Source organism: Nipponia nippon, unplaced genomic scaffold (assembly GCF_047370975.1).
Source record: "Nipponia nippon isolate SJK-2023a ecotype South Korea unplaced genomic scaffold, ASM4737097v1 scaffold_30, whole genome shotgun sequence".
In the NCBI taxonomy this organism is placed as follows: Eukaryota; Metazoa; Chordata; class Aves; order Pelecaniformes; family Threskiornithidae; genus Nipponia; species Nipponia nippon.
In genome coordinates, this window is record NW_028262348.1 from 419,836 (window position 1) to 669,060 (window position 249,225).

Genomic DNA, 249,225 nt, shown 5'->3' on the forward strand with positions numbered 1-249,225 from the left:
TGTGGAGGACTATGTGCAAATCAGATGGCATGACATCTAAAAAAAAGTCATCAGTTTCTCATTTTTATTCTTTTCCCTTGTTTGCCAGCCAAAACTGGAGAACTCTACTTGCCCAGGCTTCTACGTGAGGCCTTCTTTTCCAAGATCCATGGGGGGGAGGGGGACAAGCAATGAAATGCGCTGGGAAGCTCGCCATCTCGCCCTGGAAGAGGCCAAACCAATCTCGGTGACACCCCCAGTTCCCAGGCTGCTTTCTGCCCGTGACCTCCCTCCCCTCGGAGCTCAGCCAAGCTGACTTCGTGCCCTACAGCGCGCCCAGGGGCAGCTTTAGTCTTCGTTACAGTCCTTGCCACGTTTTATGGGTTTGGGGAATGAAGTCCTTCCCTGACTTCACATCAGCGTAGCCGCATAGCCGAGCTCGCATTACACAGCTTTGCAGTGATGCCGACATGCCGCTTTCTATCAAATCATGGAATCCAACTAAAAGCCTGAAAAAAGCAAACGCAACCTCTTTGTCCGAGCTGCAGGAAGGTATGAGGGACTGCCAGAACAGAAACACTGCGCAGGAGCCGCTTTGCTGACCTGTCCTGCTGTCCTCCCCCTGCCCAGGGACGGCCGCAGGTGGAAGCGCGGGCCGGAGCGATGGCGTACCTCTGCTGCCTGCCATCTTCCGTGTTCCCCTGCCTTGCGGAAGCAGTTGAACTCATGTCAATGTGCAGCATCAGTTTCAAAACTCAAGACGCCAGAAACTCAGAGTTCCCATAAAAATATATCTGATGCCCAGACTTCAGCCCATTTTGGGTGGGCTTTGAAAAGGGTCTCTGCCGGGGGGCTCTTGGAGCTGCCCGAGGAGCTAGCTGGAAGAACTCCCATCTGTAACCGTCGCCCAAGTCCCTCAGAGGAAGAACTGACACACGGCGGTACCAGGGCAACTCTCTTTTCCAGACAGTGTTTACCCATTCTGCATCTGCAGGCTTAGTGATAGTAACCTGTTGTACTGTAAACGTTTACAGGCCACAAACCAGCTCTCAAGAAAATATTCCTGGAAAAGAACTACTGTGTGTTGTACGCTCTCCACTGTGGATTCATTTGGCCTTTGGTATAAAAATGTATCTGTTTCCTGAAAGGGAATGGTTTTGCACACACGCAGTGACAGACTGCTACGGGACCTTCCTGTTACCTCTGGCTTTGTTTTCCCCTTTTCTGGGGTGATTTTAAGGAACATGCAGGCATTGGCCTGGGGTTGCAGTAAGCTTAAGCCTGCAACAGAAACTCAGCAGGTTCCTGTCTCAGTTTCTGCAAACCAAAATAGCAAAGAGTTAGAAAACAACAAAAAAAAGCTATTAACTCTCCTCATGAGTTAAACAGCACATAAACCTCAAGAAGGCACATGAGCTAAGATAAATGGGCTGTTGCAGCGTTCATCTCTTTTGTTTGCAGTAAATGATTGTGTGTAATTCGTGTTTCCTGTCCATAAATGCCAGAGGAACTTGAAGACATGGAATCCATTTAATTTAGTAAAGACAAAAACAACTCCTTTTGAGCCCATCTGGAACTTGTTTTTATTGTAATTGTTTTGGGCTCAGTAACGAGTTCAAGATCTAACTGCCCTCACTAATTGTTTCAAGAATAAACAGATGCTTTGTTTAGAGGCGGCAGCTCCCATTTTGCCCAGCGCGGAGCTCTCCGGGGCCGCAGGATGAAAGGAGCTGTGCGCCGTGTCAGCACAGGCCTTAACGAGCGCTGGCGCCCGTGCCGGGGGCACTCACCTCCGTCAGCAGCAGCTGGGGCAGGGAACCAGCCCCCAGCCACGCGCAGGGTGAGCGTCCAGCCGGTGACACGGGCCCTCTGCTCTTTAACACCGTTGGCATTTTGTTTGTAAATTCATCTGGTGACCTTTTGCAACGTGTCCTACTGCGACAAGGCACACCTGGCCTGGTGACACATAGGCACCTCCTCCCGCCGGGTAGAGGGCACACACCGGAGAGAGTTCATTCCCTGGCCCCCCGACCCCAAGCCCCTTGGCTGGCGTGATGCTCCATCCCCCTGCAGTGCAGCCCCGGTTCTTTTCTTCATTTGAAAACAAAGATACCCGCCCCCTGCCCACTCTGAGAGACTCCCCCCACCAGGACGTGATGCCGTGCGAGCTCTGCACAGGTCTCGCCCGCCCCAGTGCTCCCCCGGGCACGCCACCCCTGAGATCCCCGTTAGCCCCGGTGGGCAGGAGGTCGCTGTGTGACTGATACACTGGCACTAGGCGCGCGTTCAGAGAGAGCAGCGCTGAGCTACGGGCGAGCCGCAACAGGCAGAGGGACCCTACTGGAAGGTTATTTCAGCTCTCGGACTCAGTCCTCAGTGGCATGGAAAACAGGTGCCAAGAGCTCCAGATCCACCACAGAGCAGTCGCTCAGAGGTTCTGCTCCAGTTTTGGAAATGGGGCTCCATGAACCCGCTGCGCATAGATAAGCTGTGTAATCATAACTGCTTGAGGCATTTGAAATGTTTACTTTTCAATGTTTAATGGCCATACATAAATTCTTTCTCCTTCATTGAAGGATTTCCTGTCCCAATTAGCTAGCTCTACAGTGTGATGGCTAAAGTCAGGAGAAGGTGAATCATACAGAATTGGATGGGGTTTTTTATTTGTTTGTTTGTTAGAAAGAAACTAAAGATAGCACTTACAGCTCAGCCCTCCAAGGACATGTGGTTTGCATGGGGTTTGCTGTAAATCAAAGTTTATGTTATTTTTATTTCCTGGGTTTCTTTAGTTCAAAAATATAGCTTTGCATCTGGCATATCATGAGAAAAAAGATCTCACCTAAATCTCCTTGAGCAGAGCCTGGTCACATATCCAAATAAAGCACCTCTTCCAAAACAGCTTCTGATCATGAGTTGAAGACATCAAGCAAGAAAACGTCTGTCTCTTTGCACAGTTATTTTTTTCCAGTGCTTAATCATTCTTGTTAAATTCTTCTGCCTTGTGATCTGTCCTCTACACCGTCGGTCGCCTCCCACAGCTGTCAGTGGGGACTGTCCTTCAAGGGCCTTTATTTTGCAACATCCATTTCATAAGCAGTGTGGCAAAATCAACAAGAGAACTGAAAAACAATGCTTGTTTCTTATAAAAAGAGGTCTATGTTCAGCCGCACAATAGCAGCACGTACAACTGAGCATGCTTTCAGCTGTTGAAGACCCCTGCAAGGAGTCAGAAACCCTACTTGCACTTTGGCTTTCACCAGAGGCGGGACTCTGTGTCCCAGTCCAGGTGCCTCTCCATAAGCCAGGGGACAGCTCTAATAAAAAGCTCTATCTGAAGTGAGTGTTAAATAAGAAATCAGGATGAGTCTGACCCTCCAGCACTGCTGCACGTATCTTCCTCTCCTCTGACAGGAACATTCAGCGACATTTACTGCCATTTGGCAGCGTCTAAATGCTCTTCTCTTGCAGGCAGGAACAGAGATTTTGTTCCACCAAACAGTTTGTTCTGTCTGGCCTTCAGGTCACCCAGTTTCAACTAACTGCCTGCCTCAGTGTCTGACGCAAAGAAGGAAGGCAAGGGAATAGTGCAGCCACAGCATGACCTACAGCTCACGAGGGAATGAGAAAAGGGTAGTTAAATTAGTTTTAGTATTTTGGGCTTTCTCAGTTTCCCCAGAGAAGCTCTATTGCTTATTAGGAGAATGAAAATGCAGACTGCTGATCCAACGCACAGAACATATAGCCATTCTTCTGACATCCAAAAATCCTAGCTGGCAAAGAAAAGCAGCTAGATCCCTTGGCTGTATCAGCCCTCGTGTCCTCAGAGGACTCGGCTCCCATGTATCTCCGCTGGTCTGGAAAGCATCCCAGTGACTCTGGGTGGTAGCAGAAGCTCTGTCAGCACTGCGTCCCTGCCCTGAGAAACCTCTGCAATGAAGCCCATTTCCTGAAGATCTTATACAGTGTCTTGAACTTCCATAAATTGTGGGATTTTTTCTAAGGAACATTAGCGAACGGAATAATGGTGTCACAGTAGGGCACTCATTTCCTACAAAGAAAACCCATTTTAACAGCTAAGTTCCATAAACACTGCTTTCACCATAAAATCAGCAGACCTGCTAGCTGTTTCTTGAGAAAGCTGCTTGTTTGTAGATGATGTTATTTATTGAGTCTTCCGTATTCGGAGCGAGTCCTGCAAGAGTCAGGACAAGCAGAGAGAGGTATTTCGTATTTCACTGTGATGGTCCTTTCAGGAAAGAAAGGAGGGTTTACGGGAGCTTGGGAGATAGCCAACAACCAGCCAGGGAACAGCTTCAGATCTCTCCTGCCATTTACAGTGTAGTGTTTGTAGGCAGAATTCATCCTGTAGATCCAAGCCTCACAGATGGAAATGGGGCCCCTTTTCTTTTCTTGCAGTGAAACTGCAGTTGGTCCAGAGGATCCTGGGGTGAAAACACTCTAAAACATAGGAGCCTCTCAGCGCATGGGAGATCAAAGAGTGTGTGTTGATGGTGTTTCCTAATGGGAGGATTACTACTTATTCCTGCAGTCAGATAATTACAGGCAGAGACTGCCATCACATTCTCCAACTAACTACTCTCCCATGCTCATGGCATCATATTTCACCTTGATTGTGACAGGTTTGAGTTCAGTGAAAAAGTATGTGAGGGAAGAGGGCGGTAGGTTCCCGCGGTGGTGCTGGAAACCTGCCGGGTTTACGTGAAGGCTCCCAAAGCCGGGAGTTTGAGTAACTGCAGCGCGGTGGTTATACCCTGGTGACAGACCCCGAGACTGGAGATTTCTCATCTACACCAACTGCGACTCTGAAATTGTGAGAACTTATCCTAGGGACTGAACATTGGGAATGCTGGGTTTTTTAAGGTGCAGCAGGAAGCCAGTTAGAAACAACCAACGTGAACACCTGTCTGCACCAAAGCACGAGTCATATACATGCTACATAGGAGAAAATAATCTACCCATCCACTCCTCAACAAGGCAGCTGTTACTAGAAAAGACAGAGGATAACCTCCAGGAACTCCCACTTCCAGCTAGCCGGCTGCACACACAGATCGAGCCATAGCAACAGCCAATTTATGCCCCTTCGGGAACAGGGAGGCTTGTGAACAGCCTGTGCCACGGTCCACAGCATTTCACCGCCTACCCGCAGGACTTCACCCACCTCCTGGAGCTGCCGTAAGCTCACCTGCTATTTCCCTTCTCGGACCAGAGGCTGCCATAGGCAGTTGCTTCACTTCATTGCACAGCTTGCAAGCTCTCTCGTTTAGCCACCACGTAAAAGCACCAGGAATGAGTTTTCTCTCATTCTGCCCTTGTGCATTGGTGTCCAGTGCCTCTAGGATTTCCTTTGGACTGTGACAAATACTGCCTTAATCTTCTGTTCAATAGAAGAATGTGCACGTACTTGCCTTGGAAAAATAAGACCATGCAATGGTCTAAGCAGGCAGTCCATGACCAGGTCATTGCAGAAAGATATATTTCTATGTTTGACTGCAACAGAAATGAGACAGATGGATCAGGTTCATGGTACTCAGGCCCGGGGAACGGATGGAGACCAGACTGCCTGGGTGAGCTGCATTCCTTCGCCTCTTATCCAGCTAGAGACATGCTTTGACATGTTGGCCTCTGCCTAAGGAGCTAGAAATGGAATAATCCCCACCTGCCTCAAAGGGTCCCATGACGCATCTCAGTGACTAGAACAACCAGGGACGCTCCACCTGGTAGCCACAGGCTGAAACTCCTGTACGCCATCGTCTGAGGGGACAGACCTGCACTAGCTGGTCCCTGCTTATGAGATGCTAGGAAAAAGGAGAAAGCTCTTGCCTAATACAGAATATGTGTTTTTCTTCCTGGAAGAGATCTGCCCAAACCTGGTCTCATTCAGAGTAGACAGCAGGAAGAAACCAGGGCTTTCCTTTTTGAATGTTTTACTGTTCTTGATACATGCTGCCTAAACTATACGTCAGTGGCTGTTAACTTGTACAGTTACATTCAGCTATGTCTGTTTCCCCAGTGAACAAGTTATCCGTTGGGGAGCGGTTAGAAGTACTCCTCTGACCCCTGCCACACGCCACAGGCAGCAAACTGCTGGCATGTTGGATTCAAGAGCCTAATACAGGAAATTTTGTACTTCTCCTGCCACTTAGTGGCTGCAGCTGATGCAGCACCACGTCCCTACTCACACATTCTGAAGAGAATCCTTCTGTGATGCAGAACAGGTTTGTATTTCCATACAGGTGTAGTAAAACCTGAGTAAGGCCAAAGAGGCATTTTAAAAAGAAGTTTCACTTAGTTTGAATACTTTGAAGTCTGTCAGGCCCCTCACAAATTACACTCTGCAGGATGAAAGGATGTTAAAATGCCATGATTACTCCTAAAGGCCAGATATTATGTGAAACAGCAGCTTTGCTATTATTGCTGGCAATGCAATATGCCTCGTCTCCACTGGCCCCCATCTCTAGGATTCATGAGAATACACCATTTCTCACTGCCAGGGCGTGCCTTTCTGTCTCACAGGAAGAAGCAAGCCTGTCATTGCTGTTCCTGCTGCCTTGCTGCCTTCTGTAGCTTACATGGAAAAGGGAACCACTTCTGGAATAATGAGCATATATTCTTCATATATGCATATATATTTATATGTTCTTTAAATAGTGTTTTTTTTAAAAAAATACAGCATTTTTGAATGACAAGACTGTAAATATTTCTGGAGTGTATTACTGTCATGCTGGGCATGAGTGGAGCAGCAGGCCTTTTTCTCAGAAGAGGAGCCTGTGCAAGAACTATTTATCTTTCCCCACCGAAGGTTTATGACATAGGAAAATAAAACTAAACTTTTGTTCATTTGTGGTTGCTGCTATTTTAGAAGTCATTCGTATGCAGACATGGGCAAAAGCAGGTATCTCTGCTCGTGGACAACATTGAGATTTCGGAATACGCAGGATTTTGAGACAAGACAATCAAGAGCAGGACTCCATGGAGCTGGGAACTGGGCAGATGGAAAGAGTAAAACACACGGTCAAAGCAAAAAGCGCTGGTACCATCATGATGGCATCAAAATATTCTGTCATTCCTTTGGTGAGGATCAGAGAAAGGACAGGAGACAGAAGTGAAGCAAAGACGACAAGGCAGTAGAGAAGATGCAGGCTAGGCAGCAGGGGATGGACTGAAGAGACTGCCTGGGCCGAGGGAGAGGCCTGGCACAAACTGCCAGGACGTACAGGTCAGAGGAGAATTGGTTATAACTGGGAGGAGTTGTGCCTCTCCCCAGAGCCCTGGAAGGACGGAGACTGCCTGCACCTGACGGTCTGAATCACGCCTGCTCAGAAATGATGCGCGTTTACTGGACTTCCTGAGCTTCAGAGCCAGTCCTGAGAGCACGTGTCAGAAAACACTAATTCCAACTTCCAGCATTTTTTCTGACTGTGGCCTGAAATCAGATGTCTTCAGACTGATTAAGCAAAGACAAACAGTGGTTACATTTTAATTGAAATATTTAACAAGTTGGTTAATTGTTACTGAATTAAAATACCTTCAACTGAAAAAATATATGACACTTGTTTAGGTCAATTTTCTTATCATGTGAACTGTTAGGCACAAATACATCGTGAAAAGTGATCCTGAGAGACTCATAGTTCATATAATTGTTTACAAATCAAATCACCGCGCACTGCTGGACTGATTAATAACCATCGACACCGGATAAAAATAGTTACTGCTTCTGTCCTCAAACAATGCTCCTCTGCACAAGCCACCTCTCACTTCTCACAGCTCAGTCCCCGTCTATCCGGTTGGGATTCTTCCAGACAGCAAAGACATGAACCATCCTAGCCTTGGGAACCGCCAAGGGCAGCCGCTCACCAAGAGAAGGAATTTCCCCCTAAGCTGTGTGAATAACTTGTAAAAGCCTTTTAACAGACCCATCTTGGAGACTGCTAGATAAAGAGGCCCTTTGAGAATCATGGATAAAAGTGAAGATGTAATTTATTTATTTTACAGTCAGGATTTAAAACTGACATTCAACTTTCCTAGCATCTACCATATATTATAGGGGCACAGACTTGTCAGGCAATGACCACTACTCTTGAAGTGTCAACTGACCGCATAATTCAGGAGTTGAATGCACAGGCTTAGTCAGGCTTGGTCAAGGCAGGCTTCAGAAGGCTTTGCTGTATTGAGGCTCAAAGTAGCAGTCAGGAACTTTTCCTTTAAATGTGATAACTGATTACCCAGCCTCTGACTTGGGGAGTCCAAGCCAGTCCACTCTAGTTTGTGCCAGTCCCTGGACTTTGCCTTCCATCAGTGCCTTTTTTATTGTCCTTTACTCATCTCCTGCAGCTCTTACTGTCTGTCAGCTGCTGCTGGAGCGTCTCTTCCCTGGTGACCTGGCATGAATACACAGCTCACCAAGACTACCCGCAGCTTCATCAGTAACCAACACAATAATGACAAACCAAATAGCAAGAACTTCGTGGCAAGCCAAAAGGAGTGTAAACACTGAGAAAGAATGAAATCACATGTTGAAATATTATCTCAGGCTCCTCTTTCTCTATATATAGAGCGACTTTTTCCAAAGTAACCAAAGAAAGCGTCAGGAAAGACCTAGCCTGCAAGCTGAGATGACTACCTTTGCATGCAAGTTGGTATATGTTTCTCTTTTTTTTCCCCAAATAGAATTTTTGCAGTACGTATTTTTTTCCTTTCTGCTATTCTAAAATACCTGTTGTATAAAATAAGTACAGAAAGAAAAGTAAATCTGAATCAGATGTGGTTAAAATAATAGTATGAGGTCATATCTGAGAGATACCAAATATCTTGCAAGGAATTATTTTTAAAAAGCAAAGAAAACTGGATTTAAGAGCACATTTATATTTAACGTCTGATACATAACAGAGGAAGACAAACCAAGGGAGTTCAGAGCAGACCAACAAACAAAAGCCGCCTGATTTAACAGATCGAGGAGGGCTGGAAGACTGAAAAAGTCCTCCACAATAAAGGAGCTATGAATAACAAAGTGTCTGAAAGATGTAAACACCAAAGGATGGAAAACAATCCTTTCCTGTCAAGGAAGCATAGGAACAGATGATGTATAGATGTATAGGAACAAAGATGTTTTTAAAAAGCAATTTTAGGATTAATATTAAGTTTAAAAAAATTTGCCTGAATTTAAAATCTATTAGACTGGAAGAGTGACCCAGGAGATGCAACAGAAAAACCAAGCAATGGTGTTATAGTACAGAATGGGGATGAGCCTAAGAAATTTGCTGCAGGTATGATACAAAATTTGCACTTAGCATAGGGCTTTCTGATTTTCTTGCTGATGGGGCGTTTTGTGCTGATGTGAGGCCTTTTTTGTAGCACGAGGGATAGTGGGGATGTCTACTAGTAGAGCCCGTGAATCTCATTTCTTCCTAGTGCTTTGACAAAGAGGAGATTGTTGTCATTTAATATGTGAATGTGCCAAATACCAAATTTATTCAGAGCTGACTCCTTTGAAGCCAACAGTGTTGCAACATGGATAAATTTGATGCCCATTCAAGCAATGCCATCTGATTAGAAATCAGCTTGTAAATGTTTGGCAGTCATTGTTCAGCATTGCCTTTGAATATGATCTGTTCTAGAGATAGAAGTGCAGCATCATGCCATCGTGGCTGGACAGAATATCACTAGGACACTCAGGAACAGAACAGTGGGAGTGGGAGGGATGGGGTATGCATGTGTCGCAGTACTGGATTCTGGGGGTATTCTTAAGCCTCCTATCAGATGTAGTTCTAAGAAAGGGTGAATAAACTATGAAACTAGGAATGCCCTTCAAGCCCCGAATGTTTATCTAGTCTCAGCCAAGTCGCTGAGCAAAATATTCATTTAGGTGAGATCACAAGCGGGAAAGGAGGAGGAGTAAGGACAAATAGAGGGAAATCGTGCACATAATGCGTGCACATTGCACCATGCTCCCACAACTAGTTACCCTGTGACAGTGCAGATTAAGATGCCCAAAGCTGAGGACAGAAGCACTGAAGTGTGTAGCTGGGTTCTGGGAGACAGCTACGAGCTTTGTCTCTCCTCAAATTTCTCACTGTCCTGTGCTTTAGCAGCTGTGGTCTTCTACTGCACTCTGCGCTGGCTCCTTGGTCTCAGAGGAGGCAGGTGCGTGACATTGCTCAAGCTGCAGGAGTTCCTGAAAGTAAAACAGGACATGTCTGAATAGCTATACTAGCTTTGTTTGCTGCTTTTGTTTCCTGACAGAAAATGAGCTACCATATCTTCCTCCTGGCTTTTGTCCTGGGCATTGGTGGCACTTTCCAGTATGGCTTGCAGGTCTCCATTATCAATTCTCCTGCTGAGGTAAGCATGGACAGTTCAAAAACTTGAGTTACCAGCATGGATTTCAATGTCTTCATGCATTCCTGCCTCTATTTGTGACCACTAACTTTTTCACTTCTGCCCTCCAAACTAGATGTATCGTGGTTTCTTGGTTCTAAGAATAGCTGCTATTGCCCTTGTGTTTCATTGGGTTTTAACTTCTGTCTGGTGTGACAGAACTGGGAAAGGGGAGGATGACTGATGTCTATGAAGTCAGCTGTTTTCCCCTTACTGAGTTGGATTGCTCACAGGACATTCTCCTCTTCCCAGTGCTCAGGGAGTCCTTTGAACGATGTCCTTGGCCACTCACACTAGTCTTAAGTGACTGTCTGTAAGGTGAAATAGGACAGGGAAGGACTGTAGCTCTAGCGCTGAGGTCAGCACCGATACCTGCATCTGGAAAAGGAAAACTGGGGGAGGTGTTTGTCATCCTGAATGGTGCTGAGGACACTGAGCTCATACTATCACCACATTAGGAACCCTCATCAAGAATGAGGGTGCCATGGAGGTTATGCACAGTAGGTCAGAGGGACCCCACCATGGGCCACATTGAGGGAGAAATTCTGATCCCACTGCAGTCAGTTGAAGTCAAACCTGGATTTCACCCAAGGCATCAGTCAGGATGCAGCAGGCGGACAGGAGAGACAGACAGACAGGCGAGCGGGAATGGAGGGGAAGATCGGGTAGCAAAACAATCAGGGTTTAGGACGTACACAAAAGACCAATGTGCCACCCTCTTAGTGGCACTCACTGTTGGTATTTAATATTGATATATTTATTCATTGATTTATTCATTGCGCTTTGTTGCTAAAACATTAACTCCAGGGATGTTAGTGGCAAAATTGCCTTTGATTTCACTGGGGCTAAGATTTCAACCAAGGTGTCGATAGAAATGTATCAAAAAGACCAGTAAGTAGGCAAGAGAAGTAAAAAAGAACTGCAGTTATGCAAAAAACAAGTTGACTGAGTCCATTGATTTCTGTTTTTCTTTTAAAGTACATCAAAAGTTTCATCCATGAGACCTGGCTGAAGAGATACGGCTCTCCTCCCAGCGAAGAGATGATTACTTTGATGTGGTCCTTTGTTGTGTCCATTTACAGCATCGGTGGGCTTCTGGGATCCTTGTCTGCCGGATATTTGTCTGTTAGATTCGGAAGGTAGGAATAATGATTACATTAGTCTTTCTGTTTACACCCACCACTGCAAAAATAAGTGACTGTGTCTTGGGAGAAACACTGCTTGTAAAGTGGCACTGTGAGCAGCCCAGAGCTGCTTCAGATGAAGGATCAGTTCAGTGAAGAAACAGAATGGCAAAATCTGCCAATGATCACAAAGAAAATTATACCTCCTCCCTTATAAATTCCAAAGCAAATCCAGGCCAGAGAAATCACATGAGTGCATGCATTCGAAAGTGAATGAAGAACCGCTCACAAAGCTTGTTCTTCAGTGGAGATATTGGCTCCACTATAGGCATCAAAAACTTCAACTAGCTTATCAGTCTGTGACAAAGTTTTCCCATTCCCATTTCCCATCTACTTCACTGCAGCTGATCTCAGAAGCCGGCACAGAGTCTTCAACCATGGTACGATTCAATGCCACTTCAGCCAGGCTGTGAATGACACATGGACAATATTTATGGTCACATTAATTTAAATGAATTCCAGGAAGAAGGCCATGCTGTTCACCAATATCCCTGCTCTGCTGAGCGCAACTCTGATGGGACTCAGCCGGCTTTGTGGATCCTTTGAGATGATCATTGCTGGAAGATTATTTTCTGGAGTGTGTGGAGGTAAATTAGCATTCCTGCCTATGGTATTAAATAGGTGGGAGAGCAGTGACTGAGGGTCACAAGGATTTACCAGACTGAGTAAACGGATCACAGATTTTTACTAAACTCTGCAGAGGGCCTGATTGCTGAATGCGTTTTTAACTAAATAAGAAAACACAAACATACTTAAATTAATCATGTGTGACATCTCCATTTCTCATTATTTTATCTTTACATCCAATCCATACAAAAAGTACTGCCAACTTGTGAAAAAGCCAAAACATGCAATATTTCAGGGGAGCATGCTCACTCAATAGAAAGCTGACCTCTCTTGTTTCTGTTGCTGCTTGTTGTGGCTGATACTGCCTTCCGTATTACAGACAAGGAAATGCTTTTCAAGCTGGGCAATTTTAATTTCCAGGTGCCTCAGAAGGCGACATTCTGCCAGCGTTTTTGATCCCTGAGCAGTTGGATGAAGATAATAATAACCAGCAAAAAAAAACCAAGAGAGACAATAAATATTAATTAATTCACTGAGCAAATCGAATATATAGCATTTGTTAACTTGTTGGTTTCAAGCACAAAATAAGGTGCATATAGCACCCTGAGTAGACATTGAAATATATAATCTGAGATTAAAGGGAGCAATAGCAATCCTGTGTATGTGGCTATAGGAAACATTGTAAGAGAAGGCCAGCCTGGTGAAGAACAGATTTCCCAAGGGAACGTACTTGCTTAGTGACATATTTAGCAAAGACGCAAGGCCACGGTACTGGGAACATGCTTCATGTCAGGCAGACACATACTCAGCATGGTTAAAGAAGTGTCGCAGAGCCTAACCCGATATGCTTTGCCCGCAATGGTCCCCTCCAAAACACCAGACCTATGGGAGTCTGAATTGCCCTGACAGTCATTTCTCCTTGCAGGTTTAGCTCTGAATATCCATGTCATGTATGCGGGGGAATGTGCCCCCCGGGAGCTCCGCGGGCTGATTGCCATAACAGCTTCTACTGCCATTGCCGTCGGAAAGTTTGTGGGATTTGCTCTGGGTCTCAGGTAAGGGCGTCTGAGACCTATTTTATTTCTTGTTGTTAAAGTATATGCATATGTCAGTGCAAGCCTATGGATAGGCAAATCAGCAACTATTTTTAGACATGTTTTCAGGGTATCCTAGGCAGTCAGACAGAATTAGTTCAGCCCAAATTCCTGACTTAAGTGAATGGGAAACAGAAATCGTACAAAAAGTATTTCATCCTGAAAAACAGCGTTGCTTCCTAGCAAAGACAGATCAAAATACAGATAATTAAAACCTTTAACAGATTTCAATGGGTTTGAAAGAAATCCACCTTTTGTAAGAACTGATCTTTATTTTTTTAGAAGGAGCAGGGAATGTCGTATCCATCCAAACTTTCTTGAAAATACGCACAAACCAGCACACCCACCCATCACACACACATGCAAAACCAGAAGCCTGTGGTGGATTCATTCCCCCCAGCACAGGCTCCTTCTGCCTGCCCTGTGCCAAAGGCGGTCCGTCCCGCTCCCAGGCACGCGTCATTCTGGCCACAGTGTTCTCAAAGCCGCAGGAAACTCAGCGGCTGCTATTTGGGACAGTCAGTACCAGGCTGATAACCCGTGGATCCTCTCTTCATTGTGCATGCGGCTGCTCAGCTCCTCTTGCTCTGCTGGTTTTGTTTCAGAGAAGTCCTTGGAGTAGATGCTCTCTGGCCTATTCTCATGGCAGCCCATGCGCTTCCCGCCCTCATTCAGCTTCTCACCCTCCCCTTCTTCCCAGACTCTCCCCGCTACCTGCTCATTGACAAAAAGGACAAGGAGGGGTGCATGAAAGGTAAGGAAATGGGCCACAAAGCATTCATTTTAGCAAAAAGCGGAAAACTTGGTAAAGGCCCACATGAGCCTGGAAGAGAGGTACAGTTGGGAAAAAGACCCCTGGTCTTTGGGCTCTGAAACCACCTTCAGCTTTAATGAAAGACAGCCTCTTCTGTTTTGATATTAGTGCTCTCTTGGCACTAGTATTTCCCTTACCCTCTGCCAGGATCCTCCGAGGGACGTGATCACACTGAGCTTGTATTTCCATCAATACAGAATCTGCCCTGAACAGTCAGGGTGTGGATACGGTACTTCTGGCTCGGTGTAAGAAAGGGATGCTCTTTACTGTCATGCCATATCCATAAGCATTCCAGTTCTTCAGTAACCCTAACAGCAACTACTGACATAAAGAGAGAAACAGCCATTGTGGGTTTTTAACTACGAAAAGAGAGAACTCTTTGGATGTAGACTTACTTTTCAAGGTAGGAGTCGTTTTTCCTTGTCTGTGTTTTGGTGTGTGCACTAGAACTGCACCTCTAGCAGGAGGGTATTTGGGGAAGGATTGCTAAGAATTTAGGCGTGATTTACATTGAAACACTGTAAGCAGCTATTGGCCAAAGGTGAGGTCATGATTAAGATTTATGGGTAAAAATAGATAGCAATGAACTGGATCTGCATGTAATCTGAACCCAGATCTCTAGGAAGTTCACACAAGCAAAGAGGCTGAAGCTCAAATAAGACACTCTGCAAGGCAGGAAGAAATCATCTGAATTCGTGTCTGTGCTGGTGAGCTCAGACCAGGAGCCATCTTCTCTCTCCCTCTCCTTCCAGCGGTGAAGCAGCTCTGGGGAGACGGTGACCATACGGCCGAAATCGATGACATGATGGCAGAGCAAGAAGCCATCCGTGGGGAGAAGGCTAAGAGCGTTTGTGATCTTTTTCGTGACAAAGCTGTCCGTTGGCAGCTCATCACTCTCTTCCTTGTCTCCTCATGCATGCAGTTGATTGGCATCAATGTGGTACGTCTGCTACTTTTCTCTGCTTTCTAGATTGCTTACAGTTTCTTGGCAAAAAGTAAGCTCTGCAACGAGTAGTAAAATGGTGACTGCAACAGTGGCTGTAAGGAGGGGATCTGTTGTTGCTGTTTATTATAATCTCTTCCCGTGGAAGTTTGGGACCTGGGATAAGGTGAGAACTGTGTTTTAGCAAGTGTCATCTGAAGGCATCTCTATGGATTACCCTGTTATGATAAGAGAATGGAAGGGGATAAAATAAAATCTCAAATACAGAACAAGTAAAGAACCGCATAACCTCCTCTGGGTCTCTGAACTCCAGAACGCACTGCCCAAAATTGTTCAGCCATTTCAGTACAAATTGAGTCAGGTTTGTAATGTACACTGAGTGCATTTCCATTCTCTTACCTCTTTGGGTTTCTTTCTAAATCCTTTAACTTTCTCAGGTTATCGATAATTACAACATCCCAAGAATATATGTGACAGTTACGGATGTGTACTCTCTAATATACCTTTTCTCTGGAAATACCTCTATCTGTGTTTCAGTAGATAGTGTTGAGTATTGGAATAGTTATGGTATAAAATGAGCTTATAGTAAAAACACAAAAGTTTCAAAATCCAGATTAATTTTGCAAATTCAGAAAGACTTCAAGATTCATAAGACCCCTTTCTACCCCCACTAGTGCAGCAGTAACTACACCACGAAGGACCAGTAGAAATTGAACATATAAACAGTGGAATTTCTTATGCTTTAGGAGTGTTTGCATCCAGAAAAATAGTGACTATCAAAATCACTGCAAAGGCTTAAAGATGATGTAGAAAGATAATTTAAACCATTCGCTTAGTATGTACTGTCCACATTTCTGTATGCTACTCGTCCAAAGTACATGAGACACTAAAACATGTGAAAGCTGTTAGATAGAATTATAACCTGTAACATAAGACAAAGGCAGTGCTAAAAGCAAGCAAAAAAAGAAGAAAAAGGCTGTGTTTGTTACTGAGTTCAAGACAGAGCTGCTAGTAAAAGCTGTTCTGCACAAATCAGCCTCGTGAAAACATTGAGGATTGGTTACTGAAATCAAGAAGACGATTTTCTCTTTTGTTAAGGCCTGATGAGTTATTTTCTGTCAAAAAGGACAGAAGCTAGTGTAAACCTGACCACATGGGTACAGCCTTCACACATTTCTATTCTTTCCAGGTTTACTTTTATGCATACAATGTCTTTATAAAGGCTGGAATCCCCTCTGCTCAAATCCACTATGTCTCCCTGGGAGTTGGGATCACTGAGATCCTCACCACAGTTCTGTGTGTAAGTGGCTCGTCAGCTGAATTTCATTCTGCTGTAATGCATGGTTCATTTCAGCCTTTAGAACTACTGTAAACGGAGCTTCAGAAATCAAACTTCTGCAACAAATCGACCGTAGTACTTTGCACTGATCACACAAAATCATCTCCACACACCCTGCAAGCATGGGCATTTACATTCAATTTCTGGGAGGACGGGAGAGTCTTTGCCTCAAAATCACGACCCAGCCTGAGCCAGCCTCGGGAGTCCCAGTCCCCCTCCGTAGGAAGGGCAGATGACAGTCCCTGTGTCCACTTGTCAGCAGGGCTCACGGCTGTAGGATTCATGGCAATGAACAGTGCAAGCATCTCCACTTTGCTGCCCTCCCTGGCTGTCCTCTGCCTCCAGGGTGCCACCTCAGGCCTCCTCTGCCCGGGCAATGCTCCCTGCAGCCCTGCACCTCCCCACCTTCCCCCCACTCCCTGCAGCTCCTGGTCCTGCCAGTCCCCCCAGATGCCTTTACTTGCCCTCCCAGAGGAGGTGCCACGTCCCAGTCCCCGGCTCTTCAGAGATGCCCTGCCTGGCTGGTGAAGGCAGATACCGGAGCAGCTCGCCAGTGCCTGCTCTAAGGTCTGTCCTTTGGAGCTGACAGCATGTTCTCCTGCTTGCAGGGTTTCCTAATCGAGCGTGCAGGGAGGAAGGCACTGCTGTGGAAAAACTACACTGTTATGGCCTTGGCTTTAGGGCTACTCACAGTCACACTTTCACTACAGGTAAGCCCCCACTTATGCATTAGAGCTGTGTCCCATCTTCATGTTTTATTGTATGGCAGATATCGTTACTATTTCCCTTCCCCCAAGTCACCTTTTAGTGGAAGGGGAAGTAGTTTTGCGGCTAACCATCATACTGAGAGGTCTGTTCCCAGCCACGTACATGCAGATTAAAGCCAATAGCTTTATACAACCGTGATCACTGCCCAGGCTATCTCCTTGTGAGTTTCTGGAAGTAGAGGAAACATGTATGCTTAACATTGACATACTTAGCAGTGATCAATGTTTCTAATGGAGCTGGATAAATAAAATTTTAATTTCTGATTTTATTTGCTTTTCATTTCCTACCATAGGATTCCTTTTCCTGGGTACCATACTGCTCTGTTGCACTCATCTTTATTTTCATCATGAGCTTTGGCATTGGGCCAGGTTGGTATTTTCTGCTGGAATGGTTTCATAGACTCATTCCTTCCTCGCTGCAGCCTTTAGGAGAGGTCCCAGGCATAGCTGTTCCACAGTTAGCGTGAACCCTTACTCCTGATTCAGCGCAGGGGTAGATGTTCCCCTCCATGCTGTGGTAGGAGGTAAAACTTCATTTCATATTGCATTCCTACATGCCTTCCTCCTGAAGAGCCAAGCAGCACCTCAAGCACTTCCAGGTCAGTTAAAACCATTAACTTATGTGGCAATATGAAGTGTGAGTTACAGAAGCATCTTGCAAAAGTTCTAAACTTCCTTTTTTCTCCAACATCTTTTTCAGCTGGAGTATTATGCTCCTTGCCCACAGAAATATTTATTCAGTCGTACAGACCAGCTGCTTATGTTTTTAATGGGGCTACAAACTGGATCCAACTCTTCATCCTTGGACTTTTGTTCCCTTTCATTGTGGTAAGCAAAGCAGGGTGTTTTGTTTCAGTTCGGAGGAGGTTAGACCCTTCTTGAAGCCAGAGCATACTTCTCTTTTTCAACACTTCATGCAAAGGACAGAGCCCAAACTGACTGCAGTTCTGATGGCCTCTTTCTTTTTACCCAGGTACCTAGTGAAAGCGTAGCAAAACCACAAAATGCTGCTAATGCTGCACACAGTTAGAGTGTGACACTGGCAACCACAGAAGCGGTGACAGAGGCACCAACACTGTCCGACGTCATTTGAACGTCATGAGGGGCTCCCTTCTCCTCCCCCCTTGTCCTGTATGTGCATCTCCTTTGGGGTTAATGTGGAAAATGGGCAGTCCCAGAGATCTCACCCAGCACTAGTGAGCAGCAGGGAACTGAAGCCTTTGCCGTTTTGGACTGCGCAAGGAGGGACAGAGCCAACACGCTACGTACCTTCCCCAGTCTAGCACTGAGTGAGAAGGACGAAGCAGAAAGGAGCTCAGCACTTCTCTGAATTGTCAAGCAATGACATTCAACGTCCGCTGAGCGTACAACTTTCCTCCTTAAAAAAGGAAAGGAGCATTAGTTCATCTTACCACTCGGTGCCATTCCCCAGGTGGCAGCAAGCAGGATTTACATCAGCTGAGTCCCTGACCAAATTTTTTAGTAAATACAAAACCAGAAACTCCATATCATGAGAGAAAGAAATCTAGATCAATTTATATGAACACATTTTGTCTCTTTCTTTTCCTATAGGAAGGACTTGGTAGCTTCTGTTTCATTATTTTCCTGACATACTGTCTGTCCATGGCTATCTTTGTCTTCCTGGTGATGCCAGAGACCAAAGGAAAGACCATGCTGCAGGTCATGGAGGAGTTCAACCGCCTGAACTACCGTGGAAAGACGAGACAGACAGCCCTGCAGCAGAGTAACTGCTCAGTGATGATTGTTACTAGACTTTAATAACAAACTCTCCACTCCGTATTTTGCTCTTTCATTACTGTAGTGCCCAGAAGCCTCACTAAGCAAAAGAGAATCCATTGCTCCACAAACAGCACAAATGTGTATTTTTAAAATAATCACCTGCAGTGCAGGGTGCAGGATGAACTTGGTAGTTCTCTCCAACTGCTGAAATATGAGCTGAATTAAATCCTCTGCAGAAAAAAATTAAACACGGTGTGTAAAGAAATAAAATCTTTGTCAGTCCCTGCAAGTTAGCAGCTGTGTAAACTGAAAACACAGGGTCTGCTACTTTTCTTACCAAAACCAGGACTCCACAGTTATTGGAGGAAGTGAGTGTGGAAGGTTCAGACGTACAGCATACTTGTGAAACTGAGAGAAAAAGAACACAGAGCTTTCACGTTGAAATTATCTGCTCCTATGAACAAGCTTTCCCAGAGAAGGAGCTTCAGTCCAGATGAAAAAAAGTGTTTAGCTCTTTAATCCAGTGGAAGAAGAGTACCTTGCCTATCAGTAGACAGAGTCGGTATGCAATGTTTCCCCCTCTTATGATTAGACTTGAGAGCAAGTAAGTACCTGGTATAGGGGCAACTAGGACTTTCTTGAGGAGCTTATGACCACACTTCTGTGACCTGCAGCATGGTCTTCATCCTTTTTTTTTCTTTGCGGGGGGAGGAGTCATTGCTACATCTGAAGAAAAAAGGTGTAAAGGAGGTATAAGGTCCTGGTGTAAAGGAGATACTATGCTAGAGAAGCATCCAAGCATAATCTATCACCTCAACCCAAACCTCTTGCTTGGTAATCAGGTACATTGCCTAGATTTTGGAGATTCTTCTGTTGGGACAAACAGGGATATGTCAGCACTGAAAGAAGCATGAGCAAAGAAAGCAGAGCTGCAGGAAATCACGAGTGGGCTAATCCACAGTGGACAGGTTCTCCTTCTTCATTAGCAATGACTATGTAGCATCTCTTCAACCTGGAGTTATTTCATGTCAGAGAGAAGGAACACTCGGTTTCAATGGGATTGAGTTCCCAAGAGTAACTGGTACTGATGAGACGAAAAAGAGTGGTGCCTCTCCCGGGGAACCCAATCTGTCTGTCTGAGTGTTTGCTTCTCTCTTCAGGTCTCTGAATATTCCACATTTTATCTACAAAACATGGTAAAAAAGGGCTTCACTTTTCATATTCATTGCTATACAATGTGACACACTGTTGCTTTTCTTCATGCTTTGCAGTTTACTGATTGATAAGGAAATAAAAAAGCAGTGACTAGGCAAACACATCGTTCTGATCATGCCTGGATTTGGCTTTCATTGATTGAAGAGTCAGGGACAGAGGAGAGCCCATCTTCTGGGAGCGTGTTGTTGGGGTCAAGGAATATTGTGGCCGTCTTGTTCTGGAAATGAGATCTTCACTACTGACTGTTGCAGATGCTGCACAATAAAATTTGCAAAAGGACCTGAATACTGAGTGGCAGTTTCTTTCACAGCCCTAAGCCTCCTGCTGTTTTACCTCCACACCATCCTCTAACAATATTTGTAGCAGTGCCAAGAGCTAATACCAAGAGCAGTGCACTTCCCCAACACAGCCATCCTTCCTATGACAATCATCATATTACCAAAAAAGCTAGACACAGTCTATAGTTTCAAGGCAGGGCGTCATGGATTGCACAATACCACAATAAGAACCAGCATACATTCCTTCTTCTGGTCAAAAATGCAGGAAAAAAAAAAAAAGAAGAAACATTTACAGTATTTTGAAAAGAAAGGATTAGGTAAGACCTTGATTATTTTAAAAGTCTTTATTTGGTCTGGTCTTTCTCAACCTTACTGGTTCCCAGTGAGGAAGTTATTAATGTCTTACAAGACACTAAAACCTCATTTCCTTATACATATATTTCTACAGTGTGATCTTGTCCAGCATGCCTGACTTCTTCCTTTCTTCCCTCCTACTAGTAAATAATAGTAGAGGTCTGCAAGAGGGAAAGCGTGGTAAATCATTAACACTGCCATAAACTAGCATGGATTGGGAATAAAGGTTAAAGAAGTACTTGTGAACATGCAGCATATCTATTTGATTCCTAGGATCACATAAGTGCAATGCATGGCATCTTTGAGAACAAAATCCCTCCAAGCCAAGGGTATCGGGTGAGCTAAGTACTGGGTCTGGAATAAGCACATTTCTTGTAGTGTTCAAATCCTAGGTGGAAAGACTCATCCTGTCCTTTAGGAAACTAAATAAGAACTAGGCATTTAAGTCTTGCTTTTTCCATATTACAGCACTGAACAAAAGTGTGAGGCCAGATAGAAATGAGACAGCAGTATGAGTATTCTGGGAGAAAGAGAGACAACAGGAGGAACAGGGCCCTGCAGGGACCCTTTGGTCAACCAGGTGTTAAAATCTGGCCACAGACAGAGTGTTTAAAAACTCCCTCAGAAAGACCCAGCGCTGCCATGTGCGTCCCTCCTTCCAGCAGCCACGCTTCCCATCGTCAGCTCAAAGAACAGCATGGGGCTGCTCTCAGCCGCTCTGACGTGAGAAGCAAACTGTGGGAGGGATGTCGGTCCTTCCACCGTGCTCCTGAGGAAAGCTTCTGCTGCCTTCAGAGCTGTAACCCCACCTTCCTTCCTCCCCTTTCGGCACTCACCGGGGACAGTTAAACCTTGTAGTATAGAGTGAACTGTGTTGTATTCAGTGCAGTACAAAATGTTACGTGTAATACATAGCAGCCTGAAGGAAGCAAGAATTAACTTACACTCCTTGTAAATAGTCAAGTCTTCAGTTGATTCAAAATCAATTTTTTTAAGGTGAAAATACTTCTTAAAATCAACTCTCAAGCCAGAACAGAACGAGCATCCTGCTCTGGCACAGACTAGGCCACCTGCATTCTTATAGAAAGGTAATAGTGAGGCTTCCGAGTGGTTCTGGAAACAGCGTGGCCCTCTGTGAAAACTGGGTGTTAGCAAGGACCAGGCTCCTTCTGCATGCCCATATTCAGATACTTCATGTCCTGCAATTGGGAAATTGTTCAAATCACTTCAAGCAACTGAAAATTTTATAGCATGCAAGAAGACAGGCATTACAGCTCAGCTACGATAGGAAGTGGCTTATCTCTAGTAGACCAGAGAGGAGGAAAACACACCTGCCTAAGCAGAGCCACGTCAGAGAGGGGAAGAGGGGCTCCGTTCCCCTGAAGGGAAGGCGGCAGCACCGCCCGACTCCCCACGCAGCCGGAGCATGCGCTCGTTTTAGCAGTGCGGCTATAAGGGGCTGCGCTCCCAATACAAGAAGGATAAATATTTACCCGTGTTGTAATCGGCTTGGCATATCTGGTCTTAGAATAATTAAACCAGCAAGAAGAGTCCCTGACCAGTGCTGGAGGAGGACACAAGTCACTAAAAGCTACATAGTTAGAGTTTAACTTCTGTGCTATGATCCCAACTTCTTATAATCTAAGCATGGGAAGCGTATCTCTCATCTGACAGACTTGACAAGGGCTCTCAGAGCAGGCAGGTTTTCAAGGGGAAATGGCTGGTTTCCTCTCAGACCTGGTGAGTATCCAAATTCTTGTCTTCTAGCCCTAGTCACTAACAGCAGCACGATCTTTAACGATTACAGCAAAGGGAATCAAACAGTCTTTCTTCTAACAAAAATGAGCAAGAGAGTACGTGCTGCGGACAACACTGATTCGGCAATATGACTGACTACACGGCATCTCCAGAAAATATATTAGAAATGCAAAAGAGTGAGAGGTTTAAAAGAGGACCTGGGAAACCAGGAAAGAATAGGCATTTCGAGGAAGATAGAGAAAATAGTAGCAATGAAAAAGAGAAAGCAGAAAAAACCCTCCCACTCTACTGTCCTGCACTCTCAAGGGTATTTGAGGATACTCATCTGTTCAGAGTGTGGCCTGAAAACATACGTGCTTGCGAAGAGTGCTCTAAATCTAGCGTGCATCATGGAAACACAGCATTTCAGACAGGAGTCATTCAAGCAGGGGCTCTAAAGATGCAGTTTTCTATGGGGATAATAAAAGCGTTTTAAGAGGACAGACTTGATTAATCTCTGGAAACAAAGAGAACAAAGCCTCTGAGGAGGCAAAGTTGAAGGAAAAAGAGATTCAAGAAAGCTGTAGCTTCTTACTAGTACAAAAGCAAACACAAACTACCTGAACAAGGCTTTTATGATTTTTTTTTTTTTTATTTCTGTGGCTAGCAGAACTAACAGAATTAGAGACTGCATCTTTTCAGGCTGCTAATAACCAGGAGAGGAACATAAAGGAACGTGCAGATTTGTATCTTAACAATTTCCCAGCAATTTTGCTTGATTATTGAAAAATTCAAAACGAGCTTTTGCATTTTAAAGGCTTCTTAATCATAGAAATGTGAAGCTATACGATCTCATAAATTAACTCATGGTCTGAAAGCCCTGCTGGCATCAGGAACTTAAGAAGTGTTTCATCATCTTCGGCAGGTTCAATACCGGAAGCTATTGCTAATGATTATGGTGCTAGGAATCGGTGGAACCCACTTGTCTGGTTTTCAAATATCTGTGATCAATTATGCTTCTCCGGTAAGCAAAGCCTTCATAAAACCACATCTGTAACTGTTCGCCACGGGACTAGGCCTTACACTTTGAAGGTGCTCTAAAAATCTGTTGGGTGTTGCCATGTGAGTTTACTCCCAGCTCTTTCCAGTCCTATGCTGTCAACGGAGTCTGCATGAACGTTAGGGGCTGTACTCCAAAGGCAACTTCCCACAGAATATCAGAATGGCTGAAAAAACTGGAAAGGCAACACTATTCCTGCTGTGGCCTATAGCTGAACAGAGGGACAATGGAAGTTTCAGTGGCTCCTTAAACTATTTTTTTTTCCTTTTATAAAACCTCTCTAACATCTCTAAAATGAAAAATGAACAGTGTGTGGAAACAACATATTGAAGCGCCCTCTTTAAAGATTGTGCCATGGAGAAAAAGGTTAATAACTAGCTGATTGAGTCTTAACCTTCAGTTCAGCCCTTTTCTCTTTCTATCCTCTGCTTGCACTCAAGAACATTTGCGCTTCACAAGAATCAAGAAATGGTCCCAATATTTTGGCGTAGGAGAGCCAGGAGTCAACAGACTAAAGCGTATAATTAATTTTTGAAAGATTCTTTTACACGATTAGGTTGTATGAGAGGAAATATCAATCCTAATTTGCAAACAACAGTCCCATAGACATGCTTTTAGTAATGACTATTAATCTGATTTTTTTAAGCTGTAAACATAACGAAGAACTATTGTGATTAGTGCCTTAGTGGAATGAAAATCTCTTTTTCTGTCCCAGTACATTCAGAAGTTTATCAACGAAACCTGGCTGGAGCGGTATGGTTCTGTGCTGCATCAGGAGACGCTCACATTGTTGTGGTCCCTCATCGTGTCTATGTACTGTGTAGGTGGAATGATAGGGTGTCTGTGTAGTGGGTACCTGACTGCAAAATATGGAAAGTAAGTACATTCCCCAACAGCTCAGTAATCAGGGCTGCAGCAAGGGAAGCAATTAATTATTAGTCACCTCATATAATGGATGTCAGAATTCTCACTGCCCCCTTCTGGTGCAGAATTTACTCCGCACGTATAACTACACCTAGCTGAGAGACAAGAATATGCAACTATTTCTGATTCCCTTGTCACAGTTTTTGGTGCTACAGAATTTCTGTATTTTTGCTGAAATTTTAGTAAAAAATGAATCTCCGGCATGTCTTTACTGGGCAGTAATGTCCTAGGGAGCTCAACAACACTGCAGTAGTGCAGAAGCAGACAGAGATTCTGTAGGCAAAAGCTTTTTTTTTTTTGCTTTTTTTTTTTTTTAATTGATCACAGCCTTTAAAAAAATTGTGCAGGTTCATTCCTCTGTAAGAATAATCAGAGTTTCGTCCCTCGGGCGTCAGAGAAGCAGAAGTCTCTCAGGCACATTCAGAGCCTCCCTTTGAGGGTGGCCATAAAGGACAAGCCTCTCTAGCTTGAGGTGGGCAGTGACCCAAGTTCTCAGCGAAGCTGTCCCCTTGTTCTGGGGACAAAGGCAGTGTTTGAGATGGCAGCCTCACCCCCAGGAAAGAAGTGAAAAAGATCAGTCCTTATCAGTATTTGTTCTGCAGGAATTTCCTTCAGCCTCATGGTGTGCCCACGTAGTGTTAGCACGGAAAAGAGGAATCTAGCTTCTCCCTTTCCGCTCCCCTGCGAAGACATCATGCCTTTTCTTAATCAGATATGGTTGTCTCATACACAATGGATTTAAACATGGCCATGGCTTGGTCTGTAAATCCAGAGGAGAACAGGCAGACATTAGTTAAAGATGAAAAAGTAAAACATGGATGATACCCATGTGTTGTTTGCTGCTGCAGGAAGAAATGTCTGCTGTTCAACGATGTGGTCCTAATAGTAGCCACGCTGCACACTGGCTTCAGTAGGAGAGCCAAATCCTTTGAGATGATCCTGATTGGGCGCTTCCTCGAGGGCATCGGTGCTGGTAGGACTCCCCACTACTCCATGTTAATGTGACTTCTTTGGGGTGGATACAGAACTCTTCCTGCTGGGAGTACCCGGGCATGCACAGTAACCCCAGTGGAACAAGGAACAGATTGGGAAAAGGTAAGATGAGCTGTCCTTTGCCTTCAAGAGGTCTGGTTGAGAGAGAGATCTGATGGATTAGCTGAATGTATTGCTTAAAGTGAAAGGTACCTTTTCAGCCTATTATTGTGGAGGACATATAGCAAACAGGTCAGAAGAGAGAGGAGAGAGCTACCTTTGGCTGAAGGTGAAATGAAAAGGGACCCGCTCTCGTGCTTTCTATAGCTTTAGCTCTCTCGTGTCCTCTTCACTTTAGGAATACATATGAATGCCCATGTTCAGTATGCTGGAGAGATCTCACCTAAGAAGTTTCGTGGATTTGTAAATGTGACCTCCTCTGTGTTTCTTGCACTCGGAAAAGCTGTAGCAAGAATTCTTGGATTACGGTACTTGTGCTACTCCTTCTCATCCTATTTTCTATTTATTTGCTTCTGTATGGCAGGAAAGTGTTGTTCTCCCAGTCCTAGAAACAGACATGCACTAAGGGTGGGGGTTTACTTTGCTTAACTACAGCTGGCAAAAAAAGAACCTACCCCCTACCAGCCCCTGATGTTCCTTTGTCATTCACCGAGGAGAGAAAGGCCCTCCTCTTGAGAAAGTACGAGTCAGCTCTGGAGGTGTGGTCTCTCTGCTGAAGTTAATAAGAGAAGATTGTATGTAAACACTCTTAGTAAACTTTTGAGATCTGAAATCTCTACTAATTTCTTAGTAACATGCAGAATTGCAGTATTGGTTCAGAGAGCTGTTGTGGGAATATTCAAACTCCACTGATCTTTAGAAAATATTCAAATTACAAGAAAAATCTCAGTCTTGCAGTAAAAATAAAGTATTGGTCTATTTTCCTTTCCCTAGCCTAACCATCTCCTATCTCAATTTATCTTTTCAAGGTCTGTGTGTATATTGTGTCTCTTTAGCTGGTCTAGGATCTAGAAAATACCAAACTAGTTATAGACTGTAATTATACTGGATGATAAATACACTCTAATGTGCTTTCACAGAGATCTTCTAGGAACAGAAGACATGTGGAATGTGCTATTGTCCTTCTCTGGGTTGGTGGCATTGATTCAACTGCTCTTTTTGCCATTCTTTCCCGAGTCCCCTTCCTATCTCTTGCTGCAAAAAGGAGACAAGGCCGGTTGCTTGAAAGGTAAAATAAAACTTTAGATCCTTAATTTGTTAAACCATAACTCTGGGGAAAGTGAACCTAATACAGGGAATTGGCTGTTCTATTAGCCAACTACAGATTTCTTGATAATTACACGATTAAAGATCTTGTAGAGATCGTAGCATTGAATTATATTACTCCAGACTAAAAGGAGTCATCACAAGTCTCTAAGATCTACCCCTACAGCAAGTTGAAAGCCATTTTCCAGGGCAGTTTCAGGATGTTCCAGTAAGCCACGTGCTAGTTCTTTGCTCAGTGACTGGTGAATCAAAGCATGGACTGAACTGCAAATGTTGCAAATGTCATTAAAAGTTGAAAAACACAGAACTGAGCGGATCAGATGATGGAGGACTATGCTTCGTTCTGTCTTTTCTGTAGCCATGAAGCAACTCTGGGGAGAAGGGAATTATCACACAGAGTTTGATGACTTGATGAAGGAAAAGGCTGTAACAAAAGGCACTAAAATCATGAATGTCCTAGAGGTGCTGAAAGAACCATCCATATATCCGCAGCTGAGTACCATGCTCCTCCTTTTGCTGAGTCTACAGCTCTGTGGCCTGAGTGCAGTTGAGTATACTCTATTTCCATGCTTAGATCTACTGTTAAGGAACCGACGTACCACAATTCCAACTTGTCGCTTTCCTCTGGATCTACACTCCTCCTTCTCCCACAGAGCCCGCTGCCTGTGAAGCTCTGTGGTATCATCACTAGGATTCTTCATACCTTTAAGGGAACTTCTGGGATGGGAATACAAGAGATTCAGCTCAGCAGAAGTTCCTGCAAGGGCACTGTTGCTTTCATTCCCCTGGTGGTATTACCAAAGACTCTGTAGGAGAAAGGGTTATAAATACTCCAAGGCTTGCTACAACCCAGAGATCTATTTATCTAGACTTCCATCTCCACTTTCTTTGACTTCTGCAGCAGCAGATGGCCAGCTATCGCCACCCAACTTTCATTCCATTTGACAATGGAGATTTATCCATTAAGCCGTTTCCTTCCAGTTGTTTCCGCACACAAAGAGGCTGAGCCCAATACAGCCCAAGCTAATAGTCATTCCCCTGGATGTCATTTTTATCACTTGCCTATGGGTCTCTTTCCATAAGCCTTGCTTAAGCCTGTGCCTCTGTTGGAGCTTGTTCATTACAGTTCCCAGCAACGTGGGCAGAGACGGCACCTCTGCACTCTGCTGACAGGGAAATGGTGCCCAGTCCATCAGGGACCTCGCAGATGAGCAGCTTCTGCTTAGCAACTGGAAAAGGGCGACAGAATCAACTGTTTGTATGACGATGTATGGTCTGCTATGACTGACATTTGCTTTTCTTTTTCCTCACTCCCTGTCTTGTCCCTTTCCTCTTCCTCTTTGCCAGAACATCTTTTTCCCATATATTACAGGCAGTATGCTCCTTTCAACTCCTTTTTTTTCTGGGCTTTCAAATCCCTTTTCTTCATCTCCATGAACCTTTTGATTTTTCACATCTCAAGCAGGTATGTCACCTCCACTAAACCCCAATAATGTACTGTTGCTTTTGCAGTGATGACAAATCTAGTTCAAAGTGATGCTGGATAAGCACATATCACATCTATTGACTATGCTTCATTTTTAAAATGTTTCTTATTCCCCAGATCACCTTTTACACCTCAGAAATTTTTCAGACAGCCAACCTGCAGGAAAGCATCATCCCATATGTATCTCTAGGTGTTGCCATCTCTGAGCTCATCTCTATAATCTTCTGTGTAAGTAAGTCAGACCTTTCTGGGGCTTTAAGAGTTACAACTCACAAGTACATGTGAGTTGAGTCTATTCTTCCTCAAAGAAAATGAATCTACTCTTTGTGAACTAAAGAATTTTTCTGTGGCACTGCATAAATCTGTAAAGCGGTTGTTACCATCCCCTCCAGATTTTGTCCCACCTTTTACATCTTTCTTCCCACCTTCATTCTCCATAATTTCTTATAAAAATCCCTGTCTTATTCATACAGATATAAATGAAATGTCATTCAAACATAAATATATATACTTATTTCCATATATTTGTGTATAAATATATATTCAAATGGAATCATAGCATGCTTCCATCGGTTACAGTGTTTATGAAAAAGTAGCTGCAATGCTGGGCAGCAATGGTAATTCACAGCACTAGAGAGGCTAGAAGGAACTCAATAAAATACCAAACCTGCTACCAATAAGATTTGAGTTCTCTAAAGTAAAAAGAACTCAAGAAGAATGCTTGATTTGTTGGACAGCTGATAGCTGGATTTTGCCATGCTTCCAGTTATATGCAATTTTTTTCTACTCCTCAGAGCTCCATTATTGATCGTTTTGGACGCCGGATACTCCTGTGGGGTGGTTATTTGCTGATGGCACTGATACTGGTGTTGCTTGAAACAAGCCTTCTACTGAGCGTAAGCAAATATCTCTCTGGGGGTGGACCTGCACCAGAATTCTTTGTGCAGGGTGGCAGATAGTCAGCCTTAGCGTTCATGTCCAAAATAGTAGGTCAGAATATCTTCTGAATACAAACTCATAGCCCCTCTGCAAGGCCTTTTTTGTCCTGCCTTGTAGTTCATCTTTTTTAATCAGGCTTTCAAACAGTCAGTGAAAAACATTTTGTGAAACCATTGGCCTGGCATAGCTTTCCTCCAGCTCTCTGCCTGCCTGACCGCTCCAAACCTCACTGCGTCTTGTTCTGCTGTCCTTTAAAACCCTAGATGAGCATCCCTGCTGTCACCTTTCCCATTTGCTATCCCATGCCTCCTACAGCAGAAGCAGTGTGTACTGACCCTTCCGACAACCACCAGTTTCCACCCTTGATACAAGTGATCCACCCACATAGTGCAGCTCTCTAGCTGCTTCCAGTCGGGATGGTGGAAAGTAGTGAGGAACCCAGTGTCGTGGCTTCAGTAGCGCCAGTGTTTTGCACTGCATTGCAATCTTGGTCTAAGCCCATAAACTTTCAGCTTCTTTCTGTTTCACAGGTATCTTCTGGTTCATAAGAGATTTAAATATTTCTCGGAAGTTGTCTAATTCAGTAAGATAATTAGGTTAAATCAGTAACAATTTTCCCCATGCTATAATTAGCTTGGAATTTGTTACCTGTTTTGCAGACCAGGGTGCAGTTCAGCTCATCTCCGTAGATATGACACTGCAGGCTACTTTTGGCTTTCCGCTGTATTCAGTACAGAGAGATAAGTAGTTCTAGTGAGCATCTACTACAGAGCCCAGCATCGTGGGCTTTTTCATAAATATTGCTTCTCCTATATGTTTGGATCAGCCATGCTACAGCTATAAAATTAATTTTTATTCTCTTCCCTCCTTTCGCCTTTGTCTAGGATCAGTTCCTCTGGATGCGTTACTGCAGTGTTATTCTCATCTTTTTATTCATCATTGCCTACGGAATAGGACCGGGTGAGTACAACAATAAAAGCAACAACAGGAAGCCTTGGACCATATGGACAAGCACAGGCCATGGATGTATGGAAGTAGAACTAGACTGTGTGAATATATCTTTGAAAATCAACAGCTTAGTATGGACTGAAATTGAGGGAGTCCCAAGTTTTGGATGAATTAATGATCCAAGAAACAACTTCTTTAACAAATTATTTGAAATGATTCAGACCCTGATGAATCAGGACCCTGTTTCCTCTCACTGGATTACAGGTTCAAGCCAAAAAATACTTGTTAATCAATTCACTAAGACTTGTTTTGGAGGGGGTGAATGCTGTTCAGTGCATGCAGGCTCAACTGGCCCATCTCTGTCTTTGCCTTAGGGCAGAGGCAGCCTCTTCTAAAACATCAGAGTTTTCTGAACTCACCTGTAAAATCCTGCTCTATTAAAGAATGACACCTGGTAGCACACACAGTCTGTCTCTTAGCATTGCTTTGTCCTTTCTCGTCCTCTCTTAATGTCACTCTGAATCGCCTACATTGGCAATGCCAGAACCAAACTTACACCTCTCTGTTAGGACCTCACTCACCTAAGACCAATATTTACTCGAAAGTTCTCTGACTAAACACTACTTGTAGTTATTACAGTCTCCAAATTCAAATGGCAGCCTTTATTATTGTAGGGGCTGTGTATGAGGATGATCAATGTCTTGAAAACCTAACAGAATTCCCACGGTAGCAGAACCCAGGTGTCTCCTATGGGCAATGGAGAGAAACAGGCCATTAGGGCCATTCATCTCCATGTTTTATACATCTTAGGTGGATAGAAACTGCACTTCGGGGGTGTCCATCTCTCTCCGTGGACTGTAAGAGAAGTCTGTAGGGGAGTTCAGATAAAGATGGCTGTGCTGCCCAAATTTAGATGATCTCACAGTAGCCTGACTTACTGGGGCTGCGTTTGACCAGTGACAACAGTTCACTCACTTTCAGGAATATGGTTAACTACAACAATGTTTTTATTGCCTTTTTCTGGTTTTTCCTCAGCTGGAGCTGTTGCATCTGTCATGAATGAGATCTTCACCCTCTCAACAAGGTCCTCCGCTTTTGTAATTGGTGGAATCGTCATTTGGCTAGGCCTCACTTTCACTGGAATGATATTCCCCTTTGCTGTTGTATGTAATTTGATTCAAATCTTCTTTTTGACTCCATCAATTTAAACTGGTTTTCTAGGCTGGTCTGGACAGGGAGAGGGATGAAATGCCTTGTAGATGATCAAAGCTGTGAATCCCGTATTGCTACTGGCATATGGGGGTCATTTATGTAAAACACTTCCCTAGACTTCAGACATCCTCTGCTGCCTCAAGAACAGATTGAAAAGATAAATAAGTATTCCTTCTATAAAATCAACTTATTCCTCATTTCACAGGGAGAAATCAACAATTTTCAAGAATCTATAGGGGCAAGCATTGTCAGGGAAATCACTCATCTTTTTATATTTTTATCTTCAGATGCTTCTTGGTCCTTTTTGCTTCCTCATCTTTATTGCTGTCCTGGTCATTTCGGCGGTTCTCATCTACCTATTCCTCCCAGAAACAAAAGGGAAGTCAACCTCCGAAATCACAGAAGAATTCAAAACACGCCGATTTAAGAAGAAATGTCATCAGACTGTGGAGAAGAATGCTACCGAAGAAAAGACATTCTGCACCAAGCTCTGATAGGCCACCATAAGCAACTTCCACTGACAAAAAGCCCTGTCTTAAAATCGAACTGGAAGCTAAACCTTAACATGGACTTTTCTCAATAAAATGTAATCCAAAAAGTAATCCACAGATATCTTGTCATTAATCCAAGTAGTCCTATTTTATATTCGTCTTTGCTTTTCATGGTGAGAGGCAATGGCTCCTTCCTAGAACAGCTCTGTGCCAGGAAGACATCAGTGACTACAGACACTTCTCAGAATTGGCACATGGAAAACATTTTCAGGCGTAACACATCGATTTTATTTCAAGTCTTTCTCCTTTGCTATCATTTTAAAGAAGCAGGATTTGTCTCTATGCTTGCTACTTTGTAAGAAAGCTCTGCTCAAGATTAAGAGCAGGATGAAGAGAGGATGAAACATAAACATAGTTCTTGCAAACAATTTTCATGTCGTCTCTTTATGATATCTGTAAAGGACCTGGTATTGATCATGAACACTGCATGAACAAATACCAGGTCGAATAGCAAAGAGAACTCAATTTCGTTCTGTTTTCTTGAGCTGACATCAAGTATGCTCTGATTGTCTCTATCATCACTGTCAGGGATCAGCCCCGATCCCTGGGCAATTAGTACGGAACTCTCACCTGCATCCTCTGGAGCAAGCTGACTGCACCTTCCATGCATATCAGCTGTAACAAAATCTGGAGCAAGTTTTTTAGCGTAAGCAATGCTCTCAGCCTTACTCTGGGTACCTCATGGATGGCACAAGGGTTAACAAACATACAGGCAGTGCTGAGAGCTAGAGGACCAGAGCCCCGGAGTGAGACAGGGAGTAAGACACTTTGAGAGAGTACTGAGAGAGTAGACACTTTGAAAATTCAGCCCATTTTATAAATAATTAACTGCTCCAAAAACAAGCAGAAGCTGTGATAGCAAATGCCTGCTAGCTGTGTGCTGGCCTAGGACACATTGCACTCTACTAGTGCACACCAGCATACAATGCTACACTTTACCACTGCATGCTCCACAGCACCCATGTACTGCCGCTATTCAAGAGTTGTTAATCCTGCTGAGCGCTGCAGCATTTAATCATTTCCCTCCCCAAACTCTTCTACCTTCATACAGGATGATCAATTATTTTTCCATTTTCCGTCACAGTTACAAATGGTATACCATGCCTCCTGTTTAGTAGGACCGTAAGTCCTGTCTTTCCACAGTTTAACCATTCACATTGGCTATCGTCGTGCTGCAGCACTGAATCAGTGTTGAGTTTTAGGGAGTTTTCTGTTTAAAAATTTCGAACAATATGCTTGCTCCTTCTAAAGGAATAGCCACAGAAGCAGCTGTGACATTAAAGCGCCAGGGTGTGTTCCAGCAACTGAAACTTGGATTAGATTTTATATTCGAACTGGTTTCACTCTCTGTATCAAAACAGAGAGCACTCATGCCACAAAATGTTCCCATTCAGAGGGGCCTCTCCTGTTGAATCACTGAAATATTTAATCCATCCATTCTAAGTGCTGTCCAATTGCTGCAAAAAACCACCAGTCAACAGAAATCACATGAAGTAAACATTAACCTCAGTCTCAGAGTCAGATGATTACTTAAGCCGAAGGTGCAGAAAAGGCACGGCAGAAAACACTTCCTCAGTCTAACAGAGTTCTGCCTGCCTGGGATCAGCCACCCTTTCGATACAAGATGGAAAAGCTCCTTTCAGAAGTGGTGAGTACTACAGCTGGCAGTATCGGCTGCTAATATCAAGCTGTCGGAAGAATTGAGAAGTTATATCTGTTGCAGATACCATTCCTAAAGAAAATATAGTACATATGTACCAAACTAATTTCAAAATAATAGGGTGGACAGTGGATGCTCTTTAAATAATCCTTCTAATTTTGTTACTGAAAAAGTTAGAGCTAACATTTAAAATAAAAACATCAAATGACACAGAATGAACTTTCTGGACTAAATCATCACGGAAACTTTGAAGGAAGTTCCAGCTGGGTAGAGAAACTGATTTTTAAAAAAAGTTTAGAAGTCCTCTATTACTTAAATGGTGAGGCATTTCTATACTGTTTTCACCTGCTCCCGCACCTTCCCATGTATAACTGTGATATTATTAAACTTTTCTCGCTAATAGCCTGATAGCGATATGAAATATAATTTGAAAATAAAGTTTTTGTGGATTGGTTAATTAATTAATTTGAAGAAGAGTAACAAAACTGATAATCCAGAACATTCACCTGGCTGATCGTTTTTGCATTGCTGCTTTGTATGTTCTGCTAAGATTATTTAAGCATCATCAAACTAGTTGATATCCTAGAAATGCAGGGACTACGGTATCACCAGTTTGTTTTGCGATGAGCTTGTACTGTTCCTTGCAGGTTCAGCACCAGTGGTTGGTTGTAATGCTCCTTGTGCCGGGAGCTGGTGGATCCCTCACAACTGGCGTTCAAATCTCTATGATCAACTACTCAGCCATGGTAAGAAAAGCTTTAAGCAGATGCAGCATCTTCAGGAGTCGGGGATCAAAATGTGAAGGATGCTTCCCAAAATAAGTTGCAAATTGTTTCCATTGACTTGCCATTCCCAGCTTTTTCCACCCGCCCTCCTCTGCAGAAGAAAAGAGTAAGAGCTAGACTATAGCTGCCTTTGAGTGGGCATGCCCAGGTAACGAACACATCCGTCTGTCCACTTAACGGACGTTAACGCGGGCAGTCAAAATTTTCAAAAGATGTCACATAAGGCAATTTGAAATGAGGTCATTTGGGCACTACAACCACCTAACTGAAATAGCAGACGGCCTACTGGGAGCTATCTCATCTCGTCAGCAAACTGCACAAATTACCTCATCGATTTACTACAAATTCTTCCCAACAAATCTGTCCCGATACAGCATGTCTTTGTAATTCTACGTGAAAATACACACGCACACAAACACAAAGCCCTTTAATGAATCAATATGCTCTGTTATCAGCGCAAAGAGCTGCTGGTGACTGTGACCACAGTTTCTCTGTTCAGGTTCAAGGAAGGCACTTCCAAGGTGCTGTGACAAGAGCCATGTGATCAGATGGGGAAAGAGAGAGATCAGAGAACATAGCGATGCTTTGACAACTGTATAGTGTTAATTAAAATTTATATACTAACAGCTGTGAGATAGGATCTTACTTTCTGCAAGACTGAGCACAGGATATAAATATCTGTCACTGGTGTTTTCATACCATGCTTGTTAACATCATGATGTCTGAAACCTTAGGAGAATAGCTAATAAATAATCTAAATAAATCTGCATGTACAAACATTATGATGCATGAATAGTACAGTTGTATCAAGCTTTCCTCTTTGTTCTGCACAGCTATGAAGAAACTGTGGGGTGAGGGAGAGCACTGGGCAGAAGTGGACGATCTGCAAAAACAAAAGGCAGCGATGGAAAACATCAAAATCCTGAGTGTGCTGGAAGTGCTGGAAGACCAAACTCTGCCCTGGCAGCTGTGCATTTTGATTATCATGATCATAACTCTGCAGTTCTCGGGCATTAGTGCAGTTGGGTATCTTCCCCTCTCCACACACTATAACAACTGTTAGGCGTCCATAAGAAAATTCTGCAGTTTAAGCTTGCAGATACTATAAAAGAAGTTGTATCTGGGTGGGAGTCAAGCAGTCATGACATTTACTCCTGGCCATCAACTGGCTGCTGATTTGGTTTTGGATGTTTTTGCCCATCCATCTACCACTCTTTATTTGGAAAACTGGCATCCACTATTTATCTACCTAACAGAAAAAGAGAGAGCTTCACTGAGCTGGCAAAGTGCTATATAAATGCATCATGTTATTTAAGAAGAGAAGTTTTGAAATACGGACATTTATTCTGCAATAGGGCTGGGGGCAGACTGGCTTGTGTGTGTTAACCCACCCTCAACAGCTCCTGTGCCCCCACACCTCACCGATTCCAAAAGGAATGCAGGTACTGCCTGCAACCAGGATGAAATGTTATGCTGCTTTTTGCCACCATGCCCTCTTCCCCCATCCCCTCTGTGGCAGTGCTTCTGTACAGCTTGCAGCTTCCCTAACATGTTGTAAAGGGGAATTTCTAATTCCTGAGGCGCCTGTTTGAAAATAAGAACAGCATGAGATCAGACGGAACACAAATATAACATTTATCTTCTTCCATGCTATTCTCTTCCCAGTTTGCACAGATTTCACAATGTGGTGCGATTGCAAGTGGTAGTACTTCTGAGCTGGGCTGAGCGGACATTAAAGCCATGGAGCAGCTAGCTAAATAGACATGTGGAAAAATACGTGTTAGGATCAGTGTCCACTGTTGGCACCATACCAGATCAATAGTGTATTCTGCTGTGGTAACTTCCACTTCCATTTGTCAGTTCCTTCTCTCTGATTTACTCTCCTCTTTCTCTTTTTCACATCTTATTTTCAGTCCCAACCTTTCTGCACATACAGAAGAGATCTTGTAATCTTGGCCAGTGTCACTTTGTCTTTGCTGGTCCTTTTGGAGGAACTGGTCTCAGCAGAAGCACAGCTGGATTGCAGAGGGACTGCTCATCCCTGCCACACAGCACCATGTCGGGTTTAAAAGCATGAGCCTTGGATCCCTCTCTCCCTCTCTTACGAAGTCCAGCCATGCTCACTCTGATATAGCTCCAGTGTCTCCTGCAAGAAGTCAGTCCTTCACGGGCAGTCTTGCTGGGCATGTTCACTACTTCACGGCTTAAGGAACCTTTCCATCTCAAGCATTCATCCTCCCAGGCTGCACAAATGCAATGCACCAAATCTCAGGAGGCCTGTTCTCCCAAATGCTTACTATTGCTGCATCTCTTGCAGTTACTGGTAAACCAGACAGTATATGATTAACTCGCCAATATTAATGTTTGCGTATTGTTTTAATCCCATGCCAAGGCCTTTCTTTCTCATACTTCTGCAAGCAACATCTCAAATTATTTTGACTACTCACTCTGCCTATCTTTTATTCAAAAGAAGAGATAAAACAAGCAAGCTAGGCTTTTTTATTTTAGCTTTCTCATCTTTGTACTACTGCTACAGTGTCATTGCTGTGACTGACACCTTCCAGAAGAAGCTGGAAATTTAGGTGCTATCCAGCCTTACTTATTTCAGTACAGGCCCAGGCATCAGGGCCAAAATCACTGTTATGAGGCTGCAGCTGGCATCCAACAGAACTGAATACAAGCGGTGGCATCACCGTTGGTGTGTCAGGGTTATGCTTGCATCTGTTCAAAGGAGGTTATGTTCTGTAAATACTATGGCTTCGGTAGCTGTTGCTGTTGTTGTTCTAAGGAGAGCTAATAAAACTGGCTAGAAGGCAGAGCACAGCCTCTTCAAGCTACCGCCTGCTAGAGCCTCCTCATCCCATATTTTTGCCTCTTTTCTTGGGCCTGCCTAGGCATAGTGGGGCTAGAATAGCTGTACCAATAGTGAAAAGAGAAAGGAAAAAGCTTCATGTGAATTCCCTCATCTCCCTCAGGAAATTCACCCATCATTAACACCTCGGTTTGCATTCTGTAGGGCCAACAATAAATGATGATGATAGGTGTATCTCTTGTTTTTCTGGACCACAGCTGACTTGCCTCAGATGATGACCAGGACTGAAACTAAAATGATACCAGTTTCTTTCTGTTAGAAGCATGTGAAAAACTTCTAAAAAGACACTTTCTATTTGTAACCCAGTCTTGAAAAGAAGCGTTTTCCCAACAACCAGCAAAAAGGACAGGTCACCGGTGGAAATGTACCCCATTTGCTTCCTGACCAGTCCTGACATTAGAGGTGATATCGCACATGCAATCCATCGTTCCCAATGCAAGTTGTTTCTTCCGTTGTGTTTCCTAGTCTCCTTCTGCACTTTCGAGGTGCTGGGTGCAGCTGGGTTTGCAGAAGGCCTTATTCCATATGTATTGCCAGGGGCTGGTCTCTGTGTTCCTTCGCCCTCTGTGGCGTGTAAGGGGCACGGTGTCAGGGTGTTACGCAGGCTTTGGCTGTGCTTACAGTGAAGGGAGGACTTATCCTGCCCTTCCAGACCTTCACCATCGAGCGCCTTGGCAGAAGACACTGCTGTGGAAGGGCTGTGCTTTCATGGCCTTGGCACTGTCTGTGCTCACAGTTACTCCCTCCCTTCAGGTAAGAAGACATTTTTAACTATTTTATTCCCATTGCTGTTTCACATGTAAAGACTGGTGCGTTTCATGTCACAGCAACAAAACAAACTGGATGTAGAACAGCTACAAAGTGAAACTTTGCCATCATTGCCACCATTTCGTTATCATGGTCAAGGTGCTGCAAAAGGAGAAGAGAAAAACAAATCTTTCTCTGGTTTATTTCCAGGAAAACCTCATCTCTTTCTGCTCCCTTATCTTTACTGGGATCCTCATCAGCTCAGGCATCTTCATCTACCTCTTCCTTCCCGAGACAAAGCGGAACTTGGGTATGGAAATAACTGAAGAATTTGGCGCTTTACATTTGAGGAAGAGACCTCATTCCTTTACAGGAAATACTTCCCTCGAGGAACATATCACCGACACTAGCTTGTAGCTGGTCAGCAGAAGGACCATATATTAAGTAAGGTCATAAAGTCCTCCTAAAGTTGCTAATAAGGTGAAACAGTACCATGCTATACGGTCATGTGCAGCTCAGAATCACCAGAAATCCCCAAAAATGTAACAGAAATTGCACTGTGAGCTGGTGGAATTTGCTGCTCTTTGAGATCCTCAGTAATTATTTCCAAGGAGTGCAGGAATCCTTATCCCATAACTCCCGCTACACTTTGATACAATTTGAGAAAAATCATGTAATAAAAAAGAAACATTAACATTTTGAAACAATAAATAGACAACAGCTATGCAACTTGCATTTTTGTACAATCAAAATGTTACAATTTTTGGTGTTCAAGGGAAAATACTTACAAAAATGCCAAGTCATTCTAAATACTATTGCAAGCCAGAAGAAACAGCATTTGCTATGCAGTTATATAGGCAATAGTTGGAATTACACAAGTAACCAAGGTTTTATTATTAACCTGTATTTTTTCTCATTTCTTTAGACTCACAGCATTTGCGGTAAACCCCTCTGTAAATAATTGCATTCTGTGTTTTATGAACTGAAAGTACAAGTCCCGAGGGTGAGCTTAGGCATTCACTGAGGGCTTCAGTGCAACCCCACTGCCCCATCTGCCCCCACCCCAAGCCCTGGGCGCGGGGACGGTCTGCTGGCATGAGTAAGGGCCAGCAGAAGACTTTGAAAGAAGGAACAGCTCAGGGCACCAACGACACCTGAAAGCCCCAGGCAAACCTCTTTCTTCCAAGTGCTGTCTCTAGCAGAAGACGTGTAGAGCTACAGTTCGGGTTTCACCCCACAAGAGAGGAGCCTCTGGGGACCAGAGGTGGCTTTGCAATGGCTGCAACGCTGATTTTGGCGTTGTTCTGTGTCAAAGCTGAAACCTGAGGGATTAAGATCCCAGCTGTCCCATCCTAACTCATTAGGGAATTTTTACCTTCTTTGATTACCTCGTAAGTAAGTGGGTCTTACAGTTACTGGATGTTTCAAGTGGAGCCTTCAGGACCAAATGCTCTATTCCCAAAGCCTCTGCCAGGGAACAGTATCTCTTACTGCCTTTTCACCACCCCTGGCCAACAAACATCCTCATAAACACCAGACAAGAAATACCCTTCCTCAGTACAGTCTAACTAACTGATACATAAAGCCAGAACAGCAGAATTAGGCTTTGAAATTTGCCTATTTTTCATCTAATAAATGATATTTACTATACCAATGAATCTGAAACAGAATACCACGTACTTTACTTAATAATAATATCTAAACCTCGTACCAGCTGCTTTTTGCTTTGTGTAGATTATGGCAGAGGTACTCCTCAGTCTGTATCGCAGAAGTAAAGTATTTTACCGTACCTGGAAAACTGTTTAGATTGTTTTGCCTGCACTGTTCTCCTTTCCCTTTCCAAAGCCCTCGCTAGCCCCCAGCTCCAAACTTCCTCTGCTTTGAAACTTTCCCCCTGCGGACTGGACTAGATGCAATTATTTCCTGAAATATTTAATCTGGCAGTGTTAACTTTGGCCAGTCAAAGTAAATATAAGTGAGTGAAGATGAAATAGTAAAAATTTAACTCTGGTCCCTGAAGCCAAATGCCCACTGCCGTACCAGCAGGCAGGAGACAGAGACAGAGAAGCCTGCAATGACAGAGACACGTCCCCCACTGGACAACCAGCCCCTAGCCAGAGATGACCAGCTTCCTATCAGACCTGGTAAGTACTTGGTGGGGTATTTACATCTGTAACATTTTTGTATGCTACGGGTGTTTCAAAGAAAAGAAAATCAGTATCTCAATAGAAACAACAAGGCTCCTATTCACTAAAAGCACCTCGGAAGTGGTTCCGCCCACCACTTTGAGGTATTACAGATGTTTGCACTTCATATGCTCTGCCATCCATCTTTGTCATATTTTTATCACTATGTTAATGTTTCTTAAATGTTTTCATTTACTGGAAAATATTTGTTTACCTTCAAACATAATTTGCTTTGCTTATCTGCTGAAAAAAGAGTTTTGTTAAATATATCACTAATTATTTAGTGCAAGAGATGGCAGGCAGAGGTTTTGAAAGGCAGGGAACGGGACTGGATATTGGCAGCTGTGGCATCTTGGCAGGGATGTTTGTGGGATCCTGCAGCATTTATACCCGGGCTATGGCTGTGTCTTGAACCCTCACACATCAGTGAGGCACCTCCAATTAGGACAAAGCCTCTTTGAGAAAGAGCTCTCAGCTCCTGCTGGGCACACTTAACCTCTCCTCCAAGAAAGAGGAATATGGCAGGGCACCTCTGAAAGGCTGTCAATTTTCCATTCATATTCACGGCATATTCACTGTGTCCTGCTGCAAAGGCTGCTGTAGAGTAAACCTAAGTGCAGTGCTTGTTGTGTATCTTCAGAGCTGCAATCAACCAGAAAAAAAAATCAGAAAAAACATCAAAGTGGGATGCCTGTTCTCAACACTCCCGAGATTAAGATGACCATGCCGCTTGAGACAGGCAGGTGGGGCAAGAGTTCAGAACTGGTGATGGTAATAAGAGCTAGAAACGACACTTTCCTCCTACAGCACATCTTGAGCAGAACCATTGCAGAAGGGAACTCCTGTCCCAAAACCTTGCCTTGCTGTTCCCTCCTCTCCGTCTAGGTAAAAAACCATGGATTTCCAAGGGCTGCCACACTGACAGGAATCTGAGTGGAAAAACATGCTACAAGCAACACCAGTCTGGGGGTTTTTCCCATTTCAGACTTCTTTTTTAAATTTTTAGCTTCTGTGAGTGATTTCAGGAGGCTTTGCCACAAAACTTGAGTTGAGGGATCACTGCCCGCTATTCAAGGGCCAGAAGGGTAGCTAGCACAGCAGCTGCTCTCTCGGATAAGATAGGAAAGGGCTGGGCACAGAGGGCCTGGTCACTGCTGTGGGCACAGGTCTGAGCTGCAGGTAGCCTGGCCACTGCCCAGGCAGCAGAGAGGAAAGTAAGACCCTCCTCCCCAAAACCACTTGTTCTAGCCCTGGAGTGTGGAATGACCTTCAGCTTGCTACTCTGTTGACTAATTGTGGAGAAGGGGAGGGAAATGTAATGGTTGCCACAGCTAAAGGCTGCATTTCCTTGAGTTGGGTGTAGGGAAATCACAGGAGGATGTAGAGGTCAGACGAGGGCAAGCAGAGGGAACATGCCTATCTGCAAATCCCTTGAACAAATGAGACGTTTCTGGAGAATGAAAGACACATTCCAAGAACAGCCTGATGTGGCGACAAGATTATGAAGATTTTGTTCTACCTCTGCAGGTACAGTACCGGGGGCTCTTTCAAATTATCACTGTCCTGGGGATCGGTGGAACATTCCAAATTGGCTTTCAAGTTTCTACAATCACCTACGTGTCTCAGGTAGGCAAAGACGCACATGGCACACTGGTTAACTGTGGCACTGAGTCTGCATTCCTGCTGGAGGGTGCTCCTCTCTGGCAGTCAGCGAGGGTTTAATCACACTATTCTCCTCTCACAATTCTTTCCCGTTACTATGCTATCATGTAAAGCAGAACATGTCAAAGTGTTGAAAATAGAAGAAAAGAGAGAGACCTGCAAGTTGTTGTTTATAGAACCATTCCTCAGAAGATGCACGCTGACTGGGGTGGCATCTGTCTCCCCTGTAAACCTACAGCACACGTGCCTACTTCAGTGGTCTCATTTCACCCTCATCTCCACTACAAGTCCGTGCCTCAGTTCCGCAGATTTCGAGGACAAAAAAACAAAGAATGAATTCCTTTTAACGGCAAAATGAAGACACCATACTCTATTACACTACGTATATTAGCTAATGCACGCTTTTAGAGTCTTTATGAAACAGTGACTTTAGCTGAAGCAACAAAATTATGTCCTAAATATAATAAAATACATGCACAGGAGTCACAGTTATTGTTAATGAAAATTCTTTTTTCTGTCTCAGCATGTTAAGGCTTTCATTAATGAAACTTGGCTGGAGCGATACGGCTACCCCATCCATCATGATAACCTCTTGTTCCTATGGTCTATCACCGTGTCCATCTTTGGTATAGGAGGTCTCTTGGGTTCTTCAGGAAGTAGATACCTGACTGTCAAGTATGGCAAGTATGTATGTTTAAAGACAATTTGTCAACTGAATTTTACCTTAAGGAAATGACGGTTGAGGTTTTAAATGTGAGACAGACTGTTAGGCTTAGTCACGGCTGCAATACAGCCAGCTTAGCGGTGGTGTCAACAGATTTTGCTGCTTCTTGCCCTTGTGCTGCGGCACAGGCTAATCCACCGTGCCACCAGTCTGTCACACCAGGCGCAGTTACTCAGGCTGGGTTAGTCTCGGCAAGGAGGAAAGGCAGCCCCCTGGCTGAAGACAGAATGGGTTTCTTGGAGGTTCTGCTCAAAATATAGCAGCATTGAGATGCTCTTAAGTGCTACATCAATGTGTTTCATGATGGATTTTCAAGTGCAGAAAAGCTTTAAGACTTTGTCTGCTACAAAACCCAGAAGCGGTCCCAAACTCCCAGGTCTAGCCATGTGCCAAGGCACACTGTGAGTCCAGATTATCCAGTGCCACCAGTGTGGAAGGGCTTATTTTGTCCTGGACCACATATGTATAATTTCACAAAACTAGCAAGACAATTTCACCCAAGACTTCCTACGTGCCAGGAGTTTAAGTGCCATTTCCCTTCTGATTTACAAAAATTCTTTTTACTTCCTTGCACTTACAGAAAGAAATGTCTCCTGTGCAACAACCTGCTCATGATAGCGGCAGCATCCATCATGGGCTGCAGTAAAATAGCCCAGTCATTTGAGATGATTCTAATTGGACGCTTCATGTGTGGAGTAAGTGCAGGTAAGTGATTTCTCCCACAGGTCAGCAGGGTCTCCCAAAATTTTACATCTTTATTCAAAGTAAATAATAACCCTCTACTAAGAAAATAAAATATTAAAGTCAGTGATTCATTGTCAAAAGATCTTCTATAACACCCAGCAATAAAGAGTATAATTACTGCTAATTTCACTGATACCAAATAAAATTCAGTTTTGCCAAGTGCATAAATACTCAGAGCTGTCAGGAATGTTTTGATACAATATGAAACAAGGGGTTTTTCTGATGGAAAAATATGTATAATATTATCTTAATTTTGGTTAACAGTACTGGAAATATATGGTATATGGTTTAAAGCTAGTATTCTCATAAGGCTCCAAGGAACCAGGCTGTTCAAGGCCATGGCCATTTAATTTTCACTCTGAACATATTTCAGGGATGTTCTACAAGGGTATTCAACCTGCTTCAAAGCAGTAAGTCCCTGGGGTTACTACAAAGAGCTGGGCATAATCAAGCACAATCACTCCTGGCAGGTAGACCACATGCAGCAAAAACATCCTGTGCTGGTATCAGTATGCCTTGTATTTGTCTCCTACACAAAAAGTTGCTTTTCCATTCAGTTTGAATATTCACAGGGATGCCTATTTTAACTTATTTCAAATAACCAGTTTATGCACATTGCCTCTCTGACATAAAATTGTACTGGAGAACTACAGTTGTATTTTGAGAACTACTCACCCACAGGGGCCCTGCTACGGTCTAGAACCTGTACCATGCCTCATCCAAAGACCTAATTTTTCTTAAAAAGACTGCATATCTGCATTGCTTTGCCATCACATAAAGCCAGGAGAAGAACATGTTGCTTTCAAAACAGATAAAAGGGGCTGTGACCATCATATCAGGAAAAAGCTCTTACTCCCAGACTAGTTTTCAGCATGTCTGAGTTATTAAGTACTTCACATACTGCTGGAAACATCAACTCTGCCTGAAATCATCAAAATTATTGCTAGGCAGTGGAAAAGAAATACTTGTGTCTCCCTCTAAATCATGTTCAAATCAACATTGAATATAGCACTGTATATTTTAATTTGCTGTGGATCTACCATACAGATCTTCTATAGCATTATGTCAGAAAAGGTTGAGATTATGTGGGTTAGCTACAAGCATATTAAATATTACTACAGGGTGTTTAGTTATTTAGCACTTGCATACTCTGTGTCTTCTAAAATATGCTAAGGCTCGCAAGAGATACTATGATGAGGCTCCACATACACCCCAAAGGGAAAACCGTACATTTCTTAAGATCAGGAAACTGCACTATGAAAAGAGGACCAAACGCTTTTGTAGAAAGGGCTAAAAAATCTAGTACTGAAAAATCTCATACGTGAGTTGAGCTATAAGAAACAATTCGGCGCATAAGGCAGCTGTATTCTGTAATGTGTAATTATTTACATGCAATTTTATTTCCAATGGTTATGAATGTTTTCTTTCTTCTCTCCCATAATTCTCTCTTCACCTCAAGGTCTTTGTGTTCCTCTACATCATCAATATGTTGGAGAAATTTCCCCTAGGAAGCTACGTGGATTTGCAAACTCTACTTCCTCTTTCTTTTGGTCACTGGGAAAAGCCGTAGGGCAAATTTCAGGACAAAGGTATAATACAATTGATTTCCCACCCCATCAGTTTCTGGATCCCCTCTACATTTTGCTTCTCCCTCTGCTTTTCCATCCATTCCTTTCTCTCCTCAAAACCAACGCAATGAACTTTTATTCTACACACACATTTTATCCCTGCCAGGGAGCTGCTGGGCAGCCAGTCCCTATGGCCCATGCTGATGGCCTCCTGTGGACTTCCAGCACTGGTCCAGCTGGTCACTCTGCCCTTCTTCCCTGAGTCTCCACCATATCTCCTCATGCATAAAGGAGACCAGGAAGGCTGCAAAAAAGGTAATTGAGGGCTCCAGGTTCCTGTTCCTCTCTTGACTTTCAGCTGTTTCGTGATGTTTGCTCTCCCCATATGGAAAAAAATAAACAGGGCAAAGTCTCTCCCTGCTCATTTCCAAGATGACTCTGTGAACACATACTAAGTATATTTTTGTTGTAGTCCCCACACAGAACATGAAACTACTTCTCTCTACAGTTTTGTATTACAAAACCTTTTGCATTCAGCTGACACCACCTGGGCTGTCAGTCTGATGATAAATGACAAATGACAAATGACAAATGACAAATGACAAATGACAAATGATAAATGATAAATGATAGATGGCTGTTTGCACTGCAGGGCTCCACAGGGCACCCCTTAGCTTTGGTTGTTGGCTGTGTACCCTGCTCATACCCTGAGAGAAGGAGGAAGGGAGAAAAGTAGGACCCATGGGCAGGGAGGGAGTAATTGTGCACCCCACTAGGCCCCCCTGTCAGAACAGGTCCCGCTGTGCCGGCGGGGACCAGGGCTCTGGAATACCCTAGAGGCCATCTCTGCCTCACACCGCAGCCACAGCCCATGCATGCTGTGCTGCCAGACACGTGCATCACCTACTCAACAAACTCCTTAAGCAACAAACAACAGAGACAAATTAACATGGCGGGTCTCACTCTCCTTCTCCTCCACAGCCATAAGGCAGCTTTGGGGTGAAGGCCATCACCAAGCAGAGATTGATGACATCATGAAAGAGAAGGCAACAATGAAAAACACCAAGATCTTGAGTGTCCTGGAGCTAATGACAGAACGAGCTTTCCGTTGGCAGCTGTACATGATAGTTATTCTGACCGCCACAGTTCAGCTATGTGGCATCAATGCAGTTGAGTGTATTTCCCCCTTAAAGTCTCAAAACACTTACTGACAACCTTAAAGGAGACATCATGGCTCCCAGGAGTTCCCTCCATTTTTCTCAGGCTCCTCAGGCCACAACTTGCTGTCTGCCAGCCCTCCTACAGGGCAGCAGCAGCAGTCTGCAAAGATTGGCCAGGCTCTTCCTGTGCCATCCCTTTGCCCAGCTCTTGGTTCTTTTACCTTCCTCGGTAGCTAGGCTTATTTAACAGCCATTTTTGGAAGCTGTTACAAGGCCCCAAAACCTACTGTTACACGAGCCCACTCTATAGTGGCAAAATCTGCAGTGTAGTTTTATGTGACTGTTCTCTGCAACTGCTGCTGTTTGCCCCCTGGCTCTTATCACCCTAAGATGTTGGAATGGCAGTATGCTCACTCTACCTTTAAAGCAAAGCAATGAGCATGCTCACTGTTCTGGCAGCTTCTGCAGTTCTCCCCCTCTTCCTCACAGCACCACTTTTCTGGGATCGTTTTGAAGCCACAGCTTTGCAATCGCCTGCATGATTCTTCTACCTCTAACATCACGATGCAGCGAAATCTGTAAAGGAAATACACAGCTGAGTCTAACACAGCTTAAACTGGAATCTTTACCCTCTCAGCATATCTCCAAACAGTAGCAGAGCTGAAAGATGCAGAAAAAATAGATACAGAAAAGAAAAGATGCTTGTTTTACGCCCTCATGACCCCATAACCCATGCTCTTCTTCCTTGAAAATATCCTACAATTATGTTTTTGGATGGGCTCCAGAAGAGACGATATACCTGGCTGTTTCTGAAAGCACCTAAATCAGGACTCTGCAAACCTAATTACCTTGCAGCAGCTGGAGGTCCTTTTATCCCAGCATTTTATCTTTTACCAAATGAATTAATTAATTATATTTTATAACATTTTTGTCTGCCAATAAAGTGAAAACTACCAAAAAGAGTGCAGAATTCTAGCTCACTCCACAGCTGAGCTGCATGCTCCTTGGTTAGCAGCTCCTATCCAGGGCAGTGACACACAGGTATGGGTAAGAAATCAATTATTTTCTTCTCTTATTGTTTTATGGTTTTTTTTCCAGATTTATTTTTATACTTTTGAAGTTCTCCAGACAGCTGGCTTTGATGAAAGAATCATCTCCTATATGACCCTCTGTGTTGGGCTCTCTGAACTCGTAGCTACTGTAGTCTGTGTAAGTCACGTTACTATGGGAACGGGTCACAATTTCTTTTCTGGCACTACCCAGTGTGATTTCTGTCCTTCAGAGCTCCATCATTGAGCGACTGGGCAGGAAAGTGCTCGTAAGAGGAGGCTATTGGATCATGGGTTCACTGCTAGCTGGTATCACCGTGACTCTCTCCCTACAGGTAAAGAAACTCTTCTCATGGCAGACTGTTCCATTACCTGTTCTATTTCTAACCTCTGCTCACAGGCAGGATCATGCTCCTGAGAAAGGAAAGTGAGGCTTTTAGAAGTGCCAAAATAACTTCTGTGTTAACAGCTTACCGACTGGGAGGGGAATATCCTAAAGATCGAGCTTGCCCATACGTAGGATTAAACCCTCTCTCAGCCAGTACTCTCGTGGACTCCTGCCTTCCTTTCAACATGATCCCATGAGCTCAGCAAGGAGCACATAAAACACTGGGAGACTAGCACTGATTCCTGATTTCATCAGACTGCAAGGACCAAACACTGGCCAGTCCTAGGAAAATGGCCCTTCCTATTCATGCAGTTTTTAACAAGTAACAATAAAAAACCAGACTCTGCATCAGTTAATTTGAAATTTAACTTCGCTGCAGACGATACCAGGAATGCATATATCTGTTCACAGACTGGAGACCAGTTCACCTCTATAACACTGTGTCATTGCTGCAGCTTCTTCAGAAGCAGGTCTCCTGGGGTACCAGTATTCACCCACGAGCTATAGACACTACTGTAAAATCAGCCTGGAAGCAAGGTGGCAGCAGACTTCCAGATTTGCCTCATTCATGAAGGATCTCAAACACAGGAGAGAGAAATCTTTTTTCCTAAAGCATCGAGTCTCATATCTTCTTGACTAAGATCCAGGAAAGTTCCTTTTCAGTATCAGTTTTTGAACCTATCACTTAAGAAAAGTGAAGAAAGCTATGATTTGGCCTTCCTGTACCTCTAAGGTTTGGAGGAAGCACTGTGGGGTCAAGAAGAAAGGTGGAAAAGGACTATTCTGACTTCCTTTAATTGAAGGCTTCCAAGCTCAACAGCTGCTAGCAAACCTGTTTCTCTGCTCACTTAACAAAAACCTCACTGCTCCATCCACAGGAAAAAGCACACACATTTCTCTGCCAGTTCCCACACACTGTATATTTTTCTTGAGGTGACAGTGTTGGAAAACAAGCAGCATTTCTCACCTATGGTTATAATCAGATTTCACCCAGAAGTTTGTTATGGTTTTTTTTTCCCAGGACTGGTATTTCTGGATGCCATACTGCAGCCTTTGTCTGATTATCTTGTTTGTAGTTGTCTTTGGAGTCGGGCCAGGTGAGTACTTCATTCAAAAGAAATAAAGGAATCGAGTCATGTGAGCTTATTAATATGGCTAGGAAAATACTGCATAATATTGCGTACCATGTAGCATAAGTAAATTCATTTAACCTAGTCTTGTAGCCATTTAAACACTGTGGGTCCAATCATTGGCCAGAAACTTCAATGCCATCAGGTTTGGGTTTTGCTAATGAGAGGAAAGGAGGAGAGCAAAAAGTACTTACTGGAAAAATACAGCAAAAATAGAGCAAAAGCAGATGGGTAAAAGGTTGGGGTTTTTTTAATAATAAGAAAAAAGAAAGAAAAGCAAGAGTTCTTTTAAATTCAGTGTTGTATAATGTTACATCTTATCCCACATAGACAGCAGTGCAGAAGACTGACTTTGAAGTAATTCCTTTCCTAGCATATACTACCTGCTCCTTTTAATTTTTTTTTTAAAGCCTATTAATTTTTAAAATATTTGCCTTCCCATATGGCAGGGCTGAATTATTTTCCTAACTCAAAGCTGTCGAAGTCCTGTGACTTCAAAACATAACTGAAATGCCCAGGAGGTGAATCCGGGAAGACTACTCATTGGTGATCTAGCAGTATCATGCTGGGACTTCTTGTTAGTAATAATAATTGCTATTCCATCCTTACACAGCTCCTTTCATGAGACGTCATACTTTCTCCAGTGTTAACTACTTAATTCTTCAATCTCCCCAATAAATTTACTTGAATAATTTACCATTTTAATAAGCTGATGTCTAACAGTTTGTAAGATGCCACAAACCTTTTCTAAAAAACAGTGACATACTCAATTCTTTTGAATGCCAGTGGATGATAGTAGCATGTATTTGCTGACAGCGTAATGGTAACGCTCAATCCAAATGTTCCAATCAAACACATCAACAAGCAGTAATTCTTATTCTTCTTTCCTTTCAGCTGGTGCCACGGTTTCCATTAGGTCTGAAATTTTCCAGCTCTCCTGCAGACCACCCGCCTTTGTGATCGGCGCAGTTGTCAACTGGCTGGGCGTCTTTGTGATCGGAACAACCTTCCCCTTCATTGTGGTGAGTGACTTTTCCTGGGACGCTCCCCAGGGGCGCGAAGCTTGAGTCAGCCATGGGAGGAGGAAGAAGAGCAGCAGGAGATGACAATGCCATGTCAGTCTAGAGTGGCCTTGGCACCTGCTCTCCCAAGTCGACTTTTGCAGCTGAAGGGCCCTGATTTGCCCAAGATACTTATTCAGATTGAAATATTTGTCAAAGGTCAAAATGCAAAGAACTCCTTATCAAATTCAAAGAACTTTGGGACCCAAATACAAAAACTGTGCCAAGAAAGTGACAAAAGAATAGATATGCTCATCTCACTCTCTCTCACTTTGCTCTTCCCTGCAGGAAAGGCTCAAGCACTTCTGCTTCCTGATCTTTATGGGGGTACTTTTCACTTCAGGGATAATTATCCACCTGTTCCTTCCAGAAACAAAGGGGAAATCAAGCGTGGAAATCACAGAAGAATTCAATAAGCTAAACTTTAAAAAGAAGCGTGTTCCAGCAACCCCAAGTCATGCCACAGAGGATTACACCTTCTGCACCAGGCTTTGACCCGCCCTTAGGGGGAGTCAGGCTTTCTTAAAAGGAAGGAAAAAAAGACATTCGTTGTTTCCTGACTAGCAAGTCAGTCCCAATGGACTGTCGGCTTTCATATCTGTCACTTGCAAGGTTCCCATTTTGCCAAACCAGCACCTTTCTCAAGCACTCCACTCTGGGCAGCTTAGAAAAGGGATGATGGCTGATATTAACAGGATAGACTCATGTGAATCGTGAGCATTTTGGCTTAACTTGCTGATGTGTAAATCTCTTCCATAACAGAGCAACTAATACACACTGAAACTACATGCAGAATTTATAAACACTCTGCTGACCACAGAGAAAGGGAAGACCTGTGATCTCCTCTCTCTCTATGATTTCTGAGTGTGTTTTTACAACCCTGAAATGGGAATAGTGAAGTTCTTCGCTTGCTGTCTCCGGCTAGGGTTCAATCCATAACAGATTAAAGCAAAAATTTAGTGGAATAGGAGAGAAATTCTTTGTTTCTCTAGTCTCAACTGAATAATCAAACCTTGCCAGGTTCCCATGCATAACGCCATGTTGTCCATGTTGTGCCTCTGTTGTATCTAGTTTGACAGACTTCAACCCTTTTAGACTGAAGTTTTCCAAACAGCTAAAGGACTCATGGGTGGAATCCAGTTGCCATCAAACACAAGCACCTAGAGTCATTTTTGATACTCTGTGCTATCTTGCCCATCACTGTTGTCATCTCGAGTCTGTAGCTCCTCTTCCAGGATCAGAGTTCCCTCAGATATCTCATGGGCTAAGAATCCCGGAGCAATTTAGCTGCTACTTTCCTTTGTGTGACTTTGGGCTACCTGGACCCAGTTTATCCCAGAAGAACCATCCCAGACTGGAACTTCTGGCTGTAACAGAATACCTGTTACTTCACCGTTTCTCCTAAAAACGTCTGTACAGTACCTTGCTGTATGTGCAGCATGCTGCCAGCAGAAGCTTACTCGTGTCCTCCAGCTCTTGGATACACGCAGGGCTCCTGCCTGGGGTGTATTTCTCTACCATGACTAAGAAGTGATCACATATCCTCATATTTCAGGGATGTGCAATCAGTACAGACTCTTCAGTGATTGTTCACTGCAAGTGTAGATACTGACTGACAGCTGTAGAGATGACTGTAAATATTTTATGCCTTGAATATTTTGTCAGACTCATTTACAGTAAAAGTGGGAAATGCAATTCTAACTTAAGGAACTTCTAAGGCATTCGTTTAAGCATTTCCAACAACAATTTACAGTTTAATTTACAGTCTCTCATAGGCGTTTTGCCAGTTTTTACAAGCATGTAGTGTGCACAAAGATAAGGAAACAAAGTGAGAGACTATGTTAAAACATATCATATGCAAGTTTTCTAACTTCCAGATTTAGTGTGATATACCATTCCCAATGATCTCTGTTGTAGGAGTGGATGCAATATAATTTTCTACACTGATGTATAATCAACATCTGTGCTTGACTTCACATGCTGCAGGCTTTCAAACTGTGAATGATCGTCAAGGCAATCTGATACTGAGTTCCTTTCTGCTTCCTGCTATACATAGTTAAAGGCAAAAAGAGTTTGTGAGCCTTATAGGATAGCGTGAGTTTGTAAAGTACCACAGGGATTAATTTCACCAGAAACTTTTTCTGAAATACACAAACTCATGGGACTTCTCTTTTCTTTAGAAAGTGTCTAATTTTCTGCACGTTTCCCTCTATTAATGAGAAGCTTGCGCAGTTCTAGTAGCAAAGCAATACTATTAGCAATAACATGAAAAAAGCTAAGGCTCACAGTGGAGCACACTATACAAATTAAAATTTAACTCTAGACTTGCACAGCAAAGTAAGTGTTTTTATCTCTGATATTGCTTTGACTGCCATATTTACTTCAACTCAAATAAGGCTATTCAAAATATGAATTCAATTGTTCATCTTAACTGCTGCTTATTTTTATTTTGAAATGTGAAACATAATAAAAATGGCAGATTGCTTTGTAATAAAACTTCTGGCCTCCACAAATGTTTCTTTCCCAACATCAGGACCTCTCCTAGGGACAGTTGACTAGAAAAAAAGTTATTGGTGCGCATACCCTTCCATGACTGGGTTTTTCATTATTCCTGTCTTTAGCATTGAGGGACACTTAAGACTTCTCACTAAAAAATAATCTATGAAATGGGAAGTGTCCTTAAAGTCAAAAAAGCTTTGTAGCGTTCCATATACATATAACATGATTGAAAACTACCAGTCATTTGGAGACAACTACGAATATAGAAAGGAAATCTGAACTTTTTGCAAAACAGGATTCTCTTTTCCTAAGCAGTCCTTCTGAAAACATCCTTTGTTCCATTACAACAATACCCAAAGTCCTTGGAAATGCAAGCAGAGTGGCATTGTGTAGCATTGCTGGAGTGACTTTCTAGTGAGCCACTTCTCTGATCTCAGTCATTCGTTAGATGTCATTAGGAAAGCCTTCCCCATAAGATCCTCGCCAGGAAGCGAGCAGATGCCCTATGGAACACCAACGTGACAACGAAGCGGAACAGCTATTTGGAGCACAGGTCAACCTTCGCCTGTGCTCAGTGGAGCAAGAGCAATTCTGGTAACAGTCTGGTCAAGGGATGAAACAGCAAAAAGATATGGTTCAAATATACATGGGAGGAGACAGAAACAGAGAGGACAGTCATCCAGAAGTTTCAGGAATGCTACATGCACATTTTCTTCCAAAGACATCAGGTGATAGGTAAGATATGCCTCAAATACCGACACCAACTGAGGCAGATATAAATACTTAAACACTGGATCAGTGAACTGCTGTCAGCTAAACACAAAAAACACAGATCTGATCTAGTCGGCCTGTATTGAGGAAGGCTTAGCACAGCTTGGTATATGTATGTCACATGTGACTGTAAAATTGCAGGATAAATGACTAAATGACCTGATGTTGTGGGACTTACTGTCCTGATCACAGTTATGACTAAAGGATATCTGTAAGATACCTGCTAACTAGCTGTTAGCACTAATTGCGAAACTGCACATCTAATAAAGGGGGCCTCGGCACAGGGAAAGTCATAAGAGCACAGAAGCAGTGCAGTAACTAATCAACATAAACGCAAAAGACATGACGCACTGAGGGCATTACAGGAGGAGGACTCTTAACCTACCAAAAGTAGGAATCCTAAATTAAAGTGCAAAAGCAAGGAGTAAAAGTTACAATATGTGTAAACTGTACTAAGTAGAAGTGGGTGAAGCAGAACATAAGAAAACATGTGCAACAGGCTGCATTTGAGAAGGAATGCCGCACGCTGGGAGCTACATATTATTGCCTGCTTGTGTCTTCCCCCAGTATCATCCAAGCAAGGCAGATACCAGCAGCTAACATGGCATTTCCTTCCTTTGTCAGATGCACATTCTGTTGTTTCAACTTTGTACAACTTTACAGAAAAGGAAATTAATTCTTAGCACCAAAGGGAGAGTCTCGCTTGTGCTCTAACAACAGCTTATCTGCTGGAGACCCTAAACTGGAAAAAAACCCGTCACGAACTCCCAGCACACATCAACAACAAAGTACACTTCATGATGAGGGCCCCATGAGGACAGGAGAAATGGCCGGGTGGCACTGCGTGCTCCCTTTCAGACATTAGCTAGAGATTCTGCGAATTTTTTGCATGTGATGTGTTTTCTAGTAAATATGACTACTTGCATATGATAAGCCCATTATGATTTCTTCGTCCTCACCTTCTTTGACTCAAGTGTAAATGGCAAATGATATTTAAGCCATTTACCAACTTAATACCTACAAAACCCTCTTAACCATGAAATAGACGAAGTTAAAGTCTGAGAATTCTCTGCCTGAAGGAAGAGACGGCACTCCAGCTACGGAGGTTACAGGGCAGTTTCAAAGCAATCTTTTTTTCACACACACACAACACTAAATCTACTGACTAATGGCAAATACCAGACAAAATTGTGCATGACGTTGAATCTTCCTCTCCCAGCAAAGGGAAATCAGCTGCTATTAAACATTTAGCTGGTGTGCCACTGCAGAATAGTTAAGTTTATACCCCATTCCAACATGACAGAGCATTTCAGTTCCTTTAAGTAATGATTAAGTTACGATGTGCTCCAGTTGCCGTCACATGAAGAGAGAATAGCTCTTTCCTATTATATGCCAAAGTCCTACAGTTCACTGTCCAAGCCCCATCCAAGATTCCCAACAGATAACTTTGTCTTTATGTTTCTCAACTTACACTGAAAATGAACCGAGTTATGATTATTGCAATAATATTTAAAATTGATGTCTCAGCTCCCTATCCCCCCAGCACAAGGCAGAGTTCATGAAGTTTACAGGTTCCCCACAAAGGAGACCATCTTGTTTACTTGGGCTAGACACAACCATTGGTTGAAATATTTAATCCAACAATTCTAAACTTTGTACAACAGCTGAAATACATGTAATTAACTCAAAAACCTTTGAAGTAAAGTTTAACTTCAATAACATGGGACTAGTTCACTGGCACTGCTATTGCATAATGCGAGCATTTGGTTCTTTTGGCGGGTACTAGCCAGTAAGCAACAGGAATCAGCTCTTTGATAGGAGATGGCTACCTTCTTCTCTGACCTGGTGAGTAGCTGGTCACTTTTTCTCAGGGCTCTGACTGATAAAGGACAAAGCTAACATAATACTAAAGATCCAGATTCCTTAAAGATTGTAAGCTCTTTTGGGACAGAGTTCTCTTCTGCATTTAAAGATCACCATTTTTTCAGGGGGCCATGAAAATCATGTTGCATGGTCTCTTCCATGCAATAAAATAAAATAAAATAAAATAAAATAAAATAAAATAAAATAAAATAAAATAAAATAAAATAAAATAAAAAAAATAAAATAAAAAATAAGGTAAAATAAAAAAAAAAACTAACAAAAGTCCTGGCAGTTCCACCACTGACAATGCTACTGTATTTTTGTCTTCGGAACTACTGAAAACAATACTAATTATTAAGCACTCTAACCACTTCCCAAAGTAATGAATAGATTAACTGTACTGCAAAAGGCTAAGAAATTCATGACATAAGCTTTAAAATAAATTACTTTCCTCATTTCATCCAAAGGTAATTATTACTATCCATCAAGAGTTTCCATAGTCTTAAACAGAGAAGAAGTGATAAGTATTTCTTGCTCCATTTCTCAACTGCCAGCAAGAAGCTATTTTGCTTTCCTTTTTAAGTATTAAAATTGTTAATTTGTAAGCCTGTTGCAAAAAAAAAGGAAGAGTGAGAAGGTGAGTTCTTAATTTGTTTGAATGCTTTTGCCAATTAGCAAATCCATTGAATTTGAGACAGGATTTTTAAGGAAATTTCGAGTCTTCTGGTCCATAGCTTCTTGGTTATTGTCATGTGATAACTTGGGAAATCAGCCATGGACTAATTAAGTAGCAAGCTCTTGAAAGACGGACCTAAGAACTATAAAAAGGAGCATTCTTCTAAGTATCTCCCAGTCCAGCATTATTCACCCTTGCATTATTTTGTTCCTGCCTGATTGCATTTTCTACCAGCTTCTCTTCATCCAGGCACTGATCTCCAAAAAGCTCTGAGCTCGTGAAGTTCATATCTGACATTAAAAGAACACAGAGCACAGTGTCCTCTATACAGAGACTGTGTGACTGTCCTGGCCTGTGACGTGCTGAATAAAAAGGGAGAGGCAGTTAAACCCCAAAGGACCCTGCACAGAGCCTGATGGGGCTAAAATCACAATTGTCCTAGGTTTGGTCTGCTGGTACGGTCTAAGCTGTTTGAGGATAGCTCCATCTAGCTTTGCAGCCACTGGAAAACAGGATGGATGACCAGTGGTATCACATACCTCAAAAAGGGCTGAGTAGTTACATGTTCTGTTTTGCCTTATTTACAGTTTAAATTATTTCATCCATCAAAGCAGCCAGTGTATCTCAGTCCCTAATCCTTGACTAAGGAAATTACAGATGCACAGTATCTCCCTAGCCTGGGAGATGCCAAACCCTTCAATACGCAAGCACATACTTTCATGGTTAAATAAGTGGAAAAAATAAAATATCAAGAAAGGAGAAATGATATCACAAATCAAAGTCAGGAAGATTTTTGTTTTAATGCAATTACAGGGGCTATTCCAAATTATTATCTTCTCTTTGTAGTCCATGACTTTCTGAAAAAGTTGACTGTTAAAAGGATCTTTTCTTTATTATGCTTAAACATATGACATAGTCAGAAATTAAGGCAGAGAGTACAATAAAATGTTGTTGATTTTTAATGCTGTACTTTTGTGGTACAACATTATGGTTTGATGTACATCGGTTACTACAGATTGCAGACAAGGGAACTGATTCCCTCTTCCCCACCTCCAGGACGGCCACCTTTATCCAGCCAACCTGTCAGGTATTGCAGGCAGGCAGGGAGAACTGTGCTATCGGGAGCATCTGTTAAAACTCCTTCTCCTTCTTGCACGCAAAGTGGTGGATTATCACTCCTATACTAGCACCTAGTCTTGCTATGGCACTGTGGCTGATGATTGTACTTCAGCAGTGGGTTAGAGGGATTTGGAGAAAATGTTTAAATCCGAGAGGATTCGAAGTGGACGATGCAGGTTTCCAGAGGGGAAGGACAAGTGTGGCTAAAAGAATCTGGCTCTGCTCAAAACTAGATTAATGAGAAGCTGATGGAGCATTTTATTTTTGCTTTGAAGGTTCAGTTCCGGGGACTATTTCAAATGATCTTAGTCCTGGGAATTGGTGGTAGTTTCCCATATGGATTCCACATTTCTGTCATCAACTATCCTTCTGTGGTAAGTAGCCACCTCCCTGAGGTTGAAAACACAAAATGTAGAGCCTGAGCTTGCCATTCCCCCACAAATTTCAAATTTACTGAGCAGTCCGCTGATACATCTGTGCCTTTTCTTTGGCTAACAGTAACATCAAATGTGTAGAGCACTTTTTCTCCTTCAAAGCACAGGACGGTACTTTCTGTTTTAAATGAATTGTTACCGTATAGTACACATGCCTCCAAAGGAAGGCAGAAAATGTGCTTTTAGCATGCTTCCTTAGGAAGCTTACTGACTGACACAAACCTGAAGATTTTGCAATGTCATCTCAGCTAACTTGTTTTACTAGGAAAGTTAGTCTCAAAAGAAGTCTAATATTAGAACCACAGCCTAGATCTGAAGTACAACAGCCAAATAGTATGAAGGGATCTTATACCCGTTGTCCAGTCAAATCTCATTTTATTTTTCAGCACATCAGGAAGTTTATTAATGAAACCTGGATAGAGCGACACGGCTCTCCCCTCCATCCTGAGACAATCATGCTGTTGTGGTCCTTCATTGTGTCTGTTTATGGGATAGGAGGATTCCTGGGGAGCCTCTGCTGTGGCTACCTGACTACAAAATACAGGAAGTGAGTGTTTCTCGTAGCCGCTCAATAGTCAGATGGTGCAGGGCAACACCAAGGTGAACAAACAAACCTCTTCTTGGTTGAAGCAGTCTGATTGAAGACTAGACTGATTTGGTTTGCTAGCACGTCCGCCTCTTTCAAGTAGCAAGCAGTCTTTCACCTTGTTTATCTGCTCTCCCCAGTGAACTGTATTTCTGTAAAGGATGCATTCATCGTCACATCACCGGATCAGTGCCTCTGGGAGTGGCAGGATAGTGCACCTGCCTCATGTTCTCTCCAAGATCCCCTATGACTCTCATAAAGATCTCCCAAGCTCTACCAACCCCCAAAAAGGAGCTGTGCGTCTCGTGTTGTAACACGTTATATGCAGTTACTCTAACCACCTGGAAACCGCTGCGTGGAAGATACCCTTAAGTGACAAAGAAGAGTCAGATTTCCATTTAAATACACTCATTCTGGGGTGATGAAATTATATTAAATGTTCAGATCTAATCTAATGAAAATGCAAACAGAATAGGAAAAAATTAATTGCCTGTACCTACGCTGTAAAGATACAATCAGCACCAAACAAATTATCCAAGGGACATCACTGTTCTTGGCAATCCGTTTTACTGAAAGACAGTTCCAAACTATCTTTCCCACTGGCTGGAGGAAGGATTCCTCACCCGTCTGGTCTGTTCTCAGTGCCTTGTGTGTAACACCACTAATTTCATTTGCAGAGAAATTGGCAAACATTTCTACTTGGTGTGACCCACTTAAAGATCTGCTGATCCAGAGGCCCCTCATATGGGTCTCAACAAACCATCTTAGCCTGCCTGCAATTGTGTTCTTTCCTATCAGGTAAGTGCCCCCAAGAAATTTCTTGTGGGACACTGCCTCATCCCACACTGACAGGGTCTCCCAAGACTGGAAGAAAGATCACACGCTTCTCCCATGGGTTATTTAACACAAGATAACCTAATGGCTGAATCACAGCCTTCTAACTAGAGGATCTCTGTGAATCCCTACTGTGTGCAAGAGGACTCTTGTCTAGCAAGCATCACAGCAAAACAGCTGAGTGCAAAAGACTTTGATGTGAGCCTGAGACGTCAGGGTTGTGAACATACCAGCCCACAATTCACATGGAGTGTCTTTGAAATATGCCTCTCAAAACTCTCTCTGCCATCTCACATCACATCCATTTAGCCAAGAGTGTCTCGAATATGAGCCATTCTGGAGTGGGAGCCATGGACTCAGATTATTTCTGGGGAACAACCCGACATTTTATGAGGAGTTCTAGCCCTTTAAAAATCTTGGTGACAACCTGGGGCCAGTTCTTCGAGCTCTTTCCCCACTTGTACTGTGGAAATGCTGATGAAGTGTTCCAACTGTGTAAATTCTAAGCTAAGAAATATTAATGAATTCAAATCTAAAGGATCCTGAAATTTTAAAGGATCACTTTGTCCAAAGTCAAAATTTTTTCAGCCATTCCTCAAAACAGCAGGAATCGCTGTACCATGCTTCTTATCACAGCAAGATTAGTCAAAAGAGTACAAGACATTCTCATTTCACGCTAAATTCTCGTGGGCTTTTTTTTTTTTTTTTTTCAGAAAAAAGTGCCAAATGTGCACCAACCTGATCATGCTGGTAGCTGCACTTTTCATGGCCTTCAGTAAAACAGCCAAATCCTTCGAGATTATTCTGGTCGGACGCTTTCTCTATGGCATTGGTACAGGTATGTGCTCATGCCACTGTGGAGAGCAAGCATCCTTGCTGTCCCAGCACTGTCTCTACAGGTATTGCCATTCTTGGAGAATGACTTTTAAAGCAAATATACCAGACAATAAAAGTGAATGACATCATCCCTTTTGCAAGAAATTTTAATCCAAATACCAGAGTGAATGGAAACAATGTAAGAAAGGATGGAGTCAGAAAGTTAAGCTTTTCTCAGTATTTTAACAGTCATTTATCCTCTTCTGTGTTAAAGGTTTTTCTCTCAATATACATCCTCAGTATGTAGGAGAGATTTCACCCAAGAAGCTGCGTGGATTTACCAACGCCACAGTTTCTGTTTTTCTGACACTGGGAAAACTCACAGGACAGGTTATTGGACTCAGGTAAATGCTCCAATTTTTCTATCAGGTTACACTAAAAGTAGTAGAAATCTTTCTATAACCATAGCCTCTCACCTAGTCAGTGACTGAGAAACCCTCTCATCTTCCCCAAAACAGGCCTTAGCTTAGGCCAGAAGAAAAGTTTTTAATATATGTGAGGCAAACATATAGTTTTAAATACAGGAGAAAGAAAAATTGATTACTCATAATCTGATTTCTTCTTATTTCCACACCCTTTCTACTAGGTGACTTCCCCTTCAAAATTTACTATACTTACATGAAAAGTCTTAGCAAAATGTTTTGGTCCTGTGGTCAAACAGTGGTCAAATCAGTCTCATGAGCTCTCTAGACATTATATTGGATCCTAATGATATTAAGAAAGTTTTTCAAAATGCCAAATAATTTCTTTAAAATTGTCAGAAATAAAAATAGCCACATTTTTGAAATTTGCTGAATTACCAATTCAGGTGTTTGCTCCACTGCACCCTTGAATGGAATTTGAGCAGCCGTCATCACTCAGAAAAACTTTCTGAACATTCACTCCATTATTTCAACATAATTTTGTTTCACATACACTTTCCAGGGAGATTTTAGGAAGCGAAGCTTTGTGGCCATGGTTGTTAGCATCTAGTGGACTTTCAGCATTGGTTCAACTGGTTACCCTCCCATTTTTCCCTGATTCACCATCCTACCTCCTGATACAGAAGGGTGACGAGGAAGCCTGCAGGAAAGGTAGAGTGTCTACTTGCCTCACTTACTTCACTTCATTTGATACGTTAGAGTGACAGCCTCTGCAGAAGACAAGAAAGCAGGGCAGAGCTGAGCAGCACAGTGCAGTGCCACGGAGTAATAGCAGAGGCAGTTCTAAATAAAACAGTTGAGGTACCTACGGCAAGACATCTGTATTGACCTGGGGCCTCACTCAGTCTATGAGTGACCACCACCTATGCCAACGGACAGGCAGACTAAAGGGTTTGACGTAACCACTCGTGATGGAGCTATCCTGGTAGAATAATCCACGCCCCTCTTTCTCCCCAACAGCCATCAGGAAGCTCTGGGGGGACGGAGACCATCAAGCAGAAATTGATGACATTATGAAGGAGAAGGTTGCAATGACGAGCACGAAAACCTTGCGTGTCCTCGAAGTAATAAAAGAGCGATCTTTGCGCTGGCAACTTTACATCTTGATGACTGTCATGACCACCTTGCAGCTGTGTGGAATCAATGCAGTTGAGTGCTCTCTTTATCCCCAGAACACGAGACAGCTCTAGGCAGCGTTACAAACCCCTCTAAGTTATCGGCTGTTACACCAGCTTAGAATTGCATCACAGTTGCAACACTTTTTTCACAGGTGCATTTCCTCTCTGCATTTTTCAGATATACTTCTATTCTTTTGAAGTATTCCACACAGCCAAGTTTGAAGAATACCTTATCCCATACGTGTCCCTGGGAGTTGGGTTGTGTGAATGCTTATCCTCTATACTGTGTGTAAGTCTTCTCAGACTTGAGTCTGAAGGAAAAATTTAATGTGGTCAACAACTGTACTTTTCCTTACTTATGACTGGGCTTGGGGAAGATTTGCATAGCCTAAGACACATCTTCCTGCTTCTGCAAAGCCACATGCAGGATAAAAGGCGTCTCTTTTCCCAAATTATTTGCACAACTGTGTATCTTTAGACTTATTTTTATTCTGCAAAATAATTTTCTGATGTTCTGGATTAGATGTGTGCATGCATGTGTGCACAATTCGATATACACCAGCACGCAAGAAAGAGAACTGCCTAAAAACAGCCTAGGGTTGATCAATAAATACAGCTTAATTAATAATAAATTAGCTTTGAAGAAGCTAATAAAATTCATTACAAATTAAGAGATTCTCAAATGACCTTGACTTCTGACTATTATTCAGATAAGTCTTCTGAGAAGAACACATGGCGAGGAGAGGAATTATTTCGTTTGAGAACTGGGATTTATGACCTGTGTTTTTTGCTTTTCAGAGCACCCTTATAGACCGATTTGGGAGGAAGGTGCTGCTATGGGGAGGATACACACTGATGTGTTCTGTGCTAGCGCTCCTTACCATGACCCTGTCGCTGCAGGTAAAGAGGCAGCAGCTGGCTACTTACCCAGCATCAGCCCACCTTTCTGGTCTCGCCTCACAGGATATGTACAAAAACTTGAGTCGGTGGCAGAAAATACTCTGCTATTCTGTCATGTGTCTAACGGCTTGATATCACTGGTTTCTCACTTTTAGCATCAGTTTTTCTGGATGCACTACTTCAGTGTTATCTTGATCTTCCTCTTCGTTATCTTCTATGGAATTGGACCATGTGAGTACATCAGTGGCAATGCTGGGAGGACATTTTGTTTCATATTGGTTGGTTACACAACTGGCAGAGGAAGAACAATCTAGTCCCATGGTAAAAAGTTGTGGAAGTTAAGGAGGGAAGGGCAGATATGTCCAAGTGGGAGCCCGGAAAAGGTTACAGACACCTCAAATTTTATTGCTGATCACAGGATGTAAATAATTTAAAATACAGTATGGTCTTCTCCAGAGGGTTTGAGACAGAAATTTCAGAACAATTTTTAAAATACTCAGCTAAAAACAGGATTCTGGGCATTGCCAGGTACATCATAGTAATCATACCCTTCATTAACTTAGTGAGTTAAGCTTTATGCCTACCAACACGCTTCAGGTGGAACTGACCACAGGAGCCAAAACGGGAGTTGGTTTTCTAAACTGCTGCTCTAATAATGGCTACCAATGCAATATGGAACTGTACAGATCCACTGGCACCAGAAACAAGATTCCAGTGTATACGAAGGAAACCTAAATTAACAGCTGAAGTCCTAACTTCACAGCTGTAGTCCCTTTCTGGAATCAAGGTCTTTCACCACAGCAGCGGCCACCTGCAGCAGGCCACCTATTCTGCCTGTCTGCCATTTTCTACCACTGCCATTGTGAGGATCTTCATCAGGAGCAAGGAAACACGTACACCTGCTTTGTGTTTTGCTTTTCTTTTTCAGCTGGAGCCACTATATCTATCATGGTTGAAATCTTCAGCCAGTCGTTCAGACCATCAGCCTTTCTGATTGTGGGCTGCATCAACTGGATGGGACTGTTTGTACTTGGGATGATTTTTCCATTGATTGTTGTAAGTGACTCTAACTGGATCCCTCCCTCCAGGCTAATCCACTTCTTAACGCTGACAGGGAGCAAAATAATAGCAATAAATTGCAATTACAAGCAAAGCTTAGAGCTCTGTCCAAACACCGAACCTGCTCAGGAACCCCCCAGGCCTGTCAGAGGAGCAGCAGTTGGACTCAGGTCAAACATGGCCAGTGGAAACTCCTGGTTTGATACGCGTCCTGGTTTGCGTATTGAGCACACCTTTGAATTTTAATCAGCAAGACACAGACTTGCACCCAAGGGCAGGGAAATAGAAATGAGATTCTTATTTTCCTTACAGTGTCTTCCATTTCTGCTTGCAGGATAACCTTGGACCCTTCTGCTTCCTTATCTTTTTGGGAATCCTTGCTTTATCAGCAATTTTCATCTACCTGTATCTGCCTGAGACCAAGGGAAAGTCAATCATGGAAATAAAAGCAGAGTTCAACAAGCTGAATTTTGGAAAAAAGGAAACCTCAGTCACTGAAAATCACTTTCCTAAGGAACAGTTGTTCTGCACCAAACTCTGAATGTTAAGAGAAGAAATTTGCATCTCTTAGAAAAGACAGGAAACAATGTTGCAACAGAACTAAGCAAGAAACATTAAAAACAGACTGCAAGTTCTGCGGTGTCTTATTCTTTTTTTCCTTTTTTTTAATATAGATATGAAATTCATTATGCTGGAGTTCTATTTCTTGCTGTTATCTAAATATTTTCACAGGAAATTTCATCACTCAGTTTTAAGATCTACTGGATATAATGAGATTTTTTTCTAAAAAAAAAAACTCTTAATGCTAGTCTACCTTATGAAGTTTTAAAACATTTTGTTAACAGTCCACAGGGCCCAAATCCTGCTACAAGCACGCACCTACGGGCTCTGCTCACAGCCCTGGCCCCACAACCCCGGCCTCAGGTGGTCTCTCCTGTTCCCAGGAGCCGTGCCCGATGGCGCAGACACCTGAACAGTTTGTTACTGAGCTTTCCTAAACAAGACCTCACTAGCTCTAAGCACCTCAGCACCAGGAAACTGCTAACAAATAGGTCAGAGTATCAGAAATATGAAGGAGCAGGTGAAGTAATTTAAGAAGACAAACCAAGGGAAGGAAGGATTAAGAAGGCTAAATGATCATCAGTCATGAGGCTGGGGAAACACAGCAGTCTAAAATAATTTGCCTAGCAGGCTGACGGAGGAAAAGCTAGATACGTGGTTTAGGGTGACCCAAGCAGATGTGGGTTCAAAACTGAGCACAGTAAATTAGGAAAAAACGTTCCGGACATGGTAACAGGGCAAAAATAGTGAAGGACTGTGCAACAGTCCTTCTGGAGATGTAATGGAAATCTCAGTGGAGAACACCCTCGTAACTCCAGGCAGGAGAAGGACCTGCCAAACAGAGTTATCATCCTATGCAAAAGAAGTAAAATGGTTCCTATAAAACAAAGCACACTCCCAAGAGCATCTGTGGTGTCTAAGGATCTGATTTCCAACCTGGTACAGAAGCTTCTGGGAATTACATCAGATGTTTTCAGAGAAGAAAGATTTTGTTTTGGAAATGTTTTTCTTGTTACGTAAGCAAGCTGCGAATAACTAGTGATTATTGTACCCAGCAGAAAAAATAGGTTGTGAGGTTCATTGAAAATACAGTCTGAGTTTTTCCAAGTGACCACTAACAACTATAGTATGATTTGCGACTAAATGCTTTGGATCATGCCACCTGCTTTCAACTAATCACTGAAGATTCATCAGTATTACAAACAGCAGTTCCTCTCCTTACGGATGGAGCTGTCACTTGAGTTTGTTTTTAATGCTTTGACACAGGAAACGTGCCCTGAAAATTCTGTACAAACAGTCTTTATTTCTGGATTTTTTTTTCAAGATTTTCATTATTTTCAAAATGCTTTGGATACAGGAGACGCAATCCACAAACACGGGCTGTAGAGGAACACTGGCACGTAGTAATTCATCTCCTGACTTTTTATTTGCTGGCTTTTTACAGCAAAGGTGCTACAGGGAAGGAACTGACTTAAAACCAACATACACCACACACTCAACTTAAGCATGTTCATATGGAGGTTTTCACCGATTAAAAGTATTTGTTGAAATTACACCGTTGCAGTACAAGCATTTAGTGCAAGCTACAGAAAGCTCTCCCTCTTTTCTGCAGGCTGGGGAACTGAGTGAGTAGAAAAGCCCTTAGCTCACAGAAACTACTGGGCATAAAGACACCCGTCACCTTTAACATGGAGAGATTAACAAACCATCTATTTTATCGCCATCAGCATTTTCAACCTGCTTCCCACACACACATCTCACTGCGAACACCCCCTACCAAATGCCTATGACCCCTCTAAATCACTTCTCTCGTGTAAGACGCTACTAGGCAGCAAAGAGAACTGATCCCAGCTCTGCCACATACCCCACTCTGGATAAAACCCGCTCATTTTAGAAAGCCTGTGGATTTCCTCTCTCTCAGGAAATCCTGTTGACTGTTATGGGACTATTTGCACAACAAAGGTGCGAGTTGAAAACAAGCCTCCTCTGAGCTGGCAGAATCCAGGGCTCACCACAGCGGAACATCAAGAGCCTGACATGACTTAGTCACGGTTCAGGGAAGGTCCCCACAACACATGCTACTCGGGTTTTTCTGTTATGGTCTGTTCCACAGAAAGAGTTCCAGACCTCACAATTGAGGCATCCATCTGAATTTTTTAAATAATTATAAGACTTGCATAAAGAAGCACATTATAACTCTCCCACTTTCAAACAGCCCCTGAAACACTTGCTTTTTCACTGGTTTCCATGATCAGGCTGTATCCGAATACAAGTGTCATTTTGGATGCTTTGATTTCCAGGGCGCAAAAAGCCAGCTTTCCCTCGGAGGAGAGCTGCACATGGACTATCTGCGTTTGCAGCCTCGTCTCTCCCGAGGCGCTCCCACCCCTCCAGGTGCACCCGAGGAAGGTACTACTGACTATTTAAAGGCTCCTGAGGTGCCTACTGGCATAGTGGGGTAAGCCATCTTGCAGGTGAGCTGAAAGAAAACCCGCTTGCAACCCAAAGATGCCTAAGTTCATTGTTAACACAAATATAAGCAAGGATAAAGTTCCGGAGTCTTTCATGGGGGAGCTCACCCAGCAGTTATCAAAAGCAATGGGCAAACCAGCACAGGTAAGTCCGGATGCTCAAATGTTTTCTTTATTTAGTCAGCTGTGCCTATGCAATGAGCTATTTCTCAGTGACAGTCTCCATAAACTAATATAGCTAACGACTCACCAGTATTTAGAGCCTTCTCTCTGCACAAATGTCAAATACTTGTTTGCTGTAACTTAGCTCTGTTGAGGTCTTAAAACACTTGAAGTATTTAAATTAGCTTTGTATATGATGGTATTCCATGTAGGTCAAGACACTGGATGTGTGTGGGTATGTGTATGCAGGTATCTCTCTGAATACCTCTCAAGAATCTAGCTGACCAAAAGCAAGCCTCACCCTCTAACTTCCTTGCAGAGTCCTGCTGAACATGTGTTTGTTATCTGCCACCAAATTGCCTGTAGCCTAGCGGTTACAGCTGAAGAAAAAAATAAGGTATTCAGCTTGCTTGGACATCTAGCAAAAATACCCATGTGACATCCTGCTGCTTGTAGTCAAAACACCAGAGTGAAATCCATCTGCTGGTTTCATTACCAAGCTGAGGGACTTTTACCTGCCAAAACCCATGGCAATATGCTACTGAGGTAAAGTACTGAAATACTGTCATTAAGGATCTTATAAGGTCTTTATAAGGCTTTATTTTCTTAATTAATCCTGAAAGGTCACTAGTCACTGTATCAGTTGTTTACTGAAGACTGCTGATGAATATGAAAAACAAAGTGAAAGTTTCTCTGTAGAGCTGTAAGCTTTATAACATGAGCTACTACAGTTGCTGTAGCAGCAGTAACTTAAGTGAACCGGCTATAGATCTTCAGCAGCTTGGTGAAGTACGCTTTCTACGTATTCACTAGCAAATGAGTCTTTTCAGAAAATATTTCTTATTTTACTTCGGGAGTGATGCTTTGAAACCCTAGAAAGAATGAAGTTCTGGTGCCTACCAAAAGGATTCTCAGGGCTCCCCAGCAAACCCGTCTGCCTGCTGCGACACCTGAAGTTCTTCTGCAGATCTTTGCTCCTTATGGAAACAAAGTGCTCTGAAAGGGCAGTCACCCTGGGCTGCTTAAAATGGCAACAGGGGTCTCTGAACCCCTCAGCAATCGTTTGATAACTGACACAGGTGGAAGTGTCCTAAGAAGGGGGGAAAAATGGACCCAAAATTAAAAACCAAATGGGATAACTGAAAATATTTGAACAAACTTTGAAATGGCTTAAAAATAGTAAGAAGAAAACTGTGAGCAGCTGGCATGGTTTTGTCAAAATCAGGAACACTTTAAGCAGTCCCACAGTAGTGTCTTATCCTCAGATCTAGACTCGGCAGACTGAGATGTGCGGATGACAATAGCCTGTATGCACAGGAGAGAGAACTCAAGGAGACAGGAAGAGACTTCTTCTCAAGTCAAGAAGCTTTCTTTGAATACTTGATTAATAAGTCAAACTACACAAAAGACAAAGAATAATTCATTAAAGAGGAAAGGATTTGGGGAGCTATTATGGGTTACAACATGAATAAGGGTTAAGACAATGCTTGGGAGCAGGGGAATTTCACTCCTGTTGTGCACAAGGTAGCAGTAAGCCTCAGCAGGAGTCCTCCATCCAGCCTCAGGCCCTTTACTTTGAGAAAGAGGTAGACAGATTAGAGATGCAACAAAGGAAAAACGCTAAAGAAATAGGATAATGCAAGGATCAACAGACCTTCTGGCTCTTCTAGGAGAGAAGGCTGAAAAGGGAGGCTGTTATGGAAGACAGGATTTTTTTTTTTTCTTTTTTCTTCCTCAGTGGCACAAGGCAGGAAGAAGCCAGCTTGACTTGCAGCAAGATTTCAGCTAGTTCTTGGAGGAAAATGTTAAGTTTCTGTGACTTCTAGTCAGATTCCGCATTGGACTTGCGCCATGGATCCCACCAGTGGTGGGATGGTTAGTAGTACTGACATCTCTTTGACCGATTAGAAGTTGTCAGTTCAGCACTGATAATTAGAATATTTCTATTTGTTGTTGTATGGCTGTAGACTTTACAAGACAGTTGTATGTGGCTGGATGTCATCATCAAATTGATTTGACGTCGAGTTAAAAAGCTAATTGACCTGGAGAAGCTTGGGTCTACTGTGTCTCTTCCAGGCAGATTGTTTGATGTCTGATAAAGAGGCCCCTCTTTCTCCAGGGAGAGTAATGGAGCTCTATGCAATCAACCACTTTCATTAAACATGTAGGAAATCAATCTCTGCCAAATTTGACCAAAGTTAGTTATTTCGGGGAATAGTCAGAAGCACGTTTTAGGCTTGTATAAGCCTTGTCTCCACAGAAAGCAGGCTTAACTGTAAATGGGAGTAAGATTTTTATTCTCCCCCCCCCCCCCCATGCAGTATTATAATGAAATTATTATGTAAAACTGATGTGTTCTATCCTCTTTGAAAAAAAAAAAAAAAAACACCACATTTTTATCAGTCTAGCAAACAAGTACTTGCTGTTGGGGGGGGGTGTCAGCTGGTGGTTCTTGCATAACAGCTCCTGAATATAAAGCCAGAGAAGTTAGAGGCCAGGGCTGGGATGCAGCTGGAACAGGTTTGTGCAGCAGTGTGGAAGGGATATGCAAGGGGACTTAGAAATATACAGGGAATACCAAAGAGATTTTTTGACGAGGACATGCAAGCTCTTTGTGACACAGGAGGCAATAGGAAAGGGAGAGTCTCTTAGTTACAACACAGAAAGAAGGAAAGGATTAGGGTGGGCTGGAATGTAGAGCTTTCCTCTTGCAGGAAATGGTACCATTTGGAAAAAATACTGATTTTTATTTTTAATCAAATAGGGTTTGTTTTCTACTGGAAAAACTGTTTCAAACATTTTCAAACTGCTCTAAGAAGAAAATAATGCTGATTAACACTTCAGCTTGATTTTTTTTTTTTTTAGTAATAATCTCCTTCCAGGGTAGATGTTAAAGGCATATGTGTACCTACATTTGGCATAAAGTTGAGAGCACGGGGTGCCCAGCCAGGGGAGAACATGGCCAAGCAAGTGGTACCTCAGCAGGATCTCCTTGGCTTATCCTGTACTGCTGTGGTTTGATGCACCTTGCACCCAAACAAGCTGTAAGTGACAGCCAAGGCTAATTAGCCAGACAACTCCTGGTACTCAGGCTAGCTTGTTTTACCAAGAGGGTTAATTGCTGCTGGCTTCCAATGATGCGCTGCTAATAAACGTGGGTAAGAACAGACCAGAATCCAGATGGATGCCAAAGGAACTGATCCCTGGATTCCCCCATGTGTGGATCTGACACTGTGTATTAGCAGCAGGGAAAACTGCAGGCTGGTCATTAATATTCACATAGATACTTTCTTCTGTTTTTCCTGCTATCAAGAACAAAAGTAGGATTAGGCTGTATTTTGTTTAATGAAGGGGATGTTGATTTAGACCTCTGCTGTGTCAGTTCACATTTACCTCAGCAGGGAAGACTGCAGCAGGAGCCAGTGAGGTGCAAAATCCCTCCGAAACATAGGGCAGCAGCAATGCAATTGCACACCCCCGCTCGCACCCGGCCTTCCCGCGCAGGCAGGGAGAGCCCGGCGGCTCAGAGGGGGTTCTGGAGGTATCGCAGGTCACTGAGCTCCTGGAGCACCTGAGCTTTCTACCCAAAATTCAGAGTCGGTAAAGATGATACTGCAGGGTCCTCCTTCCAACAGTGTACCTGGGCCGAGCATCCAGAACCCAGCCTTCAGTAGGTAATTGTGCACACTGGGGTTGAAGGTTGCAAGACAGCAGGCAGGGAAGGATCTTTGCCACAGGGTAACTTAAGAACAAGAGTGAAACTATTTGCATTTTAGTAAGTGGTGAAAAGCATCTCTGAGTGCCTGGGACTGTTTTGTTTGTTTGTTTTAAATTTTATGTGCTGCTAGTACCTTTAGTTAAGAATACAGCCATTCTGCAATAGATGAAAGAATTGTGATGGCAGTGCCTGTTCCCAAATGGTATGTCATGGGAATGTGGTTCTATTTCATACCTTCTCATCTTTGTGACTTGCAGGAAAATATTTAGAAAGTCTGGAAGTGCAATGAAGTACACACAGGAGAATTTCAAAAGCATAACTGATAGGCATGCACCTATTTTCACTGCAGTTTAGGTACACAAATACCTTCCTGGATTTTCAAAACTTTTCCTAACATGACACAGTAAAATAATATTCCTTTCTTCTTCTTCCAACAGTATCTAGCAACACAGATCTCTCCCGACCAGCTGATTTGTCCTTTGCTATGTGCTTTCTCTATAGCATTGGCAAGATAGGGGAGCAGGAGAACAAGGTCTTCGCCAAATTTCTTTGTGACCTGCTGAACAAACAGTTGAAAATACCGTCTGACAGTTGAGCTCATGCAGCAACTTGTCTGACATGACTTTCCACAGACTGTTAAAACTATTAATCCCAGACTTGTCCTTTGCTCTTCTTCTGTTAACATTCTGCTTGAAGAGGCGAAATGCCAAGTCAATAGAGCAACTCTCCAATTAAAAATAGGAAAGGAAAAATTACATGTGCTGCAACGGCAATACCCAGAAGCTGTAAAATACTCTTAGGTGAAATGGTGGAGGCTTAGGCACTGCATGTACCCACAGATCTCCTATGTGCAAAAGCCCAGGTACAGACACGATAACCTGATGTAACTAAATTGATAACTTGAGTAACGTGTACCAACGCTTCCCTACCGCCTGTGGGGTACAAGTGGAGGCCTGTTACAAAAGCTTCCACTTACATAAGAGCATTTCTAGTCCTTTTCCTGAAGGTACACCAATCTGCTCCAGAAATGACTGTAAATAAAACACAGCATCCTGAGATCTCCTTAAAACAAGAAGTAGAAAAACACCGGGAACTCCAGAATGCAAGTAGACAAGGGGGAGAGGGGGTGTGGAATCCGTGACACTCGAACATGCCTGCCAGAACTTGCAAAAGGGAATGTCTAACTTGCTGAGATGCAGTGCAGGCCTGAGAAGAGTAACCCTCACCGTGGTTTTTGAACACTGCGGTTCTAGTCATGTTACCTGTATTTGGCACAACTGTAAAAGTCAGTGGTGCCTTAGTCGCTGCTACCCAATGCTGTTTTAACATCTTGTCTGCTGCTTAATAAAAGTAAAAATCCAGCAGAAGCCTTATGACTGAGACTGTCTTGTTATTCTGGACAGGCCTGTGGCTGAGATGGAAGGTGCTTTCTCAAAATATTCTTAACAGAAGCTTTTCTGTTTTTAAAACAGTTTAGTCTTTTGTGTGAAGATGAACACTCCATTTGGATATGCCTTTGCCCTGTTCATGCCAAATTTAAACAGAACTATCTTGACCTGATTTCAAAATACGTTTAAGTCAATAGATGTGGCTATCAATGTGGCATATGGCCCTCCCTTCAAAAGGAGAAAATACAAGATTGCCTCTTATTTAAAAGGGGTGGGTTGCAGACCAGGTCTCCCTTAGATCTTAACACTACATGGCCCTCTAGCTGCTTAGCAGTAAAACTCATGCTGCAAGTCTCCCAGGGCTCAGGACAGGCAGAGGGAGTAAGTGGAAAAACCCACTGTTCTGCCCTGCCCTTTTCAGCCATTGAACAATTTGCAGTGACAGTGAAGATGAGAGCACAGCTCAAAATGAGGCAGAGGCATAGCGAGCCATTCCCAGAGGCCAAAGTAATGAATTAATTACAAAAAGATTTCCATATAAATACTTATTATTTGAGCCTGGGTGAAATAAGAGCATTTGCTTCCAAAATAAAATAGAAAGACTGAGTACAGATCTGTTTCCTGAATCTCTGCAATTAGCTGTATTGTGACTTTTTTTTTTTTTTTCCCTGGAAGAACAAACCCATCTGACAGCCGCTCTGAGCATCCCATTTTGTCCCTATCACAGCTTTGCTTTGCAGCCACAGTCTTTAAATACAAGCCTGTACCTCAACCTGCAAAAATGTTTTGTTGAGGTAACAAATGAAAGCTGCTTTGGTGAATCAAAGCAGCACAGCCAATGAAGCAATATGCTACTTAGCATCTAAGTACAGTATATCTTATTAAATATTTTTCATTCCACTTAATGCCTTGCAGAGTTGCCCAAGGAAGGAAGACATGGCACAAGGTAGGTAGTCTTTTGGCAGAACTGCTTGTGCAGAATTGCTACAGAGCCCCTAAACACAGCAGGGCCTTCCATGGGGAGGCAGTTTCCTTCTCCAGAAATCAATCTGCCTTCCTCGTAGAGGCACCTGCTCAAAGAATGCTGCCTCTGCCCGTTCTTGCAGCCACAGCACCAGCATTCTCTGATGCTCTCCTGGCTCCTCCTCCCTGGTCCAGTTGCTCTGTGCTCAGGTTTTGACTGTGACGCAGGTGAGTGTGTACAACTGCAACCTGTGAGTGCCCCAGCCCTGCCATTTGCAGTCAGCCTCCAGGAGAGGCTTCAGCCTGCCCCACGTACCTTCACAAGCCTTTCTACGCTAGATGCTTTCAGTCTTACTCTCAGAGCATCCAAACCCTGAAATGTGAGTTCTTAAGGTACCTCATGGCACGAGTACAGTTAAGACCACCTCTACTTGCTGAGAATCCTTGTACTCTCTAATAGGGCATGTAAAAGCTGTCTTTGCCTCTGTCTCTGGGACATCATTAGAGTGCTCCTTGATATATTTCTGTAAAACATTTTACCTTTCATTTTTTTGCTCTTAGACACATTTCTTCATTGTTCTTACTTTAATCACAAGCAATTGTGTTTTAAAACTCATGCTGCGCATCTGGAAAATGTATTATGAATGCATGAGTGTGGAGCAATCCCATGAGGGAGGGGTGCATACGTACACACTGGTATTTGGTTAACCTCTAAAAATGCATCTTTAGAAGCTATGAAAATGTACGCACTGCTTCTTCCTTAGTCAAAGGGGCAAAAGAGAATGAAATTGTGGATGCCTTTCCATTGTGTGGCAGCATGGCCAGGGTCTGTCGCTTTGGGCCTGGCAGGCCACAGAGCAAGCACACCCGTGGTGACATTGCTCTCAAGTTTCTCTCCCTGCGCTGCCAGAATTCCCACCCTACCTCCATGCAACAACTCTGGGAGGCAGGAAGGTGGGAGGAATACGTGGCACTATGCAATGGCAGGGAGCCGATGATATTAGTTCTTAATAGTGCTGTTAATCACTAAAAAAAATAAGTGCTCCAGTCCTGCCAGATCTCAGTGTTATAGCCTGTGCCACTCCAAAGCGCTCCACACAATGCCATCCCTTATTCTTTGTTCAGGCCTGTGTGTTCACATGCATAACACACATGCATGGTCAAGCTTTCTAGCAGCAGCAGCGCTGGGACTTTGTTAAAAATTAGCACGTGCTCGATTCCTGCGTGTAAAATGTCTGTGTGGAGAGGGCTCTGGGCCTGAGTCTCTTTAGCCTCTTCCCGTGAGTCATCTGAAGCAGCAGAGCTGCGCTGCAGCCTCAGCAGCGCAAGAGGCAGGGTGGGGAGTCGTGCCCTCTGCAGCCTACGTGCATCGCATCACACAGCCCAGCGGAAGGCTCCTCTCTCAGGCCACCTCTCACCTCTGAACACACATGCGCCATTTCATTTCTAAGCAAAAAAAGGCCACTTCGGCCTTTTTCCAGTAGAAAAATACGATGTGAAAATGAGGATGCTGAGGAGTAATAGATGACTTTCAGTTTGACCGAGAAACGTTAGAGAATAATTAACATGCCAGCAAGTCAGACATTTCGGCTTACATCGTGTTAAAGCTATGCACACCCTTAAAACAAAAAACGTACAAATGTGCCTTTATTTTGCAAAAGAAAAAAAATTCCCTCCGGAGCCAGGGCTAGTATCCCTTTTTGCAGGGCCTCTAGCCCTTTTTGGCCCTGATCCTGCAAAAGCCGGCGGGAATGCTACCGCGGCAGTACCACACGCGCCGGCACCAAGTTATGCATGAACTGCCTAGCGCGGCAGGACTCGGTTGCAAGGAGGAGCCTACAACAGACCCCCAAAAATGCTCAATAATAACCAAGCACACGAATAACGGCGGAAGGGGGGCGAGTTCTGGCCGGGACGGGGCCGCGGGAGGCAGGCTCCCGGCTCCGCTCCCTCCCCCGCCCCGCCGGGTGCGGCCCCTTTAAGGCCGGCGCGGCCCCGCGCGTACTAAAAGCGCCGCCGCCGCCTCCCGCTCCACTCCGCCATCCCGCTCCGCTCCGCCACCGGCCCCGCCGCCCCCACCGCCACCATGCCCATGTTCGCCATCCAGACCAACGTCTGCAAGGACGCCGTGCCCGACAGCCTGCTGGGCGACCTCACCCAGCAGCTGGCCAAGGCCACCGGCAAGCCCGCGCAGGTGAGGGCGGGCGGCGGGGCCGGCGCTGCCCAGGCGGGGGGCCGCGGCCCAGCGGGAGCGGGGGACGGGGCCGCTCCAGGCCGGGGCCGGCGGGGCAGGGCCGGGAGCGGGGCGAGCACGTGCGCGGCGCGGAGGGGTGGGAGGGGAGCCCCGGCGCGGAGGGGACGGGGGGCCCCGGGCGGAGGGGAGGGGAGGAGGGGAGGCCCCGGCGCGGCGGCCGCGGGGCTGCGCCCGCTCTCTGGCCCAGCCGGCCCGGAGGGGCCGCGGCCGCCGAGCGGAGCCTCTGCGGACACAACGAGAGCGCGGGCCCCGCTGCTGCAGGGGACGGGGCCTGTGCCCGCCCCCGGCACCCCCCGAGCGAGGCGCGGCGCGGCGGCGGCGGGCCTCCCGCTGCCTCCCTCCGCGCTGCAGCCCGTCCCTAGGCCGAGCGGCTCCGGGGGCCCGCAGCAGCCCCAGCCCTGCGGGAAGCTGGGTGCCCCCATAGCTACGGCGCCGGAGGGCTGCCGGCGCCTTTGGGGGCCGGGGCTGGCGTCGGCCAGGCCGGCAGAGCGGAGAGGCGCTGCGCCTGGGCCGCTCCCCGTTATCCCGGGACCGGGTACGGCCCCTCCTGCGCCGGGCCGCTGCGGCCTGGGAAGCCAAAGCCCGATGGGGCTGAGCTGGGGACAGGCCCGGGGGCTCGGTCAGGGGTGCGGGGCTGCGAGTTCTGGGGCGCGGGCACAGCCGTGAGGCCGGCGCAGCGGCGGTGCCGTGGGCAGGAGATCCGTCTCCGTCTCGCCTGTGGCTTTGCACAGCACAACCGTCACTGCTAACGCTGAGAGCCAGGCAGGGGATCCCCGCGGCGCGAGCTGCCGGGGCCGCAGCACGCAGCTTGGAGTCGGTACCCGAGGAAAGCTCGTATTGGGAGAGGGAAGGTGAGGTATCCTGTAACTGTTTGTTCTCTTACCGCAGTACATCGCCGTGCACATCATTCCTGATCAGATGATGTCCTTCGGGGGCTCCACCGATCCCTGCGCGCTCTGCAGCCTTTACAGCATTGGCAAAATAGGAGGGCAGCAGAACAAGACCTACACCAAGCTCCTGTGCGATCTGATCTCTAAGCACTTGCATGTATCTGCAGACAGGTAAGGCCGGGACGCAATGTCATTAACCTTGTTTATCTGGCTCTCTGAAGCTGCTTTGAAAAGTTAATTTAAAAATACAAAAAGCCAGGAATAAGTCCGTGTATTTGAGAAAATACAGGGTGATCATTTGCAGTGTTTTCATGTCCAGCTAAGAGCCTCCATCTTTTCCCTGGGAGTCCTCTGTTACGTGGCTCCCTACTCTCAGAGTAGGGAGAAATCCCAGAGGACCGATGGGTTGTACCGTGTGTTTTTTGCCGCCGAGGCGCGATGTCCTCTGGTGATGGGAGGCTGAAAGCAGGAGGGAGGAGCAGTAACGGGCTGGAGCTGCCAGGCAAAGCAGGAACTGGCAGGCTGTGAACAGCTCCCTCGCAGGGAGCATCTGTGTGCGGCGGTGAAGGACGGGAGGAACCTGCTGCCACCGATGCTGGGGTTGGAAGGGACCGGCCCTGAGGGCCTGCTTGGCTTCCGTGAGGCTGCCTGTCTGTTTGACACGTGTGATGGACTGCAGCGCTCGGAAACAAAAGGTTTTGATCTCCGGAAATTCCTGACAGGCTGCTAACCAAAAGCTGTCTGGTGTCTGGACAGTCCCTCACTGAAGAAGAGTTTGTATCTTAAAAAAAAATTACAGTTCCAGGGACTCTGAGGAATATTGAGTTTGGAGGCTCTACCAGAGAAGTTAGCTAGATTTTTTGGTAAAAACGAAGCTTGAAATTTCTTCTGAGGAATGGGAAGCACTGTCCCCTGTCCTGTTGTCCTGTCTCCCTCATGGCTTGTATAAATCAGTTAATAAGGTCGTTATTTGTGTCTTCCTGTGCCTCTTCTGCAGGGTGTACATCAACTACTTTGACATGAACGCTGCCAACGTGGGCTGGAATGGCTCCACCTTTGCGTAGAGCTCTCCCGCCTGAAGAGACGGCTCCTGGACCTGCCCTCATCCTGCCCCTTAGCAGAGACCACCGCACAAACGGCCCTGTGTTGCATTTTGTGCACTCTCAACAGATCGATGGCTCCCTGCTAGTGTGTTTAAATATTGCTGCTTCAACATTCCTCTGTTTTCTCTGTGTAGAAAGCAAATAAAGATTTAGAAGTAAGCTGTCTGGTGTAGGCTTTGGCAGGTTGGCGATGGAGTCGGGCAATCGGCAACATATCTGTTTCACTCTGATTGCTAAAGCAAAAAAAAAAAAAAAAAGGAACGTTTTGGGTTTGATTCTATTTCTCAGACATAGTATTTCACAGTATGGTTCGACTGAGTGGCAGGTGCCTGACAGCGCTCCAGGGTAATTTTTACCTCGCTGGGCTCCAGAGGATGTAGGTGCCTTCAGGGCTTCTTCTTGCTCTGAGGTTTGGTTGGTTTTCTGTTGTTTTTTGTCTGCGTCCCCCACAGCAGAAGCAGTCCTTGGGCCAGCCCTGTGCCTGCTGCTTCAGGGAGGCTTCCCTCTAACAGCGTGCTGGTCGTGTGGGGCCAAGCACGCAAGGAAGGGGTGCTTCTGCTCACTTGAGTTGAAACGCTGCTATCCGTGTTGCTCATGGCTGGCTCCCGGCAGGCAGGCCTTGCCCTCCGCGCCCTGGGGGCTGCGGTAAGCCCCGGCCGCCGGCCTCTCCCCGCAGGGGTGCTGCGCTTGGGGGGGCCGCGCCTGAGGGCCTTTCCTCCCCTCGGCGCCTTCCCGTCGTCGCCGCCGCCGCCGCCGCCTCCTCCTCTTCCCGCGCTCCGCGCCTCAGGGGGCGCGCGCCGCCTGCCGGCAGGGGAGGGGCGGTGCCGCGCGCCCGCCCCCGCGCCTTCTGGAGCCTTCCGCCGCGCGCCACGCGGCCTCCGCTGACGTCATCTCCGTGCGCCCGCGCAGCGCGGCGCGGCCATGGCGCTCTTCCGCATCGACAGGTACCCGCGGCCCGGCCCGGTCCCGGCGTCCCGCCGCGGCAGGGGCTGGAGCGGAGGCTGCCTGGCCCAGGCGGGCCTGGTGGGGGCGGGCGGCAGGGCCTGAGCAGGTTTTGTCTGGGCTGTTTCAGGTACGGCGGGGAGGAGGAGCGGCAGGCGGAGGGGGCCGAGGCGGAGGACCGGGCTCGGGTCCTGCTGGAGCGGCTGCGCCAGCAGGCGAAGGCCCGGCAGCTGAAGAAGCAGCGGGAGGCGCGGGCCGAGGGAGGGGAAGGCGAGGTGTCCGGAGGAGCCGGGCCAGGGGCCGCGGGGCCGAGCCCCGGGGGCGGGAAGAGGAAGAGGGAGAGTGGAGAGCAGCCCGGTGCGCAAGGCCAGAAGAGGCTAAAGAAGAAACAGCGGCCTCGGAGCTCTTCTGAAGAAGGGGCGGGTACTGAGGAGGCGGCAGATGGCAGCACTGCGTCGAAGAAGAAAGAAAATAGAAGAAAATCGAAAGTGCCTCAAGAGAGGACTGAAGCAGGTAACAATGAGCTGGGGTCATTTTGGTCGACAGTTCTCAACAGAGAAGCAAGCGCAAGTTACCCTTTGAGTAACTTGCCGAATTTACCTGGTGGTAGATTTTGCTTTCCTCTGCTTAATATGTTCCCAAAGTAACTCCTTTTTTAGGGGAAAGCCCCATATTGCAAACTTTGAGGATCAATTTAGTGTAAGGGAAGGAGGGAAGCATGTCACAGAATCACAGAATGCTTTGGGATGGAAGGGACCTTTAAAGGCCATCTGGTCCACCCCCCGCTGCAATGGGCAGGGACATCTACAACCAGATCAGGTTGCTCGCAGCCCCGTCCAGCCTGGCCTTGAATGTTTCCAAGGATGGGGCATCTCCCGCCTCTCTGGGCAACCCCTGCCAGTGTTTCACCACTCTCATCGTAAAAAATTTCTTCCTTATATCTAGTCTGAATCTACCCTTTTAGTTTAAAACCATCACCCCTTGTTCTGTTGCCACAGGCCCTGCTAAAAAGCCTGTCCCCATCTTTCTTATAAGCTGCCTTTAAGTACTGAAAGGCTGCAATAAGGTCTCCCTGCAGCCTTCTCTTCTCCAGGCTGAACACCCCCAGCTCTCTCAGCCTGTCCTCACAGCAGAGCTGTTCCACCCTCTGATCATTTTTGCGGCCTCCTCTGGCCCCACTCCAACAGCTCCATGTCCTTCCCGTGCTGAGGACCCCCGAGCTGGACACAGAGCTCCAAGGGGGTCTCCCCAGAGCGGAGCAGAGGGGCAGAATCCCCTCCCTCAACCTGCTGGCCACACTTCTTTTGATGCAGCCCGGGATACAATTGGCCTTCTGGGCTGCGAGAGCACATTGCCGGCTCATGTCCAGCTTTTCGTCTGTCAGTACCCCCCAGTCCTTCTCCTCAGGGCTGCACTCAATCCCTTCATCCCCCAGCCTGTGCTGATACCAGGGATTGCCCCAACTCAGGTGCAGGACCCTGCCCTTGGCCTTGTTGAACCTCATGTGGTTCACACAGGCCCACCTCCAGCCTGTCCAGATCCCTCTGGATGCCATCCCGTCCCTCAGGCTTGTCGACTGCACCGCTCAGCTTGGTCTCATCTGCAAACTTGCTGAGGGTGCACTCGATCCCGCTGTCTGTGTCATTGATGAAGATATTGAACAGCACGGACCCCTGAGGGACACCACTCGTCACTGTTCTCCATCTGGACATCGAGCCATTGACCATTACCCTCTGGATGCGACCATCCAGCCAATTCCTTATCCACTGAACAGTCCACCCGTCAAATCCATGTCCTTCCAATTTATGTCACCTCAGTCTTCGGTTGCTTTCGTACCAGCGAAGGAATGTTTGGCTTTTGCACTTGAATTTAGGAAGAAAGAGGAGCTTACAAGTTGTTGCTCAAGCCCTATGTTGTAAAATGTTCCCTACATACCTTTTCTGTAGCACGTTCTCACCTGTAGCTTTGTATGCCGGTTATCCAAATTCCAGATTCTGAAGAAGATATCAACCAACAGGAAAACAGAAGCAGCCTTACAAATGAGTCTTCTAAAAGGAAGAAGAAGGATGAAGAAACAGAGGGAGCTGAAACAAGGAGGAAAGAGAACAGTGAAAGAGCCGAAGGAAATCAAAGCACAAAGGAGGAGCTGTCCTTAGCAGCCTCGGAGGAAGAGACAAATCCTCCACCCTCCAGTCTGGTGGTTCTTGGAGACTACGACAGAAAGCCAGTGCAGAAGGTAACTAGCTTGACTGAATTTTGATGATGGTCAGGAAGGAACAGGCATCCTTACCAGCTTGTTTTGTGTATGGCATTGCCTGTTTGACGGCAGAAACGCTTTGTTATTCTCCTTTCCCTCACCTCAGGTTCAGCCCTTCTTACCGCAGTGGCTTGCTCAACCCAAACTAGTGCAAAAACGTATCAAAGATAACCTAGTTCCAATCGGAGAGGTCCCAGGAATTCACCCCAGGCTGTTGAAAAAGCTGCAAATGAATGGGATAGAGTCATTTTTTCCAGGTACCTTGATAGTGCTTTTGTGTCTTTCTGAATTGATTTATGTAGTTCCTGCAGTCTGTTGCTGTATATTTTATGTAGTCAGTGAAGTAAAACATAGAACGGAACCAAGTTTAATGCATCAAAGTGATCATACAGTTTTAACCCTTCACTTTCGAATCTTTATCTAGGCTGAGTAGTTGAAGTCTGTTATCTAGTCATAAATGCAGCTCCACAAAATACGGTGGCTTGAAGTAGTAGCTCACAGCTGCCCAAAGAGGGAGGTCTTACTTGTGTCCTCCCATTTTTTCCCTCCCTTATGCCAGGCTTGTGCTTTAGTTCCTTACCTTTCACCATCTCGGCTTCTTATCAGACCTCTCTGGGAACCTGTTCAACTCCTTAAAGCAGCAGAAAACTGTTCAAGCAAAAAAAGCTGTTGGTTTTCCATTATTTTACCAGTTTTGCAGACAAGTACAATAAACGGCAGCTCCTAAATAAGTAGAAAGCACAGCTGGAAGCAGGGATAAGGAGAGGGAGAGAAGGGAAGAAGGTGGGATCTCTGAGCTTCATCCAACTACTTGGTTCAGCTGAGCCTGAACGCTTAGACTGTATCAGAGACTCGTCAAGGTTATGTTGGAAAGCCAGCATGTGTCTTCTCTCTTTAAGTGTGCTGTTACATAATGTTTTAATGTAAATGCTATTGCTTATTTTGTTCTGGGAGATCTTAACAGGTTGCTGATAGCAGCTTCTTGTGTTTCCTCATAAATCAAGTCCAGCTTATGGCACCTGGTAGTAGATAAATCAAGCAGTGTCGTGCTCTGTCAGGTAGAGATGGGGTCCACTGAAGTCATACATCGTATGCGTCACCGAGTATGGTCTTGTCAGGGAGCTAGATCCTCTGGCTGCTAAACCTTGTAGACAAACCGAAGTTGGCCGGTTTGTCAGGGCTTGTCATGGGGCAGGGCAAGGAGAGAGTTCATGTGTGACAGCCAAAGCTCTTGTCTGTACAGGACTGCTTCAGTCCTTGTGTACTCTCCTGCAGCGAACTTGAGTGGCTCCAAAGCCTACAGGAGTTGTGCGTTTTGCTCCTTGGCAGATAAGGCTGCGTTGCCATGTTGCATATTCTGTGTTTATGTAAGAGTAGTTTGTACTTCAAAGGAAGGATGCTTACAGACAAATGTTCATAGCTTTTAAGTCTGCCCAGTGCCATCCTAACATGCGAACGAGAAGACAGATGTGAGTTGAAAACGATATTTAACACGCTAACATCCTAGCTGAGCACTGGAAATAGCAGAATTCTTGGAGAGGGAAATCTCTGTATTCAGTGTTAAGCTCCCACAAGTGAACAAGAACCAGGTAAAACGAGATAGCATCTCTATTAACAACTGGTGTTGATTTCTTCCTTTCTTATGTCTATAGCAACAGCAGCACAGATGTGGAAACATTCATTGTGTATAACTGCTTTTCTGGGTACACTGGTTTTAGCCCAGTTAACTCTGTAGTTAATGTTTGTTTCCATTTTTGTTCAGTTCAGGCAGAGGTGATTCCTGCTATCCTACAGAGTGCATCCAATGGGTATTTGATGGGGCAGGGAGGATACCGCCCCAAAGACATCTGCGTCTCAGCACCTACTGGCAGTGGTAAAACCCTGTCTTTTGTCATACCCATAGTACAGGTGAGTTTACCCCCAGAGAAATATCTGTAGGGAAAATGCTGGGGTTGCTTTTGTTCAAGTGAAACCTGAACTTAGAAGTAGGTCAAAAAGCCAAGGAATTTGTGGCTGCAAAGCAGTAGATTTTTAGCTCGGAGCCGTCTCAGGGAGCTGTTTGAGTCCCCTTCATCTCAGCATCCCACTCCTTTTCTCAGACAACAGGCACAGCATGAGGAGCTGGGAGGATGGAGGGGAGTAAAATGGAAACATAAAACTCCACGAGGATATGTCAAGCCCATCTCTTCTCACTAGGTTAGATACAAGAACCCCCTTCTCTCCCCACTGCTTTCAGGGACTCATTTGGCCTTTGTTTTGACAGGTTCTGCTAGATCGAGTAGTTTGCCAAGTACGAGCTCTGGTTGTTCTGCCCACCAAAGAACTGGCACAACAGGTATGTGGCTCTTCGCCTTCTCTCTGAGCAGAACTGGGCCAAGGGAAAAGCTGGTGCAGTCAGTACTTTGCTTGGCTGTTCTGTGGAGCAGGTTGAAGACCCTGCCGGTGGGTTTGATGTTGTTAGCATAATGGAAAGTACTCCTTTAAATTTTAATTTCATTGTGGCTAACAAAGCCCATCTCTTTGCAGGTGAGTAAAGTGTTCAACATTTACACTGACGGGACAGGTCTGAAGGTCGTTTTGATTACTGGCCAGAAATCTTTTGCAAAGGAGCAGGAGATGCTTGTCCAGAAAAAGTAGGTTAAAAGGTCTTTCGATAAGGCTTATAGAGATTGTAAACTTTAATCTCAGTAAGCAGAGGTCAAAATATAAGCTATTGCATCACACCATCGTGCAATAATGATATTGAATAGTGGGTTTATATGCTAGATGCGGGTTGTTCTGTCTTTGTCAAAGCGCCTGCTACTACCCCTTTTTTATGATTGTTATGTTTTACTAGATTTTGGGGGTTCTTCACCAGCTGAGTAGAATGCAAATGTTTACCTTATACCCACAGGTACAAATGATTGTTACGGGATTTTGCTGCAACTAAGCTTTTTTTAAGAGCAACAAAGAATGACATTTTTTGTTTGAAGTGGGGGTTTAGTGTGCAGGACTGCCTTTGCATGCTTTCCAAAGTAAAGTGCATATTTGAATTTTATTATTTTTCAGTTAAGTGAATAGTAGGAAAATCTTAAGGTCTGCTGACCAAGGATCTCTGTTACTTGCTTTACGGTGTAGGGAGAAACTTACTGATGGGCTGCTTGTTCTTTCAGAGTGACAGGCTACTGCAGCCTGGCTGATATTATTGTGGCTACACCAGGGCGGCTCACAGACCACATTAGCCAGACCCCGGGGTTCAGCCTGACGCAGCTTCGTTTCCTGGTGAGTCAACTCCACAGGTCTCCCATCTTAGTGCAAGGTCCGTTACAGCTGTAATTCCTGCTTTGTTCTTGCATGGTACATAAATACATCTCTGTTGGAACTGTTGTATGGGCCTGGGCTACACTCCAGATTGCTCAGGCAGCAGTCTCAAGATGTTTTATTCCAACTCGTGACACCCAGGCATCCACCCACTTCCCCTTCTCTCTCAGCCTCTTGCAAACACAAACCCAGAGTAAAGCCTTATTGGTCAAGGTCAGGGTAAATCATCAGACTGTAGGAGCTTCCGCCACATGGGAGTCTGTGCAGAGAGGTAGTTGCAGTCTTATTTAGGATATGGAGATTTTTATCTCTTGTTCAGAGACGTGGATTGGATTTATGTGCAGATAAACGTGTGTGGTTTGAATGTCGGGCTGGCTACTGAGTCACTGAAACAAAAGCAAAATTCAGTTTCAGGGCAGAAACTTCTGCCTTCATTTGATAATGATAATATTACAAAAGGAAAATAAAAGCTGCCTCATGCTAGGCAGTATTTAACAAGTAGTGTTTTTCGTCCTTGTGAATTCAGATCATAGATGAAGCTGACCGTATGATTGATGACATGCACCAGAACTGTCTGAACCAAATTGTCAAAGCTGCATTTCAAGTAGAAAATGGCTCTGGCTCCAACGTGCTTTTTCAGAGGACCAAACCAGGGCCTATAACAGCAGCCAGGTAAGTTGCCAGATGCATTTCTTTGAACTGGTAGCAGGGACACCAGCACCTAGATGCCACTGCCCTGCTTCACAGTACTCCCTCACAGGCACTCCCAAAGCTTGCTTACTCTGAGAAACGTCTGCCAAAGGAAGGCAGTGAACAGCTGGTACTAGAGGATGTCTTTTAGACTGAAGCTTAAGTATTGTATTCTCCAAGCTTTCCTTAGCTAGACTGAAGGAGCATCAGAAGAATGCACAGATATTGCAAGTCTGTGATTCATTTGCACAGGAACTATAGTAATGCCCTCTGGCAAGCTGAGTAATGGATTTGAAGGAAAACTCCTGGAATTATCTGTCTGCGGCTGCTGTTTTCGCACAGCATGGTAGGGATGTGTCAGAAACCGAGATCAGTGAGCAAGGAAGGAAGCAACTAGAACGAGGACATGGGTAACTGATGCAAGGATGTGTGCGGGGGTAACGGATGTGGGTTGTGCAGTTGGTTGAGAGCGCTGATCAGTTCCGTCTGTGAACTCCACCGTAAAACAAGGGTGGGAAAGAACCTGCAGGAAAGGCCCAGAGCAGGAAAAGAGCATCAAAAAGAATTAATTGCTTCTGTCATAACATCGTCTGAAGGCACTTGTGGAGGAACTCCTTTGCCCCATCCTCAAAGCTCAGTTTCCATGTGCTATGTATTTCAGCTCCTACTGTCCTCAGATACCCTTACAGAAACTGCTGTTTTCAGCCACGCTGACCCAGGACCCAGAGAAACTGCAGCAGCTGGACTTATTCCAGCCTCGCCTCTTCACATCTGCCTATTCTGAGAAAAACACACTCGGAGATGGAACAGAAACTGAACAAGATACTAATAAGAAATACACACTCCCCGAGGGGCTATCGGTATGATATTAATTCTCTTGAGGAAATTATACTTGAAGATTTGTTTCACTTTGGAGTATCTAGTTATGTTTTTACCCTGTAAACAAATATCTCTTCCCTATGATTCCTCGCATCACAGAGGTGCTGGAAGAAAGTGGCTTTGGGAATATTTACGATCCAGAGAGCTCTACCTTAGTGCATTTGTTTTCTCGTTATTTAGTGTTCCTTTGGTTTTAAGACAGGATGTTTGTTTTTAATTAAACTCTTCATGCAGAATTAAGTTTACAAGCAATGGGGAGTGGAGATACAAAGTAGCAGCAATGTATTACGCATACCATGCCTTTCAAGGCGTGTAGATACCGGTCACCCTGTAGACAAGAAGGCGGTGCGTGTTGTTACTTGCCTGGAGAAGTGAGAACGTGAGAACAGCACAGGTCTGCTGCGTCCGCCTCGTGTTGTACCCTCCCAGCCTGTGACTGGGACTTGTTCTAAAGGGAGTAGCGTTGCGGGGTGTGGTTTTGCTGGGGTTTTAGAGAAGGTAATGGCAAGAAGTAATTTTTCTCTCTGAACTTCTTCCCTGTCGGCTGCAGCAATGCTATGTGCCTTGTGACCTGAATTCCAAGCCTTTACTCCTCTTGCACTTCATGCTGACAATGAAATTTACCCGTGTGTTGTGCTTTACCAACTCCAGGGAAGCTTCTCACAGGTGAATGTATCAATGAGATCACTATAGTAGGTATCTCTCAAGTAGTGTGAGAGAGGTGGTGAAGTGACTCTTTCTATCCCGTTTACCTACAGGTTGTTCCTGCTGGTTCAAGCCTTTGGTGGAGTCACTGTGGCTGAATTTTCTTCTCGGTTACCACCAAATGAGAGACAAAGAACCATGAAGGAATTTGAACAAGGAAAAATACAACTGTGAGCATCTCAAATGAGTTTTCTGCATGTCTTCCAACGTAGGCTGTTTCCAGTGGGAAAAGCTAGGTAGAACCAAGAACACAGTTAAACGGGGTCCTCTGTAAAACAGCGTGCAGGCACCAACTCACCGAATGGGTGTGAGACTTGGACTTGTGACTTTTGAGTTGTTGCCCCTGCGCGTAACTTGGCCTGTTCTAACCTAGCTGTAATCTGAATTTCTGCGTGTTACTTTATAACAAGCAGTAAATGTAGCTGCTTGTTCATAGAGTTGCCCAAAACACATACAGTTCTGAAAATCTCAAGTTTAATGTCTGTGCTTGGGGTCAGGCGCTTTTTGGAAGAAAATGGATGTTGGTGCTAGAGCTATACACAGTATTGGTGCTTCCTACCACAGAAACCCCTAATCAGACTGGCACACAGATTTACTTCTAGCCACGTGTTTGATTTGCTTTGTGATTTCGGTAGCTGTATGGGATTGCATCTGTGGAATGTCTCTGAGAGGAAGGTAAATATTTGGTTTCTGGATTTTCTTTTCATCCAAACCCTGTGTTTAAATTCATCTTTGACTGCTGGAATTTTGCACCTCGCTGTCTGCGTGCGGTGCCTTTATGGAACGTTCAGGTAGCTTAGAGGTTTGTAAGCTCCAGTGTGGCGGGAGCTGTCTGGCTTAGTGTCACGAGCTTGGAGAACCTGGAAACACCCAGTAACTTCTCGTGCACAGCAGTAGTTGACGAGCCTGTAGTGCCAGTGCCAGTAAGGAGTGACTTACAATGCTGCTGTCGTGCTCTGAGGTCAGAGGCTGGCGGCCCAGTTTGAACAGAGATTAGCAGAAGAGTTGTGCTGTGTTCACTTGTGTTTCACTTGTGTGTGTAGTGCAAGAGATGTTACCTGAAAATGACCGTATATACATTTAAAACCAGGTTAATCAGCACAGACGCCACTGCACGAGGGATTGACGTTAAAGGAGTGAATTATGTAATAAACTATGATGCTCCTCAGTTCATCAGGACATACGTTCACCGGTAAGAAACCAGGAACAAAAGGAAGGTGTTTGAGCTCGGTTTACTTTGAAATATTTAGCAAAGGTGACATGCACTTGAAAGGGTGTTTAGCTTTTGGATTTTTTTTTTTTTTTTACTTTAATATGCAAATAGCTTTCTAACCAAAATTAAACCCGTAGCATCACCAGAGTGATGCAGTATTGGAACAGAGAACTAGCACCATTACAGAAGATGTGTTTTACAGGAGCTAGAAATACTGTCCTGGACAGGATCGAGTATTGGGTTTCTAGATGTTCAGAAATCTGCAGCGGCTCAGCAGCTGTGAACGAGCCCTGGAAATGTTCATCCTTTGTAACACAGGGCTGGTCCTGCTGTGCTAACCTCAAAAAACTCAGAATCAGACTTTCTTAAATCTGGAGAATATCATAATCGGACTCTTGGAGCTGATAATGGCAGTGACTACGTGGCTGAACTGACTTGACGCTACTTTTTCTGGTTTCAGAGTTGGAAGAACAGCTCGTGCAGGAAAAGCGGGCGTCGCTTTCAGCTTGGTCCTTAGAATTCAGGTATGTCGTTGGCGTGGGATCATTTGATAAGGACGCATGGAGAGGCATAAGGAAGATAAGGTTCATACTACTTCCCACCTTTTCCAGTCAGCTGAGCTTTGTGCTTGGAAACTTCAGTTGTTTCCTGACTAGGCAGCACGTTCCAGAACGTGCTCATTTCTAGCTATAGGCGGTGGGGTGTCTCATCTCCTGTGTCGGTCTTGTTCTGCAGGAACGTAGGTTTCTGCGGATGTTGAAGGATGCCGGCATCCAGGACATAAAGAAGCACCCGGTGAAGGGCAACTCGTTAAAGCCGTTGGTGCAGCAATACGAGGAAGCTCTGCGTAAGCTTGAGAAGACAGTCAAGGTAATTGACGTGGGGAAGGAAATTAAAAAATCAAACTACAACTTGCAAAGCTTATTGCAACTCAAGACTAGCACAAGTATTAGCATCCAGAATCCTTTTCTTTAACTGAGACATTTCCATTTCAGTGTGGAGGCAGCACTTTCGGGTGCGTCATTGTGAAATACTCGGAAAGGGTGGGGAGGGGAGAGAGGTTTTCTGTTAAAAGTAAGGTAGGCAGCATCCCCGGGGGTATTTAAAAGACGGGTGGATGTGGTGCTTGGCGACGTGGTTTAGTGGTGAACTTGGCAGCGTTAGCTTTACGGTTGGACTCAATGATCTTCAGGGTCTTTTCCAACCTAAATGATTCTGTGATTCTATTCTATGATTTCTGGCGTTTCCTTTTCTGTTCTGCTTTCCCTTTCCCAGGCCTCTGGAGCTGGGATTTTGGCAACTACCCAGAAGGCAAATAAAACGCAGAGATTAAACCTTTTGTCATTACAGAGTTTAGGGCTGTAATTTACAGCCATGCCGACTAGAAGTTAGGTATTTCAAGCCAGGAAAGCATGTCTGCAGGCCCTCCTTTATACACCAGTGGGAAGGTTGGGAGCTTTCCGACAAAAGCAGGGTAGCATTTGACTTGCCGGATGGGTAGGCTGGGGGTCCATAATAGACTTTCTGTGCTGTATGATTTGGGCAAGTGTTCTGCTCTCTGATTTGAGGATGCCTGATAAACACCTGTCCTTGAAAAATGATGATTTTGAGTTGTAGACTAAGAATGTTGGAGAACTGGGGCAGAAAAGGTTATGAAATTGTCCCATTGCTCCCCGATGTCCCTTCTGTGTGACTGTGAGACAGGGGCATCTTCAGTCACCTTCTCAACTTTAATTTTGAACAGAGCGAGCGAGCACAGAAACGGGCCTGAATGAATGGAAGCCGAGGCCGTGTTTCGTGGCGCTGAAGCTGCTGAGCGGGATAGGCCACGGGCTGCTACCCAGCACAGTAACCGTGAGACACGGTCCCCGAGTGGAGCTGAGTGGTTGGCTCCTCACCCTCGTCACATCCGAAGCCAGCTATTACAGGCCTCGCTCCCCGTCTGAGGACACTGCGAACAGAGTTCAGTTACTGGTTTAAAAAAAAAAAAAAAAAAAGGAGATACAGCTGTCTTGAAGAGGACTTTGCATCGTATCCTACTGGCATATGTAAAACTACCACCAGTGAAGGGAAGAGCCGCTCCACAGCTCCTGAGCGTGGGCCCAATGGAACTGCCGCTCTCCAGAGGTGAGGGCTGTGCCCTTCTTGCCTCGGAACTGGGACAAGCAATGGTCCGGTCTTACAGTGCGAGCAGCTGTGTCTGCAAGTGCATAAACATCTGTACAGTGCCTATAGCGGAAGCGTGTTTGAAGAGCTGCTAAGGGCTAAAGTGACGGCAACTTTTAAATAAATACTATATATATTTTTAAAACAGTGTCTAGTAAAGATTCCTGGGTGCAGGGATGGAGACAGTGTTGACGGGATTTTTCACTTCTGTAGTCTCGTACCTTTCTTGTCATTTCCTTGCGTACTTCGTCTCCTTCCCCACTCCCTGCCAGCGTGAGGGCAGGTATTATTAAGCATTAGGTTGGTGTTAATGCAGACTGAAGTGTCTGATGTCTAGTATGAACGTACTGGAGTCGGCTAGTATCGCTGCGAGCCATAAATCTGTATTTGACACACGCCGCTGGTATTTTTAGCTGCCCCTGGCAGAAGGCTTAGAGCTACCACATAGCTGCAGCCTGCAGCCGCCTTCCAAGACCTTCAGCTCTGGCTTCTGATTTTGTAAAGCAGAATAAACGTGCGCCAGCATTAGCAGTGCGTTACTGAGCGCAGGGGAGGGCTGGGAGCCTCGGAGGGACGGGTGTCGGGAAGGGGCGGTTGCGTGTTGTGTTGCGAAGAGGGGAGCGGCGTGGGGTCGTTTGATGGCGGCCGAGCCCCGCGCCCTCCCGGAGGCCGCTCTGCCCCTGCAGCGCTGCTGCGGGCCGGGGGCGCGGGGCTGCGGCAGAGCAGGAGCGGGGGGCCCGGGCGAGGGCCCTGCGCCCCCCCGAGCACAGCGAGCGGCTGCCGCCTCTGCGCCCGCCCGCCGCGGCCGGGCCGGCACCAGGAGCCTCGGGGCGGGTTTTAAGGCAGGCCCGGGTTCAAACAGGAGGCGGCGGAGCCCGCTCGGAGCTTCGCCCCCGTCCCGTGAAACTGCCGGGGGCGGGGGGGGAAAGACCCTTAAGATCATCGAGTCCAACCGCAAAGCGGGACGGGCAGGGGCGGGCGGGGGCCCCGGGACCTCCCCGGCGGGGCGAGGGCTCCGGCGGGGGCCGTTGCGCTGCGCTGCGCCCCGCCCCGAGGGAGGGCCCGGCCCGGGGCGGGACGGGACGGGACGGGACGGGACGGGACGGGCGGCGGCGGCAGCAGCAGCAGGATGGGGCTGGAGCTGTACCTGGACCTGCTCTCGCAGCCCTGCCGGGCGCTCTACATCTTCGCCCGGAGCAACAACATCCCCTTCGAGTTCAAGCAGGTGGAGCTGATGAAGGGTGAGCGGGGCCGGGGCGGCGGGGGCTTGTGGCGGGGCGGGGGCTTGTGGCGGGGCCCCCGGTCCCCCCCGCCGCTCACGACCTGCGCGTCGCCAGCCCGGCCCCGGCAGAGCCGCGCCGCGGGCGGGGCCCGGTCGGTCGCTCGCTCGCCCCCGGCAGCGCCGGAGCTGCGAGAGGGCTCGGGTGCCCTCCAGCCGCCGCGGGCTCCTCCGCTCAGGGCGAAAACGGGACCCAATTTTCTGAAGAAGCCCTGATTTGTGAGCGGGTCCCGGTGGCTGCGCTCCCCCGCGACGGGCGCGGCTCGGCGGAGGCGGGCGGTGCCTCATCCCGGCCCCAGCAGAAAACGCCCCGCAGCCAGGAGCGCCCCTCCGAGGCGCAGCCGCGGGGTGCGCGGCCGCCCCCCCCCGCCCCCGGGATGGACGCAACCGGCGGCAACCGGCAACCGCGCCCACGCGTGGGCGAGGGCGAGGGCGGCCGGGGCGCGCGGCTGCCGGTGCAGCGCCCCGGGCAGCGGCGCTGGTGCGGAGCGGCTGCGCTCCCCCTCGCGGGGGCTGCACCGCGGGAAGGGCCCGGCCCGCCGCCCCCTCGGGACGGTCCGAGCGCTGCCAAAGGGAGAAGGGAAGGGGGTTAGTTTGCAGTAAAACCGGCTGATAATTGGTAGGAGCCAGCAGGCGAGAGGTACCACGGGTCATCGCCAAAGGGTGCCCAAAGATCTGTGTCTTCTTACCTTGTAACTGAAGCTGGTAAAAGCTCTCCTTCAACCTTCCCAGAGCTCTGCTGGATTTGAAATTAAGGTAATGTATTTGGCAAAAAAACACCTTGGTAAGTGACGCTTAAAAACAATGAAAGACGAGAAGGCTTCTGGGGCTGAAATTGGTAAAGAAACAACAGGGGCTCCGGCCCGTGACTCGGAGAAACCGCAGGCGCCTTGCGGTTTAGTCTCTGGGTGTTCCCCTGCGCACCTCAGCTGTGCGTTCAGTTCATCGCACCTTGCTGCCGCCTTCCCCCGGCCTCTGGCGGCAGGAAAAGTTGCTGTTACTTTTTGTAGCTGGGGGCAGGCCCACCTACTGCCCTTCCCCTTCCTTCCCAATAAACAAACTGTTGTGGTGGGACACTGGTGCAAAGGAGAGGAGAGCGGAGAGCATCGGGGAGAACGGAACGACTGAAATACAGGTACCGGGGAACGGAGAGGAAGAGAAGTGAATTAAATCCCAGTTTCCACGTGATCTGTGCTCCGTGGCATCAGCGTTTGCTTGTGGTCAGCGGGTTTAAGACGGGTAGTTTGGCTTAGGGGAATGCTGGAGGTGCGCCCCATGGCCGCAGCCGTGCGGCTCCCGCGCCGCGGGGACGCGCTCCTGGCCCCGCAGCTGGGCGAGCTCGGCGCCCGGCCGCGCGGCGGGGGTACGGGCGCGCGGCCCCCGACCGAGCGCTCGCTCGGGGATGCGGTGCGGGTGGCCTCACCGCGCTGGTGCCCGTCGCGCGCGGTGTGTAAGGCCCGGGCGAGGGAGCACACGCTCGGATCTGAGCCGGCGGGTTAACGGCGTCCCCCCAGAAAAGCTCCTGGGCCCCGGCAGGGGAGCTCTCGAGGAAATGCGTAGAAAGAGTGAGAGCGGTTAGAAATCGCACGGCGCTCCGGGGACACCCAGAGACCTGGAATCCGCACGCCGCCCGTAGGAAATCCCAGTGTCTTTTTGAAAGGGGACGGGCTGCGAGCCAAGTGACCAAGTGAGGGGGAATAGTCACAAATCAGGTTTGCCAAGTACTGGGAAAACGAAAACCATTTCCAGAGCATCCCCTCTGGCAGAGGGATTCTCGGGTGACTCACGCCGCAGGACACGGCACGGGGTCGGCTGGTAGAGAAGCTCGAATACAGAGGTGCGCACGTGTGGCTGAAGTCAGGGGCTGGAAAGGGCTGGCACGAACGGGTCGCGTAGAACAAGGCTCCCGGGACTGGGTTCAGACGTAATGGCGCAGGCTGGGACCTCGGGCGAACAAGGCTCTGTCTCCTGTCAGGTTCGCTCTGCCCGCCTGTCGGGCGGGGGGCTTGAAAGCAAACTCAAATCCCTGTTTGCTCTGAGAAAGGATGTGCAAAACCCACAGAAAGAGCCGATAGATTTGTAATAAAGTACCCATGGCTTTATATGGAATCGTAGAAATTTGTTTCCATCTGAGGACTAAAAAGAGTTGAATATAAATTACATTATCTTCCAGAAAAAAAAAAATACCCCTTGCCCTCTCGCTGTCCTTGTGGTTCATGGTTCTGATACCGAGCTCCCTTTCCTCCAAGGCGCTTGGTGGTCGCTCTGGGTTTGTACAGGGCAGGCGCAAGCTTGGAGCTGACGGAGCCCGGAGCTGACAAGCGCTGTCGGTATGGAAGGGCTCTCGACCGTTCTGCCCTTTGTCGAGAGGTTGTTCTGGTACGCAGGCAATAAGCAAGTAGGCTGACATCATGGGGCACCCCCCCGTTCACCCTGCGGTACTTCTTGATTGCTTGTAAACTCCAACAAGACTGTACTTGTACAATCGAACCCAGGGACTCGAGGCCAGGTGGTCCCCACAGGCCCCGCGGGCGTTTGCAGGCAGGTCCTGAGCATCACTGCCAAGTAAAACTCCTCGTCTCCCTCCCCAGGGCAGCACAGGACGGAGGAGTTCCGGAAGGTGAACGTCCTGATGAAGGTGCCCGCGCTGAGGGACGGTTCGTTCACCTTAGCGGAGAGGTGAGGCTCAAATAAGCTCAGATCCCTCCTGCAGTATTGCTTATCCTAATGCTTGGATTCTGCTAGTGCCCTGTTTGGTCCCCACTGGGACGCCAGCCCAGGTAGTTGTTTGCCTCCTTCCTATCTGTTCCGGTTGTACGTAAAATAAACCCATGTTTCAAGAGAAGCTTTCTCATGTAAGCAACTCAAACTGCATTGATCATGGAAAAATCTGTGAGCTGCTGCTTGGAGCTAGCTTGCACGCAGGCAACATTTCTAAGCCAAAAGCCCTGTCCGTGCATCCTCCTGCGCTCTGCCGTCAGCCGGAGGCTGAGGGCAATGCAGTAAATCTGACGCGAGGCACGCGCTGCTGGATGGCCAGGCAATACAAAGCTCTGGTTTGGTATAAACTCATTCTGTGGCTCGTATTTGCTCAAAAATGTTGACGGGGCAACTGTACCAGCAGGCCACGTCTGTCTCGCTGGGCTGATGTATCGGGTAATTGCTGTCCCCAAGCAGCCGGTCAAGGCAGCGCGGCCTCTCGTGTGCTGCGCCTGCCTGGCAATCGCGTGTCCTGCGCTTCTGCCTGACGCGGACCAGGGCTGTATTGCTGCTGGTCCAGCAGTGCAAAACTTGGGGGAAGAAGAAAGGATGAGGTGCTTTAATCTCAGATGACCAGCTCACAGTCTGCCTCGCTCTCTGGGCAGCATTGCGATCCTCCTGTACCTGGCCCGGAAATTCAAGACTCCTGATCACTGGTATCCGTCTGACCTGCAGAAAAGGGCTAGGGTTGATGAGTACCTGTCATGGCAGCACGTCAACATTCGCGGGAAGGGGAGCAAGCTGTTCTTAACCAAGGTAAGCCCGTTATATACCAAAAACTAAGCGCTAAGAGCTGTGAGTGCAGTGGCCCAGGAGGTACCTCCTGTGTTTAGGGCCTTTCTGAGCAAAGGTGCAAGCCTGGCGACAGACAGGAACAAAACAACTGCGGTGGCCCGAATGCTTCGTGCTGCAGCCACAGCTCTGTGCACGCTCTGAGATCCAGAGCAAATTCGTCCTGGGTGAGCAGCTAACACCAGACACAGCTCACCGCCTTCTGCCCAGCTTCGTGGAAAGAACGAACCTCCCGCTGGAAAACAAAACGCAGCTGCTTGCAGATGATGCAGCCTTCCCTTGAGAGGAGACTCTCGTGGTTGAAATTTCAGACTTTCTAGGGAGGAGACAAGGACAGCCAGGAATTAATGACTGACATTAACGTTAATCTGCCAAAGCAGATGAGCAGCACCAGCTGTTGTGGTGCATGGCTGGTGAGGGATCCTTAGACGGCGGCAGTGGGAGGGTGTGGACTAAGTTGGGAGGGAAATACGTAAAAAGCAACTTGTTTCTTCTCCCTGCCAGGTGCTGCTGCCCCTGCTCACAGGCCAGCCGCTTCCTCCAGAGAAACTGGAAGGTGTTACTGAAGAGCTGAACGTTGTCCTGAAGCAGTTTGAGGAGAAGTTCTTGCAGGACAAGCCCTTCATTGCAGGCAGCGAGATCTCCCTGGCCGACCTCGTAGCGCTGGTGGAGCTCATGCAGGTGAGCATCAGCCCCAGCGCTGCTGGGTACGCGAGCCGGGCTGCGGGCAGGCTGGGCCAGGCTGTGGCTGCGGCACCGCCACCTCTTTAACGGCAGAGCTTTCTCCCTGCTGTTCACTCCTGACGGGGAGTTAAACCTTGTTCCTTTTTGCCTTTGACCATAACTGAGTTTGCCAGGGAACACCTACTTGGAGACAGTTCTCTCTATAGAAGTACGGACAAAATTCCTCAGAAAAAAAGATAAATTACGAACTCGGCAGAGCAAGTACAGCTATTTGGAAGAGATGTGTTGGTGTGCGCGGAGCTCTGTGTTTGCGTTAGACGGTTCTTGGCTTAGCGCGGCAGTGCCCTTTCGCTGCGCGTCCCAGGGGACAGCAGCTGCTGAGGATGACAGCGCTTGCTTCCGCTGGCTGAGAACAGAGATGAACTCCACCTAGCGTGACTGCCGGCTGCCTTGGGCCAAAAGCACATCCCTGCTTCCTGCTGGTCCTGTCCCTGGTAGATGCGTTGTTTGACTCACCCCCGGGTTCTCTCGCTCTCCCTCTGCAGCCTGTAGGTGCCGGCTACGACCTCTTTGAGGAGAGGCCGAAGTTAGCGGCGTGGCGCCGGCGGGTGGAAGAAGCGGTGGGGAAGCAGCTCTTCCAGGAAGCCCACGAAGGGATCTTGACCGCCAAGAACTTGACCGCTGATAAGATTGCACCTGAACTGCTGGAGCATTTCAAGCACCAGCTCCTAAAGCAGGCCGGCCAGAATTAGGGGGTTACACTCTAAGTAAAATGGATTATTTTGTGCAGGCTCTCTGTCCTGTGCAGGGACAGGAGCGCTGGACTCGATGATCCTTGTGGGTCCCTTCCAACTCGGAACATTCTATGATTCTAGTATTTCAGCGTTTCTTCTAAAAATCATTCAGAAACACCATTCCACAAAAGGCACTTCAATCACAGCCTTTCTGCAACTTAGAAGGGAAGAAAACTACATCTTAGACTGCAGTAAGCTGCTTTCCCCTCTTGTCCACTACAGGTATGCGAGCTGTAGCCCTATAGGCTTTTCTTCCATGCTCCAGCACCGCTGGATCCGCTTGAGGACAGCGGCGGTTCGGTCCCTGTGGGAACCGGGGCCGGTCAGAACTGCCCTTTCCATCCCTGTTTTGAGTTTTCCAGGTCACAGCACCATAGAAGAGGCAAAGGTTTCCTGGGGGTGTGACAGAGCAGTTCTGTCTGAAACAAGGAAAAATCACTGAAAATGGCTTTCCCTTTGCAGCACGCTCAGCTGGAAGGTTTTTGCTCTGTAGTGAAGAGGCAGGTCAGGCCCCAGCCCTGGGTGGGGACCCTGCCGCGGCTCCCGGAGCACCTGGCCGCCAGAGGCTGCTGCGTCACCGGGGAGCAAAGGGAGGCAGCACCCGGGGCGGGGGGCTGTGCAGGTACCCGAGCGAGGCCTCCAGCTTCCGGGAAGGACGGGGTTAGTCCCGTCAATAAAGATCCTCAACCACAGGCTCATGCCATACTTTACAAAGAACAGCCTGCGCAGTTGAGAAAAGCTGCTTTTCTGGGTGAAGCTGCTGCCTCTCCCTCTGCAAACCGTATCGGTGCTCCTGTCCTTTCCCCAGAGCGGCTTTGCCAGCTCGACGGAAGCCGTTCCGGCCAGGTGCTCTCCACTGCCGAGCGCTGCGGTGGCTGGGCCAGCGGTGGTGGCAGAGGGAGGGGTGCTGGCCAGCCCCGGGGGAGCGGCGCGCGGTCCGTCAGCTCAAACGTGGTTAATGTTCCACTGCTCTTCTGTCACGTCAGATTCTTCAGTAAAGTTAATGGTTACGCTTGCCACGTGTTGTAGCTCTGCTTGAATTTGTAAACAGGATTTGGAAGGAAGCGGCCACTGATTCACCCTCCGCGCCTGTGCAGCACCCTTGAAACCTCTCGCCCATGTCCCTTTGTACCCCTCCTGCCCTCCTCTCCTCCTGTCCCTGTGGCCTTCCATTGCCAGGTGCGAGCCATGGGGAAGGTTCCAGCTTGCAGAACTGTTTTTTCCTTCTTGTTAAGCTCTGGCTGTATCTGGAAATCTGTGTCTCTGCTGGCTGCTTACACCATCCGCCGAGGCGGCTGCATAGCACGCTGGGTGTGAGGTGTCAGTCATCTTAATGCAAGTCAAGTCATTACAAGTGCTCAGAAAAGGTGAAAATAGCTGCTCAAACCCGTGTCGTGCATCCTTTCAGCTGGACCTACTGGTTCTGGGGCACGAGCCAGCTGCCTCTTCTGCGTGTGTTTCCTGAGTAAACCTGCCCTTCAGTTCAAAAGGGCACGGTGAACCGCAGCTCGCAACGCACGTCCCCGTGGGCTGAGCTAAAGCAGCCAAGCAGGCCGGTCCCTTTTACTTTCCGTTCTTCCAGCTTGCAGGAAATCCTAAATGTCAGCAGTGAAAAAGCAGACTTGCCCCAAAACTCTCAGTTTCAGCACTGACACAGGCAGAGCATATTTGTCTTCTTGCCTGACTTTTTTATTGGGAAGTTTGTTGAGGAGAGCCTGTCGCGCTCCAGGCGGCAAAGTCGGTGACAGCAGCTTTCTTCTCGCCGCGAGAGCGCCCGCGCGGCTGGGGCCCGAGCACAGCCCCCGTAGGCGCTGCGCTGCTGCGCTGCTGCGGAGGCAGTTTGCCTGCAGCGCCGAGCCCAAAGGAAGCGGCCTCTTCAGGCGGCACCGCCAACCGCTTCCTTTCCTTCTAACCTGCCGCTTGCCGCAGCCCCAGCCGGGCTGCTGCGTGCCGCTGGAATACAACAGGTCCTTTGCTACCCCAGCCTCGCTCTCCTGTTAGCATGTTTGCACTTTGCCTAACTTCCAGATTCCTGACCTCCGACTCCTCCCTTTCTTGTCGAGAGCAAACCTCCTCCTCCCAGCAAAATTCTGCTCAAGTAGAAGCAGAGCGGAGAAGCCATCAAAACCAAGAGCCTCATCTCTTGCTAATCTCTGCAGACCTCAAACTGGGCTTGGTAGCAGAGCCCTTCCTGATACACACCTCCCTGCAGAATCTCGAGACAGGGCTGCTGTGCGTGCCAAACCATTGCAAGAGCCAAAGCAAATAAAGTGTCTTTTGTTTTGCTCTTATTTATGATACTTGCAGCACAAGAGCTCCATGTAAGGGAGTCTTGAGCCAATTTTCTGCTTGTTTGAATAAGGCGCAAGTTCCTTAAATGTCACCCAGTGTGTGCCCTTGCAAGGACGGCTGCCTTCCAACACAAGTCGGACCTATGCTGGGAGCTCGTCGCCTGGTGCTCCTCCGCTGCCGGGGTCACAAAGGGTAAACGCACAGGTCGGCGGCCGCCTCGCTCCAGCGTGGTCGTGGGGACAGGAGGAGATTTTAAATCGCTTTTCCCGTAGTCTTCCCTGTCTGCTCTGAGCCCACCTGAACCCTAGGTTTGCCCTCCCAGTGACGCTGTGCGTGCCGTGACCAGCGGCATCTGGGGCCCTTCCCCGCCTGCAGGACAAAGCACCTCCCCAGAGTAACTCCGCGGACGGCAATGGAGCTGTACACCAGACACACCTACCTTGCTGGTTTTTTGCTCTAAATCGCAGAGATAAGGCATCTCGTCCTTGTACTTTGGCTGTCGCTGTCCCTCCACCTCCCCCCTGTTGTTCGTTGGTGTCATTTGATGGTGGCTGGTTCCGGCCCCAGGACTGGGAGCCTCGGGAGCTGCCTGCCAAAACCCCACAGGTTGTGCAAGAGTTTTGCCTGCCACAGGGCAAGGGCTGTTCGGTGTCCGCTCCCCCTTCACCTGAACACGGAGAGGGGTTACAGCACCGGTGACCGCTGAATGTGCTGTTCTGATTCAATTTCCTCAATTCTTGCCAGGGGCTATCTGGAAATAGGTGAGAGCCTGTGATTTCTAGAGTAAAACGAAGCTGGTATACACAAAATGGGAGGAATGTTTAAAAAACATACACATCCTGAGACGTTTTCTAAACGATTAAGAAATAAACTGCAAAACTTACTGCATTTCTTCTGTGCTGTTCCTCTTTCCAAAAAGCTGATAGACAAAGTAGAGGGAGGGAAAACGGCCTTTGAGGTGATGGAGCCAAATGAAAATACAGTGCTAGGAGCACTAGCCTAGAGCCAGGAATAATGCAATCAAATGACATACGTACACCACGACCAGGTAAAAGTATCTCTTTGGTTGTGTGGGCTGTGCGGGGCAGTCAGCAAATTGGAGAAAAACGTAAGGCAGGAACGTTTCCAGGAGGCACCAGGCCCAGACAGGGCTAATGGCTCAACTGAACCATAAATAAAGGAGCAAAGTGAACCCACGCTGCTCATCTTGCTACCCACCGCTGAGATCGGGGAACTCTTCTCGAGGATATCTCGGAGTAGGGACACGGAACCGTTCTGAAGCACGAAGACTGCTGGGGCTATTACCTGTGCAGAGCCACGGTCAGGCTCCTTTCCCCCCCCCCCCCCCCCCCCTTAACTTCTAAGATCTCTTTGCACTGAAGGAGTTTGACATGAACTCAAGCACCTGCCACAATACTCTACGAGCCTTCATCTCTGGCGTGTTGGTGCTCTAAAGGCCAAACTGTACTGCAGGGAGCCGAAGTGTGTGTGTATACACAGCCCCGCTCCCTGGTCTGGCCAAGAAACTGAAAAAAATCTTATTATGCGGTTTCTAAATCTGAAGAGTGACTCTGAACATAGGCGTGTGGCGCAGCGAACTCAATACTTGAAGCTGCGATGCAGCTCGTTCACCAGACTCTGGCAGAGTGACGGCTCTAACAGTAATCCCCGTTCCTAAGGGGTTCTCGGAGCAGAAGTCTTGGCAAAGTGCTATAAAATGAAGCACCTGAAAGTGTTCCCGTTGGTAATTTATCCAGCCAAGGAGCGCCCCGCTCAGTATCCAAGCCTCTTCACCACCCTTTGCAATGATCCTTTACACAAGTAGAAGAGCAACTGATCCCTCCCGTTCCCCCTCCCCGAGGTTCCCGTGGCTCTTGCCATGCGGCTGTGCGTGACGTACGAGCTCTCTGGCCCAGCACTGATAAAAAGGTGTCAGCTGAGCCGAGGTGGGTTTGACTGGGGGTGACTTTGCTCTGAGTGGTTCAGCCGCTCTGTCTTCCAGTCCCAGAAGTCCCCGTGCTCATCCAGCATGTCACCTTCCCCGAATCGCACAGCTGCGAACCGCTGCAGGCTCCGTGCAAGGGCTTGAATTCAAGTCTGAGCTTTGTTAGTTCTCCTCTGCTTTTGTGGAAATCTGAAATGACAAATACCAGGGAGAGAGGAAAGGCGCTTGACTGGGAGCACGCGGAGGCAACGCCCGCAGAGGAGTCCTCCATGCTTCCCTGCCATCCAGGCGTCGCCTCGCAGTGCTAGGCAGAGACTACGTGACCAAAGAATTACCTTCTGAACTGAAAACCATACTGAGATCTAGCGGTGCGAGACTAACGCTGGCTTAGAGGTGTCGCGTGAGGGCCCCGTTCGCAGCGTGACACATCCCTGCAGGGCCGCCTTACGAAAACAAGCGTTTGCCTTGTGGGAGCCGCGGCGGGATGCCGTGGGCGAGAGCGGGCTCCCGAGCCCCTGCGGCCTCAGCCAAGGCCGTGGCGGGGAACAGACAGCCCCCGCTCCCGCGGGGCCCAGCACCAACCTCTCCTTCTGAGGCTGGGGATTGCCCGTTACTCGTAAGTTACCACGACTGGTAGGTTACCCGCTCTTCCCGAAGCCGGCCCTAGCGTGGCCAGGGCGGCCTGGCCTTGCGGCACGGGGAGCCCCGGCGCCGGCCGTGCCTCGCTGCCCTCCCGGGGTCCCTCGGCACCTTCCCGGCCCGGGGCCGCTCCCCCCGGGCCCCCCCGCCCCAGGCCGGGCCGCAGCCCCGCTCCGCGCCGCCGCCCGCCGAGGGCGCGGCCCGGGGGAGGGCACCGCCCGCCCGCGCACGGCTCGGCCCCCGCCGGCCCATGCGGGGCGGCCCCGGGCGGCCGGCGAGAGCGGCGCGGCAGCCTCCCCGCGGGCCGGGCCGGGCCGGGCCGGGCGGCGGCAGGATGGGGCTGGAGCTGTACCTGGACCTGCTCTCGCAGCCCTGCCGCTCCATCTACATCTTCGCCCGGAGCAACAACATCCCCTTCGAGTTCAAGCAGGTGGAGCTCTTCAAAGGTGGGACGGGCACGGCCGCCCGCCCGCCGCCGAGCTGCCCCGCAGGCGGTGGCGGGCGGCGGGGCCGGGGCGGGCCGCAGCCCGCCGGGGGCCGCGGGCTCAGCGCCGCTCTCTTGGCTCTTGGCAGACTCGGTGCTGGGGAAGAAGCCGGCGGCGGGGAGCGGCGCGGAGCAGCCCCGCGCAGGTGAGGTGAGGGTCGGGTCGCGTCCCCCCGGGCGTCCGTCCCGGTTCCCGGGCGGCGCTGGGTGCCTGGCGGCGGCCCCGCGGGCGGGGAGGGGACGGGGCGCTGGCAGCAGCCGGCGCTGAAGCGCGATCCCCGCCGGGACCGGGGCCGGGGCCGGGACCGGGGCCGGGGCCGGGGCCGGGGCCGGCCGAGCTGAGCCGACCCCCGGCGCTGGCCGGGCCGGGCGCCGCGCTGGGCCCCGGCCGCGGCCTGTGGGCAGAGGGGCCCGGCGCTGCCCTCCGGCTCGCCCGGCCCGCGGCGGAGGCGCTGGCGGCGCCGGGGGAGCCCCTCGCCGCCCCGGGGGAGCAGCTGAAGCCCTGGCCGGCCGCCGCCGCTCCGGCCGGGTCCCGGCGCCTCCTCGCACCGAGCTGCCGCTTGTCCGGGAACGGACGAGCCGGGGCGCTGCCTTGGACCCTTCTGTAGGGAAGGTCGGTTCGGTCCCTCCCAGATCCATAGCGGTGCAAGGGCCCTCTCCCTGCTGAGGCCTCGTCAGCCCACGCCCGGGGAGGCTCAGCCTCAGCCGAAGGAGGAAACGCTCGAAACGCTGGAGGCAGCGGAAGCGGGGGACCGCCCGTTTGCGGAGGTGCAGAGCTCAGGGGCTTGGCGGTGGTCTCACCCGGTGGCCTCTCCGGACAGGGTCCCATCCTGCCTGGGGAGGGTGGAACAGCTCAAGGCTGCCCAGAGCTGCACATCAGAGCTGATCCTGCTCCCAGCGCCCGGGAGCTCTGCTTGGCCCGTGGGGAGGGAAGGACGAGCTCCTCGGGGGACCCGAGCGATTTTAGATACGTGCTGTGCCGAGGGGCCGGAGTGCGATGGTTTGACCATGCAGCTCTTCTCCCCTGAGCGGTCTCATAGCTGTGCTGCATCTATTTTTGTGGATCCCCAAGGAATGTTCCTCCAGCCATTTCTAGCAAATTAGTCACAGTGGCAGCCGAGGAGTGCTCTGGGAACGGTGTACTTAGCAGAAACACTCAGCTGTTCAGACTTGTCCAACTGTGTAAGACGACTACTGCCCATTTACATATTGCATTTTCCTAGTAAATTGTTACTTATGATTAGGTAGGGATGTGATTGGCAAATAGACTGATTTTTTTCCCCTTTCTACTTCTGTAAAATCTTGCCCGCTGCTCTTTTTACCCACCAGTAAATCTCCTTCTCTGCACTATGACTTACACTTAAGAATTCCTCTTGTGTGCAGCCTGCCCTGCTCGTTGACAGTGTATACTCTGCTTATGAAAGTTATTCCTCAAAGCCCAGCAATACGCACGGTGTGTGTATATATCTCCTTGGGGGACATCAAGAACTAGCTACACCAGATGCAACTGACGTTAAACAGCACCGTAAGTCAAGTCAACATTACAGGAATGATAAAGATGGGCCACCTAATACCACTAAACAAAAAGGCTAGCTCTGCTTGCTGGAAGAGAGGCACAAGCTTAAGCTCTGCTAAACGGCAGATACAAATATCGGTCTCCATTTTAATACAATAAGCAATCGGTCCTAGTGAAGCAGCCTGGAGTTAATGTTCACACCAAGGCTCGTATCAGTTTGCAGCTCGGAGGCAGAGTCTCGGCACAGATCTCCTGTGTCTGTACGCAGAGACCCTGTACGAGCCAAAGCAAACGAGGTGCCATCGCCGGGCTGCGGCGCGGTCTGTGTAGCAGACGCTGGCCTACTGTCCAACCTGTTGTGATGACGTGTTAGTCCCATCAGGGGACTAATATGTTCGGTGTTCCTGCTAGGACTGCTGCACGATGAAAGCAGGCTGAAATCTGATTCGGGTTGCCCTCACCCACTGCTTCTCATACCGTCGTTTCTCAGTTGCCCTCTGCCTTCGGTAATAAACACAGCAGAACGACCAGACAGCTAGGTCTGAGAATTGGCTGCTCGTTAGCTGTAAGCATTATTGGCTTGCAACTTCCTGCTGCATTTTTCCAAAGACCCCCTGGACTCTCCAGATCTCACCAGAGCTGGGCGTGTGATGCCTACTGGCCTTTGGAGCCCTTCCAAAAGCAGAGGACCAAGCACCTTCCCAGAGCAACTCCTTGCATGGCAGTAGATTTACACAAATTTGCATCACTGTTTTTATTATATAAATCATGGGCGTAAGGCACCTTGTCCTTGTCCTTTGCCTGCTGGCTTGATTTTCAGGGATTTTTTTTTTTTTTATATTCAAGTTTCTCAATCATTAGGCTTAACTTAACTTGCACTTTATGTCTCACTCTTATTCTTGAGAAGCCCTTTCCTCCTCCCTCTCCTGACAGTGCTGCCTGGTTCTGCCGTGCATGTGGGACCCCTTACCCAGCTAAGCTGGAGGCCACCGTCGCCACAGGTAGCCAGGTTTCCCAGTGAGATGGGAGACCTGGGTTTGAATCCCCTCAGTCGGCAGATGGACGTGAACCTTAATCTCCAGTGAAGCTACTTACACCAGAATTTAAAAGAGCACTTCTCAGAGAAGAAACAAGGTAGAGGCTAGTCAGCTAGAAAGGAGAAGAGGGTGGTAATGTTTGCTCTGCTTCATTTGTCTCACTGGGTGAAATCAATATTGGAAAAGTAGTCTGTAATTTGTAATGCAGTGACCTTCCTTTCTCCTACCCCTTCTCAAAGCCAACCGCAAATAAACTTCATAGTCCAAAGGCCGGTTTTATTTCTTGGGGACTATTTCCTGCTGCGCTTTTGTCCAGGAAAGCAGAGGCTGCCACTGCCTCCTGAATGGGGGCGAGTAGCTCTTGGGGCTGCAGGCCGCTGTCTGTTAGTGAATGGCCCTGATTTTTTTTTAACAAAGGGATTTTTGTACAAGACCTCCTGCTGGTCGTGCTGATTTGATCAGGATTTGCACCCCGGAATGTCATGTGTTTCCTTATAGAGAGCACTTAAAACAAGCAAAGCAAACAAACTCCTCACACCTTTTCTTACGTAGGTGTTCCTGGACTTTTGTACGATTCCCTGGCATTTAACTGCTGACTGGCAAGTCCAGTGCCTGCAGTGGGACACTGAAAGCCCGATTAGATAGTCAGCTGCTAATGCCTCCGAACTCCAAGGGCCTGTGGAGTTTAAACTCTTTCATGGGACGGTGTCTTCCTCCTGCGTTTTCCTGCGAGGTAGGTTGACGTGCAGAGCCAGGAGTAACGCAGGGTGGAGGTGTGGGAGCCTCCCTACCCCTAGCAAATGTCCACTGTGGCAGAAGGAATTATTTCATGAGCCTGCTGTTGTAGTGCTGACATTCGTGTTTTTCCCATCCCAGCAAAAACTCTGGAAACATCCTCAGCTGTGTGTCTGCCGAGGCATCAGCGCTGTTGACAGCATTTGCTTTCTCTGTAAATGCTCAGTTCCCTCTGCTCTTCAGAAACAAACAAACAGGAAAAAGATTTTGCTCCGTGTCTGTAAGCCAGCCGGGTTCCCTTTGATGAGTTAGCCGCTGCAGCGATCTCTGTGGGCACAAGGCTTTTCAGTTGCTTTCCATCACGACTCCATCCTAGGCAGAGTCAGCCACGTGTGCAAACTGCAGGAAAATGACTTTGTTTTGGTGTTGCCTGCGGGAACAGGAGCAGGAGTAGCAACCATCTGCCCTCCTCAGGATGCTCTGCACGCAAACTCAACTTTTCCAGACCCCGCTTCCTGGGCAAATATTAAGTATTTTTTAGCTGCTCAGTTGTCTTCATCCTAACTCCTGTCTTTTTCCCCACTGTCTCTAAAGCCGTAGGACACACTGTTCTCAAGTCCGTTAGCTGTTCCTGCTTACCTGCCATAGTGTTTTCAATACCGGCACCTTCAGCGTGGTATCTAAATGCCTCCTAGGGAGTGATTTTTCAGTAGGTTTTGCCAAGTATTACTGGTACCAGAGCCAAGCGATGGAATTCCTGTATAGAAATGCGAACTGCTCCACGCCACGTGCGCGGCCTGAGCCGACTGCCCTCTGCAGATAGCTTTTACACCAACTCTTCGATTTCATTGCCTTTTAATTGTGAAATGTGACCGCCTAGGGAAAACCTAACACAGTTCACCGATTGTCCAGTTGGCTACAGGTATTTCATGTCTCATTCACTGGCAGATACACTTTTGACCTCTGACTTGTCTGCTCACGTTCTTAGGGCCATCAAACAGCGAAGGAGCTGGCAAAGTCAGCCTCTTGAAGAAAGTACCGGCACTAAAGGATGGAGACTTCACCCTAGCAGAATGGTAAGAACTCAGACTTCCTCGGGTACCAGTAATCTGTGCAGCATTTAGGAGACGTCATTCCCGCTGAACGATTAAGGATCACAGAATTTATGAACATGTTGGTTATTTGTAACAGTATAACCTCATTTGCTCTGTTTCCATTTTCTGTTTGAATTATCTTTCAGTATGTAAACAAATCAGCTGACTTAACTTCTTGATCTTACCCTGAATGCACTTACCTCAAAATGGGATTATAAACATTTCTGGGAAATGTTTAAAGCTTATAAAAATCCCTTTTACCGTAGGAAAAAATCCTGTTTATCTATCTGAATTAGTCATAAAGAACAAGTGAACACCTACAGAGATAAAATTTAGGTTTTACATTATAAGATTAATATGGAGACTGGTTAATGGTGTCATAATACTGAAATAGTTGAACTATAGTAGTGTCAGCGTAGTGGGAGGGTCTGCATTTTCTTCCGTTTTGTCAGCACAGGATTTTCTGTGCCATCTCTTTTTCTAGTAACAGCCTACAGATCGTTGCAGATGACTAAGATATTTTTCCATCTGAATTCTCCTGCCGATTAGTGAAAGTATAAACATCTGGACAAACACAAAGAGATTCTGTAGGCTCGCCTTGCTGGGACTTCCACTGACTTCGGGAAGCCTCGGGCTAGGCATAGAGCTGATGAAAAGGCAACACAACCCATTAGAGGGTTTCGTTTAGTACAGAAGCGCATAAACATGGAGAGGTCTCGGAGAGATGGGTCAGAACAGTCGAGGAACAAGTGGGGTTAACATTGCTGACAGATGATTGTGGAGGTTTAGTGTTTCTTTACCCCGGTACTGCCCAGCAGTACTCTGCACCACATAACGGCGCTGTGGTGTTCCAGCAGGTTAAAGTTTTCATGGGAACTAAGGTGATTAAGTGCCATCTCTGATGTCAACATGAATTAGATGCCTGTGTATGGTCCCTAGACTCCATTGGAAATCCTGATCTGAATGCTCCTGATCTGAATGCTTTTTAGTGGAAGCAGCAAGTTCAGAAGGGGCAGGAGAGGGAGCTTAGGCGAAAGCGTTCTGCATCGCAACTCCCTGACGCCTTCCTTGTCTCTTGTTAATGTCCGAGCAGCACTGCCATTCTGCTGTACCTGAGTCGAAAGTACAACACTCCCGACCACTGGTACCCATCAGACATACAAAAACGGGCCCGGGTAGATGAATACCTCTCGTGGCATCATGCTAACATCCGGGCTAATGCTCCTAAGACCATGTGGATCAAGGTAAGGAGACTGAATATTAAAATGCGAGTAAAGCGATGTTTTCCTGGCAGAATACTGAGCGTTTGAACAGCCCCAGTTTGGCGAGAGTTTGTCACGCTGAAATAACAAACCTAGGCCGTTCCTAGCTGAGAGGAGCTGTCAGAGAGGGAGCTGTTCCTCATTGCTCAACGTCAGGATCTGGCAAAAGCAGCTTTGGTCATTTTGGTTTTTTTCTTAAAGTAGGCCTGGTACAGGAGGTCTCAAAGCCCAACAGGCTTCCATTGCCTGGATTTGTGAAGGAATATCTAACAGATTGGATATTGCCTCCAAGAGCCTCCCCCTTACTGCACAGCTGTGCAGAGCGTGCACATAGGCAGAAGTTTTGCTTCTCTGGCGAGCATGTGCTTTGTTGCTGGAAGCAGAGCGGCTTGCATTCTTCACACAAGTCCCTGCAGCCCCAGCAGGGTGGAAATCCAGAAGGAGACTTCTGCTTCCAGCAGGGACTTCTCTGAAATGGGCTCGGGGATAGACAGAATAGGGACACAGAGAGAATGGCAGAATTTCTTTATTCGCTGTGGTCAGATCAATTTACGTTTCGGCAAAATTAACAGAATCACCCTGAGGCAGGTAATCATTTAGTATCAGATGATTCTGCTGAACACCTATTCCCAGCCAGCTCACCAGACAGTTAATGCAACTATCCTTAGAGGGGCCCAGGTGCAAATATAGCCCTGCAAGTACTGCTGTGGTATGGAATTTCAGACGAAACCAGGGTTGCCAGTAAACAGGTAAGAACTTCACTCTTCCCGTGTAAAGTTTGCCCTTGTTTGTGCCTAACAAAATGTATCGGGACTCATTTAGCTTCTTGATTTATTGACATTTGAATTTTTGGCTAGAGAGCACAGAGAAGCAATTCAAATATGAGTCAGATTTGTACAAGAAGCGGTTTCTTCCAGTCTCTGCAGGCTGTAACTGCAGCGCTCCAAGGGAAAGAAATCCAACTAATTGCTGCTGCTGCTTAGATAACCCAGATACAGAAAAGGTCCTCAGAATAATTGAAAATAGGGAAACATATAAAGCCACCATGTAACAGAAGGCATATTAGCTAGACATGGGAGAAGACAGACTGCCCTGAGATACAGTAAAGGAAGAAGATGCTGTTTCAAGTGATTATACCCAGAGATCCCATCACGCATAACTGGAACCACTTAGGAAGAGAACTGGCCATGAATTTTCTGATGAAATAGATTCCACATGTATTTGGCAAAAATCCTGGCTTGGATTAAGCAATCCCAACTTGAATTGTTGAATATACTAGCAGCGAATAGAAATTCAGTCCACTCCCACTGACGGAAATTTGTATCTTTAATTTTGCTTCTCTAAATAAACTATATTTCTTTAGCTGTGGTAGGTGGAGGCAGCATAGTTGTGAAACACTTGCGAGCTCCGACGGTGCGTATGCCTATGTGAATGGTGAAAAATCTCACGGAAAGGCAACTACCCTCCGTGCCAGCAAGTCCGTGGAGACAAGGACCGCGCTTATATGATTGCTCTGGAAAAACTTCTAGTGGTTTAAAGAATGATGCTTGGGAGGCCACAGACAGGCTGGCGTGAAAATGGCGCTCACCCCCTCGCAGGCCTGCCGGCTGCTGTCACACGGGGGAAGCCATTTCCCGCCTCTCCAGCCGGCGTCGGTGCATTCCAGGCCCTCCTACGCTCCCTGCCACAGCCGCCACTGTGCCCTCCTTTCCGTCACCCTGCGGACAGGCAGCTGCCTGCCTGGCTGCCTGCCTCCAGCACCCAGTTGCACAACAGGGTGGGTAGCAGGGGTGGCTGGTGGGCAGGCAGCCTGCTGAGCCGTCTAGGCAGGCTGTTGATACCGAGGACATAGCAGGGGCGACTGTGGCAGAGATTATCTTCCCTGGAGCTGCTGCCTGTTTTTCTTTTGTAACCCACCAAGGTGGAGTGGGAGGCACAACTGCCAGGCACAAAACAAGCTGAATCCTTGGCTTCGTTCTGCACGTTGCTGCTCATTAGCTGGAGGCTACTGTCACGGCAGCTTAGCCGCTTAGGACTGCTTGTGCGCTCTCTGCATGAGCTGCCTGGAACCGCAGCAGTCCATGAAGCTCTAGCATAATCCCTCCTGCAGCTTTGCTGCAGGATCACTGACGATCGTGAGCAGTTCATGGGGGTGTAACGTAAATGACTACCACCAGATCCATGAGGAGATGGCCAACTGTACTCTTAAGTCCCTTCTCTCCTCAGGTGCTGATTCCCCTCTTCACAGGGCAGCCATTGCCCTCCGAGAAGCTCCAGGAGGTTATGGAGGGGCTGTCCACTTCCCTGAAGCAATTTGAAGAGAGGTTTCTGCAGGACAAGGCTTTTATCATTGGGAGCGAGATCTCTCTGGCGGATCTTGTGGCCATTGTGGAGCTGATGCAAGTGAGTGCTGGCGCGTGGTAAGGAAGTCTCGGCGCAAGGGAAAACGGATGCTGCTGGGCAGAGGGGTGCAGCATGTGGTAGCACTTCTCCAGGCAGAGGAGCGAGGGCATATCTCAACAGAACTGGCCTAAGACAATGAGGAGAATAGGGGAGTGGGTTCAGAAAAGCAGTTTAAAAAAAAAAAAGCTGGCTGCAACAGATCTCTCTTGTTTCTCTTCTCTAACAGTGCTGCTGCTTCTCCTTCATCCTTTATCGTGACTTTATTTTTAATCTCCAGAGAAGGAGGTAATATATAAAAATGAGAAGCAATAGCAGACAGGTCTGGTGAAATAAGAAAATGATACAGGGGTATTTTCATCATACAAGAATATTCTTCAGACGGTACTTGCCCATGCCATGTCTGGAAGGTGCAAGACTGAACCTCAGACAGAGGCAATGGAATTAAGTCTGTTACAAACGGATTGTTCTCTGCCGGACCGTCAGGGCCTGGATCCTGCAGCCCAGAAGTGATTCTTTCTCTCAGTTCTGTATCCCAGAGACTGAAAAACAGCAGTTCTGCTTCTCTACAGCGTTGTGTTCCAGAGAGTGGCACAGGCAGAAAGTAGAAGGGGGGCAGATGATGGCAGCTAAGACATCAGTTCAATTAAACGCTTAGCGTTTTGTGCCGTGGTTTTGCTGTATAACGTAGCACTCCATACTGCAGACTGCGCAGTTGTCCCTGGAATTGTCAGCCCACCTTGACTTCAATGCTGTCGCTGAGAATCACCCGCAATAAGCAGTAGTCATCTCTGCTGCTGACAACAGCTGTTCCGGCACTCAGGAACTGCCTTGTAAATGCCCTTTGAAATATAGGCTAGCTTCTGTGTCCCTCAGATAGATACGCCTGACGAAAAGAGACTTCCCTCCTTCCTCGTGCTCCTCTGCGAGCTCTTCCTCATTTTTTCCCTCTACCTGTACCTGCAGGTACGCTTTTGGTGCCTGTTTCGGTGAAGACGTGACTGCCCCGTGCCTCACTGTTGCTCTCTCCCCCTTTCTGCAGCCTGTTGGAGTTGGTTGCGACATCTTTGAAGACAGGCCAAGGCTGATGGAGTGGCGCAGGCGGGTGGAGGATGCTGTGGGGAAAGAGCTTTTCTTCCAAGCCCATGAGATGATCCTCAATATTAAAGAACTGAGCAACATTCAAATTGATCCACAGCTGAAAGAGCACCTGGCACCTGTGTTGATGAAGATGTTGAAATGAATTAACCTATCTTACCATTTTTCCTGCCCTTTTTTTTTTTTTTTTAACTAATTCTCTGACCTCCAGTTCTACATGTAACTGGAAAGAGCACTGTAATTCTAACACAGAAATTGCAGAGTGTTTCCCCCCCACCCAGGCCTTTCCCATATCTTTGGGGGTGGAAGCTGGGGAAGGTTTAAGACCTGAAACATTACATTTACACAAAAGGCCCTACAGGTCACTTAACATGTGCATCTGGGTTTTATTTCAGTGTCGGTCTTCTCAGAGATGGTAGAGGCACGAACGGTATTTCCTGACAAAATTTGAGCCAGCCTGCAAACTGGGAACGTGAGAGACCTGTAGAGGATGAGCACTGTTTTCACGTGTTTTTAACATTTGCAGCTCCTTCTCAAGCGCTGCAAAGCGTGCCTGATCCTCACCTTCCCAGCATGTGTCTGCACAGACAAGTACAGCACAAAATTACAGGCAGTCACAAAAGTGAAAAAGACATTGATTTTTTTTTTTTTTTATTTTAAAGTTTCTTATTGCTGAGGCAACTTGCTTGGCTGTCCACGTACATTCCACACTTCTATTTGCCTTTAGGTTCCTGTGAGAACTATGAGGTTTCTTCATATTCATCTACAACTGTGAATCTTCATAATTCTTCAGTTTAATTGCTACTCTTCATTTCCGAGAAACTGGGTTTCGTTGGCGCTCGGTCTGCCAGTACACACGTGGCAGGGGCTCTTCTCGGAGATTCGTGCGGTAAAGACCAAGCAACTTCAAAAAGCCGAGGGTGGCCACAGCCTTCGAATAACTGCCTACCTGAAGTACTCTGTTGATGTTATACAGGGAATACACTGAAAGAATGCATTCGCGGTGATTTCTTGAAATATGACGGCAATCAAATTGTTTTTTTTCTGCAGTAATACTGTAATAGCAATCCACATTTCTCCTAGAAAATGCAGAGGGGGAGTAAATCTAGATGTGCTCTTCTGAGACTGTTTTGGATGGAAGTTCACCAAGAAGTCACCCTGTGCAGCTGAAGTAGTAAGAGATTTTGTGGCATTGAGCAACATATGCATCACAATAAAAGGGCAGAGAGTTGGTTTGGAGCTTTGGGGCTCTTTTTCTTGTCTGTGTTTATTTCTGATTAGCTATAGCTCAAATACCACCCCCTTTTGTACTGCAACACAATTTATGGGGTAAAACAGAGAGAATACAACCATTTCTAGTTTCTTCAGTTGAAAATAACAAATTGTAAAGGATGCAGAAACTGGTGGAATATCTCTCTCTGCATATTTCTGTTCAGAAGTAGTTGTTGCCCTTGAACCTTACCCTGAAATGCTTGCCCAAGAACGCTTCTTGTAAGGAATACGACAAAATGAGTAAATAATGGAGGAATGGCTTCTCTCGCCAATCAAATAGCTTCTTTTCTTTCCAGTACTACCATGTCTTGGCTAGTGACGTTGCTGCTGGTAAGTTCTATGAAACCTGGTGTGTTCTGGTGATGTTTTTCACTAAGGTTTCAGTTCTAGATACTACTGATATAGTCCAGAGCCTAGGGAGACCTTTAAATTCCCGGTCTGGAAAGAGATTTCCATTGTATACGTCAGCTTGCATTAGCAGGCAGTTTTGTTTGTGATGATGTTCTCTATAAAGACGAGCTCTGACTGAAGGCCCTCTCTTTTCATGAACCAGAAATATTAGAAACAGGCACACGTTTATTCCCACCCTTCCTTTTCTTTCCAAACAGTAGCTGAATAATATGTTTATTGATGTTTTATTCACATAATATTGTCTACAACTGAGTTAAATTTTAAATGGGAAGTGGTTGATTTTTTTGGTAATTTTGAGAGTGGAATTGCTAAGTGGATGATGACATGTGTAAATATCTGCAGGAGGGAAAAAAACTACCATGATTTTCCAAAGGCTGAGCATGTTTGAGAGTACTTGCTGCTGTGCTGTCCTCTCTTGGTTGTATGTTCATCCCCCTACAAGCATTTTAATCACCCGTTCCAAGACAGAAACAATAAAACAAGTGTCTTCAGTTTAAAAACTCTGGGAGGCCGTGAGCAATCTGCCGTTCACATGGTGAACCATCAAGGGCGAAGGACAACGCATATCATAAAAGAAGTTTGTGACAGCCCCATGTCCTGGTATAGTTGCTTGATACTTGAATCTTCTCTTTTTGTTCTGGAGGCCTTCTCATATGCTGGTTCCTTGTCATGTGGGAGGTTTTGGCCTTGGAATTGGAAGAGATTTAGTATTTGAAGGAATGAGAGAGAAATAGAAAAATGGATCCTGAATGGCACCTTACCTGGAGGCAATGACTCCCAGCAACCAGGCAGCGGTGGGCTTGCACCCAGGGTTTGCAAGGTGGCTGAGTATCCCCCCGCCTTCATTTTGGTGACAAACTCAGGATCTTCTATTTACAAGACTCTATCTTTCTGTAAATTCACCCGGGAATCTAACAGTTTTCCTGGGTTATTTCTTCTGCTGCTTTCCTGGATTTGAAGGGAGCGTTTGTATTACCTCTTACCACCACAAGCAGCCACCCCCTGCCAGCCTGCTGCGCCCCGTCCCCTCTCTGGTTGGGTCTCTCTCTTCACAATCTCTCTCCTAGAAATATTTTTCCAGCCTTATTGCTGGCTGGTTTATGCACACTGCTCCTCGTGCCGGTATTGTCTTCATTAGCAGCAGTGAAGGCCAAGCAATTCCCCCAGCAAAAAAATGAGCAATTCCATCAGTTTTCATTAGGATTGTCTAGAACTGTAGAAACCGCAAAGTCACATTGTACAGGGCCAGTTTTCACAACAGTGCTGTGCCTTAAACAAGATGACCTTTTAATCTAGCTGTTTCATAACGTTTTGCTGTAAATGAGCACATGTAACCCTTGCTGGACGGGTTTCTCAGAAGCTCAGCTTCTGAGAAACCTGATCTCTAGATTAGACTGTCCCTGTGAGCCAGCCTGCTGGGGGCACTTTTATCAACTTTGGAGCTCAAAGTGCTGATTGCAGAAGCTAGTTTGGTAACTATATATATTGCATAAAAAAAATAAACCTCTCTGCTTGCCTTCTCACTTCTCGTAGTGCTCGTTGTTCTGAGAAATCACTGCTCTTCCATTCCTAACCCTCCCTGCACAGCCGGGTGTGGAGGTGCCCGTTGCCGTGACCAGAAGCGTCTTCCCACCGGCAGTAAGGACCATCACAAGACTCGTTTCACCCATCCGTCAGCGAGATGTAGTTTTTGTGCTCTCTCAGTCTCTAATACGTTGCCAGCGATGCACACCGTAAAAAGCAAAAGGCCCAAAAGCCAGCTGATGCAACTGGGGTGAAACAGCGAAGAGCCAAAGCCCGGCCCGGGGCTGACAGGGCAGGAAGCAATCCGTGCGGCTGCAGGCCGCCCCGGGAGCCGCGGGGATGGCCCACGGCCCCAGCCGCTCGCCCCGGGAGCCGCGGGGGCGGAGCGGGGGCCGGGCCCGGCGGGCGGCCGGGGATAAGGCGGGGCTGCGCCGGGCCGGGGCGGGCCGCCATGCCGTTCCTGGAGCTGGAGACCAACCTGCCGGCCGACCAGCTGCCGCCGAGGCTGGCCGAGGACCTGTGCGCCATTGCCGCCACCATCCTGGGCAAGCCGGCGGAGGTGAGCGGGGCGGCGGGGCCGGGGCGGCGGGGCCGGGGCCGGGGCGGCGGCGGCGGCGGCGGCGGCGGCGACTGACGGGGCCTGTGCCGGCAGCGGGTGAACGTGACGGTGCGCAGCGGGCTGCCCATGGTGCTGGCGGGCTCGGCCGAGCCCGGCGTCCAGCTGCTGGTCTCCTCCATCGGCGTGGTGGGCTCGGCGGAGCAGAACCAGCAGCACAGCAGCCGCTTCTTCGACTACCTGGTGGCGCACCTGAACCTGCTGCCCGAGCGGTGAGTGCGGGCCCGGGGCAGCGGGCCCGCCCGGGGCGGGAGGGGGACCCGCTCTGCGGAGGGGCTGCCGCGGCGTGCGCCTCCGCCAGAGACCGGGGACGAACGTACGGGAAGGTGTTCCGAGCGGTGGCGATGATGCCGTAGGTGTCGGGGTCCTCCCTGGGATTAAGGTGTCGTATGCATCCAAGACTAGATCGCAGACGTTAAGTGCTCTTGGATGCCGAATCCCAGACGCATGGTTTAGGTCCAGATAAAACCATGGACGGGTTTGCGTTGAACAGTCAGGGACATGCTGTTCTCTGAAGATGAGTAGTTCCAGTTGGTGTAATCGGTGCAGAACCTGGTGGGAACTGGTAGAGCTTTGCAGTGGGGTCGCCATGCCAAATGCCGGAACAAGGCTGTTCCTGAAGGTAAGCCCTGTCCCTCTGCCCCTCTCCCCCATCCCCAAGGAGAGCAGTCACGTTTCCCTGCCCCTTGGGTGCTGTCAGGGTAAATACCTGGCAAGATCATGAGCTGCTTGGGCCCTTCTGAAACGGACAAGTGTCTCGCACAAGCAGCGTTGAAATTCAGTCTGCTTTTCAGTTTGTGCGGATGAAGTCTGGCACCTGTTTGTACCCTGCCCGTACGCCGCTTGTTTTTGCTTCTGTTAAATTAACACCGTGAAGTGTGAGCCAGAGAGAGCTTAGTGCAGATTTTCTACCTTGCTGCAAACTGGGCAGCGATAATACGTAATCGTAAAATAATAACGTTTCCTGTCCACTGAATTTTTGCTCTTATACCCAAAAAGGATTGTCATCCGCTTTTACCCACTGGAGCCCTGGCAGATCGGCAAGAACAGAACAGTCATGACTTTCCTGTGATCCCTCGAGCGGCTGGCTGGAGCGAAGCAATGATGAAGACAACCCAGCGATGACCAGCTCTATCTGCTTGTTTCCTCTTGTGATCAAATCTGTGTAGCTCTGCACCTTCACCTTTATGAATTGCTTTTGTCTTTGCATCCCACGCGCACAAAGCTCAAGTGTGGGGCAATCAGCTGTACTGATTTTACTGAAATAGTTTAAGGTCTCTGTCTCAAGCCTGTCTCGTAGCGCAAAGGCTCTCCCGGTGCCTGTGTCTAAGCCGTTGCCGTCTGGTGATGGCCATATGTGGGCCTAGAAAAAGCTCTCTTGTAGCAGCAAACGGTTTAATTCCAGAACACGTTTGGCTTTACTGAGAACCAGAGAGGTTCTTGGGTTCTTCCAGATTTCCTCATGCTTTGCAAGGCAGAAAGATCCTTCTTTCTGTTTCTCTGTGGCCGCAGAAGGGTCCCAGGCTGGCTAAGAAGACCTGGGAGTCAAATTCTTCTCTTTTCAGGCTCCCCGAAAGCTCTTTCTGGAAAGAGAGGTCATTATTTTGTGGAGTTTATGCGTTTATATCATTGTTTATTTAAGGCTCACGTTAGATCCTGTGCTCTGCCATTGCTACCCCCGGTGGCTGCTCCTGCAGTGTTACTTGTCCGCAAGATTTTCACGGCTGAACGTTTGTGTGCTGATGGCAGCGTGTAGAGGAGGGAGTCACTTGTGAAGAATTGCACTGTGGCACAGGAAAATATTTTGAAGGTTCTGCCACTGCCAGCTTTAATTCCTGTCATTCGCCCAGTTGTTCAAAATACTTTTCCTCACCCCGCTGTTCCAGGGAGTTTTGGGGTGATACAGCACCTCGCTGTGTTCTGTGGATGGTGCTTTCAGCTCACTGTCCCTGCGGGGAAGAGTTTTCTAGGCCCCATATGCTCCCTCACTTTATAACTGGAATACACATGGCATTTTATTAAAACAAAAGCACGGTACTTCTTATGTATAATGTTATCTCTGCCTTCCACTGATTATGAAAACATTTACCGGTTTCCTTTCCACTTTGTGACTTGGTCAGGTCGCAGACCGGGAGCTCAGAGGATCCGCGGGCAGGCAGACGCGGGACGTGGAGGGCCATGGGAACGCGAGGCTGAAGGGTGCTTCTGCACTCCTTTGTCATTCTGATTGGAGTTCTACTTGTTTATGACTTGAGGTCTCAAGATAGTTGAAAATATTCCTTCTAATTACCATTTGAAGTTGGTTGTTCCCTACGCAGCATAAACATCTTCTATGTTTGCAAAATCTGTCAGGACTGTAACACCAAACACAAATCTGTGTATCAGGCTAGGGGGGCCGTACCTTATCTGGTGAATAAAACGTATCAAAGCCTCTTTTGGTAAGTGTCGGTTTGTTGGCTTACAGCATTGGGGGTTTTTAGCTCTCAGTGCATGGAGTCGGGCATCGTGGCTGCCCAGGTCCCTGCCCTTTCTCAGGAGGTCTTTGCAACTGAAAGTTTTTGAAACTCGGGTAACACACAAGTCGGTGAACTGGGTCTGAGACACAGGTGTAACTCAGGAATACTCTGCCGCAGGGAAGAGGGTGGACAGCGCTGGGTCAAGGACCATCTTGAGAATTTTATGGTTCACAGACTTTGTGCTTTTTTTGTAAGAGCAGTTAAAATATTAATCAGAGGATCATTTGGTTGTGAGTTGTTTGTGCCCTGGTCTAAGCCAATTGATGCTTCTTTGGTGCTGCGCTCTGTCAGCACAAAATGAGATTCTGGGAGTCCTGCGAGCTTGTGGCTGGCAGTTTTCCTTCGTAAACTGCTGGTGCCGAATATACTTTTTATGTTCAAGTTGATCTGAAGAGATGGCCTATTTTGCCTCCACGGAGCTAATGTCAGAGTAGGTTCGTGCAATATGTTAGGGCGCAAGGATGCCCCGCAAAGGGGCTCTGCGGCCCCCGGGAGCCCGCCCTGGAGCACGCACTCAGAAACCAACAGAAGCAGGAAACGTTTTCTCACACCTCTCTTGCTTATGTTCCCTAGTTGGAGAAAATCGGATACACCACCCGTATCTAGGGCTCGGCAATGAAGTTATAAAACCCCTTTCCCTTGAATGCTACGTGCAGATTGTCGCTCTTCCACGGGATGGAGCCTGCCTGACGTCTGGATTTAATATCTCCCAGCTACGGTAGATCTTTTTACCGTCGTACTGACCCTGTCACCTCCCAGCCAGCCTCCTAAGGCTGACTAATATTTCTGCTCCCGGAAATGGCCTCTGTTGGTTTGTTTGAGAACTCTGTGTAGGCACCTTCGCAAATTCAACGGTAACGACCTGATTTTGAACAGTGTAACCATGTCCTAGCTTCAGACCTTTGAAGTGAGGACAGCTTTCTGTGTATTTACACAAGAGGGGACCAGCGAGGCCCCGAGCACGCTGGAGGGCACTACTGACAGAAAAGCATTAGAGAATCACGGTAGCTTTGGCAGTTGTTCTCCAAGCACAACAGTGCGATGCTGCTGCTCACGGCAACCCTGTTCTTAGGTTGTCGTGACGGAAAGGTGGGCATTGTTTTCTCCCACAAACGGGACCCCGAGTTCACGCACTCGGGACAAAGAGGACGCTTCTGTATGGTGCTAAATGCTGATGCAGTGAAACGCTTGAGCACGAGCTTAACGTCATCAGCGTGAGGCGACCCGCTGTAACAAGAGGTGGCTGTAGGCACGCGGTTGTACCCCACGGCCGAGCGAGCCCCGCGGCCTGCGCCTGCTCGGGGCCGTCCTGGCACGGCGCCTGCACCGGGAGGGCTCCCCTAGGGCTGCAGGTGGCACGCCTTTTCTTTAGGACTCGCTGCAAGAGGATCACCTTACATTTAAATAAAATTATTTCTGCCAAGAGCTGTCGCGGTTATCGTTTGGCTTGGGTCGCTGCCTCACGTCGCCCTGCCGCCATCACACAGAAACACCGCCCCCCCAGGGCACTGAGGCAGGTTCCCATCTCCACTGGCGCCACGGCACGTTCCAGGGAAGGCCAGTAACTTTGGGATGATTTCCAAGCCCGCTGGAAAGGGGATCCGGAATTTACTTTAGCTGTCGCCCGCCCGCCCGCCGCACAGGATCGGCGCCCTCCGCCCGCCAGCCCCAGCGCCAACCGCGGCCCCGCCCGCGCCTCCCCGCCTCCCCGTCCCCAGCGTTCCGATTGGCTGTCGGAGGAACGGCTGCTCGGCCAATGAGCAGCCTCTTTATTGGCGCGCGGGGCTCCGGGGGCTCGGGGGAGGTTGCCGTGGCGACCGCCGGTGAGGCCGCGTCTCCGGGGAGCCGCCGCTCGCCCGAGGGAGCCGCTCCGGGAGCCCCGCGGCGGCCGCGCCCCGCCGGCCGGGAGCAGCGCCGGCGCCCCGGGGGCGGCCCTGCGAGGTGAGTGTCCCGTCCGCCCCCGCCCCAGCCCCGCGGAGGGGCCTGAGGGGCTGCCGGGGCTTTGGCCCTGCCCCTGCCCCTGCGCAGCCCGCCGGTGAGGGCTGCGGGAGCCCGGCCCGAGGCGGCGCGGCCTCGCCTGCGCCCCTCCGCGGAGCCGCGGCCGGAGGCAGACGGGGGCTCCCTCCCGCCCCCGCCTCCTCCCGGCCCTTTGTGCCGCCCGCCGGGAAGCGGAGCCTGGCAGCGGCGCCAGAGGCGTCCCCGCTCCTCTTTGCGGAAAGTTACCGCATTTCGGTAAAAAGGGCTGTTGCTGAAATGCGGCGGAGGTGATCTTTGCAGCGTTAAAAGCAAAAACCCCAAACAAAACAGAAACCGAGCGGTTTTTTAAGCAAATGTGTATTTGCAGTGTGCGGATCCCAAGTGTAGCAACAACAGGAGCCGGGGAGCCCCAGTCGCTCCCTTTGTTTCTTATTTTGAGTTGAGAATCACACAAAGCTGTGGGAGCGAGAGCTGACGTTTGAAATTTTTACTTAAGTTTTAAACTACTGAGGTAAAAGGAGGTAAGATTTCGAAGGCAAAAGGCTTGGAAGAGGTATTGCTGCCTTTTGAGGACGTGCTCACCTGTCATGGCCGCAGGTGTATAGCTGAGACGCTCTTGTAACTGAAAAAATTCAAACCGGTTTCTAATGCTTTATATTAAAGACTTATTTCTTTTTTCCCCACCTAATCGATGTAGCTCTGTTCCTCTGAAAGCACTTGTAGTGACATACTTAATTCCTCGATGTTACGGCACCGTTGTAACTCAGTCCGCAGTGAGGTTTGCAGCCATGTACAGTGCCTGGTTTAAAAAAAAAAAGAAACAACTCCCCCACCTGCCTGACACGCCAGTATAAAAGCCGCGTGGAGGCAATGTCCTTGTCCTGTTTTTCAAAAGCATTACACTCTTCTGTTCGGTTGTGCTCTCTCAACTTGTGAACACCAGAGATAATGGTTTTAAAACTTGTTGCAAATTTTCTGTATAAATAAAAAGTAGAACTAAGATTGTTTCCCCACGTTTTCTGTAGCTGCAGTTTCACTGGCAGTCTCACCACGGAAGTAAACTCTTGACTGTAGTCTCTCTCCTGTTGACTTCCTCTGCCGCCTTGAGCAAGGTTATGTGGATTCAGCAAAAGACTTGAGCGTATTTCTGAATATAGGCGTATTTGTAAGTGAACTTAAAAACACTCAATTTAAATGTGTAATTCATTTGGGATCATACAGTCTTATTTATTTAGATGTCATAAGCATCTGCGCTTTCTGTCAAAACCTGCAGCGTTCAATATTTCTGAAAGAGATAACCATTAATCTCTGTGCATGTATTTTCTCCATATGCAAAGTAGACAAGGAATCTTTGTCTTGAAAGAGATTTGAGGTTTTATTAATGTTTATTTAGTGACTTAAAGAGAAAAATGCTTTATTTTTGTGCAGTTGTCAGTCTGATTTAGCTGCAAGCGAGGAAAGTAAGTGGTGCATGGGCAAGCAAAATATCATTGCTGAATGAATGAAATTCCTGTCAAAGCATTATTTTCTCTACATGCAGGACTAATCATGATGATGTACGAGTTAATTCAGCTTATAGTTCAAAACTCCCACTGCTTCCTGCTGTGGTTAATTCTGGACTTATTCTTCTGTTAATCTGGTCTCCAATGTTAAAGACTATTTTTAGCCTGTCTTGCCTGTGTCATCTTTTTGTTTGAGTTGTTGGGAAGGTTTTATCATGTAGCAGTGAAGCTTTTCTAAAAAAGCAGCACAGAACTCTCTCATATCTTTTGCCTTTACTAACATAATGTTTCAAGCAGTTAATAGAATATAAATTATGGGTTTAGTTATGAGGAAGAATGACTTACAGATTATAAATATGTATTTTCCCCTTTAAACTTTTTATCAGTGGTAAAAAGACTGGAAATATTAGTATCCTTCCTTCAGAATGAAGAAATACTAGTTAGTAAAAGTTCCATTTCTTTTGTTTGCATAAGTCTAATAGACCTAAGTGCCTATGCAGTAGCTATAAATTGCTTTTGCATTAGAGGTGGCCTGTAGAAGTTGGTCAGCATACTCAGAAAAGACAACTGTGTTATGAACACTGGTTCGGTTCTAGCAGCCATAGCAGTAATGAAAACATTTTTAATCGGGAATTTCCAGGCGCAGACAGTATTTTGAGCAATGGCCACTATGGCCTGCTGCAAAGTCAATCTGACACAGGTAACCTTCTGTTTTTTTTTTTTTTTTCTTTCCTGTTCTGTAAATATCCGTAAGTGCTGTGATTTCTAGACATGAGAGAGCGCTCTGGTTTGTGCTATAGGTAAAAGGTGTGGGAAAACTTCCATAATTTTTTTTTAAGTAACTGAAGATAAACTCATAAGCTGTAATGATTCATACTCATAAAATGTCAGAGTATTCAAGAAGCTTTTTTGGTTTTAGCTTTTGTCATTAAAGGGATTCATGTTGTAATGTTGTTAATATAATGTACGTTCATTAAACATTATACAGTAACTGAATAACCTTATAGCTGTAATTACATCGCCAATACTTCTGGTCCCCCCTCACCGCCAGGGCTAGAGTCTTGAAAGCCATCCTGAAGTAATGAACGTGCTTAACTTTGTATTTTATTCTCTGTCTCTAGTTAAAATTCACTTTAATGTTATTGTTCCTATGTGGTAGGGCAATTTCTGTCTTGGCGTGGGACGGTGGTGACATAGGAGAGTTAATTGGTTATTGATTAAAGTATTCCCAGCCTGTCTTTTACTTCTGAATGCTTTCTTTATGGACAGAATAAATATTCTAATCCTGTTTGCTTTCCAGACCTGTTTGTGTTAGGCCCTTCTTCCTAATCGTGGAGAAAGACGGTTTGAATAGCTGTGAACATGGTAAGGGCTTATTAAGATGGTTTTTGAGACGTTTTGGTAGAAATAAAATTGAAAATTTTCTCTTTTCCCAGGACTAAGAATAAATTGGCATAATGAGAACATTGTTTTTGGAGTGATTGTAGTTATTGGTAAATTTACGAATTTGAAAAAATTAACTGTAATGCACACGCTTGTTCTAGGGAAGCTGTTGCTTGCAAGACTTGAAATTTTTGCTTTTCAGCTGATTTCAGGGGGGAAATTGTTTTGATATTTTATTATTTGCAATTAGCCATGACTAAATTCATTACAGTTCTTGTAACTTCATGTGCAGACCTCTCAATATTGTCCATTTACCAAGTAAAGTCAAAAAATGAGAAAAATCCAGTTTGCAAGGGAAACTGGGACACGTGTAGATGTAACATTTCTTGTCACGACTCGACTCATTCTAGATTCGAATCGCAGCACTGAACGCGAGCTCCACAATTGAGGATGACTATGAAGGTACCTTCAAAAGTCATAAGACACAGACAAAAGAAGCTCAAGTAAGTAAACCCACGATTTTCTTAATGAAGTTTTGTCTTGATGGGAGTTTTGTCCTCACTTGTTGCAGGGATTGTTCAACCGTAATTTTTTGTTTTTTGAGAAAGTTGTGTTACAATCTTATCTCTTGGACCCTCCTTTAGCAAGCTAAATCTTCAGTAAGGCTAATGTTCTGCTGTACAGTCTGGATGTGGACTGCTGTATAGCAGAAAATATTGAAAGTGTGAAACCACTGATATTCATAATAAATATTAGTATATTGTAGTAAGTATATTTAATAAAATTTCCCTACAAAATAGGTCCTAATTTTTTTTTTTTTTTTTAACCACAGGAAGCAGAAGCTTTTGCTTTGTACCACAAAGCTTTGGACCTTCAGAAACATGACCGATTTGAAGAGTCTGCGAAAGCTTATCATGAGCTGCTTGAGATTCGTCTTCTGCGAGAGGTCAGTGACCTTTAGAGAATGAAAGTCTAGAAACTATTTTTATTATATTTTGTATTACTTCATTTCTTATTGGCTAATTAGACGTGTCAGTGTTATCAATTGGCAAGTTGTTTGCTGTTCTTTTTACTTGTCTAATTCCTAATGCCCGCGTTGCATTTATTTTATCATTTCTAGGCAGTTCTTTCTGGTGATGAGAAAGAAGGGCTGAAACATCCAGGCTTGATGTTAAAATATTCCACCTATAAAAACCTAGCACAACTGGCAGCACAACGCGATGACTTAGAGACAGCCATGGAGTTTTATTTGGAGGTACAGTACAGCTGAAATAGGACACTGGAGCCTCGATGTTTGCAAAAACTTGCCAAAATATAGACGTACACTTTTCAGCATACGTCATTTGAACGTTTGTCTGAATTCTGTGTGCTTTCTGACACTGTATGTGATATAACTGGTCTACCATTTGGTCCCCAAGTCAGTAGGGACCCTGCTGAAAACTAAAGCAGTGCCAGTCCCTGTAGACAAGTGGACATGCATGTCTGAAATGTGGATAACGTTGTTTGTTATGCTTTCTAGGCTGTAATGCTAGACTCTACTGATGTCAACCTGTGGTATAAAATTGGTCGTGTGGCAATAAAACTAATCCGCCTACCTTTGGCTCGTCACGCTTTTGAAGAAGGTCTCAGGTGTAATCCTGATCACTGGCCTTGTTTAGATAACCTTATCACAATCTTGTACACACTCAGTGACTACACAAGTAAGTATATGATGGAGATTTCTTATTTCATGATAAAGTATGATGGTTTGTATCAATTCTGGTTACCCTAAAAATAAATGCCTGTGGTCTCTTAGATCAGAGCCTCTGCATTCCCTGTAGACTGTTCTCTTGCCTTTCAATGTATGTTGATTTTGTCTTCCTAGTAATTTCCAGCTACATAGTTCCAGGATTTGGGTATAAAACTACACTCTAGTTCCTAGCCTAGTATGATTAATTGTAGTTACAGCACTTGATAGAACTAGCCCTAAGATTTTACATTTGAGTAATATCCAGGGGATGAACCGATTCAAAGGAAGTTTAGGAGAGAAGGTGCAAGACGGCAGAAATGTTGAATCTGATCCTTTAGGTTTGTCCCACTGGAATGGTCCTAATTCTCTTCCTATTGCTCCCACATGAGCAAAAACCTGGTGGGATACATTGCTTGTTACGCTAATGGAGTTTGCGGTTGAGACATTTGATAACATGAAAATGGTAAATGATTGTGATCTGCTTTATGATTCTAATTTCTTTTGTGCAGGAATGGAGTCTTGAAAGTAAATAAAAGATATACTGCGAAAATTGTTTAAACAAAATTAATGATATTCTTTTTCTGGATATAATACTTGGGAAGACATAGGAGGTTATTTTAACTGTATGCATGTAATTATTTGACATGTTACAAAGCTATTGGTCTACTTTATGTAAATGTCATATTTAGTTGGAATTCCGTGGTGTATGTGAAGCCCAGAAACAGGAGCTTTTGAGTGAATCAAAGCAGCAATTGACCATTTGTATTTCTATTTCTCTGCCAGCATGTTTGTACTTTATCTGCAAAGCTCTGGAAAAAGACTGTCTCTATAGCAAAGGATTGGTTCTGAAGGAGAAGATCTTTGAGGAGCAGCCTTGCCTCCGGAAAGATTCCTTAAGGATGTTCCTCAAATGGTGAATGTCATCTTATAGTATATACTGCATTTGGAGTGTAAATTGTGGGTTTGGGGTAGTTCAGAAAAGCTGGTGAGATATAATGCTTTAAGCTATAACAATATCTTGCTGATCTGCCTTCTGAATAATAAATCAATGTTAAGTGTGGGTGCTGCTGACAGAATGTTCTTCAGTAATTACCTTTGGAGGGAAGCAGAAAGGCAAAAATCCATTTGCTGCTGCTCGCTTATACTCATACCTAGATCTCTTGTAATCATCTTCCTTTGTTTTATTTTACTTATTTGCAGCTGATACCTGCAGCATTCATTTTAGTTTTCTTCTCCTAATTAAAAAACCAAAACAAATCAAACAAGAAACCCCCCAAAACCAAAAACCCATACACGTTAGTGCTTTTCCAAGCAGTTACAAATTTGGGACTTGATACAGTTTTGTTGTATCAGTAGGTTTCAGGGAGTCTTACTGATTTTTATTGACAAATGAGTACAGTTAGAAGACTGTATGTTTCATTAGTACCCAAGATGCAGAAATTCTTAGTTTATTAAGCTTTCAGAGCACTGCAACGCTGAAAATATTTTGCAGTATTATGTTTGAGATTTTTGTCCTTTATTATTACTTTTTTTTTATTGCAGTATGTAAAACTTTTTTAGTAAAAGTTTGGTGTCATGTAGCTCTGCAAAGTAGACTGTCTCCTTCTGTGTGGATTTTATAGCATGAGTGAGTAGGAGGAAAGTGGGAAAAGAAAGTAGAGGCCTGTAAAATTTACAGCATCTCTCTCAGTTCACTGACCATTCAGCATCAGAGCTGCTTCTGATACCATAATATGTTGCTGTGGTGGTCAGCAGAATTCAAGAAAGAGGTTAAGTTTTTAGTTCAGTCTCGCTGCATATAGTAATCGCCACGTGTGTAGGTAGATAACGTCAGTACCCTGTGTAAGTTGTATGTGGTAAATGGAAGTGGAACGTGCATCCTAGCAGGCATCTTTAAGTTATGCAATACATCAGTCAAAAACATGTTTAACGTTTTAGACTACTGTACTCTAACATCTAAAATGTGAAAGTAGAGAGTATTCGGAAGATATAGAAGAAAAAGGATAACTTAAATTTGAAGGCTCTAGGATTCTATGTAGAGCAGTAGATCTTTAACAAAAAGTCCTGTTTAGTTATAGAGAGCCTGATTTATTAAGCTGCCTTAGGTCTGGCTCTTAAAATGAGTTATATGCTGAATTAAGCCAGGGCTTTTAGCCACTTGTTTTTTGTTTCTGGATTGTGATATCTGAAGAAGTGGATTATGTTTCACTTTCAAAATTCATTCCTAGACTCAGACTATAACAAGACAATTTTCAACTCCCAAATTTTGTGATGACATGAGTTCCTTAAAATAGCACTTTGGAATGAAAGGCATTTCTGAGCTGTACAATTTTTTTCTGAAGCAAAAACTTCTGTCTGAGAAAGAGAACAAAACCTCCTATTTTCCTTTAATTTCTCAGTGTTTGGAAAACGGAATAGGACAATCTCCCTTTATCTTTTAATTTTTAAGGCAGAACAAAGATTTCGGGTGGTGAACACTTCTATATGCATGCTGTAAAGTTTGTAAAATAATGTTATTTGAATGCTTGTTTTAACACTGTTTATTTTTGTTACATTGTAGGAAGACATCAAATGTATCTCCTCGGGCTTTAAAAAAAGCCCAAACAACCAACAAACAAAAACTTTAACTTGTCATCATTTCTATTATTTTTTAGTGACATGTCTATCCATAATGTAAATGTGAGTGCAGCTGAAACAGGAAGAATCCTAGATGAAGCACTGGAGCTACGTAAGAAAAGACAAGCTTTGCTAGTGCGTGACAGAGAACCAGATCTCAGACTGGTTCAGCCAATTCCGTTTTTCACGTACGTCTCTATACTTTCTCTTTTTCAAAGGTTTCTCTGAAGCCACTTATGCTGACAACTGTGTTGCACTTGTAATTTCTTTGGAATGCTTTTTTTTTTTTTTCTTGTAAAAACACCCTCCCCAGTGTTTTCATATTTTATGAGTTTATAGGTTGGTTTGGCTTACGATTTTAGCATAAACCCCACATCTATCAGTTTTCAACCTTTGAATTAAAACCAGTGATGTAAAAAAAAAAAATCATCTTAACTAAGAATGGTTTGGCAGCCGTTCCAACTGTATTATTGGATTGTTCATATGTGGCTAGTTTGTATATGAACTTCAAAGTAAGTTTAGCTTTTTAAGAAATGTTTTTACTATTGGGATAATGGAAACTCGGAAACAAATTACAGTTCTTTATTTGCAGCAAGATATAAGGATACTAATAAGTTGTTATATATGTCTTTAATAAGGCATAAAGGATTGGGTTTTGGTTCAGTTTTTTTATTGCACGTATTTTTCTGGAATATTAATGGATATTAATAGGTCCTGTTGCAGAGAATTGGCTTCTACTTGTGGATAACGGTGAGATTTTTTTATTGCTGTTGATTGAATGCAGAATCTGAAAATGGTTCCTTTGACACTACTGGTTTAGTAGTGGGCTTGGCAGTGCTAGGTTAACTGTTAGGTCTTTTCCAACCTAAACGATTCTATGATTCTGCTTTTCTTAGGGTTCAGTATAATTTCCTCAGCAACTGCTGCATAGACCTTTTTTTTTTTTTTTTTGTGACATTTTTTTGAGATTAGGCACATTATTGACTCCCATTTCCTACCTACTGCAACCAACTCACCGGTTTCCTCTGAAAACTTTTGCCTGCTGCCACATTTTGTTCTTGTTTTTCTAAGTGGTGTATTCTAGAAGGAAAGCTCCTAAGGACGGCTGTTGCAGGCCTGAAATTGTCAGTGGTCCATATGACAGGAAATACAGAAAGATACTCTTCAGCTTTTCTAGTTGTGGGACAGATTTTGGTGCTCAAATATGTGTTCCTCTCCCACTGGAAGCTGCTCTTGCTACCTCTAAGCTGTTGGAGAAAAACAATGGTGAATGCTGTTAGGTTTGTAAATATACTATGGAAAATAATGTGACAAGAATTAATGAAGTTGTGATGACATTGTGTTTCCACATGCAGGTGGAAGTGTTTGGGAGAAGCTTTACTTGCCATGTATCACCACCTCACAACATGTGATCCTCCTCGACCCAGTCTGGGAAAGAGAATTGATCTCTCAGAATACCAAGACCCAGTTCAACATTTGATTCTTTCTCCTACCTCTACTCCTGTCAGTGTTATTCAGCCAACTCCTGTCAGTGCTAATCCAGTGGTGACCATGCCAGACCCTGTATTGCCTTATACGCCCACGACACCCAGCTTTCCAAGTCACAGTCAGAATTCATTGGAACCAGGAGCTACTGTAGGTGAGCAAGGTACTTCAGTCTGAGGTTCAAGATATCTTTCCTACTTGTCTGGGTGTTAAGAGCACTACAGAATTCGCTGGGAAATGCTGTCATTAAACTGCATGTTGGTGGATTCAGAATCTTTTCAGCATATGTGTAACATCTGGTAGAACAAGTGAAGTTGAGCTCTATAAAATTTAAGTTCTGTTAGCCCTTCACGTTAGAGAAGGAAGGCCACCTAAACTGCCTGAAAATCATTGATTCCTGACTAAGACATAGGACCAGCGTTCAGGACAGCGGGCTTACTTTCCCATCTAATGGAATTGACAGGCAGGTTGATTTGTTGTTCTTAAGTGTTACTCCAGTGCAGGGGTATCTAACCTCTTCTGGTTTTGTGCTACTGACTCGTACTTCAGTTTTTCAGTCTTTAAGATGAGAAGAATCATGACTCCATTCCAGCAGTGATGCATATCAAGCTTTTAATGTTGTGAGGAGTCTCGAGCTCCTTAGAATGAATGAGCTGTTAGAGAAAAAGATGACTGGATTATTCTTCTGCTCATGTGTAACTTTAAGAACCTGAGAGAACCAAGCTGTCAGCTATATTTATTTGAAATCTGTAGCAAGAGGTTTGAATATTTTATACTGTAGCTGTTTATGTATTTACATATCTAAAGCTATCAAGGAGTTACCAGTGTTTTGTTGATATTCATGGGAATTTACAGGCGTTTCTGGAGTTAAAGGCAGACTCCTCTGATTCCCATTTCATATTTTCAGTCTTCAAGAAGTTTCTGAATTCTAATGAATAATGAAATGTAGAATTTTCAGTAAGTCTGCTTCTTGCCTCAGACTAGCATTTTTATGCAAAATGCCATAGCCAGTTTATATTGAAGTGATTTTTTTTTATTATTATTTTTAAATTTTTCGCACTGTCTTCAGAAGGAAACCAATGAATCTTAAGTGTTGCTGTAGAATAAAATAAAGTGTTAGCCGCAAGTAACTTTTTTTTTTAAAGAAAAAAGATTATCCGCTTTTGATTTGGCAATTTAACCTGTTAGTATGTTGTTTGTTTGTTTTTGTTTTTTAAATTCTGTTTCTAGGTGACATATCTGCAGGTGATAAATCTAAGAAAGGTGTGAAGCGAAGGAGAATTACAGAAGATAGTGGTGAAACAGCAAAAAGGAGATCTGCTAGAGTCCGGAACACCAAGTGTAAAAAAGAGGAGAAGGTTGACTTTCAAGAGCTGTTGGTGAAATTCCTCCCTTCCAGGTACTGTACAGCGATAACTTTCATTATGAGGGCATCTGGAGCTGAGTAGAGGAAGCTGTTCGGGGTTTTGTTTGATTCATATGCCCCAACCTTAGAACCACTAGACCCATGTTATTTTTTGAAACAGATGTGATTCATTGTTTTCTCATGGATTTAATAAAACTGTTGTTAGTGAAAATTACTAAAAACTAATTGAAAAATAAGAAAGCTTTTAGTAATGTGAAACTGAATTAGAGGACAATGCGGATGTCAAAACAGATAAGAGAAACAAACAAGGTAATCTTGGTTTGGACAAAATGGACGAAATTTGGGAGCTGGATGTAAATCTCTGGATTTGCTTCAGTTAATGTACTTCCACTGTTAAAATATGCACGACGTGCCATGTTTAGGTTTCACTTACTCGTGAAAGAAGGAATGAGGATTTTGTCAGTATTGTGGGTTTTGCTGCCCTTTCACACAGATTAAGGAAATTAGATCCCGAGGAGGAGGAGGACCCTTTCAATAACTATGAGGTGCAGTCAGAGATCAAAGAGGAGAATTTCCAGCATGTTGGCCCACACAGAATGTCGTTTGATTCTACAACGTTTATGGAATCTGGTAAGGATTTCATTATAACCCCCACTCTTTCTCTGTTGTTTCTTCCATATTGTACGCTTTATTTTCTGTATTTTCCTATCATAGCTAGAAGATACAGAAGTATATGTTATTTCAAAACGTATAATTTTATGGCATAGAAATCTCTTAGCTGGTAACAGGTGTTATTTTTTTAAGTCTTGGGGACTGCTTAATTACTGTGTGCAAGAGCTCTATTGTGTGGAGTTTCCCATTTAAACAGGTTGGACTACAACAACTTCATTCTGCACGTACGCAGCACAGAAGAACTGCTGCAAGATCAGTGCAGAAAACACTGTTGAAACTTATTTGTTTCAAGTTATGGTCTGCCCTGACCTTGAACACTGTGGCGTTTGTCTTTATCTGCTTTCTAGAAAAACAGGACGTTCATGAATTCCTGCTGGATAACCTGAACAATGGTGGGATCTTGGAGCTGATGATGAGATATCTGAAAGTCATCAGCCAAAAGTTCCTAGTGAAGTGGCCTCCTGGCTTGTGTGAGGTGGTCCTTAGTATCTACAATAGCTGGAGAAAGCATAGTAGTAGTCTTCCCAATCCATTACTGAGGGACTCGAGTAATCAGCATATCAAGGTAATGAAACACTTTTCCTTAGACTTCGATTTGCTGCTGTGTTGCTCTCTGTGTACCAAAAGCACCGAACTGAAATCCAGCAATCAGACGCAGGGTTTGCTTAGCTGTGTCTGGGGAGCTGCTTGTCTTAGCTGTTGCATCTTTCGTAAGCTGTGGTGTACTGCAGCTGGCGTACTGTTTGCTCCTGAACATAGCTGGGTGATGCTATATGCAAGTATACCCTGCGTGTGTGTGTATATATATATACACACACATGCATATAGACCTAATATAAATACTATAGACGTAAATATATTTTACTCCTTTACTCTGTTGTTGCTCTTTCTTTTTCTTCCCTCCCTTTGCTTCCGATATGACACAAAGTTTTGTTTTGTCATCAGGTGAGTAGAGAGGCTGCTCTGTTCACACTGGCTGATTGAGGGTCAGCATTTCTGCTCTAAATAGAGTAAATACAGTTTAGTTTTAAAATAACCTGCGATTTGCAGTAAAAACAAACAAACAAACAAACCCCAAATAAAAAACAACCCCACCCCCCCAGCATCACCATTTTATTACCTTTATAAATCTGTAGATTTCACAAATGCAAATAGAAAAAATGGTAAGTTCATTAAATTAATGTTAAACCGGCTTAGTGACACAAGATAATACTTCTTGAATTACAAAACCAGGACGGATATTTCTTGTCCCCTGAGCCTGCCTATGCTGTCTTTTCAATGTTAGCAACGCGTATTCATTTGGAAAGTTATTTGCCTTTGGTATGACCGCAGTTTGAAATTTTTTTTTTTTTTTCAGATCAACAGTGTTTCTCCTTTTTTGCAAAACCCAAATGAATTCTGAAAGCTATGTTCCGTTGACTTGGTTTACAAAACAAACAGAAGTATTGCCATGTAGTGGATGTTAAATTTTTTTATACATCCTGTGACTTCTGTATTTCTGTATATTTTTTCATATATACATACCCTTTTTTAAGCAAATGTAAATGTATAAATGTATTCCCTTGGTTCTCATGACTGCATAACTGCTTGCTTGTATGTAAAATCTAAAAAGTCAAGACTTTGTAGCTATACTATTGAAAATCACTGTCCTCGTGCTTGTCTATTCTTTTTCATCCTTGCATTTATTTTAAACTTGATCTGCAAGCTATCCTGAGTGTAATAAATTCGGGTTTTTGAAATTGTAAAGGGCTATTCTGGTAACACGTATGGACTTTTGAACCTTTTCACAAGCACCTGTTTTTTATAGCTAGACCTGTAGCCCTTATTCCTATGAATTGAATCAGAAAATAGTATACTCTTCACTGCACAAAACTACCTGGCAGAGATCCATGGTGATGTGATTTCTAGTATACTCCTGAACTTCCTCCAGCCAGCACTAAGAGGCTGCTAAGACTAGAGTACATCGTCTCATGGAGATAAATACTGAAAAAATTACAGGATATAGACTTTTTATTTCTCAAATATCAGTACTTCTGCTATATTCTGGAAACATGTTTTTAGCATGATTTAGCAATTTAATATAGTTTTATTTCAGCCAGATACAAACAGATATTTTTCTAACATCAAGCAATGCTGTTCTGACTACCTTCTTTTATGAGCTGAGATTTTTATTTTTTTTTTTTAATGCTTCTTCTAAGTATTATTTTGTTTTGTACCTGCTGATTTGTAAATGCTATTATACACCTTTAGACAGAGGAAGAAGTAGTTATAGCTTGGGAACAGAAATCCCAAGAGGACAAGTTGAAGGTTTTCTTTGAAGTAAATTGCAAATTTAGTGGTGGTTTTTTTATTCTTCTTTTAATGTATTTCTTCCTGTATGCTCTTTTTTGATATCTCCGTGCTTTCTCTGAAGGATATGATGTTGATGAGCCTTTCTTGCATGGAACTGCAATTAGATCAGTGGCTGCTGACGAAAGGCAAGAGCTCTACAGGTGAGAACTGGGTATTACTTTCTTCAGACTCTGAAAACACTCAAGGTGTATGAAGAAGTGTTTCCAGGAATTCATTGGATTTGGGAGCTATTTTTTCTTAATATCTTTCAGATCTGTATTTTATTGGTCTATCAATTGTTTGCCTTAAAGTAGATCGGTACTTCTGAAATACTAGTATGTGGGACTGTTTTCATGGGGTGCTAGTAACTTTATGATAAAATGTAACTAATTGATTTGCAGTTTCTCCACGAAATTGCCCTGCTGCCTCTGTGAATGGAAAGTTTGGTCCTGACTTCCCAGGAACTCATTTCTTGGGAGACCTGTTGCAGCTGTCATTTGCATCCTCACAGCGAGATTTATTTGAGGAAGGCTGGATGGAGTTCGTCACTCGGGTGTATTGGCTGAAAGCTCGATTTCTAGCACTGCAGGTTTGTTTTACTTTTGATTTAACAAATAAAACTTTTCCCAAATTAAAATCGATGTCGTTCAGAGATGCTACAGCTGATTCGGGAATCTCAGCGCATTTAAGTACACGGATAAAATCGGCTCAAAACATAGTGATTTAATTTTACTTTTTAATATAATTAACTGTCCCTAAGGGTAGAGGTGGGAATTAAGTAGGAGGTCTCACATGCTAAGCTAATAGTCAGATATGTTTGATATGTAAGTCTTTGTTTAAATTAGCTCATGTTCAGCTTAAAAAAGTATATTTGGACCACAGTTATTTGGAGTAGCATTGTGTAGCTGCAGAACATGGATTTTTTGGGACCTGGACTAGTGGATGCTACCAAAGTCCCAGGCAGTCCAAACCGGAGCTTTCAACTGAAGCAGACTGTATGTTTAATTACTCTCCGCTCTGCTTTTTCAAGGTAGCATGATTCTTCTTTTGGAGACATTTAATTTCATATGCAGATTTTGAAGCAGAAGGTTTTAAACCTATCGCTAAGGGAATAATTTGAAATAAATGTTACTTGATCCCAGACTTTTTTTTTTCCCTCCAAGCGTTGCTTCTTCAGGACATCGAAGAGTGTGTTTATGTATCAATTATGTTTAAGTCAATTGTCAACTAATAGTGTGAGTCAGTTTCATAAGCGTGAACTAACCAGCTCCTTCCATTTTTATTTTTTGCATCAAGGATTCCTTTCTGATAAACTCGAGGAAAAATGAGAGTTCCTATACGGCTACTGCCGTGTTTTCTTTAGATATACAGAGTTATATTTTGCCTGTGCAGCTTGCATTCCTCTCCTGACCACTCAACTTCAGTATCTGCTTCAGTTGGACAGAGCAAGTAGAATGCATTCACTTTGCAGGATATAAGAATGTTTCTTGACTCGATGTTTTTATTTGCATGAATGGAAGAGTTATTTCTACTGTTTTACTTTTCCATGTTTTTAAAGGAAAGGGATTTTAGCAACCCAAATTAATCTTTCAAATTTATGCGAGCTGAATTCTATTTCTCTGATTTGTTTTACCTGTTATTAAAGTCACTGGTAAAAGATACTGCTTTTTTTTTTTTTTTTTTTTTTTAAATTTGAGATTGTCAGTTGGATTTATTTGTTATTTGGGAGGATGTGCAGTAATCGCACTGTCAGTGCCTGCATTGAATGTAAACATTTTCTACACGCTTTAGAAACCCTTGCTGCAGACAGAACTCTAGGGTTGGTTGTTTGTTTTCCTCTGTACTGTTTCCGTAGGGAGACATGGAACAGGCACTTGAAAACTATGATATCTGCACTGAAATGCTACAGAGCTCCACTACAATGCAAGCTAAAGCTGGCAATGAATGCAGCATCGTAATACGGTTACCTAATCTACATGTTGATTCTGTTGTTTCTTTAGAAGAGGTAAGAGTTAATTTGCAGGGGTATACTCCCCACTCCATGCCTCCGAGTTTCAGAGGTCGTCTATGAATTAGCTCTTTTGTGGTGGAAGTTTACTGTATCTGTCCTAGAATTTTTCTAAGAGTGAACGGACAGGTTCATAGTTTAATGATGATGTCAAGGCCATCATCTCCTTTTCAAAAAGTCACCTTTTGCATCTGTTGGTCCTGTACAACTTAAGATTGCTTTTATGCAAAATTAGAGCAGTTGCATGTAGAACAGTAGATTATTAGATCAGTGGTTTATTTTCTGTTCTTAAACATAAATTTCACCTTTGCTTAAATGAGCTCTTAACTTCAGCAGCCTGTTTTCCACATAACAATTTGCGTACACTTTTAAGCAAAGGGATGTCCATCTTCTGTTCTTTCTATTGCTGTTTTGGGGGATGAACTCCAACACAGGAGATGCCATCTTCACTTTCAAGTCCATCTGATGGACGTATCCCTGCAGTGTAGAAATGTGTGATTTTGGGATTTGAGGAAAAAAAAGGGTTAAAATCATTATAGCACTAAAGTCATATATAATAATTAAAAATCTGTGGAATGGGTGAAGTGTTACCTAGTAGGTGTTTTCTTCCTGGTTTATATTCCTGGATGTAGCTGTAGAGTTCACAGAGCTTTACAGCTAAACTGCTGGGAGAAACGTCAATAGTCAAATGTATGTGAAGACGAAATGAAAGCTGGGTTGTGCCATCTGTGGTGTTTGCAGATTGAAAAGAACCTAAAATCTCTGGAGAGATGCCAGTCTTTGGAAGAGATCCAGCGACTGTATGAGGCAGGGGATTATAATGCAGTGGTGCATCTGCTTCGTCCAACATTATGCTTTAATGGCTACGGCAGAGCAAAACATCTGGAATTTGTAACATCCATACCAGAGAGACCAGCACAGCTGCTTCTCCTACAGGTTTGTTTTGTTTCTTAAAAAAAAAATCTTTTTTAGTAAGGGAGTAAGACTTATTCCTGAAAACAGGATGAAAGGATTTCTAGAGTGGGTGTTAATGGTTAGCAGATCTTATTTACAAAGCAAAATGTGGAACCAAATCTGTAAATGGTCTGAATAGCATAGCTTTGTCGACATCATTAGCAATGTGTCAGCTTTTGCTATCTGAGAGTGTGGCTAAAGATGCAAGATGTCTGAGGACTACATGAAATGGCCAGAAAAACTGTAAATTCAAATAAACGTGAATCATTTGCAGAGACATCTTATGGATGGATTCATGCTATCTGCATTTGCTGTGAATACTTCCTGCTTTTGCTGATGTTGACTATATGATGATTTACAGCCATTCTGAAACTTAAAAGTTACGTAGCATACGAATGATTTTTATGATGTAGTGTATCTATCCTGCATGAATGACAAACCGTTGATATTAACGTTATATATATAACCATCCAGTATAATTGCTATAGATTTAGTCCATTTGACACTATGAAAATAAGTGTACAAATGAGCTCAGCTATAGGAACAATTTGAGCCTATCGTGTTCTCTGGAAAAAAAAAAAAAAGCTGCACAAAAAAGACTGATGCTCTTGTAACTGGCCTGAACCGAATCTTACAGCCTCCATGCCATCTTGTGACCCAAACTTGGCAGAGCAGAAAGAAGCAGGAGGATGTTGCTACAGTGCTGGCCTTATAGTTGCTGTTTTGTTATTTATGAAGTAATAAAACGGTAGCACAAGATCATGAAGATCCAAACCCTTTTTCTGTAGGGCCTCTATTCAACTGCATATCGTTGGAATTTTAGACCTACAGCCATCCCTTTCCTGAATGTTTTTTTTTCTCGCATCTCTTAGTAAAGCAGAAAGATTCAGTGATGATTTCTTTGAAACTTAGATCCTACTTGTATATTTGTCTACCAGGGTCCAGGCACCTGCTTATTGTCCTTTTTTAATGTCATATTTAAAGATGTTCTGTTATCGTTTCATTAAAGTAACCACATTAACTGTATATAGTGTATTGCTTTGCCCTGCTGTGCATTCATGGTTTAAAATAAACCCTTCATCCTTACAATAGATTTTTTTCATATTTGCATTCCCTAGGACTCCCTGCTCAAACTGAAAGATTACAAGCAATGCTTTGAACACTCAGAAGTTGCCTTGAATGAAGCAATTCAGCAGATGCTTAATGTGACAGCAGCCTCTGCTAAAGAAGAGTGGGTTGCTACGGTAACACAACTGCTCACAGGAATAGATACTTCATTGTCGTCAGTCAGCAGCATACTGAAAGACTCCTCTGTAACACCAAGCCTCATTCGATTAACAAACAACCTGATTCAGGTAACCTGTTCACTTGCACTAGGAAAGAGGTATTGTGTGCTACAGACCTTCAGGCATGATACAGCTGCTGTCTGAATTGCCACCCACTCGCAGTGACGTTTTGGGTTACATTTTTGTTGGGGGAAGGTCAGGGAAGATGAGCATTACCTTCATAGTCTTCATTTGCATTTCAGTATGTTAGAGATGCACTGAGCACACCTGGGCTAGAATCAGTAACAGCAGGTACCTTCAAACACCAAGCTGCCTAAACTAATCAAAGAGTGGTAGTAAGATAACCCAAGGAGCAACACTATTTTCTTACGCTGTTTGAAACGGTGATAATGCAAAGACTGAATGAGTTGGCTGGGTGCGGTTTGTAAGTTGTGGCACTGATCTTGGCTATATGTGCTTTGGGCTAGAAGACAAGATTCCATAAGCCTTACGAACGTGGTAGAGTTGCTTGCAAGTGCTGGCCAAGCTAAGGATTTTTCCGGTAAAAACAGAGAGCGTGATGAGAAGAGGGTAGGAAAAAGTGATGTGTGGACTGTTTCTAGCATTACGAATACAGCTAATTTTAGCCTTTTAAAGAAGGTACTTTCAAACCTTAAAACTACTGAATGAATGTTTTTCGGTCCAGGTAACAAAGGGCAGACTCTCAGTTCTGTTAAGAAGCTAGTCTAGTTAATGTCAAAATTCAGTGTGCTTGCAACTCTCAAATCTCCATTTACTTCAGTAAAAGCCAAGGACCTTCACCACTCACAAAATCATACTCTCATTGTGTAAAGTTGTATGTGTGTCACTACGTTATGGAATGTAATGGAGTTCTGGAGAACGGAGTACTCATTGTAATATCCTAAGTGGTTTCTGTAGTAATAATAAATATGATGCTTTATCTACATAAATACCAATAGAATAACTGTTGTACACGTGAAAGAATATGAGAAAAGCGTAGGACTTCAGAAATTTCTGGCACTGTGGCAATAAAATGGGCAGTTGTCTATGAGAAATGCTAGGACAACAGTTCCGTGACACAGCATTGTTTTACTCACAGTTTATTCAGTTACATCATTTATGTAGCATCTGTTAATGGTTCTAGTTGGTCTTCAACAGTTGTTGTAAGAGCTGGTAAAGAATTCAGAAATTCTTCTAAGTTCCTCTTCCTTGTTGGGTTGTAGATAACTTTCTTGTACAGTAATGAGGCCTACGAACACTAAGAATTTATGCTGCGCATTTGCTTACTTTGAGTTGTTTGTATATGGTATTAACAGAGAGATAACTAGTTGGAAAATGACGATGCAAGAGAAATGTCAGGGTAGGTGAAATGATCTTCTGCCCTTCCCCAAACCAGTTGATCTTATTTGTAGGACTTTTACTGCCACCCCTTGTGAGAAGCTGAGACTCGGCTTTAGATTATTTCCTTGGGATAAAATGCATTACCAACTCTGGGTTGTTTGAAAGGATTCACACCTGACTTATTTTGTATCACTTTGTCTGTATAACGTCTGTTTCTTTATTAGATCATAGACTGCAGCATGGCAGTCCAGGAAGAACCAAAAGAACCATACGTTTCCTCAGTGCTTCCATGGATTATCCTGCACAGGATCATCCAGCATGAGGAAGATGCTTTTCGATCCCTTTGCTGCCAGCAGCAGCAGCAGCAGAACCAAGGAGAAGAAGGTGAGTTAATTATTGACTTTTACATATGGAGCTGAGCTCCTTACCATCTAGCTCTGGAATATAAATAAGAAAATACTTGTTTGTTATCATATCTGGCTGGCTGAAGGTGATAGAGCAGTATGCAAACATCACTTTCTTACCACTGAGGAAACTTCGTTTTGCCAGACGAAGCATTGGCTAGTTGGATTTAACTCAGTTCTGTGCGACTTAAATATTTACCAACTTCTTTCTTCCAGTGAGTCCTGATACCCCTATGTTGCCTTCTTCACTCATGCTGCTGAACACTGCTCATGAGTATTTGGGAAGAAGATCCTGGTGTTGCAATTCAGATGGCGCTCTTCTCAAGTTCTATGTAAGTGTTAGCGTTGTAAAATAGTATCGGTTGGAAGGGACCTCTGAAAGTCATCTGGCCCACCCCCATCAGGGAACAGCTTCAGAGTTATATTAGATTGTTTATTGCCTTCTCTTCATGTTAAAAATATGCTTTTAAATCCACTTTCTTTCTTCTCCCAGACAAACACATGAATGTTTCAGTCAGTTTAATATGAATAGCAAAGGCTTGTTATTTCAGATCCCTGTCCATCGGTATGCTTTCTAAACAGGACTTTTTGTCAGACAAGAGATGCCTTTGGAGAACCAACTCTGTACTATAAAAACATCTTAAATGGGAATTAGTGCATGGTCTACCTTGCCCTGAAAGAGAAAGCACCGGAGAAGCGTTAAGTGGTTATTCTGAGTACTTAGGAGAAACATGGGCCTGTACCAGCCACTGATCATGATAGAAGTTTAGTTGAATGACTTGAATTTTGTGGTGCTTAGCTTTGGAGGATGCATCTTCTACTCTTTCAAAATAAACAGAGGCAATGTTTGAAGCTAATAAAAATTTCTGGCACTTATCAGTATTCATCCAGATGACTGGTAATATGGTAATTTGTCATCATTGTATGTTCTTTCCTGTGGTAAAGTCAGAGGTTGTTTGGGTTTTATTTTTTGTAATGAATGTATAAAACTGCTTGCAGCTTGTGACCTGTGGAAAGGGAATACCTGAATACTGAATCTATATCCAGTTTTATCTTCTCCTCCTGTGTCTGGTAGCTCAGCCACACCCCTGCCCTGCTTGCAGCAAAGGTTTACTCTGATTTAAACTCAAAATTTTGTTTTAGATATTCAAATAACATTTTACTCTGTAAAAACTCTTGATTTTCGGCTGTCCTCTGAGAATTAAGAGTAACAATTCTAAATTCACAACTGTTGAAGGTGAACAGTCACCCCAAGTCTACTAGCTAGAGAGAGAGAGAGGAAGGATGAGCAACGTCAGGAAAAATAACAGACAAAACAGGAAAATCTCATCTTTCCTGCTTGTCTCTCAAACGTCTTGCTGGAAGGTGAGCTGTCTGTGTGGATGGAGCGTGCTTCCTGCCTCAGTATTCCAGCACCGACCATGGCTTTTGTGTCCCCCCCCCGTCAGTAAAGGCTTAGGCAGGGCAGAAACGGCCAACTTTGGGCGAGAGGCGTGTGCCCTCTCAGCAGCGCGTTCTGGTGGGTGTGCACTTCAGTCTTCCAGACAGGAAAAAAGGCAAGTGGGCTTCGCAGAGTTTGCTGTAGGAGCAGATAGCTTCCGCACAAGGAGTGTGATGCCAAAAAGTAACCAAACCATAACATGGAGAATGAGCCAGTTAATTCCCCAGAAATGAGCACCAAATACCTCGAGTGGAAAAATGCTGTTAACCTGATGGCCAGTAATGTTGCATAGCTCTCCTTCCTGAGAGAGACCGGTTTTCTTGTATACCATGCCTTTATTTCCTCAGAGTTCAAATATTTGATAAAGATTTTGCAGTTAAGCAGATTTAACACTCATAATGGATGGTATTAGAATTCTACTCAGTTATGCACAGGTGAGACAGACATGACAATGCAAACTGTCACCTGCTGTTAATCAGCCTCAGGTGTATTCAGGTCTACTTTTCTTTTTTCTCCCAGTCCAGTAACACAAGTATAAAAGGGATGTAAATAATGGACTGAAGGAGGAAAGGGAAAGTGAAATACTTAGTGTCATATGTAGCCACTTTAGATGTTTTCTGTTGAACAATGCTGAGTTCGTCACGAATTCATTATAAGGTATAGTACCTCTGAAGAGATGCAAAATTTAGATACTGCTGAAGGTAACCGTCTTGTGCTTTGAAGGATAATCTAATCATTCATATGAAGTAAAAAATGAAGAAAAGACTTTTTTCAAAAGAAAAGACACATAGAAAACATACAGAGTTCATCTATTGAACAAAGATGATGACAATGAAGAGTTACTTCAGTCCTTCCTTCCCTGTGGCTGAAGGCTGTTCTTTGCTCTGTCGGTCAGATGGTGTGTTAGAAGATCTAATATGCTCCAGAAATGGGTGTCTGGGCAGTAATGCTGTGGCATTATTAGATGAAAGGAGGTGCCCACTCATTGTTGACCTTTTTAAGATTATTCCTTGAGGTCTAGTTATACCAGAAAAGAAATTTCCCATAGTTGAAGGAGAATATTTCTATGTGTATTGCTGTTTCCTGACTCTATCCTGAGCTTAGAAACTGAAGTGCAGTCAGCTTTTCACTGTGCTGGCAGCCTGGGATAGCCTGGCTGTTGGCAAAACCCAGGTAATACGGTACGGTGGCATTCACTGGGCAGCGCTCTACAGGGATATTCCGGTGGCACTTCACAAATTCAGCTTGACTTCATTGAGGTTTATTACCTCCAGCCAAGAGAAAATCATGGTTAGTTCTGCATAGAGCTACTCAGGAATCTCTTAATTTCCCTTCTCAGCACTCCCTGGAGCTTATTAGCCACAGCTCAGTGCCAGGCCCCATCTGCCTCTGCATTTGAGCAGCAGTGTGCCCAGGACAGTAATTTAGACAGCTAGGAAGGATGGCGCGGAGAGCCTGCGGGGCTCTGCAGGAGTCGGCTCACCCTGGTACGGCAGGAGCTAACGAACAGTGTTTGAACTGGGCCTGATGCAGTGTAGGACTGTTAGATTATCTCTGCATCCTACTCTCCTCAGTCTCCTTGGTATGAGGAGCATAATGCTGATACACCTGAGTTGCCTCCGCATGGATCCGCCTCGGCTCCAGGGGCTTGTTAGCTCAGGCGCTGCGCTTCATGGAAGTAGACAGCCCGTTTCCAGACTGGAGCTTGCCCTCAGATGCAGTGCTCCTAAGTGATGGATCGAAATTGTGTCTGCGTGGTGTGCCTGTGTCCACAGCCTGGTCTGATAGCATGCCCTGTGAGCCTGGATAAACGGCAGGCAACTGAGAGCTGGGAATGTATTTACAGCTAGATCTTTGCAAATGTCATCAGGTACTTTGAACAAAATCTTCAGTTTTCAGTCACAGAATTGCCCAATTATTAAACTAAGATATAATATGGTATTATTCAGCACAGGTATTTAGTTTTCAGAGACAAGAGGGTGTTGGGAGGGTAAAGAAAGACAAAGATAAAATGGGATTAATTATTTGAAGAGAAAGGCAGCTTCAAGAATGTGAAACAAAAGTGTGCTTTATACACTAGTATTAAATGATCACCTTCTGTAGGTGAACTGTCTGCTCAAGTGCATTGTATTGCTTGTGGCTGAAGGTGCTGTGCAAGAGAAGATGTTAATATGTAGTGAAGTCTTTTAGCAATAGTCAAAGTCTGAATTATTAAGAACAATTCTGGGTTGCTGCTAAGAATGTAAAAGCTGAATAAGAACACAGGAGATTGTTTTGAACACCGTTCAAGTGAGAATTCCCTCACTGGCGTTAGATGCGATTTTGTTTGCAGCAGTAGGAGTATCGTGCTTCTGTTACAGTATCCTGTGATGCTTGCATCTCCCTTTCAACTCATTTATCTACGCTCTTCATGAATTTCAAACGTTGTTCACAAATTCTTACAGGAAAAGTAGCAGAAGGAAGGTGTCTGCTGTGACTCAAAGATGATTGCTGTGACTCAAAATTACACTGAAATGCCTTCTAAGAATTGTCTTTACTCTTATTTTTCAGGGTTTTGGCTCTTAATAAATGGTACCTTGTTCTTAGCACAGATCTTTTAAGCAGAAGAGAATTAACATCTTATAGTTAATCCCAGCACTTACAGACGAGGTTCTTGCATGTCGAATGACAGAATTTTGCCTTGTGGTGATCTGCAGTGTTGTAGTGTCAGGAAAGCCAGTCATGATGAGGAGCTTCTTGTAGCATGCATTGTATGCATAAATAATTGAGTTTACAATCCTAGATGTTGAAAAATGAAAAATGGTGATAAACAGGCAGCTGAAGTACTGTAAAAGTAATACGAAGAGCTTTTACACGAATTGCAAATAGGTGAATGTTTTGCATTTTCAATTTATGACTGCAGAATTTCAGTTGAGGAAACTCCTGAGTCAGGCAGCGTGTTGAGGAATCGGTGTGGCTGGTTTGGAGAAGTCAGATCTTACTAAAATGAATAAATGAAAGTTGATGCTTTCTGTCAGGGGGAATTACTTATCAGTTAATAGAACTCTCCTGGTAGTATACAGCTTCCTAAAACTTGAGAGGCAAATGACAGTGGAGAGCTTGGTGTTTTTCTGTACCCTTCAGTCTCCCAAATGACGATGACAGTAGAAGCGTTTCTCTGCTACCCCCTCAAGTGAGTTTTCTTTAGACATAGCAGGTGCGCTCTGATACCGGGGACACACACATGACATATTGCTGTTGGATGTGTAAGATATTATGAATGTAATTTCTACTTGCACATTTCGTTTTTTAATTTGTATTTCATAGTGGAACATGTTGGAATTGATTCTTAAAGCTCAGTAATTAAGCGTGGGTTTGGTTTGGTTTTGTTTTGAAATAAAGATCCAACATCCCACTACACAGATTGTTCTTGGTGAACGTGTTTCTGTTGAATTTGAAATGTGTTCCTGGGATGTGTTCTTTTTTAGTTTGCTTGTTAAGGAAGCTTAGCGAAAATTTTCAAAGAATTACCTTTTGTCTTTTGGCATTCAGTTGCAGTTTTCTTTAATGAATGTTTTGGAGTAATGCCGTCTTCCAAAACATGCTACGGATGGGTACATTTTCTTGTAATGTTGAACTTAAAGATAGCGACTTGCTACAGTGTTTAGTCATTTGGGATCAATCCAGCAGCTTCCCTTGGTGCATAGCCATCTGTATAATGCTATTCATTCTGTGCAATTCTGTGTCCCTTTTAGCCAGATTTTCATTAGCCGTTCCTTCTTTTTCCAGAAGGTCCTCTCCAGCCCCCTTTTTCCATGCAGAGGAAACTGATGTTTGTGTATTAGGGCATAAATTCTTCTGTGCCTTTTCCTTATTCGCAGGGCTGACAAACTGTAGTGTTCATCTTCACAGAAGCAACTTGGTGCATAGTGGAAAACTTTGAACGATCTTAAGCTGGTATCTAATCTCATTGATTAAAGACAGGAGTTCATGAATTAACGTGGGGAAAAAAATAAAAGCACAGTTACAGTGCCATTGAAATTACTTGCGTGAGACGAGTTTACAGAAATATGGGTAATATTTGGTTGTACTTGAGGAAAAATACGTGTAGTTCCTTAACGTCATTTTCATCATCTGCCTTCAGACAACTAGGTAACTTAAGGCAGTCTTCAACTGCAGATGACTTTTTCATTGATATTTGTGGTATTGTAGGTTCAGGTGCTACAAAAAGAACTTGCAGCATCCACTTCTGAAGATACTCATCCATACAAAGAAGAGCTGGAAACAGCCTTGGAACAGTGTTTTTATTGTTTATATGGTTTCCCTAGCAAAAAAAGCAAAGCAAGGTACCTAGAAGAACATTCAGTACAGCAGGTAAGATATGTATTATTTAATGTCAGTGGAATATCCTGAAGTCATGAAAGATAATACCCTTGTTTGGTTTTAATGCACCTTAATGTATTTTGGAGAAAGATTACTTTTATTTCCTTGTAAAATTTTTATATTTTACATACTGTAGAAAATAAACTCATTTAAAAAAATATGGAAGCCTTTATGAATATAGAGGGTCAGCTATTTGAAATGGAATGCTAGTATAGTCTTATTCACAGTAGTCTGCCATGTTGAAACTATTGACAAATCGATTTTATTGAGCCATGACTTTCCTGTTTTCAACAGAGAAGAAGTTGGAGTTTGAGGAAAATTAGAGAGAAAAAAAGTCAGCTTGAGAGAAGAAAACTTTAGCAGCCAGCCTTGCAGTTTATGAATGTGAAAAATGTCACTGTTAAAAATTATGCAAGTAAATTATATTATAGCTTATTTTGAAATCTATAATGGTAAATATCTGGTAGCTGTTTGAGAAATGTGTGAAATTCAGTTGAGTTTGGGAGATGAACAACTATGGAGTGCCTTGGGAAGAGGGTTATAGTATTAAGGAAGGGACAGAAAAACCAGATCAGCAGTCCTCTGCCTTGAAACGTCATTGATTTTTTTCAAAAACCTCAGATGATTTTTGCATTTACCAAATGCAAGTGATCATAGAATTATAAATGAAAAACAGTTTCATACAAGCAAAACAATTGTCTGGCTCCTTTGAACAGACCTTTTTAAATACACAAATACTGTTATGTTATTACTCATTGAATATTTGTGAATTCTGTCTCTTAAACTTACCTGTTAGAAAATTAAGATAATGAGAAAATGAGAAGAACTAAGAAAAAGGGAAGTATAAGGAGATTACCTTCTGCTCCCCCCCCCCCGCCCCCAAAACAAAAAATATGTTACATTTAGGCAATTCTGGATGAAAAAGTTCTTATTGAAATCATTGACAAACTTATTTTTTTCTCCTCCGTATCTTACTTACCGTACTTCCATATTATCTCAGGATGTTTGTGATTGATTCTCGCTTATAAACAACTTTTCTGAACAACTCTCCTAAGCAAGTAGAATGACTGTTTTTCAGTGACGTACACTAGGTTGCAGCCCAATACTCAGTCTTTTAAATCAGCGAGCAGTATGCTATATTTGTGAGCAGCATAAATTAATGGCCCCTTTAGTTGTTCTGTTCTTGGGAGATTTAATTTGTTTCCTGCTAGAGTAATATGTATATTCTTACGAACTAGAAAAGCCATAGAAACTCATCGTTAGTAGACTTTTGAATTTTGAAATTTGAGATAATTTTTTCCCCGTCCTATCTACCTCCCTCCTCAGGTTGATCTAACGTGGGAAGATGCTTTGTTCATGTTTGAATATTTTAAGCCTAAAACTCTTCCGGAATTTGACAGTTACAAAACCAGTACTGTGTCTGCCGATTTGGCCAACCTTTTGAAGAAGACTGCCACAATTGTTCCTCGGACAGACAAGCCTATGCTGAGCCTAGATACTGTATCTGCCTATATTGAAGGAACATGCAGCAAGGTATAACTAATTGCTTTAAAAAAAAATTGAAAGGAGTAAAAATTACTGTTGTTATTTTTATGTTGACTTTGAGACAGTTAGGGGAATGATTTATTCCATGATGTTGGAGTTCCCCAGGTAATTGCATTTAAAGGAAACAACAGTGACACCACCAAAGCTTTTAGTCTTGGAACGGCAAGAGGCAATATTGATTAATCTGGAGTTGGTATGAGAGGCTCATTAGTGTTTGTAAATGCTCTGTGTATCTGTGGAATGCTTTCACTGTCTTCATATTCAATACCTTCATATTCTGTGATGAAAAGCCTACTTTCACCACAAGGAAGAAGCAAGTGTGCAGCTCACTTAATATGACCATTTTATTTAATATGAACCTTTGTTGGTTTTTTTCAGGCACCATCTCTTCCGGATGGCGCAGACTATTCTCCGCCAGTGGTGACTGAGTTGTACTATCTTCTGGCAGACTATCATTTCAAGAATAAAGAACAGTCCAAGGCCATTAAATTCTACATGCATGACATTTGTATTTGTCCAAACAGGTCAGTATTATTGACTCCTGCTGCACATCATTCATTCTTCTCACTTCTTTCAGTACTGAAAAGCAGACAACACGATATTTATTTTAGTTTCAGGGGTTTAAAAAAAAAACCAACTAAAAAAACCTGCCTGCACTCCATTATCATAGGTCAATTGTATAATTAGGGGCATCTCTGAAACAACCCAACAAACAAAACAAACGCCAAAACCTAGTGTTAAATATTCGATTGTTTTGAAATCAAAACGAAAAAAATGGAAGGGGGGCGTGGGGGAAGCAAAACTAAAATCAAGAATAACTGGGAAGGGCAAGAACCGAATCAATTTCTCTTTTGCACCTTCTGTTCTTTGTTTTGGCATGTTCATCCATGACAAGGAATGAGAGATGTCACTGTTTAGTAGCATAGCTATAGCACAAATATCATTCTTTAGTGGATTAATTGTTTTGGCTGACCTCTTTCTAAAAGTATTGATCTTGCTGCTAGAGAACTACTCAGAGAATACAAGCTTAAGTAAAGCATTTAAGTGATATTTAAACTAAACTATTTAAACACCTTGTTTCTTGATAATTTAAAACTTACTGAAATACCACCAAGATTAAGCTCTCCCATCTTAAAAATAAAGCATGTTTTGAATAACAGTCTTCTAAAATGAAATTAAATAATCTTTAAATTTACTGATTAAATATAAGGTTTGCATATTAGATGTTAGCTATCATTTTAATTCTCCTTGAAGTTGATAGAGCAGGGTCAGTGACAAAAACCCCAGTTTGATAGATTTGAGACAAGAAACCTATTTCTAAATCCAATCACGTAACAGAGACAAAAGGGAAGGTGAAGGCACAGAGCAATTTTACATGTGAAATCTACAGAGGAAATAGCTGGAGTTTAATGTTATTGAATCTTCTAGTCTGGGAACTGTGACTAGCAGATTGCTAAAACTTGTTTGAAGCCTGATCAAGAAATTACCCCTCCTCGTTCTTCTGTAGTTTTGATACTTTAAAACCTAAATTCATAAATAAATGAGTGAAATGCATTTTTACTTTAATGCGTGCCGTTTTGTTGCTCAGAAGATGCTTTATGTGGTAGCATAGTATTTTTACCCCAGTCATATGAGATGTTACTTCTTCCAATGTCTGTATCACAGTTCCCCTTCCATTTCCCTTGGAATCTGACTATTGAGGTCACTTGACCCAGAAATGGGTTTTCAGCTGAAATCGGCAAGAAATTACCAGCAAAAATGTGACAACGTTATGATTATTCCTTTGGTGTTAGAATCATGGCAAAATTGAAAAATTCCTGAGCTGTTGACCCCAGATGTTAATGTGAGATTATGGAACACAGAAACCACTCTTCAGACTGTATTGTCGATGATCTAATAAACACAGGACGAGGCCCTGAACAGCCCCCTCAGTAAGCAATCCTTGTTGTTCATCAGAGTGTTCCTACGGGAACGCCTTTTGGGTTTTGTGACTTCTATGTTGGAAAAAGATGATGATGGTAAAGACCATTCACGGTTCAGTTCAACAATACAAAATATCATAATGGCTGTCTGCTGGCCTACAGAAATACAGGGGACAGTGTTTGGACAGGACAGCGTGGTTACTGAGAAACAAAATCAATGGGAGTGCTGCCATTAGAAGTATAGATATGCTATTTTTGCATGGCAAATAAACCTTGTTCTTTCATCTGTTTTTCATGTGTGACAATTACTGGGGACAGTGCTTTATTAGGCAACCACTTCTAATAAAACGAGTGTGATTTAGGCTATACAGCCTCTGTTCCTCTGTGAGGGGAGGAGGAGATGCAGAAATCTGTTTTCAGAGAGCATACGATGAAAGGATGAGAAAGTTGCGGATGTAACAAAACGAACCCGTCTGTGCCTTTCAGCGTAATGTTTGGAGGGGAAGTTGTTCATGTGTTACGTTCTTGCCTGCATAGGTTTGATTCCTGGGCTGGCATGGCTCTGGCTCGAGCAAGTCGTATTCAGGACAAGTTGAACTCTAATGAATTGAAAAGCGATGGCCCAATCTGGAAGCACTCTACTCCCGTCTTGAATTGCTTCAAGCGAGCCCTAGAGATCGACAGCTCTAATCTCTCCTTGTGGATAGAATACGGCACCATTTCCTACGCCCTCCATTCTTTTGCATCCCGACAACTTAAGCAGTGGAAATCAGAACTCCCCCCTGAAGTTGTGAAGCAGGTGGGATCTAACTGAAAGCAGTATGAAATTTTAAATTGTTTAAATTATCTTTTCTAACTTAGTAACTTGTAAAATGTTTACATGCCGTATACCACATATTAGACTGTATGGTTACTTGGTGATATTGGAAATTCTAATATTCATTCATATAATCTGCTGGTGTCAAGCAATATTTAAAGGTGGGGTTTTTTTTTCCTTTCTTTTTCTTGTGTAAAATTAGTTTGAGCCTGATCTTTGAATTATCTTTCAAAGGTGACACAATTATTGTAACCTTCTGGAAAGGGGAATTATATTTACCTTACCTTTCTGGAAATGTCATACAATGTTTCCAGGGAAAGGTGAACTGTATACATATTTAAATAGCGAAAAGATCAGGAATTACTCTATCTGTGTCCATATGTCATCTCTTGTATCTAAAGACATCCTCCCCCTTTTCTATGTTTTTGGGCTGGTTGCTTAAACAAAAGATCAAAATGAGGAGATTGATAAAATTTTCATAGAAGAAGTTGTTATAAATTCATTAGCTCTTTAAGCGTGACGATGACGAAAAAGTCAGAGTTATTATGAAGTTTATTGCTAAGCCAAAATGACTTCAAGAACTATAACATAGCCTTTCCTTTCCTAGATATTTTGTAAGGAGAAAAAAATATTAAGGTTTTTATGTATAAGAAACACATTCCTGGAAAGATATATCCCTGGAAGGGAGGTATAACTGTAAGTACTTCCTGACAGTGACAAGAGTTGCCAGGGGACATGTTTTGTCTGTCTTTTTGGACCAGTAAACTCTATTTCTGATTTAACTAGTCTGACTTACAGGAGTATTACGTAGTCCACAGCTGGAAGCAGAATGAAAAAAAGTGCTGCTCCTGAGTGTCTGCTGTAATTTGTAAAAACTTTAGTGTTTGAACTGTAGAGAACGGTATTGGGAGCATCCTGTGTTTCCAGGAGAACGTATTTACAGCAAGGTGATGGGTCTTGCGTCGGAGCCGCCTGTAGAACCGTATTGCCATTGCATTTCCCACAGACACTTACACAGCGTTTGACCCTCTAAGAAGAAAGACGATGTAAGCATGCATGTTAAAGGAGAACAAATGGTTTATTAAATAGTATGTTTGAAATGACAGCTAACAACAGAGTTATCGTTCTGAGGGTTATTACATCCAACAGCTCCAAAACTTAACTACTCAGAAAATGAAGTTATTACATTTTATGGCTTTGATCTATCAAAAGTTTGCTCTTATTGTCTTGCGGCCTCTTGGCTACGAGGGACTTGCTGAAGAATTCCAGGGATAATGCTGGAGTTATTTTGTATTATCAGGTAAAAGGTACAATACAGAGCAGACATCTTAAGTTGTGGATTAAATCAGAATGTTTATTTAGGACTACTTGAATCTTCCTTTTTTCAAGTGAATATATTAAAATGGCATAATTTACTAAGAACAGCGCTATTATAATAAAAGATAAATTGGAACAATATTGTCTCCCTTCCAGGGATATATCTTTTTAGGAATGTGTTTCTCATACACAAAAACCTTAACATTTTTTTCTCCTTACAAAATATTTGGGAAAGGAAAGGCTACGTTCTAGTTCTTGAAGTGCAACAAGTGCTTAGGGTACCGTTTATAGCCCAACAATTTAAATTTATAAACTCCTTTTTCAAAGAGAGAAAATCACTGTAATGCATCTTTTGACCTAGCTTTTTATGTGAATTTATTGGCGGCTAACCTTAATTTATGCTGCTCGTTTTAATTTCTTTGGGGTGGGGGGGGGGGGGAGAGTATTCTTGCCGTATTCAGCTTAAAACTAGATGCGTTGCAAGCAAGACAAGCTACATTTCTTCAGAAAGGATAGTGGTCCATGGTGGCTCTAGCAGACTTCAGTTGCAGAACAAAACAAATAACTTTTTTTTCTTTGAAGAGTTAAGATAATTACAGCTCTGAAAAAGTGGTAAAATCACTTTTTGCAGACATGTATATTGGTTTGTTATTTTTCAGATTTATATGTGTATTCTTACACTTCTGTCTTACTGTTTTGTTCTGGTTATTTGTATCAGCAGTTACTGGAATGAACAAAAGCCCATCCGTAAGCACGTTTTGTGGGCCGTCAGGATGTATTTGATCACTTGGATATGTTCTGTGTCCTTTAGGTTGAAAATCTTTTACATGATGTACCTCGTTTATGCACTTTTATATGCAAGAGTGTATTTTTAGACTTTTTCATCCCAGCCACAGTGAATTCATGTGTTCTCAACACTTCATTCGATCACAGATGGAAGAGCGTCGAGACAGTATGTTGGAGACAGCCAAATTGTGTTTTACGTCAGCATCTCGCTGTGAGGGAGATGGCGATGAAGAGGAGTGGCTTATTCACTACATGCTGGGAAAGATTGCGGAGAAGCAGAACCAGCCTCCCGTTGTCTATCTGCTTCATTACAAACAGGCAGGTCATTACCTGCATGAGGAGGCCGCCCGATACCCAAAGAAGATTCACTACCATAATCCCCCAGAACTTGCCATGGAAGCGTTGGAGGTAAAAGAAAGTTAAATGCGTAGGCTTGACAACCTTGTTCTTTACAGATAATGGAATACCAGTTATTATTAGTTCATGTTATTAGGCATATGTACATGGTGCTCTGCATCTGGGAACATTTACAAGACTAACTTGGAGAATAAAATGGAGCCTGTTATTCAGGCTGGTTTTGATTTAAAGACAGTTTTATGTATACGGTCTCAGTATTGGACAGACAGGCAGAAGTTCCACTTCTGGATTTTGCTGCACACAATTCATTAGTCAGTTTTTATGAAAATCAAACGTGGATAGGTTTCACGAGCATCTCATACCTATGAAGGCATAAGGTCATGCGTGAGTTGGAATTGTAGTCATAACGCCTTGCTTTCACTGTGTTGTCTGGTAAAAATAGTGGATCTAGAACATACCCAGTGGTGACTTGCTTCCAAGGAGACCAGGTCTGCTTTCATTGTTGTATTCCGTAGGCTGCAGTTATAAAATCTTTACAGTGTTCAGATCTTGTAATTTACAAGCAACTTTCAAAGGCGGGAAAAGTCCCGTTCAGGTCAGTTTAGCTAACAGATAACTGTCTTTACTAACTCCTGCAGCTTCCACAAAGAAGAGACTATTTGTAATAGGTTGCAGAGCTATGAATCCTCTACTGAGCAAATGGACTTTGGTGTTTTCTAGGTATACTTTCGACTTCATGCTTCTATTTTGAAACTTGTGGGGAAACCAGACTCTGGAATAGATGCAGAGATACTAGTTAGTTTCATGAAAGAAGCTTCTGAGGGACCATTTGCCAGGGGTGAGGAGAAGAACACCCCAAAAGTTGCAGAAAAGTGAGTGCTGATTTCCAGGAGTATCCTCTGACAGCATACTTACAAACTACTGTGTAGTAAACCATTAAAATGAAGCTGAATGAAATATAAACAAAACAAAGTGATTAGAATTAATTCTAATGTTTGCAGTTTTCAAGTATCGTGAGCAGTAAGGTTATACACTACTCTGAGATCTTCTCAATAACTGGCACAGTGTAGATGGGAAGGGAACAAAATAGAACAATTCTGATCTCATGATCCATTTTGAAGCCGCTGTTTTTATTTGTTAATAAAAGTATTTTTTTTATCAACTGTTAACAAACACAGAAGCAAATGGCCTTTATTTTAAAGGATAAGAGACTTTCGTCCTCATAACTCGTCTCATAAACAACTACAAAATAAAGAATGTTTTACTGTTGAGCAGTGACAAGGGAGGAATGTAACCTGTACTAAAAATCCATCATTTAGAATTTGTTAGTAACATTTGATTACTGTATCAGAAATGTCGTAAGAACACGTAGCCTCCTTTTGTTCTTTGTATATCTCCCTAGTATGTCTACACTTTTTTTTTTTTTTTTTTTTCTTGCCCCTCCCAGGGAAAAAGCTTGCATGATTGATGAAGACTCTCACTCTTCAGCCGGAACAGTGCCAGGCCCTGGGACTTCCCTCCCCTCGTCCTCCGGTCCAGGTCTGACATCCCCACCTTACACAGCCACTCCAGTTGACCACGATTACGTCAAATGTAAAAAACCCCGTCAGCAGGCAACGCCGGACGGTACAGTCCCTGTTCTCAATACTGGCAGCACAGGGAGGTGCTCTAATCATGGGGGGTTTGACCAGGAATGATCAAACTGCTCATTTCAAGGAGGGTGATGGGTCTGTGGTAACACGGGCAATATTGAAGCTCATTAGCTTTATAAATTCAGTGCTTTAAATAGAATCAATGTACAGTCGGAGTTTTAAATACAAAATTCAAAGTTGTCACCTGTCACCATTGGCACCTGTCAGTCAAAATGGGAATGTCGATGGGAGGAGTATGTAGCTGACTGAATTCTCAGTGATTTATTTTATTTATTTATTTATTTATTTTTCCTCCTCCAGAGCTAAATGTCTGTCTGAGCTTATTGGGAAAGACGTGGGTTCAGCCTTTAGAAGACTGGACGCTGTTTCAGTGCCAGTGCTGTGTGAAATGACCAGGTGAAAATTTGAACTGTGGCTGAAACAAGACAAATTGTTAAAAAGGCAAAACAAAACAGTATTATCCTTTTTTGAAGGAGGCAGGTGGCAACTATTTTGAATATATTGTGTATCAGCACGAAGTGATTTGCATGACAGTCCAGTAGACTTCATCTTTCAAGTTTTCTTCATCATTTACAATGGTTCGTTAGCAGCTCATCTCTATAGAATATAAAGTGATATAATAAATAATTGGCTTATAAGTGTAGAAAGTAGGGTGGTATCACAGTGTTATTGAAGATTTTGCAATATACATATATTGTAGAAATTAAGTTACTGTTTAAGTAACCTGACATTATTATTTGGCTAGGAATTTTATTCTGATTCTACTCTTCTGGCCATTCGTTTATCCATCTGGATCTACGAGTATCAGCACTCAAGGAGGAGTAAAATATCTGCAATGTATAGCTTAGTGTTGGTAGAATGTGGCAGGCCCCACAGAAATGCTCTGCTTGATACTAATTTATTTCTGGAGGGTGGGCTGCTTCCTATCATCATTTTCTGAAGAACAGTAATTTGTAAATAACTTTTGAAACCGACAGAAGATCCTTCATCTCTTTCTCTAAATTGAATAGAGCAATGTTCATGTTATTCATGCTTACATTTCAATCAGAAGTAATTCATTGGACTCTCTTGATACCCTATGTAGTGTGTTAGTGCGAATGGGTTATGTAGTGATCAGGCTCTTGTATTAGCCTTTTGATGTCTTTTGACACAGCAAACACATAAGGGGGCAAGTATTTAAATATTTCCTAAATAATATTCCCTGTGAGAAGCAGTTCTGCCTAAGACTACGTCTGCTTGGGTCCTGAAGGCTGTCGAGGTGTTCCCAGGAGATACAGAAGTTAGATAAATATTCCAATATGTGTCATTAGTACATTCACTCCAAGTAAGGTATTATGGACTGTGGCATGCTAATTGCCTGATGGGAGCAAGGCTGGCTGCTTAGCAAAGCCCAAAGGTGCAAGCTAAGGAACGCCTACCTCTGCCAGGGCTGAAGCAGCAGTTCGTGGGTCTGCTAGCTTAGCCTAGCTAGGACTAAGCTTTGCTGCTGTCAAAGCAATTCCAAATGTCAGCTGCTGAAAGAAGCGGAGTTAGGGTGATTTTTAGGAAGTCTGTGTGTAACCATGACAAGTAGAATTGCAAAGTACTGCATCATTCATAATGTTTTGTAACTTGCTGGCACAACTAAGCTCTGGATACAGCATATTGAAGAGCCCCAGGAAACTGAAATATTTGCCTTGGGGCTGTTACAGATGGAAGGAGAGCTAACAGGCTGAGCAATGCTCAGAAGTCTCCCACTTTTATGTTATTACATATACTGTGCTCCTCTGCATGTATTTGCATTTTACTTGTATTAAAATATATACTTTTGAAGTAAAATGCTCTTGACATCTTACACACAATCACATCACTGAAGAAAACCGGTGCCTGCATTTCCATTGTACCATTCCTAAAAATAGCAAGGAAATATCCATCATTTGACTATTCTTTAGGTTTTGTGGTTGTTTTTTTTTTACTATTCTGACAGCAAACGAAACTGTCTATGTTGTTGTTCACTGGATTGATAATTCGGCCTAAATTCAGCCTAGATATTTATTCTTTCTGAGGCTCGACAATATTCTTATTTACTCTTACTCTTGTATCGATATTATTGATCATATATGACATAAAATAAGGGCATTATACAGAGTCTTACGTACAAAGTTCTCTTCATATGTTACCACAAGCAAACATGCTAGTTAGGATCCCCGTCACTGCTGACCCGCGAGACCTCTTTTGCTCATTTTTGTGTGCTGTACTTCAAGAAAACATGTCCCGTGGGGAAAGAGAAGGAATTGGGATCGTTTGTCTAGCGAGGAGAAGGCTGAGGGGAGACGTGACAGCAGTGTAACCTAAGTAGTGCCGAAGGCTCTACAAAGAGTTAGAGGCACAAAACCAGGATTTCCATGTCCATGGGAGACTGAACAGGCTATATTAGATTTAAATTGCATTTTCAATCTGGACATTAGAAAAAGTAGTGTTAGAGTAGTATTAGGAAATACTATTTAGCAAAAAAAAAGTGAAGCACTGTAATATGTTCCTGGGGATAGTATAACCCTGCAACACTTTAGCGCTGGAAGTCTTTAAAAAGTGGCAATACAGCCATCTGCCAGGGATGATGGAGATGTATTTTATCCTGATGGAAAAAGGAATGGACTAGATGAACTCTTGCAGTTCCTTCTGAGCCCTGTTCTTTCCTGTTAATTTTATGTTGTTTGTGGGGGTTTGGGTTTGTTTCTCTGCAACCCCCCCCCCGGAGATCCGACAACGTGCCTTCTAGTGCAGCAAATTATCGCGTTACAAGCAGGAGAGAATCACTGTACAGCCAGACATCTTTTCTTGAAAATATTGGGACTCTGATCTTCAAGCATTCACCTGTAGATTACAGGTAAAGTTGTGAGGGCAGGCTTAGTTGGGATACGTTATATTTAAATGTGTCATTATAGTTCTGTAGCTCTCCAGCACATTTTGCTGGTGGAAAAAGACGACCAGGATGACATGCAGAAATCACGGTTAAAGTTGAGAGCATTGAAAAGCTTTATATCCAGTGAATGCTGATGATATTAGTTTTAAGTCATATATTTAATGGAAATGGGAGAAAGGAACCAGTAAATACAGCTTGTAAAGTAACTAAGCTTCTCTTTCCTCCTGGCAGCTGCTAGCATATATCTCCTTCAAGGAGACAGAAGTATTGCTGAGTGGCAGCTGTTACTTGCTGGCTGACTGGCTGCTGTCATGTGTGCAAAACAGGCAACTTCCCTCCTCTTTTCTTGTCCTTCCATTCAGCAACATCTTTTCCTTCCTTCTGTTAATCCTGTCTTTCCTGTCATCGCCCCTGTCTGGTGCTGTTTTATAACCCTCCAAAATGAAAACTTGCGTTTGACAGTAGAAGTCTGAGGTTTAGACTCTCTTTAGTTTCCAAGAGCAAAGTACGAAACAAGAAAAAACAGGAACTCAGCAAGGATCAAGACAATCATAACCTGGGAATTCACCGTATTTACATAGCTAAATGGCCAGTGGTATATACCGCAACAGACGTGCTCACTGTCCTCCTTTATACAGGCTGGATGTACGTAGTCATTAAAGAGCAATCGCAGTACAGAGTTCAGGGAGTTTAAATTTACCTAAATTTTGTGCTAAGCGTTGAAGTTAGTTCAGAAAGCAGTAAAAGTATTAAAATTAAAAAAAAAAAAAAAATCTGAATAAGAAATCTGTTTCCCAAAAAGTGGGCTGGGAGGTTGTTGTGAGGTCTTTTTTGCTGTAATATGCCTTTGTTGTGTTGATATTCAATTCCATGTTACTGTGGTGGTATGCAGATGATGTATTCAGTATCCATTGCTATGTCTTATTGTTTAAGTCTTCATCCATGTCATGTAGTATGTTACGTGTAGTTAGATGTAATTGTCCTTTTTTGTGGTTGTCTTTGCCTAATTGCTTTTGCAACCAATATTGCCCGTGCTGCCTCTAACCTTTATACAAATCTCTGTTCCCCAGGCATTCTCTTCCTGCTTTTACCTGTCACGGCTTGCTTTTAATGATTGGCAAAACCTGCATGATAAACTCACTGGGAAAGGCTACTTGCTTCATGCTGTGGGAGAAGTCTCACTTCGTAGTTTGTTGGTCTGTAATTCTGCAAATGTTATGAAGATGCACAGTTTTTTGTAAATGGGGGTTCTCGACATCCTGATGAGACAAAGGTGATCTCTGAGAAGCTTTTTGCACCAGGTTGTCACTCATGCCAAACTAAACAAGCTTCTAAGATGGAGCGGATATTTCGGTGCATAAAAAGCACGTCCACATTGCATTTTGGGACATTAAAATCTTACCCTTCAAAATTCCCTCTCTTCTGCAGTTTAAAATGAAAGCTTTCGGTCTGCAGTACGTACCCTTTTCTGGCGCACGGTACTGGCTGTTCATGGGGACTGCATACTGGACTATATGAATAATGGATCAGGTTCAGTTTATTGCAGTATGCTCCATTTTTACCTTTCCCCAATTTAACCTCTCTCTGATCAGTAAAAGTATCACGCTGACATTTAGTGTGAGATTATGTAAAAAGGATTTGACTCAATAAATGGAACATGGATGAGATGCTCTGTTGCTCTGCACTTGAAGACAGAAGAACAGCAATACAGGACTGCAAGTTACCAAAACACTGAATCAGTGTTCAGTGCAGGCAGGCAAAATACAGACTCTCATCTTTGACTCATGTTATAAGAGAACTCCCTTTAAACATTCAGGGGACTTGCTGTCCTCAAGAAATGAATCTGCTCCCATGCAAATCTCTGCAATTCTTTTGTTTTTAATAATGTGCAAGTGCCTTTTGATACAGAGCTGAATGTTGTCTTCCGTTATGGGTGGAATCTGTCTCAAGAACGAGCGTTGTGTGATACGTCATGTTTCTGACTACAGACCCATAAAGAAAAATGCTCATAGATACAAGAGAATAGAGGAGATACGGTGCCAGGCAGGCAGGACAAAGAGAGAGAGTCTGTACATCCACAGCCTGTGAACAATCCACCTTTATTGCGTGAGACACGATTATTTTTTTTAATAATATATAGTTAGTTATTCATAAGCTCTGAACTGTGCAGCAGGATTTTTCTTTGCTGTAAACTGAGTTAGCATATGTAGATAGCTCTTTAGAAAAGCCTTCTGTGCCACTTGTTTCTGATTTTTGCCTTGTAGCTTATTGTTCATCACATTTCAGATGGCTGAAAAAGATATTATTCAGAAAAAGTGAGCTATACCTTGTTGGCTCTCTGAGCCTGTTACCTACCCCCACATGCAGGTGTTTCAGAGGTCTTCTCCCTCCTCCTTTTAATTTCCAAGAAGTTTCAAAGGATGGGGGGCAGACAACAGGATTACTGAGCTGCACAGTAATTAATTGAGAAAGGCGGAATACCTCATTCATACTGGCACCATGAAGCTGTACTTAGCTCCCCTGAGAATAAGTTATGTCAGCTCGTACCACGAGAGATGTTACCTGGTCGGCATGCTTGGCATTGGGAGGGTATGTCTGCTGGTTCAGGGCGCTGACGGCACGTCGCTGTCTCCTCTCCTCCCTCCTGCAGCCCTCTGACGGGACGCAGGTTGGGTAACAAGGCTTACGGCGCGTGGTCCACAGGGCTTACGGTGCCTATGGGAGAACGCGGGCACAGGGTAGTGGCCAGTGAAGTACTGAGCCTTTTTTCCTGTTGCATTTTTAAATTAAGTACTCATTTAGATTCCCCAAAGCGTAACACAGCTTTTTACTGTTAATCGGTAGGCATGCAGGTGTTGTGCCTGAATGCTAATGGAGCAAAGTGACAAAGGCCTTTTCTGGTGTGGAGAATAGCGTGGAGTAGGGAAGCGTGGAAGTAAAGCCAGTAAACCTGTTGCATTCAGGATAAGATTAATCTTAAAGTGCTCTTAGCATAGAATTAAGTCAAATAGACTACAGATATTTTTCTAATATCTAAGACAGATGTATTTCAGTAATGATAGCCACTTAGCTATCCAAGTGACTGGCAGGATCTCACTGCGGTGCAGTACAGATGAACATACAAGTTCTTTTTTGCCAATGACATCCTTCCAATAGCAATGAATATTTTTTTCCTAATCTCCTGGAAAGTTAACAAGATTCTTCCTTTTGACCTTTTCACATCTTCTGTCCAGAGCTGCTCTTTTTCACCTGTTGACAGAGTAGGTGACAGTCTGACATAGAAGTCGCTGAAATATCACAAGTTGAATACATTATGAGGAATGAGTTTAAAAAAAAAAAAAAAAAGTTTCTCTCAAGTGCCATTTCCTTCATCTTTAGAAATAAACATGAAATACGTAACTTTATATCAAATAGAGATTTCAGTTTGTCAGGTTGTTTGAAATCTTCCTAAAACTTAGGAGTGATGCAACAAAGTAATGAAACAAAATATAATAATATCAAAGAGAGAATCTGGTATCAGGACATATTTTTAACAGGAATTTTGTTGCAGTTGTTTTTGCACAATTTAGTAGACCTTCTTCCCTATACTCTTCATTTCCACTACAGATAATCCTTTTGGGACGTTAATACCCAGTTGTATTTTTATCTTAGCTTTTGAAATAATAGGAAACTTCACAGAAAGGGACCTCAAAAGAATATTTAGTCCTTGATTTATCATTTGCTTATAACTGCGGGATCACTTTAGCTTTTTGGAAAAGCTTGTCTTACTGCTATCGCCAGATGGGGGAACTAAGAAAATACCTTAGGTAAACAAAATATTAAAACCCGTAATTTTTTATCTCATAAATTACACCGAGTTGCATTAAATTGTCTTTAATTATAGCAGAAATTATTAAAAAGCACTGATGTTCTCCTTGGATTTGCATCTTTCAAAAGGACAGGTATCAACAGCAGTTGGGGATTTGGAATTAATTCTCATGTCTCTCAGACCGCAGTGGTCTTTGGCACGTAGGCTGAGTAACACTGATGAGTGTCCCAACTACAGTTAACTCATCAGATGAAGGAAAAGCCTTATAACACAATGAATGTAAAAATGGATGTTGTGTGTCTCTCTAGGATATATACAAGATGTATTTGTGAGTGAGCCTAGAAGAGCATAGTACTTTCATGTATGAAAAATACGTAGGTTTTTTTTTTTAAAAGCAGAGCTAGGATGTGACTTGGTGCAACGGCCATGAGTTCTGCATTACATAGTGCAGCATTTTGGTATGGACAGAGTTTTTTTATTATATTGCATCCTGGGTAACCTAACAAATGATAGCTATTTGTCTACCTGTCCTTAGAAACCTTCAGCAATTCCATAGGTTGTCTATGCGATTTTTAAACTGTATGTAACAGTTAAACTAGAGATTAGTAAGAAAAAAAAAAAAGCCATTTTCTTGCTGCAATTAAAACCTATTGCCTCTTGCTCTGTACTTAGTGAATATGAAGAGCAATTATTGTATTTTTATTTTGGTTAATTGTATGTATTTGGAAATTCTCCCTCATCTTTTTGAAGATAAATAAGTCCAATTCTCCCAATGTTTTTCTTAGATGCCATCTCATTAATGTCTCATCAATTTTTCTCCTCTCCTCTGAATTCATTCTAGTTGTTCAGTGTATTTTTTTAAAATGCGGGTCCCAAATACAGACACCATAATCAAGCTTAATTTTCATTAGTGCTCAGTAGAACAGGAAGACTCTTATGTATTCTTTCTGTGAAGTTACTGATTATACATTCAAGTGTGATAGTTTGCTGAATTGCCTTTACAATAGCATGCCATTTTGGCCATTTCTGGTTTGAGACTCACTAATTCTTTACAGGCACATGTGAACATACACACACATTTTCTACAACTGATCTTGTTATCTTATAGGTGCTTATAGACGAATTTATTTATTTATGCTCAAATAGTTCTGTGGAAAATGAAGCCTGGCTGGCTAATAGCTTTGACCTTTTATCCTTTGCAAAGATAGGTACTACACTTTGTTTTCCATTCCCTGGAACTTTACCCATCCTCTGTGACTTCTGAGAAATTAATACTAATAATTGGTGGCTGCTGCTAATTTCTGAAATACTCCGGTGTGTTTTCGTCAGGCCCACTTAGTTTGAAAGCATCTACTGCATTCAAGAAGTATCTAAAATAAAAGGAAGTTGTCTCGATAGTAGTCTCCCTCTGTTTTTCAGTGATTAAGGAGCCCAATGCTAATATCATTAAGATTATTTTTTTATATAGTTAACGTATTGAAAGGAGAACAAACATGCATACCTGGACCTACACTCCTTTTAGTAGAAATTTCAAATCAAAACAGCCAGCTAATTGTAAGAAGGTATTTACATTGGTTCCCCATAGGGAAAAGCTTCCCTGTCGTGCATACATTTGCAATACAACATGCTAAATCATTGTCTGTCTTGGCACGCGGAGAAGTCAGTGCAATTTCCTAGGGATCCGATATCACTCTTGCAGATTGGTCTAGCAGTTCTTGATTTACATTCTAATGCTTCATCTGTCATAGCCCGCACATCAGAACTGACCCCCAGGCTTACGGCAACATTTGGAAATTTGCCATTTTTTCTTTCTTCCCTAGATGAGTAATTCAGCCTCTTTGCCACAGATGCAGAAACTTCCTTTAAGAAATATCAAGGGAGCTACTGTAAATGTTTTTCCTGATGCCAACTGAGAGTTCAATGGTATCCATTTGTACCACAGAAGGTTATTAAAGCTTTATAAATGAGTCATTTAGAGCTTGACTGACCTCTTTCAGAATCCTTCTCTTCCCATTCTTTATAATTATATTCTTTCTGTATAAAACTTGTCATCATTAACCAACTATATAACTTCCAATTAGGAAGAAAATACTGTTCCCCCATGCTTTTTCAAGATACATTTTTATTAAGATCTGTTCACTGAAAGGGAAGGTTTTCTTTGTGTGGTAGTGAAAGGCCTACGGAGTGCATCAAATTTGGTTTAAATGTATTGGAATCCGAAGAAGCAGAACCTGATCTGCAAGCTGAAGGTCTGCAGAGGGATTTATCTTGATAAAATAAATTCATAGGAGGCCCTTAGGTCTCTCCCGAACAAGTGCAATTTGGGTGGAACAGAAGAAATTCAATTAAATTATCAGCTCATCTCAAAGCAAGGACTTTGGCTTTTTTAATTTTCTTTCTTGATCTTATCAAGAAAATTAATGAATAAGAATGCAGTGGAACTACCTAGACAATGGATGTAACATGCATATTGGTTAAGCTATTCCTGTACCTTAAGCGGAAACTGGAAACCAGTATTTTGGGCTACAGGTTTAGAGAGAATTGCCTGTATGGAATTTTGTGTTGGGCACTGAATTACGTTGGCACAGTGTTACAGGAAGATGCCAGTTTCCTATCTCAGTGGGAATATGCCTGCATCTTTCCGTTGGAGATACGGAACGGCGTTTTTTAGGCATGCAGGGTTGCCTCTGATAACCCTCGAGGTAGAAGAGCTTGGGGTATATCAGGCAGGTTTCAGGCATGGGTGGAAGGTTTTTACTTGCCTGGTTGTTCTCAGGTGTGAATTTTAGCCCCCATGATAACGTCCCGGTCCCGTCCAGCTTCTCCTGTGCTGCAACAGCTATCAGCAGATCAACGACTGAGTGGTGGCTGTAATGTAGTCAGCAGCCAACGTACACGGCTCCGCTCTGTCAAGGCAAAGCCACTTCTCCTATTCTTCTGTCTACTGCCTTGAAGTCCAAGAGTTTTCCTGTCTATCTTAGGCCTAGTTCTTTGATGGATTGTTTATTTGCTGTATCAAATCACCTTTCAGAACATTTGGTGAACAGCATCTAACACCTGCAGGATAGATGGCATCAGTGATCACTCCCGTAAGTCTCTGCACTCTAATGGTACTGACTTTTCTGTCTTTCACAAGTAATTTCTACCAGTATTGTTGTTCATGGTTTTCTCTTGTCAGTTGAGCTTTGCTTGTGTCAGACTCAGAATTATACTGGGTGCTTCTCAAGGTAAATGGCACAGTTACATGGGAAATTGTATAGGACCGTACTAGCTGAAATATTGCATCCTCATCCTGCTTTTCAAACTTGAGCATCATTGCTTTTGAATCAAATTCCAGGATTATATCCTAGGAGGAAATGTGGTGGGGCAGGGAGTGCTCCGCTACATTAGCGTTAAATAATACCTAGTGAAAGAGGACTGGGGTTTTAATTTCGTAGCACAAAGAGGTGAGATGAAAACGATAAGTTGAAGTAGACAAAAGAAAATAAATACCTTTTAGACAACAGAATTGGTGGTTGTTAAGGACCCTGTATTGCACTTGTAAGAGGTTTGCAGAGCGGCTGCACTTTTATGTTGCCGTTACCGAGATGCAAGTAACAGCTTGATGAGTACGAAATGGTGCATTCCTCCTTTATCTCTTTTGCAGAGAGGAGTCAGGATAGCACTGCAGCGGTGCTGTCTGACTCCAGTTCCACACAGGATATGTTTAACGAGCCTGCCAGTTCTCAAGACAGCCTGAGGAAGACTTACACAGAGAAGAGGATTTCTGCTACCTGTGCTGATACACTGATGCCCAGCAAAGAGGCCCTGGGATCTACAGAGGAAAAGAGTATGCCCGATTTAATAGATAATGTCAGCTGGTGTATTCTCATTAGAGTGTTTCTTCTGGCGTGCAGAAGCACTCAAATATGCTGCACTGTGACTGGGAATTTTAACTAGGCATTATTGCTGCATGTGTGTGTGTGTAGCTTAAAATTGGAACTGTGCTTTGCTTATGTGGCCATCATCCCAATTTGTACTACCTGTTAAACCTTACAAAGAAAAAAATAATGATAAACTGCTGTCTGTGGCCGCCCTTTGACTGGCTTGCCTTCTTTTAGGTTACTATTTACTCTTTCTTCAATGTTTCAAATCTCTAAATAATTTAAGGAGTAGTTATTTGAAGATAATCTCAAACAAAACGTTTTTTCTTTTCCCCAGGTATAGATGCCCTTTTTGTTCTGGCCCAGTAGCAGCTTGATATTCAGTACATAGAAGAGCACAAGTAGTGGAATTAGATGTTTTCTTCCATTGGATACTTTATTTCAGTGGAGAAGTGGAATTGCTCCCTACCGAACTTTTCCATATATAATAGTACTAAGTGTTCTGTATTGCACTGGAAAAATTGTTTCAAAATCCATTGGCTGGAATTTCCCTTTGTCTGATGTTTGTACAGTTGCATGTGGCAGTAGATAGAGAGGCTGGACTTCAGAAGGGAAAGAAAACAAGACCAATGTATAAATTTTGCCCGCCTTTCCGGGTTGTGGAACCGGAATGTTGGATGTTATTGACGTTTATTAGAACAAATGTTGTATTTTTCCATAGAGCTATCTGTAGAGTAAAATTATAATGGATACAGAGATTGTCCAAGCAAATGTTGAAAAAGTTCTGTTCTGGAAAACGTGTTTGGCTCAAAGTTCAGCCTTACCAGAGAAAAAGTTAAGGAGCAGCTTCATACTTGATGATGAAGTATACTTTAGTATATCTCTACCCTGCTAGGAGATAAAATCTAATGTAAAAGGCTCTTTATCCTAGCAAAGACACAGTAAACTTCCATGACTAAAAATCAAAGCTAAAAAATTAATCTGCATGTACCCTGCATGTCTTCTGCAATAACGACTTCCTAACAGGAAAGGTGGAAGCTCCCACTGTCAGAGATGTTTTCTGAAGTGAGATTTGGTATCCTTCAAGAAAAGATGGGTCAATTGAACCATGAGTTGCCAAGTTAATTGCAAAAATATTTGGATGGAACTGTAGGTCCTACGTTATCCAGAAGGTCAGGTTAGCTGCTGCTAATCATTCTGTCCAAGCCTAAATTGTATTCTGGAATTGTGTTCTTCTAGGTAGATTGTTAAGAATAATACGTTGCACTTGGCAGGATGGCTTTAATTTGCTCTTCCTTCTTCCTTTCTTTGCAATAGAATTTTACTGAATTTGCACTTCTATTTTGTCGTGTCCCCCTCTCCCCCCATCTTCCAACAGTATATAAAATCCTGCATTGTGTAAGGTGTGCTGCATTCTTACTATTGCTCAGGGAAAAACCCAAATGGAGAGATCAGTGTGCGGCTCTGTTAATGAGCTGAAGATTACTTATTCATTAAACATCAGGAATAGTCATCTTTTTTTCAGGAACCACTCCGTAATTCTGACTATGCTTTAATGAGGAAAAGGATTACCATTTGTTGTATTTAACTTTTGCCACTTTGTATATTTCATTTGCCATTTTGTAATTTTCATTGTCACTTCTGTCTTCTCTTCATGTTCCAGTTGCAGGAAAGTCAGAAGAGCTGCTGGAGAGCTCAGAATCTTACCATCCTGCTGAGCCTGCTGGCCAAAAAATTCTGGTGGATCCTCAGTCTGCTTCTGGCAATCCCATCAAAGCTGCAATCCCCCCAGCCTCGCAGTGGGACTGCAAAAAGAAAGCTGAACCTTGCGGAGATGCAGCTGAATTTCCTCATGGCCTTCCAGCAGACCTCGAGGAGCAGCGGAAGTTCCTGACAGAGCAGTGTATTGCCTCCTTCTGTTTGTGTCTCAGCCGCTTTCCCCAGCACTACAAGAGCCTCTACAGACTGGCGTACCTGTACACGTACAGCAAAACTCACAAGGTGAGCCGACCACTGATACAGCAGCTGACTAGCTGTGGTTATTGCCCCAGTAAACAAACTGTTTTGTCATTTGTACTAATTCAGAAGTCTCAGTGTTAAAATACAGCAGATAAGTTTGTTTAATGCAGTTTGGATTGGAACTGCGCTTTGGGAAGTCTTCAGCTCCTAGATTGTCTGATTCATGTGTGTGAGGCCAGTTGAGTTTAAAACTTCTTATTTTACTACTGAACTAAGTAATTTTCTGTCATTCAGCAGAGAATTACCTTTTAGATATGTCACGTAAATTAAGATGTTCTCATAAAAATGACAGCAATTATTTATTTTACTGAATAAGTGGACTGAAAAGTGACTTGGAAGCAGAAATTCATCAGTATTGGTGTAAAGACATCTTGTGACACAGACAGACTTTCTGGGTATCTTGGGTCTTTGTAGAATGAAAGTTTTCCTACTCTCAGAGCATAGAGGTCATCCTGAGTAAGACAAAATTATTTCAGTTGAGAAATCGCTGAGTGAAAGTCAGAGATCTTCCTGCTCACGAGCTGGTGATGTTGGGTTAAACAGGAGTAACAACGTCTTGGTGACTGTAATAGTATCAGTTCCTATTTGAACTTGCTTCCTCCAGCATGACCTTTGCACGTTCTTCATAATAAAATTAATTTCCAAAGCCTTCTGCTATGAATTATCATTGTTTTGGTTTTAAAATTATGTCATTCTTTATTTTACTTCTGCATACTTCTGTTATAATCCTTTGTCTTTCTGAGGTATCAGTTAGTAAAATGTGTATGAATAGTAGGTTGAAATTATCAGAGTTATTTCATTAATTGTCATAATTCAGGTTTGAACTCTCAGATTTTGTACTTGGAAGTCTTGTGTTATGTCATATGCTGCGCTGCCTGGCTTCCTGCCTTCTCTTCCCCTCTAGTACCGAAGCTGGTGTGAAGAACAGGGAAGGGAAGGGAAACAAATCGTACCCCTTGCCTCGTAGTAGAAAACAGATCAACAGCACTGCTGCGGCTTGAGCAGTAGCATGTCTTAGCAATCTACTGAAGGGTGATGAATATTCCATTTGGCTGCACAGGGATTATCCAGAAAAATATTACCATTTTTTTAAAGATAGCTTGTTTTGAAAACATTCTTACGCTGTTTGTATGTGACAGTTGTTAATTTTTCCATGGAGCTAATCATTAATAGGAGCCGTAGATTCCTGCAATCTGTCATTACTGTTGCTGACAAATGATTTTGTATCAACATTCAACAAAAAAGGCTGCCTGTTTTCAATTTATGGGTTCAAATAGCATGTCCTTGCCTGAGGAACTACTTGCAAAATATTTTCTTCTATTTTCTTTCCCGAAAGCCTTCTCTTTTGCTTTTTGTATCTCTCTCCCTATGTAAATATCAACTTAGTGATTTGTAATGTTTTTCTGTATGAAATGCACATTGTTGTCTCAATCTGTCTCCTGTTGGAACTCAGAAAAATGGAATCCTGCCTGTTTGAGCCTAGTAGTTACCAGGTTGGCTTCAACTAGCGTTGTTGAGCTTTACTGTCCTTTTTTATTACTTCTCTGCATAACAGACAACTACTCAACACTGCAAAAAAAAAAATCTTCCCACTGATATATGTATACTACATACTTTCGTGAGGTTGTAATCTTCTTTCTTTGATGACTCATTCAGGTTCTTTTGCAGAACAATGTCAAATGTCTGTGTTTTAATGGTACACTAAAATGTCTTTAGTGGGAGTTATACTCCTGAACAAACTTAAAACACAAAACGCAGCTAAGCATTTTCAGCAATGACTGCAGTAAGAAGTATGCTTAGATATGCTGATGATAAGCCTGGCTTAAAAAAATGAGATAAATTACATCAGGTTGAGTTGCTGTGGGGGCAGAGTGGATTACTGGTAAATTTTAGAAAGCTGAAATTAGTTTTTAAATGCATATAACCATCTTGGAAAATTCAGCATTTATGTACCAGTGCCAGGAATTTGTATGAAGAATTTAGACTGATGGCCAAAATTCATGGTTGGCTGGGAAAGGAGAGGATTGGCAGGTCTCCATAGTGCATAGAAAAACAAGTTTTCCATATGCAATCTGTTTTCTCCCATTTTACAGTATTACTGGTTTTGCTGTTGCGAGATTAGTAAAAATAGTTGTTGAGTGCTTTTTTTAACATCCTTTTCAAAATCTTTCAACGTTTTGTTTGGCTACGTGTTCCGGGTTTTTTTTTCTCTGCAAAATCCTGCTTACTGTTTGGAGGCTATTTTTCTTTGGTTTATTCTGTTATCAGAGCAAATTTGTACATAGCTGTTTTTTGTTGGAGTAAACGTGGAGGAAAGTAAGGGTGAATTTTCAGAAGTTACTTCATTGCCAGTTCGGGCAGTAGTTTTAGTTTCCTATTCACCTTGTCTGTGTCTTGAAGCAAAGTCTTCATCCTTTGTGATTTTTACCTCCAAGATGAGCGTTGGCACAGTTTGGAAGGAGAAGATAGGACTTGGCAAGATGCTGTCTGTCAGTATAACTGAAAAGTTTTGAGAGATGTATTTGCCTTCTGGTCCTTATGGATCAGTATGTAGAACTGGTCTGATACTCTGCAACCAGCAGATTGTCAGGAAATAAAGATATTTATTTATGTGCTTTTTTATCTTGAAATAAAAAATACTCTGTCAATCCTGGAAGGTTCTGCTCACAGATATTTTTTGTATGAGTTATTTTTTTTAAATTTGTGTCTTCTATTATGTCCATTATCAACTGAGCCCGTGATGGGGAAATTAATGTCAGGTCTAACATAATGTCAGTAGCATGACAATTTCGTCAAACTAGGCGTAATACATGCATGTAAAAATGACAAGATTATATATATGTAGGTTTAATATATACTTAGGCATAATCTGTAAGCATAATAGATGTAAGCATTTCGAGTAGCAACAGGTCATTCAAAAGGCTACCCTTCAAGGTCAATAGTCTTTTTATTTTGCTTTTATTTGATGCAGTAGCGCTAGGGGTTCTAACAGACAATAAAAGAAAACAGAGGGAAGGATTAAGGTGTAGTAGGATGGTTTGGTACACCTCCCAGCAACACTGCCTGGCGTTTCCAAGTTAGCTAAAGGTGGCTTCTGACACCGTCGAGTTAAGGGGTATCCATCTTAGGTGACTCAGATTTCCACTTGGTTGACCATAGGAGATTTTCCTTTTCCACTTTAACAATGCTGGTGAACTTTTTTGCAAGTTATTGTACGCTGTCAGTCATCTTGTCTTTGAATCTTGGGGTGATGAAGATGTGGGAGGCAGCAGCTGAACTGGAAAGAGTACTTCATAATTGCCCTGAGTCAGACAGCTAAATCCAGCATTTCAGACTGGCAAGCCGTATGCCAAGAAGAACAAATCCTTTTTGCTGTGTCCTGGATCCCTTCACCCACTCCTAATAACTTCATCAGCTAAAAACTAAGCAGAGCGGACTGTGAAATCTAATGAGCTGAGACCTGCTCAGGCGTATTTACTGGGAATAACTGATCATGCTGATTTAAGGAGAAGGGTAGTGGAAAATCTGTAACTACATATTTTATTCCTATTAGTTCTGATTGTGTGAAGTTACCGTGTAATTGCCCCATTTGTCTGAATGATCTTTTTTTCCTCCTAGTTAGGTTACTGTCATCATCTTGTTCAATAAAAGCCTATGAATTATATGTACCAAATACATGCCTGGGGATGGTCGGTACAATGTGCACAGCAGATCTCCAGAGCATGACGCTGCACTTAATGATCTCTTAACATTTCCACCGTAAAACTTAGATTCAGGAATACATCCATAGGTAAAATTTGTTTAGACTGGGATTTTATAGTTAAGCGTTGTGGTGATAGCTTTCTTAAGCGTTTTGTTTTCCTTTAATTTTTATGTGATAGTTTTAACTATCACATAAGATTCACATTGCCACACATAGGCAATTTTTTTACTTCGTTTTCACACTTGGAATTTACTTAGGTTTCTGATGACTATGATTGGCACAAAACAAAGCATTTATGTGCCTGGATCTTGGATGTTATGATAGGCTTATTTTTTCTGGATTCTGATTTTATTCAAAACAGGATGACTTTTACAGAAGACCAGATTTTTGTAGGTTCTTTTCTGTGTTGTATTTTCTTCCTTATGTATTTCAAAGTATTTTGCAGGCTTAGGTTAATAGGATTACAGAAATACATATTATAAAAGAAGTACCGTAGGAAAAAGTTAGTATACAGTTAAGTTTACATACTTTGCTTTCTTCGATCTTAATTAAATTTGACACTCAGTGATAATAATTAAATTTACTGGTTCCCCTGACTAGCCAGAAAGTACCTTGTGGTGTTTATGAGTGAACACGTATTTGTTCCATACCAAAAGAAAGCTATCCAAATCCCCTCGACTGTCATACACTATAATCATGAAGGTCCTGTATAAGTACGTATATCAGCTCTCTGAATGAAGGATTTTTGACACCCATAAATGTCTGGTTAGTATATCCAGTGTTTAGCTCTCTTGCACATGAATCCATAATCAGCATTTTGCTAGAGGGGATGCTCCAATTCTGGTAAGACATTGGAGATTTCTGCATGATTACTGTCATTAGGACAAAAGCACTTATGATTGACCAGGGCTTTTACTGTTTCACCAGAGTCTTGTAAAGAAAGTAATCTGGAATATAGGATAAGAACTTTGGTAATACTTCCCCCCCCCCCCCCCCCCCAAAAAAACCCAAAGATATTACAACTGGAATATACTTCTTGGATAGCCATGATTTAATCAAATTTATCATTCACAGAAGCATATTTCCAGCCCACAGACCACAAATCAGAATTCACCATTCGCATTTTTCTCTGTGAACCAGACATCTTCCTCTTATCCGCTCTGTAGCGAAGCCGTCTCTAAAACAGCCAGTCTAATGCGACTTGAATGCTGCTTTCTAATACTGAAATAAAAAATGAAGTAAAGCAAAACTTCCGTCAGTGAAACCTTGCAATTAATAATTGTCCCATCTGTTAGTAATGTTTTGCCTGGAGCCAACAGCTGTCCCTAGTTCTCAACCACCCAAGAGCCATTCGTGCAGTGAACTCTTAGAGGGGTAGCGCTTTTATCAATTTTTGATTGTTGTCTGTCATTTAGTTTCCTACTGATATTCTCGTTAACTCACTGAGCGCTATGAACCAAATCTGAATTTTCCAGCGAGGCTAAGTGAAATGAGGTGGAGGGTAACGGCCGCGGAGGCGCAAGGCCTGCGTTCGCCAGCCCACCGAGAGGAGGCTGCGGCTGAAGGCTGCCGCTGCCGCGGGGCCTGGGCGCTGGCAGGGGCTGAGGGAGGGCTGCGGGACGCCCAGGGCACCGAGTTCCACTCTTTGCTGAGAAACTCTGTATTTTTATAGAGAAATTATCTTATATTGAACATTAAAATTCAGCTTTGAACAAAAAAATTAAGGTGTTTTAAATATACCTGTAGTTCAGGTTTCTGTAGGTGATAGGAGATGCAAGGTGGATCTCAATGAAACTCAAACAGGTTTTAAAAAACCCAAAAAATACAAGAAAGCAAAACTTGAGGATATGAGGCAGCTGTAGGGGACTGACTAGTCTGCTGGGGCTGATCAGTCTGATGCTTGCTCTGAGAAGCAAGCTGGCTTCTCTCTCCTGAGGAATGTCTTCTCCAAATCGCATGCCTCTGCAAATCCTGTCGGAACAGCAGCTGTGCTGCCATGAGAAATGGCAATGCAGGTTAATAAATAAAAGCAAGCGAGCGCTTTGTATGTCTGCCTGTGGTGGCATTTCCATCCCCTGCCTGCAACTCACCTGCCCCCTTCGTCCACAGAACCTGCAGTGGGCCCGCGACGTGCTGCTGGGCAGCGGCGTCCCCTGGCAGCAGCTGAAGCACATGCCTGCGCAGGGCCTCTTCTGCGAGAGGAACAAGACGAATTTCTTCAACGTAAGTTTATACAGCTGATAAACACACCCGTGCTTTCTCAGCCGTCGTTTTAACACCTGTTTCTCATTTGAAAGGTTTGCAAAGGGATGGTAATGTGCGGTTCAGCAAAGGTGCATTAAACAAGCCGTGAGCGGCCAAAGGAAAGGCAGAATTGTATTATAGAGCTATTTACTGAGATTTTTTTTCTCTTGAAGGGAACCACTTTAGAAGGATTATTTCTGATGAGCTTGAAAACATGGGGAGAGAAGCAGCAACGTTTCTCAGTTATGCATCATTTACCATATACTTGATGGTTGAGCCCTCTATAAAAATTCTAATTCTGTTCATCGTAATTATCCTCTTGTTTACTGTTTCTCAACTAGACTCGCACTTCTCATGACAAAAAAAATAGCGGTAGTTGCTCTAAGAAATCTCCGGAGTGGGAAGGAGCTTTCTTGTATTCAGCTTGTGTAGCGTGGCTCAGCAGAAAGAGTATTTCTAAGTCCCACGGTGTAGTAGCAGCACTGTCGTGTAGACTGTCCCTGTGACTGTGGTATCTTCTAGTCCACAGGGCTGTCTGTGCCCCGCGGTGACGTGGGACACGGAATATTTCTGAGACTTACATGAGCATTTACCTATCAAATTACTGCTGTGACTGCGACCTGACACATTGCTGTTGTCTTCAGTATCTCTGGCTTTTCTGTGGTATTTTCTAGGTTTTTGTGCCTTCTGCTCTTCTCTGATAGGATTCTGTAGCTGTTTTGTGGCTTGCCATGTGTGGCGAGAACCTGGAGATGTTCTGTTTGTCTTTCTGGACTATGTATGCCTTACGTGGTTGCCTGCGATTGCAGTGACAGAATTTTATGTGTCTGCTTTCCCATCCAGTGCTTCTGTTTTAATATTTTAATTGTGAAATTTATTTCCATTTTATATCTGTTAACATCTATCTTCATTTTTGCTGTATGTTGTGTTAATTAGCACCTCTGTGCAAATGTCTGTTAAGTATAAGGTAAGTGCTCTTCTCTGATTATCGTCCCTCAGATGGGTTGAACAACTAAGGAATGCTGGCAGTGGTTCAAAATTGTATCATGGATCAGTTTGCAAAAAAAGCTTCTGTGTCATTCCATCTTTCTGGATAGAAGTTTTGATTAACAAATACTGTCAGCCTGACAGGGTATAGACCAAACAGTTGTCATCTGATGGATGACTACATGGCTTTGTTCTGGTTATGTCCCTGCAATATCTGCCTGCTTCCCCTACAAGAATCCTGCAGTCTGATTAACTCTTCAAGCTGGTGAATACTTTGGCTCAGATCCAGATAACACAAGTATTCTCGTAGAAGTTAATGAAATTAATCAACATGCTTCAAGTCAAGTATGAACTTTGTGTAATCAAGGTTGACTTGTTCATCATTGCAGGGTTAAGTGTCAAGAGTATCCTGTGTTTTCATGTCTGAGGAACATGAGCGGTAGGGAACTGAGCAGTATGTACGAGGGAGTGTTTCTACTCGAAAATGTGAATTACCGCATTGAGAGAGATCAGTGGTTGACCCAAATCATTTCTAGTTTTTGAATGCTAATGTTAGATAGTTTAATTTAAAGATAGATTCCATTGTATCCCTAGGTGGATGTTCCCAGCATTATTTCAAAAAACAATCATTCCTTATTCCCCATATTGATCTTTTTATACTCTGAAGGATGAAAAGTGCTAGTATAGATACTAGACAACTATATAATAATTCTAATTTGTAAATCAACAAAAACTGAATTCCCATAATTTAATATTATTAATTTTCTTTAGTAAGAAATTAAATATACTTTGAAATGAAAGGTATATGCTAGCCCAGGGCAATATATGGGCAATACTGTTAGAAAAGGGAGAAGATGCGTGAAAATGATGTTCTCAGCTTGAACTTGGGTCTGCCAACGGACGAAGACTGTGTTAGTCTGGAGTCCTCCACGTAGACCGCTGCCTCCGGGCTTGAGAAATGTCAGTTTGGGGACTCAACTCCAGTGTGTCTCAGCTATGGTGATAGTATGGCTAGCACATGCAGTGCCTCAGACAGCAAACCAACTTAGAATCATAGAATCGTTTAGATTGGAAAAGACCTTTAAGATCATCAAGTCCAAAACAACTTGTTGAGTCCTTTGTGGATCATGACTTATTCCTGCACGTGTGTAGGTTAGTCTTCCTGTTAACAGGTACAGTGTACATTATGAGCTTAGCATGATACAGTATTTTGGTGGGCTCATTTTCTACCCAGCTATATTTTCAAAATCCTCTTCAAGTAACACTCTGTGTGGAACATGTGGCAGTAATCCAGGACAGATGACACAGACTTAGCACACTGAGAAAATCCAGATCCGAGAGAGAAAGGGCTACAAGTGCCCATGAAAAAAATCTGTTAGTGTCATCTGACATTCCAGAATTGGACAAACCTAAATCTGCGAACAACTTGGGGAAAAAAAAAAAATCTTTCAACACTGCGTTGACCTTGTCTGGGTTAAACCTCAACCAGTTTGTTCTCATGCAAAGCTCCTAGCCAGGCAATGGGTAAGCACATGTACCGCACCATCTGGGTCAGTGCTCGCAACACAGACTTGGGTGTCATCCATTGCATACAGATGGTGTCGCAGCCCACTGTCCCAGCTAGCGTCTTCACATACAGAGTCGGGTGATAAAACAGAAATTATAGAGCTCCAAGAAAGTAAGTAGTCAAATCTAATCTCAGAAATTAAATGGCCAACCTTAAGATTTTCTAAGCTTATTAATGTCCCCTGGGGTTATTTTCAGCAGAAGCACTTTGCCTGAAGTGTTTATTTGCTACCATGAAATGCATTTGGTTTTATTTTTGAGAACTCTTTGGCCTTCATGATACAAAAGAGTTAAATGAACGTCTAAGTGGCTTTCTGTAGATACTTTACTACTGAAATACCTTTTTCTTCTGGAGCAAGTAGCATTGGTGTTTTTAATCTCTTGTACAGAAGATTCAGGGTGGTTGAAATTACAGCTGACTCAATTTTGCAAGTACAAACAACAGCGTGCAAGAGAGAAAGCCAGCAGGTCAAAGACAAGTAGGGACTGTGCCAGCCTGCTCCTCCCAGACATTTTATAAATCATGCATACTCCTAGTAGAATTATTTATGAAATGTTTATGACAGCACTGTATGAAAAGAAATAAACCTGGGTAAAGCTGTCTCCTGTTAAATTTTACTGCAGAACTGCTGGTCTGAATCTGTGTGTCACAGTCTGTTGTCTAATTTGTTAGCTGTCACTCAGCTGCGACTGAAATCTCTTTGAATTCATTTTTTACTGTCTTCAGAATGAGCAAAAAAGGCATGTTCACTTAGCCCTGATTTCTTCTCATTTGGCATATTAGAATAATGTCAGGATGCACAGAACCTTTTTCAGTTCTAAGCAAAAAAATGCGTGCTGCATTATTGTACCTATTTGTTTCCCAAACAGAAAAGAATGGCCCTGGTTTTCTAGGACCAGAGGTTTCTGCACGTTCGCGGCCCGGCTAGTGATGGCAGTCGTTGTATGAATGATTATTGCAGGTAGACTTAGAGGAGTTTTAGCTGTGTTCGTGTAAATGAATACCAAGTCCTTTTTGTTGGGCCAGTTACACATTTCTCTATAACCTGCCTGTACAGGTACACTCCAGCTTCTCTCTTCTTTATCTCTGTGTGTGTGTAAATATACAGAGACACTTTTTTTTTTTTGAGGGCTCCAGGATGGTTTCTATAGTAACTAAATTAGAAATTAATTCACCAGGAGAAAAAAAAAAAAATCCCAAAACATTGCTTTATATAGTAGAGCCCTTTTTTTACATATTCAGATTTCATGCCACCATTAATGAAACAAAGTTAAACTTTGTGCACGGATGATGGGTATTCATCGGTCTGTGGGTGGGTGGTGATTGTGGAAGAAGCGTTTTGATGGCCGAGCTCAGCGTACCAGTAACTTCTCCATATGGTTTCATGTACAGTATTTGTGTTTTCCTGGCACATCTTCTGTGGTAATAATAATCTGTTGTAATAAAGATCTTGATGTCCATCTTTGGCAACTGTTCCCCACATACGAAACCTGTGCATGCACACAGTACGCTATAATGCAGACATTCATGTGCATGAAGTCTTGCTGCAAACTGTTAAGGGTAATTGTTCTAGTTTTCATTCCAAAACAAACGCAGCATGTTTATTCTCTGCTGTATCCCTGAAGCTCTTCATTCTGTGGTCTGAGTAAGCAGGGTCAGATCAAGGTAGCAGCATCCACTGGGAGCCAGAAGGTGAGACGGCAGTGATTTCACTTTAATTTGCCATTGTTCATTCCAGGTGTGACTGGGCACTGGCAGCAGACCTCTGCTATGCAGAACTGCCGGTTCTGGGCACTGGGCAGTCGAAGAATAAAGTCCAAGTTTGGTGCTGCAAGCTTCTACAGGTGGTTCTTATCATAGCATGCTGATAAGCAGTGGGTGCTTTCTCTGCTACTCGCCCTGTGTAGCAGGTTCCTTCCCTAGTTGTGGTTCAGCTTGAGTTACGTCTCTCTGTCTCACCAGAAGAAAGCTGATTCTGAAAAGGAGAGAAGGGTGCAAGGGCTGACTCTGTTTTGGGATTCTGTACAACCAGAGCCATACAGGTGAATTCGAGATGTCGGAAAGAAGGCTGTTGTGAAGTCCCTAATATAAAATCATGGAAGAGAAGTTCATTGGGACTGTCGAGGGGAAAAAAAGGCAACATGCCTCAACTTTCCTGGAAGCTGGGCAGTTATATCAAGGAAGTTTCCTTATATGCCTCAGCTGGTTTTATACCTTCCCTTAGACATACATTACTGGTCACTGTCAGAAACATGGCACTGAGTGAGAGTATACGGGATTTTCTTTTGATCTGATACAGCCTCCTTTTGTTTCTCTCCCAGCTTCTGAAGTGTAACCTCAGCGTTAACGATTCCCATGACTTGAATTAAAATGAAACGTTCGTTACAGAATTTCATGTCTCTGTTAGAGATAACTGGCTATGTATCATCTAAGGGAAGAGGGAAATCCGTTAGGGTGGTCTGAACGTATTCTAGACGTTTGTTCGGCCCAGTCTGAGGTGGCTCCTAATGTTGACCTGAAGAACCCCCAAATACCAGGCAGGCCCCAGGGCAGCTCTTCAAGGCTGACTGTGGCAACCTGACTGAAGCTTCAGGTTCGCTCTTTCCTACCGTGTACTGGAAAAGCCTGAAACTGGAGGCAACAGCAGACTAAAATCACTTTCCTAGAACTTTTACTGCTCCTCTTTCCTTCCTGTCCTTGGCTGGTGATAGATCTGGGTTACTCTCCTCCTGCTCGTAGCTGGTGTGTGTCTTTTCAGTTGGCAAGTGTGCTTCCAGCTCCTAGACATCTGCTATGTGGAACATGAGGCTTCTGAGAAAAATAGCGGCATGTGAATCAGATTGGGGGAAAAGGGAGAGAACTTGGAGAAAGTTACTGTGCATCCACGTGAGTTGAGATTGTGTCTCAGCGTGGTGAGAGTTTGAGTTTAATCGTGTATAGGGGCTCTAAGAGAATTAATGGTTATGGTTTACCTTGAGCATGACTGGTTGCAACTTTTTGAAAAAGTGTTGGTCTTTTTAGTGCTTCTAACACTTTATGTGAAAATGAGTATGAGAGGATGCCAACTCAAGCTAAAAAAAAAAAAAAAAATCACAAGTGACATCCCAGAAATCACAAGGGCTTAGTTATTCAATTTTGTCCTTCTTGCTTCTGCGTGTTTTGGATGCCATTTTTATGCAACCACGACGGAACAGAAACCATAAAGGAATAATTTAAAAAAAAAAAACAAACTTTTTGATTCTAGCAGCAAGATAACGCTTGAAACAAGTTATTAGACTTAGTACCATTTCATAGGTGGTATACAAAAAAAGTGTCTAGAAAAGGTGACCTCCACCATTAACACTGACCTTCTGTGTAGTTGCATAAAACAAAATAACGATATCATAATGACAACACGTTAATAGTCTTTTTATGCTGCTTTTTTTTCTTTTTTATGCTTATGGTAGGCAGATGGGGCAGCTGGTTAGAGGATGGTTAAATCCCTGCCTACTTTAAAAGACAGAGTTGTCTTTAATTTTTGCAGGAGATGGCCATATTGTGGCCATGAAATACCTGTGTTTTCACTGTGCGGGAAGTAGGCCCTGAAAGAGCGAGCTTTCCGCTTGGCAGAAGCGCCGTTCAGTAAATGCAGCTTCTTACTGCCAGCTTTCTCCGATGAAGTTCTCAGATGCTAAGCAAAAGACATTGCCCTGCTACACGTTTTGTTCCTGTGCTAGGAAGAGCAAGCCGCTTTATGAAGCGGTTTGACAATTGAGAAACCCGGGCTGTCAGCAGCGCGCTGGTGTGCTGCTAGGCGCCGTGCTGCAGGGAGGCTTTGCTGCAGGGCCGCGGGTGTGAGGCTGCACGGGCCATCCAGCACCTCTCCTTGAGAAGATGACAGAGGCCTTGCTGTCCTGCACTGGGGCTAGGTCTGAGCTAACGTGCTGCCTGCCTGGCTTGCTTCCTCAGGAACGCTAACAAGTATTTCATCGCTTTTCCGACATTCCTGAATAATGTCATTATAAAGCTATTGTTCTTCATCTCTGTGAGGAAACCATTTCTGGTGTGGTGAAGAGATACTTGTGTGGAAGGCTGCTGAGGAATAACTAAAAAACCCTCCAGGAGTCCCTTCTGAGCCAAATGACTATACAATCCTATGCCTTAATTTGTACAGACAGTCAGCTGTATAAACGGCAGTTATTTTATGGTTAGAGTGTAAGCTAAAGTTTGGAAGATTGAAGAGTGAAACCAAATCAGTGTCTTCGCATCCTCTGTTCCTTGTTTTTCTTCCATTTTGGTCTTTGCTAATTCTCTCCGTTTCCCTGCCCTGTATCTTCCGCGCAGCAGCAGCGTGTCGCAGGCGCAGTGCTCCCAGCACCCATCGCTCAATGTCCGCTGAGCCACAGCACAGAGGAACTCGTACTGAAAAAATCACTGCCTCACCTGCCTGCAGATTCAGGAAGGCAAATTTACATTGATTAAATATAATTCATATATACGAGGTTATTTTTCCATCAAGTCTAGAAAGTTTTTTTTAATGAACACTTAAAATTTGGGATAAGCTGGCTCATTAAAATGCATAATGAGGTGACAGCCTAGCCCGTCTCTCAAAACCATGACTGAAAGTCAATTTTATAAAAGTGAATGTATGGAAGAGAATTAGTGTTTTGACTCCATTAAATTTACTGCTGTCTCTGTTTGAAACAGGCAGACGTTTCCTATGCAGAAAAAGGTAGCTTTTTGAGAATCTGCATATTTTAGTCAAGTAAGCATATTAATTTCCATTGGTTTTCTTGTCTAGCATGGCAAATGGCTTCCACTGGGCGAGGGGGAAGTGGGAAGCTGTGCTACTAGTTGCCCCTACAATAAGAGTTAATTTCATTGTTTCTTTCCTGACTTCACCCCTGACAGTTGTTCTTTTGCCAGTAGCAAGCTGTTTTCCTTCTTTGCCCCCGTTTTTTTTTCACTTGTAAAATTAGTGTAATTCTACTCGTATATCTCCTGCTCAGATTTTCTAACATTTTAATTGGAAGAATGCTTTTAGTAGGTACAAAGGAGTTTGTTCTCTCATTCTCTCTCCTTTGCTCTCGTGTGTGCTCACGCTCTTGTGCAACCTTAACACCGGATCTGAAAACAAAGGCAAGCAAGGAGTTAACTGTGCAAGTGAAACTTTCATGGTGATTGGATTAAGACCAGAAACCCAGTAAGCAATGAAGTCCTGAAGTTGCCTATAAAAAGCTAGATAACTTTTTCAACCTCTGCCCAACATGTTATTTACAGTTCTTCACTCCATCCTCTTGGAAAAACAGAACTCATCAGTGAAAAATGTCCGTCGTTCACAGAGTTTTCTGTCTCAATATATACACGCTGTTCTTTCTGGCTAACTTTGCAGGCTTCCAAGACCCAGCTAGTAAAGATGCCAATAAATCTAAATCCCTGGAGACACAAGCATGGGGTTTTGAACTGTCGTTTGTGCCAGTGGATATTAAACAGCTATTTTTTTCCATTCTGTTTCCCTAGGAAAAGTTTCTTCTTTTGTTGAGTAGATGAATTTCTAGTCAAAGGTAAGCTAGGGAGCAAATGACCCTGACATAAATGAAGATACGGCTTTGTAGAAGAGAGATTGTCATGGAGGTTGTAGCGTGTTAGAGGACATAAAGCAGTTAGTTTTAAAGCTGCATCTTAGAAGTTTGACAGCACCTGTTTCACCCACTCTGACCAGTATTTGAAAGGTGCAGGCTTGCTGGAACCCTGCGTGATGAGTGTCCTTTTACAAATGTGTAACAAATAAATCCACAATTTGATTTTTCCCATCTGCCAGCTGTGTATCGGATATGGATGGGAGAGCTACCTTTAGACACTTAATGGGGTTAGTTTTAAACTTAGGTTAGGTTCTTCTCTTTTAAAAAAAAATCTAAATAGGATTTTTTAAAAACTAAATACATTTTAAAATACAGTAGGAGAGCAGAGTTTTAAAGGTGATGATCCATGAAAGGTCTTTAAAATACATGGTTTTATATTGTATGTCTGCTATCCGGTTATCAGACTAGTTTTTGCAGCTTCTTACTATGAGTTATTTTTCCTAGTTTTATCACAGAAGTAAATGGCAAGAACAGTTACGTCTGTAGACTGCTGCATAAGCAAAACAAAACCAGAAAAGAGTAAATTTGGAATCTTAGAAGAAAATCTAAAACACAAAATTGAATCTTTTTAATCAGCTGGCATTAGCATTTTCCTTTCCCCTACAAATTCCTATAGCCTCTGACTGCAGGCTTGGATGTAACTCCTTTTAATATCAACGTGTAGAGTTCACACAAGTGTTGCGCCGGCAAGTAGCGTGTATGTGCCTGAAGTCACACCTCCTTGTCTTTAAATACCCTCGCCTTTTGTTCTAAAACTGACAGCATTACTCGGAGGAACATAAATTTAATGCATGTATAGCCAGAATCAAGACATACTCCGAGCAGTTTTCTTCAACGCTTCTTTCTTCGGTGAAACTATGTGTGATATAACCAAGATGAAGCATCTTTTTTCTTGATGAGCTGTTCCTACCAGTTGTATGTTAAGAGGATTCTGTGACATTAACCACGGCAGTTTCCTCTTCTATGTATTTAATTTTGTAGATATTTCCAGGCCTGCTTTTGAGGTAGGTATCAGCCCGTATCTGATCTTGCTCAGTACAGCACTTGTCTGTTCCATGTGCCAGGTATGACCGATGTTTTCATTCCTGTATCTTGCTTGTGTAGAAGTAGCAGCCTCACTCTGAGGGTGAAAGGAGCCAAATGGCAGTAAGTGAACACAGAAGCAGCTACCATCAGACAAACAGCTCATACTACCTTTCTGAAACCCTGTGACAATTTCATTCTGCGCCTGTGATGGTTTTAATTTACCTGGCATTAAGGTTCATCCTTATAGAAAGAAGAAAATTAATACTGAAATTAACTTTATTTTATTAAAGCAGCACGTTTCATGAGAAATATTCCTGGAATTAGAGTTCTCAGCAGAAGGATCTAAGTTATTTTTTTTTTTTTTTGTGGATATATATTGCCTTAGTGTAAAAATGAAAGCAGAAGAATGTGGGATGAGAGCAGCGTGATACAAGTCTGTGTGTACATCTGTGCAAGTGGATCGCATTTATAGCTAAATACTTTTAATTTAATGGCTACAGCAGGACATAATTGGCCAAATTAAAAAGGTTAAGATGGAGAAGAGAAGGTGGCAGGTGACGATAGGCAAGAACACAGTTTGTCGTTCTGCAGTAGCTAGTGTATGATGAACGGTTTGCTCGCTGACTGCGGTATCACTGCGTGGAGCTTAGATGAAGATACTGAAGCAGGAGTTCTCTGAGTAATAGTACTCCATCTTTGGCAAAATTCCTAAAGTTAGGGGAGTAAAAATGTTCAATATTGTATAGCGTATTATTGTTCCAGACTGTTTGGCTCCTGTGGAGGAGGAAGGATTTCCTGGCATAATATGAACACTTTTGGAGTTTGCGTGATAGCTACTATGTGAAACAGCAAGGGTTGACCACTTAAACAAGGTGACTTTCTCAGTCTCCTGAAAGGAATTAAAACAAAATATGATTGAGTGGGTGAGCGAAAGTAACGAAGTCTGTAGTGGCCGGTATTTTAGCTCGCTCCTCTGAACGCTCACGTGTGTTGCTGTGATCCAACAAGGGAAGTTCCTATGAGAGCTCCAGTGAAAAATGGCTTATTTCCAGGAGCTTGATGACCTTTGTTCATTTCCTTGCCTACACTTCATCTCCACTGCTTTGCTTACTCACCTCCTGCCAATAAACAGTTTCACAAATTTGGCTTTTATGAAATTGTTTTATATTCTTATAGGTTAGAGGAAGCACAGTCAGAGAAAACAGACCTTTCACTTAAAGCACATCCTAACAGTTACTCGGAATGAATTATGAATTTTGCTGGCTATTTGGTTTGCTGGCGCAGAACAAAAATCAGAATTGAAAACTCCTAGCAGGTCATTTTCTGTTTAAATCTTTATCTCTTCGGAGCTGCTCCCTGTGTGTATATTCAAAGTGTATCAGCACTTACGCTATGATCTCCTGTTTAGTAGACTAGTGTGAGCCATTACTATAATGGTGTTTTCGTAAGTATTCGGATGTTTGAGATAATTTAATGAGCTTGATGTAACAGCTAAACTGATTGCTGTTTACACGTACCTAGTTTGTTCCTCCTGACAGACTGCACGAAGGGTTTAAGAGTATGTGTTGGGGTTTGTTGCTTGTTTTTTCTTAATTAATGGTATAACTATCAATTGCAATATTTCAGGGTCACTGGGCTCCACTTACTCCAGTGATACTGACTCTGAAGTATTTCCAGTGGGAAAAATTTGGACAAACCTGCAGATGGGCCAGGCTTTTATGTCTGTGTAGCTCATCCATGGAGAAGCGCGTAGCCATCCCAAACTCTGTGACACTTTAACGCTGTCTCCTGTCGTGACTGACCTTAACGCTTAATATAGCGTACATATTTTATGTTTATAATCCATGTGTGTATCACAGCTAGTGGCAGATTCAGTGTTAAAAAACGTTAATAGAATCATAAATCAGATTTTAAAAAGAAGTTGGGATTACAGGCCAGTATAGTTTTATAATGAAGGCGGGACTTTCGATGTGAACGCAGTGCCATGATTTCAAAAGCATTTTCTTTGTAGCGTAAGAGAAAATACTCATAATAGGAATGTAAGCGTTGAAATAAAATGCACGTTCCAATTACTTTGTAAGCTGAAATACTGACAATGGGATAAACTTAATCTTTAAAAATTATATTTGGTGACACATAAAGGTGATGTTTTCATGCCAGTAATGAAGTAGTTGTTCCAGCAGGCTCAAATGAAAAACATTTGGCTTTGTTTGTTTGCCCTTAGTCTGAGGGCTCTGTACCAAAGGCCTTACTGATAACTACTTCCCAACAGGTTTTAGGTCAGGATATTTTTGTTGTCGTTTTCTTTCCAATAAACAAGAAAGCAAAAGTATTTTTCTGAATTAATTATACTAAATGAATGTTGCTTTCGGGACCAAAAAAAAAAAGACTTTACATTTTCTAGCATTTCAAGTGAAACATGCAACTATGTAGACAGACTAATTTTTTGAAAGTTAAGCTAATTCAAAACAAAGACTGAGATTCTGGAAGCTTAAGCTTTTATCAAATGTTTCTAAACCCCTTTTTTTGTATTTAAATTGCAGCAGCAAATAAGCAATATTCCATATAGTTTGTAAGTAAAACACTAAGGTATGAAAGTTGAAATAAACAATAGCTGGTCTTGGGTTTTGTGTCAGAGTTGATGAGAATGAAAAACTAAACAACTACTGGTTGACTGGCACATTTATTCCTTATTAGCTCTTCCTTTGCACAAATCTTGAAGTAAACATACTGCATCTCCTCCGTATCTTTTATAAGGAGATGTTCTCGCTGCTTTGCAAGAACAGCAAAGCAAGAAAAATCATTTGTGAATAATTTTTTCACTTTAAGTGAGAAACCGGCAGTTAGTGCCGCGTACAGGAGGAGTTACTCTTCAGACTTTGCCCCCCATAGTTCTTGTGGCCATTGTTGTATGAAGGGGTTTGTTGGCTTGTTTGTTTTTTCATGTTAACCATAGTATAGCAAGAAACAAGAGAATTGTCACCATTTCACAACTGGGCTGCCGTCCTTGAAGCACGAGGGGTCCATGTAGGTATCCCAGAAAGGAAGTACAGTTTTCTCCATCGGGGGCGGGGGGGAAACGCGTAGGAAGATGCATCCTGAATGCATTGTCATCAGGAAAACGGGTCCTGCAGGCGGGAATTCTTGTCTTGCAGGGATTAAACAGGAGCAACAGTAAAAGGACTTCTTGAATTTTACTCTGTGTGCATGCATGTCTGTGTGTTTATGTGTAGTTTAGGAGAAAGAAGTTATTATGTTGAAGAACGAAGACACTTTAAGGCAGGGAAAAAATGAAAGAACTGTTATTTTAAAATACATTTACATTAATAAAACTAATCTTAATAGGAAAGAAATGTTACCTTCAACAGTAGCTAACTGGCTAGAGGACTTCTTCCTACTCCTGCGACTGACTGAATTCCAAACCTAAGATTGTGGCGAGCAGCTGGTAGCACAATGAGATACTGACGCACTTTCTTCAGGTGTATTGTTAGTCTATTCAAATGTCTTGTAGAATTATGAAAGCTAACAAGAATGAAATAATACTTCTGAGTCCAGTTGCAGCTATTTCCAGTCACAAAGAACAGAGTGGCAATTAGCTTCAAGGTGCATTCGCTGTACTTCGCTGGTGAGGGACTGCACGGTGAGTGTGTTTGAACTGGAGGAAATCTAATGGCTCTTGATCGGGAAACGTGCTTGGGTTCTCGGCATTGCTAGGTTGCGTTACAGAATTTCAAGTGAAGAAATTCCCAAAAAACAGTCTTGTCTGCTTTGGAGATCATCAGTATCTGGATGAGAAATTTTGGAAAGTCAGTTTCCATGCTGAAATTCAGAAATATCAACTACCATGTCATAAAAGTTATGATTTCAGCTTGTGCCACCTGGCACCCAGGCACTTAGGAAGCAAAAAGATTTGAACTAAGGAAGAAAGGAGGAGACAGACAGACAGACAGGACTTAACTGCCTTACAGGTGTCATGCCCAGAGAGTTCTCAGCCTAGGATTGAGACAATCGGTGGATGTGACCCTGCGGACAAAGCGTGGGAGAAAAGGGGAGAATAGTTTTAAGCAGAAAGATGGGTTCCTTCTTTGTAAATCAGTAATCAGTGAGTATTGCTCTCTTTCCGAAATCTTTGCTGGAAATCACAGACAGCGTATTCTGGGCACAGCATTACTGTGACAACGTAGGCAGGTAAACCGTTCACGTGTAGGCCTATTCTCTGCATTGTTTTGTCACTGTCTTTTCAATATGTCACTCTTCTCCCTTCAAAATCTGACAAGTCTCTGCTTGCTTTATGTGAAAAATTGAGCCAGAATAAAATTTCCTGCCTCTGTATGTTCTCAAATTGAGAAGGTAAAGCAAAGCAAAGTGTCGTTCTTCCTGAAAACTTCCGTCTGAGAGCTGTCTCCAGCAGCAGACTGACGCTGACAAAATGAAAGGCCCACCAGGAGATGAGTCTGAATCTGAAGTTGTTTAAGTATGTGGGCAGCAAGGTGAAGACAGCAAGATGATATACCACAGATTTCCGTTCCAAATCTCCTTTCAGTTTCTCTTATTCCTGTTGCTACTTTTTGACATATTCCTCTCCTGTTTTTCCATTTGCATTTATTCTTTCTTCTTCCATTTGCCCTTTTAAGAACAGCAGTTTAAATGCAGTGTGTGGACAAATAATTAGGTATTATTTTACATTGGTTTGTCTCTAGACAATGACAGCGTATGGTCCATATGAAATTCCCCAAATAATAGCTTTATCCATAGAAATTCCTGTTTTTAAGAGGAGTAAGTCAGGTATAAAATGATATTGAATTGGTTAAAATAAAAATAAAATAAAAATAAAATAAAATCAAGGTTGTGGTTTGCAAGCAAAATAGCGTCAGAAAGGAATGAATTACCCTTACTCGTTGAATATTGACAAGAGACAGGTTTTGAAAAGATACATTCCTCTGAAGGTCCAGATTTGGCACTCGCTGGTTTAGGTTTCTCTTTGAAATTCAGAGGGAATAAAATTACCTCCTAATAAACAAGGAATAGAAACCTGTATATAAACAGGCTATCATCTTCAGATCACAAAATTGGTGAATATGTGAAATGTATTTTTCTCCCCTCCTTCCTCTTTATTCTCCTTAACCTCTGTCTTTCTGTTACCTACTGACCACTGCGTGGGTTTAACTTCAGTGCGGGTCTGTTGTTGGTTCTGGTCGTAGCAGCCAGTTTGCTGCTCAGCATTAGTGGTGGCCTGGAAGAGACTACAAAATTTCCTGCTCTGGGTTAGACTGGGTTTTCTAGGCAAATATTCCAGTCTGGTAGCTATTGGTGTCTGACTGCTTGCAAGAAGGTTAAAAATATCTGAGGTAAAGGAAGCCAATGCTGCTGCTGAAGGAAGAAGACTTTCTTGTTCCTGTAGGACTTCCATTGCACTGGAAGCTTGAGATTACTTTTATCTCTACAAGAAATTAAAAAAGCCATCTATAAGTGAAAACGATATCCTACTTCCTTAAAAACAAAAGATGAAATCCACTCTTCCTAAGTGGAAATAGAGTTCATGCTAGGATTTACAATGCATATCCTCTGAACTGAAGAAAATCATTCGAAAGTGGAACAGAATTGCAAATATATTGACCTTAACAAACTCATACGCTGTGTTTGCAAGGAAAGCTAGCACCCTTATCTCGACAGTGCAGAGAGGTCTGGAATCTTTCTGAACATTCGTTATTCACCCCAGAACATTTCATCAAGAAATCCTAGTGTGCAAAAGTTAAAAATGCTTAAAAGTGTAAAATCCCTTCCATCTGGCTCCTACTGTGGCAGCGCTGGAGAGCATGTGCTAGAGGTCACAGCCCGTAGGTGATTCTGGCCGAGATGTCCCTCAGACTTTCTCCGGTTGGTATTGATTTAAAGATATAGAAGATTTAAAAAAAAAAAAAAGGCATTTGGTGAAATGAGACTCTTAAAGAAGGAAACATGGAGTGAAATATGAATTTGCCGCTTTTTAATGGTCTGGAATAGTGCTTTGCCCTCCTCCTTTCCCATCATAAATAACTAAATGCCAAGTATAGGACACGGTCTTTGGGGATTAGCAGTTGCACCTAGGATAACTGTTCTTCTTTCTCAGAGATGGTTTGCTGAACTGAAAGTATTCATTATGAGTATTTATTTTTAAAAGGACAAATGTTAGGTCATCTTGTTGACTCTGGGCATGTTTCAAGTTCCCTGTAATTGCTCTGTCAGTCTTTTTCCCATCCATCCTTCCTTGCCAAGATGCATAAAGTCGCATTGTTTTGTTCCTCTATCACCTAAATTAAGCTTAAAAAGCAGTAAATGTTAGCTGTTCCTAGAGGCCTCGTTTGCACAGTGTCTCCATCTAATTAGACAATTAGTACTACATCATCTTCTACTCCTGATCAGCCAGAAGACTTGAACAGAGCGCCCCAAGTACTGCGCTGTGTAAAAATAATTAATGGAAAGGCCTTCGATATTACATAGTGTTACATCCGAACCAAGAATGCGGGCATAGTGGTGCCAGCCGTCTTCTGCAGCAGCGAGCCCGGAGCCGGCGGCAACGGGAGCAGGACTACCCGAGCCAGAGACGTAGCTTAGGGGCGTGCGTATGGGTGCAGGTGAATAACCCCAGGTTACTTCTGACGGGAGCGCCAAACAGGTACTCCCTTTTCGTGAACACCAAGTAAATAGTTTGATCTACCTTTTGCCGCAGCGCTACTGGATTTAGGGTGTGTCCGTAACCTGTCCCCCGTATCCAGAATGTGGAAGTCCCGTGCTGTTTCTGGTTCCCGCAGGTGCAGGGGATGCTGCTTACACTTCACTGAGCCTCTCTGTTTTACCTTAGGGAACTAAATGGGAATTTTCTTGCTCAGTGGCACCGTAAGTTATGAACACCTACATGTGCAAACAGTGCAAAATTCATTCTGCTTGTGATGGTTCAGACAACTGAATAACGTGTGGTGTAGGAGTCCGCAGTGTGAACCTCGGAAATTTGATGGCGAGTCATAAATCGCTGATTGAGAGGCAACATAAGAAACTTCGGGAATTGGACAGAATTTCAGATAATCTGTGGTGAAAACCATATCCTTTTAAACTCCGAAGAGACAAATTTGTTTCCTTAATTTACGTTGGTAATGGACCTTTACCAAGGGATGTTTCTATGCTATAGCAATAATGAATTAGACATGTAGTAAATACTCCAATTAATGATATTTTGAAATTTTGCTTGTTTGTAAAGCAGTTTGAAATCTAGTAACTAAGTATTATTATACTTGTTTGCCTTTTAGTATCGGTTCAAGATGCCTGTGTTCTTGCCGCTTTTTATGAAAAATGAAGTGACTCTTCATTGTAACAGCTAAGAGGTATTAATTAGAAAACACAGTCCTTCCATTGCCATGCTTATAGCTTAAAGGTATTTAGCTGTGCAGAACTTTTATATGACATAGTTTCCGATCCAGTGAACATCCTGTCTTTGGGCTATTAACTTTAAACATTTTACAGTGTATTTAATTCCAGGTACAACAACTATTTAATTTGCACAAATAAATGACAATACGTAGGAAGAAACCTCCAGTGCAATAGAGGAGGTAAGAGCTCTGCTGCTAACAGTGACTAAATGAGCAGCTGAAAAAGGGCAGGTCAAAAAGAAGCCTATTTGCATGAATACGTAGAAAGTAAGTAGTCGTTTTGGTTCTCTATTTAAAACATAAATCCATGTTATGCAGTCAAAAGGTTAAAGGTTAATGGATTTTTGAAGTGGTAGTGCCAAGACTGCGTTGTTAGTAAGTCTAGAGTGGGTTACTGCCTTTGGTAGCAAGATGTACGAGGTGACGAAGACACTGGGTATTTTAAAGAGTGGCATTGCCCATAGTGGAATCTTCGCTTTGAAACAAAACAGCTGAGTCTCACAGTTTAAGTGGAGGGATAGGCATGGGTATTGTTGATTAATGTAATTTTAGAAAAGGTAAATAGGATAGCTAAGCTATTCTTTAGCTTTTTTTTTGAAGATGCTGTTAAGCATAAATGTATATATATCAAGTATGTAAATAAGGAGGAAGGGGCAAGGTATTTGGGGCTTTCAGTGTGAGAAGCCTAAAACTGATGTGGTAAGAAAGGAGGAACATGAAGAAATTTAAAAGAAGGGTAAAAAGGGGCTAAAATGATGGGAAAGATAGGTAATTTCAGCAACTGACTTCTGCATAGCACGTGGGGACTATGGCAGCTTGTGGAGCAGGCCATTAAACCCGAGGTGTTAGTAAACAGGGTGGATTTTGAGCACTTCAGAATAGTCCTGGAATCGGGGGGGGGGGGGGGGGGGAACCGAACCAAATCCCTGCAATGCTTAGGAAGGCAAGGAGGGAGTCAAAGCAATTGCCCCGCTTGCAAAAGTGAGAGAAGGAACCAGTAAAGCGTTGAACACTTTTGTGATGGGGGTAGACGGGAGCGGAGCCCGGATGAGTGGCTGGGAAAAGACGCTAAGCTTCGCCGTGCTAAGCTCCGATCGAGACAGCGCAGAGCGGGTTTGTGAGGCAGGATTATATGGGCTGAGGCTGGCAGCGGAGCGGCACGGTTTGGTCTCTTAATAGGGGAGTGAGTGGAATCATGGGCAGCGTGGGGAGGGAAGCATGGGGGAAAGGACAAGGGTAGGCCTTTGTTTGAGAAAGGGAGCGGGATGGCACGGAGCGGGGGGCAAGGGACTGGTGCAAGCCGTGTGCCAGCAGCAGCCCGGCAGGGCGGGAGCGGAGATCCCGCAACAGCCCGGGGGCGGGGGGGGCGATGTGACCGCCTGAACGCGGGGCAGCGGCGCGGGGCGTCCCGCCTTTGGGGCAGGGTCTTTGGGGGGCGAGCGGCCCCTGCCTCGCCCCTCCGCTCCCGGCGTCCGGGCGGGCTCGGCGCTGCGGGGAGAGGAGCGAACCGGCCGCGCTCGGGAAAAATAGGTCAGGAGCGGGCCTCGGGTGGCGGCGGGGCGAAGCGCGGTCAGGCGCCGTTCCGGGAGGGCCCGGCGCAGGTGGGAGCCGGTCGCGGTTCCCTGCTGATGCCTGCAAACCGGCAGGAGCAGCTGTGCAGTCCCTGCCCCGCGCGGGGCGGCCGCGGGCCAGGCTCGGCGGCAGCCGGGAGCAGCGCCCGGTGCGGGAGCAGCGCCCGGTGCGGGAGCAGCGCCCGGTGCCGGAGCAGGCCGCCCCCGCCGCCCCCGCACCGCCCCGGCCCCGCGCCGCGGGGGGAGCGGCCGCGCGGCAGGAAGCCCGCGGCGAGAGGAAGCGCGAGGCGGGGCCCGGCCCGCGCCGTCAGGTGGGGGCGCGGGGGCGGCGCGGCGGGGGCGGGGGCGGGCGCTCCGGCTCGGCGGGCCGCCGGGGGTCCGGCGGAGCGAGCCCGCCGCCCGGTGATGGTGAGTGCGGGCGGGGGCGGGCGGGGGAGCCCCGGGGGAACTCGGGCCGCCCCAGCCCCGCGGGGGGGGGGGGGGGCGGCGGCGGCGGCGGCGGCGGCGGGCGGGGGGGGGCGGCGGCGGCGGCGGCGGGCGGGGCGGGGACGCGGCGGAGGCGGCGCCGCTGGCCGCGGCCGGGGCGCGGGGCTGCGGGGCGATGCCGCGGGGGGAGCGGGGCCCGGCCTGGCGCTCCGGCGGGGCCGGGGCGGTGTTGCAGTAAGTTTGCTTTGCCTCTGCCCGCACAAGCGCGAGCAGCCGCCGGCTCCCGGGCGTTGCGGGGCGCCCCTTCCCGCTCGGCTGCCCGAGCCCTCCCCGGGGCGCCGGTCCTCGCCCGCCACCGCCGCCGCGGGGAACCCCTTCCCTGGGCCGGGCCGGGCCGGGCCGGGCCGCCGGGGCTGGGCAGAGGTGCGCTCCGAGGCGGGAAACCCTTGGCTGGTTCGGTTCGCCCTCGGCGGGAGGCTGTGACAGCTCTGCCTTGCTGCACCGAGGAGAGCCCCGAGAGCAATGGGAAGCGGAGGAGCCGAGAGAAGTTTGGAAGGGGGGCCGAAAGGGTGAGGGATTTTTGTTTTCTTCTGCCTGCATTGTTTGGGATTTCGCGGTCTCCTTCCCCCACCCCCTTAGTGGGATGAATTATTTAGCACCCTCGTTTTTAATTCGGCTCTAAGGCTTGCAAGGAGAGGCTTTCACGTCTGGAGGAAAAAAGAGACGGTGGGTCTGTGCAAATCCCGTCTGGCACGGAGCAGCCCAGCTGCCATCTCGGGCGTGCGCTCCGCCGTCCTGCCTGCGGCAGCCGGGCTCGCTGGAGATTCCCCTTCTTAACGGTGACCTGACAGAAAAGCCTGTTGTTCAGCGCCTGTTCTGCATGAGCCGCTGTGCCGTAGCAGTCGCTCTTCATTCAGCTAAAGAGAGAGCGAGGGGATGAGAGGATAAGAGGATTCCAATTTAATTAGCAGTTTGTTAAAACCAGTCAGCTTTGTGTGGTCACGTGTTTGTAATTTCAGAACGTATGTCTTAATTGCAGTAAATTCTGGTGGTGTGCATAAAGCAAGTGCCACATGCTATTTGCGGCATTGGCTGTGGCAGCTTCGTGTTTCTGTTTTTTTAATTTACTGCAGCATGTGTTTATTTGTGCAACGGCAGATTTTGGTGTGTGCTGTGGGTATTTTGCATGAAGCAGATCTAGGAATTAAAGCATATGCTGTGGAGGCTTTTATTACCCAGGAAGCTGCAGGATGTGTCTTTTCTATTGGAGCGTATTCAGGTTGACATCTTGAATACCCAGATACTGTTCTGGTTGTTTTCAATAATAGGACTTCTGTGTGGTTTTAGCATCTTTATCGGAGTCTGCAATACTCTAAATGTTGAGGCCTTCCTCGCTCCTCCTCCCCCTCAATAATTACTCTGGTTGTTCTCAAACAAATAATTCCTATCTTGCAATATCCCTGAAATCAAACAGCAGCAGGCTGTACCCTGCCTTCTGCCTAGCGAACTGAGTCACTGCCGTGCCTTGTGCCGGATTGAGCTGTTGTAGTATTGCTGCTGGTTGACTGTCGAGGTCCCCCGTGTATACTGTGATTTACGTTACTGTAAATAGGGGAATTGAATTACAGCGTCTCTGCAATGTCTTGTTCCCCTGGTGTTATCAAAGATCGGTCGGCTTTACTTGGGGTGCTAGGCAGGCTGCTGCCTAAGTGTTTACTTGAATTAGACATTTCTGCTAACTCTCACAATTGGATAAAGTACTACTTTTGTTTGTTTGTTTTTAAACCCTGTATTGCTGAGGAAGCCCTGGGAGTCTCTGAAAGCAGGACAGCATTAGTTGTTAACACCCCCCGCCCCCCCGAAAGGAAAAAGGTAGAATACTGGAATAACAGAGTTAATGACATTCTTTTTTGTTGCACGAATTCCTGTATCGGAGGAGAAAAGATAGTCTGAGGTTAGCTACGGAGTGTATAACAGTAAGAGATTTTTTGCCTTTTATAGCAGTCGGGACTTGTTCAGGGCCTCCACTTGCTGGACAGAGAAGGGAAGTGTTCTGTGGAGGCTGCTGTAGCGGGGGGAGAAGAGGTAGTGCAGCGAGTTATCTGTCAGCTCCTAATAACTTAATTTGAAGGTCTTAATTGGCGAGGATGAAACGTGCAAACTCACGTAGAGCTTTAGTTGTTTGAGAGGAGTATGTCTTCTCCGAGGCTTGGCTCCTTTTTACCACTGCATATGTCTTTTTCTGGATCGTAACGGCTAATATGGGATATTTGTTTCTTATTACCTATTTTAAATAAGCTGCTTCCCGCCCTCAGCTTCAGCTGGCAAACAGTCTGAGATCCAGGATGTGTACTTCTGTCATCCCTAAGCCAGTGTGAAACCTCAGGCAGAACTGTGACCTTCAAATATGAACCAAGTCATGTATTTGCAAACACGTGTCTTTATAAAACCGGCGTTATAAAAAAGGAGTAGGGAACCCTAGTCAGATCTTACAGGATTCTGATTTGAGATTAAAAGGCTTTTCTGCTAGCTCCTGCTGTCGTTTTAACTCTCGGAACACTAGAGGAGTTTAAATTTTTGTTCAGTTCAGCTCTCCTCTCCATTGCTTTTGTTCTTCTCAACATTGATGAAAGATGCAAGTATTTCTCTGTGCTTGCAGGTAGTGTGCACGTACCAAAATACCAGCCAGTGATGGAATGTGCCATCCTTGTCGCTTTCCAAAAGGCTTTTAGAATTTGATGGCTAATAGTGAACAGATGAGTGTAATTTTCAGTACCATTCCTTGTATGTATGGCATTTTATATTTTCTCCTGCCTTGGTAGTACTTGTTTATATTCATGCTGTTAAAAATATTGACGTTTCTTCATTACATTCCGATATGCAGCTCTCTTAGTTTTTGTAAATAGCTTCACAGCCTATTCAGTGACATTTAGTAGCTTTTTCCATAGTCTTGATTTGTTCCTAAATAAGCTGCAAAAAGCCCTACCTGTGTATATTTTGAAGGCTGTGGGTTGTGTGCTATGAAACGTGAGTCTGAGGTCATAACAACTCTAACGAAAATTTGGTGAGACACTGCCAGTCCGCAACCAGAGGCAGTCGTTACAGCTACGTATTGATACGCCGCCTCCTAATGACGACGTGGCTCTTTCCTGCCCAGGCTGCAGTACGTGCAGTACACAAATCTGTCTGGTTTTGTGTTGCATCACCTCGAACCTACTTACTTTTTCACACTTAGCAGGTCAGTTGAGAGAAGCCATGCCCAACACGTTGCTGAGGAAAAATGTACTCTTTTGAAAAGTCCTTATGTGGTCCCCCAAAGTTAGATGACGTGGCTGCGTGGTCGCTCATAATGCTCTGAGATAAGAGAAACTCGCGTGTCTGAAGGATGCATCTTAGCCAAAAGGTATTGTAAGGAGAATATTTCTGGGTAGTTTTATACGAAGATGAAATTTTCTATCAAGATTCATTTAAGCTGAAGGCTTTTTTCCAGTAGATTTAAAGATTATCACTTGATTGTATTTTATGAGCTGCCATGCGATACTGCTTTAGAGGGTTTTTCTCTTTTCAAAAACTGTGATGGAAACTAGTAGCAAGTGTTCTCTGGACCTTTTCATTCATGTTCCTTGAGGCTCAAAGATCTCTTTCAGCAGGATCTCCTAATGCCAGGTATTCTAGTGATTTGGTGCTGACAAGAACGAACATTGAGTGCTTGATCAGTGTTGTTTTCTGAAACGACAGCGTTTCCTTCCGCGCTACTGATCTAACCTGAGATGCTCTAGCTTTTGCTGTTTTCTCAGATTTTGAGTCTAACTTGGTGATATATTTGTAAAACATACAGGGGGATGACGTTACTTTTTCTAAGCATTGTATGAACGTGCTAAAACATTTTGCAAACACTGGGATTTTCTAGTTTCCCATTTTGATATTTTAGCGTGTGTGTGTGTCGTTATGCGGCAGAGAGTCTACATGCTGAGAGACGCTCCGTGCTGTCAGTGCAGGGTTGCTGGATGTCAGCTCTGGGGCGGGAGTGAGTGGGCAGCTAAGCATCTTGTTTGTTTGCTTAAAAGTAAGGGACGTAGGATTGAAGAGCAGTTTTTGTTGGCATAAAAAGTTGAATATTTTGTTAAAAGAACTTTTTAGCATTTTGACAGCCTAGTTTAAACTACTCAAAATCAATTGAGTCTTGTATGTGGAGACTGTCTTGCTGTTAAAAGGATAATCACTTACATTTTATGTATTGGGTAATCAGTAAGTTACATATAGAGCTTGGATATTTAAGTAGGTGAAAATGTGTTTTTTCAAATCCTTTGAAATCCTTCAAGCTTACTGAGATAGTAAACGGTGGCATCCTGTACAAGGAGACCCTTACTGCAGTGTTTCAGCCTGAAGAATCTCCGAACAGCTCATAATTCTACATTAGCAATGGGCCGAGTCTCAATAATTAGCATACCTCTTAATGTTATGAAGTTCTTGTCCTCCTTTTTTTTTCTAGTTTCACGTATAGTGCACTAGATGCCGGAGGTGAATCAGTGTAAGCTGTTTGGAAAGAGGCAACTTCAGGTACCCGTAAGGCAGGTAGCATTTTTCCTTTGCTGCACTCATCTACCCAACTTGAAAATTAGCTGATGTTCTTGTGAAAAATCTGTCGTCTTTTGTTTGTAGCAGCTGCCTTGCCTTTGGCCCATTTGGACATTCCACAGGTTGTATCATTCAGCACACCCTTTTGAACATCTCTCTTATGTTTGACTGACTTCTCCGTTAAGCATTGCCCTGTTGTTAGGGAAGTGGAAAGGCTGCCTTTTGGAGCGTGAGACACGTGAGACTTGTCTCCAGGCTTTAACTCTTCTGTCCCTGCATTAGATTGCTGGGTATTTCTAATCTCTCTTCTTCTTACCTAGGCTTTGTTATGGCTGTACTACTCTGGTGTTCATTTAAGGCAGGAGTGTTGTCAGGATAACATTAGTAATACGCTGTGCCAGGTTCACTGGTTTTGGGTGTTACCAGATGTAGGCAAAGATGATAGCTGATAGTTCTGTGTTCTGAAGCAATTTTTGATTTTCTTAAATTAGGCTGAGGTAACCCTCCTCCTGCCAAACAGAATCTTAAGACGGGTTAAAGTGCATGTATGCTACTAGCTGTTTACTTCGTAACCTCTGGGAAGATGGGGACAGTCACTCTAGCGACAGAAGTGTAGGGGTGGGTCTAGGTAAAAAATCTCATGATCCTGAAACCTACCCTTGTCTGGGAACCGATGGCTTCTCTCGGCTTCGTGTTGGCCCCAGTTCTCTTTTTGGTTCTGCAGCAGCTCTAGGAGGAAGAATGAGTGGTGGGGCTCAACCTTGGCATGCCACTGATGGCGTCCAGAACCTCCTGCCGACTTAGCAGTTGGCATTTATCTCCCCTAGCATTTGTCATCTTCTATGACTTGCTCATCATCCTTTGATTGAGGGGAGAGAGTCGTTCCTAGCGTGGGGAGCCTGTAATAGCTCAGGTGAGCCACATCCCCTAGACACCTTTTTTCTCTCTGTAAAAGGTTTCTAGGTGATATCATTAAATGTGTGTGTCTATATCATAGACATGTGGATTTAAATTAAATGAAACCCACATGTTGTCGAAAAATGAGAGTTTACTAGTGTCTGCAGGGGGCTAATGCCGTAGCCTGCCCGCTTCCAGGCAGATGGATGGGCTGTACCGGGCTTGTTTCATTAGCTTTGGGTACCATTTGCGTCTGATGCCAGGCAGTCTGGTTGTAGCAGATACACAGAAAAGAGCTAAGCAGAAAAATCCTCTTACAACAATGAAAGGCTGTCTGTGAGGCAAAACCAGAACCCCCGTCGCCCTCTAGATGTGCCCTGCTAACCATTTGTTTTGGCGGCAAAGAAACCTTCCTGCGTCTGGCCCCTGAGAATGCCTAAAGAAATGCAAAATCCTGGTAAAGAGTTTTCCTGTTGAGGGTTTCGTATTTTTTCATTAGGTTTCTGCATCAAGTTATTTGCTTATTAGAAGATCTAGAGGCATTCTGTATTCTTTGGACTTTGGTGCTTTATATCCACCCAAAGAAAGAATCCAGGCTCTTTCAGACAGGGACGGGACATAAACCAAAATGTACCCCAAAAAAAAGATACTGAAGTAACAAAGGCATAATGAGAAATTCCAACATGGGTGAGCAGGCATCTTTCTTGGTGTTTTCTTTTGAGTAGATAGAAGTGCCTGACTAAATCTCTGGATAACTCTCTTCTGCATCCCTTTGGCAAACCTCTTTCTTTCCTTTTTAAACCCTAGATTGGCTGCAGGACGCAGTGGATAAATGTACTGCTGATAATTTAATTCCTTTCCTAACCAATCCCTTTTTCTCTCTTTCCTAAAATACAGCTGGAGCATCTTCTGGAGGAAGGACAATAAAGTAATTTGTCCAAAAGTCTTGTTATCAATAACTGACCTTCCAGCTTGAGGAGTTGTCCAGCTGTCTAAATGAGAACTTTTTTCCATGGTGGCAATGGGGGGAGGGGGACGGACGGACGGACGGACGGGGGACGGAATCAGCGTTCCACAGCTATATCTTCAAATCCACCTTTGCTCTAGCACCCCAGATTTGCAGAGCAGAGGAATGAGGGGCTGGCCAGAGGGAATCTAGGGACTGTTTGGTGGAGTACTCTGGGGCAGGATACCCCACCGGCGCCGTTGGCGTTGCCCTGGAGCAGTAGTGCGGGGGCAGTCGTCTTCATGCCGGGGACGACGCGTTACTGCACGCCTCCCGCGTCGCCGGTGCTTTCGAGCGGAGGGGTGCCTGCCTGGGGCACGCCGTTGGAGAGCTGCGGAGGGAGCGCAGCTGTGGCATTGCTGGAACAGGATTGCACCTTCCAAACAGGCTTTAAGAGGATGGCTTGTTGCTCCTTCTCGCTTTCTTCTCTGTCTGTCTTTCCACTGTAGCCATGGCGTAGAACGGATTCTTTATTTTCTTTTTTTATAGTCGAGTTAGCCATTTCCCTTTAAAAAGAGACGACGTGACTTTCTGTTGACATCCTTGCGCAATCACATGGTACATGGGAACCATCTGAGTGAAAACTCCTCGAGCCTCCTGACCCGGTGAACAAAACCCTCCAGATTCCGCCTGGCAAGCGGCCAAACCCAACGTTTTGCAAAGGCTCTCGGTAGACCTCGGTTTCTGTTTCACTCGTTCCACCTGAACTTGCAACTCATCATCTTAACAAGGCATTTCTGGTTTTATATAATTGCTTCTGCAGCGAGGAAACGACTCCCTTTCCCTGCCTCGTCTGCGTGTGCCCCTGACTCATGCTCGCACATAACAGTCTCTCCAGGCAGGTATGGCTTGGGTGTTCCTTTCGTAGGGTTAAAACCAATTTAACGTCACTTCGAGAGAAAGAAGAGGTGAAAATTGTCCATTATGTTTCTTTATCAGCATGTGATAATTAGAGCATGTGGAGCATTTTCATTTGTCAGTGTTTTCCATGCTGCTTTCTTGCTAAAATAATGCTGCAGAATTCCACAGTTCTTCCAGAAAGCATACATGCTGTTCATGCGCTTCTGAGTCTGTGCCTATTTAAAAAAGAAGAAAAAAAGAAATAGACATTATTTACCTTGTAGACCAGGAACTGTAATCCTGCTTGGTTCTGACTTCTGAAAAGGAAGCTGCTGCAGTTTTGCCTTATTTCTGTTTCCTTTTCCAGGCTGATAAAATGTGATTTATTTATTATCATACTATTTTTTATATTCTGCTACTGCACAACATGAACAAGACTAACAGCAGACAAGAGGAGTGCTGCTTAAATACTCTGAAAAAGTTGGTAAGATTTCTCTGAAATAAGCGCAGTTACAGAAAGCAGGGGCTGCTTTTTACCTTGATGACACAAGTCCCCGCAGCTAACAACTTCACTGTTCTGTGTATAGTTGCTTTCATTTCTTAAGAGGTGGAGTTGTTCCACTGAACAGCGGTCTGCATGAAATGAAGAATCGAGGTTAGAAAAATAATAGAATTATCTGTAGAAAAGAAGCAAAGCCAAAATCAGGTGACAGAGTAACATAGTAGGCGATCCGGCGGCGTGTTAAGATGGGGCGAGAAAAGGCGGTTGAGTGACTCGCTGACGGGGGGGCCGCGGTTTGGACGGCTGCACTGGGAACCGCAGGAAGCGGCGAGCCAAGCCAGCGCAGCTGACCCGGCTGGGCACCCAGCAGAGCCCTGCTCGCGGGAGGGAGCAGGGGTGTTCAGGGGGCTGCGCTGGACTTTCTTGAGCTGAAAAGAGCGAGAGTTCGAATTGCGTGGTAACGTCATTCAGCTTGAACCGTATTCCTTTCCTTTTCAGGCCCCCAGTGCAAGATCTTACGTTGACCTAGATAACCGCGAAGAGAGGACATGAGTAAAGCCAGTAGTACTTCAGTATGTTGTGCTTAACCCTGTGTTAAAACATAGGCTTAAAAAAATAAAAACGTTTAGGAAAGCATGAGCTTTCCAGGGATTATGCAATTGTGCTTAGTTCAACTTCTGATTTTAAAATGTTGTGTAGGTTCTTGCATTATTAATTGGTGGCCTCTCTGCACCACTTTATTAGTTGGTTTGTTGGTCTTGTCATATTTTATAACAATCTCTAAGTATTTAAATTAGATTCGGTTTTAGCAAAGGCTTGTCTTAATAGGACATTACTGAGGTTGACAAATACTGGTCGAAGAAGTGTTTGGTTTTGCTCTGATCCCTTGAAGGCAGCAGTAGAATCGAGTTTGTTGTATGTAGTGCAACTTGCACTTCTGGGACCCTTGGGAAAAAAGAAAAAAAAAAAGAGGGAATTGAGTCATAAGTGATTGTAGGTCTTTATTTGCAGCAGTGGTTGTTTTATGTGTTTGCTTGTTATATGTGAATCGGATCATCTGAAGTATGACTAGCATTTCTCCATTTCGTTAAGAAGAGAAATCATGGAGCGTTGAGAGAGGAAAGTTTGATCTCTGCTTAGAAAATGGCTTACTCTGAAGCTCTGCAGCGTCAGCAGCAGCTGTCCCCGGAGAAGTTTGGGGTTTGTTAAGAACTGTCAGCCTTTCCTCCTCGGAGAGGCATTCCTAAGCCCCAGGGAATCCCCTCCCGTAAAGTTCTGGAGCGAGCAGCGTGGAGGAATAATGAGCACTTCCTTCCTTTCTATTTTCAGTGACTGCAGTAGAAAGTAACCACTATTGCTGGGGCTCGTGCTCACAAAACCCTCTGCAGCACCGTCCTCTCCTCGCCCTCTTCAGTTCTTCTGCAAGGCGAGGTTGTGCAGCAAGTTTCAAGCTGAAAATTTTTTACTGTGTCGTCAGGAATATGGTATACTGACTTCATTATTCAGTTTCATACTTAATGTAAAATCCAGTATTGTTATCCACAGAATTTCCTCGTACTGCCAGGCTGATTTTTTCTAGCAGTGCGTATCAGGCTTGATTCCCCCGCCCCCAGCTCTTACCGAGTGTTTGTTTAGCCAGGAAGGCATGGAGAGCGGCTTGATGTTTTGGATCTTGAGAGGCATTTTGGAGTTGTTGGAAGCGTCTTGCTCCTTCCCCTGGTTTCGTGTAAACAGCTTCGCTGGCTGCTGCAGGAGGGAGGAGAACCTTTCAGCTGCGGGGACGGGGGCCAGCAAACAGGAGCGGTGCGTTGGATCTAAAATCGTTTTGGTCGCCAGAGCCGGAGACGTTTTGTCAAGTGGCCTGAGTGGTGATGATCAGTAACAAAACCTTTCGAAGAACTGCAAATCTTTGTCACAAGGATCTGCACTCCTCGGTATGGGTACTTTCAAGGGAGGTACTTGGCTAACAAATCTGAATTTTCAAATGATGATATGAAAACTTTAATTTTACTCAAACTGAATAACATTTTGCCGTCTCCTCCCCAGCTATTTCATTACAAGCTTTGCATTTGTATCTTTCTTAAGTTTCGTTTAAAAAGCTGATTGCTAGGCTGTTTTTTTAAAAAAGTTGCAGCCTGTGATCTGAATTCAGAAATATGCGTCCTGAAGGTTATTGATACTTAGGAAGGAAGAATTCGTGCCTGATGGGCTTAGTTAAACTTCTCTTTGGGAGAGGTTTGGATGAGACAGTTTGTTTCTTGAGTCTCTGACTCAAATTGCAGTCTTAAAAAGAATTCAACATCACTCATGAAATACATTCTGATAACTCACTTTAACGTCAGTGTTTTGCCTATTGCTTAATAAAATCACAGCGGGTGGCACGAGGACTGTTCTGACTCCTGACGGCAGGTTTCTTTCTGCTTTGGGCTTGAGGCTGCGTGTGAAACAGGCAGGTGTGTAACGTAGGGCAGGAATCCTACTTGTTGCTGTTCCGCATTTGTAAAACTGCAAGTCGACACATGAAAAGTTAGTGACTTTCCTTTTAAAATCAGACCTTCCTCTGTAATTTCAATGATAAAGTAAATGCGAACACCTCTAGTGTGAGTTTTAATTTGAGCTCTTCCAGCGCGCCCTGTTGCAGGACGGAGGAGCGGCATTCCCCGAACGCGCAGCTCTTGTCGCCTTCGCGGCTTTCAGCTGCAGTTAGCGGGTTCTGTCATGGGAAGTGGTTTTACTGCGTTGTTGTCATTTCTGGGGTAGCATTAAAACGTGTACATGGGACGCATGAGAAGGAGCTGCGAAATTACTTTCAACTGGTTCCGGATATGGTATCCGAAAGCTCCCTCCAAGTGATCTGCCTAAGTCCGATGAAGGATGAGGTAATGCTGAAAAAGACCAGGAACCTACACATTGGCTGTCTTCCATTCCTGCAGTATGCATCTAAGTTGACCATAAATTGTTTTGTATAGTTAAATTGGCTAAGTAGGTTGTTGCAATGTGGTGCCATTGAGGCGTTCGGTTGTTTTAGGATTTGGCAGAAACCCAGTTTACATATGTGCAGAAAAGCAAAAAATATCAGCTCCAGAATGCGTGTGTTTCATCTGTAGCCTGAAAGGAAAGTCATTGTATAGTTTGGGGGAAGAAAAAGCTTCTCTGTTTAAATAAAGTATGTGCTGTTATACGGAACTGTTACCTACGAGATCTGTCCGTGCTTGAGAGCTGCTGAGCTGCACGAGCAGATAAGATCTTTGCCACCAAGCCGCAGAAGGTGGCTGTGGACGTTGGTAGTTGCGGATAGGAGGAAGCGACGGTTGTGCCTCGGGTCAGTCACGGTACGGTTTTAGGTACTTTGTGGAAAAGGGAAGCTACAGAAAAAAGTTTGAAAGAAAGCTTCAGGGAGCAAGGAGGAAAAATGGCTTTCTCCGTGATCACTAGGGAGTAAGAGTAGAGAGCATGAGGAAAAGCCAGAGTAAGAAAATTTGGCAGAACAGTCCGTGCATTATATCTAGTTGAAGTCATTCTTTCCTATTTAAAACCACTGATATTTGTATGTTGTTTTTTCCCAAGTTCCTATACATCCTATGGAGTAGAACTGCAGGTTTTCGGAAGACGTGCCGGGGGAGGGTCTGTTGTAGACAGGCCGGTTACGTATCTGCTGCTTTTGTGGTCAAATGTCACTTAGGATTCCAGTAATCATTTTTTTTGCTTCCACCTTGCATTAAGTTCTGAAGAATTTTGCTCGCACTGAAAGTGAAGCTGAAAATATCAAAGCAAGACCTTTAAACAAGGATAAAAGAGTCAATATTTGTATATCCTGCTCTCTGAACAGGTTTGGTAAGCAAAATTAATTTTCAGTCAGGTACTCCTGTCAATGAGACTATTCTTCCTGCATTGTCACCAAATGGTGTACATGACCAGAGGGTTTTCATCTTAGAGTTGCTGCAGGAAAAGTTTCAGAACTGAATAAAGCACGAGGGAAGGGTTTGCACTGACGTAACGGCGGGTTTTGTGAAAGGCCATAATGTAAGTTGCATACGCACATGCACAGTAGTATTTGTGTTGCATTTTTTCAAATACCATGACTAGTGTGTTGACAGAATCCACGTGAAACACCTGAAAAAAAATCTCCTTAGACTTATTAGACATTGCAACATCTGAGCTGACTAACCATAATTAAATTATATTTTCTATCAGTCTCCAGCCTTGCTCCCCAAAGATCCCCTTGTCCCAGAAATTTAATTAGAAGGCTCAGGATGTATGCGCGAGTATTTGAATCTGCCACTGGAAAATGGATATTGCTGAGGAATCCGATTCTTCCTATCGGACTGGTTAGTGCTGTGGTGAGCACTGATGATATCAAGGCAGTAACCAAGTTCCTAAGACACTTGTAACAGATTATTTGAAGGTAGAAACTTGCTGTGGCTGCACAAGAGTAGCAGCTTTCAGGCCAGGAAATCTTATTTTCAGTTACTCCTTGTTTTTTTATGGCAGTTGAGCTTTGGCTTAGGAAGGCGTGTTCACAGACATTTAAGAAAAATGCACAATGTAATTTAGGCTTCGCTTGCTTTTTTCTGGGAATAGTTAGAAGCGCATTTAGAAGGTGTGCTGTGGCTGCTGCGAGCCTCCCTCTTTTGCTGCTGGCAGGAATCAGACGACTTTAAATCCACCAGATCTCCCTCTCTGAAGGACGTTTGTCTGTCCATTATTCCACCGACCCTCCGTGAAATTCAGCATGCTGCGGAATCTGACCCATATTTTAAGATTTCTGTCCTTTTCAGTTGGATCCCTGTTTAGAGGCTTCCTCTTTTCCCTCCTCTGCAGGGAATCTGGCGCATCCCCGTGGATGAGATCGACCGCCCAGGCAGTTTTGCATCTCATATGAACCGCTCTATTGTCTTACTGCTAAACGTGCTGGCACAACTAAAGGATTACAACACCTTGCTGAAAGTCTCATCTATGCTACAGAGGACCCCCGATCAGGGAAAGTATGATATGTTTATCAATCCATTACTTTGTAAAGCTTTGAATGTATTTTGATCACTGTGTGACTATTTCATTTAAAGACGTTCTTAGTTTAGGCAAAAAGTCTTTAGACAGATTTCCTTGGGAATACAGTGGAATGATGGTTGATTTTTCTCAGGGTTACAATTCCGCAGTAGAGTCTAGAATTCCTCTGCATTTCTCTTGAAACCCAGAGCAGCCGTACGGCTGCCTTAACAGCCTTGGAGTCCTGCTGCCCTGCGGAGGGGTTCGCTGGTGGGACAGAGGACCGTGGCTTCTGCGCCCCGCGGCTGGCCTCCGGCCCGAGAGCTGTGTCCAGCGCGGAGGTCGCAGCCCGGGCCTCCTGCCTTCCTGTAATCCGTGACCGAGCAATGCTGGCCTGCCTCTTGGCAGCTGGTGCTATTATCCTATTCAGAGGTGATCTAATTTTAATTGCATTATCCTTATTTAAGAAAAAAGAAGCCATCTAATGTGAGCTATATACGGGTTCATATCAATGGGAAGACTAAAATGAACATTGAAGCAATTCAGGTAAAATTCTAGTAGCTTACTGAGTGGGAAACATTAAAATTTGTCTCTGGCAAATGCTTGAGAAATTGAACTGAATGATTGATGACAATAAGTTGGAGGCATCGAGGGTTTCTTCATGTGTTTTTGAGTGTGAGTGCATGTGAATTTGCATAGATCGTAGTATATCTGGGAATACGTCACCACATGTTCAGAAAATGTGCAGCCAAAAATACTTTGACTTTTAGCATATCAGAAATACTGGACCATAGAAGGTTTAAATTCTGTCCTAAGCAAGCCCACAGTTGTACTAAAAATATTATGTTATTTATAAGTCTAGACTGAATTTAACAAACAAGTAATTTGACTTGTTGGATCAGCCAGTGCCAGCCATGGTGAACTGCAGTCGTTACAGGAACTTCTCAATGCAAATATTCTGGGTGTGTCTGGTATATGCCTGTAACAACCCTATTTTTAAAAACAGGCATTTTTAGCTGAACTTCAGTTATTACTGAACTAATGTATCTTTTGCCTGAAAAACAAACCATAAAATTACCAATGTAATGTAATGCTGTAGAGGGAAAAGATGTTTATTGAAAATGTTGGCTTTTTGACTGAAATAGTGCCCTTCAAAATTATTTACTTGATTTTTAGCCCTCTCATTAAAACCAGCCAATTTTAAAATAGAAATTCAGTTTTCCATTAAACTCAGTTAGGTGGGATTGATGGCTGGAAATGTTTTCCTTGAAAGTGGACTAAAGCATTGTGTCAGAATACAGTGAAGTTACGATGCTCTACTAAATTAAAGGAAGCCACAGAGGGAATAAGTTTTACACATACAATATTATTTTTTTATAATACTAAATAGGAAAAAAAGGTATTAGCACACCAGTGTTTTAGCTCTAAAAAAACTAGATTCAAAGGCAACTGATACGACCAGTGAGAAAGGATTTGCTGATGTCCTTAATCTCACATGCACGGTTTATCCAGAACATGAAAATCACCTTGACAGCTCAAGATAGCTTTGTGTGACTAATACTCTTTTTCAAGAAAAGGTTTGAATAAAAAGCTGGTATTTGAGGGGCACAGAAGGCTTGATATAAGAAAACTGTAATTCTGGTTGTCTGGTTTGCTCTGGGTTTGGTTTTGGGGGTGTTTTGGGTTTTGTTTTTTTTTTTTTTTTTCCTTCCCCATTTCTCCCCTTCCCTCCGTTTGTAGATAGCCCTATCTTTTGCTTCAGCATGTCATCTTTGGTGATTGTGGGGAGGGGAGAAGTGGAGGGAAACATAGCTGAAGTGTTATATTTCAATACCCAACTGGATATGTTCTGTTTGCTTTCTTCTAACTTGTTTTAAAATTGTTGTGTCAGGTTTTTTTGTTTGTTTGTTGTGTTTTTTTTTAATGTCCTGGTTCTTGCTTTTAAAGTCCTATAAGCTTCTGACAGCTTAATTTCTGTTATCTTACTGTGGCCCAGGAAGTACTTGCGTGATGCAGATCGGCAGGTTCTGGCCCAGCAAGCCTTTGTGCTTACCGTGAAAGTGTTGGAGGACACTCTCAACGATCTGACGCAGGTAAGGCAGCAGTGCGTTTAATGGTCGTCGATTTAGTAATTAGATTTTTCTAGGTTCAGTTTACTCGTTCCTTAGAGCTCCTGAGGCTGAAGGGCTACGTTATTATCACTTATTTCTAATATCTTTTGTTTATATGCAACCACACAGAAAACTTTCTTCCAGCATTGTTGGTTTTAATTTTTGAAATCCAGTAACAAATACAGTTGTTGAGACTGGATTGCAGTAAGTTTGGTTTGACTGTCCCTTAAACTTCAAATGATGGTAGTTACATGGAGTGTAAGAACAGCTACATTTCCAGGTGGGGTCTATTGGAAATTTCCTTTTGAAATGAATTAAGATTCCTCTTGCAAAACAAAACCAGACAGCTAGATATTTACATGCCTAGCCATTTTTAACTGCTAGTCCTTGACAGCACCATGCCTGTTATTACATTTAATTGTAATGTAGATGTCATTTTAAAAAGGCATATAGAGACGAATCAGTTTCCAGGTTAAGATAACTGGAAATTGGAAGTTTATTTGGTAAACACATTCAAGGAAGAACTTGTTCCTAAGGGTTTTCCAGGTTAACAGAGTATAGGTTTAACAAATTAAGTGAAAACATCCTTAAGAACACTGGAACTCTTGTGTATGAAATAGTTTGATCATAAATCCGGATGGAAGAATTGTATCATTAGTGATTTTTGAATGAAGAGATGATGTACAGAGGTTTTCTACCTTTGGACCATCACCAAAGTAAAGGTACAAAAATTAAAATACTATAGCAGTTTAGCGTACCTCTTGATCTACTAAGAAGAAGAAAGTTATGTAAGAGCAACCAAAGGGAAGATTCTTAAATTTGAGATTGAGCTGCAGCTGCCAAAAGAAACAGGTTCAGTTTTGATTTCAATATGTTAGAAGAAAATTGTGGTCTTCTAAAACCTTGGATTTCATTTAGTTGGATCCCATAGTATAGACTGAAGTAGCGGGGGGAAAAAAACCATTGCAGCTTTGGTTCCTGTTGATTTCTCTGTGGTGTTTTCACTGATTAAGATACTTTAATTGTAAGACTTGTGGCTCGAATTAATTAATATTCAGGAACAAACAAGAATGAACATAGAATAAATGCGTTTTCTTCAGCAGAGGCAGTAATGTAAAGGTCCTCATTGTCAGTATTCATGATAGTCATAGCTGTGCTCAAATGCTTTCTGATTTCAATAATAACAGAGACGAATTACTTCTTTTATTAAGGTTTCAGAAGATCAGAGTTCCAAGTCTTCTAACCTTGCTTCAGGAAGGATGACAACAGACGTCTCTAATAAAACTAGTGCTGAAGAGGGGAAAGACGTCCTTCCCAAAAAGCCAGTTTTGTCGGATGGAGTAGTGCATAGTACTGAAAATGGAGTAAAGGAAGGGACCCAGGGACAGATTCCCAATGCTATGGACATATTGGAACAAGAGGACAAGAATGACAAGGAAATTAAAGAGCTCCCTGGGCCTGGTTCAGTTGAGCCTATGGATCTTGATGGATATTCCAACGACCCTGAAAAATTTGATTCTTCATGTAAACGCAGCGAGCCAGACCGTCTTCAGTCTGGCAGGAACTCAAAGGAGAGAGCTCCAGAGAGCCGGACTCCAGAACTTTCTTTGGAAGAGCTGAGCATCAGCTCAAAACATCAGCAGCAGGCAGCTAAGGGAATAGTTCAAGCAGTACCTACAGAAGAACCTGTCCAGAGATCAAGCAGGAAGAGGAAATTACTTGAGGATGTGGAGTCTGGGAAAACACTTCTGCTCGATGCTTATCGAGTATGGCAGCAAGGTCAGAAAGTTATGGCCTATGACCTGGGTAAAATTGAGAAGATCATGTCTGAAACGTACATGCTGATCAAACAGGTAAAGTATTTTTGTCATTAATTGTAATTTCTCTATGTGACCTCAGACATGATTATAGAGTAACATTAATTGCCAAACCAAGCAGTATAAAATTGGTCCTATATCTGTTCAAAAGTTGGGGAGATAAATATCTCCCAAAGAACCACTCTCTTGACAAGACCACTGCTGGGGGGGGGGGGAAAGTAGGACCCTCCATGTTTTGGAACTAAATTTCTGAAACCAGTTAAGAGCTAAAATACCAATTATGTGGGGTTTATTCATGCTAAACCTTAGTTGGAATTGAGAGAGTTGTATATATTAAAATATATACTCCTGGATAACTTAAGATCGCTGTTCTGCTGTAGAAGTGCTGCTTCTCCCCCTTACTCCCCATGCTCTACATCCCCATTTCACCTGAATTTAATTAGATTTACAGATGAGCTAAGTAATTATGATTTCATTAGTTGTGATTCTGTGTTCAGGTGGATGAAGAAGCAGCACTCGAACAGGCAGTCAAGTTTTGCCAGGTGCATATGGGAGCATCAGCACAGAAACAGGTAAGCTCTGTGAAGTCCCTGGCTGCTTGTAACAAGCTTTTATTACTTCGTCTGTACAATCAAGTCTGTCGCTGGGTGTTTGCAGCAATTAGAACTATCTACTTTCTTTGTATTGTTGTCATCTAAGATAAGTTGGGCCACATTAGTGTAGGGAGCTCATCCCTTTTGTTAGGGTCCTTGCTACTGTTTACGTCAGGCTTGAAGGACCGTTTGTGTGCCCGAAAGCTTTTGGGGAAACCCCAACCAATCTTCAAATTGAAATATTTATGGCACACCATAATTTTCTTAAATGTCCACATCATTCCTCAGCATTTCATGCATGGTAATTACTTCTCTCTGATCCCTAAGGGCTAACAATCTCATCAGCTCTTCCCTTGCTAACACTGCACTCTGCTCCAGAGATAACAAATATCTTTTCTCTCAACTTGCGTGGCTGAGAATCTGATTTTAACTCTGTTATATTATTCAGTTTGTTTTTAGCTTGTGGTTTCTGGGTTTATCCAGCAATCAATTATAGAGCTTTAAAGGGATGGTTATTTATCAGTCCTTGATGTGAAATCAAAGCCAAGAAGAAAACTGGATGAATTATATGTTTAGTGGTCATTCATTTTATCAGCAAACCATTAGTTGAAAGCCCCAAAGTATTTTCTAGTTTTGTACTTTCTGTAATTTTTGCCACCAGCACAAAATGAAGCAGTTACTCAGCAGATTTTGACTAGAAGATAAAATACGTTTTGAAGAAAAATCTATGTTCCTAGTTAATAGTCTGTGTTTTAATACTGCTCAGGGCTTTGTGCATGTTTTATTCTATGAAAATGTAGTCTGTGTTATCGATTGCTAGCTCTCAGAAAAAGTAATTAAAATAGTATTTGTCTAAAAATATTTGAAAAACATCTGTTTGAGAGCAACTTAGAAACCTTCTGTTGTCTTTGTTTCACGAGTGGTGGTCTGTACCGTGCTTGAGTCTGTAAACCAGAAGGCATCTCTAAGGTTTTCTGCACAAGAAGAGCAGATAACTATGAATATGTTGAATCATGTTCAGTACCGATTTAAAGTAGAGCTCTTTCAGAAATGTCTTGAACGAACTTGTTTTATGAGCTGCAAGCATTTATTCTGGTTTTCTGCAGTTCACCTCTTCTGTCCCTCAAGTATCTCTTCTCCTATTATTTCATCTTCCCATCATCTCTGTAAGTTCATCTTCCTGTCGTGTGTCTTACCCGGTAGAAGTGCCCAAGGGGGAGCACATGCTGTGACGAGCCTAGAGATACCCACACACTGCATTCCAACTCGCCGGTTACCAGAAAAAAAGTATTGTGGTTGCAGGGAGGGGGAGGACTGCCTGCTTCTCCATCGCTTGCTTCTTTCCCTTTGCCTAGGCACTACTTCTCATAAAAACGGAAGGACGGTAAGAGTTGTTCAGAATTTCTCTTCATCCTCCAAATTTGGATGAGGCTTTTCTTCTGTAAGATACAGCCATCTCTGCTTTGCAAAAACATAAGCTTTTGAGGAGGTACATCTCTGATGTTAGCAAGGCAAGTATTGTCTTAATGTGAAATGGATTTGAATACCTATCTCGCCTGTTTTTCAAAATAAATACATTTCTTAAACCTTCAGATAATTCTCATTTCTGAAGCAGATTTGATATCTATCACCAGAACGCTGCCTCTGTTCTTTAGATCTTTTCAACCTGACTTCAAATAAAGCACATTGCCTGGTCCTCCCTTCAGTCTGGTAACGTACGTGACAAATGCTCCTCAGAACTAAAGCGCAACTGTGTTCGAGATGCTGGTTAATAGGTAGAAGAACTTCCAAGGTGAACCTCCTGTATTATATAGAGTTAGGAGGTCTTCCTTTTAGGTTTTCCTGCCTAGTGGAGCTGAAGAAAATTGAGGCTGTAGGTCAGCTCCTGTAACAAGGTTTAGTGCTGTCTACTCTGCAACTTCAGGAAAAGCAGGTATTTCTGTGTCTTTTGTGAAAAGTTCCAGATATTTCTTGTTTCCATTTAAGATAGGAGCCTTCCAATGGAGCTTGAGCCTTGTGTTGTCATGCACTATTGTCTTGAATCTGTGGGTACGCGTTCTCCTCGTTTTGATGAATATTGTTTTATTGGTGATTACTGCCTTGTCCAGGAGGGCAGAGGAGGTTCAAACCCTCAGGGCAGACTCTGTTATACCACGCTTGTTCTGGACAAGATTACCTTCACACTAAATGTCTTCTCGAAATGGTGTTAGTTTTAGTTGTCAGGAGGCATGCCAACCCGTGTTTTTCCATGTGCTGTGTAGAAAGTCTGAGTCTTGACTATCCATAAAGGTTTCCAGCTGTTAATACAGAGATGAAAATTATCTAACAGTGCATCTAATTAAAATGTGCATTTGTACAGTGCATCTCCTAGCAGAGTAACAGGAGAGGATGTAAGAGTAAAGGGAGTTTTTCTTTATTAGATTTTCATGGAAGTAACTTTCTCCAATTTGTGCCCCTAAGGAAGTCAGTAACATTTTTCCATTGAACTATAGAAATGAACAGAAGTGTCAAGAGAGGTATTCTCGTGGAAGTGTTTCCTTGCTCATAGTCTTGATATTTAACAGATTTTTATTTTTTTAATAATGAAATCTTGGCTTAGAATGTTAAGAGGTCTTTTTAGTTTATCCTGGGGGGGGGGAAAATAGGAGTTATCACGCTGTGATTTATGACTTCAAAATAAAAGAATTTGCTAATCAGCTTCTCTAAAAAGTAATGTTACTGTTTGCTTTTTGGATGTATTCACCTTTTCAAAAACTACTCAACAAACTCGCATGTATCAGCCAAGTTCCTGGCTGGGCTTTCTTGAAGATCCTGGGTATCCGATCGCTACGCCAGCTTTTCCAGCAAAGTCTACAGTTACTCAGGCATGTGGCAAAACACTGGAGGTGAAAAACCTGCACACAAACGAAACCTGAAAGCAGATGCAGTAGGTGAGCTGGTATTGAACTGCACGGGAAGTGATGAGATTTCCTGTTAAATCACTTGAAATAAAACATACCTCTTACCGTGATGCACTTTGAAGCTTCCCTCTTAGGAAGTGGTTCCAGCCGATGAGATTATCACGTGCTGCAGGCTCGTTGTCGTTTGCTTCTGGCAGGATCTTGTCAGCCGTGTGAAGCTGCCCTACTGCTAGTATAACACTATGAATTAGCGTGGAGACACAGGAATAGCCACTCTTGTAGACATCTGTCTGTTTTCAACAGACCGAATCCTGTTTTATTTAAAATTGGCAAGTATTTGCCTTCTGTAAACAAATGATGTCATGTATAGAGCTGCCGCAGCCCAGAGAAGTGCTTTGTTATTGGACGGTTTGAGTAGGTTTATAGGGCCTGTGGTTCTTCAGTCACTTATCCCAAGGAACTGACGGTCAAAAAAAAAGGGGGGAACACAAACCCCACCTTGATATATGTCTTTCTCTGTTGGTTGTTGTGTTTTACAGTTCCAGCCAGTATACGGTTTCTTTATGGAAGTTTTCACTTGCTACTAAAATTAGGAGTTATTTGAATTATGGCTTTTCAGCTTTCTTCCAGACCAGTCAGAGTTTTTAACCTAAATATTTAACAACTCCATTGAAATCTTTTTACATGCTCCTTCAGGCATAAGCAGGAAACAATACAGCAGTCAGTAAACGGAATTTGACAGAGTGGGTTATTATACTTTTGTGATGAGATCTAATCTTTTTAATAGCTTGGCGATACTGTGACCTTTTCACTTGGTTTCAGAAATCCTCTGTCATCCTGATGACTGGTGCGATGTTAACGTGTATTGAGCCAGTGAGACTCTAGCACCATCGTCTACAAAGTCAGCTAAATACCTGGGGAAGTGCCTTAGAGAGGCTGGCTCCCAGCTTTGAAGAAGGCAGAAAAAGCGGGTGGTACAAAACCTTGCCACGATAAGCCCCTGTTCTCCTGGAGAGCTGTTGGCGTGAAAGTATTCTCTACTGAAATGTGACACATCAGCAAAGAAATGGATGTGGATATTCTGTCGTGAGATCTTGCATGGGGGGGTGGCATACCCTGCTCGTGCCAGGACAGAAGATTGTGTTTCAGAAAGGGGTCCTTTGTACACGTGGCTGCTGTTGCTTAACGCCTTTACAGGATGCTTAACGGCGTGCTCGTGCGTAAGCTGCAGTACCTTTAGCAGAAGGGTGTGCCTGTGTGTGCTCAGTACAGACTCGGATAAAATGCTGTAGCATTAGAGCTCTAGTGTGGCGAGGAACCTTACCAGTTAAACAAAATCAGTCGAGCATCATCTTATCAATTCAACATCTTCTCAAACTTAATTGGATCCAACTCTTACTTTCAGGAGTAATTGATGTTTTCCCATAGCAAACATAATTCTGCTTTGCCAAATCCTACTAATGCGGGCTTTGAGTTTTTGATGTCTAATGCAGAAGCAGCTGAAGACCTGAAACAGTCATTGAGAGAGGCTACCAAAGAGAGACTTGTGAGCTTGAAAAAGCTGCTAGGAAATACAATATAAATTAATCCATGGATATTACCATATTGGGGGGGGGGGAGGATTTTAACTTCATGAATAATTTGTGCTGTGTTTGTATTAGGCTAGGTTCAGTGTTACTGTAATAAGTATTTACTGTTAAACCATAATGGTGAAGTAAAATTTGAGCTTATAACACTATCTAATGTGAAAGCGAAATGGGGGGGAGACTAAAATGTGTGCAGGTTTTTTGGTTGTAATAAAAAAGGAAAATCCTTTATGGTGTGTGGGAAATGGAGCAGCATAAACAGATAAGATTCCAGTAATTGATATAAAAATTTATTCAATATAAGTTGCTGGGAGATTTCTTTCAGTATTCCATAATAATAATAATAATAATAATAATAATAATAATAATAATAATAATAATAATAATAATTCAAAAAACTAATCTATTCACCAACTTCAGCGCAGGGCTCAAAATCTAGAGAGTGGTGATGCAACATTTGTAAACAGTGATATTAATGCTGTTGTTTTTCTTATCGTATCCTCAGAGTTTAGAGGACAAGAGCAATACTGTCTGATCAGTTTTCAGTGTTACAGAAGATTTGCCCATCGAACACTTTGAAAATAAATACCATTTTATCTGCTACAATAGTATAATTATCAGCCCTTCAGAGAATTTAGTTTTGCTGCTTCTTGCATATTTAACTGCTCTTGTTGAAGTCCCTGAGTTATCATATGACTGAACTAGCATACGCTGAGGATTTAACAAAATATCTTCTCAAATATTCACATTTTCTTGTATTTCCTATTGACCTTTTAGCCTATTGCACTGTTTTTAAAAATAAGAGACTAAAGTTCCAGAGAGTACTTAAATTGAGTTCAGACTGCGGCACCTTCCAAAGACGGGTGTCGTGGCCACCAGCAATGACCCATCAGGAGTGGGGTTGTGACTCCAAAGACATTTAGTTATCTATGCTAGTATTTAAAGTTAGGAGGTGAGTAGCCCTGCAGCTGGAAAGGGTAGGAGAGCAGTAGCCCATCTCATCTGATGGGCTTTTTGTAACTGTAAGCAGTTCTGGTGGAGCTTACGAGTCGTGATGGCGTTGGAGTTCTCTGAATTTTTTGTGGTTGTGTGAAGTAACATCCTCTAGAAGACGTGATAGTGAGTCGTAGCGTACGAACACGGCACGGTTAAATCAGCACTTCAAAGTGAGAACCGCTGCTAGAAGAAGAAAGGCCCTGCTTCCTTGGTGGCTGCTCCTCCCTGTGCCACGGCATGCCTTCCTCGGTGCTGGCACCGGCGTTCGTGTGGCCGCGCAGCGTGCCGGGCTGCAGAACAGCTGTGGCGGAAAGTCACTCCTCTTCTTGTGCTTTTCTGTTTAAGTTCTTCAGTGTGAGTAAGGTTTTTGATGTGCGCGTAGCAAGTGGGCTGACATCGCTGTCCCGTAGTGGTCACCGTGTCACCAGTAGTTAGGTTACTAAAGTTACACTAGAGGTTAATTCACTTTGTGGTCAGGCAGCGTTTTGAAGGATGCTTGTTCTTTTCTTTGATTTTTCTCCCTGTGAGAATGTTATCAAAAAGATTTGCAGAGATCCTGAAAGCAGTCAGCTATTGCTCCGAGTTATAAGATATATTTTTAGTCTTGCCAACTATGATTTTTATATGAAATTAATGGTCCCTGGAAATGGAATACCAAGGAGACCTTGTTGAGGGAGAATGAAAGATGAAGAGGCAGACAAGTTTGACCTTGACGTAGCATTATGCTTAAATGTGTGGTCCTAAGGACCGAGGAGGGGACGTGCTGGCAGAAAGCAGTTGTGAGCCTTCTAGATAATTAGAGAATTTCTAATAAGCCTTTCCACTGACTGCCTAAAATCGGTCGCATTAAATTCTTCATTTCATATATAATGATGATGTCTGTGATACTGTTAAGGATGTGTCAACGTGGGAAGGTTATTGCAGCACAAGTTAGGATGAAGCTTTGTAGTGCACAGAATATTCTGTTAATCCATGTGGAGATACTTCAGCCTAAGAACACATCTGTCTTTTTTTTTTTTTTTTTTTTTTCCTTGACTTGCAACTTGAAAAGGTATTTTTGTTACTGTGGACTTAATATTGAATGCCTTAATACTAAAATTAGAGCTGTCACCAGTGTTGAAGCTGTCATGACAGGTAGCCTAAAGAGGACAGGTAAAACTTTGTGCTCGTGTGTTGGGGTATACTGTGTATCGCCAATCCTGAGAACTGAATTTACATAAGCCAAATAGCTTAAAATATTGTAGACATCAACATTGCACACAGGGCTGGATTTAACGTCTCTAAAAATACACGAGTGTTCAAAGGCAGAGTTCCAAAATGCCACTAAGTCTCTAGTCCTGTGTTGTGACCCTTGAGGATGTGGGACTGTGTGTAGAAAGTCCTAGTAATGGGTAGTGTTGTAGCAGCTGAAGTTTCTATTGGCTCCTCGCAGTATAGTATATCATCTAAATGTCATGAGAAGGGACTATTTCAACATCGCTGGGTTATTTAAGACTCACTGCTGCCTTAGCCAAAAAATCCTTGCTCTGGGACCAGCTCCATCCCTGAAGAGTAAGGGAGAGAAAAGAAATCTTCAGCCACCCTTTCCTGCTGCAGCTGCCAAACCTCGAGCTCTGCCCGCACTGTTCCGACGGCTCAAATCCTCCCTTTCGCCCTTGGCCTCACTCGCCTCCTCTAAAGCAACAGGTCCGTGACCACCGGCTCCCACCGGCTGGTGCCCAACTCCCGGTGCTCTGTTTGTTTCCCTTTCCAAACCTGCAGTCAAAACTCCTCAGCAGCTTTCAGTGTCAGGTCTAATTAAACATGATGCTTCATGAAGAAGCTGCCACTAGAATCAAAACAGGTAAATTTTATTACAAACACAAAGGCACAATCAGGTTATGCAAATCAGCCGTGCCTTTCAGGCTCCTGGCGGGCTGCCAGCGTGATCCCTGATTTTACAAAGTTTTGCTGCTGCTACAAAAGCGGTATTTGTTGAGCAAAGGCACTGTTTCAGTGCTGCTGTTGCTGCCCTACTCTAGTTCCAAAACAGATAACTGAGGTCTTGTTTTCGTCTTTCACCAGTGTTTAAATCCTTCCCAGGGCTGGTGATGGGTAATGACAGCCTCGTACTGAAGAATTTCAGGGGCTCGTAGGTGCTGGGCTTGCTGTGCAGGGGCTGCAGCGGGAGCCGCGCGCGGCCGCCGAGGCAGAGGGCTGAGATGGGCTCTGGGGCGTCAGCCTGGCGGTGCTGCCATCTCTGTGTGGACCCTGCAGCGAACGTGAGATTTTACCTGGAACAGAATAAACTGTCTTCTGCGAGTGGAGCTAGAGGGCACTTCCGTGGGTTTTTCCCCTTCTGCTGTGGAATGCAGTCAGCGCTGCAGGGACACGGTCTTTTAAGGCCTTTTCCTTCAAGGAGAGAACTTGAGAGTGACTTGTTTGAACTGCCTTGAATGTCTAGAGCATTTTTTTCTCCAATTCTCACTTAAAAAAAAATAATCCACAAAACAACAAACCACCAAGCTGTTCTCTTCAAGAAGCAGCTAAAAGCCTTCTGTGAAGGCACTTTGCTGGGGATGGGAGGAGATAAGTAAAATATTAAATAATTAGAAAATAATCATCTCTAGTTCTACCTCATGTGTTTTCACCCCCCTTTTTGTTCCGCCCACATGCTGCTAATTTTCATCTTTTCTTCCTGCGCATCAAGACGTCAGAGACTGCTTACAGAAAAAGTTGTTTTCCCTCAGTTGTCTGTGTGCTTTATTAATGCAGCAAAGATGACAAGAAGGAGGGGGAGGGAGGAGGTGGGGATGGGGGGGACAAAAGGACGAGCTCTGTCATGGTCTCACTCCCACCAAAGGGTGACCATTTTGTTCACTGTTGCATTTGCCAGTTGCCATGGCATCCCCCTCTTACTCTATCCTGGAGGTGTATTCTTGATATAATTAACAGCTCTCCTCCTCCTGTCTCCTGCAGAAAGCAATCGTTACGTGAACATGCAGGAAAGAAAAGTCACTTTTTATCTTTTACTTTGTCTGTCAATGTTTTTCATCCTACTACCTTGTCTCTCTTGGTCCAGTAATGATGTTTTTGTGTATGGAAGCATTGCTGGAATATGGCTGCCTGCGTAGAGCAGGACGTTAAGCCCCTGCATGCATTTGTGTAAACGGAGGATTTTGTTAGGCTAGAGTGCAGTTCAATCGTGTATATAAACCTTCATTATTTTCTGTATATAAAACTCTAATCTTAGGAAATAAAACTGTAATCTTAGGAAATATAATGTTCTTCAGAACCTGGATCGTTGGCTATTGCTGCTAGTTCTAATGCACCTTGAAGAAAACTTCCAAATGAGATTCCTTTCAAATACTGCTGCGGAGAGATTGAGAAAAAAATATGAATAGGCATAGTTTAATTAAAACGCAATATTGAGCAGAAGTTGGAGTGGTGATATTGTAATGTGGCCGGCATGTCGTTCAGCCAGTTTGTGTGACAGCTTCCAGGCTTTGTGGTGATGCGCTGGTGTTCTTTTAAAAGGGCATACCTCTCTTTGTAGGGGGATTCAGAGCACCAGGGTGCTAAACTGAGACACGGGAATAATTTAACAAATCAACAAGAAAACGTTATGGAACAGTTGCAGCGCCAGCGTCTTTCATTAGGAAACTTCTGTTGGGAAGACCGTCACCTTCCCTTTCCATGGAACAGTTGATCCTTCCTTTTTCCCACAGCCCCAGAGCAGTGAACCGTTCCAGAAGCAGTATCAGTAAGGTTCCTGTAGGATGTCTTTGTTTTTCAAAATGTGTTTTGGAAACAACAGTAAAGAAGGTAAAAATAAACCCTCGGTCAGGTTGTCTGGCTTACGACTTCTCAGTCTATGAAGGAAACTTCTCTCATCTTCTGCCTTAATGCTCAGTTTCTTTTGCTGCTGCTCTTGTCTCATTGCTGAAGGGCCTCACTGGGAAACTGTAGGGAGCTATTTTTTCCACTAACATCTGCGAACAACTTCTGTGCTTTTGCCGCTACTTTTCGTGGTGGAGGCTGTCCCAGTGCTGACTTTTCTGCATTTTCTTCACTTCTTTTTCTTATGTCAGCTTTCAGCATGGGAAGGGATTGTCCATAGCCTCCGTGAAGCTGAATGATCTTTTTGAGGAGTATGCTGAAATAGTCGAGGTTTTAGCAGATAAGGAGACTGATTTGGACCCCTGTATAAGTCAGAAATAGTCACAGTTCGTGCAAACATGCGTGCTAATTATTCATGGAAATTTTGGCTTTATACAGACTTCTTAACAAAGAACATTTTTAGTAAGTATTTTAAAGAAGAGCAAATAAGATAGCGGATATTTATGGAAGTAATGGACTATTTTTCTCACTGTCTGTGACATGTCGTTTGGATATTAATAAGCCTTAACTGTTTTTTCCATCCACTTTGATAGCGTAGTAGCCAAAGGTAGTGCACACTCTTCTCTTCAATGCCTCATTTTGTTTTTAGAAGTCCAGAAGGACGTCCGATCTTGACTAGGTGAACCTGCAATTGCAGTGAAAGATATGAAGAAGGCAGATAAGCGAGTTTTCATCTTATTTCAGTTATATGCACTTGTTCTATGAGTGGCATCCTCATCAACGTAAGAGAAGATTCATTTCCTCTTGGTGACTAAAGCCACTTGTAATAAAGCTACCGTATCTCAAATGCAGCGGTGGTAATAGAGACGCTCAGCACGGTGAGGTGGATTGGAGGGGGGGAAGGAGAATTTCTGTAGTTTTGACTTTGTGCCACAATAAAGTAAAAACTAAAAAAAATGTCCTAATGAGAAACCACATAAAACACTGGTAAAGGATTGTCACTGCTTCTCAGTTTCTTACTATGTGTTTGTGGAAAATAATCTTTATTGTGCCTTACTGCTGGTATAGCAGTAGAAATAGATGAACATAAAGTGCTTCTGGCATGGCAAATCCAAGACTTCCTGTAATGAGTTTTTCCTGGGTTTATTCCTCAAATGCGGTGTTAAAGTAGTGATTTTCTGGAGGCAGTCACCTGCAGGATGATGAAATGTGGGCCCGTCGGTCTGGAGCAGTATGGTTAGCGACATTGCCCTGACCTGGGCTTTGTGAGTAGCATCGCTTACTGGTCAGAGGTGCTGGAATCCTTGCCCTTACACTAAAAACTAAATATTTTAGGGAAAAGAACGTGTGCTTCACTGTGGTGCTCCTCTTAGCTTTCTGGTTACGGCTTTTGGGTTTTCTTCAGTTTCTGGGTCCAGGAAAACATACAAAGCAGGTTTAAATCCCTTTTCTTAGGGCCATGTGAGTGGCAGAATATACAGTAGCCAACGACGGGGCTTTTTAACGCTTTGACTCTTATTTTAAAGATAGCTTTCTCATTTTTCTTCTCCCCCCCCCCCCCCCCCCCCCCGAAAAGGCAGTCATTGAGAGGTTTTTTTTCCTTTCAAGGTCTCTGTTTCATTGGGTTGAAAAGAACCTGTCTATTTGTAGAAGCCTTAGACAACTCTTCACCAGGTCGCATCTGGAAAGGTTCCCTTTAAAGCCATAAATACAAAAATCTTCTTTGGTTGCTGTTCTTTGGTATAAGGCTGCACTTTTTGCCTGCACATTAGAATTTTTCGTCATGGTTTTACTGAGACAGAAGCATCGTGTTAGTTTCAACGTTGTTCTTTTGCACAAATAAATAGTTACTCTCTTTATGAGGCAGGTTGATTCTCTGCAACAACAACAACAAAATCTTGCCCAAACCGCAACTTCACCTGGAGGAACCAGTTCAAAATAAAAAGTGATTTGTTTTTCTTGTCCCTGATACAGCATCTTCATTTTGACAGAAATTAAATTTGAATTTGGTTCCATCTATGTATACCAGCGTTGTTTCAGTCTCAACCTTTTCTCTCTGCATGCCTGATCATCTACAACTTGTAAGAAGGCTTTCCTCTTTTCCACATTTGTCACTGCCTCCATTGCCTGGTTCATGTGTGTGGCCAACCACTGGGCTTCTACCTGGCCGCCAGTTCCCAATGGCATTCCTCAGAGACTTACAGCAGGGCATCATCCTCTCTAATGCCTTGGATGATGGGATGGGGTGAACCCTTAGTGCGTTCGAGTGACGCCACCAACTTGGAAGACATGGTCAGTATGCTGGAGAGCAGAGCTGCCATTTGAAGGAACTTCAGTAGACTGGAGGATTGCATTGACAGGAGCTACCTGAAGGTTCAGCAGAGGGAAACTCAAGGTCCTGTACCTGGGGCAGAACGACCCCTGTGCAACGTAACTGGCTGGGGAACAGCTCTGCCAAAAAAGATGTGGAGCCCTGGACAAGAGGTTGAACACAGGTCAACAGCGTGCCCTTATGGCACTGAAGTCATAGAGACCTGGGTTGCTTCATCCTGGAGAGGAGAAGACTAATGGAGGGTGGGGATATGGAATTGCTGTCTTCAGCAGAGAGGAAGGAACCAGATGAGAGGCACCATTTAAAGCTGCAACAAGAGAAATTTGGATGAAGTGACAGGAAAAAAATGTTCACTGTGAAGGTGGTAAAGCACTAGAACAGGGGCCCGGAGAGGTTGTGGAATCTCCATCCTTGGCCATACTTGGAACTGGGCTGGACTTGGGCCCTCAGTAAGCTGAGCTAACTTTGAGGTCAGCTCTGCTCCGAGCAGGGCGTTGGGCTGGAGACCTCCAGAGGTCCCTTCCAGCAGGAATTACTCCGTGATGTTGTGCTCCTTCTCTCACTAATCATTTTTCTTCTGAGTACCATCCAAATATTGCTGAGTTACTTTCCAAATGTCCTCTTTCTGTCTATGGAAATAGCTGTGCGTTTTTATAGAAATACAGTTTGAGGTGCAGATACGTTTTTAACAAATACGTACCTAACTAGCAGTACCTTCATGTATTTCTACTGAAAAAAATTTGGATACAACAGAAGGACGGAGATTTCAGGTTCTACATAATGTATTATGTAAGTTAATGAAGTGCATGGGTGTGAAGGCTTTTCCCTCTAAATCACAGCTGGAGACATTTCCTTTGGTGATCTCACTTCTGGCTTAAGGCTTTCTTCTGCAGTTTAATTTCCCTCAGGTTTCTGTGATCCCATTTGTGCATCTTGAGACCTTTAGTTTTGGAACCGATGCTTTGAACATCAGAAACTTGCTGCTTTCAGAAGCAGGATAGACCTTTTTTGATCCAATACGGTAACTGTTGTGAATATAGCTGCTGTATTTTATTTTTTGTGTGCACACAGAATCTGGCAGGTTTTAATCATATGCTGTTTAGAGATTGATTAATCAAGTTCAGGAACTTTAAAAATACATTCCACCAATTATTTTTAAAAAATGTACTTGTGTGCTTTCCGCCTTTGAATTTTAAATATGTAATTTCTCCAGCTGAAACTTACTCTGTTCTCTGAGTGAAATTCTGCTGACTTTTCTGGCATTGTAATAAATCTTTGGTCATCTAGGACATTAGGGCCCAATCTGATTTTACATTTGACGGCGGAACTCTTTATTTCTATTTCAAACACTCGTACTCTATCACCATGGTTAAAATGAGTTATTCTTCATGGTGGAGGTATGAGAGGTAGAGGTATGAGACAGACAATTAAACAGTTGAGGGTTCCATTCAACCATATCTTTTACGGTCCAATAAGTCTCCATTAAATGAAAACTGTAAAGAGCATGAAATAAATGCATTCTGCGGCCTCACAGGCAAGAATACTTTATGTGATTGCTGATAAAAATTATAGAGAAGATACTAATTTTATGGGTACTTTTGTCCCCTTCTTTGGTGAATTTATGCCACCCTTCTACCTTCTGTCTATATAATTAATGATGCTGCATTAAATTCTTAGCTCTGGCTTTGGAGAAGAGCGTTGCTCTTGGTGCCACTGCTACTTCTGCAGAGGCAACAGATCTTCCAGAGCGTTGTTCCAAGTTGGACACCAGAGTTACTCAGTTCTGCAGTTATTGGAAATTCATGATTTGGGGTTAGGCTGATCGCTTATTTTGCAAGCAAATAAATCTTTCTGCTTTCTCCATTTCTTCTCACATCATCCACTAAGAATAATTTCTTTTAATAATTTGTAAATTCTCTTAAAGCACTGCAGATCTGTTTGTTCAGGTCAAGGGTTTGTCAACATATTTTTAAATGAAAGAAATGTGTCTGTTCGCAAGACTTTGTAATTCGTGCTTAATAATGGGGTTCAGGGAAGTGTGTTATGTTGTGAGGGATTTGTTAAATAAAGTATTGTGAATGTGAATAAACGTTCAAGTGCTAGTTTGATAAACAGACTGTAAAGAACAGAAAAATAATCTGTAAAGGAGAACAATTTCTTTATAATAGTGATTGATTTGTATATTTGCTTTAGGGAGAGTATTTTCTGTCTACAAGAAGTTGTACTACCCGCAGCTGTCACTGAAGCAGGTAGCATATGCAGAATTACCGGCACGTATTTTCTCACTCTCTGCCTGCCCTTTTTTGTTTTGTGTAGTCCACAGGAGAAACACCCACAACCCCAAAGCATACAAAGGATAACAGAGAGAGCTTCTTCCCAGTAACACCAGCCACGCTGCATCCTACCCCAGTGAATCCAGATACTGTGACTCCTGAAAATCTGCTGAGACTGAACGATCTGCATTCCAAATCCAAACCAGCCTCTTCCTCTTCATCTTCCTCCTCCTCAGCATCTTCAGTACCTCCATCCCAGGAGTCACACAAGGACGCTGAGCATCTCCGGAGTCAGAACGCAGAGACGGCTCCCAGCATGAGTGACCTCGCACGTGGTAAGTCTCAGGGAGACAGAACGTTTTGGCCCTCTCTAATCGGTTTGCCAAGGCCACGGGGCGAGTCAGCACCTGAGTTCTGATTCTGGCCCATTTTCTGATCGCGAGACCATGTTCAAAAGGCTACACAAACAGAGACTTTTGTCTTGGTCCTGAATTGAACACATCTACATAATTAATACATATTTTAATTACTAGGATAGATTAAAAGAGTGACCACTGTCTATGTAACTTGCATGTGAAATCATGGAATAGCAGCCTAAAAAGTGTCATGTGTTTTAAATGGAGAATTTAAGTTTCTAGTAGCATAAAAACATTTGTTTTATTTTCTTCAAAGAGGTAAGGATCTAGTTCTTTAAAATACCTTAAATCTTTAAAGAAGTTAGAAGTGATTGCAATTGAAATAAACTGGTGGACAGCCTACATCTGACTTACAAGTGCCTGATTAACATATTTAAATTTGTAGTTATCACTGCCCTGTATATGTGTGTGGAGATACATAACACTGAGAATTCCAAGCTTCTACATGGTTCATAAAGTTAGTGTATCATTGCTATTACTTTTCACATTTGAGAAAAGAAGCATCTGGTGGGACTGGAATGTTGGGAATATGTTATTTATAGCCCAAGTATGGTTATGTGCAAGGTTGGAGTACAGAAAAGGACTGAAGAAACAGAACAAATGTTATTTATTCTATAGCAGGATCGTGTGATTTGTTTAGGACTGTGTTATGTGCTTGGTCGTATACAGTTTGTCTAGATGAGGAAAGAAGGAAATGAGAATGCTGTCTTTTTCTTTACTGCTGTCATGGCAGGCTGGCTTGTTAGCAGTAGTCAGAATTACTTTGTAAGGCAGTACTGATCCACTTTGGGGAATGAAGTAAGATTAGACCCAATTTCAGACTTGTCTTGGGTGCCAAAAAGAGATGGTTGTGCTTCTTTGTGGGACGCTGTGCACGTTAAGGTGGCTCAGCACCTGCCATAGCCTGTACTTTCTTGCAACCTTAGCTGGAACGCTGTCTGAAAAAGCATCTGCTGCTGCTTTTGCTCGCTCCATCTGCTCACGAGCTTGGGCCCTAACACTACTCACAAAATGCCATAGGCAAATTCGTAGGAGCCCAGATAAAGTTATGAATGAACCAAATACATACAGGTATTGTGAAAAGTGACAGATGAGGATACGGTGGAAATAGTGCCCAGGTTTGTGAGACCTAATGGTGCATAATATTCATTAATAACGAATAGGCTCTGATCTAGTCTGGATGTTTTGTTAATCTGGTATTGTGACTTTGTGTAATTTTGATCTCTATACTTCTGGTATTTCATTTCTTTCCATATGTAATCAGCCTTGGCATCTGAATGCACATAATCTTCTGAATTCGTCAGCAACGAAGAGCAAATCAGGGAGAAATCAGTTTTCCCAATTTGCTAATCTCCGAGTACAGTACAAAACTGAAATTTAACGTCCCAATATTAGCAGCTGCATTATAATCTTCTAATTTTCCTTTTTCACAAATGCAGGAGAGATTGTCTTGGGAGGGGAAGAAAAGAAAGGAGACTCATAAGGAAGAAATGGCTTAGTCAGTGCATAAACCACGTTTGTTACTGTCCTTACGAAGCTAAAGAACGGAGTTGGACGGTGTCATAAGATACCTTGGCAGGCTTGTTCAACAGGGAGTAATTCAGGTTTGTGCCTAGACAGCAGGGGAGGAACAAAAAAGAATCCTCTGTGAAGTTGCTGTATACTTAATAAGGAGACTGGTAGGAATGACAATGCAGATAAGGGCTCATGCATTCTCTTGGTTTTCAAACTAAACTCACGAGCATTTCTGACGTGCTTTCCTCTCTGCAGTTTCCCAGTGATGGGGAACGTTTATTTTAATCTTATGACTTCCTAGGCTTTGTTAGGGTTGTAAAGTTACATATTATTCTTTCTTCTTTCATGCTTTCTATACATCGTCTTGGTTGAGGGAGATGGAAGGGGTTAGCTGCCAAAATTACACCCCTGAAACTGTGCCTGAAGATCAAGAGGCTCTCTCTGCAGAGCTCTCATTCCAGTGCGGAATGCATGCGTTGTATCTGGCTTTCTGGCTCTCAGACCTACCTGACAGGTCATTTCTCTAGCTGAGAGAGACACCAATTACTGCTGCGTCCTTCCTTTTTCTTTTCTTTTTAATTGTCCTACCTCTGCATCCACCTCCTCTAAAAAGAATTATTTATAATTCTGCTATAACCCTTTTCCATCTGCCTTTCATTAGCTCTGTTTCTGTAGAAACTCCTCCCATTTTGAGAGTAATCTGTTTTCCTCTTTTTTTGTCTCTTGTCACCTCCTCCTGTATCTATTTGTTCATGTGAAAGTATTCCACATCAGAGAGTATTAGCCGCTATCGTGTTCTGCGACTTCACCCAGAAAAAGGAATGGCTTTCCAAGCGACGTTGATGCTATGCCACTCCTTTCTTCTGTAAATATTTTAGTGAGATTTTGTCCAGTACGTGACCAGCTGGTACAGAATACAGCGTGATGAAGTCCAGCAGCAAAGCGATGACGGTGGTAGTCTCAGCACGAGAGCTTCTGACATTTAGGCATAAACGTACATGGGACTCTTAGCCTTTGTGGCTCAGCCTGCAGTTTCCTCTGGGGAAACTGAAATAGGACAATTAAGACAAACCCTCTCCAGCCTGTCACACTGTTCCAGCATTACCCTGTTCTAAATTGCTGAAAAATCTTGACATTTTCTTCTTCTTCACTGTCCTTATGCTAATAATGATTCTTATAAGGGATGAACAGGAAAACATTTGCATCTGAGTTTTGATACCAAGAGAAGGTTTTTATACTTGGAATGATTTAAAGTAATGTGTTTTGCTTAAAGCCAGCTATTTACCAAATTGGAATATAAAATCAGAGTAGAAGAGTAACGCTCCCCCCATGGAATTCATGTCCATTTAAGGCCTAAGCATTTCAATATAAAAACAAGGTCATGATATAGCTGTCCAAACTTCGAAATTCAGAGCTAAGGAAGACAGTTTTTCTGCAGCGTGCAGGGAAGCTGCACTCCATAAGCCATGTGAATGTCCTGCTATAGTTTCAGTTGTTTATTATCGAGGCACAACAGGGCAAGTCGAAGTGTAAACATATTTCAACCTGTAGAACTTTCAGACTTTCCGAAGCGGAAGAAATGAATGCAAGTGAGGACAGTTGCATGGCAAGGTAATAGTGAGCAATGAAGTTAAATTGTTTAAGTGTGTGTAGGCAGCCGCAGACTCCCTAAAAGGCAGATGTTCAAAACAGAGAGGGTTTTGAAGTGATAAGTCCTAAGAATTCAGTACTGATGTTGTAATATGGCAGTTCATCCTGTCAGCTTTTAACTGGGTGTCAGAGCCACAAGAGTACTTTCAGGTGTAAAGAGCATCTTTTCCCAGAAGTCTGTGGCTTAGTTTATGTTAACAACGGATAGATGACCTTAAGTTGATACTGAGTTCTCGGAAGACTGAGGCAATTTACGTAAGGGAGAGGGAAATACTGCAACAAATTTGTCAGCTCTCTAATTTTGCATTGACAGCATCTGTCTCCGTATGAAAACAGTGCGTGGCACAAGGGTTCACCTTGATTCCTCACAGTTCCTCGATATCGAGACATCAGTGGACATCCACCATCCCTGGTCCTATCTGAGTGAAATAATGGGGATTGTAGGTTGTCCTCTTCAGTTGAGTTTAGCCACGCACTGATCTCGGTGTCTTCTGAGTTTGCTTGTCCTAAATTTCTAAAGACAAAACACAGATTTTAAGAGCCTGTGATTCAGTGTGCTGAGAACTTTCTGCTTACACAAAATGCCTGAAGTATTGGGCCCTGTTGGCCGTGCCTGATTTTAACTACGGATTTCAGTTCAAACTTCCAGGTACTCTTTAAACGACTGGAAGTTAAATGACTGTAACATCCAACCCTCTTGATTCAACCAGTGTCTTACCTTGTTTTTTCTGCTGAATTCAAAATCGTGCTTTAGAGCAGAGAGTTGTTCTCAACAGATGGCTCAACAAAAGCTGAAACAGAGAAGGGGTTGGACTGGTGAAGGACCTGTGGCCGCCTGTGGGCCCTCTTCGTGCTGCAGTTACCTGGCAGGAGGGTTCTCCTTCAACGCACGTGTTCGTCTGCTCTGTTTTCTTGCATCGCTTGTATGCAACTGAGTTTCATTACTTTCTCCTTCACTTCCCATGTTGACTTACCCTGGTTTTCAGCAGCTGTCTTCCTCAGTTCCCAAGGCTGAATTCCTCCAAAGCTTTGAAAACTCTTCTTCGAATACCTGTAACCCCGTGCCTTTTGTACCGCGCTAGGGCAGGGGCTCCTGTCCGCCGGTGAGCGACTGCAGAGTGGCTCAGAAATCAGCCAGGCTGCCTTCAGCCAGCCCTGCTGGCGCTCCCCCTGCGCTCTTGCGGCTTCAGCCTCCGCGGCATTGGTACTCTCGCCCCCCCTTGTCTGATCCTTGCTCTTCATGAAGCTTTTTATTTTTCACAATGGGCGCGCTCTGGAAACAGCTTCGCTGCTGAATGTCAGCAGGAGGGGTCCGGTTTGTGGACGGCTTCTTAATTCCCTTTTGCTTCGTGCTCAGACAGCGCCGGTCAGTCGTGTCTTTTCCTCTTCCCTTTGGAAGTATGCTGACTTGCTTTGCTATCGCAACAGATTGATTCCAGAAGAGTTTTTCAGTATGCGTAATGCCTATTTCTGATCTTTACCCTTCAAATTTCTTAAGTTTTATTTATTCAGTCCAACGCTATGCAGGAAATCCTTTGAAATTAAAACTGTCGTACCCATGTTAGATCAGTACCCATGTTAGATCAGTAAGGCAAACAGGACAGGAGCGGCAGCTTCCCAGCCGCGGCCTGCGAGGTAGGTAGCCAGGGGCTTAGCGCAGGCTGGGCAGGGTTGTGGTCCAAGAGGCTCCGTGCACCCTTGGATCCCCCCGAAAATCCCGGGGAGTCGCTGGCCTATGGGTATCTTACACTAACAGAACACATCTTCTGGAGACCTCTTGTAAAAAGATTTGTAAAAGAACATGGTAATGATGCTATATTGTTACACTATGTTTTGGTTTCACTAGCTGTAGATTACTGCCGGCAGCATAAAATTTACATACATTCCTGCACAAATGAAGACTGAAGAGAGATCTAGTTGCAAGCCTGCTGCACAGGTATTACGTTACTTATGAAGTTCTTAGAAAATTGTGGGGTGTCACTATATTCTTTTAAGATGTTTTTCTAACAGCTGCTTTTGCTAATTTGCATTGTGCTTAGCTGGCTGTCAGGCCAAAGGAGGATGAAATACTGACAGAGGAGGAAAGGTCTTATGGCTTTCATTAGATAACTAGTACATAAAATTGAGAAGCAGTAGACCGCAAATGAGTGACTGTTAGTGTCCACAGGTGCTACTATGCGATGCTCTCCAGATGATGTGCGCTTGCTGAGCCAGGTATTAATACACAAAGATCAATTAGCTGCATTTTTATAATGCCATTTGAAAGTTCATGTGGTTGAATATCAGACTGTTGTCTTTTTGATCTAGGCCCATACATTTTTTTTTTTTTTAATTGAAGTTTTGTTTTGTTTTAAAAAGAGAAAGTATTGACCTTCAGGGCTTTTCTTTACCAGCACGCCTGCCGGCTTTCTGCACCTCTAGGAACCTCGGTAGTGGCAGGCAGTGTTTCTGGACACAGCAGCTCCGCTGCCTGTGCTGCTGGACTGGCCCCAGCGTGGCTGCTACAGGGACCTGGTGGCTTGGGAATTGGTAGGGGCCAGGGACTGTTCCCAGGAGGCACTTGTGGAGCAGCCGCCTGCTACCGGCTTCGCTCCCATTTATGTTGTCCTGTGCCAGCTGACCTCGGCGGTAGGACGCAGTTCGGGGTCTGTCTCACGTAGTTGTACAGTAGACTCTCTGTTCAGGACCCCAGCGATAAATATAGCAGTATGCCATGTTGTTGTGGTGCGAACTTCTGTTCACCAGACTGCTTGAATTTCTTTCATTTCAGGGGGCAGTAGAACTTGTGTTCTGCAGCTTTTCGCCTCCAAAATTACTCTGACGCTTAATTTTTAACACATGGCTTTGTGTGTCCGCTTTGAATGTAATTTCCCAAATTTGGGATTTCAAGTCAAATACTTAGTTCTACAGCTATGACTTCGGTAGTGATTTTTTTAGAAATAAATTTCATGGCAGGATATTTGGAATGAATTTAGAGAAAGAAAATAGGTAAGGAAAGGGTACCGCGTATACCTACTGCATCCCGTGATGAACCGAATAGTCCCACTGCCTGCTGTGGTGTAGTGCCTCATGGCAGGCACCCCTGGAGGGCCAGTGCCCCCGTCGTTTCTGTAGGTCAGCATCCTTATCCAGCTGGGTTCAGCTGGACCAGCCTGTGTTCCAGTGCGGTCTTTCCGTTGGCTTAGTAGCACAGTGTATGAGGAAACTCTGAACTCCTTCAAATTCAAGCTTTCCATGGCCTTTGCAACTGCTGTATGGGGAAAAAAGCTGTAGTAATTCCCAGCACTCTGGAGGGTGAGGCAGATGGAATACAGAAAATTAATTGGTTTTGCATTAGCACTATTCTTTGGAAATGTGGTGAGATATTTACTCCACTGTGTCAGGGAGCAAAGGATCAGACCCATTTCCGTCACCATGAAAAAAAACGGAATAATAATATCTACCTTGTATGGTAAATAAGAAACAGTCAGTTCTGTGAACAGTTGCATGTCCTGTGAGTGGCCATTAAAGTACAAAGTAAACCAGTTGTTACTGGGACTGGTAAAGTAAGTATTTCCTAGCGTCTGCAGGCACACAGGATTCAATCGTTACTCTTTTGAAGTGGTTGGAAGGCAAGGTAGTACAGATTTGCTAAATCATAGTGTAATGTGTTTTCAGGTTTTTTGTCTTGACACACAGAACTGCTGGGGAAGGTGTTCCGCAGAGGGATGAAGGCAAGTGGTGCAAGTGCTTTATTTAAGCACTTGAAGCTGTTGTCTGTTCATTTCTCCAAGCATTCGCTTTTGAAATCGTGTTAGTATTCTGTCCTGGAGTTCAAAGCTCAGCTCCTTCCTTTCTCCTATAATGAAATGATGTTTTGTGCATGCACTGTAAGTTGCTTGTATCCTTTAACGTATCTGTGCTGTAATACTTCAAACCGCTTCCATCAGAAACGGGAAAACATTTTTTCCAGGTGCTAGTCACATTTTCTGGGCTTGCCTTTCAGTTGTCATGTAATAGGTTTAGTGCATGACTAAAGGGTTTTTTAAAATTCCACATAAAATGTTTTATCACACTGTAATGTTAATGTCTCTTATACCTGACAGCGTGACGAAATCAAATGATTAATTGTGCAGTGCAGAGAGACCGGAGCAGCTGTTTACTGGTGACAGTACTACTGCTTTTAAACTTTCTCTGCATCTGCAAATTGCCGAGTGAATATTTGTGACAGTGTCATTTTTCATTTTACACGCATCAGGATAGCAAAGTAAATTGTCTCAGTATAAAAGCGGTTGCAGGAGCTGCGTAATCTGTATGTTATAGTGTGGGGATGTATGTATGTAGTGTATTCCCTGTATGAAGAGAGACCGAGAGCGAGAATATTAACGGTGATGAAGCCATGAACCCGGGCGCCCGCTATAGGCATCTGCAAACACTGGTTACCCTGGCAACAAGTGGAAAGAGGTTGGAGAGGAAAGCTGGAGTAGGTTGTTGCATTGAATTGTTTTCAGCTTGTTTCTTCCTCACTAAAGCAGGGAGATGTTGAAAGGTATGATGTCCCTCTTTCTATGTGTATACTATTTTATATGTATGTAGACAGTTGTTGGGAAAGGGAAGGCTGAAAAAAAATCCTGGTAATGCAGCTCGATTGGAGATGAACTTTTCAATGTAAATAATAACATGCATTGCAAATCTGTGTTTTTCCTATGTGCTTGATTTTTGTGTGTTGTGCTGTAAGGTGAGCGTGCTAAATGGATCTGCAGAGTACAGCACCTGTCCCATCTTCAGCCTGGAGACAAGTGACTGTTGCATATTACGTCTTCAGAAACTGGTTTTATTTTAAACTGGGTTTGTAGAGCTAATGTTTGAAAACCTGCCAAGACAGTACAAGTACTGGGTATTACCGAAAGATTTGTTAACTGATATTAAATCCGAGCTTCTGAACACCTTCAGAATGTGCTGTACTTAACATTCTTGTGCTCTTGCACTTGTGCGGAATATTGTGGCTCGTGAGTTAGTGGAGTCTTTACCTCCCTGGGGAAAGTTTTTATTAGAAAAACTAGGACATTATGTTCAGGGCTATAACAGCATCTTCCACAAGACAAATATCAAGATATTCTCTTCAGAAATCTGTTTTAGACAAATAACAGGAGATCCAGCTGTGTGTTTCTTCTTGATTATCCTTTATATCTTTTGCCCTTTTTGTCTGTAATGAAAGAAGATATAATAAATACCTGTGCGCTATATTAAAGTATAAATAGGGTAAATTATGAGATACACCTGAAACAACCTATTCTCGTCATTTTCAAGAATTTAAAACAGTATTTTGTTTATGAACTTTATTTTTAACTTGGAAATAATGCCACTCAAGTGACTGTTAAAAAAAAAAAAAAAAATTGCACAGTCCTAAAAGAATAAAGCGTATGACCCAGTCGGGGATAGAATTCAGTCACTGTGTATTTAACACCTCTGACAGCAAGGGACTGATTAACCGACAGTGGTTCTTGATTTCTCATGTACTGAAAGACGCAGCCTAATAGAATATTAACAAGTGTTGTTTCCAGAAGCGCAGTGGTAGAAATACACGCGTAGTGCGCCAGACTCCTGCCCCTTCGTTTCCATTCACTTCTACCTGAAAAAGGGCTGACACATAATTTGATTAAAATCGAATCTAATTTTACTGCACTATAAAACTGGACCTCCAAAACTAACAAAACCAAATATGATATGGAAGGTGGAGACGCTTATGAGTGCGCTGATTGCTCGTAAAAGAACATAGACCGATACAAGTCTTGTAGCATCTTCCCAGAACAGGCTGCTCAAAAGAGGTTTTGTCAGTGGGGCATAATTTAGTTAAAATAAAGCACAGCAAATCAGCTTAAGCAATGATATATCTTACAATTAAACAAAGATTATAATCAGCGTAAGAGGTAGAGTTTTGTCATTAAACAATACTGCAAATCAGAGCTTTATTCTGAATGGTGAACTAATAAGTCCCTAATGTAATTTAGCCGTTGCGTACATACAAAACTGTTCTCAGTTAGCAGTGTAGCTGAGGCTGTAGGATTTGCAGTTTATTTGTATATAGTATTGTATCTGCTAAATTAATTACTGATTTTGTATTCTTGGTTAATAAGTGGATAAGAAACATTCTGTTAGTACTTACCCTAGATACTTTTTGGAGTGTTGGAGTAAGTTTAAAAAGGAGTTGACTTCTTAGCTGTCTTGTAGGGTAATCTTCTGAAATCATCGTTTTCATCTTGCCTTTCTTCAACTGTTGATGTAATGTTCCTTTCTATCTTTTGATCAAGTGTCTTGTAGCCATTTCAGCGTGGGAGTCTTCTGGGTTTAGACTACAGCTTACCGTCAGACGCTAGCAGTGTCATGGGATGTGTGTATATTGGCTTCAGGCCACATTAGGGCTGATCCTTCTTCGTACAGTCTCTTTTACTTTGTCGGCATGTGGTTAAATCGTACGTGTATCTGGTATAAAGGGCAGGCTAATACGCAAAATGATCCTTCAGCTATCCTCTGCTTCTTAAACAGGGAAACAATGAATTACGATTTTCCTAGTCAAGATTCCTGGAGTTACGTACTTCCTTCTGTGTTGCTTTTAAGCTGATTTGGTCTATTAATACAATATATGTATAGATGCAACTATTATTTTCCTGCTTCCAATGCTGTATTTTGAAGTATCCACAGAGGAATACGCAAGAGAGTGCTGAGAAGGAGAACTACGTTCCTCTGCGTTAGACCTTTCCATTTTGTACTTGGCGGTGAGGGGAACATCACAGAGCAGGACCTGCCTATGATTTGTGCTGTAGTGGGGAATTCTCCACGAGAATTCCCTACAAGCCAACTCGTTCATCCTAGGGCTTGGATTGGCTCTCAGCTACAAGTTTAGATGATGGGTTCTTTTCTTTACCAATGAAAATGAGTGGATGAACGAACTTACGGCCTGCTTTGGTAAGCCTTTTTTGTACAAATTATTCAAGACCCCTAGAAAATTCATTTAAAAAGTTGCATCTCTCAAATTGCATTGATCTGGCTTTTACCAAGCTGTTAAGCTGTAATGTTGTCTTAAGCATTTTCTGCAAGGGGAACTCTCGTACAGAAGAATATTACCATGGTAAATTCCAAGTTCTTATCTACGCCGATGAAGATGGAGAAGTGTTTTCAACACTTGAGGGGGTGGGAGTATTTTTCCAATGAGGAAACGTTGAAATATATATTCCTTTTTCAGACATCATACTGTCAAAATCCTAAATTAATTTAGAGCATGGACATACAAAGAATTTTAGAGCAAGTTAGACTGTGAATATACGTTGCATCTGCTGGTCTGTGGTAGATGCCTGAGCACACCTTAGCCTGTGTAAATAAAAGGTGATTCAAATTAGACTAGGCAGCCCTTTGTTTTTGAAGGATATCTTCATTTTTATCAGAGAATAAGAGCTTGTTTGTGTGTCCCTAGCCTTGAAAGGCTAGCTGCTGCCTCAGTCTGCCCTTCCCAGAAAGGGCGTCAGCAGCTCTCGGTAGTTCAGTGAAAATTGCTCGTTATGTACAATATGCAGCTCGGTGTAAGAAAACTGGTTTAACACTGCATTAATTTAAAAGCAGATACAGCTGGTATGTAATAAAGAGATTGTACACACACAGACATGGATTCTGAGTTACAAACGTCCCAAGTTCTGGAGCAGCAGAAGGTGGGAATTTTAGACTCATGTATTTATAGAGGTACAGTGGACATATCAGTGAAAAGCGGGCATTTAGTTTAACTTGATATCGGTTTCATAGAACACAGATTTGGCCCCGTTACTGGCTGCTCACAGTAATTAATCTTTCTTACCAGTAAGCTGCACTCCAGTGCAGCACGTACCTGCGGTGGCAGGTCCGGGAGGGACCCATCCGTCGCCGCGGGCTCAGCGTTGCGGGTGGTGGGTGATGCCTGCAGGTGGTGCAGCCCTCAGGTCCCCAGAGGAGAGTGGTCAGGTGCACGTGTGTTTCTTGCAGATGTGCAGAGATAAGAAAATGCCATACACAAGATTTTTTTCTTTTTAAATGACTTTTTTTTTTTTTTTTAAGAGTTTGAATTGATGGCAGCAGGTATGAAGAAGCTGGTATTGCCATCTTAGCTTGTCAATATGTAATTTCACTCAGTCATGTTACAGTTTAGAAATAGAGCAAGGGTTAAAAAAAAGTTTCTGCCAGTTGGTTAGACAGCAGAAGGATTGAGGCTTAGGAGAGAGATCAGGATGTCTCTTAATCTGTGAATTATATTTCATTAATAAAGAGGAAGAAGAGCTTGAAGTGCCTTTGGAGGGGCTTGGATTTCAGCAGCAGGAGTCACGGCTTTGTCAGCAGATGAAAATGGCGACTGTTGCACCATCGCCAGAGCCTGTTTGCTGGCAAGTGGAATCGGTGACCAGCACAAATTCGGGACATGTTTGTGCCCAAGGTAGGAGCTTTCGGTGCTTCAAAGAATTCTGAGAATGAGTGGCTAGCTGTGGATCAGTGCAGGGATGGATCGACCGGAGAGCTGTGATGCATATTCCTCAGTTTCTCTGCCTGCCTTCCAGTTAAGTATTCCAGAGTTTAGAGGCATTCCTGGCAATGTCCCAGCTTCCTGGGAAAGTGCCTTGTCGTCCCTTAATGGTTATTCTTTTTGGTGCATGACTCACATTCTAAATACCATGGCAGCAAAGCCAAATGAAAAACCTCCCAGTACCAGGCTATCATGCTGTATAGTTTGTGCATCCTTTAAAGTTGATTTTTTTTTTAATTGAAATCTTATATGGGGCAATTTGACAACATTTTGGATTACACTATTGGAATATTTAGCAGAAGGAAATGATCTTTCACAAAACTTGACTGACTCAGTCTGTGTAAACATAAAAAACAGCATTACAGCAGTTAATGCTTTCTATCCCTCCTCTGCCCCCTTCCCAAGAGAAATAGGAGTTGGTGTTTTAATTGAAAAAATGTAAAACTTGGTATTTCAGGCGGGCATAATCTAGATACTCATGTTCGGGGTGTCTCATTTTTCCTTATTTGTGAGAGTCAGATTATCCTGCGTCTGATTACTGCAATATTTCTGGTACTCTACTCTGAAACGATTTGCCGCCCGTGGAGATGGGTCACTGATCTTGATGGAAAGCCATGCCTCATCTGCTGTGGCAGTTCCGACATTCTTGTGTACAGCTGAGAACATACAATTCAATTTTACATCCCTTAGTAGCTAGTTGTACTGCAGGTTGTTTTCAGGATAGCATCGGGAAGCTGGCATTTTATTTTGCTGTATTTAAGTGGCCATGTCAGTTCTGGAAATCTGCAAGAGATGGATTTGACAAGACTGAATCTGTAAAAATGTATATGGACACCTGTCATTATTAACACTCTGAGATAGACTCTGGTGTTTTCATTCATATAACTTGAAAAAAAATAGTTTTGATTCCACAGGAAGCAGCATTATTAGTAAGAAATCAAGAAATCTCTTTTAACAATTTCTCAGTTTTTAATGTGAAAGCATTGTCTTCTGCTGGTTATTGTTGTGTATATATTATTTTGTAATGTGGTAGGGCCTAAGGAAGGGCCAGATCCCACTTCACTTCATGAGACGAGTCCTGTCTGAGCCAGTGTGCATTGTAAAGACGGCAAGCTGAGACGCTTGGGAAGTATGTGGAAACTAGTGCGGCAGACAGCGGCATGAGCACGCCAAGGAGGCTTTTATGGCAGGATTTGAAGGGAGTAATGAGGAAATTTTGGCCGGTGTTACCATATATTTTTCTTAAATTGTTGAGGAGTTGCTATCTCAGTAATTAAAGAGGCAGCGTTATGGTGGAGGAAATTAAGACTCATGAGTAAAGCTAAGTAGCTTTTTTTGTTGCGTTACAGAATGGAAAGGCAGTTAGAGCATGCAAAGATAAGATGATTGCATCTGAAACAAGTGGGAAAATGGTGTTTGTAGTAGCCTTTTAACTAGACGTAGATGGGCCGGTGCTACGCTGGCCACTTGTCATGCTTGATCAGACTGAACTTCTGCTGTCCAGTAAGATTTTTTTAAATTATGACTGGTTTCCAGTTGTCATTATAGAATCTTGAGGCACTTTTCTTCTGTTTCTGAGCCTTAATTAAAGCAAGGCTCAAAGAAAGGCCTTTTGAGCCAGCCGTGTGTCTAACAATGAACTGTTCCCTCTTCTTTGACACCTGAAATCCTAGGTAGCTTTGTAACATGTTTTTTCTTATTATTTTCTGTTTAGCCTCCAGTTCCAAGCCTGAACTCAGCTCCAGTTCACAGACTTTGGGAAGTCAGCAGAACAAGACAGATGGCACCCGAGTAAAAACTCGCATTCTGCCCAACATGCCAAAGCTTTTCATACCTTCATCTGTCACCAAATTTCCACCTGAGATCACTGTCACTCCACCCACTCCCACCCTCCTTTCTCCAAAGGGCAGCATTTCAGAAGAGACCAAGCAAAAATTAAAGGTAATAAAAGGGAAACAGTAATTTTTTAGATTATCGTTTTTATCTCAGTTCTCCCCTTAGTAAAATACTTGTACAAAAGGAGCAACAATTCCTGTCCCCAGTTCATAACCAGAGATAGAATAAGTAGTGGAAGAAGATGCTAGCTGTTATCAGCAGGAGCCAGTTTTAAAGGACTGGTGAAATACTGGCTGTGGGTGAAATCCTAGCTATGCTAGTCCTTACCCCTTTCCTGAGGGAATTAGAAAGAATTACAAAAATGGGCGAGGGAGCTAGTGCAGCCATTGCAATTCTTAGGTTAGCGGAAGCTAGCAGAATATTAACTGTGGGGAAGCCTACTGGTAAATGTTATGTTGTTTCACATTAGGATGCCGTATCTTTTATAGAAGTAAGAGAGCTATTGAATGTGAAGGAATAGCAACCAGTTGGCTTTTTAATCCCGGTGATCATGGATTTATCCTGACTATTTAGCAATATATTCTCTCTCTCTCTTTTTGGGATCAGTCTGCTATTTTGTCTGCTCAGTCTGCAGCGAATGTAAAGAAGGAGAGCCTTTGTCAGCCAGCTTTGGAAATCTTAGAGACCTCAAGCCAGGAGTCCTCACTGGAAAGTGATACTGATGAAGATGATGACTACATGGACATATGAATGAATTCTGGCCATCATCAACACCAACCATATAACCATTCTTCTTGTTGCCAGCATCTCTGGCAGTCGAAACATCTTCGTTGGCATTACTCTCCATTTAATCTGCATCATTGTGTTCTTCACTTTCATTACCTTTGTTATCACCACTACCGCTTGTATTGCCTTCAAAATCTTCGCCATTCTCCCCATCACGGTGCTTGACGGAAAGAATGATTGTTTACCAGGCACTTAATTAATTTGGACCACTCTGTCACCTTTAACTTCAGTAAATGCAAGGATGTTTTGAGCTGCAATTCACATCTTTCTACTGTTCCTGCTTCTTCAAACCAGAGCCTTGGGAGTCACTCCAGTAGCTCTTTTTTATAGCATTTTCTTCCTTCTAGTTGTCTTTTTGCATTTTCCCCACTAGTTAAGGTTTTCTCCCAGTAATTCAACAGCCTAATGTCTGTCTAGCCATGCCACGATTAGTCCAACAGCTCCTTTTAAGGTGAATGGAGTAGGAAGAATTTGCTGAGCTGGTAGAGGTTTTAGTTGCATCAAGAAATACTATGGCTTTGTTGTGGGGCAAGAAGGGTGAGCTGAGAGTCTGTCAGCTCCTCGGCACTGCTGGGTGCTTTGCTGGAAGTTGACTCGGTGACAAGAGGCAAAGAACCAGCTTTTCCAGGCAGAGGGAGAGGTTGGCCTCCTGTTTGTGCTCATTTCACACCAGTGTATGAGGTCCAGCAAAAATGATCTACCTGAATGCTGGCTTAGAGAACTGATCTTTCCAGACTTGTCTTACAGTCCTTTCTCTTCTAATGCCTTGGACGAGCATTTTGAATTGGGGGCTAGATGATATTTTTATGGTGGTATTGAAAAAACTTGAAAGATTTCAGTACCATTTCAGTAATGACTGTTTTTTACAGAATGACACGAAAAGGTGTTTTTTATCTATCTGCAGAGGGACTGCTCAAGTTATTTATATGAGAAAATAATGGTAACAAAGATCCTTTTTTTTTTTTTCTACTAAATGTTAACTTTGTAAAATAATGAATGCAAACCATGCAAAAAAATACGTCACACACTATATATACACACGCGTGCGCCCACACACATATATATGTGTATGTACATATATATATGTATGTATATGAAAAAAGAAAACGCATACAGCTTGCAATGTCAGATTTCTTTGTGTTTGGGGGAGGTGGTTTTCTGTAAAATGCAGAGCTTTGTATAAACTTTTGGTTTTTTCTAATAAAGTTGAACTGTACTGTTGTCTCTGTTTGTCTGAGAGGGCACGGTGCCACGGTTCTGGAAAAAGTACTCCTCCTCCCGTCCTTTTATTTCTTGGATGGGGTGGTGGTGGAGGAGGGGGACGGGGGGAAGCCGCCTCCTTTTGTGAAGGCTGCCAGAGCTCTTGGGACGGGTTTGCTCTGGTGTGGCCCAGGGCCCGGGTCAGCCAGCGTCGCCGAGATTGCCTGCAGCCGGTTCGCTTCCCCACTGGGACGTGATCTGAATTCTTTTTCACCTATCTGAGCATCTCTGAATGCTGATGAACAGCGTAAGGGGAAAGACGGCACATGGTGAACGGGATCACGTAGACTATTTGGCTGTACAAATTAGCATTAATCCACTATTCCAGTGGTGGCTCTTGCGCACCGTAAGAACGGTGAATGGACCCTGGATAAAAAGAAGCAGCATCAAACTTTGTATCGCAAGTTTATTCTCATATTCTGGGTTATTTGTTTTGAAAAAAATGTCATTTGTAAGCAAGTGAGCATGTCCGCCTCGGGTGTATTAGCAACTGCGTGTGTTACTTGCTCGCTTACTACAGGTGATAGGTGAGCTGGATGCAACTGCTGTGCAAGAGGTGGGGTGACTGAATGGTAAAAGCAAACAGGTATTTTCGATAGTAATATGTTTTCAGTGTTCGCTCTTCAATTTGGTGTGAGTTATTATAAATACAGTGTATGGCATGCTGTATCGTCACGGACTGGTAATAGGCTAAGGCAGCTGTAGATAGGCAGGCAGATCTTTATTTTTTTAGAAGATAGCACAGGAAAAAAATCAGCTTCTTATGGGAGATGGAACACAACTCAAAGGATGCAGTCCTAAAGAGGGCTCTTTCACCCAAGCAGAGTAGACTAGATAGGCTTTTTGGCTAATGTATATTCTTAAATGTATGGCTAACTTCAAGATCACGTTTAAATTCTTAGCTCTGCGCTTCTGGCATGGGTTGCTGTATGAAGATAGAGCATTTGATTTTCTTAACGGAATTTGGTCACTGAAAATGGTTGTTTTCCTTTATTGTTCTTAAGGATTCCTTGGTATTAGGCATTTTGCTTTTTTTTTTTTTCTTTTCTCCCCAGAGCTTGCTAAAATGCCTGATCTTGAGCTTTATTTTGACTTCTAGTCCTGCTTTTTGAGAAGGATTTAATTTTTTGCCCGTTAAGGAAGGCTAGAGCAGTAAGTGAAACTGTTCTGTCAGCAAAGCGATCTGAGCTTTGCTGATCTGCTCTAAACTCATTTTAATCTTCAAACTATACAACCGTGCAACTTGTTTTATCCTATATTCAAAACTCTTACCTCTTTTTCCTTTTTTTTTTTTTTTTTATCTCGTCTTTCACTCACGTTATGCTCTCGGGTAGCTCAAGGACTTTTTCTCAAGCTCGAGAAGTTACTGAGGCTGACCTACAGAGCCCACCTCCTCCGAGCCCTGCCCTTCTGCTAGCGGCTAAACGTGTGCCTCGGCCGCGGGCCGTCTCCCACGGCGGGCAGGACGGCTGGTCCAGGCTGGAGGAGCCGTTCCGTACGTGGCACCTCTGTAAGTACAGCTCGCGTAGTCCTTCCGTGCAAGGAACCATCTTCTGGAGTGAAGATGCCAGGATCACGGGAGGCATTTGCATGCAATGCTTGTTTTGATCACCGTCCCTAAAGGTACTTGGAGCAAGAACTTCAAATCCCTACAAACACAAGTGTTCGCTTAATGTGGCATCTTCTGAAGCCTGGCAATACAATTTGGTGGAGTTTCAAGAAAAAAAAGCATTATGTTAAACCACAGTTAGCTATTAGTTTACTTGAAGCAATTTCTTTCATTGCAGTCTAATCCCAGTTGTACTAGCTGGAAATCCGAGCATGGGCCCAGCTTGCCAACTCCCCCCTTGCAGAGATGCGGATCAGATGTAAACGCAACATCTGTCTTCAGGATGTACCGGGGACCCTTGCTTCTGGGATCTCGGTGTTCCCAGGTGTCTTTCTAACGTGTCGGACAAAGAAACGGCAGCTACTGAAGTATATTGCTTTGTTTTATCCCTGAGAAGCTATAGGGACAGCAGTGTCTGGTGCCTGACGTAAACTTCAAGGTAAGGTCTGTGACCGAGTCGGGGGGCAGGAGGCTTTTACTCCACCCCGGCCGGTAATGGGTTAAAAAGCAAATCCCTTTTGGCTGCTGAAACGCCGAACTGTTAGGACTTCCAGGCAAATAGCAAAAACGGTTTTGTTCCAAAGCAAATGGGAAAAGAAATTCTGAATCGGATGTTGAGAGTAATTTGTGGATAGTTGCTACGCTTTCTGTGCTGTTACTGGGCGTTGCGTGGTAAGGTGCCTTTCACTGATCGCCGTCGTTAAGGTGTATAGTACTGGGATTTGGCTGTGTTTAATGCAGTTTCATTTCCTGGCACAAGGATTATATAGTCTATGTGTAGTTAAGACCATCGACAGTTGATCTCTCTGAGGCAAGGACTAGTGTTTTGCTAAGAATTAATGTTGTTGGGCACAGCTGTCGTTAGTGGCCTCTGCCATCTCAGAGATGCTGTTCTTCAAAAGCTAATGTTTCATTCCACAACCAAAATATCAAAGCAAGGAAGATACTGAGTATCTTCCTTAATTTTATCATGTACTAGGGTTTGTCAGTTGTTGTCTCCTGTTTTGTTTTGTTATTTTTTGTTTTTTTTTAATTTGAATGAAATTTCCTCATGAATAATGAAATTAATGTCTTTTGCAGCCAAAATAAACACCATATGGTCAGGGAGGAAGGGACCAGGAAAAGATGAGGAAGGCACAGCAGCCGAAGCCGATTAGGAGACAAAATGGACTGAAGGGAAACGGAGGGGCCAGGTGAGAACAGACTGAGTCAGGGTGGGATCACGCCATCCTTAAATTCACCGTTCTGGTTTTGGCAGCGGTGTTGATATTTCAGTCAAGCTGCAAAATGCGTTGCGTACATGGCTTGTGCGTGCAGCGTACGTAGCTTGTGTGTACAGCGCTGCACGCCGCGCAAAGCTCAGTTCTGTTCTTGCCGGTGCTTGTCATATTCTTTTAAGGGAAAAGGCAGCAGGGTAGATGAATTGGGATGCTCAGAAGAAAAAGCAGGCGTAAATCTTATGATCTCCTACTTAGTCATGTGAAGCTGGGGTGAAGAAGCTTTGTCCTTGCGGTTGAAGACGATGGTAAGAACTTCAGTGTAGGTGTTGAGTGCTAATTGCCATCTTTTCCTTTCTTCTAGCTGATGACTAGGAATCGACTGATGCTAAGCTTTGAAGCATGCGTCAGGATTTTGGGAGTAGCCCTGGGGTACTGTACCACAGGCTGCGCGAGCCCGGGCTACGCCTTTGGGAGAATTCCCCCGTGGGAGACTCGGCGGCTGCTGCTGCGGGGCTGCGAAGGGTGACAGCCCAGCACCCGCGGTTTGTTGGCTTCTGGAGGACGACTTGGCTTCACTCGAGTGGCTCGTTCACATCCGTACTCGGAGACCCCAGGCGGATCCCAGCAGAGGTTTGAAGACGCATCTCTCCTTGTTCCTGCTGCTGTTTATCTAATGCGTGCATGAGGATGGCCATCCCCATCAGCAAGCGCTCGTGAGCCAACTCCAGGGCCCCTGCTCCACAGTCTTCAAAGCTGTCTCGGAGCTCACCGACCTCTGGCAGCTTTGCTGACGGAACGCGAGTATCTTGCTGCCTGTGGATTTCTTTTGGCCACAGCTGACCCTTAGAAAAAAAGAGTTGGGGCCTTAGAGACTGTATGTGGAACACGCGTGTGTGTTTGACACCCCCCCATACTACCCACACGCCGTCCATACCGAGCACGTGAGCTGTGTGCCATGTCTTTAGGCTCAGATTGCAACCTTGCAGTGCTCAAATGCAGCAGCACAGTAGCTGTGGATGTCAAGGGGCCTTTCTGTACATTACCTCAAACATCTTTCCTACGGACGGATTGATCCCCAGTAAAATGTAACGTATGTGTAAGGACAGGGCGTGTGGCCGGTCTGGCTGGAGCGCGGTCCCGGGGCTGTGTGTGCAGCCATGTGCCCCGGGCTCGGCCCCTGTCACCGGGGAGCCGCACTCGCTGCTCCGGCAGCGTGAGGGGGGCCCTGGGACAGAGGGGAAGGGGGTACCAGCCCTCACCCCCCAACCCTAAAATGGGCGACCGCGATCTAAACTTCTGACAGAGTAAACTACACTGCTGGTTTTGACCTCGCTTACTCCTCAGGGCCCTCTGCTACTGTACCGTATGTCCTTTTCATAATACCCAGCCCGATTCGAGGCAGGGGGAAGGAGAATCCTCCTTGTCTGTTTACAGGGTTCTGTCCCGTGTTCCTGGCCATGGCAAAAAAATAAAAATAAGAGCTCACTTTGTTACCATTAATATTGCAACTCAGCAGGAAAACAGATCCCCTATTTACTTGCTTTTCACACGAAATGTGTTTACCCCATAAGTTTTTCCCTTTTTTTTTTTTTTTAATTCCCCTATAAAAAGCCTACTGGGTGTTTTCCATTTTCTTAGTGTGCAGCATATTATAATGGGGGAGAGAAAGAGTATCTTTTGACAGTTACTCTTGTGTAAAAGGACTCAAATAATGCTTTCAGCTTCATCAGCGTAAATCCTGATGAATTCAATCTGAGTTCATTGCAGTGGCATGAAGTTTGTACCGGCCTAACTGAGCCCAAGAGTAGGTGATAAAGATGCAACTCATAGGTCTGTCAAGTGTTTTGAGATAGATTCATTAAAGTAAAATTCTAATTAGGGACAAAAACGTGTATGAAAATGATGGAAGAAATACGTAGCTTTCAAGCTTGGAAAAAATCTTGTGTAACAGCCTCGGCTACCTAACGTAGCCAGGAGCTGGATCAAGCACCGTCGTAACCGTGCAGAAAGGCTCCTGTCATGGGGCAGCGCAGTGGAGCTGAGGCCACGAACTGACGGCAGAATCAGAAAAACAAAGGCACTTCTACCAAGAGGAAAAGTAAAATCACACTTCTGCCTGCGTTGAAGATTTATCTGCGCAATTAAACGATCGCGTGTGCAGCTTGGCACAAAAGCACTCAATTATATGATCCCGGTGGGAGGAACACTTCGCGATGTCTCTCTAAGTACCTTGGCTTATCGAAGGAAACTGCCTATCTGAAACCAAGTCAGCAGATCTGGTAGAAGTAGTTGTTGCTCTCAGATGGGACACTGATAGCACCCTCTCAATTTTTATTTCTCAGCCTATATTTTTCTCTCCCTTCTCTTTCAGAGACCCTGCAGACAACAGTGAATTCCAGTATAAATGGAATATAAACAAAGTTCGTTTATGATGTAAGCATATGAGAACAACATTGGAATGGTATTCATGTCATTTGAGTTGGTGATATTATCCTAACCGCAAGCGGAAGGGCCCGGCGCAGGCCAAAGGCGTTTTAGCCATAGTGCTTCCCGTGCGAGCGCTGCACCGTGACGTGTAACGCCAGTTAGCTCAAGGACCTGTCCACACGTCCGCCTCCTTTTCTTTTTACTTCTCTCAGGTTTTTGACAGATACGGAGGGCTGTCGACAAGAAATAATATGCAACTGAGTTCTATTTGCAAATATGCATTGCGTGAACTATTATCTAATACAGCGCTGAACACATACTGTTCAGTAATAATTAGTAAAGGATGTTGTGTGAGCAGAAAAGCTTCATACTTTAGAAGTGTTCTTTGATTCCTCGTAATTTAAGTCACGCCAGGGATTTAATTCCCTTTAAGTTACACACTAAAATGTATGAAGAGTCACATTTTCTCTTCTAAATGTGTGAGTATGTATAAGATGTAGCTCCTTCAATAAGATTGCAACGATCATTTTCTTTTCCCCTTAAGAGATGGCACTAGATGTATTCTCAAAGAATAGCTTAACTTGTTAATTGAGCCGGCGTATAAAACCACCGTGCTATATGAATGTCAGAAAGCAGTAGTTTGAATATGGAAATTTGTCACTTAGGAATGTCTAGACTGTATATTAGATTTCCATTAAGTTAGAGTGGGTTAGAAAAAAAAATTAAGGTTTAGAAATTCGTAGTGGAAGTTACTGAGTTTACACCATCAATTTGCAACGCTGTGCCCTCAAGTAATCAGTGCGAGTTCAAACAAATAACAGTGCTGCTATGGCTTCCCAATAGACGGCACTGCTGGAAACGCTTCCTATGCTTAATAAGTAAATGGGCTTTCCTGGGAGGAAAACAAAGAGTCTGATGTGTTGTCTCGCAGCAAGTAGCAGTGGTACAAGATGATTTTTCAGTTTGGCTTTCTTGAACATAACAACAGCTCGGGATTGCACATTGTAAAGTATTGCTGCAAAAAGAAGTGCAGGGGTTTCTTGTTGACAGCCTGGGTCCATCGATCGCCTTGCTTTGCCGGCATAAAGAAGCCGTTAAATTCCGCCCGTGCAGCCAGCGCAGGCCGCTGGCAGCTCGGCCGTGCCGTCAGGCCGCTCAGGGCTTAACCGCGAGCAGGCAGAGGCGCGGGCCCTTCTGCAGAAGCCAGGCGAGCCGAGTGCGTTCACTGGTGCACCCCTGGATGCACCGCGATGCGTTTCTTTGTCTCCAAAATCAGTCTTCCAGTGAACTGAGCAAAGATTCTCCTACAGCGGTAAGTTTGACCAGGCCTGTGCTTTTCTTTGGAAGTTGTTAATACAGCGGGTTTTCTCAGTGTAAGAAAATAATGAGAAAGCAGTGCAGGATTGCTAGAAAGCCTGCAGCCTCAGAGTCGTTTTAATCCCTCGATGTTTTCCCCTCGGCCACCAGTCTGCCCCGTCAGCCGGGCTGGCAAGCGCTCGGCCTGCCTGTGCCGCAGCCCGCGCTGCGGGAGCAGAACTGCCCGGCGAGCTCCCGGCCGCGCGCCTGGGCAGCTGCGAAGAGGCAGACACGCGGTCCTTCAGCAACCGCGCGCAATCCAGATGGCTGCTCTGGAGACGTTACCGTCTAAATTAAGGCGTTCACTTTTAGACAATTGATAAGTGAATTAAAATGTAGGAGAGAGTAAGTAGTATGTGCTTACATGCACTCCTGCTGCGTTTGCTTTTTTAGTAAGATGAGCTTCTTGCAATTTCAGTGAAACTCGGAGATATTTACGTTACCGTTCCAATGCCCGGTTTGTGCACGTTTCAGTGACGAGAACTCGGGTGCAAAGACAGCACAGTGCAGCAACTGTCGTGTTATCTGGCACTGTGAAGACAAGTGGAAAAGTGGCTGTAGAGAATATGAAAATATGGAAGTGTTATTTCCAAGCGTAGAGAGTCTGCTGGGGAAGAGGGAGAGTGGAGGAGGACAACGTTTCTTCTAAAATACGCCTGATTCAACAAGGTACCTCAATATAACTACAATTGACTGCTCTTGGTTTCAATGAAGATAGCAAAGGGCATCGTCAGCTTATATTGCACCCTAGGCTTACATTGTATACGATGTCTTTAGTGACCTAAAGTATTTCTAAAGCTAAAATTTAGATTGAAAACAGGTGCTTTAAAATAAATAGACTTCACTTCCTTAGTTCTTGCAAACTCGAGAGTTCACAGTTAACCACTGAAAAATGCAAAAGGCCAAAGAAAGGTGGGAGCATCTCTGCTGGTAAAAACTCGGCCCAAATGAAATCTGCGGGACACCGAGTGACTGTAAGGAATGGGCTTGGGTATGGTAGGGTCCGCAAATGAAATGACAACGTAACGTGGGGTTTAGATAACAAATCAATCGGAGCAAACAGGAACAAACTATAGTTTTAAAATTGTGCTACATTAAGAGAGCAGTACCAAGGAAGTCAAAATTCCCCAATTAATTCTCCCTGAAATTATGATGGCTGTGGCAAATAGATGAACTTTGGCGAGCAATTGGCGTTAGCAGCGTAAGTTCCAGGGAGGGAGATCATAAGATGAGATTCCGTGTAGTGATACCTGTCTGCGTGTGATCCCTGGGGCAGGGTGTTCAGTAGGAATATCATTTTCTTTAACGCCTTTTCTCCCCATCCTCAGTGGTTGGTATTGTTCCAGCAAGGAAAATCCTGGTGGCTTTCAGAACAGCAGCAGCAGAGCTGCTGGTATTTACGGAATGCGATGGACCAGAAGCTGGCTCGTTCTCGGTGTGTTCTCCGGCTGGGCTTTGGCAACATCCACCTTCCGCACCTATTTCATAACACCACCATCGATTTGTTGGTTAAATCGTAACAGGCAAAAGAACTGAATTGTGCATCAGAGCTTTCCCACTAGCTGGTGAGTTTTTCAGTTAACCATTTATCTCCCATTTTCTATCTCCATAAAATGGAAACTACTTGTCCAAAAAAACAAAACAACAAACAAACCCCACCCCAAATGGCCACTGAATTTGAAGCTAGGTCATTTTTATGTATCTTAAATTGTTTATGATTTTATCTCCTAACCAATTTGAGTTAAAACTATGGCTTTTTTCATTTTGAGTGAATGAATATTAGTATCTGCTAGGAACCGCTCCCATAGCTGAGGTAAAGAGCAGCAATACAGAAAGTCACCTGAGGTTTTGTCGTGGTGAGTAACGCAGAGCTTCCCATGAGCAGGATTCTGGGGAAGGCTAACGAGCGTCTGCTCCTGCAAGTGTAGAATGTGCTCAGTTTTTTGGAGAGTCCTTAGCTCTGATCGCTGAGACATTGGGATAATTCAGCGCAGCAAAACCAAGTCGTCTTCTAATCAAGACTTAACCTGGATTTTTCAGGTTTTCCCATTCCCCAGTTGAAATTTCCTGTGTCGTGTAACCATTTAACAATATGGTACTAACCATCCATTATGTCCTGCCTTATTCTCTTTTAGATGAAAGAGCCATGTAAAAAAAGAAATCGCCAACCCCTGTGAGTGAATTTGAGCGATAATGTCAATGGAATTAACACATTGCCATTGTTGAATGGGCTCCTGTGGCTATATAAACATCAAGGTAACACATCTCCAAAGCAGAAGACATTACTGCTGCGATACTGTTGTTCTGAGAATATTTCCTTACTGCCGAAATACTGATGTAGCTTTGCATTTTGGTGGAGGATGATGTTTAAAAAAAAAAAAAAAAAAAAAAAAAGGGTTGATTTTGCTGCTTTTATTGTTGCTGAATTCTGGTTTATTTGCTGAAGAAAATCTATTGCATTGTTTGGCTAAACATGGAATGGGAGTGCAAGTACGTTGAGGTTTATTTAAGATGACCTCTTATTGGCAAATACATTTAAATGACAGCTCTCTGAAGGGCCTAATGCCGTCTCTGAAGAAGACCTTCTGGAGAAGCTGGGGCAGAACTGCCTTCAGGAGACCCAGGGTTCTTCAGCCTGGGGAGAGTTTGCTGGAGGATAATTGTCTGCCGCACAAGCTTCAGCCATTAGCATAACTTTCATCTCTGCGAACAGAAATAGACTGAGGCTTCAATACCTCTGGCATGTTGCTGAGCAGAATGTTGGTAAGATGCAAGTTTGGGTTTTAACTTTGAGGATGGCAAACAAATCGTGAGGCGAGGCAAGTCGGGTAACTCTAACTGTGATCACCCCCCTGTAGGCCGTTGTCATTGTCTCACCTAATGCAAGAGAGAAATAGCTAATGTGGATGTTGCACAGAAACTGGTTTTAATTCCTTGGGTCACAAAACGGTTGTCAACGGCTGCACTGCAGAAGCCAGAGCTGGTCAGTTAGGACATGCAGGTAACAGTGATGATCTCCTTTATTATGAGCTTCCTGATCCCAGTTGCAAATGGAAAAAGAACCTGCATTTCTGCAAGTGTATTTTCATTTGTCTTCAGGCAAGAAAAAAGTCAGGTAGTAAGTGCTAAACCAGAACCTTGCATCTGACAAGTCCCCTTCCTAAATACCCCTTGCTCTGTGAGTTTTCCTTCCCTGCAGTCACCTTTAAACAATTAAAGAAGTCAGCAGGTTTGCTGCATTTCTACTAGTCAGAAACTATAACCCAGTATTGAAAGGCAGGAGTCGGTCTCAAGGCTGACCTCGGTGAGCAGGCGAGGACAGACATTTCCCTCTCCAGAATCAACGCGCCGCTCCCGCTGCCTCGGCCAGAGCTGAATCGGGTCTGGAAAAAAGGGCTTCACTTTGCAAAGCTGAACCTGGCACTTTTGTGAACATTAGGGCTGAAAGAGAAGAGGAGGGGGTAGTGTCCACCCCGGTTGTTTGTCGCAAGAACAGCCCTGGGTTGGGTCCCTCAAAGGAGAAGGCTTTTTGGCGCAGAGGACGTTCTGTTTCTGGACTGCTCTTGGGTAACGGGGTAGAGAGGACAGTCGTGATGGGAGGACCTGCCGGCGGCAGGAGCTTGTCAGGACATGGAAGATGACTTGGTGAATCATGAACGCTGTGCAAGAGTTAAATACACTAAGTGGACGTGGTTTGTGTAAACTGAAGTCCTTTTGCTCCCTTGAGGGCTGTTGTGAAGCTCTCTGAAAGCAGGGAGGAGAACAGCTAGTAAACCTTGTGCTTCAGAATTGCAGAGAAACCGCTGCTTTCATCCATGGATCAATCTTTTGTCAGCCCTAACACACTGGCTGATGGCTTTAGTGTACCTCCACTGTCACCCAAAGGCACTTCTGGGGAAACGAAACCCAGCGGCTCAATACCTTGTCACCTTTCCCATCACTCTGGCCGAGGCCTAGGAGTGGGGAAGGGGAGTCTCTGCCAGGCCCAGCAGCGTTCAGATGGCAGCCGCGCCTCCCCTGGGAGCCAGCAGCTGGTCTTCCCTGCGTTATGAGGTGTGGAAACTCAGGGGTTTATTTCTGTAAATCCTCGGCTGGCTACAAAAGCTGATGGCAGGTCCCCTGAGCCCAGCAAGAGGGTACCAATGGCAGAAGCATGCACAGCCTGTTACTTTTTTTTTTTTTTTTTTTTCCTTCACTGTATTTTCCTTCACTCTCATTTTTTCCCTTCTTTCTTTCTACCCTCACTTTTCCATACATTTTTCCCCCACCTACCCCCTTTTCCTTTTTTTCGGCAAGTGCACCGGATCTCCTGCACAAGGAAGGGACGGCTCTCCTGAAGAACAGGAGTTACGGAGCCCTTCTGCACGTCTGCTCTGGGGTTCTGCAGGAAACCTGTCTGCAGATGGCTCCCAGCACCGGTGCCAAAACGGGCACCAGCCTCGCGACAGCTGCCGCTTTGGCCGGCGGCAAATAACACCAGTGGCAATGCCAGGTAGGAGACAGTGGTCCGTCACCTGAGTCACCCAATATGCTCGTGATTTTATCACCTCGGACTGCAGTGAAGTAGTTGCATATAGACTGTGAGACCTAACCATCTAGCAGACAACCCTGTGGGGAAAATTCAGCATGACTGCCGTAGTTTCTTTCCTGTTAACCGACACTAGGGCTCCATTGTCAAGATTCTGAACAAAAGGCAGGCCTAACCCCTGTTCAGGGTTGTTGTTGAGGTTCAAACTTGAGCACAAAAGATTCTTCCTTTTTGAAATGCACTTGATTTGCACTCTGACTCCCTTCTGGATGATTAGTGTTTCAGATCTGGAGCCCTCTTAAAAAGCTTGGGCAGCTTTGCAACGTATCGGTGTACGGTGTGAGCAAATTATCTCAGAGGAGAGGCAGAGCTACTGTCCCAAGAGACAAATGAGGATGAAGGCAGTGGGTAAAGAGGAAGGCTTTGTGCGTTGTGTTAGCTGTCTGCCGTGTTCTGTTGGTGGTTGCATTTTTTGGCTTCTGGTGGAGCACTGGGTCAGTCCCAGTATCAGCCCTGAAGCGACAACGCTCAGTTCTGCTCTCTCCCGCTGTGCGGACACATGTTCCCTCCTCACAACTACTCGCTTCAGGCCCGGACCCTCGCTCTGCCTCCCTGATGCCAATGGGCATCATACCCTTGGACAGTGCCCACTGCCGGCGAGAAGCTGTTGAGAAGGCTGATCCCCTTTTCCCCAAACACTCTGCCCAGGTTCTCCAGCTCTTAGGAGTCACTGGAAGAAAGAACCAGTCTCCCTCCAGAGAATTAAGATTACCAGTAAAGCTCTGAAGCAGTGTGATCATGCAAGAGGAGCCTGGACATCTCCCTCTGCTTGAATCTGTGTCAAACGTGTGGTGCTGTAACGCACAGTCCGTAAGTAACCCCCGGTTGCGTTGCACCGGGAAGCAGCCTGTTCACGTGCCAGCAGCACGTGCATTCTTCTTCACGGTCCCAGAATTCATTTAGTATTCATTCGAAGAATCATAGGAATGAGAGATGAGCAGGTATCTCAGCGCCTTCTTTGCTGCTCGTTTGAAGGCAGGATTGCTCTCTGCGACACCTCTGGTTTGTGCAAAAATCATTTAAAAGTCTAACACAATAAGGGCTTCGCCTACAATTCTGTGAACAGGCTGCCCTTGCACAGCCGATATGTTTTTTCCTGGATACTCAAATTACTTCGCTCTCATTTTCATCCCTACTAATGCAGATCATTATATCCCTTTGTAGCGCATTAATTCCTCTGACACCTGTATGTTTACACCCTGCAGACACGTTCGTTTCTTCCCTGTGCGCAGAGCCATCAGTCAGTGAAGCTTTACTTGCCAACTCTGCTAATCTTTTCTGGTGTTCACTTCATCCAGTCTCCCTCCAGTTGCCCAGTAGCTTTGATAATGAGGTGATAAGAATTACATGTAGTTTTACCAGTTTGTTTTACAGCAGACTAACAGAAAGAAGCCCTGACACTTCCCTGCCCAACTATATGCTGTTTTCACATATGCATCCTGTGGTTATATTTGGCTGCTTTTGTTTTCTTGTTGGAACAAAAGCATCACGCTTACTGCAGAAAACTATTGAAACTATCTCTATATTGTAGCCTCCTTAATATTACTGTGTTTTTTATAGGTGGATATGGCTGAACATCACTGTCTTCAAAAGAAAAGTGTAAGTGATACTAAACGACTCTTTGGGGAAAATCTGGAGGTGGGGGCGAGGAACTGCAGCAGTCAGCAGTTCCTCCCCTGCGCAACTCCTTGGCAATACGATGCGAAGGGAGGAGGAGTAGTTCCATCCTGGAGAGGAAATACAAGACACGGAGGTCAGAAAGACGTAACGGGGGACCACGAATGGGCCTAGATTTCAAATTTTTGCCTCAGGTTTCTGATAATCTAAACCAGTGCTCCCAAACTGCTGCCATAACGTCTGCACTCTGTCCTGTAGAGCACAAGTGCTCTTTACATCTGGTAGGCTCCCTCTGCTCTCTGAGCAGTTATTTAAAAATGAAGTAGAATACTGGCAGCTTCTCCAAAACCACAGCTGACTGCAGGGATGCGAGCACGTTCGAGGCCATTGTCCAGTCCTCCTGATCGCTTATGTTGTCTTTGGCTCCAGACCATTTTGCACCTGATGCAGAAATACCAGCCCAGGCTCCCTGTGGTGCTGACCGGCATGGACGCCTGCACCTTACCCTGGAGTGCAACGGCTGCCTTTACATTCCTAGAAATGATTTCTGTGGCTGTGACAGCCCACGACAATTCCAAGGTGACCTTTTTAATCTCCTTTTTTTTCACTCTATCCATCCTTGACTTTGCATGCCACAAAGGGACATCTCTCAAGGCAAAATGTGCATAAGCAGGGAGAGAGAGATGGGCAGTCTGGACTCTTAACGCCATTAAGTTAGAGTATATACAATTTACGTTAATTAATTTAAGTCAGAGTATATATACAATTAGTATAATCGATCACTTTTCCTACTTTAGGCATAATAAAACCCCCTAGAATCCTGCAATGGAATTTTGCCACAGCTTTGTCCAGCAGAAGCCTTTGAAACCTCAGACCATTGCAGTGGGATATTCCCCAGAGTGCAGGAGTATTCCAACGTTTCTTCCTCTGAGATGGCTTCAGGTTAGCTCTTCATCACCCAGAATTCGTGCGGCAGGAACATTGTGGAGAGGCAGGAAAATTAAACGCTGAATTGTCCTGTCATAACCAGTCCTTAACAAGTATATGTGAAAGGTATCCGAAGACTTGCTTGATCTTGCTGCCTGTTTTTCCCTCCTAATAATTTTTTTGACTCCGTCTCCTGGTTTCAGCCCAGCTTGGCAGAAGCGTAGAAGTCACACAGATTAGTTAGGTCCTGTGGGTTTCTTGAAAATGCTCTGTCTGAGGCAATGGCTGCAGTGTGAGTTAACCTAATAGTAGGCAGCAGAGAATCCAAACAGGAAAGCTCCGTTTTAAATGCCTCAGTCATGAGGAAAGCATCAGTGG

At 44.0% G+C, this 249,225-nt stretch overlaps 10 protein-coding genes and 2 long non-coding RNA genes across 40 annotated transcripts; 10 read left to right on the top strand and 2 right to left on the bottom strand.

Annotated features, from left to right (window-relative positions):
- The first annotated feature begins 8,496 nt into the window (after positions 1-8,496).
- LOC104011426 (solute carrier family 2, facilitated glucose transporter member 11) lies at positions 8,497-20,322 on the top strand. Of its 6 annotated transcripts, none has more exons than XR_015707173.1 (13): positions 8,595-8,636; positions 10,240-10,338; positions 11,353-11,513; positions 12,021-12,145; positions 13,051-13,180; positions 13,825-13,973; positions 14,786-14,973; positions 16,166-16,276; positions 16,924-17,025; positions 17,376-17,451; positions 17,654-17,681; positions 17,783-17,910; positions 18,655-18,793. XR_015707173.1 is itself a non-coding variant. In XM_087768483.1 (12 exons), exons 1-12 carry the CDS (start codon positions 8,627-8,629, stop codon positions 18,859-18,861), a joined length of 1,482 nt encoding a protein of 493 aa, XP_087624609.1. In that variant the 5' UTR covers positions 8,497-8,626; the 3' UTR covers positions 18,862-20,322. The 6 variants fall into 6 exon arrangements, 3 of the variants coding, with proteins under 3 accessions (XP_087624609.1, XP_087624608.1, XP_087624610.1); XR_015707174.1 differs by having other exon boundaries at positions 18,056-18,792; XR_015707172.1 differs by lacking the exon at positions 17,654-17,681 and adding an exon at positions 18,056-18,213 and having other exon boundaries at positions 18,655-18,782.
- Positions 20,323-22,329: 2,007 nt separating this feature from the next.
- Positions 22,330-31,917, top strand: LOC104011427 (solute carrier family 2, facilitated glucose transporter member 11). 3 transcript variants are annotated; one of them, XM_087768600.1, is made up of 12 exons: positions 22,330-22,409; positions 23,332-23,430; positions 24,182-24,342; positions 25,239-25,363; positions 25,721-25,850; positions 26,463-26,611; positions 27,008-27,195; positions 28,253-28,363; positions 28,930-29,031; positions 29,959-30,034; positions 31,058-31,106; positions 31,522-31,917. In XM_087768600.1, the coding sequence occupies exons 1-12, from the start codon at positions 22,386-22,388 to the stop codon at positions 31,739-31,741; spliced, it is 1,434 nt and encodes a 477-aa protein (XP_087624726.1). In that variant the 5' UTR covers positions 22,330-22,385; the 3' UTR covers positions 31,742-31,917. The 3 variants fall into 3 exon arrangements, with proteins under 3 accessions (XP_087624726.1, XP_009461945.1, XP_087624727.1); XM_009463670.2 differs by having other exon boundaries at positions 31,058-31,185; positions 31,522-31,916; XM_087768601.1 differs by having other exon boundaries at positions 22,369-22,409; positions 24,182-24,286; positions 31,058-31,185; positions 31,522-31,916.
- Positions 31,918-33,352: 1,435 nt separating this feature from the next.
- On the top strand, positions 33,353-52,038 carry LOC104011429 (solute carrier family 2, facilitated glucose transporter member 11). Of its 8 annotated transcripts, XM_087768597.1 has the most exons (17): positions 33,353-33,433; positions 34,093-34,191; positions 35,064-37,855; positions 38,060-38,159; positions 38,775-38,790; positions 39,870-39,993; positions 41,563-41,661; positions 42,221-42,381; positions 43,002-43,126; positions 44,625-44,754; positions 44,900-45,048; positions 45,715-45,902; positions 46,992-47,102; positions 47,176-47,277; positions 48,352-48,427; positions 49,355-49,482; positions 49,810-52,038. In XM_087768597.1, the coding sequence occupies exons 6-17, from the start codon at positions 39,970-39,972 to the stop codon at positions 50,014-50,016; spliced, it is 1,500 nt and encodes a 499-aa protein (XP_087624723.1). In that variant the 5' UTR covers positions 33,353-33,433; positions 34,093-34,191; positions 35,064-37,855; positions 38,060-38,159; positions 38,775-38,790; positions 39,870-39,969; the 3' UTR covers positions 50,017-52,038. The 8 variants fall into 8 exon arrangements, with proteins under 8 accessions (XP_087624723.1, XP_087624718.1, XP_087624719.1 ...); XM_087768592.1 differs by having other exon boundaries at positions 38,060-38,293; positions 38,775-39,993; XM_087768593.1 differs by lacking the exon at positions 38,775-38,790 and having other exon boundaries at positions 38,060-38,293.
- A 2,508-nt stretch (positions 52,039-54,546) lies between these two features.
- Positions 54,547-63,313, top strand: LOC104011430 (solute carrier family 2, facilitated glucose transporter member 11). 5 transcript variants are annotated; one of them, XM_009463672.2, is made up of 12 exons: positions 54,547-54,636; positions 56,725-56,823; positions 57,270-57,430; positions 59,017-59,141; positions 59,394-59,523; positions 60,104-60,252; positions 60,562-60,749; positions 60,898-61,008; positions 61,518-61,619; positions 61,775-61,850; positions 62,548-62,675; positions 63,013-63,313. In XM_009463672.2, the coding sequence occupies exons 1-12, from the start codon at positions 54,613-54,615 to the stop codon at positions 63,217-63,219; spliced, it is 1,500 nt and encodes a 499-aa protein (XP_009461947.1). In that variant the 5' UTR covers positions 54,547-54,612; the 3' UTR covers positions 63,220-63,313. The 5 variants fall into 5 exon arrangements, with proteins under 5 accessions (XP_009461947.1, XP_087624925.1, XP_087624927.1 ...); XM_087768799.1 differs by lacking the exon at positions 60,898-61,008; XM_087768798.1 differs by lacking the exon at positions 54,547-54,636 and having other exon boundaries at positions 56,698-56,823.
- Positions 63,314-73,934: 10,621 nt separating this feature from the next.
- On the top strand, positions 73,935-76,347 carry MIF (macrophage migration inhibitory factor). Its single transcript, XM_087768540.1, has 3 exons — positions 73,935-74,135; positions 75,084-75,256; positions 76,083-76,347. Exons 1-3 carry the CDS (start codon positions 74,028-74,030, stop codon positions 76,147-76,149), a joined length of 348 nt encoding a protein of 115 aa, XP_087624666.1. The 5' UTR covers positions 73,935-74,027; the 3' UTR covers positions 76,150-76,347.
- A 745-nt stretch (positions 76,348-77,092) lies between these two features.
- On the top strand, positions 77,093-88,516 carry DDX51 (DEAD-box helicase 51). 2 transcript variants are annotated; one of them, XM_087768538.1, is made up of 16 exons: positions 77,093-77,132; positions 77,261-77,643; positions 79,122-79,366; positions 79,494-79,644; positions 81,150-81,295; positions 81,651-81,722; positions 81,914-82,020; positions 82,540-82,648; positions 83,214-83,359; positions 84,039-84,237; positions 84,807-84,922; positions 85,015-85,131; positions 86,052-86,153; positions 86,635-86,698; positions 86,910-87,044; positions 87,919-88,512. In XM_087768538.1, exons 1-16 carry the CDS (start codon positions 77,110-77,112, stop codon positions 87,943-87,945), a joined length of 2,142 nt encoding a protein of 713 aa, XP_087624664.1. In that variant the 5' UTR covers positions 77,093-77,109; the 3' UTR covers positions 87,946-88,512. The 2 variants fall into 2 exon arrangements, with proteins under 2 accessions (XP_087624664.1, XP_087624665.1); XM_087768539.1 differs by lacking the exon at positions 86,052-86,153 and having other exon boundaries at positions 87,919-88,516.
- A 929-nt stretch (positions 88,517-89,445) lies between these two features.
- LOC104011432 (glutathione S-transferase theta-1) lies at positions 89,446-95,666 on the top strand. Its single transcript, XM_087768393.1, has 5 exons — positions 89,446-89,581; positions 92,211-92,298; positions 92,985-93,135; positions 93,676-93,852; positions 94,401-95,666. The coding sequence occupies exons 1-5, from the start codon at positions 89,470-89,472 to the stop codon at positions 94,605-94,607; spliced, it is 735 nt and encodes a 244-aa protein (XP_087624519.1). The 5' UTR covers positions 89,446-89,469; the 3' UTR covers positions 94,608-95,666.
- Positions 95,667-95,802: 136 nt separating this feature from the next.
- LOC148054383 (uncharacterized) lies at positions 95,803-99,962 on the bottom strand. Of its 2 annotated transcripts, XR_015707155.1 has the most exons (3): positions 99,878-99,962; positions 97,826-99,075; positions 95,803-97,692 (listed from the first exon to the last, which is right to left on the bottom strand). It is a non-coding gene; the product is annotated as an uncharacterized LOC148054383 (long non-coding RNA). The 2 variants fall into 2 exon arrangements; XR_015707154.1 differs by lacking the exon at positions 95,803-97,692 and having other exon boundaries at positions 97,742-99,075.
- LOC104011482 (glutathione S-transferase theta-1) lies at positions 99,776-110,390 on the top strand. The gene is made up of 6 exons (XM_087768392.1): positions 99,776-99,971; positions 100,099-100,155; positions 104,286-104,373; positions 105,485-105,635; positions 107,880-108,056; positions 109,096-110,390. The coding sequence occupies exons 1-6, from the start codon at positions 99,776-99,778 to the stop codon at positions 109,294-109,296; spliced, it is 870 nt and encodes a 289-aa protein (XP_087624518.1). The 3' UTR covers positions 109,297-110,390.
- A 2,366-nt stretch (positions 110,391-112,756) lies between these two features.
- Positions 112,757-115,405, top strand: LOC148054384 (D-dopachrome decarboxylase-like). Its single transcript, XM_087768394.1, has 3 exons — positions 112,757-112,917; positions 113,011-113,186; positions 113,974-115,405. The coding sequence occupies exons 1-3, from the start codon at positions 112,810-112,812 to the stop codon at positions 114,044-114,046; spliced, it is 357 nt and encodes a 118-aa protein (XP_087624520.1). The 5' UTR covers positions 112,757-112,809; the 3' UTR covers positions 114,047-115,405.
- Positions 115,406-117,285: 1,880 nt separating this feature from the next.
- On the top strand, positions 117,286-239,081 carry CABIN1 (calcineurin binding protein 1). Of its 9 annotated transcripts, none has more exons than XM_087768705.1 (38): positions 117,286-117,431; positions 118,493-118,632; positions 120,270-120,334; positions 120,763-120,855; positions 121,185-121,298; positions 121,473-121,607; positions 121,872-122,052; positions 122,865-122,994; positions 124,736-124,885; positions 126,053-126,345; positions 127,413-127,581; positions 128,042-128,178; positions 128,568-128,785; positions 130,634-130,712; positions 130,953-131,140; positions 132,407-132,556; positions 133,301-133,495; positions 134,632-134,868; positions 136,365-136,524; positions 136,761-136,876; positions 142,177-142,338; positions 143,674-143,880; positions 144,271-144,416; positions 146,352-146,613; positions 148,882-149,142; positions 149,812-149,963; positions 150,539-150,717; positions 161,100-161,282; positions 162,980-163,317; positions 169,148-169,261; positions 200,528-200,691; positions 202,689-202,785; positions 204,015-204,656; positions 205,118-205,192; positions 219,163-219,454; positions 230,970-231,134; positions 232,936-233,162; positions 233,664-235,059. In XM_087768705.1, the coding sequence occupies exons 3-38, from the start codon at positions 120,332-120,334 to the stop codon at positions 233,805-233,807; spliced, it is 6,558 nt and encodes a 2,185-aa protein (XP_087624831.1). In that variant the 5' UTR covers positions 117,286-117,431; positions 118,493-118,632; positions 120,270-120,331; the 3' UTR covers positions 233,808-235,059. The 9 variants fall into 9 exon arrangements, with proteins under 9 accessions (XP_087624831.1, XP_087624835.1, XP_087624834.1 ...); XM_087768709.1 differs by having other exon boundaries at positions 150,539-150,630; XM_087768708.1 differs by having other exon boundaries at positions 126,053-126,336.
- On the bottom strand, positions 168,184-169,223 carry LOC148054385 (uncharacterized). The gene is made up of 3 exons (XR_015707222.1): positions 169,129-169,223; positions 168,779-169,029; positions 168,184-168,259 (listed from the first exon to the last, which is right to left on the bottom strand). It is a non-coding gene; the product is annotated as an uncharacterized LOC148054385 (long non-coding RNA).
- Positions 239,082-249,225: the final 10,144 nt, after the last annotated feature.

Excerpts from the sequence above, each read along its gene's own strand:
- DDX51 (XM_087768538.1), top strand. The coding sequence starts at position 77,110 with ATGGCGCTCTTCCGCATCGACAG. Across the intron at positions 77,133-77,260 it reads GCGCTCTTCCGCATCGACAG|GTACGGCGGGGAGGAGGAGC; the intron begins GTACCCGCGGCC and ends GGGCTGTTTCAG. Across the intron at positions 81,296-81,650 it reads TTGTCATACCCATAGTACAG|GTTCTGCTAGATCGAGTAGT; the intron begins GTGAGTTTACCC and ends TTGTTTTGACAG.
- LOC104011429 (XM_087768592.1), top strand. The coding sequence starts at position 39,970 with ATGACCAGCTTCCTATCAGACCTG. Across the intron at positions 45,903-46,991 it reads AGCTATGTGGCATCAATGCA|ATTTATTTTTATACTTTTGA; the intron begins GTTGAGTGTATT and ends TTTTTTTTCCAG. Across the intron at positions 49,483-49,809 it reads CAACCTTCCCCTTCATTGTG|GAAAGGCTCAAGCACTTCTG; the intron begins GTGAGTGACTTT and ends TCTTCCCTGCAG.
- LOC104011427 (XM_009463670.2), top strand. The coding sequence starts at position 22,386 with ATGGCTGGTTTCCTCTCAGACCTG. Across the intron at positions 25,851-26,462 it reads GCAAGAATTCTTGGATTACG|AGATCTTCTAGGAACAGAAG; the intron begins GTACTTGTGCTA and ends GTGCTTTCACAG. Across the intron at positions 28,364-28,929 it reads TCATCTCTATAATCTTCTGT|AGCTCCATTATTGATCGTTT; the intron begins GTAAGTAAGTCA and ends TCTACTCCTCAG.
- LOC104011426 (XM_087768482.1), top strand. The coding sequence starts at position 8,613 with ATGACTACCTTTGCATGCAAGTTG. Across the intron at positions 13,181-13,824 it reads GGATTTGCTCTGGGTCTCAG|AGAAGTCCTTGGAGTAGATG; the intron begins GTAAGGGCGTCT and ends GTTTTGTTTCAG. Across the intron at positions 17,452-17,782 it reads GAGCTTTGGCATTGGGCCAG|CTGGAGTATTATGCTCCTTG; the intron begins GTTGGTATTTTC and ends CATCTTTTTCAG.
- CABIN1 (XM_087768705.1), top strand. Across the intron at positions 133,496-134,631 it reads CACAGCTGCTTCTCCTACAG|GACTCCCTGCTCAAACTGAA; the intron begins GTTTGTTTTGTT and ends TGCATTCCCTAG. Across the intron at positions 142,339-143,673 it reads AAGAACATTCAGTACAGCAG|GTTGATCTAACGTGGGAAGA; the intron begins GTAAGATATGTA and ends CTCCCTCCTCAG.
- MIF (XM_087768540.1), top strand. The coding sequence starts at position 74,028 with ATGCCCATGTTCGCCATCCAGACCAACGTCTGCAAGGACGCCGTGCCC. Across the intron at positions 74,136-75,083 it reads CCACCGGCAAGCCCGCGCAG|TACATCGCCGTGCACATCAT; the intron begins GTGAGGGCGGGC and ends CTCTTACCGCAG. Across the intron at positions 75,257-76,082 it reads TTGCATGTATCTGCAGACAG|GGTGTACATCAACTACTTTG; the intron begins GTAAGGCCGGGA and ends CCTCTTCTGCAG.
- LOC148054384 (XM_087768394.1), top strand. The coding sequence starts at position 112,810 with ATGCCGTTCCTGGAGCTGGAGACCAACCTGCCGGCCGACCAGCTGCCG. Across the intron at positions 112,918-113,010 it reads TCCTGGGCAAGCCGGCGGAG|CGGGTGAACGTGACGGTGCG; the intron begins GTGAGCGGGGCG and ends CTGTGCCGGCAG. Across the intron at positions 113,187-113,973 it reads CTGAACCTGCTGCCCGAGCG|GATTGTCATCCGCTTTTACC; the intron begins GTGAGTGCGGGC and ends ATACCCAAAAAG.
- LOC104011430 (XM_087768798.1), top strand. The coding sequence starts at position 56,698 with ATGGAGCATTTTATTTTTGCTTTGAAGGTTCAGTTCCGGGGACTATTT. Across the intron at positions 59,524-60,103 it reads GGACAGGTTATTGGACTCAG|GGAGATTTTAGGAAGCGAAG; the intron begins GTAAATGCTCCA and ends TACACTTTCCAG. Across the intron at positions 62,676-63,012 it reads TGATTTTTCCATTGATTGTT|GATAACCTTGGACCCTTCTG; the intron begins GTAAGTGACTCT and ends TTCTGCTTGCAG.
- LOC104011482 (XM_087768392.1), top strand. The coding sequence starts at position 99,776 with ATGCGGGGCGGCCCCGGGCGGCCGGCGAGAGCGGCGCGGCAGCCTCCC. Across the intron at positions 100,156-104,285 it reads CGCGGAGCAGCCCCGCGCAG|GGCCATCAAACAGCGAAGGA; the intron begins GTGAGGTGAGGG and ends TCACGTTCTTAG. Across the intron at positions 105,636-107,879 it reads CTAAGACCATGTGGATCAAG|GTGCTGATTCCCCTCTTCAC; the intron begins GTAAGGAGACTG and ends TTCTCTCCTCAG.
- LOC104011432 (XM_087768393.1), top strand. The coding sequence starts at position 89,470 with ATGGGGCTGGAGCTGTACCTGGACCTGCTCTCGCAGCCCTGCCGGGCG. Across the intron at positions 92,299-92,984 it reads TCGTTCACCTTAGCGGAGAG|CATTGCGATCCTCCTGTACC; the intron begins GTGAGGCTCAAA and ends CTCTCTGGGCAG. Across the intron at positions 93,853-94,400 it reads CGCTGGTGGAGCTCATGCAG|CCTGTAGGTGCCGGCTACGA; the intron begins GTGAGCATCAGC and ends CTCCCTCTGCAG.